This window comes from Ruditapes philippinarum, unplaced genomic scaffold, assembly GCF_026571515.1.
Source record: "Ruditapes philippinarum isolate M1 unplaced genomic scaffold, ASM2657151v2 ctg74_1_1_1_1, whole genome shotgun sequence".
Taxonomy (NCBI): domain Eukaryota; kingdom Metazoa; phylum Mollusca; class Bivalvia; order Venerida; family Veneridae; genus Ruditapes; species Ruditapes philippinarum.
The window spans coordinates 264,468-530,265 of record NW_026865153.1 but is presented as its reverse complement, the minus strand read 5'-3'; the positions used below and the strand labels follow the sequence as shown (position 1 = coordinate 530,265).

Here is a 265,798-nt window from a genome sequence, read left to right as displayed (position 1 = left end):
AAAAAAAAAATACAGGTTTGTCTTTTTCTTCAGTGAAAAACTGTATGAGTATCACGATAAAAAATTTTGGTGTCTGTCAGCCAACAGGGTTGTGTCTGGCCAAACTGTACAAATGTTTTATTTTATGCCATAACATGCAAAGTTACTTGTGTACAATTATTAAGGGTTTTATGTACAAATACGTTAAAATCATTAAATATACAATTATTTTAAAATAAATTGACCCAAACTATGCTAGAAATTCATGCACAAACTTGTCCATTTTTCAATTTGGACAAAACCGTTCATCTTTTTTTTTTAATAATTTCACAATACATGTATAAACCAAATGGATAGCAAACAGTCCATATCATGATCGGATGACACAGGTGTGCAATCTGATCTTGGTCTGCACTGGTCCTATAAGATTTAAAGTGTTGTTTTTTTTTCTATTTTGTATTTTGGTTGTTGGTTGGATTAATTTTAAGAAATACTGATGACAATGAAAAGACCATAAGTATGCCATGTTAAAGCAACTTGTCTACAGATTTCAATTATCTTTATGAAATACCATGTGAGATCTTGGTCTTTACGGGTAGCATGCGTAGAACCAGTTGTCAAGTCATGTTAGCATGCTAATTGTTATTGAACAATTGAATTTTTATTATCAGATAATAAAAGCAGATACATATTCAACACGCATATGGCTTTTGTCATATTGACATACAAAATACATGTATAAAAACTATTATTTCAAATTAAAGCCAAATACATCCGCGTAAAAATTCCAGCAACATATTTATCTCAGAAAGATCTGAAATGTATTCCATCGAGAGAGACAACAAGTATTGGTATGATTTATCACTGCTCTGAACATATTACAAGATTATAAACTCATTAACGAAAACACTAGGGATTATCCATGCCTGACACAAAGTCTTCTTTGTTACATTATGTCATCAATGGATTATAATTTCTTAACAATGAAGACAAAAAACGAACCTGAACAGACGAAATTTATATTTCATTTAGGATTAAAATATGAATTTTAAGGATTCAATAGCACTGTCAATTTTTTATTACAAAATCATTGTATTCCAATGGAAAAAATTTATATACATATTGCGCAGGTGATTTGCCGCAAAATCACAGCTGTGGTACATGTATCATTCTTTGATGATGTTTACTTCTATATCAATGTAATCTTGGTCAGCGCTCGTGGCATAGGTAAAATTTGTTGCCACTGGCAGGCTAAAAGCTGGACTATATTTGTAATTGATTGACTATAGATCTATAACACCCGTTACAGTGTTTTTTTAAGGGGAGCGCTGACCTAAAGTTCTGCCTCTCAACACAGGGATCATGGGTTCGAGCCCTCTTTGGGTCACGACAATGTTTCTTCATATGACACCAGTACTGGTTGTTTCCAGGAAGCAGACTCGAACGTAATTAATATAAGTAGCAAGAACTTGTTTCGCAATGTTTAAACAGTTTTTTTTTGTTTTTTTGTTTTTGTTTTTTTTTGTTTTTTTTGTTGTTTTTTTTATTTGTTGTTTTTTTTTAATTAAAATGACACAAGAATTTGCTTTGCATATTATGTTACATACTAGCAATTATGAAATTGATGTAAAATATGCATCTGCTCTTATCCAGCAACACCAAGCGCAGAGATTACAGATGTTTTCGGCTAATTTTGTCCAACAATTTGTTTAACTAATCACCCAGTGCAGTGGTCTCTTATTTCTAAGTCACTCAATTCAAGCGTCATTATTTATAATGAGAAGTGACAGAATTTCATTTGATACAAATGTTCTTTATTATATGTCAGTCTGTTGGGAGGTTTTGGAGATGGTTCTTAGAGGATTTGGAATTGTGTTAGCTGTTGAATAACACACCGTATAACCGTCGCTAGTGATGACGGAATGTTGCAGTGATGATAGAATTCTTAAATTTAATTATTACAACAGGTAGGTTGTAAACTTGGTTGTTATATTTACTTTACCCAAATGAGGACGGTTTCATTGCTATAGACTTACTGCCCATCGACTGGGGATACCATCACGTAATTTTGGACTCGTTTCCTCTTTTCCATAAAATGTTTAATGGTTTCTGCGGCTTTAGAAAAATCCGCGAACATGAAAATTTTATAAACACACTATAGGGCATACGACAACTTCCAGCTTTACTGGAGGAAGACCTCAAGTGCCCTTTTGTTAATTGGCGCTAACGTGCACTCGCGTAGAACCACCGGCGTTCCCTCAGCTGGCTGAAAAGCTTCCTCACACGAAAGAATACAATGTCGGAACTCGAACCCACGGCAGTGATTGACAAGTGGTTTCAGTTCAACGACCGTTTGGGCGGTAAAATACATACATACTCATATTCTGAAATACCTGTACTAAAGAAGTTAGTTACAAAATATGACACAAATGTGCTGCCTGAAGATTTTTGTCAGAACACCAGTTTTATTGAAGCTGTAGATAGTAAAATCTCTCTTTTTGAGTCCAATTTTTCTCATCAAAGTATTGTTGATGATTTTTATAACTCATTTAGTGTTAATATTAAAGATGAAATGAGTAAGAAGCTTCCTAAAAGTGTTAGCAATGTCATATTTGGAGGTAAGTAAGAAGAGGTTTCGAGTCTTGAAACCTTGATGGAATGAGAAATTACAAGAGCTATGGGGTAATATTGTGTGAAGCTGAGAAGATGTGGGTTTAAATCTAGAGGTGTAAATAAGTCTAATTTAAAAAAAGTTTATTGTTAATAGACGTAAATTGTTTGACAAGAAAAGTGCAAATGTATAAGCGTCAGTATTGGCACAAATTGCAAACTGATATTTATTTTGTTTGATGCTGAACACAATAAACCTGATTTTTGGAAAAATATTGGAAGATTAGGTGTAAGAGATAATAGACAAGGTTCTGTTCCGTATGAAGTTTTGGATGATGATGGGAACTGTGTTTCTAATCCTGCTTTAGTATTAAATAAGTGGAAAACTGATTTTTATAACTTACTTAATACTGAAGTGGATGCTGAATATGCATGTAATTTAGATGATGAAAGCAATGTATGTATATACTGATAGTATTGCAGGTCAGGAAATATTTTCAATATCTGATGTTAAAAAAGCTATTCTCAATGTTAAAAATAATAGAGCAATGGGATATGATGAAATACCAAGTATTGTTTATAAAAATGAAATTTTAGCACAGTATTTGCATGTACCAAAAGCGTGGGGCAAAAGTATTATAAACCCTATCCCGAAAGGATCTACAACTAACACAAAAGACCCTCTCTCATACCGTGGTATTTCTATTACACCTGTTGTATACAAAATTTATTGTTCTTTGATAAATGAGAAACTTACATCGTATGTTGAAACAAACAATATTTTATCTGAAGGTCAAAATGGCTTCCGTAAAGGTCGAAGTACTATTGATCATTTGTCGACCCTGACTAGTATTGTTGATACTCGTAGGAAAGCGAAGTTGTCAACATATTGCTCATTTATAGATTTAAGGAAGGCATATGACTGTATAAATAGGCAAATTTTATGGTGTAAATTAGATAGTATTTTAGAATGTAAATTGTTAAATGCTATTAAAAGTCTTTACAATAATGTTATGTGCTCAGTTAGAGTTAACAGTTTTTTAACTGATTGGTTTCATGTTAACACAGGATTGAAACAAGGATGTACCTTGTCACCAATGCTGTTTAATCTTTACATTAATGACCTTGCTACAAGAATAGACTCGTTAAATAAGGGTATTGATATTGATGGTATTAATTGTTCAATTTTGTTGTTTGCTGATGACATAGTTTTGATAACCGATAAACCTGAAAATTTACAGTGTCTTTTGAATGTTTTTAATACTTGGTGTGCTGAAAATAACATGTGTATTAATATTGACAAATCAAAGATTGTTCAATTTAGAAACCCGTCTGTAAGAAAAAGTGATTTTGTATTTCGATGTGGAGATTCAGAAATTGAGTATGCCTCCCAGTACAAGTACTTGGGTCTTGTTTTAACTGAACATCTAGATTATTCGGTTGCAGCGAAATGCGTTGCTAAATCTGCCGGAAGGGCCTTGGGTTTGCTTATAGCGAGGGCACGCTCAGTTGGTGGATTTCCATATCAAGCATTTACCAAACTTTATGATTCAACTATTGTACCAATTATTACATATGGCTCTGGTATATGGGCAACTGAAGACTTTAAATGTATTAATGCAATTCAGCATAGAGCAGCAAGATATTTTTTGAGCGTTGGTAAATATACTTCAAATGCTGCTGTAAATGGTGATATTGGGTGGCAACCAATGATTTGTAAGGTTAAAAAAACAGTTGTACATTAATGGTCTAGATTAGTTAATATGTCAAGTGAAAGACTAAACAGAAAAGTGTTTGTTTGGTCAAATGATGCAAGTAATAGAAACTGTAAAAATTGGAATTTTAAAGTTGTTAACATGTTTTTGAAGTATGATTTAAATGAACATGTACATATTAGCAGGTTTGCGTCTAAGCATGAAATATGTGGAAAACTTGTTCCAAAATTAAATGAAGAATATGTCATGGCATGGCATGCCGATGTTAATCGTGTTAATGCACAGAGAGGAAATGGTAGAAATAAACTTAGGTTCTACCGATTATTCAAAACCTCTTTTCATGTTGAACCATACTGTAAGTTAGTGTTAAATAGATCACATAGAGGTGCACTTGCAAAATTTCGTAGTGGAACAGCCCCAATCAATGTTGAGATTGGAAGATATAATAATGTCTTGTTAGAGAATAGAAAATGTTCTTTTTGTCACAATATTGGAATTAATGTAATTGAGGATGAGATGCATGTGATACTACACTGTCCTTTGTATATTGATTTAAGACAACATCTTTATTTTAAGGCTTGTCAACATTTTGCTAATTTTGATAGTGTAGATGATGTTGAAAAGATAAGGATACTTCTGAATGAGGAGGCCATTGTTAATTGCTGTGCCAAAACCTGCTTTCAAATGTTAGAAAAGCGTCGTGATAGTTTGTATACTGGATAATATTAAACTGTACTATATTTTTATTGTATATAAACATTGTTTTAGTATATAAACATTGTTTTAGTATATGAACATTGTTTTAGTATATGAGCATTGTTTTAGTATATGAACATTGTTTTATCTTGCTCTAGAAAACCTTATTAATAATTCATATGTCTGATTAGATCAGTCCTGTGCTTTTACAGTTTAGACCATTTTGTAATGTTGAGCTTTATAAACTATTCCTTTTAAAGATATTCTGGGTTTTAATTTATAAAAAAACGAAAACGACAGATTATCATTAAGAAGAGTTTTCTAGGTCATAGCATTTAGAATATGTGTATATATATGGTAAAGAAATTAATATAGTTTAGAACCGAAAAATAAGGAGGGTTTGTTTTTGGTTATACAAATCAATGCCAAGTCATAATTTTGACACAACCACTGTTGTTATAGAACATGAATATTTGGGTCTTCATACAGTTTAGCACATTACAATTTTCTGAACTATTTTGTTTATGATTAAATTTTTCAGCCTTTTTCTATGGGATAGACAGAGTAGTTTGAATTTTAACTTTACTCAAATATGAATACTTGCCAAGATCTTTGACTTGACAAAGTTATGATTAAGAACAAACTCAGATGACATTTCATTTCATTTCTTTTTCTGTATATGTACATTAAGTGAGTAGTCATTAAAATATGTGATAGAGTTTTTAAGAATGTGAAAATGTATAGTTTTTTTAATAGTCTCTAGCAAATCAAACATTTGATTGGTTTCATATATGTATGCCATTTTTTTTATCCTGTATTTTATATTGATTGATATGTACATATATGTTATTGAGACTTAAATAAATAAATACATACATACTCAAAAAATATTCAAATTATATCCAAGCAAGTTGCAGCTGAGTGTGAGGCATATAAAAAACACGCACATACGCTCGCAAAAACAAACTATATAAATGATAACATAAAATTCGAGGTGTGATTTTCGGTTCTGTTTGTTTTCGTTGTTTTTTTGTTTTTTTTTTGTTGTTTTTTTTTTTGTTATTGTTGTTTTGATTTTTTTTTTGATTTTTTTTTTTTCAAAAAAGAAAGCCCCTGCATTTTCCTCTAATTAGAATTTCTAAATTTGAAAATATCTGAAGTACAGTCCAATTTGCATGAACGCCCTCAATACCGTTTATCTGTTAATTTTATTTGGGAAAAAGATAGACGCTGATAAGAATAAATAAACGGGATTTAGCAATTTTTATTTTGCACGAAGTTAGTCCTTATTTGCGTAATTTGTCCAAATTCCTTATTATAAGTTAGTTCTTTTAACTAGGTCTTCCTAAAAAAACTTCTTATTACTAAATGCTGGTGTTAGGAAACTACCCGCCTATATGACTGTAATACTGTTTGGGAAAGGCGTGAAATGAAACAAACAAACAAACAAAACTCAATGCTATAATAGATGAAATTACCTACTTACAATGAACTTGTGAGTCTAATTAACCGTATTAAGACTAATAACCCAATAAATATGAGTTTCTCTGACCTTTGGAAGTTACAAATTTCTAAAAATGAGTTCGTTTGTTTAAAGAATATTTTAATTTGTTGATTTATAATTAGAAGTTATAATAGCCTGATAATGACTCTGTAACCCTAATTTGAAATTTGTTATTATCTTTAAGGAGTTAAAAAGGCAGTGTTAGGATAAAATTATAGACTTTTTACAATTTTTAATTCCTAATCAGGAGATTAAAGCTTTATTTAGGACTTTGTATGTTCTAAATGGAACTTCTGAAAAGCCTATTTGGAGAAATAAAGTCCACGAAGTACTTTGTATAAAAACCTATTTAGCATTTACAAAGCTCAAATTAGGATCCTATTTCTCCTAATGGGTTTTTTTTTCAAACTCCTAATTAGGTCTAGCAAAGAACTTATTCTTAATCAGGATTTGTCCAGTCTCTTATTTAACAAAGTCCTAATTAAGATTTTATTTCTCCACTCCTAATAAGGGCACATAAAGTCCTTATAAAATTTGAATTTTCTATGATTAAGATTTTTTAAAAAATCATTTTTATGAATAGGTTATAAAATCTCCTTTTAATTTACAAAGACACCAAACAGTTCTGAAAACGTTGTCTTTTGGTTTTAAATTTTCGACCGTGCGACCACATACACGCATCGAGGACATGTTGGGAGGAAAGTGACCTTGCGACCACATACACGCATTACAACGTTTTCAAACGAGAAAGGGACAAAATTTGTCCGCCCTTTAAGATTTTTTTCTTTTTCATACGAATAAAGTAATAAACAAAATATTATGTTGATTTTCTTTCAGAATGTTAGCTACTCCCAGAGCCTTTCTGTTAAAATCGGCAGCTTCATTTTCACGTCAATATATATATAACGTGTTCATATTTTGCATGCAAGACCCTTAGTGATGATTTTAATGTGCACCAAAGCTAGAGTCCCTTCTTTTATTTTAAACTCAAGATATTTGAAACAAAAAAATCAACAATTTTCACGATCATATTTTACCCGCTTAACATATTCTATGTCCAAAATTACCGTTTAGTATCTCCAGTCAAAGGGCAGTAAGTCTACAGCATTGAAATTGACCTTATTTGCGAAATATAAATAAAGCGATCAATTTTATATCCTACCTGTAGTAATCAGAAAATTTTAGATTTCTGACATCATTGCAGCAATCTGTCTGTCATCACTGGCGCCGGTTATATGGTGTGAATATAACATCGATGTAACATCATCATGTTTGTTGAAATCCAGTACCAAAAGCAGTAGTAATAAATATCGGTAGACTATTGACGTGGCATGACAATATTGTGGATAAACTTATCAAGCGTTCAACCATTAACCATATGTTGCTCTGCTTCATGGCTTGGAAAACTCTCAAAAAGCCGAATTTATCCGATAAATCAATCCGCTAATAAAACTTTACTAATGGATATTCTGTAAATACTTACAAAACAGGGTGGTAGATTTCCTGGTCCGTCATTTGTCTTATAGATCTTTTTTAAATATGATATTGTATTAATGAATGTTATTGACATTGATTGTTAATTTGCATTATATCTATCCCCCATCAAACGTATTCTCCAGCATGGTTTATTAGAGTGATTTGACATAATATTATTATATATCAACTGGGATAGATTGTATCAAATGGGTATGCATGGATTGTTTACATACGAGTATATATAACGAAGAGAAATTATTATTTAAAAAAAAAACGAGAAAACAGTCCATTTAAATTTACGGTCGGTCATGTTGGCGGACATTCTAAGAGATCGACACGGCTTACTTTGTGTCGCCAATTTCATTCTACATGATTTAAAACAATTTTTCTGCTATGTTTTATTGCATTTCTGCTAATAAACTAATATTTGTAACTTGTTGTTTTTGTTGTTGTTGTTTCGTTCAATTATTTTTTTAATAAAGCTACATATTTGTGAAATTTCAATATGTTGTGGCCACACTATCAAAAACGCACTAAACGCTTTTCATCGCAACATAATGCGTCATAGAGCATCCGGTTTGTAATTCCATGATCGCTAGTTCGATCCTCGGACGAGGCGAAATTTGTCCATAACAACTGATCCGAACTGGACATTTGTCTCGGACTGCTAATTCAGAAATCATGTGGGCTTAGAAACCGGTCACTTGCAGAGAAATATGTAATTACAGGTTATCCAGGAAAGTTGCTCACTTTCAGAGAAATATGTAATAGTAGGTTATTCAGGAAAACCGGTCAGGTGGACCGACCGCCGAAATATGACCAAAAATTTGTACAAAAAATAAAATAAAAACAGCGTTTCATTGCAACAAATGTACCTCCCTTTGAAAGAAATGTGTTTCCAATCAATATATATTTGTAAGACAGATAAACCAACAAGTGTCAAAACAATCTTTCTCGCTTCATTTTCATTAAGTTTTATCAAAGTCGCAAGTTTACAAATAAAACCCTCGCTAATTCCACAATTATCTATAGTACATACTCTGCAGACAAAAAATAACCTGTGGTTGCTGCTGGGAGATGTTAAACTTATTGTGAAGTCTTACTTTGGAAAAATTGTTGTCAAGAGGTTGGTCGCTTTTCAGAGGTTACACTGTATTTTACCGAAGCTGCATACGACCAGTTCTGTAAAATCTTTCTTTTTTTTTGGCATGCATGGGAGGCAACCACAAAATGCATTATATTTTCGTCACACAAGAGTTATCTTTCTTTATAGAGCGCTGTAACTATGCTTTTTGCACTTGGTCAGTTAGTTGATTCAAAATAAAACAAAAGTACCTTTCATTTTTTATGCCATTTATTTCATCCAGTGTAAAAAATTGTATGAAATAAAATGAGATTCTAAAATAAAGTTTTTCACACAAATACATTAATGCCATGTGTAGATCTCTCTTCAAGCACACTAATGCAAAGTTTACATACTAACAAAAACTAATGACTATTAGTGATAAACACAACCATAAAAGAGTGCTTTCCTTAAGTAAAAAAAAAACAAATAAAACGCTGTAAATGTCTTTGGAGTGCGTGTTTCATAATTTCCATTTAATATCTAGTTAATGAAATGTTAAGTTTGGTTTAAACCTATTTTATTCAAGATATGTATACATGTAGATAATTTACACATTACAGTACATAGGAATTGGACTGAGAGCTGCATAGCTCACGTTAGTTCTCTCCTTAATTTAAGTTTATTTCAAAGCAACATGCCTCTAAATTCATAGTAATTTTAATGAACATTTTTGAAATGTATTAAACTGTAAAAAAAATGACAAGTGAACAAAGAAAGTAATTTGCACATTGCAAACGACACTTAAACTCTACAAAAATTGCCAAAAAACAAGTCAGAATATGCAAAAATATCCCAAACAGGCATTACTAACACAGTAGAAATATGGTGATTAATACTGCAAAACAGTCATTCATTGCATATTATGACATGTAAATTATTTCTTAAATTGTGAATGTTTTTACATTTCCTAAAATTTAGAAACTTTTTTTCCCTCAGATTGTTTTTCTTGAAATATTATGGCTTTTTCCTGGAGGCATGCGGGTTTTAAATTTTTCCCAGGGAAATGATATGAAAACTTAAAAATGGTCAAAAGTAAAATTAATTTAAAATTAAAAGCCCGAATTTAAACCTTTAAAGCATTTAAAAAAATTAAGAGACATGACTGTCATCTTCAATTTTATAAACTTTATGTATTTTCTGAATTGTCTGGAGTATATTTAATCTAATCAACATTTGTAAGCATGAATGCTGAAAAAGGTCAGTCAAGTATAAAATGGAAAATAGAGTTTCTCAAAAATGGCTTTTTAAATACATGTAGGGGCTTTTTAGCCTAAGCCTGCTAGAAGCAACAAATTTCATCAATGACAACAGTACAGACCAGAATCAGCTAGCCTTAGTGGTCCTTAGTATAGCTTTCACTGTATACAAACACATTCTTGCATTTTATACACATTCAGACATTCAGAGTACCTATACTAATACTTATCACTAACATCCCTATTATATCCATCTTTCTATTTTTTTTCATTAAAGGGTATAAAGCTATATCTAATGAATTTTTTTAATAAATTCTAAAAATGGTAAAATTATGTTGTTTCTTTAATGTTATGATTGATTTTCAAAAGAGTTGTAACATAGCAGGTTGTTTTTTTTAACACTAAAGAAACTTTGTTTAAACAGAATATAAAGTTCCAAAATATAATATTATTTTGCTGTTTATAGTAGATTTATAACAGTTTACCAATGATTTTGTACATGCACCATCCACTCAAAAGGAAATATACCAACATATTTCTTTCATACAGACATTTTGGAATTATTCTTTTTTAAAATTTAAAGAATTATTTTTAAACTGCACACAGATAGACATAGTTTCAAACACATAAAAAAGCAACAAAAAGGCACAAAATACATGGCAAACTAAATTCAAAAAAAAAAAAAAAAAATACACAGCAAAGTAAAATTAAATTTGTATGCATCTTGCAAAAATGTTATTATAACAAAAATATCATTTATAAAATATACATTAACTATTCAAGACTTTTGCTTTCAAAGAAAAATAACTACTTCAAAATGTGGACCGTTCTGCTACCTTCCTTGTTTTTGGTTTTCAAGTTATAACATTATTATTACATCCCCTTAAACTGGTGAACTAATACAAGCCATATCATTTCAAGCAAAGGACAACACTTGGGTTAACTTCTATAACTTTAGTTTTAATAAATTAAAAGTTAAATAATAACTTGAAAATAACAAAATTTTTGAAAACCAGTCCATAGACTTTTGCTCTATGTAATGTGTTGTGTAAAGAAAGGGTTAAGACAAACAGTCACTACTTTTAAAGTTCAAAATTCTATAAATTCACAAATAAATAAACATAAATGTTTCTTCTATCTCAACTAATCAGAATGATAAGTATAACAATATCAAATTAGTTTACAATATAAAAGTGACACAGACTAGAAAAAAAAGGCGATGAACATTTGACGATCTAATAGATGACAAGACATAAACATATATACAAAACTGGTGAGCATTTCACCAATATTCCGTAAGATTAGCGTATCTTTTTACATAAATATGGACTTACACAAAGTGTAAATTAACGTTAGTTGTGTTACACTAAACAGAACGTGCAATTTACAGCAGCAATAAGTGAGCGTAACTTTACGTTTAAACCTACGCAAATGTGTAGCTAAAAAAGTTTAGTGAAATGCAAATAAATACCAAAGTTCTGCTTATGCAAAAAGTTACGTTCAAACTCGAGTTAGGATAACGTAAGTATGTTAGTGAAACACACCCCTGATCAATATTATATCATCTAAAGCCTAACCCTCATTTATTCAAATTGTGCAACTTTAAATACATTTATATTCCTAGCCTGCAAAGCACTCTCAACTTCCCCACATTATATTTTTGAAACACCAGTAGGGGAGATCCAACTCATTCCACTAAATCATGAGTCAACTGCAAAACTGTTGAAAGTCCTTCATTATTTCATATCAGTTACTACAGTTTTGCAGTTAACCCTGAAAATACTCAGTATTACTCAAAACAATTATGTATTTATTATGCAACATGGTAATAAGAATTGTTTCAAAGCATATCTCAATATTTAAAGAGTTTTTATTCATATTTTTGCAAAACTTTGAAGCCAATTACACTTAAAGCTAGAAAATAACCAAACAAAATAATTTAAAAATGTGGATAAGGAACATATAAATAAATACAGTGTAAGAAAATAAATAAATACCAAAATGTATATAAAATAAAATGTAAACAGTTTACAGTACTGAAAATGTAGTACCAAGTTTTTTATCAAGTTTTACATAAAACAAAAACGACTTAAATACTACATGTATATACATGTATATTTAATGAAATTCACACCTGTTGTACGTATATGTAAGAAAAGTAGAAAACAAAAAATTCAGTTCAATCATAATAAACATATTCTAGTATTAACACATCTAAACATTACTTGAGCTTAACTCAAACAGGCTTGAAAAAGATGCCTCTAGCTTTGTTTCTTATTTTTTAGCTTATACAGAATTTATCTGATTGTATGAGAACTATAAGCTAATAAACACATTTTCGGGAAAACCCAGTACAAAGCAAATAGGAGTGTAAAAATTTTTGCTTATGAAAACAATGGCTTGCCTAGGATGGGGTCTGACCCAATGAGACCTGTGAAATACATAGATTACTAGTCAAACCACTTGGCCGTGCTGCCAGTTTCTTAGTTGTTTTTTTAATTATTATATCAACAATGAATTTTTCATTTACAAAAAAAAACAATAAAAAAACAATAAAAAAAACACCAAACTGATAAAAATTCAAGTCATATTCCATGACATAATCTCCACATATTGTCACCTTAGTGCAATAACTAGTTAACTCCTATTTAATTTAGATGGACTTAACCAATTATTGTACTAAGGTGACAAATTATGGTAATATCATATTGCTTTTGATTCAAATATTGCTGTTCTGATATACCGGTAGTTCAATATCACTAATTTCTTAAACATAATAATTTGGAACCAGTCACAAGTTCCAGCCATTCATTGGTTCAACAGATTTGAAATTGACCAATAGCATAACTGTACAAACAACTTTTTTCTCAGCAGTATAAAAGCAGTAACTTAATCACAAGAAATATATTGCGGATTTTTTTTTTTTTTTTGGCATTATTTTCCTAATAATTTTACAAATAAAATGAAATGCTGTGATATCTGAGTATTAATTTTAGAAAAAATGGTGATGTACTCTAAATTCTACAGATAATTATCAAGACACGACAATCATTGTGTTAAAATAAACTGTAAATCAATCTGCATCATTTCTCATACATTATCCCATTAACTTCATATACACGCCTTTTAACAGCCTTTTTTCACCCCCCCCCCCCTTTTTTTTTGTCTCAAATGATGAAAAAATGCCTTATTTAGGCCCCAAAACACTTGTTTTTTGTTTGAGAAATGTTGTTAAAAAAAGTGACCTCTTTTTCGGCGCGGGTCCCCCAACCAAAGATACATCAGGGGGTTGCCAGAAGGGGATGTGCCCCTTCTGTTTGGGGGGTTTGAAGGGGGCGGAGTCCCCCTCATCGCCAAGAAAATTTTTGGACTTGTAAGAGGCTGTAAAATGATCCCAGATTGATCATAAGGTAACGTGTAACCAACGCTGAAAAGCATTTGACTCTATCTCAATCCATTGAGAATTTGCAGCACTTTGAAATCAATTTTGATGGAAAAAATCAACGCAAAATAGTGATTTTTGGCAATTTTGAGATGTCCCCTCGTTGCCATGGTAACAGAAAATTTAAGCCTGAGCATGTTGTTGCAAGGGCAATGGTCCAGTCAACATTTGTGCCAAGTTTGATTAGTGTTGAAGCAGTTTTTATAGTATTATAGCAATTTGAACTTGTAACGGGAGACTTTTCAATGAAAACAGCCATTTTTCACAAAATGCTCATGAAGTAATGGGTTATACATGTAGTTTTAGAAAATCAGCCTATTATTCCTATATTTTGGGACAACTACAAAGTTGACACCTATAGTTTAGGACAACTACAAAGTTGACATATAAATTGTTAATATTTAAGCATTTCTTTAACTTTTAAGACATTTTTAATAGTTAATACTCTGTTCTCAAACAAGTGTGTTTGTTGGATTTTTAATCACATCAACACTGTAAAGATCATAGTTACAGCAAGTTTTGAGCTTTACTGATGGAGGAAGACCTCAGGTGCTCCTTCATGCATTACTTTATGCTCAAGCTACCTGAGTAGAACCACTGGCCTTCAGTAAGCTAGCTGGATAGTTTTTTTTTCAAATATGGAGCCTTAGAATTTTTCTTATTATATATTTAAAAAATATTTTTGGCATGCAAGTGGTATTTTTTTCATTTTTAAGTGTTAAACTGAAGACAAAATATATTAAGTTATTCCATCAGAAACAATTGTTTCATTGAGAACAAAATTAATAGCTTTCCTTTTAACTGAAAAATAGTAGTAATTCAAAGACAATCAGAAACATTTTAAAATGGTAACTTAATAATAATTTTAATCAGATGTAACATAGTAAACAGAAACTTTGAACATGGATTTCATGATCATATGAAGCTCATAGCCAAAATAAAGCATGAAAACAAAATGACTCGAGACTTATATTATCAAAATAAAAAATCTACAATTTCTAATTGCATGATTTTATATAAACATTATAATTGAGTCGCGCCATGACAAAAAACAACATAATGGGTTTGCGACCTGCATGGATCCAGACCAGCCTGCGCATCCGCGCAGTCTGATCAGGATCCATGCTGTTCGCTTACCAGCCCTATTACAAGTAGAGAAACTGATAGCGAACAGCATGGATCCTGATCAGACTGGATCCATACTGGTCGCAAACCCACTATGTTGGTTTTGTCTTGATGCGGCTCATATTCTTCTACATGCTGTATTTTGTTATTGTGTTTTCTTCACTTCCGGTGAGGTTTCTTCGGTAGTTTTTTGCTCCTGACCGTTACTTTCACTCTGTTTTTGTAGCTTTTCCTCGAGAAGTTTCTTTTCTCGCCGATTCTCCTGGTACTGTATTAAAAGTCGGCACGTAAGTAGTAACATAAATACAATTGGTAGACTCATTCTTTGTAGACCGTCTTTAATTTGACTATGTGCTAAAACATCATTTGCGTTGACTAGTATCATTAATATATTGGCCGCAACTTTCAAAGGTCCTGAAATGGAAGTCAAGAAATTATATAATAATAGAAGGGGTGTTGTTTTCATTCTTAAGATAGGTGCAGACATGCCTAAGCACACCTGTTTCCAATCACTATAAAATTGCTGAGTTTTTTGGCGTTTTATACTTTCAATATTTTTAAATTTCACAATTGGTATAATAGTATTGCGACCTACTTTTCCTCAATTTACCATGTTATGCAAAAAGAAAATTTTCCCAAATGGACAGAACAAAATGGTGGGAAAAAACACAGAATAATGTTAACAATAGGTTCTGGAATAGAAGAAAATTGTTAATGTCCACAATAGTGCTTTAAAATTTGATATATTTCATGCAATGATATTGATACTAATATTGGATTATTTATGAATATTTTATAATAACGTTAGCACTTATTCTTAATATAAAAATTGGGATATGAATTGGTTTCAATAGACCAATTCATTAATAATTTAAGAGTTAAACAATTCAATAATACAATCAACAGACAATTGTGAGATAAAAATATTGACTTTATTAAGATATTATAGGCCTTAGGGGTTAAAGGTATTAATAATGTCATTAAAATTAATCAATTACATACAGAGTATTTAGTTTTAAATATGTGATTCCTACTATAAATTATTATTTAGAGAAATATGTAGTTCTTTAATAGTTGTCTTTAAATCTATAAAATTAATATTATTCAGTAAAATATGGTGTTCTTCAATAATGGTCTTTAAATCTATAAAATATGAAAAACATACTGACCTTACTGAAATAATTTTTAACAAGAGCACCGCTGGGCGGAGCATGATTATATGCCCGAAAGTGTTTTCTATTTTTTAGTAAGGATGAAGCATTTGTAATAGTGACCTTGACATTTGACCTTGTGACCCCAAAATCAATAGGGGTGTTCAACCCAATATGGACAATCATCCAATGAAGTTTGAACACTGTGGGCCAAATGGAAGTTAAGTTATGTTCTGGAAACTATTTTCAGTTTAAAGGTAATAGTGACCTTGACCTTTGACCTTGTGACCCAAAAATCAATAGGGATCTTCTACTCAATGTCCTATGAAGTTTGAATATTGTGGGCCAAATGGAACTTAAGTTATGCTCCAGAAACCAAATTGCTAACGGAGGGAGGGACGGACGTGCCACTTAAATGGACTAAGGGGCCATTTCTTTTGTTTTATAGAGGGCCATGGCCCCTTATTCTATTGTTAAAGAATGAACTCTATTGTTTTCTTTTGTTCTGTTTACAGTTAGATGGCCCCCGACTTCTCTTAAATAGCCCAGACAGACGGACAGACGCCAGGGGGTATAACATAATATGCCCGAAATTCTTTTAGGCATATAAAAAGATCAATACACAGGAAAATACCTCAAAAATAATACACTAAACAAGTATTTTACTGAAATCATAAATGAAATGGTATGCAAACAGAATGTAAATGAATCATCTTTAATCATACTGGATAAAAAGATAAAATGTCAATATTTGACATCAGATTCATGTATCAAAATTACATTTACATGCCTTTATTTTAGCCCTTAACCTACAGTATTTGTGCCATGGGTTTGCCCAACAGTCCCTCCTTTAAGGAATTTCAATATGGAAATACAAAAATTGAACTAACAACAGATAAGCAGACTGGCAAGTCAGTGCTTTTTGTTTTTTGGGCTTATTTAGGGCTGAATTTTGGAACGACCCCCACACCCCCAGTCTATATAAAATATTTATTTTCTCCTATTTCTGAATAAAAAATCACCTCCGAAATTAAAAAAAATTTAGAGCTATTTTTTCGCGATTGGGTCAGCATTGTTGTTTGAGTAGATCATAGTATTGTATATAATTAACATAAAATGAAATGTTTTATCCATTTCCACCTAAATAGGGGGCATTTTTATCGAAAAATGATAATTTTTTACATTTGTTGATCTTTTTCCTTCCTTCTCTTTGTAAAATATTCCCCCTGCCTCTGAAAAAATAGGGGGGGAATTCTCAAAAATATGAGTGAATCCCCCTCCTAGAATAGACACTGCCTCTCCATGGGCCATGAAACCATTCCAGTAAAAGTTTTAAAAAAGCACTGTTCCAGCAGGGTAAGGATTAGAAGTTATTTCACTTGTTAAATTTCAATGAGTAAACTTTCTGAGCATTTCTGAATAAATTATATAATAAATAATGTTAAACTGTTTGTACCTGGTATAAGAACTAGAATGGCTCCACATGTAATTTCTATAGAAGCAATTATTTTTCTGTAGATATGAGCATTTGGCTTCCATCCAGTCAATGACACCAATGGAAAAACTTTGGCCATCCTGATGTACTGTTTCCTCTGAAATATTTTATTTATTCATTTTTAATTATACAGTTATTCAAAATCATAATAATTCAAATTTACATTTTGTGTGATTTAACTGATTCTTGATAAAAAATAAACAAAACAAAATGAGGATTAAAAAAATCACTTCATATTACTCATAAAAAAGATAATGACTGGATCAAATTGGTTCTCAGATCCAGAAGGGAAGGGGTGTGTATAGTTATGTTACATCAAAAGATTGAACTACTATTTTAAATCATATTCTAGGCAGGTTAATACATTGAATTCCAGTCATCATATAATGATTTCCCATGTTAGATGTCCCATGTATTTTAACTAAATTTTAATACACATTTTATCTTCAAACATGTTCGCCATGCAAAGTACTGTCAAAAAGAAATAAAAAGTTTTCGTTGGCTAATTCTTTATGCGTAATGTAATATTGGCAACATGTATACAGACAAGAGCGATCAGTGATCACGTGTCGCCTCATGATGGCCAATTTCATGTTGGGACAAGTTTTGTGACAAACGGACAGACAGACAGACAGTGCACAACTAGACTTGGTACTGATCATTCCTGTAAAGTTTGGTTAAAATTGCACTGGATCAGTAGTTTATGAGGAGTAGTCCGGACAAGCTTTTGTGTATCTGGCAACACACAGAAAAAAACACCTTTTCATCAAAGGGCCATAACTCAGCCAAAAATCATTCAACCGGAAAACCCGTGCAATATGCGCAAGGACTTGAGCTACAGATCAATCCTTTAAAGTTTCATTGAAATTGCATTAATGGTATAAGAGAAGTAGTCCGGACAAACTTTAAAAATAAAAATTATTAAAGGGCCATAACTCTGACAAAAATCATTGAACCAGAAAATGCTGACAATATGCACAACTAGACTTGGTACTGATCATTCCCGTAAAGTTTGGATGAAATTGCACCAGTAGTTTATGAGGAGTAGTCCGGACAAGTTTTGTGACGGATATACAGACAGACGTTCTCACAGGACAGTAATTATGTGGCTACTCTATTGTTCTCTCTATTGTTCTTTTTAGCCACACAAAAGAAAATAGCCACATAAAAGCATTACGGAATGAATGACATCAAAGAGAAAGAACAGTAACCTATTGTCCCTCTAGCCACATAATTACTCTCCTGTGAGTGTGGACAGATAGACGGATAGACGGACAACGAAGAAGTGATCCCTATATGTCGCCACTACTCCGTAGAGGCGACACAAAATTGAAATAGAGTTTATATTGCATATTTTAAAGGCATAAATTGTCAACAAAAAGCATAATTCAGATGGAATTAAATGTTTTAACTTGCTAAGAATACAAATGTACTTTTTTTATGAATGGCAAGCAGCTAAATGTATGTTTACTCTTAATTGAGTTTGATTTTGCTGGCACATTACCATTGTAATTTTAAGGTAATTTCTTAAAGTTTGATATTTCTTCATTAATTGTAAAGGAAGATAAATGGCTCAATAGTTTTAATGAGTACTGAAATATATATCTTTGAGTATTCAGTATTGTAACATATAATATGAAAATATGTCTTATTTAAAAAATGCCAGAGCAAAACGTTGACAGTGTTGGAAAATAAGCTAAATGAGTTGTAGTAAATGTATGCTGGATAGTAAATTTGTTCTTGATGATTAAGGGGAGATTATTTTACAATAGTTTGAGTTACCATTATTGCCAAGATAAATGTGCCTAATGCAAGTGGTCTGTAACACTGACAGATATGCACTGTAGTATTTGATTATTGATAACCACAAATGTCAAAACTTCACTGTATTTTAACATAAATTAATACTAAATTAATCAACATGTCATTGTCAATAAATCTTTCTCTCCTAACAATTGTCAACTGGTAAAAATAGACCTCTTAGAAATTTTAACTTAAAAAAAGGGAAAACACCAATGAAATATTTGTGCCTGGAGTCTCTATAAAAATAAAACAAATGAAATTTCTCAGGCTGCTACTGTAAATGTTCAGAAGTAGAACAATTACTAATGTAAACAAATAACCCCACCCACCTCATAAACACTTGTGATTAGAAAAATAACGTGCATAATCAACAAACCATTTCTTTGTACAGCTCTTTATTTATTGCAGGTGAAAGCTTTGAAAACCCAACAAATAAAAAAGAAAACCCTAAGGTAAAATGCAGTTTTTTAAATGACGAACGATCCCATTTTCCAAATTTAAAAATTGGGTTTTTAAAAATTAAATGGGGTTTTGGAAAAACCCGGGAAAGAAAAGACTTTCTTTTTTAAAAAAGCCTTTCCGTCACGTTTTTTTGAAACGAGGTGAAAAGGAAACAATTTCCCTAATGAGGTTTCTAAAGTACAAAATTGATAAAACGTATTTTAATTAAAATCCCAAATTTTTAAATCCCCTCTATCCCCTTTAAAGTTTCATTTCATTTGGGCAAAACTGCTTTCATTTCACAAAATTAATGAAATGGGCCAAATCTGGATTTTCAGCTGGATTTTTGAGGCTCAAAAAAAAACTGGATTTTTTATCGACTCGAAATTTCAATGCGTGTTTGGCACATTTGGTTCAAAGAATCTATATCAACCCTCAAAATCATTAAAATGATTATAACTTTTTTATGATTTTTTTTGTTGATCAATATTAATTTATTTCACCAAAAAAAAAATTAAATAAATAAATAAGTGTAGTCATACAGGCTATTTCTAAAAAACAGTCACACTTTCACATTTCATTATTTTCAGTTTGAAGAATTATATGTCTTTTCAGTCATTCAATAATTAAACAAAAGCTATTTGAAAACGTGCAACAACTATTCATGAACATAAGACTATGACAGTTAAATAACGTAACATAAGTAGAAGACTCAAAATAAATGCAAGAATCGTTCCGTTAATAAAAATCCACATTTTTGCCTCGATGATTGTGTAATTCCTAAACAAAACAAAAAATTACCCACTCACTAAAAATAGGTTAATTAGACACTTCAAACAGGTTTTTAATGATCCACTTTAAATGATTCTGCTCACCTTTTATCTTTCAGTGCGGCCACTAATCAAAAGAAAATCAAAAGGTTGAGCCGAATTCATACATGTAAATTTACAGGGTAGTTTTGATGACGTGGCGTAGCGTGTAATACTACTGCCAAATTCAAAAAGAGGTCAATTAACTGACACACGACACGTGATAAGTTAAACATGTGAGAAATAACTTTGGGTATTGGAACTGTTTATTACTTCACCTTGCTGTCAATTAGCGACTCAACATTTAATCCGCTATAATTTAGGATATGGACAGATAACAATCAATGCCCGGAGGCACGGTTTACATTTTAGATACAGGTGCTGTGTTTGATTTTTTTTATGTTGATTTTTTTTTTTAATATCGGGAATTCAAGCTGTAATATCGGGAATCGGGATCAGTGTTGAAATATCGGGATTTTTTTAAATCCCGCCGGGATGTCACATGACATATTTGTCTTTGCCTAGCGAAAGGTCTTCAGTGAATCTGTTTTTATAAGGTGACACAACAGGTAATGTCGCAACAGATGAAATAAAAAGTTGTTTAAAAGTTGCATAATTATTAAGTTTCAGGAGCTACAACTAGTCTTTGTCCACTTTTTCTTCCATTGACAATTTTTCAGGCCTAATTTGAAAATTTCGAACAGTACATGTATATTCCACATAAACTTTCCACAATAGTTTTTTGTCTAAATTTATTGTTTTGATAAGGGTCAATTTGACAAGGGGGCGGGGGTTCTTTTACCAGATTATGTCCTGTTTAGGCAGCTTGGATATCTGTGTTAAGTACAGCCAGACATTGCTACTTCAATAGAAGCCAACTAATTCAAGGTCTGTAAACCTTCCAGTGGTAGTTATGTGGTCCAACAAATTAACACATGATAACATTTCTGATTGTCAAATAGAGAATGAAATGTTTAGTTTAAATAACCAAAAATGTTTTCATTCCGTTCCAACAAAAAAAATACTTTGGGAGAGGGACTAAAACAGTAATACTCATAGTATTACATACAATACAAATGCCCTTTAACAAGGCAACTGATGTACTTGATACAGTACCTGTCAAATAAAATTGACTTCCATTGTAGAAAGCACAAATTTTGTTCAACCAGACATGAAAAGCAAGTACCAGATAAAGTTTTCAAAAAAAACCCAAACAACAATGAGTGACAAGGCAGTCTGAAGGACAGCTAAATCCCCTTCTGCAGTGAACATGAATGTGTACTTGACCTTTTACCAGCCACGACCTTGATGTGATGCCATGCATATCATAAGCACATAGTCTCATGATGGTGATTATTTGTGCCATGTTATTTAAAATCTTCCATAAATTAAAAAAAAAATATGAAGAACATATAACCTTGACCTTGGGGGTAGCAGTCTGTTTGTTGAGCTCTGCAGATTGTATCATGGCGGTGATCATTTGTGCCAAGTAATTTTAAAACCTTTGAATTGTCAATAACTTATAGAGTGGACATGAAAAATAGATGTTTTTACATTGGACCTTTGAGTGTGACCCTGACCTTCAGGGTTGTGACTTGATTATTGTGCTCTGCTAATGGTGTCATTATGGTGATCATTTCTGCCAAGTTATCATAAACATTGCAGCAGTTTAAATGTTATAAACAGACACGAAATGTAGACTTTCTAACATTTGACCTGTAAGTGTGACCTTGACCTTGGGTGTAGCAATTCAATTATTGCGCTTTGCACATCGTCTCATAATGGTGATCACTTGTGCTAAGTTATTTAAAAAAACTTTTCAGCAATTTAAGTTATGGAGCGGACACGAAATGTATACCTTTTAACACTTGACCTTTCAATGTGACCTTGACCTTGAGGATAGCAACCCAATTATTGTGCTCTGCACATTGTCTCATAATGGTGATCACTTGTGCCAAGCTATTTAAAAATCAAAGGGCTGCAAGCTCTGTGATATTATCTGATCTTTGCAATCTAAATCCTACTGTATATCTGTATGTATTTTCCTGTATAAGTTTATTTTTATTTATAATTATCTGCGATCAGAAAATACAAAAAAAAAGAGGTTAAAAGTTATGGAGGGGACACAAAATGTAGACTTCTATACATTCGACCTTTAAGTGTGACCTTGACCTGGGGCAAGCAACCCAATTATTGTGCTCTGCACATGTTCTTATAATGGTGATCAATTGTAGCAAGTTATCTAAAAACTTCAGCGTATAAAAAGGTATGGAGCGGACACGAAATGTAGACTTTTTTATTATGAAATGAAGACTTTTTAACATTTGACCTTTAAGTGTGTCCTTGACCTGCGGGTAGCAACCCAATTATTGCGCTCTGCACATCGTCTCATTATGGTGATCATTTGTGCCAAGTTATTTCAAAACAAGAAATGTTGAACGACACATATGCCCCCCTTTCTAGCCCTTGACTCACATTATTGGTAATTTTGTTACAGAAACTTGCCATAAATGGGTACATTGAAGTATTCAATTATGGAAAAAAGAAAAATAATGAAGACTTTGCGATAAATAGTTTTCAAGATAATGAGACATTTAAGGCCCCTGTGACCTTGACCTTTGACCTAGTGACCACAAAATCAATAGGGGTCACTTACTAGTTATGACCAATCAATATTAGAAATATGAAGACTTTATGATGAATAATTTATATGATAATAAGCGGAAACTATTCTGACATTTAAGGCACCTGTCTTACAGTGACCCCAAAAGCAATACTGATCATCTGTTGCTTATGACCAATCAATATGTCAAATATGAAGACTTTGTGATGAATTGTAACCAGGATAATGAGCGGAAACCATTCTGACATTTAAGGCCCCTGTGACCTTGACCTTTGACCTAGTGACCCTAAAATCAATAGGGGTCATCTACTAGATATGACCAATCAAGATGTGAAATATGAAGATTTTGCAATTAATTGTAACCAAGATAATAAGCAGAAACCATTCCGACATTTGAGGCCCATGTGACCTTTGACCTAATGACCCCAAAATCAATAGGGGTCATCTACTACTTATGACCAATCACTATGTGAAATATGACGACTTTGTGATCAATTCTTTTCAAGATAATCAGCAGAAACAATTTTGACATTTAAGGCCCCTGTGACCCCAAAATCAATAAGGGTCATCAACTAGTTATGACCAATCAATATGTGAAATATGAAAACTTTGTGATTAATAGTTTTCAAGATAATCAGCGGAAACCATGTGGTCTACCGACGGACAGACAGACCGGCATTAGCAAAACAATATACTTCCACTTCTTTGAAGGGGGGCATAAAAATTGTAGCAGTTTAAATGTTATGGAGTGGACACGAAATGTAGACTTTTTATTATGAAATGAAGACATTTTAACATTTGACCTTTAAGTGTGACCTTGACCTTGGGGGTAGCAACCCAATTATTGTGCTCTGCACATTGTCTCATTATGGTGATCACTTGTGCAAAGTTATTTCAAAAACTTTTCAGCGGTTTAAAAGTTATGGAGCGGACAGGAAAGTGTTACGGACGGACAGACAGACGGAGGCCATTCCTAAAATCCCCTTTCCGCTATGGGAAAGGGGATTAATAACAGATGATATCATTTTTACACCCCATATGAAAAAAGGGGCACAATTCTAGAAACACTAATTAAATAAGTATATCCCTTGTCCTACAAGTGTCTTTTCCTCATTAGCAAGTATTCCAAGATTAAATGCAATATTTTTAATAGTTTTAAAAGTTTTTCAATTCAATAATCAATTTTTAAAAGGGACATAACTCATTAATATGTTATGTAAGGATATTGCCCCTTGACTAACAACTTTGCCTTGTCATAATAATCAAGTACATGTGCACCAAGATCAATATTGTTGTCTTTGATACTTTTGACATCATTCCACTTGATAAGCAATTATTGACATAAATTTTAAGCTACAAAGGGGGATAACCTTAAAACATAGCGCCTTATTTTACAACATTACCATGACAAAGCAAGTATACTAAGTTTCATGTTGATACCTTTAAAACTGTTTGAATAAGAGTTTTTTGCAAAAAGCCAAGAAGACCGAGCCATAATAAAAACTTTCTTCTTCAAACAGACAAGCTTTAAATTAGTTTAACAGACGGACAAACAAACAAATGTTTATAAAACAGATTTCTTTTTTATTTAATTTAACATGATTTAACAAGAAATGCAGTAGTAATCTTAACAAACAGGAAATCAAATGTTGAGTCTTGTAAATATTTTATTCTTTATTCTACAAGACTAACACATGTACAGTAAACAATTGTTATGAAAATACTGAAATGCATGAGTCAATACTAGTATACAAAAAAAATGGAAGTCTTGTGGAGAACTTATGCATACTTTAATTAGTAGACTCTATCCACTTTTCTTGCAACATTTTTACATCCTTTGAGAATCCTGAGAAAATTGTCAATTAAAAGATAAACAAAATCTCTAGCTTAAAAAAAAACTCAATAAAAATGACTTAAAGAACACATTAAAACATGGCATATACTACAATCATGTATTTTGTAATACAACTATAAAAAATGAATCATACATTAAAATGAATAGTAAATGTAATCAATTACTATCAGTTAACTGATTAAAATAAAATTTCAACAGATTTTAACATCTAATACAACAATAACTTATATACAATCAAATCCTTAACAGAAAATGTCAAAGTCCGCCTCAAAAATGATATGCTACCAAAGTGGCCATTACACTGATGAATACATTTAATTTACTAGCTTTACTTTTAAAATGTAACCTATGTAATTTTAATGATGATAGTTTCAACATTAACCAATTCAATGCTAAATAAATGTACCTTAAATGTACTTGTCCATCTTTCCCTTTTAACAAAATCTTTTTCATCATTTTAAGGCAAAAATGTGCCATCTGCTCATAGTCTGCATTGTCTCATTTTCATTTTGTATATATTTTGAAATTTTCCCTAATAATGACAAAATGGTTTTGTCCAAATTGAAAGATGAACAAGTCCATTTAAGATATTTAGATTGGTATTGGTCAAATTACAAATTATGCAATAAACACTTTAGTGCCTTGTTGCATTGCCAGTCTGCATGATGCTATAAATCAGCCTTACTTATCTCTTTAATTCAAACTGAAAACAAGATTGCATTTGAGAAAAATGCTATGCCACCGCATTAATAAAACACTAAATAGTAGTGTGGGAACAGATTTTTTTTGTTTCTATACAATTTTGAAAATTGTCATAAAGCATAGATCCCTGACCTATCTTATTCTTATTATCAGATTAGTGGTTAAATATATTGTTAACTCAATAATAGATCAGAGTAGGGAATATATCAATGCACTTGAGTCTAGTGAATTTGGTGGTGAAGGTCATATTTCACACAGCCTAAATTTCATGACTTCATCAAAAGGACAACACAGTAAGACACTTTGTCAAAATCTAGGTCAGCTGAAATCAAAGTTCACTTTACATCTTCATCTGTGCACATGGTTCAAATTTCATAGCTGTACATCAAAGGACAAGAAAGTAGGTCACATCAACAAAATCTAGGTCACCTGATATCAAAGTTCAATTTTACAACTAAAACTGTGCACATGGTCAAAATTTCATTGCTTTCAAAGGACAAGAAAGTAGGTCACTGTCCCCTTGGGCAAGGCAAAAGTTTGGACCCAAGGGTTTAATTCAAAACAATCTTGATACAGGTCCACCAAAAAACATTTCAAGTCAAATATCTAAGCTGTAGCTTTCTCATATTCAGAAAACATTTGTTTTATTTTCTGTTTTTACTATGTGTACATAATGAGAATCACTGCCCCCGGGCAGGGCCAATTTTGACACCAGGGGAAAAATTTGAACAACTTTAGTAGAGGACCTATAGATGATATTATATAGCAAACATCAAAGCTCTATGCCTTGTAACTTCAGAAAAAAAATATTTTTTATTTTTTTACTATATGTACATAATGAAAATCAATGACCCCCTGGGCGGAACCAATTTTGACCACAGGGCTATAATTTGAATAATCTTGGTAAAGGTTCACTTCGCAAAGTCTCATGCCATATATTTAACCTCTAGCCTTTGTCAATTCAGAGAAGAAGCTATTTTAATTCAGAGAAGAAGATTTTTCAAGTTTTTACTTTATATATATAAGGAAAAATATCGCCTCTGGGGCAAGGCAATTTTAACACTAGGGGCATAATTAAAACAACTTTAGTAGAGTTCCCATAGATGATATTAGATACCAAATATCAAAGCTGTAAGCCTTGTACCGTCAGACAAGAGGATTTTTTAATTTTTTACTATATGTACATAGTAAAAATCAATGACCCCTGGGGGTTGGGCCAATTTTGACCCCAGGGCTATAATTTGTACAATCTTGCTAGAGGTTCACTACATAATGTTTCATGCAAAATATCTTTACTCTAGTCTTTGTAAATTTAAAGAAGATGATTTTTTAAGTTTTTACTATATACATATAAGGAAAACCTATGGCCCCCGGGGCGGAGCTAATTTTGACACTAGAGGCAAAATTTGAACAACTTTGGTAGAGTTCCTATAGATGATACCATTTAACAAATATTAAAGCTCTAAGCCTTGTACCTTCAGACAATAAGATTTTTTACTATATATATATATATTGAAAATCAATGACCCCTGGGGCGGGGGCAATTTTGACCCCAGGGCTATAATTTGAACAATCTTGCTAGAAGTTCACTTCACAATGTTTCATGCAAAATATCTAACCTCTAGCATTTGTCAATTGCTTGAAGATTTTTTTTTAAAGTTTTTACTATAAGTTTTTACTATATACATATAAGGAAAACCAATGACCCCCCGGGCGGGGCCGATTTTGACCCCAGGGCTATAATTTGAACAATCTGGGTAGAGGTCTACCAGACAATGCCTTATGCAAAATATCTAAGCTCTAGGCCTTTTGGGTCTTTACAAGAAGGTATTTTAAGTTTTTACTATATGTACATATAGTAAAAAATCAATGACCCCCGGGGCGGGGCCGATTTTGACCCCAGGCTATAATTTGAACAATCTTGGTAAGGGTCTACCAGACAATGCCTTATGCAAAATATCTAAGCTCTAGGCCTTTTGGGTCTTTACAAGAAGGTATTTTAAGTTTTTACAATATGTACATATAGTGAAAATTAATGACCCCCGGGGCAGGCTGATTTTGACCCTAGGGCTATAATTTGAACAATCTTGGTAGAGGTCTACCAGACAATGCCTTATGCAAAATATCTAAGCTCTAGGCCTTTTGAGTCTTTACAAGAAGGTATTTTAGGTTTTTACTATATGTACATATAGTGAAAATCAATGACCTCTGGGGTCGGGCCAATTTTGACCCCAGGGCTATAATTTGAACAATCTTGGTAGAGGTCTACCAGACAATGCCTTATGCAAAATATCTAAGCTTTAGGCCTTTTCAGTCTTTACAAGCAGGTATTTTAAGTTTTTACTATATGTACATATAGTGAAAATCAATGACCCCCGGGGCGGGGCCGATTTTGACCCCAGGGCTATAATTTGAACAATCTTGGTAGAGGTCTACCAGACAATGCTTTATGCAAAATATCTAAGCTCTAGGCCTTTTGGGTCTTTACAAGAAGATTTTTTAAATTTATTCTTTTAATTCCTTTTGGTTGCCATGGCAACCAGATTTCTGCATGGAATGAAATTCTTTGAACAAGTTTGGAACCCCTTCACCCAAGGATCAATCCTGCCAAGTTTGGTTGAAATTGGACTTGTGGTTTTTCACAAGAAGATTTTTTAAGTTCACTATATAATCTATATAACACACACACACACATACAAACAAACAAACAAACACACACACACACATACACACAGGTGAATCGCTATATGCCACCGCATCGCAGATGCTGCGGTGGCATTAAAAGACGGAAGGAAGGACAGGGTGGCAACTATTATGCTCTCCTGTCAGGGAGGATAAAAAGCACATCCATGCAGCATGACCAGATATGGTACTGTCACCTGATTTTAAAATAACAATTTAAATTCAAAGTAAGGCAAGAAAATTACATTAGCAGAGTAAATGAAATCTGCTCGTAACAGTGATAACTATTTCAACATCCATTACTCTGCACTTTTATTGAGCCTATAATAAACTTCCCAAATAGCTACAAAGTAGGTCACATCTTCATATCGGTAGGCTGATAAGAAAGCAACCGGACGATTGCACTTCATACTTTCACCCAGCTCGTACAAAAAACCGTACTTAGTAACGTCATGACGCTGGAACATGTTCTTTCTAGAGGGTATTGGATGCCATACGGCACTTATTTTCGGCATGTCATTCGTCGTGTAGAATTGAAGATATTTAAGCTCCAGTTTCTCATTGAAATATTTTGCTAGTGTATCGATGAAATCTTCCATCGTAACATCTACCCAAATCTTTGATAAACATGATTTAGATGTTTCATGTACCTACAAAATACAATTGACATTGTTAATACAATTTATATGGGATATGTAAGTTCAATACTTAATTTATAGTAAAAGTTAAATAAAAATACAGCCAGAGACTTGCATAATATTAATTTTTCAACAAGTTCAATAAATTCAGTAATAAACCTACACGAATATCATATTCTGTTTATCACATACCCAAAACAGAAACTTTTTACAGTGAAAAAGAATCATTTTTCATTAATGTGCCTAAAGTGTTAGCATATCTTTACACCATATTTGTACAACCAATGTCATCACTTTGAAATTCATTTTTTTTTTTTTTTGCTAGTGGTGTTGTTTTTTTTTTTGCGGGACTGAAAGCCTTGTGATAGTAATTTCTGCTAGATTTTGTAAGTTAGAAAAGAATATGAGTTAACATATTATTCTATTTATAGATAATTAATAAGGAACTGCAATTAGAAAAATATCTCAAGTTAAAGCTACATGCCTCCAAATCCATGCTAATATTCATGAAAAATTTTAAAAAGTATATAAATGTAAAATATTGTTAAGTAAACAAAGAAAGTAATTTACAAATTGCTTTCAGGCTGCGCTTACAATCTATGTTTATTACCAAAAGAGGTCAAATTTGCAAAAAAATAGCCCCTACTGCATTAGTCATGCAGTAGAAATATGGTGATAAATACGGCAAAATCAGTCTTAAATCACACATAACATGTAAATTATTAATTGAATCTTGAATCTTTTTTTACTTTTTTTTTTATTTTAGTACATTTTTCTCAAGTTTGATTTTTTATAAACATTGCAAGTTCTAAATAGAGAATAATACACGTTTTTTAAAGGGATACTCGGGCAAATAAATGACAAAATTTATTAAAATGATCTTATGTACTCAAATCGCGCTAAAATGGCATTTCTTAAAGTCCAGGCATGAATTTCTGTATAAATTCTATATATTTTGGGTTTGAAGCATAAATTAATCTATATTTGTTGAACGAAATTTAAACGCTAACAGAATCACTGAATAGTTTTAAAACAAGTCTTTTGACTTGAACAAACCCTTAAAGTTAAAGTAACAGATGTTGTGGATATTGTATGATTAAAACAAGTCTAAGTTATTCATTTGACATGTTCTTTAACGTTTCCACAGTTCACTGTGACAACTATTGTGAACTCTTAGCGCTCTAACCTGACCCACGCAGGTCAAGTTAGGAAACCATCATTTTAATCTTTACATGGAGAAATATTTGGTTCCTTTGACTGTCAAGTGTATTCATTTTGAGGACATTTACAGAATATTGAAAAATTCAAAACTAAGAATTGAAAATTTTGCCTGCGTCTCCCTTAAACATATTAATTTTTTGTTCAAAAAAAAAAAAATCCAAAATACTTTAAGAAAGAAAAATATATGAGTTTAACCTTTTACCCCATGAGCATATTGCGAAAAATGGCCATTTTCACTGAAAAGCCTCCTGTAACAAGTTCAAACTGCTATGAAAGTATGAAAAATGCTTCAATACTAATGAAACTTGGCACAAATGTTGACTACACCATAGCCTCTGTAACAGCTTGCTCAATGGTAAATTTCCTGTTACCATGGCTACGGGGGACGTCTCAAAATTGCCAAAAATCACTATTCTGCATTGTTTTTTTCCATCAAAACTGATTTCAAAGTGCTGCAACTTCTCAATGAATTGAGATAGAGTAAAAGGCTTTTCAGTGTCGGTTTCTAGCTACCCTAAGATCGACCTGAGGCCATTTTTAGCCTGTCACATGTCCAAAATTTTCTTGGAGATGAGGGGGACTCCGCCCCCCTTCAAACCCCCCAAACAGAAGGGGGCACATCCCCCTTCTGGCAACCCCCTGATGTAATATTTGGATGGGGGACGGCGCCGAAAAAGTGGTCACATTTTTTTTAACAACATTTCTCAAACGAAAAACTGTGTTTGGGGCCTAAATAGGGCATTTTTTCGCTGTTTGAGGCCTCAAAAAAGGGGGGGGGGCAAAAAGCCGTCGAAACACGCTTATATAAGGGAAAAGGTTAAAATGTTGGAAATTATTTAAGAAAGGAATAAACCTGGTTATAAACTGCTGAAACTATCGTCAAGTCTTTTTCCATCAAAACAGACTGCGTCTGCAGCTGAAAACCTGAATTTTCATAAATTCTCATAAATTGCTGATGTTTAGTCAAGTTATCCACTACGTACACTTTCTGTTGAGATTGATTCCCTTCCTGAAATACAAACAGATGGTATAACACGTCCTCACAGAAATACGATTCCAGAAATATCACTTCCCAGTTCTCTTTCATCGTCTTCAAACAATTATTGAAGTCCACCATTTCAACGTCAATAAATATAGACCACTCTCTATCCGTTCTTGTATTTTTACGCCAAATTACATTAAACATCGGCTTTTTGTCAACTGTAAATGCATTAATCCATGAAATTCGATATCCCCTTTCCTTCATTTCCAAAACGTCTTGAAGTAAGCGTTTATGCGGTAAAAGAATCGTTACACACTCTAGCTCGTCTTGGGACTTGACAAAATAGTCCTCGTAACTACACTTGAAGTCTATGCCATTCCACAGTGGGAGTCCTTGCACAGACGATAGTGCGTATTTTATCAGCCCATCTAAATCCATATCCTTGGCCCATGAATTTAGAAGAAATGCCCACGTAAGACCATTCTGATTATGATGTACTGTGGTTGAAGTTCCTTCCATGGCCCCTGTGTGTCCGAAACTGGACCCTATATCTTCTATGTCTAAACCAAGTCCATACCATTCATCCCCATGGGTGAACCTGTTAAAACAGTTACACTTTGATAAATATAATACATTATAATCATACTAAAAGAAAACAGGTCAAGGAAAACAGGTCCCGGGTTGTATATCAAATATCCTGAGGCTATGATGTTACGAAAAAAATTTACCATTGACCATTAATGTCGAAAAATTAAACTAATTTACTTAGTTGGTAAACAGGAAGTGGACGACCAACAGACCTGATATCGAATCCCAATATATGGGACCACATGTTAATGCTGTATGACAAATAACAAGAGGCTGTGATAAGTAGTTGCTGTGAAAAGTATTACAAAAATTTCCTACCATTGGCTATTAAAAAATCTAACTAAGTGGTTAAACAGGAAGTGGATGAGCGACAGATTTGAAATCGAATCCCGAGGTATGGGACCACATGTTAATGCTGTATGCAAAATATCAATAGGCTGTGATAAGTAGTTACAAAAAAATTTTCCAGGGATTCTACGATGGATGCTAATAATAATAAAAATTCTACTATGTTATTTATAATGTAGGCTTTATATAATACTTTAATTTAAATATAGATATAAGTATAAGAATGCAATATACCCGGTACTAATGAACAATTCCCAATAATATAACATGTTTGAATAGTTTATTCAGAATTGCAATAGCAAATTCTTTCATGTGAGAATCCTGAGGAAATAAACTAGCTTATGAATGGTCAAGTTGTGTCTGAAATAATGCTTGGATTTGGCACTGGAAGTTTTCCTCCATCATTAAAGCTGAAAAGTTGCCATATGACCTTCAAGCTCTGATACTTCTTAAAACCCAACAAAACTATCAACTCATTCCATTTTATATGAAGCAAATGACATGACCTACAAACAAACTCAAAGCCAGTCTTATAATACATTATATTCATAGGTAAAACTACAAGAGTTTTTGTCACAAAATGTCTCCCAAACTATGTATGGTCACTCCTGTAAAGTTTGGTTGAAATCCCACCAGTAGTTTCACCTGTGAAGGCCAGACAAGATTTTTCTAATTCTAGCTCTGGCAGCCATTTTGTGCAGTGAAGCGGAATGTGTTGGTGATGTGCACAACTAGGGTTCGTACTGATCACTCCTGTAGTTTGGTTGAAATCCCACCAGTAGTTTGACCTGTGAAGAACAGACAAGTTTTTTCTATTTTTAGCTCTGGCGGTCATTTTGTGCAGTGAAGCGGAACGTGTTGGTAAAGTGCACAAATATTTTGGGAGACATAATTACTGTCAAGGGTTTAAAAAATGTGCTGCATCCCCTGGGCTTGAACCCAGGACCCTTGGAAAAATGTACCGCTACCCTGCCAACTGAGCTATCAGGCAACTTACACAGTCTCTCCACTAAAACATGTAATAAGAAAATAGTCATAGACTATGATATAAGCAAATAAAGAAGTTACTTACTTTGGCCGTGCTAACATTTTTAAAACTGTTTGTCTATTCAGGACAGATGGTGTATCACTAGGTAGTGTTATATCATTTGTTTTACTCAAATTGTCCAGTATAGTAACAAGGTCCTGAGCGCAAGCAACCCAACCGCCGTAAGAGCCAGTGTTCTCCATTGGGAAGGATCCATATTGAGGACACACAACTTCATCCTTGCCAAACACTGATGTCTCTACTCTAGGATCTTTATTGTTGTAATACTTTACCTGTAAATATTGAAAATATATCGTCATCATAGCGCAATAACTGGTTCACTCGCATTAAATTTAGAGGGAAGTAACCCGTTCTTGCTCTAAGGGGGCGATATATTCCTTCCTCACTTATACGAGGGCTGTTCAAAAAGTTCGTGGACTGCGGCTCTACTGTTCACATCTTTTAATTTGCGTATATGATTTTACAAGAGACATATATGAAAATATGTCCTTAATAAACAGTGAAAAAATCAATACAATATGTTTACAAATAAAAATTCTGTGACAGTTACAAATCACAAGGGGTGCACAATCCGGCGCACGCTGATGATGAAACAAAATGACGTTCGTGACGTCGCAATATAAATGAAACATTTTACCAGAGTCATTGTTTCTGAAAGTACTCTTTTTAGTGTTCAATATCTGCGGATTATATACCAAAACCATTTTTCTGTTTGCGATGATGACCCGAGATATAAAGTGGTCATCAATTCGCTCCATTCTCCGTATAAAGGTCCGAGTGCCGCATACTTTCCGCTCTTTATCGGGATTTTTGAGTAATTTAGACACTAAACGGACAGTGTTATTAAGTTAATTCAATTGTTGATTGATAGTATCAATTTGAAACCGCCCTCGTCCGATCTTTAAACAATATGATTATCGATGATAAAGAAAATATTTTATCAACTGACAATTATTCTATGCGGTAAATCTACTGAACACCGGCTAGCATTAATTATCAAACGGACCAGGGTAAATACAGGAAATACAAATAATAACTACAAGTATTTATTGTAAATACGCATATATCCTGATGAATGAAATAAAATATTATTTTAATTAAATTAAATTGTTTTGTCAGAATTGAATGCATAGACCCGATGCAGAAATTAAACATGTCGGACATTCGCAAAACTGTCATAACTTCTGTAGATCTTTTGCAATTGACGTTACAAACGTCCCAACAATTTGCCGCTAAAATTATTCGTCGCCCTTTCCGTCTGTGAGCATGTATTTGCCGTATTTGAATCGTTTGCGCGACCTGAAACCAACAGACTTGCTCGACAACTCATTGTTTTTCGTTAATTTAATCACCTTATAAAAATATAAAGGAGTATACCACATTTATTGGTAAAAATTTCCGAAAGAGCGAATTTCTAGTTTTTAAACGGGGTTTATACTTCTCAACTTACCCGTCTGTCTACTGCTGCTCAAAACTTGTTTGTTCAGCTATTCAACGTCCAAACGACGCCAAAAGTCAGATTTATGTCATTTAAATATTAATAGATGATTACTTGTATTTAACTTCATAAAACAATCATTTAATTTGTTTCAACATTTGTTCATATTTAAACATTATATGAAAATTTCGGCGTGCACCGATGTTGCGTTGCCATGGTTATTAAAGTGCACATAACTCGTAAAGGAAATAAAAGTTAACAATAAAAGTAAATCTTACTTTTGAAAATAAAGACACTCTTTCGAAAATCATATCCACTAAGGGTGTTTTTATGAACCAAGTAAAAAATGACAGCAAAAATCCACGAACTTTTTGAACATACCTCGTAAGTAGTACAGGTAACGGGTTACAGCAAGTATAAAATTTAAACCTTCCTTATATTAAAGCAACATTATGCTCATTTTTTCATTGTCAAGTTGAGCCTAATTGACTATGTATTTCAAAAGATTTACCTTTATAATGGTGATTGACCAACAGTTAGTATTGGAAAAAATGTTTAGATTAAAATACATGTATAAATCTCCCTAAAATTTAAAAAGACTGCCCCACTCTTTTTTGAAATTAAAGGTTACAGGTAAATAACGAAGACTCAAACCATTATCCCTTGGCAAAAGAGACATTGGAACAAGATGGCTGACTGTACAATTGGATATACCGTAGTCACTAAGATGGTTCAAACATATTTATTGCAGCTTTATTGTAAAACAATTTTTTGCCACTCTAAATAATCACTTTCAAGTCTGCTTCTTGGAGTGGAACTAACAAGTACTAGGTCAAAGGTCGTAAAGAAGCTCAAAAACAGATCTCAGGTATTTGATTGGTCTGCCACCAGCTCATAATGTTTATTAACTTATTAAAGTCCTGAACGTCGAAGCCGAGCTTAGACAAAAAGGTTTTAACCTTTAGGCCTGGTTTCATTTAAGAAAACATGGTAGTGACCAAGTTAGCCTGTAGCCCCAATCCTCTCGTCAAGAAGCCAACACTTCAATCTCTATGTCAGTGCTTGTTACTTACTTCCATATGATGAACTTTATCCTGTGTTGTGCTCCCAATATGGATATCTTCAACACCAATATCTCGTAGGACAGATCTTACGTAATCTTCATATCGTATACCAGTAATCTCTTCAATAACCATTCCCAAAACAAGGTATCCAAAATTAGAGTATTCATGACGGGTCCCTGAAATACACCAATACTTATATGTGTGCACAATAAAGATTACAAACCCTAATGAGCTTCAATGCCACCATTTTGGTGTTTTATAAAATAATGATGTCACAATGGCAAAGAAAACCTCTTGTGTGACAATAATGTACAATTGTACTTATAAAACTTGTCCGAAGACAGCATGATCAACTTTCCTCAGTGCTGGATTGTAAAACCAAAGCAACTTTAAAAAGGGGGCAGAATTCTACAGAATTGCTTTGCCCTTGATAGTCTGTTAACAATTATTTTAAGTCTGAAGTGAATACTAGGGATGTCACTGTTAGGCAAAATGCTAACCATTTAAACGGCCACATAATAACTGTGCCGACCATACTAATAAAATCCTTAAATTTTCAACATTAGCTTTGTTTCTTTATGATAAGGATAATTTATTATGCCATTTTTCATATTTTGTTGTACTTAAAATGATTACAATATAAATCCGAATATGGAGTAACTAGTTTCCGCAGGGGTCGTACCATACTCAATCAGATCGGAAAAAATACATTGTTAAGTAAAACATAAGAACAAACAATTGTCATATCTTGTTAAAAAAACAAACAAAAAACCTAAGGTAATATTTAGAAGCAATTTAAAACTATTTGGCCTCTTTGTCAAATACTAACCTTGGTTACCCGTTAAAACGGATAAACATGACACCCCTAGTGAAAACCTTTTTTGAGAAAAAGGCAAATAAATTAACCAATGTTAATGACGACACCAGCAACAATGGAGAGGATCAGGAACATAACACTTTTTTTTTTTAAAAAAAAAAGGAGTTAAAAACTTTTACTGGTACAATAACCTTTGTAAGAAAGCAGGGTTATTATAAAAGTAAATATTTACAGACTCATTAGAGTTTGCAATCCTTAAAAAGAGATGTCAAAGGGGTATGATTTATATGTACTAACAGTAGACCTTGAATTTAATCAGCACGCCTCCAGATTCAAGTTTATTTTCATGAAAATTTTGAAAAATGTATTAAAAAGTAAAATATGTTAAAGTGAACAAAGAAAATATTTTTTACATTGAAAACAGCATAAACTACCAATGTCAATTATCAAAAAGAGGCAAAAAAAAAACTTGCAAAAATAGCCCTTACTGCGTTAGTAAAGCAGTAGAAATACAGGGGGAAAATACTGCAAAATCAGTCATAAATCTCTCATTACATAGAAATTATTACTTTTATCTTGAATCTAAAATGTAATTCTTATGAAATAGAATTAACATCATAACGCACAATTTAACCTGTATTTTTACCTGGTGTGAATGACAAACCAAATGTGAGTACATATGAGATGAGAGCTTCATTGTCCCATGCGTCTATTTCAGACTTGTGTGGTTCTTTCTGGAACCAAAACACATGATCGCCTTCTTTTTCCCTATCCCACCCAGCAGAATGTTGCAGAAGATCTCTTATTGTAATATTTCTTAACCGTTGCATTGTAGATGAATGAATCTCTGTTCTTGGCTTGATTCTATGTAAAATGCCTGGAATTTATTAAATGCTGCATGTTCATTGGTGCGTTAATTTGTAACATGGATTTTCATTGGACAATTATTTGCAAAATCAATTTTCATCAGATAATCATTGGTAATATCAATTTTCATTGGAAATTTCTTTGTAAAATCAACAGGAGGGCATCTAAATGTCATCTTATCGTTAGAAAAAGCTTACGTTATTTCCTTCTCAAGTTTGTGATCAGACACTTAGGTAAATACATACCAGCCCTATCCCAGTATGCTCCCAATTTTCATGTGGGTGCGTAACAACAAATATTCAGGGCTCAATATAAATGATAGAGAATATATGACACATATGAGCCGTGTCATGACAAAACCAATATAATGGATTTGCGACCAGCATGGATCCAGACCAGCCTGCACATCCCCGCAGTCTGATCAGGATCCATGCTGTTCACTATCGGTTTCTATACTGGTTATAGAGTTTGTAAGCGAACAGCATGGATCCTGATCAGACTGCGTGGATGTGCAGGCTGGTCTGGATCCATGCTGGTCGCAAACCCATTATGTTGGTTTTGTCATGACACAGCTCAATTATTAACTGCTTTATATTGAGAGTAATAAGCTTACTGCTTTAGTTATTTTTGACAATGCTGTGAATTATCATCTTAGAACAAGATCAAAGAAACTTAAGCTTTCAAAAACTAGTTGGTGACCAAGCTTCTTAACAATAAAATTCTATTAGCTCAAAATTCACATGTTATTATTTTAGCTATTATAAGTGACAATTTGAGATATAGAAAAAAGAATTCTGTCAATTTCAAGCCATATAAATGACCAATAATTACACAATAAAATGATGAGGGGGATGAAGTTTGATGAGTTTATTTACAGATTCTGATGAATGACTTTTATTACCATACCTGTCTCACCAAACACTTTCTTGCCAAGATTTATCAGGCCTTCTTCACACAGCCGAAGCACTGCAATTGCTGTAAAAACTTTACTTATACTGGCAATACGGAAGTGAGATGATGATGATATTGGCTCCCCGCACTCATTTATACCATACCCTGATATAGATAAAATTACTAAGAAATTCATAAAATTTGCAGTCAAAAGCTATACATAGCTTATGTTTTGTGAAATGGTCATATTTCCAATTGAAAATAGTATATTATTTTCCAAATCCACGGTAAAAAATTCCCAATTGAAAGTTACAAAATAAAAATATTGAATAACAATTCTAAAATCTTTGCAAATAAGGGCTTCTTCACTGTATTAGTGCTTAAATCTTTGAAGATACCATAATAGACAGTAATTGTTTGCATCCATTTAATCACTGCAAAATTTCAGTCATGCATTTTTCAATTTTTAACAAAACACCGCTGAAATTTCCAATTCCATGGGTATGAGTCGTGTTCCCAAAATCCTGGAAAAAATCCCTGAAAGCATTTCTTCTTTCATTGTATGTTACTGGCTTGTTTTGTTTTTAATTTGTATCTTGTTCATTGTCAATCCAAGGTATAATGTATGCACAAATCTACCCAGATTACAATTTAATCCTAAATAGCAACAACTGTATATACCCCCGCAACCAGTGCAGACCAACTCTGCAACTCTAACCCTTAGTTCCTCACCCTAGATACAAATGTAATTATCTGCACAGTTCACTAAATCACTCTTTAGTCAATACATATTTTAAACGTTTTCCTATACATTTTATTTATTTATTTAATTATTTTAAATTGGAAAATGAAAACAAAGGCATGAATGCTTGCAACCTTCTTGATAGTTTTGGCCATTACTAAATTAGCAAAAGCTATCATACATATTAATTTATCTGTATATTAACATTTACTTACATGTACATCTAATAAAATTTAATGGGCAAACACATCAAAATAAGTTTTAAAATATGATATACATGTATTTCAATGATACAATAAATGCTAAATTTGTAAATCTCTGAACCAGAATAGATTTGTGCTTTTAGAAAGCAGAAAGTAAATAAAATAATAAACAACCTTGTTTGTAGATAGGTTTTCCATGGTAACTGATATACAGTGAGGCTCCAGGTACACCTTGCTCTTTCAGAAAATCACACAAAATGTCATCAAACTTTTTCATATAATCTGGTGAAGGCTCATAAGGCTGTATTCTACCTGTAAAAAATTATGAAATGACTTTCAGTGATTTTCCTACTTATATCACAGACTCTGAAAAAGGGCCTCATCCCAATTGAAATTTTCTTTAAAATCTTTTTTTTCTTTCAAAAATCTGTACTTAAACCAGCTTTTTTACTTCCCAAATCAGCAATTTTAGTGATAATTTTTCCCAAAAATCAATCAAGAGGCTAAGGCCTCTACCCAATTTAGTGAGAAAAATCACTGACTTTAGAGCATTAATTAATAATATAACATAAAAGGTTACAAACCCGAATAATCATTGTTATGGCGAGAGGAATAATACAAAAGTAACTTGGTTGAAAAAATTTCCACTAAAGCTAGGGATGCAGGTGTAGAATCCATGCAGTGCTTCTTGTAAGTTTTAGGAGAATCTAACTAGACCCTTACAGGCCTATTATGCCTCAGAAATGCTATCATTTTTATATCTCAAAAACTGTTTATTTTTGTTATCTTGTCACAAAAATATACTTTTTGTTTCCAGAAATATACTTATTTGTTATATACATGAACTATCTTTTGCATCTTTAGCTCTGTTTGGCAATTTGTATAATTAAAGTGAATTAGTATTTTGTAAGGAAGTCAAAATATAATTTTATTAATATTTACTTTTTGCAACCATTATGACATAAACTAGAACTCCGCGAGTCGGATGTGTCGCCTTGTGAACAATATAGTTTAGGAGAAATGGCCAGAACAAAAGGGCAATAACTCAAAAAATAAGAAGTGCAGAGCAGCAGTTTCTGTGCACTGCACTTCTTATCAATAAGATCTATCATCCTATGAAGTTTCAAGTCCATAGCTTTTATACTTTAGGATAAATGGCCTGGACAAAAATAAAGTATGAAAATTAACAAAGGCCAATAACTCAAAAAATAAGAAAAGCAGAGTACCAGTTCTTGTACACTGCACTTCTTCTTAATGAGATCTATCATCCTATGAAGTTTCAAGTCTATAACTTTTATACTTTAGGAGAAATGGCCCGGACAAAAATAAAGTATGAAAATTAACAAAGGGCAATAACTAAAAAAATAAGAAATGCAGAGTACTGGTTCTTGTGCACTGCACTTCGGGTCGATATAAGAAGCATGCAAACCAAGTATGAAGTCAATCCAACTTATAATGACTGACCTATGCTCCGGACAAGCTTAAAGGGGCGCCAACAATGACGCCAACAAAAGTAACCCCTAAATGTCGCCTTTTGCCAAGGCGACACAAAAAGCATGTTCAATGCTACCTTTTTTCAGTTGTAAAGCATCTAATGTCATGCTCTTAATCCATTATTTATACATTATTAAAAACATGTTTGACATTTTTAAAGAATTAAAATTATATGGATTTCTGAGGCACAATAAATTTGGGAAATTTAGTACACAGAAACAGTCCAAATTATGAAAGATTTATTCTTCTGTGTGTACCTAATAAAATAGTGACATTTTTTTTTTCAAAACTGTTTTGTTAACAATAAGTATGAACAGTATGAAATTAGAAATTTAAATCTAACACTTCCTATATTTCTCATGAATGTTTTGCCACAATTAGTTGGAAGAATATGATATGATAAACAAGATCAACAAAGAAAGGCGGCATTCAATGATCTCAACCCCCACATGACTCAGCAACAAGAACCAGTGGCAAAGAGCGCAAGAGGAATTCAAACAAAAACAGGACAGGGCGCAAGGCAGAGCACAGACAGGCTAATCACTAAAATGAAAAAAGAAATAATAGTAACCGTCAAGGCAAGTCTTGTTTCAAATTATACCTGACAAGATGCTGTATGAATGATCCCCATTGCTGTCTGTGGGAAATGTAAGCACATAACTCATACTGTAATATATAGATTCATCTGTTGACCCAATTATTGTTAGATGTCACATTATGATAAGTTGGTTTGTCACATATTCAGCTCATACCAAGAAATTTTCAGTCAGAAATATCTGTAATGTAAACACATTATGTCACAGGGTGAGAAAAATGTGCATCCTGTCTGAAACTTGAACTTGGGACCCTCAGAATACTGTTCTGCAGCTCGGACGACAGAGCTATCTAGCCACTTACACAGCTTCTCTCCTAAATAGTGAACAGTTCTGAACCATGACATACTCCCCTGCTTTATGAAAAATGAAAATTACTCAGGGTTACAAAGCAATGCTAATTAAACTCCGAGCTATATGCAGTCAAGGTCCCCCGTTGGGTGCCAAATATCACAGGGTGAGAAAAATGTGCAGCCTGACCACGACTTGAATGTGGGACACATGGAAAACAGTTCTGCTGCTCTACCAACTGAGCTATCCAGCTGCTTACACATCTCCCCTATTTAATAGTGAACAGTCAGTAATGAACTGTGACAATAAATTGAATAATATTAAACAAATGCTATCAGTAGGACAAGTACTGACAGAGAGAGAATTAAAAAAGAAAACTGCATTTAAAAAGTATAGTCTTGGATCTTGACCATAGAATTTCCTATGTTCACATTACCACTGAAGTGGGACGAATCCGGTATGTGCGAATATTTGGTAGCAAGACACCTTACCCCCCAGACACTTCACCCCTCAAATTTTGAAGACACTTCACCCCTTAAGACACTTCACCCCCCCAAAATCAGTAAGACACTTCACCCCTCATCCAATTTTTTTCTATAAAGTAAATAAAACAAGTTGGTCAACAACAAAATGCTTATATCTGAGGGGTGAAGTGTCTGCAAAAAAGGGCCAAGGGTGAAGTGTCTGGAGGGTGAAGTGTCTGTAAGCCGAATATTTAGTGGGGCGAAATTTTGTCTTTTAATCCTACCAGCATCTAATTTAAGTTTAAGCCGAAATATGAATGTTTGATACATTGTGACTGGTAAGTGAGCTTTCATTTATTAGTCTGTTACCAACACATAAGGCAACTAAAGCTTTTTATTTTCAATCTTGTTAAAATCATTTTTGAATTCACATTTTCTACTTTCATTTTGAATTCATTTTTTTTATAAGTTTTGTCAAGAAACGATTCACATTTCTGACAAAGAAGTGCACAAAATTATAGAGATTAAAAAACAAATATTACGTCTGACAAGGTACATAAGCTGTATTTAGATAACTTTTATCCATCAAGTTGCTTTTCTAAATCTAAACAAAAATAATATCTGCGCATGCGTGTTTGCTTTCAATTTTGGAAGTACGCTACTAAATGTTTAATAATTCCTCAGTGAAATGTTGCAAAAAGTAAAGGGGGACTACTGCGTAGGAGTTTGTTAACATACTATCAATAAGTACTGTATCTTTATTACACATTACTGTATATTAATTAATGGACTATAATATACACGTTCTAATAGTAGCTAGTAAGTTTTGTACTATTACACTATGTACTAATATGAAGCGGCCTGCCATTTTATTTGAGTTCACAATTTAAAAGACCCCGAGTTCACACAACTCAAATAGATCTACATGTACATAAAAAATGGAATTTAATTAGTATTCTGTTATATAAGTCTCTGCATAAAATAAACTCTATTTCACAGTATATATATGAATTCAGAGTATTAATAGACATAAAAAAAATTTTAATATATTTATTTTTATTTTATTATAATTTTTTTTATAATATTGATGTGAGATACAAGTACATCCTGCAATAACGGAAAGCATAGCAACATGTATCAACCTTTTTTAATGTAGCTTAAGTGGTAAATTTAGTGGCAGTTCTATAAGCAGCATTTAATGTCTTGGAAAAGTTTTCTCAAACCAATTATGGTTAGTAAAAATATAAGTGAACATGATAAAAGAACTTGATTGGGGCCTCATGACCAAGCACATAGTACATGTAGCCCAACAAACAGTGCAATTTAGTGCTTTTTATCATATAGACGACAGTCCCCTCTAAAGAGCAACATCTATGTCATATCAGATTGTAAAATTGGTCGGTCTTGCGGTCAAAATATTGAGACCATTAATACACGTAGGTTAATTAATATAACTGACTTTGAATTGCACCTAAAGATAACTATTTTAGTTTCTATTTCTGCTACATATTCGATTTTTGATTCTTTCAGATCTACTTCACTACACCTTTAAGTTATGAATACTCACAGATTGGAGGTTTACATTTTGTATATTTTCGTAACAAAGCACTATTTTCCATAGCCTATTGTAATGTTCATTAAGTCCTGTTTCTTTGCAAATAGGACAGCACGTTGGCTTGGAGAGCCCCCTTTCAGGCACTTACAACACACGGCCGCCAGAGGCCTCAGTGGCATAGGCATTGTGATGTTTGGCGTTTTAAACATTCTGTTCATAAACTCTTCAAATTTGCGCAAAAAGCAGCATTTTCTACAGCCTACTGTGATGAACATATTTGTCTTCATTTGCATAATGTAGATATACCAACAAATATATTTATAACCTACCTATAGTAATCTGTAACTTCTAAGTTTGTCATCACTAAAGCAATCTGTCATCACTGGTGCCAGTTACACGGTGTGAATAAGGTCCATTTTATCGCTATAGATTGACCTGATATATCATGTAATTTTGGAATTGTTTTCCCATTTCATAAACTATTTTGAAAGGGTTTAATCAAAAGCTTTGGAAAAAATCTGTGAAACTGGTTGCTTTCTTTGCTCAAAGTATTTCAAGTTTGAAATACATGAAGAGGTTAGGTTATACACATAAACAATCATCACTTGAGGACACACATGCAAATATCAACCCTGTTTGTTTTTCTTGAGAATGTACTTGTTCGGTCAAAGAGCATAATTTTTGTTGCTTTTTTTCATTCAAATAGCTCCCTATTCTTTAAACAGTTTATTTAAAAAGAAGAACAACACCAATTACCCAAGAAGAAACTTTAATAGACATGTTAACAATGCACGATACAAAGTGTAATAGTTTCACAACCATGATATACTGTTTCTCTGGAATTCCCTAGTAAATAAAGCAGACAATAAAAGCATCACGGAATTTGCTACTAAAATATACACAACAGAGTCAACAATAAAACAATATTTCCTGGAGTAACAAAAAACACAACAACACCAGAGCAAATCTAACAAAGCAAAATATTCTGTAAATTGGGTATAGTATAAATGTAGCTTTACCCAAAGACTTAACCTGCTGTATTCTGAATTTCTTAAATGGCCTTGTGCAAGCAGCGTTTACATGTACACTTGTATTTTCAATTTTACCTTCTAATCATGAAAATTTGAAGTTGGTCAGCCAACAGTATAGAACTGGGTCAGACTGCACAAATGTGTAAGCTGGACTGGCTCTATACAGGTGGCAATGGCTAATTACTTTTGGTTACAGCAGGGTAAGGGCTAACTTACTGTTTGATTTATAAACATTGTAGCTGTCTTTTTCTCAGTTTCTAAAATGAAAATAACAAAAACTACAAACAAGTTTATGAGTGAATTTTTCCTTTTTTCTTAATTTCCTTTGGCTAGGAATGATGTAGTGATAACCATCCAGATTTATATGAAAATAATTATGTACCAAGAAATATGTATCAAGAAAATATGTACCAAATATGTGTACCAAAATGCTAAAACTGTACACTCATTCCCAGCAGCTTTACTTTTATCATTTTGAACTACAATTAACAAAGAATACAGTGTAAATTGGTAAAAAAATCAGTATTTTTGATTTGACTAAACACGGTACAAAGTAACTAAATCAAGCAGCAAAATCAAAGCATTTATTTTATGAACAAATAAAGCATGGGACACTAGGCAATGGTTTGTAACATGACATTATAAATCATACAGATCAGTATTAGGGAATCATATTAAATTATCTTCAGAAATCTTGTGCAGGCTAAATCTCCAGGAAAATTTGGAAATATCCTTGACAGTAAAAACTAGGAAAAAGTTTTAGGCAAAACAAAATATTTGCAATTATTATTTAAATGGAATAAAATCATGGAAAACTTATCTTATCATACCTATTTTCTAAGAAACATTTTGTACACTATTTTAATATTTGGCACAAACATTTTTTTAAAAATAAAAACTTCTATTCAGAGAAAGAATGGCCTTCTGCTTGGAGAGACGATTCTGTAGAGAGAAAACAGTGCCAATTTCTATGCCAAAGTAACTTTTCTATGATGAAAAACTAGGAGGTTTGGTGTACCACTTTGAAATACTAGAAGCCAAAACAAGAGGGCCATGATGGCCCTGAGGTCGCTCACCTGTATACAGCCCCCCCACCCCCGGGCCAATTTTTACCCAAGGGCTTTTATTTGTTTATTTGAACAGACTTGGTAGACACCCATAAGAAGATGTTTCATGCTAAACATCTAAGTTCTAGCTCATTCGGTTTTTTAAAAGAAGATTTTTAAAGTTTTACTATACACATATAGTTAAAAACAATGGCACCCCTGGGGCAGGGCCAGTTTTGACCCCCGGGCTTTTATTTGAACAAACTTTGTAGATATTTACTTAAAGATGTTTCATGCTTAATATCTAAACTTTAGCTATTTGGGTTTTTTTCAAAGAAGATTTTTAAGTTTTTGCTTTACACATATAAGGAAAATCAATGACCCCCCCCCCCAAGGAGGGCAGGGCCAGTTTTGACCCCAGGGCTTTTATTTGAACATACTTGGTAGACACCCATTAGAACATGTTTCATGCTAAATATCTTAGCTCTAGCTTATTGAGTTCTTTAAAAGAAGATTTTTTAAGTTTTTACTATATGCATATAGGGAAAATCTATGACCCCCTGGGGCGGGGCCAATTTTGACCCCAGGGCTTTTATTTGAACAAACTTGGTAGACACTAATTAGAAGATGTTTCATGCTAAATATCTAAGCTCTAGCTCTTTGGGTTCTTTAAAAGAAGATTTTTTAAGTTTTTACTATATGCATATAGGGAAAATCTATGACCCCCTGGGGCGGGGTCAATTTTGACCCCAGGGCTTTTATTTGAACAAACTTGGTAGACATTCACTAGAAGATGTTTCATGCCAAATATCTAAGCTCTAGCTCTTATGGTTCTTTAAAAGAAGATTTTTTAAGTTTTTACTATATGCATATAGGGAAAATCAATGACCCCCCGGGGCGGGGCCAATTTTGACCCCAAGGGCTTTAATTTGAACAAACTTGGTAGACACTCACTAGAAGATGTTTCATGCTTAATATCTTAGCTCTAGCTCTTTGGGTTCTTTAAAAGAAGATTTTTTAAGTTTTTACTATATGCATATAGGGAAAATCAATGACCCCCTGGGGCGGGGCCAATTTTGACCCCAGGGCTTTTATTTGAACAAACTTGGTAGACATTCACTAGAAGATGTTTCATGCTTAATATCTAAGCTCTAGCTCTTACGGTTCTTTAAAAGAAGATTTTTTAAGTTTTTACTATATGCATATAGGGAAATCAATGACCCCCCGGGGCGGGGCCAATTTTGACCCCAGGGCTTTTATTTGAACAAACTTTGTAGACACTCACTAGAAGATGTTTCATGCCAAATATCTTAGCTCTAGCTCTTTGGGTTCTTTAAAAGAAGATTTTTTAAGTTTTTTACTATATGCATATAGGGAAAATCAATGACCCCCTGGGGCGGGGCCAATTTTGACCCCAGGGCTTTTATTTGAACAAACTTGGTAGACACTCACTAGAAGATGTTTCATGCCAAATATCTAAGCTCTAGCTCTTAGGGTTGTTTAAAAGAAGATATTTAAAGATTTTTCTTTCGGTTGCCATGGCAACCACAGTTCTGCATGGAATTAAATTCTTTGAACAATTTTTAAAGGTGACCACCAAAGGAACATTCCTGTGAAGTTTGGATGAAATTGGCTCAGTGGTTTATGAGGAGATGTCATTTAAAGCAAAAGTTTACAGACGGACGGACGACGGACGCCGGACGGACGCCGGACGAAAAGCGATCACAAAAGCTCACCCTGTCACTTTGTGACAGGTGAGCTAAAAATAAACGCAAGTAAAAATCAAGCATTTTTATAAACAAGAACTGTCGGAGGACAGTAACGCTCGACTATTCGAAAATTTGTCACAAGGGTGTTTCATTGAGTATAATAATGCTTACCTATATGAATACATAAAATTGTCCGAAAAGGTACAAACTCTTCAAGTTTCAATACATTCCCTTCAGTAGTTATGGAGATACAAGCTTACATGCAAAAACTTAACCAAGAATTCATGAGTCGAAAAAGGGGCATAATTATGCAAAAAAGCAAATCAGAGTAATGGGACTTGTACCAATTATCTTAGATAATCACAGAGAACAAGTGTGTGAAGTTTCAATCCATTCCCTCTAGTAGTAATGGAGATACCAGCTTACACGCAAAAACTTAACCAAGAATTTCTAAGTCGAAAAAGGGGCATAATTATGTTAAAAAGCAAATCAGAGTTATGGGACTTGTGCCAATCATCTTAGATAATCACAGAGAACAAGTGTGTGAAGTTTCAATCCATTCCCTTCAGTAGTTATGGAGATACCAGCTTACACGCAAAAACTTAACCAAGAATTTCTAAGTCGAAAAAGGGGCACAATTATGTGAAAAAGCAAATCAGAGTTATGGGACTTGTGCCAATAATCTTATATAATCACAGAGAACAAGTGTGTGAAGTTTCAATCAATTCCCTTCAGTAGTTATGGAGATACCAGCTTACATACAAAAACTTAACCAAGAATTTTTAAGTCGAAAAAGGGGCATAATTATGAAAAAAAAGCAAACCAGAGTTATGGGACTTGTGCCAATCATCTTAGATAATCACAGAGAACAAGTGTGTGAAGTTTCAATCCATTCCCTTCAGTAGTTAAGGAGATACCAGCTTACATACAAAAACTTGACCAAGAATTTCTAAGTCGAAAAAGGGGCATAATTATGAAAAAAAGCAAACCAGAGTTATGGGACTTGTGCCAATAATCTTAGATAATCAAAGAGAACAAGTGTGTGAAGTTTCAATCCATTCCCTTCAGTAGTTATGGAGATACCAGCTTACATACAAAAACTTAACCAAGAATTTCTAAGTCGAAAAAGGGGCATAATTATGAAAAAAAGCAAATCAGAGTTATGGGACTTGTGCCAATCATCTTAGATAATCACAGAGAACAAGTGTGTGAAGTTTCAATCCATTCCCTTCAGTAGTTAAGGAGATACCAGCTTACATACAAAAACTTAACCAAGAATTTCTAAGTCGAAAAAGGGGCATAATTATGAAAAAAAGCAAATCAGAGTTATGGGACTTGTGCCAATCATCTTAGATAATCACAGAGAACAAGTGTGTGAAGTTTCAATCCATTCCCTTCAGTAGTTATAGAGATACCAGCTTACATACAAAAACTTAACCACAGGGACGCCGACGCCGACAAATGGGTGACTGCATTAGCTCGATTATTCTGCGAATAGTCGAGCTAAAAACAATAAGAAAAAGCTTCCCATTTTGTTTAGAAGAAAATTATCATTACAATTCCTGACATTGAATCATGTATTATTTAAGTATAGGAATGAATATCAAGTAAAGCTACATGTACTTTTATGTAACATTATGCAAACATATTAAGCTGTGTAATGTGGTTGAATAAAAATTTTTTTATTAAAAAATGAATGATTTAATATATAGTAAGTCTGCTACATGGAATGTGCCTTAAACTTCAGAATCAAAATTTCAAATCATCTTAGAACAATGGACAACCAAGAATACATTTTATATAGGATATGTCTACAAAAAATGATATTAATAATTAAATCAAATAATGCCATATGTTTTCTTGTTTGACAAAAAAATAGTCTTCAAAAAAATGTCAACAATAAAATAATTATTATAATAATTAAATATTATAATTAAGGACTTTAAAATATTAAGGAAGTGGTAAAACTTTGAGGCAATTTAGATAACTAGAAAAAACGATCAAGTACATAATAAAGAAACTAGAATGAGGATATAGGTCAACACTGCAACAAAGTTCATTAACAAACAGTTGCAGTTTTCCTACATTATCTTTGCAAGATTTCTATTCAAAGGAGCAGAAAGTCTACAAGTACATGTACATCAATTCTATCATTTAAAATGAACAGAAATACTACAGTAAAGTGTACATTCAATGTACATTGTAAGCAAATATTGGAATGTCTACATAATCTATAATACTTGAAAAATAAACTAGTTTCAGTTACAGACGAAACTGTGTGATAGACCACCTCTGTATAGAGATCCAGATTAGTACAGGTACACTGTAACACAAGTCAATGATATCATTACCCATATTCACAATTCTCGAGTAAAATTACCTGTTGAAAGTGACCACCTTTCAACAAAGAATATATTTTAGATGACAACTGTATAGTTCTGTTAGATAATGCGTATGCCATTAGATAATGCCTTTTCTGTTTGATAATGCTTTGTTGTTGCGACTATGTGCTGATAGTTTTCACTGCACCCACCACCCCTCCCCCCCCCGCCGACCCCCTACAAAAGTACTGACCCCTCCCCCCTTATGGAGAGTATTGAAACTTACAGCTTCTTAATTCAAAACTTATTGGAAAAAAAATCTTTATACATACTTACAAAAAAAGTAATTATGTATATATTAAAAATGATCTCATGAAAAAAAAAGCATAATCTTTGGATTTTTTCACACATACACACAAGTCATGTTCACAATTGTACATTATGCACTGAATTTATAAACCCTATGCCCGAAAGTTCATTTACAACATTCATTTACAACCAGATGTTCTAAAGACGTAATATATAAGATATTATACATACTAATATATATACAAATAATATAAAATAAATCATATCACAATATCCTTGAATAATATAATATAATATACTATAATATATACTACCGAAGCAAATTTAGAGTCAAACTAAGGACTGAATAACATTAGCAACAAAATAAAAAAAATAATACAAGCTGACGTGTAAAATAAATATACAACATGAAGCTAATATAGCATGCAAAATTATCTATTTAAATCATAAATGTCATAATTCTAAAAAATCATTCAAACTGCAATATGGAATTCTCAATGTGTGTTATTTCTCCCAAATTTATGGATTGTAAATGCTTAGTTTTAATACTAGCATATTATGCTGTTTATGTAGTGAGCAAAAATATACCCCCATTTAAAAATCATTTTAAATTATTATTGTACTATTGCATTGTTAAGGGGACTCGACTGATTTTTTTTTTTTAACATGATGTTACTGGAAATAATTTTTCGGAGATTAATGTTCCTTTTGATGTAGGTCTAGACCAATAACTTGTGTGCAAAATATCAGATCATTTGCCCACTCCGTTGATCAAGAAAAAAATTATTCTCATGGACCCAAAATTGAAAAGCATTGCAATGCATTTCACTCAAAACTGGCAAAACAATAGCTCAAAATATAGGATTTTCAATATATTTCGGGGCATATTTTTTTATCATCTTTTGCATATCTTTCTGTCTTAAGTGTCACAACTTATCTATGTAAGAAATTTAAATTTTGTATTTCAAGGCTTTTGGACCTCAGTGGAGTTCCTTTAAGCTGCAACAAAAAAATATTTATTTTGTAGTAAATTAATATTGTAGATATTTATTTTGGATAACAAAAAAATCATCTTTTATTTAAAGGGACTACACTGAGTTTTATATTATATGACGGGACCAGAAATATTTCTAGAGAATTTTTTTACCATTTGATACAGGTCTTTACCAATAATTGGTGTGTAAAATTTCAGATCATTTCCTTACTCTGTTTTTCCAGATTCAAAAATTTGTGCAAAAAAAAAAGCCTAAAAACAAAAATTAAAGCATTTTAAAGCTTTTAACTAAAATCAAAATTTAAAGCAATCAAATGGTGACTTTTTCAACAAGCTTATAAGCTTACATAGAAATTAATTAAATGTTGATTTTTTTTGGTCAATTATGTTCTGTACAAATGAAACAGAATTATACAAAATTATCTACCTTTGGTCATTTCTATTGAAATTTTTGTAGAAATATGTTACATATACAGTAAAAAAGTTTGTAGAAATAATGTCTGGAATAAAAATAAAAGCAAAAATAATGATAATTCAGATCCAGTTTTCCCTAAAATAAACATACTTTATACATTAGTATTACAATAAGACTGCCGGCATGGCAAAACGACCCTTTCCCTCATTTGAAAATGTCCTCAAAAGACGTTTATCTTGTGGACATTAAAAATCAAAATCTGTATTACCTTACTGGTCTTGATGATAATTATCAATAACTATGGATAAGCAGATGTCAATAGTTTTTTATCATCATTTCAAGAGCTTTTACATATTTGAATATCTTAAGAAATTAAATATGCCAATTAAAATGAATTAAAATAGGAATCAATGAATAGGGTTATTTTCTCGTGCCGCCAGTCAATTTTATGAACACATAGCACAAAAAAAAATGCAAAGCACAGCTTTCTTATCACCTGGTTGCTATATACTATCAGCATAAATCAAATACTTTGAGCACAATAGTAAATATAAGCCTATTTTTATCAATATATAACATACATAATAATTATTATTATTTTTGTGTAATGATATATTCCTATTAAAAGGTAATCTATGCCATACAGCCATTCTTAAAGGCACAATATGTCTCAAAAATCCACATTTCTAAAAATGATAGCATTTCTGAGGCATAATTGGCCTTTCAGCTAAGTTCTATACATAAATACCAACCATTTTCAACTTGATTCGGGCTCAAAACAAAAATTACCAAATCAATACAACTAAACACCATTTATCCATACTTAGTCTTGTGTTCTATATAATACTTTCTTTTCTTTACAACCAATTAAAAATTCTTCAATTACTTTTCTGCTTAAAGATTGTTTATCAATAAGAAAAAAACAACAAAACCTTAAGGCATTTCGATTTCTAAGTTCTAAAGAATTCCTTAAAAATGACTGTTCAGTACAATATTTATTTTCTTACACATAACAATCAAGTCACAATCGTTTTAATCTATTTTTAGAAATTTAGTCTGACTACAAAAGTAACTAAAACGCTAAAACAATTTTATTGTGTAATATTTACTATTAACTAAGTCCCCTATTGTGACGTCCCTAAAATATAGTGCATCAATAGCGTTATAAAAAAATTTCATATGGCGAGCCGGAATCAATAAATTGGCTTTTTCCAGAGAATAATCTTGGTCAACAAAAACTCGAAAAACAACACAAAACATGCACCATGAATACATATGGCATAGTTAACTGAACACATCTATAAATAACTGTGTAATCATTAAATATATTTGCGTCAATAAATAATCAAATATCAAAATAACAAGAATACAATGTGTAACACAAACCTTATAAAATCAACAAAAACAACGGCTATCTATCACTGTAAAACATGAATTAATTTTAATACTTTTACATATCACCACATGAGTTTTTTTTTATCTGTTACTGAAATGTGACTAACATCAAAGTTTGAAGAAGAAAAAAAACTTGAAAAAAAGTACATAAACCATTTTTGCTGAATCAGCAAAACATAATAATATTACATAAATGAACAATTTCTTTGGTTGTGAAACATTTCAGTCAGCTCATTATACAAAGTCTTTAATAAATTTTTTTAAGCTACATTCTTGGCTGTATGCTACACAAGGCAGAATTCGAGATTTAACCATTACCATGCTTAATATCTCAAAAATACATGTCCAATTTACCAATCTGTACAAAACCGTTCATTAATTTTTTGGGAAATATCAGAACAAGCACTGACTTATAGCGAATGGTGCCGACCATGATCAGACAGCACAGAACTGTACATGTACTGGATGACCTTCATCTGCACTGGCCGTATGCGTAGAACCAGTTGCTGCCAGCAGGCTATTGATTAAATACTTATTTTTGAGCTGAAGACAATGTAGTGCCTAGTCAATCAGTACAGTAATTATTGTACAGACTGCCAAGGCTTCATACTGATGGCTTAGGCTTCATACCGCCATTTGCACTTCAAGTGTTAAACAACTTCTATGTAATACTAATAGTACAACATCTTTTGATAATAATAATATATAATTATATACCATTGGTCTTCCTATTCCCTTGGATGGGCATAATGTCACTTTAACATAATTATATATAGAATATCTACCCCAATGATACAAAAGAATATTTGCATTTTCCTCTTTAAAACAACATATAACTTAACAATGATTCGTAAAAGGCATTCAAAACTATTCGCAAATTTAGGCCGTAAATGAAAAACAAGGCGAGGTTATACTTGATGACCCAGAGACCAATGAAAAGTGAGTGCTAGATATATTTATATTTGTATGTAAATGAGGAAATGGACGAGATTTTTAGAAGTTTGAAAAAACTTCAAGTTTACAGTCAAACTTTCAATAATATAAATTATTTAGATATTTTTAATCATTTCTGACTTTTCTTTTACATCATTAATTTCTTTCTTAGAAATGAAATAATATTGAGAAAAAAATGGATAAATTGTATCATAACAGACATGTTCTAATAAATCTTATAGTCTTGTCAGATTTAACACATTCCCAAACAAAAGATCCATTTTATTATTTCTATAGCGGTACATACTTTCAGAATGTGCTGGCAATTCAAGTAATTTCATCCTATTTTAAGTTGTACACATAGTACATCTTACGCATGTGTCCAAACAGTATCCACCAGTTTTAACTGAACTAAGAGTAAAGACCCTTGTGCAAAGACTTAAGACTGACACTATTTATTCATTTTGAAACACAGTCAAAAATGCAGGATTTCTATTGGTCAATTTTTACAAATTACCATCTTAATTCAACCAATCAATGAAATGTATTACTGAATATGGCTGATGTCTATATTTATTCTTTGGTAATATTCTATTCTCTGTTTCAAAACATAAAAACTTGCCTATTTTTCTTTTTAAATCATTGCCTTCAGATTATGCCAAATAGGTGAACGAAAAATGAAAATGGTAATTAATATCACCACATTTCTCCCACTACACAAGAGCTTCAACTACTTGGCTTGGCACATACACAAATATACATCAATATATTAATAAAGCAGAGCAATTGGTGCTTTATGGCGAGAACTGTGACTCATATAATGTAACTGGTTATTAAAATGAACTCTAGAAAGCAGTGAGTCTAAAAGCACATTTTTAATTGGTCAATTTCAAATTTGAATCGACCAATCATATGCCCCAGTTTGAAAATGGTCTTCAGATTCAAATTTCATTACCTGTAACCATAATGGCAATTTAAAGTATGTAATCTTAGTGATTTTTTTTTTCCTTTTTTTTTTTACAGTCATGTTTCGAAACAAGTTCTGTTTCTTTTTTTGCAAGGCCTCTATTGTAACAACACTGCACCAAGCTGTGATGAACATTTAGCATTATATCAAGATAGCTTGTCACATTGTTTTGTAGGATACTGCGAGCTCAAGCATGTATGTAGAAATACAAATTTGTGTAATAACTGGCTCAATTGATAAGGCTTCACAATGAGGCATTGTGATATAAGTCCACATCATTATATAATGGGTGTCAGGATGTTTTAAGCATTGTAAATCCATAAAATTTATACATGGATACCAGATATTGAGGCATTGTATGTCCACACTATTTTAAACATGGGTGCCAGATGTACTCAGTTGACCCACAGCTTGTATCAGAGCTCTGTTTTCTATCTGCAGTTTTTCCATGTCCTCATTACAGTCCACTAAATCCTGAAAGTAACCAATCAGATCATTTAATAAAGCAACCAATCAGATCATTTAGTTTATCTGTTTCAATGACAGGAACAGTGATCTAAAATAGATTTATCAAATTCATTAGTGTGATATAAAAATTTGTTTTGGGAACCTGTCTGAAAATACAACTCGTCCAATTTCAAATCCTGAACCAAAATCAACCAATCACATGATATAGCCAGAGACAGTTACTTCAAGATAAAAATTTGAATAATTAGAGCATGGAAAAAGGAGAAAATTAAGAATAGAATTAAGAATAATACGAAAGCTATCAAAAGTCATAATAACATTTATCAAAAAGTTCCTCAGTATGGTATATTTTAGTGCAAGTGAATTCAAAAATGTGTATAGGAAAACATCAATTTCATTTTTTTGTTGGATTTTAAGTCAAACCAACATTGTAATGGTCATATGACGACTAACTTAACTGGTGGAGGAAGACCTCAAGTCAGTTAGGTGCCACTCTGTGCATTATTTCAGACACAAGCGGGCACCAGAGAAATTATTTAGAAAGAATTTGGTTTCAAAACCAATCAGTGCCAACATCAAGTACAATAAATTCAAGGCTGACATTCAATGAGTACACAGTTATTCGATTTTCCTTCAAAAAACATTGAGGTCAAATCTTAACCTTTTCCCCCATGAGCATATTGCGAAAAATGGCCATTTTCACTGAAAAGCCTCCTGTAACAAGTTCAAACTGCTATGAAAGTATGAAAAATGCTTCAATACTAATGAAACTTGGCACAAATGTTGACCACACCATAGCCTCTGTAACAGCATGCTCAATGGTAAATTTCCTGTTACCATGGCAACAGGGGGACGTCTCAAAATTGCCAAAAATCACTATTTTGCATTGTTTTTTCCCATCAAAACTGATTTCAAAGTGCTGCAACTTCTCAATGAATTGAGATAGAGTAAAAGGCTTTTCAGTGTCGGTTACTAGCTACCCTAGGTTCGACCTCAGGCCATTTTTAGCCTGTCACATGTCCAAAAATTTATTTGGATGGGGGACGGCGCCGAAAAAGTGTTCACTTTTTTGAACAACATTTCTCAAACGAAAAACAGTGTTTGGGGCCTAAATAGGGCATTTTTTCACTGTCTGAGGCCTCAAAAAGGGGGGGGACAAAAAGCCGTCGAAACACGCTTATATAAGGGTAAAGGTTAAGTACAATTATGTTTATAAATAAAGACAACAACGAATGTGAACAAAAACCATGATTTACAAAGAATAAATATCCTCCATTCATCATCAAATACACAAACTATACTATAAGGTCATGCCCTTGTTTATACACTTTTGACCTTATCAATAAATTTTTGACCTTTGAGGCTATAGTAACACATATTTATATGTTTCAAGTATCGTCATAATCACCCGAATGTTATCAAACAATCCGAAATTCAATGCCTTCTATTTCACAGATGGCCCAAACACAGGTTTTCATTTGAAAATTATATATGACTTTTATATGAAATAGACTGTGCCAATTTGTTTTCTATCTTTGTCTAAACTGCGGAAATGATACACTGAAACAAAATTTCTTGTTGGCAAATAATAAAATTACGTAATCACGTTATATGAGAGAATATGTATGCCAGCATGCATGAGGTCCTGGGTTTGTTTTATTCTTTTATTGAACTACTATTTAAAGCCTTAAACTGCTGGATTTCTTAAATGAACTTGTCCAGATGCCATTTTATGAACTATCCATTATCAATTTTGGAGAGATCATAATGAAAAGTTGGTCAGCCAATAGAATATGTTGTTCTTGCTGTGGGCAGGGGTACAGGAACTGTTTATCACAACCATATTCAAATCCAGGTCATTTAAGTATATAATTATGTAAGTACTGATATAAAAACTAGAAATGTGTCCATAGGACATGGGTGCCCCCACACTCCACTGTTCTGTCAATCTTAAAACTCTAGGTCAAATATTTTTTGGACTACATGTGCCACAAGTTGAAAACTAAAAATCTTTTAAGTTTTACTAAGTAAAAGGCAAAACTGAAAAAAATCCACATGCAAAGTCCCAGGTGCATAGCTTCACAGTGATGTTGATCATTATTCCTGTAAAGTTGGTTGACTCTAACTCAAGCACTCAAGGAACAAATAACACTACATAATGAAACGGTTTTTACTAAGTCAAGGGCAATAACTCTAAAAATACTAAATAAATTCACACGAATGCGTAACTACACATGCTGTAGTTCCTGTAAAGTTTCATGACTCTATGTCAAATCCTTTTTGAGATACATGCGGCACAAGTTGAAAATTGCAAAATTTTACTAAGTCAAGGGCAATAACTCTAAAAATACTAAATAAATTCACAGGAAAATACCCAGGTGCACAGCTACACATGCTGATCAACATTCCTGTAAATTTCTATGACTCTAGGTCAATTGCTTTTTCAGTTACGTGCGACACAAGTTGAAAATTACAAATTTTTAGTAAGTCAAGGGCAATAACTCTAAAAATACTGAATAAATCCACACAGAAATATCCAGGTGCAAAACTGCACATGCTGATCAACATTCCTATTAAGTTTCTTGACCTTAGGTCAAATACTTTTTGAGTTACGTGCAACACAAAAGAGAACGGACGGACGGAGGGATGGATCGATGGATGGACAAACAGACAAGGGTAAATCTAAATGCCCCTCCGCCCCCTGCTAAAGTGGGAGCACAAAAAGCTGATACAGTGAAAGGAAGGAAACAATGTACCCAGTCCCTCTTGAACAAAATAAAGATTTACTGATGATTACATTTGACACATGTACCTTTTTCTTCATGCAGTCCAAGATGGAAATTAATGAAGCTTGAAAAATGAAAAGAATATTGGCATAGCCTAGTGAAGAAACTCACATAAAATAGTGTCAGGAAAGTTTAGTTTGTTTGTTTTGTTGCATTTTCAACCATATTGACACTTAGTCAAGAGAGAATTTCCAGCTTTACTGGTAGAGGTAGACCTCAGGTGCACATTGACATAGTATTTCAGGCCTGAGCGGGCACCAAAGTAGAACCACCAATTTTTATATGCTAATAGACAGTTTGATTCCTCATATGAAAGAATCCAAAATCCTATCAGGATTTGAAGAAGAAATAAAAGATAGATGCAACAAACAAAATGGTTTCATTATCAAAACATAAAGCTGCATGCCTCCAGATGAGCTAATATATTTTGAGAAAATTAAACTTGTACTTAGATTTTAAGATTAAAAGGCAAGTAATAATTAACATGTTATGTGTGATTAAGGACTGATTTTGCAGTATTATTACCATATTTCTACTGCAAGAAATTATTTTTGCTTATTTTTACCTCTTTTTGGTAATTAACATGGATTGTAAATTATTTTCTTTGTTCACCTTTTAAATTCATTTCTAAAATTTTCATGAAAATTAGCATGAATCTGGAGGCATGCTGCTCTTAATTGGTTTCATTATTAGAGTTTAAGTCAATCACTTCAGTCCAATGCCCAACATCCAGATACAAAAATTAATGTAGATCTTAATACTCAACAGTTACTGTAAGTACGAAATCACCACAAAGTAGTGTTACTTATGCAGATTTGAACACAAATTCTGAAAACTTGATACTATCTCTACAGAACTAAACAAAAAGACTTAATATTATAATTTATAGTGGAGCACTTAAAAGTTTAAGTGTATTAAACAGAACATATACACACCAAAATGTTCCAATCTGAACTATTTTAAATATAAAATTATTGCAGGAGTCAATTACAATAAAAGACACGGCTATGCTTCAGACCATATCAAGTGATATATTATAAAACTGACCATAAAATTCTTGATATAATAATATATTTTAGTGTTACTTTTCCTAACTTCAGTTTCAATACATACCCTATTTAACATGGCAACTTGGCGTTCAAGATCAGCAATTTTTTTGTCCTTCTCCTCTAAAACTTTCTGTAATCTCTGATTTTCATCCCGTTCTCTCTCCAAGTCCTAGAATTAAGTTACATTTTAAATTGAAATACTATCCCAGTAACCACAAAGTCAAACAATGTATTATTTCATGTGAGTTTTCTCATATGTATTCTAATATATATGACACCAGTACTGGTTCAGGTTGGTTTCAGGATGTGGACTCGAAAGTGATTATTATAAGTTGCAAGAACTTGTTTAGCAATAAACCTTAAATCTATATAAATCCATTACAATTGCCACCATCTAAAAGACTATACAATACTACTCTTTTCCTACTTTGCAAAGAAATGATACTAAAATTCAAATTTAAAGCTCATAAGTTAGTTTTAAAATCATATTTCAGTAACACTGTAAACATCTTATAGTGACTTTCCAGCTTTTTATTGTTGGAGGAAGACCTCAGATGCCCTTTTGTGAATTACCTGATAATAAGCTAATCAAATCCATAGCGATGCTGGGCACATCATTTAAGTTACAAGTTTAATGCCATAAAGGAAAGGAAAAGTTCTATTCTTGAGTTGCTTTTTGTTTGCTTTTACGGCACACCAACACAATTTGGGTCATAAGGTTCCAAAATAGGAAGGATGACTTTGGCTGACCACAGGTGCTGCCAAATTAAAGCAACACACGGGGTCAAAACTACCTCACCTGCTGGAGCTAAGAGATGCATAGACTCCAGTAATTCAAACCGATTTAGTCGCCTCTTATGATCATGCAGGGTAAAATAGAGGCTGCAATTCTGATGCCTCAACCAGATAGGAAACTCCTCTGCCACAAGGGGCTTCTTCAGCTGCAACTGAATACCAAAGCCTAGCAATATTTATAAGGATTCAAGGATTTAAAAAAAAATACTTCTTGAAAATAACAAATAAAACTACACATAATACTAATGTATCTAAATGGACCAAGTTTTAAACTAAATCTAAAATTTACCTTTTCTAGTTTTCTCCTGCTTGCTTCATCATCTCTACTTTCTTTGTTTATCTTTGACGAAGCAAACTGTTGCCCAACAGGGCCACGTACACCTCCAAACTCACGATCTCGAAATCGTGACTTGTACCCTCCTGAAGGCTCTTCCTGCTTATCCTGGGCCTGGTACCGAGCTAAAACACTAGAAACTGGCCTTACTGGTTCCCGCGTTTGGTTTACATTTTGATTTACAGATCTTGGTGATTTCGGGGACCGTGGTGATTTTGGGGATCGCGGCGATCGAGGCTCGTGACTAGAATATGACACTGGTTGTCTATCGTAATCAAAACGGCCTTGAGAATGAACATTATTATGGAATGTATGTGAGGCATGATCTCTTTGAGACACATTTGGTTTGAAAGACTGCACTGATTCTGAGCTCAATTTTGATTGGCTAGTCCATGAGGATTTTCTTGTTTCATTGCCTCTATTCCTTGTCCCTGATTGGTCGGTTAGAACAAAGTTGGATTCGGATTGGCTAACAGCACTATCATAGTCCTGGTTGTCCTCCAAGTCTGCTTCAAGGTCAGATGGACTAAAAATACAAATCATAAAAAGGATTGCTTTAAAAGGAAAAACATATTTGATGTACATTGTAATTAAATTTCGAAAATAATTTGTTCGTCCAGTGTTCTTATATCATGGACTAAACCTTTATGGTGAAACATGCAGCTGGTCAAATCAGTTAGTGTCACTACAGTAGTAATCAGATTTAAATCTCTGATGTTAAAATCTCAGATGGCCTCAAATTAATCTCATCTTGTGTCACATTTTTTTCTCTCTTAAAACTTAATGACTTCAATACATGTAATTATCATAGAAGAAGAAATGCAATCCTTCATGATCAATTTGATTTTTTTTTTCTAAAATGCATACTGTTACTCCTGAACTTTATTTTCACTTTTTTTTTAAGGTGGCACCAACATAGTTTAGGTCATAATATTATGACAACTTTTCTAGCTTAACTGGTTAAAGAAAACCACAGGTGTATTTTCATTCATTATTTCAGGCTTGAATGGACACACAAAAATATAACCATCAATGTTCATTAAGCTAGCTGGATAGCTTCCTCAATAAAAGAATCTAAAGTCCCTGTCAGAATTCAAACCCACAATTCTGAGGGGTAAGTGATTTATTTTTACTGACTGCAGCTACACATAGATATTTTATCAATGACTGTAAACTTTATAAGGACACTAAAAATTTACTCATGAATGGCAAAGAATTTCAATAAGACATTTGAACTGGATCGTAGAACTAGAAAACTGCAAAGAATAAACTAACAAGCTATAGATTTATTTCTATAAAACCCAAATAGGGCAACACATATACATACCTCTTGTTCCTCCTAGACACAAATCCCCTTGGTCCCTGTAAAAAAATATCAAGATATTTAAACATCTTTCTAAATCAAATTAAAATTATTTTTACTACATCAAATGTTACAAAAAGTTACATTACTTGAAATGACATATCACCACAAAGTCCTATAAATATGATGCGGCTTTGAGATATTTTTGCTTCTGGGCAAAGCAACATCGGGCTTGACCGACATAAACTATAACAAGTCCGTAACATCTGAATTATTGGACTAATCATCCAACACCAAAGTTTATTTTCTTTGCATCCTAGTATTTAAAATGTTGACAGTTGTACAACAAAAATATTTCTTTTTTTAATGCTCTCCCTATTAAGCTAAGGGGGTAGACAAAAATCAACTAAAAATTTGTAAAAAAATATTTTTGTTTTGTTTTTAAAAAATGCCAAGCATCAATGATTTCTGAGACAATGTCCCAGTTCATGACATAAATCAAGATAAATCTTTATTAGCAAGAGCATGAACTGTACTTATTAGCAATGATTAGCAAGAGCATGAACTGTACTTATTAGCAATGATTAGAAATGTAAGATTTTAAAAGTATAATTATAAATATATTAATTTTCAGATAAGTTCTATACTACATGCAGATGCTACTGAGTCAAATGATCAGTGCAAATAAAACAATTACATGCAAATTATAGGATGCTAAAAGGGTTTACATTCAACTTTGTTATCAGACTGTATTATAACAATATGAAATTTTGACACTTTAAAACAACTGTAATCTTTCCAGTTTTGCCTATTGTTTTCCGGGAACACACATCAAAAAATTGTGTCTCAATTCATGTACATTTATAAAATGAATAAAATGATGCATAAATTTGATAAATTCTATAAATAAATCCTGTTTTTGTTGAATAAAATTCACAATGAAAGGTTTGTGTTGTTCAAACTGTTACATTTTGACAGCGATTCCAATCATTAGTGACAACCTACTATTACAGATTCACATTATAGTGACCACTTGCATGGGTCTCCAAATTAAGACCCACCTCAATACTAAGACCACTTCTACAGGGGCCCAAAAGTGGTCTTTATAGCAAGACTTTACTTTACCATTGTAGAGGCTTACAAATAAAGGGTTGACCGCAAAACTGTTTTAACTCCTTTTTTATTTCATGTATGGATTTTACAGTCAACCCCCAAAATGGTAAAAGTCTCTAAAGTTCTAGAAATATTTCTCCATGAACACCTCCGATAAAATGTTCTGAGCTTAAGATCAGTATCCCCCTTTCCCCTCAGATACTGTTCTAGAAACATTTCAGCGTGAAGATCTTACCATAAGTTTTGCTGTAGTTTTTGTATCATGACTAGAACTACTACCAGTGGATATATTCATGGTCTGAAACTGTTGTATTCTACGCATTACCTACATCATACGAAAATAAAAACTTTACAACATCTATATATAACAACTAAAAATATAATATTACCATCCTTATTCTATTAAACCACCCCTAACTTAATTCTCCACCTCAAAAAGCCCCCATCTTCCACCTCAAAAATCCTCCCATCAACACATCAAAAATCCCATGACTCATACCTTAAAAATCCTCCCAATAACACTTAAAAAATCCCCCAACTTCCATGTCAAAAATACTCCCATCAACACTTTAAAAATCCCTCAATTCTCATCTCAAAAATCATCCTAACTACACCTAAAAAATCCCCCAACTTCCGAATAAAAAATCCTCCCAATTAACACCTGAAATAAAACCAAATCCCAACTCATAAATCCTCCCATCAACACCTAAAAAAATCCCTCAAACTCCAAACTCAGCAATCCCCAAACTCCCACCTAAAAAAATCTTCTCCTACACACCTTAAATATCCCCTTACCCAAACAAATTTTTTTTTTCACAGCTTATTCTAATCAAAATTTTTGATTATGAAAAACTAAAAATGAGCATCAGATTGATTTTACACTTTTTTCACATTGCATGACTGTTATGCACTTTCTGATGAGCCCTTAAAGCCCCATGGAAAAAAGTTATCGTCTGACCCACTCTACATTTGCAAACAAAAGGCAAATATACAGAGTAATTCTGACAAGTGAGTATAGTAATTATGGAATTTCATGTGAAAACCTGTAGTCCCCTAAGCCTGCTGGCTGCAACAGACTCTACCTATGCAAACCAGTTCAGACCAACATCAGCAAGCACATCTGTGCTGTTTAATCATGGTCTGCACTGTTCACCATTCAGACAGTACTTACTTTGAAATTTCCCCAAAAATCAATGAATTGTTTGGTCCAGATTGAAAGATGGACAAGTCCATTAAGATATTAAGGTTAGTTAAAGTTAAATTCAATCATAAATGTGTTTCTTCATGCATTTGTAAACCACATAAAATGATTTATTCTAAATTTTATGATGTCTTTTTATTACACAAATGTACCTGAAACTTATGAAAAATTTGTATGACTCACCAAATGCAAATATTTTAATTTCATGCACAATTAGATGATAAATAGAGTTATGCATGCATTCACATTAAAGTGTTGACACACCTGATAATATTTATAATGATGTAAATTCTTGATGATTTAAATGTATTGCAAGTCTGAAAAATCTACTTTTTCATTTTGATTTGAAAATACAGTTTAACCTGCATAAAGTATCCTATATAAATCAGTATGTCATATAGCCCTTATTTTATGTAATGGGCTTGTCTTTCTTTAAAGTTGGAAGGGTCCATTTGTAATCACAGGGAAATTATTATAAAAATGCTAAAACTACAAAATCTGGTAAGACTAAAAGTGCAGATTGACTTGAATGATACTGGTTGGTCTCTTATCCTTGCTACTAACACTAAATAGGTTTAACACTAAACTTATCATACTAAATATCTTAAATGGACTTGTCCACTGTCCAATCTGAACAATTTTAGATTTACATGTATTTCTTTAATTTTTAGTGAAATTTTCAAAATAAGTACTGATCTACCCCAATAAAAGTTCTAGTGTAAGACTAATACATGTCAACACCTGGCCAGGTTTAACATATTCTATTTATGTCTACTAGTTTTGGTTAATTATCGACCTTCATCAGAACCAAAATAAGTACTTATCAAATTGCGAACACTGCAGACCATGATTAGATGGCATAGAATCATGTGAACAGATTCAGTTTGCCACCACCAGACTAAGAGTTAATATGATATAAAATTAGTACTGAATTTACCATTTTTCTTCTATTAAACCTTGATCAATATTAAATGTAATTCTTAACCTCTCATTAGAGACCACCTGTCAATAAAGAATGGCTTGTTTTCATACAGATTTACAATACACTGTATTCCTAAATGATTGTCATTACAACAATCATTTAATATTTATAAAAGTAAAGTTTTTCTCTTCATGAAGTGCTGCTTGTGTATTAATAATAAAGAGAAATTAAAACCAATTCCCCTTAAATGGCATTGTCATAGAATAAGAATGGCAATATAAAAAGAAAGCGACTAAAAAGAACTAAAAACAAATAAAAAACAAAAGTATAAAAAAAATTCAAGTCTACAAGGAAAAGGAAATAAAAGCTAATGACTGTGCAAATAATAAATAAAATTGAGTTGTGTGAAAAACAACAACAAATATTATATTGTAACTGATTCATCTATGCAATTTTCTTCCCTTTGAAGATTTCTTCCTTTTGAAGTTTTGAGCGACATAAAACGTTTTCCTCATGGAATTTGATAGCTTTTTTTTTTCTAGTGATGCCTCGACAAAAATTTAATTCTGGTAATTAGTAAGGTCAACAATGCCTATAAAAAGCTATTGCTTTGAAACACTTTAACAGATTTTAACCCCCTCCACATGATGTGGTATAGTATACATGTAGCTAAGAATAATACATGTGTCTAAAACTTCAAAGATAGTGTCTTCATTTCAAATTTACTCATGTCTTTATGTTTTGTTGTTCTTTTTTTTTGTTTTTCATAAAATTTTAAACAATGTTGTTTTTTTTCTTATTTATTTAGACAAATGTCTCATAGTAATTTCAGTATACTGGTTTTAAGAGGACAAAAATGTGCATCATATTTAAGCCAAAGGATATAACATTATCTCACAAAAGTAAGCTAGGTCTCTATATCTACAACTATATAAATAAAACAATCATAACTATACACCGTGTACCTCTGAAGGTGTTTGTGGATTGTCAGCATCTATCACCTCATTATACGATGTATTCCGTTTTGCCTCACTCAGCTTCTCCTCTTCATGATCATCATCATCTAATGAGTCTCCTGTACTCTGGAATAAAAACAAAAAAAAACAGTCACAAATAGCTCAGGGCTTCCATTAAGTTTCAAAATTTGAAAGTCAGAGACTGCAAAATCTCTGACATTAGAAGTCACATTATATAGGTAAAGAAGGAAAAGCATTAAATTTTTGAAGTCACAAGCCAAAATGAAAGAGTAAATGACTCCCAAACTTCCACTGAATTTCACAGAAGCCTTGAATAAGCTCACACTTATCAAAATACATTCATGAGGGGAAAAGAATGTGCTTTAGTTGTTTTTGTTATTTTTAGACATGACAGATCTGAGGTATTTTATTGTACTGTTATGTCATTTCAATATGAATGATAACTATCTTACAGTAAAGTAAAACAGTCAGGCACACTAAGTAACAGGCTTAAAAAAAATATATGAAATACAGTAATAATTCCTCAATATTTTAAAAGCAGAAAAACTTTTAGCTTAAGTTGTAGAGGAAAATGACAATGTTCAATAAGTCTGATAACCTAATCATATGCTTATTTCCATTCAACAGTTACAATAATCTTAATCAATAAATGAATAATAATAATAATACAAATATCCAACAAAAAATATTGACCAGTCAATTAGAACCTCAGACCCTGGAACTGACTTGTTTCAATTTTGCGAGACTCAGTACTCTCTGATATTAAAATCCACATTGATCTGCCTTTTTTGGGGGGTAGTTGGGTTTTACGTTGCAACAACACAAAGAGGTCATTTGGAAACTTTCCAACTTTACTAGTAGTGAAGGAAGACCTCAGCTGCCTTTCCATGCATTATTTCAAGAATGAACTGGCACATGAGTAGAACCAGTGATGTTCCGTAAAGCTTCCTCACATGAAAAAATTCCAAGTCCTTGGCAGGATTCAAACCTACAGCAGTGAGGAGCAAGTCAGTTTAAAGTCAACAGCCTTAACCCCCATGCCACAGATGCCCCAATTGAGCTTGCCATACAGGAACACAGATAGACAGATAGATGGTAACTGAACAACTTGGCTCATTATTCTTGTTATACCCTAACTGGCCTCTGAAGCATAGAGGTGGAGGGAAAATAGATGGGACAACTAGTACATTATTAGCAAATAATCACATAAATAGAACACATAATTACATAAGTATAGTTTACCTCTGTAGATGCAAGGTGAACTACCCCAGTACTTCTACGCTTTTCTCTCAATTTTCTTTTATCTTTCGGTAGTTTCCCTTTTTGGAGATGGTTTGGCCTTGACCTTTTGTCCTTTGCTCTTTGAATAGCTGACCTCGTAGGAGACTCGTGAATTCCTTCTCCAGCTAGAACACTACTTTGTGCTAAAAATTAAAATGATAAACTGGATAGCTAAAAAAACTAATTTATAGAAACAAAATATAAATTACAATGATTGTATCCAAAACTGAGCAATATCTTAAAATAACAACTCAACATTTGTGGTAAGAATGAATGAAAAACGTTTGGCTTTCAAATAAAATATGCTTCTTAAGTACTTTGTTGTACAGCTTGCCAGAAGCCACTATAAATCATGTATTGCAATGTTTCTTAAAACTACAAAAAAAAATAGTACGAGTGATCATATAGAACTTTATTCTAGCCTTAAACTCATTGTTAACGAATCAGGGTCATCTCTGCCCTAAAACCTACTCGGCCCCTGAGTCAGCTTGGCCCTATTCCAACTCGGCACAGGTCAACTCGACCCATAATTATATATTACTGGTAATAATTACTTTTATTACTTTTTATATCTTTTCATCATAACTTTAATTGTTTTAAATTCTCACAGTAACAGACCTCTACTCAAGGTTATTGAAAAGTTTTATAGATGAAAGTACCAATTTTTATGTGAATTTGAAGAGATGGGAAGAATTTACGATTTCTATGCAAGTTTTGCCTACTTCAGATGTTTTTTGTACAATGTATCGTTCAAAAAGCATTGGTTGGTAAAGAACAAACAGTTTAAATACAATTACATTTATTGTCATAAAAATTGAATATAAAGATCAATTTTTAACATTTATTGTCTTGATATCCCTCCTTAACAAAGATAATTTCAAATAATACGTACATGTACACTGCCAACTTTTTCAATTTCTGTTTGTTAGTGATCATACATCTGAATACTTTTTAGTTATTTACTCCTTAATTTTTTTATAAACTAAACATTATAAACAATCTATATCCTAATAGGTTTTTAATACAGGGCCGAGTTGACCAGGTCTAGTATATCGCCAGATAAGTGCATTATGCACAAATTGATATATATATATAATACACAAATTGGTGTATTTAATCATACACCGATCTGTGTTTAAATATTTTGATAAATGAGTTTCTGTAAATTATTTGTTGTTTATTTATGATCATGTTTTGGCGCCACACCTGCACATAACATTGGTAATAGTCTGTTTTATTGGCAAAGAATAAACAAAACTTCTGATCTGTACGAACTTTAGGAGATTTTAATGTTTTTATCCACTGAAAAATTGTAACTTTCAGACATAAATTCATTTCCATATTTCATATGTAGTTATTATTCTGATCAGGTTTACTTAGATTAAAAAATTGTCCCTTGCCTGGAAAGTAAAAAAATAACCAGTTCTAATTTTGGGATGCACCAATTAGTGTATCATGGCATGCAGATTTTCAAAAAAGTGCAAGAATTGCCAGTGTTTACATTAATATCTTTAGTTTCAGTGTATTTCTATGAATATTGTCTATAGTAAGTGCAGGTGCCAAAATTCACACTGCTATATTTACAAAATAATGGGTCTTCAAAGGTTTGCATGATAATCTGGTACATGATCAATTGGTGCATCATAAAATACACCAATTAGTGCATCATACACTAGTCAAAATATATTGACATGCCAAAGCTTGATTCTGAGATATTTTCGTTCTGGGGCATAATCTCGCTTTTCTAAGGGGAGATTTTGCCCCGAAAAAAAAATAGCACAATTTTCTTTCCTTTGCCCCATACAATTTTTTGGGCTAATATACCAAAACCGGGGCCCTCATCAACTAATCTGGCGTTAAAAGCAGATGTTTTCCCCGTGCCAATTTGGGTTGGGGGTGAGTTACACTTTACCAAATGTTTTAAACCCGTTTTTAAAACTTTTGATATCAAACTAATAATTTTTGCCCCAACCCGGGGTTCCTGAAGTTTCCCCCATCACCAAATTTATATCACAAAATTTTCCCCCCAAGTTTCAGAGTTCTGTCACCGACAGATAAAGGGGCCCCCCGTGGGTCTTAACGTCCCCTTTTTCGAGTTCTTCTCCCCGTTCAGGGTTTATAATCTCAAAAATATGGGGACTTTCTTTACCTAAATGAGCTTTTAAGCCATTTTTAAATTTTTTATAAAAAAATTTTTCCTTATTTTTTTTCCTAGATCACGATTTTTATTTACATTTTATGCAGCATTGGTTGTGAAAAGGTATAGAATATGATTTTAAATAAAAATACGTTCTCTTTTCACATAATCATTCATAACATTTATGTGTATTCCTTAAATTTGGCCTCGGAAAAAAATCAAACGGGGTCGTGAAAACCGGTGATTGTTGATATTACTGATTCAGCCTCACTTTGAAACTGCATTACGTCATTATATTCATTCAGAAACCGGATTTGAGGCCCGTCACTAGAAGTGGATTTGTGTTTGAAATCAAAATTCAACACTGTGAAGATCTTAACACAGTCTTATTATGTAATTATATGCAAATGTTATATAACATTTTTAAAACATATAATTATTATATCACATATTCTATTACAAAACTGGACTGAATTTACTACTTTTATCGCGGAAGTTCTACTCCGTTACAAACGGAGTACTGTCTGCAGTAAACGTTTTTGTCGGCGGAGTCCTATTTCTATCTATCTTTCTTTTCTATCAACCCAATAGGTGCTAGTATCAAAAACGTGCTGAATATACTTTTTATTATTCTTGCATATCAGACAGGATTATCTACCGTTTACACCGGTGCTAGAAAACTCTGTCTTAATTACACCCCCCATGTAAGACAAGTCGCGTGTTTTAAATGACGTCATTGACGCGAGCCTTTTATGAATGAATCGCGTTCTTAGGATGACCAGGGTCTTTCAAATAGAAAGACCCTGGGATGACGTCATTTTTCCGTTATGAATGAAGTTGTAAGTTCATACGCTACTATAAGAAAAAAATGCGTAATGAGAGTATCAGTTTTCATAATTTCTTTGCCGAAAATAATTGACATGTAATATGCAAGAAAAAGAATCAAACACCGGCTGTTGGTACAGACCGGAATATCTAGCTCTCGGGTAACTGTTTAGCGGAAACTCGGCAGAGCCTCGTTACCGCCGTAAACAGTTACCCTTGAGCTAGATATTTCGGTCTGTACCGGCAGCCGGTGTAAGATTCTTATATTATTAAATACTTTATTTAGCAAAAAAATGTTTTTTAATTTCTTACACAGATTTATATGGTGGCTGTTTAATTTATTAAACTTCGCCCCGCGCCCTCGCTAATTAGCGTGTTTTCGTTGCGCGGCCCCGCCATTTTATTTTTTTTCGCTTGGCGGGGTCGCGGGGCGAAAACACGAATGGCACAAATCAGCCACCATAGATTTATGATGCGCTACACTAAATGTTCATTTGACATTACTTTTTAGTTTTAAGACAAATTTCCTAATTGTCTGTGAAATTTGATGGATATTTTTGTCCGAGATTAACATCAGTTTGAACGAGTGCTTCTTTAAATGTACGGGACTTACCCGTTATTTAGATAACTACATGTAATTAGAATTTGTTCAAACAAAATACGTCTTTTATTGAAAAGACGGTGATAAAACTTATGTCCATCTTATTACAAATTCACTGATTAACAATATTTGTAACAGTTCATCAATAAAACTCTGTGCTATGGTGACCGATTGCGGCCATTTCAAACCCACGAGAAATGTTATCGTTTAATCATAAACTATCGCGGGCAGCTTACAAAACTCGCGAGATTTTCTGCCGAAATCGTACAAAATGTTGCAGGGAGAATATAAGCTTCGATATTTTACAGTTGTTGAAAACAGCAAAGAATATTTTGACTCCAGTTGCCGGTAATGTCCATGGTTGACTTGACATATCCCTCGTTTGTCTTTATTTAAAAAGTGGCGGAACAGAATGAATCCGCGACATTTTTTGCAATTGTTGTAGAAATTCTTCAAAAAGTCGTAAAATATTGCGGCGAGTAATAGCAATTTTCAGCCGCGACTTTCTAAAAGAGACATTTCGTAGCATAAAAGTCGAGGTTTAATGCTCAAACTCGACTTTTGATAGGGTATGCATCAAAACCAAATATTGCGGATTATACCGGCTGCAATCGGCTATCTAAAGTAGGCATATGTTTGTGTGGCTTTGTCTTCTATGTAGACAGAAAATGTCGCGGTTTCCTTCTTTACAACAGAAGTGCGACAATAAAACTACATTGTTTCTATATGCCGCGACATTTTTGACAATTTCGACAGAAAATCTCGCGGATTTAAAAGGAGCCCGCGAAATATTATAAACTGTAAAATCAACGAGGAATGATAAATGTACGCTACCGGCCACCATACTGTACTAAAATCAATGTACAGAAAAGAAAAGAACGGACAATTTACAGTGTATTTCACTTAAGCATTACAAGCTCATCGTCGTTTAACATGAAAAGAAAAAGAACATATATATTTTGGCATGACATGGAAGAAAATACATATAACAAGAAGCGCCGCAATGCGATGAAAACCAGGTTTTCAACGACCAAGTTTTGATGTGACAGCAATCAATAGGTCAAAGTGCACTGAAGTTATTGAGTAGAAGCTGAAAATTCTATTGTAAGCAAATTACCTTGAACTTGCTCCCAGATATCTAAGTGGCAATCCAAAGCTGCCACTCAGCAAGTTTGGTGTCAAAAGGTCAAAGCAAACTCAACTTATAACATGAAAACTAAATACATTAACCTTGATCACAGACACCTAGGTCCAAGCTGCCTCTTGATATAAGCTACCTATTCATCAAGTTTGGTGTCAATAGGCCAAAGCAAACTCAAGTTATTAAGCAGAAACTGAATTTCTATTTTTAGTAACAGTGACCTTGACCTTGATCATAGACACCTGGACAGCAATCCCAAGCTGCCTCTTGATATAAGCTATCCATACACCAACTTTGGTGTCAATAGGCCAAAGCAAACGCAAGTTATTGAGCAGAAATTGAATTTCTATTTTAGTAACAGTAACCTTGACATTGATAACAGACACCTGGGTAGCAATCCCAAGCTGCCTCTTGATATTAGCTATCCATACACTAAGTTAGGTGTCAAAAGGACAAAGCAAACTCAAGTTATTGAGCAGAAACTGAATTTCTATTTTTATTAACAGTGACCTTGACCTTGATCACAGACACCTGGATAGCAATCCCAAGCTGCCTCTTGATATAAGCTATCCATACCAGGAGCGTAGCTAGGGCTTGAAAAATTATACGCAAAGCGAGGCACGAAGTGCCGAGAGGGGGAGCGTGCGGGAGGGGGTCTCCCCCGGAAAATTTTGAAAAATTAGATGTTAAATCGTGGGCTCTGGCATGTCTTGAAGCACCTTTTGCACGTAAAGCATGAAACATTTTCAAGTTATTTTTCCCCATAAATTAATAAACACGTAGCTGCTCGTTTCACTTTTTAACTTATTTCATTATATAACTTCGAACAGATTTGTGAAGAAAAAAGGCAGTGTACGCCTTGTAGCTTTCTTATTTTACACGTGCATATAAACATACACAAAAAAATCCATGTGCAGATCATGAAATTAATACTTCCGATATCCAGGAATCGTGCTCCCAGGGAGTTTCTAGCGGTTCTCGAGGGGAAAGAAGCAGGGGGAGACAAAGAGGAGGTGGTGGACGGAGAAGAAGAAGGGGGAGAAAGGGACGCAACATTGGCGTCTGATTTGCTGATCACAGGAGGGTCACATGCCAGGTCTTGTGAATTCTGTTTTGTTTCTACCTGGCCAGATTCATTATCGACTTGAATAGGGTCCTGTTTTAGGACCATAAACAGGGTCGCTTTTCCTGGAATTTGGCGGATGTTTCTTTTCATTTTGACAACTAACAACACACCAAAAATTAAATTTTGCCCCGAGTTGATGATTTTTAAAATCTTGATCTAAAACTTAAATGGTTTAAAGTCGTTTTGATCTAAAACTTAAAAGGTTTAAAGTCGTTTTAGAATAGAGCTATTTCAAAGGAAACGATTTGGAAAGGATTGGTCTAAATCTTTAAGAAAAGTCTTAATAATCTTTATTTTCTGAGAATTTAACCAACGATAAGTTATTATTATGAGCCTAGTTTGTAGATAAATTAATGCTGAGCTTTTCATTTATCTTTTTGCAATAAGTTTGTAAATGCTTCGAGTTAACAACAAACTTAAATTCCTATTGAACATATATTACGATAATTAATAGAAACGTCATTTGATAGAGTGGGAGTGGCACACTTGTAAACAGAAATGGAGATCTAGATCTATAGCCATAAAATCATAAAAACTTAGATTTTCTCAACTTTACTTTTTTACCTTCGGAATTTTTTTATACACAATACGCGTGCGTAATGGGCGCTACGCCCTTGCATACAGCAAGTTTGGTGTCAATAAGCCAAAGCAAACTCAAGTTATTGAGCGGAAACTGAATTACTATTTTTAGTAACAGTGACCTTGACCTTGATCACAGACACCTGGGTAGCAATCCCAAGCTGCCTCTTAATATAAGCTATTCATACACCAAGTTTGGTGTCAATAGGCCAAAGCAAACTCATGTTATTGAGCGGAAACTGAATTTCTATTTTTAGTAACAGTGACCTTGACCTTGATCACAGACACCTGGGTAGCAATCCCAAGCTGCCTCTTGATATAAGCTACCTACACCAAGTTTGGTGTCAATACGCCAAAGCAAACTAAAATTATTGAGCGGAAACCAAAAGTTGACGCCCGCCCGCCTGCCCGCCCGCCCGCCGACTTCGGCATTACAATAACCCGGTTTTCGTTGAAAACCTGGTTAATAAAGAATAATTATTCCCTTAACACATATATCGTGAGAATGTAATAAAGAAAAAATATATTTATATATACACAAAAGTTACATGGAAAAAATAACAAAAGAGGAATGAATACCGATTAAGAACGACATTTATATAATAAAAAAATAGTGAATCCCTTAATTTGAAAGCTTTGAAACAATACAGAGCCAATTTTTTTTTAAATCTTCTTATTACTGTGTAATTTGCATTAATGATATATACTTAATATTTTTGTGTGGGTATAATAAAACCTGGGTATATAAAATCTTCTTAAATCGACATAAGCTGTACATTTTAAAACAAAATGAAATTCGTCCTCTAGATCGTTTAAATTACAAAGTGTACATTTTCGTTCATCACGCATAATGTATGTACAATATGTATATGATTCACAAGTCTAAAATTGGAGATTCATCGAGAGTGACAATTGCAAAAAAAATAACCATAAAAGGAATAAACATTCAAAAATTGTGTACAGCTGTCGGCATGTCATACCAGGGATAAAGAATTTTTTATTTTGTTTCCCAGGATCAGGTACGTATATTAACATACGTTAATATACGTACCTGCCAGGATATACAAATCTTTCATGTTATATTACAAATACTTATGTGTATAAACGTTTAATTATACAATCTACTATAATGTTTTAATCATTTAATGGATTCATTTCTTTATTTTTGTAATTTATTCCGAAATTTTCATTTAAAAGGATATGTACGTTATGATACATATTACAAAATGTAGAAGCATAGCTTTCGAAGTGAGTAAAAATAATTATATATTACATCAATTGTCGTCTCTTTTATAATAATAATACACCTGTTACTTTAAATGATATACCATATTAAATACAAAGAACAGAAAAACCATCACCTCCTGTTGCTGCATTTTTGCTGCTGGAATATAAGAATAATACAGACTTCTAATACTTCTATAATACATCAGAGTAAGTTTTACCTTGGAAAGGCCTAACTGATTATGTTTATAACAGTTGTATTAATTGCCTACCGGTATTTTTAGTGCCAATGCCAGCGATTTGTATTATTATGTGATATTCACGGGCAGGTAACATATATTGCCGAGATGTCAATATGTTTTTCTAACGGCGAATATGATATGACAGTGAATATGATTTTATAATTTGTTCTGTTGGCTACTGTCTGGACCAATGAGATTGCAGATATATTTAGATCATATAATAATATATAATTATTGATTTGTGAGCCATTGAATATGATGTGATATTCACCGGTAAATGCCATATGTGAATAATACATCATATTTGAAATGGATTATTAGTCAATAATTGTTTTATCATATGGTCAAAAAGATTTTTTTTTTAAAAAAAAGACACACACAAAGTAATGCCTAATATTAATTTTTTGTATCAATTTTCTTATCACTAAGGTGTAACCTTTACCTATTCTTCTACAATAAATAGATTTTTGAATCAAAGAAAAAAACTGCAACAATTCTGTATTGTCATTGAATACGAGTCTGATTCTATTTTAGTTAGGGGACTTTTTAACTTTTTTTATCTCATTGAACTTATTACATTCTTTCTAGCCAAAGCTAACTGTACTGTTTTGCAAGTACATGGAATTTTTTTTTTGTTACACAAAACTTATATTAGATCTAAATCCAATTAAATTACTTTTACTGTACAATTCCACATATTAAATAAGTGCCTTCATTCAATCATAAACTTGTGTAAAACTGTTTAACTTGATCACAGATTATAGTAAACTTAATCACAGACTAGCATGTAAACTACTTGACTTAGCTTGTTCAAAATCTCAGACAACCTCGATCCTTGGCTGTTGTGGACACCGGTTTTAAGATATTATTTGCATTACAGACGAAAAACGCTGGACGGGCCTCAATTTTGTACGGAATTGTGGGACTAAGAGCACGTTCGGAGTGACGAAAATAAAGATTAACTGATATTTATATCGAAAGCGCCAGTAAGTATCGGATTAAAATATTTTGAATAAAGTTGTTCGAGTCGAATATTAGGAAATATATTACGGTTTATTAGACTTAGAATATTAAAATTGAACGCCCGCCATTTTGAACATTCAGTCCGGGCACTGTTCCGAGACAAATAACATTTGCATAGAGCAATTTTGGAGTTTTACTAATGTATTTCTACCTTTTAGCAAGTATTAGGAACATTTTATGTTTAATATTTATGTACCGTTCCGTTTGAACATTTGTAAGCTGATAATAATCAACTATTTTTAAGAAAATAGAAAGTAGGTCAAGATTAAAATACTAGCCAATCAAAATGGTCGTTGTTTCCTTCTGCATTGGTGCTGTCAAAACCCACGTGTATTTGTTTAGATTTTGCATAGTGAAAAAAACATTACTTTTAAAACTCGATTTACATAAAAAATGTTAATGACAGAGGACTTGAAAATATGCTAATCAAATAAGATTGCTCAATCAAACCGAGCCTGCAACATTTTCAATTTTGCTGTGTTGGGCATTCTTGAGCTAAATTTCCTCTACAAGGTTAATTTTGGCACAAAATCACTATAGATTCTGTCTAGTGCAACTTACACAAACACTTTAAAAGTACCCTCAATTTATAAATTCATGTACAAATACACCTGTATATCCATTCATCAATGAAACTTGTAAATCTCCTTCCATTTAAATGTGTGATAAACATGATTCTGTTAATAATACACCCATAAACAATTTCAATATGATCTACGTAAATAACCGAGGTATATCGAGTGAAAAAATACGAGTTGCTTCCCTTATCTTCGAGTAAAATCGATATCGCTTATGCTAAAACAATACAAAATAAGCTGTTTTTAAACCGCTAGTTTGTTGTGATTAAATGTCCGATTTTAAAATGTATTACACCAATAGAAAGCTTAGGATCTTAGCTTCGTCACAGTATAAAATTCAACACATCTTTGGACTTTAAAGTATTTTAATTAACTGTTAAACCTACCATATGTCAGACAGTTTTACACACGATTTATACAGTGAGATACGCAATCCGTTATCTTTACTCGAAATTCTACTGATATGAATAGCCTGTCGTCTGCTAGTTCTGAAAGTGTTTATCGGTGTATTGATGAAAATAGATTAAAGGTAATGCATCATATAAACGGTATTATTTTTACCCAGACCAATTAAGTTGAAATATGGCTGAGATGTCTCAAAGGCTGAGTTAACAAACAAACATCAGCAAAAACTCCTGCCTTGCCTGGGATTCACACTCGAAATCATGAGCTTGCAAACCACTGAGCCAAAGAATCAATTGCTAGACATACAATTGTAGTTGCCATGTAGTTGTTGCATGTACAGTAGTAAGGGTACAATGTAGCGAAAGAGACTAAAGCGCACAGGTTTTATAGTACTGCCAGACCTGTTTACTGTCACACAATGTCAAAATAAAGATATAAAGCCAGAATTATCATAAGGGTAGATGTGCACTGAAACATAAGTCATCATTTATGATGATCAGAAATTATTTCAGTTATGAACTGCAAACCATTTAAATGTATTCTTTATGTATGTTTTAAAATATGTTTTATATATCAGCGTTTTTTTAAAAAAAATTTCCTTTTATAACTTATACTGGTCAGAAAATGCCACTGTTCCCAATTGAAAATAGGCAGGAAATTTCCCAATTCATGACTGGTAATTAAATTCCCAAAATAATACTGAAAATTCTTGTTGTTTGACTAGCAGTGGCTGTGTATTGATTATTTTTTAATTAATAACAATAGATTAAATTCATGCTTTACATTAGATGGTGAGTTAAGTTTATGGACACTGGTGAAGTGATGGAAGGATTACCTGAACTTACAGGATCAGAACACGTGCCTGAAGGACATGAATCAGAAGAGAATGGCAACTTAAGATTGGCTGAACCTCCACCCTTTGTTTTACACCAGCAGCCTATAGAAGGTCTGTATTTTATCTTCTCATACAGTACTTATTCATTGAGCAAGAAACTTTACACTTGTTGCTTATAAATATATTACTCAATTTACTGGTTGGTTCCAGGAACAGATTTGAAGTGTGTCTATGGGCTTATACCTTCCTACACAATCCAACTAAAATGACTTCCACTTTATTTTTAAAAAAAACAAAACAATTTTGTAAATTAAAATAAATTCTGTATAAATTAATTCATGTCAATATTTTGAAACAAAATTATTTAATTTTGAATATATATATCTAGCCATAAAGAATATATGTTATATTTTATGCTGTTAACCAGTGAAATACTGAGTTTTAACCATGAAATAAAATCCATATCATTCACACTGTAACAGATACAGCGTAGCAAACTATCATTAATTTATTCTGTATGATTCAATAAATTTGTAATGTTACATAATAAGTTACATTAAGTAATGGCTACATCTTTTTTTTTTGGGGGGGGGGGGCATTTTTTGCTATTTAAATATTATTACTTTACTAAAAACATTGGTAGTTATAAGTTACACTGCAATGGGAACTCTAAACTTGAATTACTTTAGGTTACGCAAAAGGATAAAAAAAGTTAATTAAAATTGAAAGACATGATTTGTGTATAAATGCATCTAGTACCAGTACTTACTTATTTACAGCTCTGTCGCAAATCTGAAAATGTTGATGATGGTTGATGTAGTATTTTTGTCTATATATTAGTATCTTCTAACATTTGTATAATTAACATGGGAGGGTACAACATTATAGATTAGGTTAAGAAATGATAAAAACAATATTTGATTTATTTGTAGAAGATGAGAGCACAGAAGAGTCAAGCGATACTGCCGGAACATATCATATCATAGATCAACAATTAATGCCGACCGGCCAGGTACAGCTAACGCTATCTGATGGTGTTAATATCTTACAAACAACCATTGCTGCTGACCAGCTACAAGGTAAGATATTTGTTGCTTGGTTATCATATCACCAGTGACCTTTCCTGACCTTGTTTTGTATCTTAATATTTTACCTGATGAACTATAAAGACTAAAATTTTGTCCGAGCAATTACTTGGGGATGCTTTGGTCCCTGCAGTCCTAAGATTTGGCATGGAAGTTGTTCTTGGCCAGAAGATGGCCCCTAGGTTAAATGTCAAGGTCACTGTGGCCTTGTCCAATGAAAGCTTGTCTGGCCAGTAACTAGACAATGTTTTGGCCTACAGTCCTATGGTTAAATGTGGAGATTGATCATGGCTAGTAGATGGACCCTCATGATTTTGAGGTCAGTAGGTCAAAGGTCATGGTCATCGTTACCTTGACCACACAAGGTTTGTCCAACCAATAATTTCTAGAGAATACTTTGGTCCACAGTCCTTAGATTTGGTGTGAAGGTTGGTAATGACTAGAAAATGACCCCTATTGAATCTAAGGTCATTTACTCATAAGGTCAAGGTCACATTTTCACATTAAATACATGTCTTATCAAGAACAAAAGTTTTAGCAGTCAAAGGTTTGTGAAACTTATAAGTTATGATACTTTTATCAATATTATATATATTTTGTACTACATGCAATTTAACACTTGAATTTTAAGAAGTATGTTCATGTGCCACTGCTTTTTATTATATTGTTATTTTTTGTGTGCGTTAGGTTTTGAAACTGGAGAGCAGAGTATTTTGCTACAAGCTGCTGACATAGATGCCAAAGGGGAGATAAGTTATGTGGCTGCCGATGTCACTAAACAAGAACTCACATCTTCAGCTGACCAGGAAACCACACTATCTGCAAATAATGATGAGTCATTGGTCCAAACAAGCACTCAGTCAGACAACCAATCAGAAAGGGTTTTACAAGTGATCAACCAATCAGTGACGGATGCTAATGAGACAGACCAATCAGCTCTTCCCTCTGGTATGTTTTCTTAAAATAAGGATATTTTCTAGATTTGAAAAATATTATTTGTATTTTTACTTGGAAAACACATGGTTCGCCTAGGTCTTGAAAACCCTTAAATTTGATATTTGTTTTAGTAAAAACCCTTGAAACTGACATTTGCCTCAAAATCTCTTTAAAAAAAAACAACTTAAAAATCAACTGAATGATAATGAAAAAAAACCTTGAATTTGAAATTTCAACATCGATTGTAAAAAATGTTATGAAGTTGTGAAATGTATATTTTGTTTATATTAGTTACTCATGTATGTCCCAATTTTTCTTTGATTTTTAGGCCTTTCAAAACCCTTAAATGTTGCTTCAGAAAATTTGTATGAACCATTTAATTTGTAAAACTTCCTCTAAAACATTTTATAACTCTTTATTTAGGAGATACAAATGATAGTTATGCTTAAAATGTTACTCATGTCAGTAAAATTTACTTGTAGGCACAACCGGTCAGTTTTTTATTCTTACTGATGAAGATAAAACCAAGCAAGGAGGTCAGGTGATACAAAATGGGGCTCAACCTATGACACCAAATGTTAAACAATTTGTGGAAAGTTTGGTGCAACATGAACAGGTATTGGTAAATTATGATATATCATACATCATGCTTTAGCTGATAACAATTTCCTCAACTTGATCACTTTAGGTATCCAATTTTTATATGGAATGAATTAAATTTGGTGGTGGTGTTGGCTAGTTTTCACTTCGGATCACGGCAGTAAGCCACATTGAAAGAACCAGAGCACAGTCCAGCTACAGCATAATTGTCAAGCAATTTACCAGTTCTAGTTGCCTTCACTTTTGGAAGGAACTGAACTTCTGTACATGCCAAAGCAGAGGTACAGTGCAAAAGACCATAGACCATGGAAAGGATTTCATGATCAATCACAACGAAAGTGACCTGCATTGTCCATGAATTGAACCCCAATGCACAATTCACAGTCCGACGCTTTACCTATTGGGCTAACTGGATGGCTCAGAAGTAAATTTTATTTAGCATTGGGGCTATCCTACTCACCCTGGTGTTGGCCAACAGTGTTACACATAAAATATCATATATATTGAACTATAAAAGGAGTTGGCTTTAAACTTTTTACACATGTGTTTTGGCTCATAATCATTTATCATAGGCAAATAAATCGTACACAGATTTTTACAGAATTATTGTGCCCCCACTTTAGTGGCGGGCATTTAGATTTACCCTTGTCCGTCAGTCTGTCCTTCCGAGCAAACATTTTGGGTTTAGGGGCTATATAACAGTAAAGAAACCAAAAGAGAACAATAGGTTCATTCCGTGATCAAAGGGTTTAGGGGCTAGTAGTCCTTAAGAAAACAAAGAAAATAACGAAGAAAATAGCCCCTAAACCCAAAATGTTGGAACGTCCGTCCTTCTGTCCGTCCGTCCGTTCTCTTTTGTGTGGCACGAAACTCAAAAAGTATTTGACCTAGAGTCATGAAACTTTACAGGAATGTTGATCAGCATGTGTAGTTGTGCACCTGGATATTTTGTCTGGATATTTGTAGTATTTTTAGAGTTATTGCCCTTGACTTAGTAAAATTTTGCAATTTTCAACTTGTGTCGCATATAACTAAAAAAGTATTTGACCTAGAGTCATGAAACTTTACAGGAATGTTGATCAAGATGTGCACCTGGGTATTTTCGTCTGGATATTTGTAGTATTTTTTGAGTTATTGCCCTTGACTTTGTAAAATTTTGCTATTTTCAACTTATGTTGCATGTAACTCAAAAAGTATTTGACCTAGAGTCATGAAACTTTACAGGAATGTTGATCAGCATGTGTAGTTGTGCACCTGGGTATTTTCGTCTGGATATTTTTAGAGTTATTTCCCTTGACTTTGTAAAATTTTGCAATTTTCAACTTGTGTCGCATGTAACTCAAAAAGTACTTGACCTAGAGTCATGAAACTTTACAGGAATGTTGATCAGGATATGTAGTTGTGCACCTTGGTATTTTCGATTGGATTTATTTTGTATTTTTAGAGTTATTGCCCTTGACTAAGAAAATTTTTGCATTTTCAACTTGTGTTGCATGTAACTCAAAAAGGATTTGACATAGAGTCATTAAACCTTACGGGAAGGTTGCTCAGCATATTGAGTTTTGCACCTGCGGTTTCGCTTGTGGATTTATTCAGTATTTGTAGAGTTATTTCCCTTGACTTAGTAAAAACAGTTTCATTATGTTGTTATTTGTTCCTTGAGTGCTTGAGTTAGAGTAAACCAACTTTACAGGAATAATGATCAGCATCACTAAATTACAGGAATAATGATTCACATCACTGTGAAGCTATGCACCTGGGACTTTGCATGTGGATTTTTTTCAGTTTTGTTAGAGTTATTGCCCTTGACTTACAGTAGTATAAATTTGCAATTTTCAACTTGTTCATGCATAGCTCAAAAAGTATTTCACTTGTAGGCCTGAAAGTTTACAAGAATGTTGGTCAGCATGTGTACTTATGCACCTTGGGTTTGCTTGTGGATTTATTAAGTATTTGTAAAGTTCTTGCCCTTTACTTAGTAAAAGATTTTTAGTTTTCAAAAAATGTTTGACCTAGAGTCATAAGATTGACAGAACAGTGGTGCGGTGGGGGCACCCGTGTCCTATGGACACATTTCTAGTTCCCCTTTATAACCATAAGAATTAACAAAACATGATTAAAATGTTGCATGCAATATCTATCTTTAAAATAGACTGTAATCTTGTAAGTCAGGGACAGATATATTCCTTTAACTTTGTGATATAAAAAAAACTTTATCATAAGTATAGTTTGGTGGATAATAACTGATTATTGATAAATGATAATAATAAATGATTTTTATTAGGCAATAGATATTCACTTGAATTTTTTATTATACAGTTTTGTGCAGTTCTAGTTTATATGTGATCATCAAAGCTTTATACTCCCTAATGGTTTATTACACAGCATCTGAAATAGATTTGTAACTTTGTATTTGCTATGGTACGATATTGTGCAGTCCTAGTACAGATGCACTGTTGTTTGGTCATAAAGGCTGAACTCCTTAGTGATTTATTACAAAGCATTTGAATTAGATCAATACTATATGGTATGGAAACTTAAAGAAAATTAAAATCTATTTTCATTCAATTTTTAGATAAATACTATGACCTCATCAGCAGGAACAGAGTTAAGCAACCAGGAACCAGCTGTCAGTCAGATACCTGGTCAGTCACTGGTTCCCGTCGGTAAAACGTCAATAAACCTACGAAAGAAGTTAAAAAGCCTGATTTAACTAAACCTATTGAGGTTACTGACCATATGGAAGTTGTAGTAAATGGGAAGAAGTGTTTGCTCAAAGTAAATCCAGATACAGGCCAGTTGTGTGCCTACCCACTTGTTTCATCCGGTAAATACTGGTTTTATATACAAAATTTATTTTTAGATTGATTATGTAAGTAACTATAAGCTTATTATAAGTAACTATAAGCTTGTAGACAAGCTCTTGAATCCATTCCTTCAAACAACCAGTACAGTGCCAGAGTGTAAAGTTTCTTGCTCAAGGAAACAACGGCTTGCCGAAGACGAGGTTTAAACACACAGGGCTTGGGATCCTTAGATAACTAGTCTGATGTGATAACCACTCAGCCATTCTGCCATTGAATGGTACCTACCTAGCTGTAGTTTAATGTATATTCAGATTAATACCTATTTATATCTATGGTACATGAGGGCAGAAAAAAGAGAAAGAAATTGTGTAGATATTTGTAGAAATTTAAGATTCATCATCCTGATGAAATTTAAGATTAGAACAGAAATCAGAAGAAAATACTGTAAATCTCATAAAACCAAACTGGTGGTGATTAGTTGTTTTCTTCCCATATATTACTTTACTTTTCAATGTATAATACAACAAATATTCATTTCTTTGTATTTTGGGTTCCAAATTATCATAGAATGCACCCCAAGTATAAAATCTGCATATCAAAGGTGTGTGTGGATTTGGTAATAACGGATTAATTCATATGTATTGTAATAGAAATAAAATGATTTGCCCCACTGACGATTTGCCCCATAGCGACTAACTACACTTTAGTGACGATTGTTACTAAAGCAGGGTAATTTGTTCCAGGGTAAGTGATCGTTATAATACCAATATCAGGCCAGTTTCTGCATTAAAATTATAATTTGTGTTTAGAGATTGGGGTTGAGAAGTAGTGTCATATGTGCATAATAAATCAAAATAAATGACTTAGTCTTTACTTCAGGTAAGAGAAGAGGAAGACCAAAGAAATCCGAGGTAAAAGGTCAGATGTCAGACGAGGCTAAAAGACTTATAAAAGAGCAATCAGACTTGATGGGAGAAAGTGTTCAAAAACTTGTACCAGATCAGACCAGTAGTGCAGCACAGGGGCTTCTAGAACTGTCCAACACAGGTAATTTATTTTAACAGATCATTTCATCACAATGTGATTTTTAGCTCACCTGTTACAAAATGACAAGGTGAGCTTTTGTGATCGCAATTTGTCGGGTGTCTTTCCGTCCATAAACTTTTACTTTAAACGACATCTCCTCATAAAACGCTAACCCAATGTAATACAAACTTCACAGGAATGTTCCTTTGGTTGTTAACTTTGAAGATTGTTCAAAAAATTTCAATTCCATGTGTAACTCTGATTGCGATGGCAACCAAAAGAAAATAAAAACTTTAAAAAATCCTTTTTATTAAAAACACCACAGAGCTAAAGCTTAGATATTTGGCATGAAACATCTTCTAGTAAGTTTCTACCAAGTTTGTTCCAGTCAAAATTGGCCCCGTCCCAGTTTGTCATTGATTTTCCTTATATGTATATAGTAAAAACAAACAAAAATCTTCTTTAAAAAACCCAAAGAGCTAGAACTTAGATATAAATCATGAAACATTTTGTAGTGAGTTTCTACCAAGTTTGTTCAAATAAGGGCCCTGGAGTAGATAAATAATAAATATATAGGTAAATGTCAAGCTCTGTGTTTCTACAACTTTAACTCTGTATAGAATACTTATAGAATTAATTGTATCTCCCATATGAGTAATCACCTTTATATGAGTTATGTATCTTATGTGTTATCTCCTTTTTTTTTTAATTGGATATCTTTCAGGACCAGATGGTGTTAGAAGAAGTGCTAGAAGTAGAGGAAAACCTAAAACATTGCAAGGTAATATAGTGTGGCGGCAAGGTTAAACACGTTAGACTAGTAATCCAAGGATTGCTGACTGTCTTGGGTCAAACCCTGACAGGGTCAATAACTTTTATACTCATTGCTTAGTACAGGTTGGTTCCAGGGTTATATTCTAACAATTATATGAAAATTGACTAAATCATGAACCAGCTTAAGAATAAAAGGTATTAAGTCTTCAATAATCAACTTGTTGAGATGTGTTGGTTTTAGCAATATTTTTTCCAAAATTGAAAGTGAGACAACTTTCAGGATTATTCCGAATATAAGGATTAGCAGTTTTGTAAATTAAAATTGTAATTTTTATTGCTGGGTGCCCTAAATTCATACCTCTCTATAGACAACACCATCTTTGTTTATGTCACTAACTTTTGTCATATGTTCGTTAAGAAAGAAAATGATCAGATATTTTTAAACATCAAAGTCAGTTGTATGTTTCTGTCATATTTCTTAAACATAGAAAACTTGAATTATTTAAAGATAGAGTATATCAAACTAGCACTGTGAAAATGCTTAGGTTAATGAATCATGGCTATATGATATGATACAGATATAAAACTGTATTTTTGCTTACACAGAGTATGAAGTATTAGAGCTGTCAAGTGATGATGATGCAGCTGATGATGGTGATGATGAAGTTCTACCCAGCGGTGCAGTCAGGAAGAGAAAAACACAAGTGAACAAAGATTACATACCACCTGTAGCTATACAAACTCCCGGAGGTAATATTTTAACACTAAGTGATTGTAATTATTATAATTTACCTGTGTTACCAGTATAGACTATAGAGAGAAGGGCCAACCAATTTTGTTAAAACTTGTGGTCTGACCCTTTACCTTTTTATGAACAACTACAGCATCCATGTAAATCTATTCAATAATTTTTTAGTCTTATGCTTGCATGTGATATTGCATCTGTTTTGTATAGAAAGAAAAAAGCAATAAAATATGATTAAACTATAAAACCAGTATTGAACCAGCCTAGGTCAGTTTACACAGAATGTTGAATTCTTATCAAAACTGCTGAAACTGAAAAGAAAAATAAGCCTTTGCCAGGTCAGTTTAGTCTTTCGTGCAGTCTGAGCAGGATTTTATTCATTATATTAATATCATAATCATTTAAATTAAAAATATGCAGTTTCAGTTTCAAAGTCTGACAAAGTCCATGTTGGTTATATAACATGGCATTCGTACTTAATTATACCCCCACAAACAAAGTTTGGGGGGAGCTATATAGGAGTCAGCTTGTCGGTCGGTTGGTCGGTCCGTCCCCGTCCGTCGGTCGGCCCCCGGGGGCCAAGGTCAAGGTCACCGTTACTAAAAATAGAAAAATGGTTTCCGGACAATAAATAAAGTTAGGAATGAGATATTTTAATCAAACTTGGTTTATAGGAAGCTTATATGAAGACCTGGTTGGTATTGCATCTGGACCCCCTGGGGCCAAGGTCAAGGTTACCATTACTAAAAATAGAAAAATGGTTTCCGGACAATAACTAAAGTGAGGATTCAAACTTGGTGTATAGCAAGCTTATATGAAGACCCCGGTTGGTATTGCACCTGGATCCCCTGGGGCCAAGGTCAAGGTCACCATTACTAAAAGTAGAAAAATGGTTTCCGGACAATTACTAGAGTTAGGAATGAGATATTATAATCAAACTTGGTGTATAGCAAGCTTATATCAAGTTCTGGTTGGGATTGCAATAAATTGAAATAATTCTTTGTACACAGTGCTGATGATACTTTATTTACTGTAGGTTGAGTTCACATTTTTCTTCAGACCAGTTATTTTTCAAAAGTCAAAGTTGCTGGTGGGGGTATTAATCACCTTCAGTGATAGGTCTAGTTTTAGTTGATATGTGTAACATAATACAAAAATATGTATTACATAATACAAAAGAACTTCTGTAAGTTGAAGTTAGACTTGTGATGCTGAGTGATTAAGGTCATTGATTTCAAACCACTTGCCCCTCACTGCTGGCAGTTTTTTAATGTGAGGAAGTTATCAATCTGGCTTTCAGAATGTTAGAGGCTCTACTCCGGTACAGGCTTGTGCCTGAAATAAAGCATTCGGCCCAATTCGAGTCTTCTTCCAGCAGTAAAGTTGGAAAGTCATCATATGACCTTCACAAAGTTAGCCCGGTTTAAAACCCAACAAAGGGCACATTGGCAAGATTTCAAAAACTACGTGCAAAGCAAAATTTGCAAAGTCCAACTTCTTACTTAATATATACTTTTGTATTAAAAATAAAAAGCAATCAGAAATCTTTAAGAATAATCTTTTAGACAGTATCGACTTATCTGTTTTGTTATCCAGTTCCAAGGCGGGGCAGAGGTAGACCACGGAGATATCCCCGCCCAGATGATACACCAGTAACCAATCAGATTCCAGCTGTGATAATTCCATCAGGAGATGGACAGACAATCATGATGGCACCACTTCAGGTTAATAACATTTTGTTGTTTTCATAGAATATTTTTATTGTGTGTGATTCTGGCATTGTTGAAGTTCCTGATTTAAAAAAAAAATATTTAGTCAAAGTAAACTTTACAAATTTGAATGCAAGTCTAGTTCTGTGTTGAACCATTTTTTTGCCCTTTATATATGCAGATCTGGTAAATTGAACATTCCAAATTGGCAGAAATTTCTATTGTTTTCCAGAATTTACAAATTGTCACCTTAGTGCAGTAACAGGTTAACATCTTATATAATTAAATAGGAGTTAACTGCACTAGGGTGGTGAAGTTGACTTTAATCAGGATTCAGTTTTCCCAATTTACCCCATTTTATGACACAAACATTTCCTAATTGGGCAGATCCAGAATGTTTCCCTGAAGAGTAGAAAACATTGCTGTTGTTAAAAAAAACAACTTAATAGTATGCTTCATTTTTATTGTGTCGCCTTGAAAAGGCGACATATAGGGATTACTTTTGTCGGCGGCGGCGTCGGCGTCCCCTAAAGCTTGTCCAGAGCATAACTCAGTCACTTTAAGTTGAATTGACTTCAAACTTGGTATGCATGCTTCTTTCAATAACACGAAGTGCAGTGCACAGGAATAGGTACTCTGCATTTCTTATTTTTTGAGTTATTGCCCTTTGTTAATTTTCATACTTTATTTTTGTCCGGGCCATTTCTCCGAAAGTATATAAGCTATGGACTTGAAACTTCATAGGATGATAGATCTCATTAAGAAGAAGTGCAGTGCACAAAAATCGGTACTCTGCATTTCCTAATTTTTGAGTTATTTCCCTTTGTTAATTTTCATACTTTATTTTTGTCCGGGCCATTTCTCCTAATGTATAACAGCTATGGACTTGAAAATTCATAGGATGATAGATCTCATTAAGAAGAAGTGCATTGCATAGGAACTGCTGCTCTTCACTTATTATTTTTTGAGCTATTGCCCTTTGTTAGTTTTCGTATTTCATTTAACCAGGTCATTTCTCCTCAAGTATGAAAGCTATAGACATGAAACTTCTTAGGATGATAGATCTCATTAAGAAAAAGTGCAGTGTACAAGAACCGGTACTCTGCATTTTTTATTTTTGAGTTATTACCCTTTATATATTTTCATATTTTATTTTTGTCCAGGCCATTTCTCATAAATTATAAAAGATATGGACTTGAAACTTCATAGAATGATAGATCTTATTGATAAGAAGTGCAATGCATAGAAACTGCTGCTCTGCACTTATTATTTTTTGAGCTATTGCCCTTTGTTAGTTTTTGTATTTCATTTTTGTCCTGGCCATTTCTCCTAAACTATATTGTTCACAAGGCGACACATCCGACTCGCGGAGTTCTAGTTGGAAAATGGAATGATGTTGTGATGATATTTGAACAAACTGATTTTTTATTGGTTTAAATTTAGATACATGTATATACTAGTGTTCAAACTTCAGTATCATATCAGTCACAGTGTCATCATTTTTTTAGAGATTTCTGATTGGTCAATAATTTTATTGTGGAATCAAGTCCCTGAAAGTTTGGAGTCTCTTTTCAAGCTTGTAAAATTGAGGCTTATGTTATTTTTTATTTATTTTTTCTCAGGGAATGTCCAGTTTAGAAGCTTTTCAGGAACAGGTAAAGAACATGCCAATATTTCAACAATCAGGAGTTGATGATGATGGACTCCAGTATCTGAACATCTCCAGTCTGATAGATTCCTCTGATGGAAACACGGTGAGTTTTGACAATGATGCATGTTGAGGGCATCTGTGGCTGAGTGGTTAAAGTTGTTGACTTCAGTCCACTTGCCCCTCATTGCAGTGGGTTCATTGTTGTCTTCATGCAAAAACTTTAGCCAATTATTCAAACGTTTTAAGAGATTTCAAAATGAAACTTGGAATACTTGCTTATCATGACAAGATTTAGTTGTTAGACAAAGGGCATAATTCTGAAAGCAATATTTTGAAGTTAATACCCTTTTTTGAACACTGCATGCTCTTGTTGAACCATGATATTGAATTTCTGAATCCTTGAATGGACTGATCCAAATTAAAAACTGGGCAAATTACATTTTGCAAATCCTAAAAACATGAAATTATAATTTAACATGAAGTTCTCTTGTTTTATCACTCGAATTTGGTCAGCCAACAATATTGACCCTGATCAGAATACACAGGTATGCAGACTGGCCGGCCTCTATACATAATCAGTCCAAAAAAAAATAAATGATTTCCTTAGCTTTCGAAATTATATTTTCTTCAGAAAAATATTGACATTTATAAAATGAGCCGCGCAATGACAAAACCAACATAGTGTGTTTGCGACCAGCATGGATCCCGACCAGCCTGCTTATTCGCGCAGTCTGATCAGGATCCATGCTGTTCGCTTACGAACCCTATTACAAGTAGAGAAACTGATAACATGGATCCTGATCAGATCAGACCTGCAGATGCACAGGCTAGTCTTGATCCATGCTGGTCGCAGACACACTATGTTGGTCTTGTCATGGCACTGGTCAAATACTATATTATACAGGTGAGTGTACAGCTTGGTGGAGCAGTAAACCTGGGCGATACAGAGGATATTTCTAGTCAGTCAGTTCTTAACAGTGATTCTATAGATGATAATACTGAAGATTCTGGTGAGTTGTTATAACATGCCCTGCGTTAGTAGATTAAAGTGGCCTTCACCTTTTAGTTTCTGTTGGAAAAACAATACTTTGTTGTTTCAAACTTCATGTTTCAGTAATTTTATCTTGGAAAAGTGCATCAAATCACTGGGAAGCCGTCTTCAAAACAGGGTCCGAGAGCTATTTATAATACGTAAATTTACATTGTTTTTCTAAAATTAGAAGATGGGAAACAAATCATCCACTTTACTAGAGACCAGACTGGTAGATAAGATGTATCAAGGGGTTTCCTTATTGTTTAAGTATTTTACCATCCGCAAATTTCTTCTTTACCTAATTTTTTTTCTTTGACAATTATATGAAACGATTTATTTAAAAATAGCATATTTTAAATTTAGACAAGCTGAAAGTCGCTTTAAGTAGATTGTTATATTTATTTTGTGCAATATCAAATTTTTTTAAATATTTATACTTGAGTCTTAAAATGAAAGCAAATATAAGACAGCCTCTGCCTAATCCAATATGTGTTTGACAGCTGTGTACCGGTCCAATAGAATTCAATATTGTACTCAACAATGTATAATAACTTCATATTTTCACATACCCATGCTGCTTTACCAACTTCATGGCCATACATATTATAGTTTAATATGACAACATTTATGTAATACAAACAAACATGTGGTTTAAACACAAGCTAAATATTAGTATTACAGTGTAAGCATTTCAGTGTAGATAAAATACTTTTTTTTACTTTAAACAGTTCTTACTTTGGGTGTTTGTTAAGAAGAATATTATTGTTTTGTGGCTTCATTTCTAAATTTATTGAAACTCATTAACTATAATTGTATTTTGCTTGCCAGCAGCCACAATTAATTCAGTATTGAACCTATGGTCACTCAATAGCAAGACATGTTAACTACTCAGCCCAACACCCACCACCCCCACCCCGCCCCACTTTGCTCTTTACGGTCGTTTAAGTACTTAAGCGTATTTCTATGATTTGATCTTCGTTTCAACAGTGTTTTTTCTAAAATCTGACAAAATTTTAAAAACTAAGAAAATTTGAAAAATCTGACAAAATTTGGAAACATTTCTTCCTTTTTGCTTTATTTAGTTGATTAAAACAGTTGTTCTTTTTACTTTATTTAGTTGATGTAAAGCCGGTTGTGTTGACAGGAGGAGATGAAACCGATGTAAAAGATGTTAAAGTTGATGTACAGAAAGAATTGATAGATAAATTAGATGTTGGTAACAATGGTAAGTGATAACATTATATCAGGTGAAACCCTTAGCCTACAGGTGGCAACTGTGTCTATCCATGTGACCATTGCTGACCAAGATAAGCTGGCACAACTGTACATTGCCCATGCACTCTAACCAGGTTCTATTCTATTGGCAGCTTAAATTATTTACTTCAAATCCTGATACTAACATTTGGCAGTGGTTCGCAATTCTTTTTCATAAAAGCGGGCTTTTGATATAATCGTTCAAAACAGGACACAAGTCTATTACATATATAAAGTTATAAGAAGGCAAAATGATGGGGCCAAATGGTTAGGGTTGTTTGGCTTCAAACCACTTGCCCCTCATCACTGTGGGTTGGTCACCCTTCAAGTTGAATTCCACTATTGTCTTGGATTCCATCATGTTAAGAAGCTAGAGAGTTAGCTTACAAAAGGTCAGTGGTTCAGCTTACTGTCCATGCCTGAAATAATTCACAAACAGGCAGTGTTAGTTGACATCCAACAGAAAAGCTTGAGAATCGTCTTAATACCCTTACAGTGTTGATGTGATATAAAACCCAACAAAACAAAAAGGTTACATGAATGATTAGTAAACTAGATAAAATATATAAATGTTTATATATACAGGTATTAAAGACAAGGTGTCTGAACCAAACGAAGGCCATCCAACCATTATACAGATACCAGAGAACCTCCTACCAATGTTTACTCAGAAAAAAGACCCTGTCAAAATTGGTAAGTATTAACAGAGTATTGTTCCTTTGTATCTCAATACAGCCAACCATACAGTAGACTATTAAAAGGTGATTTTAGCCCGTTTGTTTCAAAGAAAAAATCAGGCTATTATAATCGCTGCAGTGTCTTTGTAGTCATTGTTGTAATTGTGCAAAAAGTTTAATGTAGCCCATTGTTTGCTAGAGATGGAATTGAAAAATATGGGAGGAGTTTGATTCAAGCATCACACAGATAGAGACCATGGAAAGGAAGTGCAGTGTTCAAGAACCATAACTCTAGTCTACTTTGCTTTTGAAGTATATCTCTTTATTATGCGTTCTTAAAACAGCCTTTAATGTATTACTTAATACAGCCTTTATTAATTGACTTGTCTTTCATATCTATAAGCAACATACCTTTGGTGGTCCTCTAACTTGAGTGAATTAAGGGGTCACTTGCAGCAATGTCACTGGTGCTTAAAGTAGGTTTTTTTTTAAAATTATCTCATCCATGCTTTATTGAATTATGTCTCCCATATTTGATATTTTAGGTAGATACCTTTGGCAGTCCTCTAACTTTGGGGGGAGTTAGAGGTGACTGTGTTCAAGGTCACTAGTGCTAAAAATAGATTTATACACTTTTGTTCATGCAGTCTTTATTTACTGATAGATGATTGGCAAATGTGTAGGCTCTGGTGCATCAATCACCTTTAGTTATATGTCTTGTTGAAAAATGAGATCATGCAACCCTTTTTCAGCTTTCAATTCATTGAACAAATGGAAAAGTTGTTGTTGTTGTTGTTGTTTTTTGTAACTGTAAAGTGCTTTTTTATGAATGCCTAAAAAAAGCTTTTAGAAATGAAGTCTTTTAAAATGTTTAGACATATATATGAAAACACATGTAAAATTATCTGGAAAAAGCTGATGCCTCAGAAGCATGAAAAATGGCAAAATTACATGAAAATTGTAGACTTGGTTTGATTGAGTCTTCTAGTGTATATACTCAATGCCCAGAGCTTAAATATTTTGCATGTTGTATTTCCAAGTGAACCTTACAAAAAAAATTATATAAATCAAGCCCATGGGGTCCTAAAAAATGACATGCCCCAGTATGACTCCATTACCTACTTCCATATTGATGAATTGTGGCCTTTATTGCCCCACAGGTATTTTTATTTTTTTCATTTTTTTTCTCATTTATATGAAGCATAATTTATGAAAAACATGTATCATGTATTTGCAGAAAATTTTTAAACAGTTTCTTTATCAAAAACCAGGGTGTGATTTCTAAGTTCTCAGTTGTACTATTTCAAAAGGCACTACAGTATTTTTATTTGCATATACAGAAAACATTTTCACATGTGTTCAACAAGTTAGATAAACTGTATGATTTACTTCCCTTAGACTATGATGAAAAACAACTTTTGTCTAGGAAAATGAACCATTCTGTGATCTCCTACAGCTGTCAGCATCAGTCACTATGTGTCATTTTATTTCTGTACCCATATCTCCACCTAAGTTCTGTACCTGCTAATTAAAACAGTTCTTTAAGCCTGTATCTCCACCTATGTATGGGATTTATCAATATTTATACCATAAGATAATTTGGATGTTGGAAATTGGCTTTCTTCATGTGAGGAAGCTCTCCAGTTGGCTTCATGAAAGTCAGTGGTTGTATTCAGGTGTCTACCCAAGCCAGAAAAAAATATGAAAGGGCACCTGAGGTCTTTTACCACCATGAAAGCTGGATAGTATGACTTATAACCTGAACAGTGTCAGTATGATTGAACCCTAAACTCCACCAGTTGAAACCAGTGTTGACAGTTTTACACTAGTCTAACCTATATGAAACCTGTGTTGACAGTATTTCACAGTCATGTTTCACCTGTATCCAACCAGTGTTGACAGTATAGCATCTTTATCACATACAGTTTATCAAACCAGTGTTGACAGTATTATTTGAGTGAGCTTATTTTTATGAACTTTTTCTCTCTTTGAAGTGGATGTTGATGATTGAAATCGAAAAAAAAAATCCTTCAATTATAAACAGTTTATTTGATAATATGTTTTTAAAAATGTTTTCTGAAGCCCTTGTCTGACAATTGATATTTAAATATCTGCAAAATTCACTACATGGTTTTCATCAATATACATAAATGAAATTTATCATGTATCAGCCTTCAAACAATGTTTTGCTACAGAACTGTTAACTACACCAAGATCAACTTCAACCTTTTGACATTCTGAACTTTTGTATGGCACACTTGTATCACTTAGTAAGCAGAAACGAAAACATTGAGGTTTTTAAAAACCAGATTTTCCCTTTGAAATTGAAAGAAACGTTCATTTATAACGCAAAAAAAGTGGCTATTAAAAGATTAATCTCAGCTTGAAGCTCGTTGAGATTGACCTAGTTTTTAACGTTAAAGACAAATAAATTACATACTCGGAAGATTATCTACCATTTATTCCTCGCCATTTTACGAGATAAACAACTGACGTTACTTTCATTTTAAGTGCTCGAAAATTAGAGAAAATATATTAAAATATAACTTGTTACATAGAGAACAAGTAGGGTAAGGCTGCGATATATGCCTGTTTAATGTCGCCTGCATGATTCGTTTAATATAACAAGTTACGACAAAGACGGAAAAACCTGTTGGTGGGTCCCGCCAACTTGCCCAGGGCGTGGCTATATTATCTTTATACGATGATACTGATTTATAGCTATAGTAGAAAATAGCGGAATAATTTTTAGAGAATACTGGTCAAAGTTGAATGATAAGTAAGTATTTATGGTTAAGGCAAGTCTGAAGGGGTCAAGTGTGAATGGTCAATGTGAAGTGTGAATGGTCAAGGTGAAGTGTGAAAGGTCAAGATCAAGTGGGAAAAGTCAAAGTCAAGTATGAATGGTTAAGATCAAGTGTGAATGGTCAAGGTCAAGGATGAAAGGTTAAGTGTGAATGGTCAAGATCAAGACGTATGCTTTACCAGGATTTCAAAGGTGTAACTTTTTAATTAGGGTTGTTTAAAAACACAAGTCAGGTACCCATTCATTGGCTTATTTAACCCTTAGGCTACTGGTTGCTTCAAAACCAACGTAGGCAAACAGTGCAGACTATGAGCAACCAACATGTACATAATGACAGATCTTCGTCTGCACTTTTCGCTATTCAGTCAGTACATTTTTTGAAAATTTTCTCTAAGGCTGATGAATAGTTTTGATGGACAAGTGCATTTAAGATATTTAGTGTGGAAAGGGTTAAGAAACAGCATTATTTTGGTCTAATGATTTATTAAAGGTGATTTTGAAACTCATGTCTCAAAAACCATCATTGGGTATGATGACATATAAAATGAATATATGGTTGAAATTTGTCAAATATTCCATTAAGAATCCAACAAAAATGAAAAAAAAAGAACACTCAGCAACAAAAGCAGAAAACAAGGTTAACTGGACGGCCTATCCTTGAATGAATCCAGTCATGAAATCCATTCAAAACTGGGCACTTAAGAAAACAAAGCCTAATTGTTTATTAGTAATACTACATTCATCAATTATGAAATTTGTATACATCAAACAATAAGTAGCTAAATATGACATTACTACTCACTGTTTCGATTTTTGGTTGTTTAAAGTCTGTCCTTGAAATTTTATATACATGCTGATGCAGGTTGTTCTCAAGTGTTTTGGAAACTTTTCCTTAAAAAATGAATAACAACGACAAAAAAAAGTATGAATGAATAGATATGACTGTCAAAGTCCTTGTAATTTTTTTTTTTTTTTTTTAACAAGGCTGTGGATATTGGTACATTGTCACTCCATCCTTGTTTGTTTATTACTGGTTTGTACAATCCAGGAAAAGCCAGTTAGACAGATCACCCGACATGATTTGACCAAAAATGGTTGAAAAAATCTGCTTAAAATCCAAACAAACAGAACAAATGTTTGGGTTTTCCTATTAAAATTAATGTTCCTAAAGTAATCTGTCAGTCTATTTGTCTCTTTGATTGAAAATTGACCTTGACCTTTAAGGTCATATTTACAAAATTTTGAAAAATTTTGCTTGACCACTTTTGATTCTTCTGTAAATCTTTTCATTTTAGGATTAGATTTTGTATAGGATGGAATAATTTTTTTGAATGAAACTTGAAAGTCTGAGATCTTCCTTTTTAGCTCACCTGTCACAAAGTGACAGAGTGAGCTTTTGTGATCGCTTTTCGTCCGGCGTCCGTCCGTCGTCCGTCCGTCCGTAAACTTTTACTTTAAATGACATCTCCTCATAAACCACTAAGCCAATTTCATCCAAACTTCACAGGAATGTTCCTTTGGTGGTCACCTTTAAAAATTGTTCAAAGAATTTAATTCCATGCAGAACTCTGGTTGCCATGGCAACCGAAAGAAAAAACTTTAAATATCTTCTTTAAAAAACCATAAGAGCTAGAGCTTAGATATTTGGCATGAAACATCTTCTAGTGAGTGTCTACCAAGTTTGTTCAAATAAAAGCCCTGGGGTCAAAATTGGCCCCGCCCATGGGGGTCATTGATTTTCCCTATATGCATATAGTAAAAACTTAAAAAATCTTCTTTTAAAGAACCCAAAGAGCTAGAGCTAAGATATTTAGCATGAAACATGTTCTAATGGGTGTCTACCAAGTTTGTTCAAATAAAAGCCCTGGGTCAAAATTGGCCCCGCCCCGGGGGGTCATTGATTTTCCCTATATGCATATAGTAAAAACTTAAAAATCTTCTTTTAAAGAACTCAAAGAGCTATGGCTAAGATATTGAGCATCAAACATGTTCTAATAGGTGTCTACCAAGTTTGTTCAAATAAAAGCCCTGGGGTCAAAATTGGCCCCGCCCCAGGGGGTCATTGATTTTCCCTATATGCATATAGTAAAAACTTAAAAAATCTTTTTTTAAAGAACCAAAAGAGTTAGAGCTAAGATATTTAGCATGAAACATGTTCTAATGGGTGTCTACCAAGTTTGTTCAAATAAAAGCCCTGGGGTCAAAATTGGCCCCGCCCCGGGGGTCATTGATTTTCCCTATATGCATATAGTAAAAAGTTAAAAAATCTTCTTTTAAAGAACTCAAAGAGCTATGGCTAAGATATTGAGCATCAAACATGTTCTAATAGGTGTCTACCAAGTTTGTTCAAATGAAAGCCCTGGGGTCAAAATTGGCCCCGCCCCAGGGGGTCATTGATTTTTCCTATATGCATATAGTAAAAACTTAAAAAATCTTCTTTTAAAGAACCAAAAGAGTTAGAGCTAAGATATTTAGCATGAAACATGTTCTAATGGGTGTCTACCAAGTTTGTTCAAATAAAAGCCCTGGGGTCAAAGTTGACCCTGCCCCGGGGGGGGTCATTGATTTTCCCTATATGCATATAGTAAAAACTTAAAAAATCTTCTTTTAAAGAACTCAAAGAGCTATGGCTAAGATATTGAGCATCAAACATGTTCTAATAGGTGTCTACCAAGTTTGTTCAAATAAAAGCCCTGGGGTCAAAATTGGCACCGCCCCGGGGGTCATTGATTTTCCTTATATGTGAATAGCAAAAACTTAAAAAATCTTCTTTGAAAAAACCCAAATAGCTAGAGTTAAGTTATTAAGCATGAAACATCTTTTAGTGAGTGTCTACAAAGTTTGTTCAAATAAAAGACCTGGGGTCAAAATTTGCCCCGCCTGGGGGGGTCATTGATTTTCTTTATATGTGTTTAGCAAAAACTTAAAATCTTCTTTGAAAAAACCCAAATAGCTAGAGTTTAGATATTAAGCATGAAACATCTTCTAGTAAGTGTTTACAAAGTTTGTTCAAATAAAAGCCCTGGGGTCAAAACTGGCCCGGCCCCAGGGGTGTCATTGTTTTTAACTATATGTGTATAGTAAAAACTTTAAAAAAAATCTTCTTTTAAAAAGCCCAATGAGCTAGAGCTTAGATGTTTAGCATGAAACATCTTCTTATGGGTGTCTACCAAGTTTGTGCAAATAAAAGCCCTTGGGTTAAATTGGCCCTGCAACGTTGGGGGGGGGGTGTGGGTTGGGGGGCCTATATACAGGTGAGCGACCTCAGGGCCATCATGGCCCTCTTGTTTAACTGTATTACATTAATATTTTGTACTTTGGATTTTGAAAGTCGCAGTCTGGCCTCACCCTAGTGTCATCTACTGTTTTTTGTTTGGTGCCATGCTGTGTTCCATACTAGTGGTCCTGCATTACTGGCTTTGTACGGGGTTGCATTAAGTGAATCTCACATTTCTTTGTGGATCTATGTTCTCATATTTTTTGACAATAAACCAATAATGAATTTGGCATGCACTAAAGCGTGTGATGACGGGATATTGTAAGGGATTTCTTTGTGTGACAATTTTGAAGTTTATTAAAAGGAAGATACTTACTTACATCATATCTGAAAAATGGGACAGTTGAACTCGGATAAAGTAATTGAATTAAACGACTTGGCATGTACTTTATATGCATTTTGTTGTAGAATATTTAAAGGAAGTCTTTTTTTTATAAAAAAAATTATTTAATAAAAAAATTGAAAAAACCCAAAACAACATTGTGTTGTAAGAAATGATGGGACAATTGATTGAAAATTTTGACTAATCATACGTTTTTCATTCAGGATGATCACTAAAAGGAAGATTGTCTGCAAATGTTTCTATATACTTGAAGACGAAAAACGCCATATCTGTCAAGTTGAGGACGTTTGCGGCAGTTTTAATTTTGCCTATGTGTCTTTATGAAAACTCCCGAAAACGTCCTTAAATAATGGCCAGGATGTAAAAATAAATGGAACAGACCCTTATCTAACCCTTACCTAACCCTTACCATACTTAAACTGATATACATTGTATAATAAAGGAAATAAAAACTAACAAACACCTTAAAAAAAACTGTTAAAAAGCCAAACAGAATTATGGGATGGATAAATTGGGAATTTACTTTGAACAGCCTTTAAATAAATTGTCTTGTAGTTTTAAAATGATACAGTGGCAAATTTCAAACTTTTACCTATGGATGTGTTTGCTTTTTACCTCTGCCTGAGCTTGTTGTTATCTAGAAAAATAACTAAATAACACCATTGCTATAAATTTTGTTACAAGTGAATGAGGGGAACAGTAAACTAGAAATAAATTTTTAATGGCCTTAGAGTATTATTTGTTGAATAAGTGGTTGCACAGTTTTTGAATATATTGCAGAATAATGCAGCAGCAACTGCTAATGATGATTAATATTGTATTAATTACTAATGCCGTTATTTTATTTCCTTGCCTCGTTCATTCTGGTAATTAATATATATTATTCCGAACATTATCGTTAGTCTTCAGACGACAAAAAAAAATATTTTAGGACGGCTAGGAAGAATGAATAAAATTTATTGTGATTCAGAATTTTAAATGTCTCCGAATTCAGACGTTTATTTTAAGAGCTGGATTATGGGTAATAGACATGAAGGTGTCTGAAAATGCCTTTTATTAAATAAGAAGTGCATGTATAAAGTTTAATCCCCTTTAAAATACTATTTTATTCTATAATGAACAGTATTCATTAATATTTAATGATTAAAATATTTGATTTAATTAGGTCGATAGACACTGTTTTAACTTTAGATTGAAATTACGGTAAGCATCTGGTCAAAAAAAGGAGGCAGACTTTAATTGAAAGTGGTCACTTTTCACAGGTTTCACTGTACTTGCTTAAAATGTTATTTATTATATAATATACATACATGACTTTATTGTGCAAAATGCTTGCATAATGATTGGTATAATTTTATTCAGGCTTTATCACTGTCAGTGCAATTTAGAAAAAGCAGCTACATGTATATACGAGTATATGTAGATTATTACGTACAAAGATTTTGACAGGTTATATGACCATTTATAATGTACTACATCATATTTCATTGGATAATCATGACTTTTATATAATCCATATACACAACAGTACTGCAGTCGATTCATTAATAAATTTCTTTTTTTTTTCCATAAGCAGTATTGTATATTTGTTATAAAGATAACTGACATGTTATATGGCCATATATATAAATGGTTATTTGTAATATAACCCTCACATAATGGCTCAGGTTATATTTACAAACAACTGTTTATATAGGGCCATAATTATAACATGTCAAAAAGCTTTATAACTAATAATATAAATGGTTGTTTGCATATATAACCCAAGACATTAGAAAAGGGTTATATTGCAAACAATCATAAATACACGACCATATAAGCTTTAAAGAATCTTAATAACCATTTTTTTGATAAGTAAACTTCCTTAATTTGAGAAAAAAATGGTATTACAAGTACTTCAGAAATTGACAACAACAGTGTATATAGTTTATATAAACATTATGATTATCCTTACAAAAATTTTTTTGCAGTTTAATAAATAATTATATTCATGTAGAAGCTTCAATATCAATTAAGATGCACTTATTTATTTTCTTCGTATATCACAACGAGGTTAATATCTACATTTTTTTTAAAGTTACGTAACTGGAGACTTTAGAAATAGCATAAAAAATGTAACAAACATGTGTTAGCTATATAGACAAAAGCATCAAGAGTGGGCCATGTCAGTGAAATTTTTGATGATAATCAAAATGTCATTTTACCATTTTGTTAGCATTTCGAGCTCTAAAAATACCCATCGAAAATATAGCATTTCCGTCCTACTGGTATTTGTCTGAAGATTAGTAGTGCACAGAGTGTGGCAGTCTAGTTTTTGGTTCAGATTATTTGCAAAACGTTTTAGGTTAAATGAACTAACAATAGTCTGGGCAAGTTATTTTTTGCCGATTTACGATTTAAATAGATATACAAGACAGAAAAGTAGTTAATATATTTATATAATTATGACTGTATACAATGTTTATATGAAATTCAATGTATAATTATATGAAATAATGTAAATGAAATATGATTTATGTATAAAATATGAAATTAAAATATAATTTTCATATATGAATATGAAATTAAATTGATATCTGAAATGAAATACAATTTTTAAATATGGACATACCCTGTATAATATAATAATAATAAAATACAATGGATATAAAAAATGAAAGAAAAAAGTACAATATACATGTATATGAAAATCATGTACACTAATAGTCTATGTATTACATGCAGTATATTGTATAATATGAATTGCAGTGTTATATATGGCAAACAACACAGTATTTATTTATGTAAACTGTCCTATATTTTATTTCTGCTTTTTCCATTTTTTTTTATTTATTATTTTTTTGTAAACTAATATTATAATGATTAAACATATTTATTTAAGCTTGGCTGCGAAACAAGTTCTTGCAACTTTATTTATTAATCACTTTCGAGTCCGCTACCTTGAACCAACCACTGGTGTCATATGAAGAAACATGGTCATGACCTGATTAGGGCTTAAATCCATGATCCCTGGATTGAGAGACAGACACCTGCAACCACTAGGCCACCGCTCTCATTGATATACTTTGATAATACTGGAAATCTACTGAACAAAATTGTATGCTTACATTATCATTATCCGAGCAAGATATTGCAGTCCATTATCTTTTTCTTTTCAACATGGCAAACATTCCCATTTTTTCACTTTTTTGCACTGAATTTTTTAAAAGCAGAATGCATTGTATATCATTGTATCTTTCATAAAATCAAGAACTGGTTGATTTTTTTTCTTCAGAAACTGTAATTACAAAGGTATTTGCAACAAAAATTTAGAATTTAGTAAAAAAAATGAAATTCCCTGTCACTAAATCTGTGAGAAAACAATTAAAAGTTGTGAGAATAAAATATTTGAGCCGTGTCACGACAAAACCAACATAATGGGTTGGCAACCAGCATGGATCCAGACCAGCCTGCGCATCCGCGCAGTCTGATCAGGATCCATGCTGTTCGCTATCAGTTTCTCCACTCGTAATAGGGTTTGTAAGCGAACAGCATGGATCCTGATCAGACTTTGGGATGCGCAGGCTGGTCTGGATCCATGCTGGTCGCAAACCCATTACGTTGGTTTTGTCGTGACACGGCTCATTTATAAAACAATTTATGTAAGAGTTTCCGTAAGTTTTTTGTTTCGCAATGTATTTATATAATACAATGTATATAAATATATATTTAACGTGGGAATATTTCTTCGTTTTCAGACATCTATTTATAAATTCTTTTCTGAAATTATTATTATTGGCATGAAAAATTTGCTGGAAAAAATAACGGCATATTTCCATAATAACCAATTACATAACTCTCAAATTGTCAGTCACTTACGGTAGCCGACTTCAAAGAAAAAGGAAAAGTGTGGGCCTGTTATCTAATCAAGTCAGGATTTGCGAATGCTGGTAGCTTGAGAAGCCTGGGAAATTGCCGGAATACAGTTCCATTCATAAAAATCTTCATTCACCATCTATAGTCTGTTTCACCAGCCGATGACACATAATATCTTGGTATAATCTATTTCAAAAATGTTAATCAACTTTTTCGACCTAAAGAAAAAAGAACTAAAACTGTTGAAAATGATTGTAACTGCCATATGGTTTTGATAGAAATCATTGCGGAAAAGCTGGTTTAATAAATTAAAAAGTTTGTTATTTTTAATTTCTGTACTGAAATAAACTTTAAGAAGTTCTTTGTCTTACGCAATAAAGGTTAAGAGAGACGTAAGTGTATCCCATGGAAAAAAAATGGTTATGTACTGTACTTAGCCAATTATGTTTACATAAATATGGTTGAAATTTTAATTTTTTCATTATTTTTAATCTGAGAGCAAGTGGTAGTTAAATTATTTGAAAAATTCAATGACTTTTAGATATGTGTTAACAGTAGATAAGGCAATAAAATGTGTGATCTATTTAAACAAGTGGTGCCATGAGGATGTGGCATAGTGATTTAAGTGTGTTTTCAATTCAGGCATAATGGGTTCGAGTCCTACTTATAGTACATGTACTAATTATCATAATTTTATCATAATTATTTATAACGCCTGTGCTAGTGTGTATCATATTTCTTGGAAGTTAAATCAAATGAGCCATGTCACGACAAAACCAACATAATGGGTTTGCGACCAGCATGGATCCAGACCAGCCTGCGTATCCGCACAGTCTGATCAGGATCCATGCTGTTCTCTTACAAACCCTATTACAAGTAGAGAAACTGATAGCGAACAGCATGGATCCTGATCAGACTGCGCGGATGCGCAGGCTGGTCTGGATCCATGCTGGTCGCAAACCCATTATGTTGGATTTGTCATGACGCGGCTCAAATAATGATCTAATGAACTTGAAAGATTCTGTTTCAAATGTATATTTAGATAAATTAAGGGGCACCTTAGGTCTCCTCCACCAATAAAGCTGGAAAATCGCCGTTTGACCTTTACTGTGATGGTGCCATGTTAAACCCAACCAAAAAAAAAAAAATTGTTTGAATGCATTAAACTGTATTGTTGAGATTGAAAAAAAAAACAGATTATATAAACATTGTTTTTAAAGTTTCATAATTATACATGTATAACTTTTGCTTTGATTATTTGATATAGTATACAAAGTCATGCTATAAAGAAAACTGGCAAAATTCATAAATTGCCTTTTGAATGTAAGCTGCTGCAATAAATAGGGACTTTTTTTGGTACTTTTAAATGCTTTTAGCCTTTGCCACCAGTATAGAGCCAGAATTTAAAAATGGATGGAATCATTACATGTAAAATTTAGCAGGTTATAGGGTCAAAGGCTTATAAAAATACTTTTGTTTCAGGGTACATCATGTTCACAGTTGTTACAGTTTCTTTTATAACCAGAACAAATTTAAAACAGTATAAACGGCTTATAAGTAAAGTGCTTTCTCTTGAAAATTATTACTTCTGCTTTGTGTCAAAATAGTCAAGACTGTTTAGTTATTATTATACTGTTTGAAATGTTTTACTTCTTTAATGCTTTGTTTTGACATTGACTGAAATGTTTTATATTTCTCAAGAATGAAAAAAAAAACAACATTGTGATCGCTGGAAAATAAATGTTTTTACCTCTGTTTCTAATGTATGTTTTTTGTACAAAACTTCTTTGTTTATTTTTTTATATAAAGCTCATGTCATAGGTTGAGAGTTCCTTGAACTGACCAAAAGTTGTTTTAATACTCCCTGTATTACAGATTGTTTATGTGGTGGCGAAATGAAAACAAACATGTTTTTATTCCAGCTTACAGTCTGTTTTATGTTAGCGTTTCTATTTTTCTATCCTTAATTCACAAATTGTCAACTTTTGTCTTTTTAGAAAAAAGGGCATTTAGATCGAGTCCTTTAAAATGATAAAATGACTCAATTTCAAAATATGTAATATATTTCTTTTGTTGGATCTCTCTTCTTCATCACTCCTGCATTGTTGTTAAATTATTCCTGTTTGGCGGAGATCGATGGAAAGAATTTGCCTACACATGCCTTTTTTAACGTAATTAATGCTCATTATTTAAGTATGTCAATTACATCATTTACAGGTATCTGTTTGAAAACGAGATCATGTTAATGAGTGGGGTGTTGGTTTCTTAAACGTCTGCCGATAATGCTTGCATATGCGGCAAAAGTGGTGTTGCAAATCGGTCGGAAATTTTTATGCGTTTAACCTGTGATATTCCTGGCACCAGGAATATATAAATTTTGAACTTGAGCCAGGAATTAAGCATTTATAAAACAAAACAGTGGTGGTAATCCAGTGCATGGGAACCATACAGACTTCCATTCAGTAACGGTTTTCCGTGACATTTAAAACGAGGGCTGGGGAATGTTGCATTAGAGGCAGGTGGTCGGAAGCTTGGTAATCCAAACAGCCAACTGCTCGGATTAGAACTGATTCATTCAGAAAATTAAACAACGTAAATGCTGCTGTACAGTTATCAATAAACGCACTGGCATATAAAGTGTTACAGAGAAAAAAAACATCTTAAACAGCAGATTTCCTATCAAAAGCGTGCGTAATAAAAAATGCAGTAAGTTCTGTGGCTAACCTTAAGAAATTTATATATAATTCAAAATGTTATGTCATATTATGCAGGAGAAATTTCATTGATAAATTAGTAGCAATAAAATATTTTGTGTGGTTAAGAATATGCTACATGTAGCTTAGCACTGTAACAGTGTGTTTAAATCGTTGATATGGAAGAGTCAGACAGGTGCAGAAGTTAATGTAGACCTAAATTCATAATTAAACTTATGTAACATATTCAAAATGTAAAATGTAAAAAAAAATATATTTTTCTCTTGTCATTCATTTTTTGGACCAGCAATGCTTTTATTTAGCATAGTTTCATTATAAAATCTTGCTTTTTTGTCATAATGACACCACTCATTGATATTCACATTGTTTAACACCTTTTCTTCATGGTACAGTTTCTCAGAAAAACTCAAATGTCGGCAACTGTTGATTCAGAATATGCTTATAATAAAATTTTCAAATAATTATGTCTTAAGTATAATATCTATCAGGTATGGAAACTCGAGAATGGATTTTTACTTAATTAAAATGTAGTCCCTTTTTGCTTGTCTGTTCGAGCTTTTATGATTGCTGCATCCTCGTTGTTGTTGTTGTTGTGCAAAAACTTTAATGTTACTATTGTAGCCAATTATTCCAATATTTTAAAGTTTATCAACAGTAAACTTTGAGTCCTTGATTATATTGCTTGACAAAGGTGCAGTTGTTAGACAAGACAAGGGGCTTAATTATAAAAGCTTTATTTATGGAGTTATGCCTCTTAGAACTAGAAGTTAGAATTTTTGTCAAAAGTGGTTATTTTAACAAAACTTGCTTTGAACTTTATTTCTTATTTTCAATTTTACTTTTTATTTTAAAGTTTTACATAACATTTTAAGCCTATTAATTATAGCAATAGGCACGATATGGCCAGTTATGTGTTGACGTGCCGTAAAAATCCAAACAAACAAACAAACAAAACTTCTTATTTTAGGTGGTGTGGCTATTTTGTTTTTTACGGTACATACTGGACCAAACCAGACCGCCCTCTGAGAGGAAGGAATTAAAAGCTTGTTCATAAAATACATGTTTATGTATTGATAGCTTATTTCCTTCAATATTCCCATCCTTCTATAAGCCCCTCAATGCATAACGGACAAATTACTGTCCAATTTGATACAGGATCTCATTGTACATCTGTGTTCAGTATGATTGGCAGATTTCATTGAGAAATCTTGATAAAAATGCCATTGAACGTTTTTTTACCCTCTCTGTTTTTATACTTAGTGCTTTTGATACTTGTTTATCTTATGCTAATTTTCATTCTCATAGAAAAATTGGTCAAAGGTCAGAAAGCCTAGAGTTTCAAGACCAGTCAGGACATGGGAGAAACATCATTGGTCTGGTCGGTTTTCACTCAAGCTGTTGATTGGTTGATTATTTTTCAGTTACTTTGTTGAGACTCGACCATGATATACTGTGCTTTTCAGAAACTGTAAAGTTACCTCATAATTTAGGTGGTGGTGGTATTGGTAGTTTTCACTCTGGATCAGGGCAGGAAGCCACATTGAATCTTCCAGAGCACAGTTCAGCCACCGCTTCATTCCTGGGCATGCTGTCAAATAGTTTACCAGTACTAGTTCCCTTCACTTTTGCAAGGAACTGATAACTTCTGTACATTCCAGAGCAGAGGTACAGTGCAAATCTCTATAGAACTGATGTCATAATCAATCACAACAAAAGTGCACTGTCCAGAAATCAAACCTGGGTCACCCAATGGTCTATTCACAGTCCAATACTCTACCTATTGAGCTAACCGGATGGCTCCCTCATAAATCTCAAACATGTAATCCTGCCAATGAAAATATCTTTGCATTGGAAACTAAGTTGACTTAGTAACTGTTGCAATAGTAAAGAAATACAATACAGTTCAAACCCATTTATACATCAACCTGTTCCTTGCTCCACACATTATAACAAGCAAGGAAAGGGAACCATTCAGATCCTGAAATGAAAGCTTGCAAAAGAACAGATTTCAGTACTTTTCTTATTTGCAAAGTCAAAAGCGATTAAGGTTTTTCTCTAAGACAAGTAAAAAAGATCTTTTTCAAGCTGATACCAATGTAGCTAGATTGTTATACAATGTATATTTAGACTCAGGTCTGTAATTTTTATTTACTTTTTTTTTGTTTTAATTGACCAATGAAATATCATCTTTCTTTGTATAATCCCCCTCCTACCTCCACCCCACTAAATATTGTTTTGCCTTTTTACAATGCAACATAAGCTATTGCCAATTGTTTAGAGATAGTCACTGGAAATCACTATATGTATTTATTTAAACTAAGTAATTTGTGTCTGAAATCTTTTCTGAATTCCTTCTCATTAAAAAGTTGTGGGAGGTTAATAATTAAAGCCTCGATTCCCAGGTTCAGGGCATGGCACACTTCAACAAGACAGTTAAAAACGTTTAATAGAATCCCTTAATCCCCGTCATGTGATTTATATGAACTAAAATATTCCATATGAACTAATAACTCTTGGGAGCGAGGCGTTTTCCCTCTCTGCAGACTGTGAGAAAAAACACTTTGTAGATTAAGGGACTCATCATTAAAGGTCCTCGTTGTTTGTGTAATAACTCAGTATGTGATAATGGCATGCGCGCTGGAGAGAGGCTCGCAGCACGTCGTAGCTGGATTTCAGCGTATTTTAATATTCCAGAAAATTGAAGTCGCTGTGAGCGACATTGTGAAATACATTCAAACAGCTGGATTCATATGAAAATGTCTCGTGCTCCTATTTCAATTTTACGGTTTTTTTTCATCAGTTGCTTCCATTTTGTTTGCAAAAGAGTAAAAAAATAACTTGACGTTAATCTGCTTGGTCAGTTTGTTAAATTGAAATGTCAAAACTAATAAACGGCAAATCCTAAGAGTCATCATATCTTTTTAAGTAACATTTTAACATAAAATATTTATTTTAATCTTGTAAGATATTATACGTATATAATATTTCTTTGTTTGAAATCTTAGTAATAGACCTACTGTGAGTTTTCGAAGCCGATTCGGTCTTTGCATACTTGAAGTTAATCATGGTCGGTCCAGTGCTATTTTAGTGACATTTATACTCATCTGATACCTATAAATACCAGAAAACATGTTGTTATACAACGGAAAAAGAGTTTTTAAAACATGGCATCGCAGTTACTGTCAGTCTATATTACTATTCCTTAACACCATGCTGTGAGAAAAAAAATCTTTTTTCTGCGGAAGGTCATGACCTAATGTGACCGTGAAATGTTCTGTTAAACATATTATATCTGCTCGGAAAATCAACAGGTTCTTAGTCAATTATTTCCAGCGTGAAAGCCGTTAGTGAAATAGTTGTCACTTCAGAAACCACATGGGGCGATGTAAGTTCTTGCCTAAGATATTTTCAAGGAGAATATGCCATTGACAATGGTATGTACTGGGCTTTTGATGTGTACTTTAATATTATGATATTATCACAGCCTATTAAAGATTACAATGAAAGATAATTTTATGCATTTTTATTACTGTGGGAATCTTATTCAACAGTTATTTTTGGATATAGGAGGTAACGCCATGCCTTCATTGAAAGAGTTCTCTATATACTGAATAAGTCCAGTTATCTCTAGACTTGAAGTTTTCTCTGCTAGGCTTACAGCAACGTTTCTGCCAGACAATGCAGACTTTGCAGCAGTTTCCCATCCTGATTTTGCTAGATTTGTACATTTTAAATATTTCAGCCTGTAAAGCGCTTCTTTAATATTTCAGACAGCAACTTATAGTAGCCTCAATAAAGACCTTTGTCCACGATGGAGACTTTTGTTCAAGGATTATTTTTAGCTTGGCGATCGTGGGGTCAGGTCGGGGTGGGGGATGTTGGTTATCCTGCATATCTTTGTGTTGATGTTGATGTCCTTCGTAGAAGAAAAAAACCTGGCTTTATTTTGGTGTGCATGATTTCATTAAAAACTGACAGAATGCGTTTTGTTGAATCTTAAATTTATGCACAATCATGTCTTTATGCTCATAATTCCAAGTCACAATCTTATATCCATAAGTCTTGTTTAAAATTTTGATTGAATTATTGCCCTTTGTGAACTTACCATACATAATTCCTGGACCTTTAGCCAGCAAGAACCAAAAGTTATAAGCCTTTGCCACCAGTATACCAGCTGTCACATTGATGCTGTCCGACCAGGCTCTATACTGTTGATTGCTCCAATTTTATATCTTGTGTATACAAAATAACTTTGGATGGACTGTTTGGGCAAATTTAGTATATAAATTCTACAGGTTAAGGGTTAATGTACAAGAGTCTTCTGTAGAACTAACTGATGGTTTTTAACATGAAATTTCATGCATTTTTTGAAGAATTATAATTATAGATAATTTCCCTAGATTCATAAATTGAGCTTTGATTATGACAAGAGTTATAGCCCCTTGTTAACAGAGAAACTTTTTGGATAAGGTTTTGTGTTCAAGATCTTCACATGACTCAAGGTATAAATACTTTTGAAACATTATACTTGTCTTTTGAATCATACTTTTAGGCAACTATTCAAGACCCATAACTCTAGCATGCATATTGACTAAGTTATAGCCCTTTATGGTCTTTAAAACATCCTGGATGCAAGATCTATCTATATATATAACCATGATGTTAATTCACTTAAAATTTTACACATGTATTCAGGATTAATATTGTACATCATTACCAAAGGCTCATATCTCTTGTTTTGAAATGAATCCTGTAATAAATTGTTGTTGTTCTTACATCATATTACAGTAAAATAAAATAGTCAACTGCAAATTCTTAAAATTCCCTTTGATATACCAATGTTTCAGCTGAATAGCCATCTTCAGGGTACATAAATAAATAATAGACAGGAAATTTTATGAACGTCACATGAAGTCAGTTAAACTACGACGTCAAAAGGTAACAAAGAGTTTGGCGTAATAAAACTCCAACATGTACAATTAATGCAGTAACAAATGAATAAGAACAAAATTAATCACAAAGCCCTGAAGTGCAGATTGCATATCCTGTGTACATAATGTTTATTTTTTTTATAAATGAAGAGAATCACTTTGGATTAAGGACATTTTTAGAAGGCTTTAGTCAATTGCAAGCTCATTTGGGTGATAAGATTTTAGATGACGTAATGAAAGTAATTCTTTGATTCACTTAATCTTTTGTCCTTAAGTGGATAATTTCATTGGCTACATCATGTGATGATACACAATAAATTTCTTAACAGGAGGAAAAGAAATACAAATTTCATTTCAAGTTGGGCATTGTCTTTAACATCCGACAATATTTGACTATAAATCGTATACATTGTATATCCTTGCCTTTCGTGACCACTTAAAGACACGCACATTATAGGCAATTGAAAAATTCTCTTCAGCATATTACAAAAAGGACATGCTTTTTCCTTAAACACTTCTGAGACCAGTGTAACATTAAGTGTAATATAATAATACATCCTGGCTGATTATCGTTATACGCCATCTTGCATACAGGAAAATAAAAACCGCTTACTCAGCAATTTTCTATTACTTCCCGTTTTTCTGACTAGTGCGTTGTTGCGCAATTATTTTTTCCTGCTTTTTCTCTCTACACGTAGTTCATTTGATGTCACACATTTGTGGAATTTTTTATTTTAGTTTTTCATTCTTTGGCAGATCGGTTTTTCGCTAAAATCAACAGATCCTGTAAACGTTTTTAAGTAGTTTACCTTACAGTAGCTGGCGTTTTTTAACTCTGCTTTGTTTATATAGTATGGCATATCGTTTGTAAAAATCAAGAACTACTTCCTGTCTTACACAGTGGTTATTTATGAATGAAAATGCGAGGGCCTTTGAAGCTTTCACTTCCCTATAATTTCTTCTCTTTTTTTTTTTTTTTTTTTTGCAAAAAAATCAAGTGAAGTGAAATGTGTGTTTAACAAATTGCATATCAATCTTGTCATGGCAAAGCTCATTTTATGCTAATTGCTCCTTTCTCTTGCAATTTTCTTTAAAAATGAGTACTAGTCTTTTCAACTAAGAATCTGAACTCTGAAATAATAATAATTTATTTAGTAGTGAATTTCACTTTCTTAATAATTAGATAAATTAAGGTCATTCCAGTGACTAACAGGTCATAAAACCATTAGTGATAGATTTTGTAACAGCCTTTGCAGCAGTGTATTATATTTTGATGTGTATACATTAATATTTCTCATGCATATGTAACCTTTGACTATCACTTATTAATACTATAAAATTGGTAAAAACTGTGTATAAAGACCACTCAGGGGAAGAAGGCCTTTGTTGACCGCCTGTTTGCACATAATTTTTTTTATGTGCAGTCTGACCAGGCCCTATACTGTTGGCTTACTTAAAATGTTGATCCTGATTTACCAAAAAAAAAAATTATAAAAAACAACCAAACTGGTTTCTGTGACTAAGGGGTAAAGTTTGTCAGACTGCAATTATTGCTAGCTGTTACAATGTCATTGACATGTGAATGCCACCATGCATTATTAAACAAGGCCAGCTTGGACCTCCATATATAGTATGAAATTTAAAAAAAACAGTTTAAAAAAGTAAAGATTTGATTTTTCAAACAATGAAAAAAAGGGGAGGGTTTTTTTTTGCACACAGAGAAAATAAGCATGGTGAAATATTCTAGTAGCTGTTCCACTCACACTTCTGCCATCCAGGTTTCTTTTCTTTTAATTAAATTGTTGACAATGGGCACCGGCACCGTTACATTTTACTGGTAATTTTTTCTCCGTTAATTGGCGGGATATGGTAGCTGGCAAGTTGAAGTTTAAAGCTAATACATTATATTGTATAATGAAGACAAATCATATTGTTGAGTGACTCAGAGATGGCGTGATGTCAAGCATATGTTGTGTCGTTAAACTGGAAACCAACCGGAACCTCTAACACCGGAAACTTAGATTGCAGATAAATTTGATATGCCTTCTTCAAATTCCAGCCGCTTTCTCTTGTATATAATTTTGAAGCTTTTTTGTCCCTGGTGGAATTAGAGGCACGCTTTTCTGAAATTCCCCCGTTGAAAAGAGATGCTGACAGTTTGTAATATATGAATACACTTTAGCCCTCCCAAAAAAAATTGTTGGAAGCCAGGAATGATGAAATTCCTTTTTGGTTTTATATATTTAAGAAATTTTGATGTAATTTAAGTTGAGATGCTCATCCTGTTTTATTTTTTAATTTACTTATTTTTCCAGGGATATACATTATTAAGATTCATTGCTCATGTTATAAAGCTAAGTTGAAACATTCCTTATATAATGATGTTATTTTGGTATTATTCTTATTTCTTCAACAAAGGCTTATTATCTTTGTCAGTAATACAAAAGTGATTTACTTCAGGGGCGTCTGTGGCCGAGTCGTGATTGACTTCAAACCACTTGCCCCTCACCGCTGTATGTTTGAATCCTGACAGGGACTCCAGATTCTTTGGACATCAAGTATAATGGTCATTTTGTCCCTCACCTCTGATTCAGAATTCATGTGGGATAAGTAGATGGTCACTTGCATAGAAATTGGTAATTACTGGTTAGTTATACAGGAGAGCCAGTAAAGTGGACTGACTATAAGATATGACCAATAATGGATGGCTTTGAAGTATGGATTCAAGGTCAAGGTCATTAAGGCTACGGATAGCTTTTTCTACTTTTTCTTTTATTAAAGCAATACTGTTTAGCATAAAAGCATATATCTATGCCATAGACATTCTTCTTTGCTCTTAAAATTGCCTACTTTTGTTGTATTTTCAGGACTCAAGTCATCAGACGCAATTTTAGAGAAGATGAAATGTCAATTGTGTGATTTTCAAGGGTATTATGAACAACAGTTTCAGGACCATATTCTGACACATAAAGAGGCGCTTAAATGCAAATGTTGCAAATACGCCTGTTTTCAAAAGGATGCAATGATTGAACATTTTAGGGTGAGAAGATTCTCTTTAAAGACTGAGAACATAAGAATTGCTCTAAGATTGTGTCATTTAAAGTGATCAAAAGTACTCCAACTGATGTTAATTTTTACTATATGAAATATATCAAATAGACTTATATGATCTATCAATCTAGACATATCCATTCATTATTTTCAGGGTTTTCATTATTAACAGATTGGCGATCCACATCATCAGTTAAATCTGTTGTATTTTCAGACTGTATATTCAAATAATACCCATGACCCTTGGCAAAATCGGTTGTTTTCTTTGGCGCATCTGTTGCCTCAGATAAAAATGAAAACCCTGATGTTTAGGGAAAATTTCTAAATATGTGTATAGACTGAATAAGTGAACAGTGCAGACCATAATCATGCGGCATAGATGTGCCAACTGATCTTGGTCTGCACTGGTCGCATGGGTAAATTCTGTAGCCGCAAGCAGGCTAACGGTTAAACTGTAAATACATTATTTTTTCATATACTGCAAAATCAATATTATTCCTGATGCACTAATTTTCATGATTTTCGTGGATAGGTCAATCATCAAATTTAAGATACAACAAACATTTTATCTGCTGTAAGATTTTTTTTGCATTACATTATTTGCATTTTATCTTTTGGAAAAAATAAACAGTCCATGAATTTAAGTACCCACGAATGTTCTTTGTGACAAAACTACGAAATTTAATGTCCAGGAATTAAGGGAATTCACAGTATATCATTAAATTTTTCACCAAAAAGAATGTATATGTATGATTAAACCATTTGGAATGCTTTGGAAATTACTGAGAAGTTCCTTTTATTTTAAAAACTCCTTTATCTCAGAAAAAAAAAATTACAAAAGTAAACATCCTGTTTTAGATGGCTTTAAAGTTTGTATATAAAAACTTAAGGAACAGAAGTCTTTGTAAGAAAAACCAGTTTTGTTTGGATTTTGTTAGATTTTGTTGTTGTTGATAACTTAGAAACGTTTACTTTTATCAGAAAAATCACCCACGATGCATCTGCAGTTTCTGTGATCACATGGCCGAGCATGCCTACATCATCAAACGTCATACGATGCGACACACCCAGGTCGGCTGTAAATGTGACGTCTGCGGTAAAGTATATAAGGTAAGTTTTGTATGCTTTTGTATTAAAAGAAGCCGTCCGGTTAGCTCCATAGGAAGAGCTTTGGACTGTGAATCGGGCGCCCTGAAGACGCATGTCACTTTCATTTGGATTGATCATGAAATTTTTTGTACGTTCATTCACACTGTACCTCTGCTCTGGCATGTACAGAAGTAATCAGTTCCTTGCAAAAGTGTAGGCAACTAGAACTGATGAACTATGTGGCAGCTTATCGTGATCGGTAGTGAAAACTTCCAACACCTACACCACTTTGTATTGAGAGGTTTAGTGGTGATAGCTTTGCTAAAAGTAAAGTTATTGGATGAACTTTTTTTCATAAATATAGTGGTGTTTTGTCAGAAATTATCTACCAGTCCCTCTGGAAGGACTTGTTCCCTGCGGTCTGGAGACCGCAGGGTATTGGTACGCGTTTAACTTTTGAGGCATGGAGGAGCACGTGACCTGTTTTCGGTACATGGAGGAGCATGTGATCTGTAAACCGTATATGATTGGTTAATTGACCTTTTCGAAAACCCAGCTAAATACCGTTTGCCGGTACGTTACGGATTTACCTGTAGGGAATTAGTCCGAATTACACCTAATTGAGAACAAAAATCTATTACGTGATATTTCTAATTTTCTATAATTATTTTTTACCGTTTAAGGTGGAAAAACTTGAATGATGTCTTTGAAAATTATCAATGTTTCTTCAATATCTAAATCTCAAATTTTACAAACAATAAATTCTTTATTTACTAAATCTACCAAAATTAAAAAAAAATTCCCGTAGTGGCGTTGCCATATAAAAATAGCAGAATTTTGTAAAATTGTGTTTTTTAATTTTTTTATTTTATTTTTTGACGTTAATTTTATTCATAAAAATAGGGCCTATTTTAATGCAGTTTTCCTTACTCCAAAAAGGAAATAATTGTTTTTATGTTTGTATGACCTTCTCCGGTCTCAACAGGAACACAATTTACAAGTTTTCCAAAGGACCTTCTTTGATATATTTGTACGGTATTAAACATGTTCCTTGTTACAAAGTCTTCCTTTCTATTCTGTTCCCCCGTATCCCCACACCTAAACATGTTTTGGAAGAATTTAGTTAAGTTTGAAAAAAATAACTTTTTTTCATAAATAAAGTGTTTTTTTTTATTCACCCAGGTCCTTGGAACTTGTATATTTTCTGGATTGCATTAAATAAAAGTAATACAGCATTTTTGTACCAAGTCCTCACTACTGTTGAAAAAAAAACTTGTTTGTGACTAAGTTTATAGGTTAAAGTCAGGATAGGAAATTCTTCAATTAAATAGTAAAGTGTTGTTACTAATAATGAATTTATATCCTCAATGTTTGATATAACAATAAGATTTTTCATTCAGGTTCTAGTGGCCCACATTTATAATCATTTACTGTATAGACTTTGGAATTTTGAACATTTTTTTATCCTTAATGTTACATGGAAAAGGTCAAGTGCACTGAAATATTCATTATGGGAGAAATATATTGGATACTATAGCATCCAATATGGGAATAAATTGGATAGTAACATTATTCTTTTAAAAAGCCAGCGAATGAATGTAAATATTTAGTATGGAATGAAGAACTCAATTTCACATGAAATTTTTGTATATCAAGCTTTTCTGATCGCATGACTTCTGTCATCATGTGTTGTACATTGTGTTCTTTAAACAACATCTCCTCCTATATACATGGTGGATTTTGATCAAACTTCATAGGAATTGTCTTTTGGAGGTCCTCTTTAAAAGCTATGAATAGTTCCAGTCTAAAGCCCAAGAAAGTTCAAGGAGCTAAAAATAGATTTTAGAAATCACTCCTCAGAAACTACAATTTCCAGAGCATAGATATTGAGCATGTTGCATCACCTTTTGGTCCTCTACAAAAGTTCAAATAGGCCCTACCTAAATATTCTTCTTGTGTGCACAACAGTGCCCAGAGCTTAGATATTTTGGCATGTAGCATTTCCTAGTTGACCTCTATTAAGCCAATGTGACCCAATTGGGCTATTTACTTTTGCTTGAAGAATTATGTTCATTTTTAATAATGGATCTGAGTTGAGCAATCTTCATCATGATGGCTCTCTTGTATATTTTCAGGACCAGTATGTGCTGAAGATGCATGTTAAAATGGTTCACATGCCAGCTGAGGTTCTGTTTGAATGTAATGTATGCAGTAAAAAGTTTACGAGAAAAGCTCATCTGAAACGCCATCTTAGAATACACGACCCTGAAAAACCGTTCAAATGTCCCCATTGTCAATACAGGTAAGATAATTATGACATTGAATAGTTTAGGCAAGATGCTACAAGTCTAGGTAAATCGATATGAGTAAAACCTAAATTTTCCAATGGTTGATATCTTTAACACTTAACATGCTAAAACTAAAAGTGATTTAACCTTTGCTACCAGTGTAGTACAGGGCCAGCCTGCATATCCATGCTGTATGACCATGTTTTATACTGTAGCTCAATTTGGGTATTTTTTACATTGAATTCCAGTAAACTTTGAATGCACTGTTCAAAATTTACAGCAGCGCAAATCCAATACTGCAAAATCATTATTATTCATAGGGCACTAATTTCTGTGGTTTTCGTAGAAAGTTCAATCCACAAATTTATGATCCAACCAAATGTCATTATGTCTGTTGTAAATTTATTTTGCATCACATTATTAACATTTTATCTTTTGGAATTTAAGAATCTATGGAAATGTTCTTTGTGACAAAACCACAGAATTTCATGCCAAGAAATTAAGTGAATTACAGTATAACATTAATTTTCAGGCAAAGGATAACATGAAATATTTATTCTATTGTTAAGAAAAATATACTGTTTTTGGTGTTAAAAATTTTCTTGCAGGGCGTCTGTGGCCATGTGATTAAGGCCGTTGACTTTAAACCACTTGCCTCTTACAGCTGTAGGTTAGAGTTGCACAAGTGTCAATTTATTATGAAATTTATTCATTATTTTATCAATAAAATTCATTGGGACTTGTATTTCATCCTTTCATATCTGCAAGCAAAGCAAAAAAAAATGTGTTTAATTGAACTACTGTTTTAGTTTAACCTTTTCCTTCAAAGAAGCGCCTCTGGATGCCTTTATCTATTACCACATCCAAGCACCTCTGGACGCTTCTAAGTATGATTGCAAAATTATTAAACATACATTTTGTATTTCATTTCTTAGAATATATATTTATTTTACAATTTGAATATGTATAAGGCATTTCAAATTTTATTAGAAATCACAATTATAATGGAAGACTTTTGCTTTATATTGCTCACTCTTGATCTTAGTCCTCATGTTTTGATCTTTTAGAGGTTGTGAGAAGTCGGACATTGTTAAGCACCTTCTTGTACACGAGGAGCCAAAACATCAGTGCAACATTTGTCAGAAATCATTTAGGCATATCAAAAATAAGGAACTCCATATGAAAAGGTAATAGTGAAATTCTAGTTTTAAAATCAACTTCAGTATAACTTTTGCAGAGCAATACGGTTTTGGGAGATAACGATTTTGGTTGTTTATGAGAGTGTATTGCTCTACAGAGGTTAAATTTATTGTGCAGAGGGCCACTTTGTAGAGATTTCACTGTAGGGACCATTTTTAAGTTTGATCCCTGCGTGGCTGACTGATTCCGGGCGTGGCTGACTGGTTAAGGTGATGATTTTGAATCATAGTCTATATATGTCCTTTCACAGGTTTGGTTAATGGATTTTATTCTTGTGAGGAAGCAGCTATCTAGCTTTCAAGTGTCAGTGATTCTACCCATAGATTGCTTGTATTTGAAATAATGAAATGCAGGACATTGAAGTCTTTCTCAATCAATGAGAGTATTGGGAAAACCAATTCAATTTTAAAACAAGAAATCCTAAGCCTTCTAGACTGCTAACAGCAACTGTCTTTGTGACCAGTGCCATCTGATCATGGTCTGCACTGTTCACTATTCAGTCAGATCATGTTTTGTAATTTTCTCTAAAGAACAATTAATTGTTCTATCGAGATTGGACAAGTCCATTCAAGATATTTATCATGGTAAGGGTTAAATAAATTCAGCATAATTAAGAGTAAAAATCATATTAATTCTACTTGACTTACTCAGTAAAACAATTTCAGTGTTTTGATTATTTGAAACTTGATTTTGTTTCTATGATGAATGGCATCTTTCGTCATATTTACAGGCATAATGGACAGCGCGATTACAAGTGCGGGGTGTGTGATTTCTACGGGTACACATTTACAGATATACGTAAACATATCGAACGTAAACACACGGACTGTAAATCTCTAATCTGTGATAAATGTGGCATGGTGTTCAGATCTGACCTTCAGTATAAGGTACGTTTTATATTGTTCTAATTATATTTTCTCATTTTATTAAAGGCTTGTGATGTCTCAGAAATGACTTTGTATATTTTTAGCTCACCTGTCACAAAGTGACAGGGTGAGCTTTTGTGATCGCTTTTCGTCTGGCGTCCGTCCGGCGTCCGTCCGTCGTCCGTCCGTAAACTTTTACTTTAAATGACATCTCCTCATAAACCACTAAGCCAATTTCATCCAAACTTCACAGGAATGTTCCTTTGGTGATCACCTTTAAAAATTGTTCAAAGAATTTAATTCCATGCAGAACTCTGGTTGCCATGGCAACCGAAAGAAAAAACTTTAAATATCTTCTTTTAAAAAACCATAAGAGCTAGAGCTTAGATATTTGGCATGAAACATCTTCTAGTGAGTGTCTACCAAGTTTGTTCAAATAAAAGCCCTGGGGTCAAAATTGGCCCCGCCCCGGGGGGTCATTGATTTTCCCTATATGCATATAGTAAAAACTTAAAAAATCTTCTTTTAAAGAACTCAAAGAGCTAGAGCTAAGATATTGAGCATCAAACATGTTCTAATAGGTGTCTACCAAGTTTGTTCAAATAAAAGCCCTGGGGTCAAAATTGGCCCCGCCCCAGGGGGTCATTGATTTTCCCTATATGCATATAGTAAAAACTTAAAAAATCTTCTTTTATAGAACCAAAAGAGTTAGAGCTAAGATATTTAGCATGAAACATGTTCTAATAAGTGTCTACCAAGTTTGTTCAAATAAAAGCCCTGGGGTCAAAATTGGCCCCGCCCTGTGGGGTCATTGATTTTCCCTATATGCATATAGTAAAAACTTAAAAAATCTTCTTTTAAAGAACTCAAAGAGCTATGGCTAAGATATTTAGCATCAAACATGTTCTAATAGGTGTCTACCAAGTTTGTTCAAATAAAAGCCCTGGGGTCAAAATTGGCACCGCCCCGGGGGTCATTGATTTTCCTTATATGTGTATAGCAAAAACTTAAAAAATCTTCTTTGAAAAAACCCAAATAGCTAGAGTTAAGATATTAAGCATGAAACATCTTTTAGTGAGTGTCTACAAAGTTTGTTCAAATAAAAGACCTGGGGTCAAAATTGGCCCCGCCCCAGGGGTCATTGATTTTCTTTATATGTGTATAGTAAAAACTTAAAAAATCTTCTTTTAAAGAACTCAAAGAGCTATGGCTAAGATATTTAGCATCAAACATGTTCTAATAGGTGTCTACCAAGTTTGTTCAAATAAAAGCCCTGGGGTCAAAATTGGCACCGCCCCGGGGGTCATTGATTTTCCTTATATGTGTATAGCAAAAACTTAAAAAATCTTCTTTGAAAAAACCCAAATAGCTAGAGTTAAGATATTAAGCATGAAACATCTTTTAGTGAGTGTCTACAAAGTTTGTTCAAATAAAAGACCTGGGGTCAAAATTGGCCCCGCCCCGGGGGTCATTGATTTTCTTTATATGTGTATAGCAAAAACTTAAAATCTTCTTTTTGAAAAAACACAAATAGCTAGAGTTTAGATATTAAGCATGAAACATCTTCTAGTAAGTGTCTACAAAGTTTGTTCAAATAAAAGCCCTGGGGTCAAAACTGGCCCGGCCCCAGGGGTGTCATTGTCTTTAACTATATGTATATAGTAAAAACTTAAAAAAAAATCTTCTTTTAAAAAGCCCAATGAGCTAGAGCTTAGATGTTTAGCATAAAACATCTTCTTATGGGTGTCTACCAAGTTCGTGCAAATAAAAGCCCTTGGGTTAAATTGGCCCTGCAACGTTGGGGGGTGGGGGGGGTTGGGGGGGCCTATATACAGGTGAGCGACCTCAGGGCCATCATGGCCCTCTTGTTTATAATGTTGTAATAATGGATTAAAAGCATGTTAGATGCATATCAGCTGGAAAGAGTTGCACTGGAAATTGTCCTAAATGAAGCAGAACGTAAACAAAGTAATATTTTGACTTCGGTGCAATATACTAAATCACTTTAACTATACTTATTGCTAAAATGCTACAGAAGAAAAACTTGTTTCGGGTATGTGGCAAATGAGTATTAATTATTTTTGAAAACTGTAAAAGGATATCAAACATAAGGAGCTGTTGAAAAATAGGAATTGTGAAATTTTGGGGGAGTTCATGGGCCTTTAAGATTAACATGTTTTCTTTGTAGTTATGCACATTTGAAATACAGTCACTTTTGTGTCACAGTGATACATTACTATGGTCATGATACATTAGAGTATGGTCTATTTGTGTCACATTAATACATAAATAAAGCATTAATAAAATATTGCCCCTGCAATGTCACAGTGCTATTGATTCATACTTTTGCAAGGAAGGAAATAATTGTCAGTATTGAAGTTAAAATGTAAGAGTTGTACCATTTTTTTATAATAAACCTGTACATTCTTTTGCCACTCATTGTAATACCAAACATTTAGCTGTTCAGCATTGAAGAAGTCAAGGTCATGTTGTGGTTTACCTCTTGTGGTAAAAGAGTGTGAGTCTGCACCAAGCAGTGGTATATCAAAGAATAGGTTGCAAAATGATATTGTTTTTCTTGATATACACCACAACAGTTCAAGTATAAATTATATAATTGATGTAAGGTTATAAATAGATTTTAAGCTCCATTTCTGGGGTTTACCCAAGTCCATAGATCAGGTTTATAACTTAATTTTGGTAGGGTCATTCAGTAAGCCCGAGTTCTTTCATTCTTATATGCCTTTCAAGTTATGTAAAAAGAGAATCTTCAAGGTCAGTTGGCCTTTGGTTTGAGAAGGTCTTTGACTGCAGGTTGTACACAAATTGAATATGTCTGCAACACCTGATTTTGAAGATTCTGTTCTGTTTAAAATGTGAATATTACATGCAGAGGAATTACCTGCAGGTGTGGATATAAGGTTTGACCATGTTGGGTGAAACAGTTGGGTTAGTACTTGTACAGAATAACAAATGATTGGTTAGGTAGTTAGCTACTACCTACTGGTAAATAAATGACATTGTGTCATTTGATGAAATTTTTTTTATATAATTACAAAATCTATTCCAAATAGAAATATACTTTTGCATAAACTAAAGTAAGCTTACATTGCAAAACTTATACAAGCTGGAATTTAATTTGCATAAAGTAAATTTAATTGTGTTTTTCGAGGACCTATTCCTGCTAAAACTTACAGATTAAATGAATTGAATTGTGCATTACAGGAACTCTTTCAAGTGCTTGAATTTATATGAACTAAAGTAGATCTTGCATTACAGGACCCATTCTTGCTGAAATTTATACATAAACTGTATTGAATCTTAAATGACAGGAACCATTTAAGCTAACTTTGAAATTGAACTAAGATTTAATCTTGCTTTACAGAAAACTGAGTCATCTCAAATCAAATTGCATGAACTGAAATCTAATCTTGTCACTATGCCATGTCATATTTGTATGAACTAAACTTAAATCTTGTTTTACAGAAACAATGTCATCTCAAATTGAATATGCATGAACTAAAATTGAATCTTGCCATACAGAAATTATGCCAGCTCATAATTGACTTGCATGAACTAAATTGAACTATTATATTACAGGAACACAAGTCACAAGCCTGTGATGTATTTATGATAGAACAAGCATTAGCTATAGCAACAAGTGATGGTGGCACAGCTCAAGCAACGATACAGATTCCCAGTAACTATACACTAGATGGTAACCAGCAATTACATGTTGGCGGTCAGAGCGTTTCCATTGATAAAGATGGTCAGATTACAGTACATTCCGTGGGGCTACCAGGTTAGATTTTTAATACCCCACCCACATCTACTTTTATATAAAAAAAAAATATACATTGTATATATTGTTGATGACATAAGCTTCCAATGAATTCATTTTCTTTGATATAAGCATCTTGAGTCTTTCCCAGTAGTTTAAGCTCTTGTTGTTGTTGTCACTAGAAAAAGTATGACAAAAAATGTCAAGTTTTTTCTAGTTGTCTCCCTTTAATTATAATGTGTCTCATTTTCAGGAGTTTGTACTGTGTGAATTATCTCCCTTAGACTATAAATGTATTTAAAATTAGAAGTGATAAAAAAAGTGGACCAAAGATGTAAAATGATCAAAGACATACTTCCTTCTTTTGCAGTAATAGTACCGCCCCCTGTAACATACATTCTGCAGACTAACTTAAGATAAAATTGAGAAAGAGAGGGAAAGAAAATGTATATGGAGAAGTGCGCAATATTGCCCGCTGAGATAAATTGTTGATAAAAGTCAACTTGCTGTTCCCTTCTCCCCCCCCCCATTTCGTTATAATTATAAGCACATGTTTATGATAAATGTAACAGTGACATAATAACTTATTGACTTACATAACACAGAGCCCTCTCTAACTCTCTCTGTAGCCTTTATGCTAGTACCGTACTTCTTCAAACAAGCATCCACCTATATACTTGAACGTTAACAAGTTGCCGAGAAGTTATTTGATTAGGTTTTTGCTTTATTATGTTTTTTGGTTTTAGTTATAGGTTTTTAGAGAAATACGATTGGTTTTAGAATTGGAACAATTATGTGATGTAACTTTGTTTCTGCTAATTTACGTCATGGGTACAAGTTTTCAGGCATTTGTCTGAAGTTCGGATTTTTGTACTGCTGAAAGCACTCTTTTTCTACATAAAACCCATTAAAAATGCTAAATTCAGGGTTTTCCAGTTTCAATTCAGAGACTTCATTGCTTATCAAGAATTGGTGCATAAGAACAAATATGGTCGCTTAACACATGTTTTCTTTATGGTCCAAATACGTATTGATGCAGTGTACTTGTGCAGTTTTGCTGGACTCTATTCTGTTGGTAGCTCGATATTGCCATTTTAATATTGAAATCCATTATACTTTAAATTTACTGTTTGAAATTCAAAGGAGAGCAATTCCATTACACCAATTAAGAAGGTTCATGGTTTTAAAAAATTTAAACAGGTGGTACATTTATGATTTTTACGGTATTTGAAAAAAGTGGGAGGAGCTTAAAAGGGACGATGCACTTGTCTTTGTACAGAATAGATGCTGGTACTGAACATAAGAGTGGGAGTCTTTGATTTAGAGAGAAAAAAAAATTGTTCTTTGTGTATATATATATAAAACATGTGGTTTTCATATATGTGATTTTTTGAATAGTTTGGCTTATATATAGGACACTGTGAGACAAGGTGCTTTCTTAACAAGCCTGCGTTTCCTGTGTTGAAACGTGCTGACTAAGCATTTTCCTGTTGCCAGCTCTTGCGTAGATTTATGTCCAGCCAAATCATTATTAGGTCTCAGTCTGGGCTCAACTTTTTTAAAAATATTTGAATTGTACTTGAAAGAATCACCAACAAATTAAAAAAAAAAAAAATTAGTACAGTTTATTTTACCCAAGTTTTTTTCATTATTTTTTTTCCCAAGTTTAAGGACAGTAGATATTGAGTAAAAGACCAATAGTTTAGTGAGTTTAGTGCAATTTAGAAGTTCAAAGCCTTTAATGTAGGAGCTTTTATAGCATCTTTTAATTGGAAACACTCTGCTAGGGACATCTACTTCAATTCAGCGCTTTTTTTTATTCATATAGGAGATACTGTTGAGCTCTAAGCACCTACATTAAACATAAGTGTATTTTGTGTTCGTTTGACAATTCTAGTATTTTGCTCTAGACAATACTGTACTGGTCACATGGTTGAAATCAGTTGCCAACAGCAGACATGTGGCATCCAAAACTTTAAACCACTTGCTCCTTACCGTTGTTTGATTCCTCCCAGGGACTTTGGATTCTATGACAGCATTTTGTAGGTCTTAAAAATAGGGCTCAAATATAAATTAATTGACGGATGAATAATTTTATGAAGTATGAAATAAACTTTTAAAAATGAACATTATGTAAACTGTATTATTGCGCAACAGTGCCGTTTAATCTAGTTTCTGTTTTCATGGGCTTGTAAATATATATTGTCAGTCTTGTATTTATTACCTGTGAAATAGAAAATGTGACTTGAACTGTAAGATAGGTACATAAATAAAACATTGTCATTCGATAGTCCTGACAAAAAACACAGATATATATATAAGTATAAATAGAAAGCTGAGAAAAGAACGTTTCATAAATAATCTTAACTTTGATTTGAATACAACCATACATTATATACCATAATCTTCGCTTCAATGTCATGGGAAAAGCAAATAATTTTAAATCACATCAATTTTTTACCATTCATTTTATGTATACTAGGCCAAATAAGTGTTTAAACATTTCCTTGGTTACGAATTTACTATTGAATTTTGCTTTTCAACCTGTAACCTCCCTTATTTTGTGTAATGAACATAAATTTGGAACTGTATGTTCGATTTTTTTGAGGTTTGAATTTCTATAAGCTTAAATTGTGCAGGCAACGGTACAGAGTCTTGTCATTTTGCACTGAGACGTACGTTTGCCGCACCAAGGTGTACGTTTGCCGCACCAAGGCGTACGTTTGCCAAACGTGTCAAGGTCATACTCCATTATTGCTATACTTGGTACCAGCATTGTTAAGGCTATGTCAATTTGAATGAGATTGATAATAATGTTTCAATGTTGTTGACCATTTATCTATCCGGACACGGTGAATTTAAAGTAGCTTGTATAATGTTTGCTTGCAGTGAATATATAGAATTTATCTCACTGAAATGAGAAATACATGTATCTTTTAAAAAATATAGGAAAAAAAGGGAGTGAAATATGAAAAAAAAAATCCTTGTGAGAAATATATAGCGTAAATCATATATTTCATTTAATGTCTTTGGAGGAATTTTTTTATTTAACCCTAACCACACTAAATATTCTAAATGGACTTGTCCATCTTTCAATCTGGACATAACCATTCATCATTTATAGGGAAAATTTACAAATATGTACTGACTGAATAACAAACAGTGCGGACCATGATCAGAGGGTAGAATTTGTTGCCACCAGCAGGTTTAGGGTTAAAGACCAAAGTATGTCAACCTTTTTACATTCATTTAGTAAATAGAGGATATATTGAATGAGTGAAAGTTCAATACTGAATTTATTAATAGAGATAAATAAATTGAGTATTGGACTTACATGAATATAATATTCTATTTATCACATATCCAAAATAAAGAGTGTAACGCTAATATTAAGCGGGTCTTTACAATTATGTTTTTTTTATACTTTTATGTTTGTGTAACGCAAATGACATCACGTCAAAATATATGCACGGTTGTACAATATCATTTTTACAGAGTTGCAAAATCGGCACGGGTATGTGACAAAGCATCAGGGTAGATGTAATGAATAGTTTAATCCTTTTGGCCTTTAAAAATGATAAATATTCAAAAAATTTAATGGATTAAAAGAATGTTTCAACATAAAAAATTTGACCATGACATACTTTCCTTTATCAGTCATAATTTTGTTGAAGGCTGTGACTAAATATAAAGTGATATTTTGCAAATTTTTACTTGAAATCTAATACCATGGAATGCTATTATTCAACAAAAAAATTTTTTTAAAAAATAAAAAAAATAAAACCTGTCGCTTTTCCTAGAAAAAGGGAACTAAGTTAATAATTATAGTTTAAGGTGCGGTGAAGGTTTAACTTGATTGTGGGTGATGTTCTTTCAGGCATGTTTATTTTTCAGTATTGCAAAATGCAATTTTCCTTGTCAGCAAAAAATTAGTTGAGGCCAAGAGTATTTAAATTCTTACCATATCACATGAGACAAATTAATATAATTAAAATCCCCTCCTTATTTATGATTTTTGTTCCTGCGAAATACTTCATTACGTTTTTTTTGTTGAACACTTCGTGAATGTAACACTTTGTCAATATTCATCAGGAAGGAACAATTATTTGTCATGTACTGCAATTATCATGCCAAGGTCACCTACTGAAGGGTCAAGGTTTTGCAGAGAACATTTAATTAATAATAATAATAATTTATATATATATGAAGTAAACTCTGCTTATTGCATTATTCAGGGAACCATCAAATTTATGTCGTAATATCCAGATATTGTAATGTCCAAGAGGCAACCAATTTGAAAACAAGTCGGGGACCACAACAACATTATCATCATCGGCGGTATATAGTCAGCATGTACCGGTACATAAGAAGGTCATAATTTAGGTCAATTTTTATGCATGTGTGATTATATTGAAATAAGGTTATTGCAGACATTGACAACTGTAAGTGATGACATCATGTGTGTGATGTCATTTTTTTATCATAAGCACCTTAATAATAAATCTTATTCTAAACATTCATGTCACATTCAATGCCTCAGTAGATGCAAAATAGCACTTTAATTTTGTGTTGTCACGTTTATACTGTTTTGATAATGTATACAATCTGTAATGCCCTGATTTATGATTGTTATGTCACACTCAGTACTTTCATGTCACAGTCAACATGTTGTGACATTGTATTATTGTGATGTCACATTTAATATTACAGTGTCACATTTAACTTAATGACATTGTATAATTGTGATGTCACATTTAGTGCTTCAGTACCACATTCAGCATGTGAAGACATATATTTTTCATGATGTTTCATTTAGTCCATATTAAATGTTATTCGCTAACGTTGACATCATAATGTTTTACAAGGGTCAACTAAAAACAACCTCAAAGAGTTCAGTTAATTGTGTTTTCTAAAAAAATTTAACTTGAAGAACAAATTATATATTTGAACAAGTAGTCTAGAATTGTTAGAAGCTGTGGTCAGGTCATTATCATAAATTTGACCTTGATTGGATAGCCTACACTCGCCTGTGACCACCGTTGTCAAGTGGCGGTTTTCCTGCCACAAAAATCTCAATTAAACCTACTTAATTGCACGCTTTAGGTGTATGAACACTAAACTATCTTAAATTATTGTTACAATGGAAGACTTTTGTTTAGCCGAATTTTCATATGCGCAGTTAAGTTTAGAAAGACATGTTTATTTGTCAGTATTTTTAACGACGATTTTAACACATTTTTAGCTATAACCAGACGGTCGGACGGTGGGTCGGTCCACTTAACTGGCTTTCCTGGATAACTAACTAGTATTACAAAGTTTTCCGCAAGTGTGACAGACTACTATTCGTACATTATTTCTAAATAAGCAGCGAGAGACAAATGACCATTACACTAAATGTCTGATATCAATTGTCAAGGAGCAATTTCGCCTAGCATATACTAGAAATAATTGGAAACTGAAGGAGTTTTTCTTATGATATGGGATTCTGAATCATTTAGTGAAACTACTGTAGCTAGACTCAGGAAGTTCTGTGGTTCTACTCCAGTACCTGCTTGTTCCTGAAATAATACAAGTAGGCCAGGTACCTCACCATACCTGAGGTCTTCTTCCATGAGAAGAGCTGAAAAGTTGCCAATAAAGCAAAAGGGTTGGGGCCAAAGTTCTTACAACATAAGTGATCAGCCCTCCCCTGATTTATATGAAATATCACAGAGAACTGTTTCACTTGTAAATGTGGCCAAAATCAACATTTTGCTTTGTAGTGAATAATTAGATAACTTAGTTTTGTGAAATTTTGGAAAATGAAAATAATTTTTTTAGGTTTACTTGAAAAAAATGCATTATATACAACAAGGTGTTAACATGCTCAAGTTGCATGACGTTTGTAAATATTTTTTCCATGTACATTATAATTATGCAGAAAGTCATTCCTATATGAATATTATGAAATGTTTTAACCACAAGATATTTACTCTATCTGCTTTTCATTTTTTTATGATAAAGTAAATTATATAATAAATGTGTCCCATTGGGTATATAATAATATTTATCTATTTTTCACTGTTCCCTGTTTAATTTGTAAAATAGGTACGCCGTATTTTGAATTTGGAACTGGCCTTTGTTATTTATATAGGGTTACAGTGTTAAAAAGCTTAAAAAAAACTCGTGCAAAGATCAGCTTGGACATTAAATAAACAGAAAAGATATGCAAAATAGTATAATAAAAAAATATACTCAAAAATAAAAAAAAAGTTATATTTTTTGTGATATTCTTAGCCAAACTTTAGCGAAAAGCATTGCAATGCTTTTCAATTTTAAGCCATTTTTTCCCATCACAATAATCATTTTGGGAAAAACAAAGTGAGCGCATGATCTGAAATTTTGCAAGCACGTTATCGGTCTAGACCTTCATCGAATGAAACATTTATCTCGAAAAATTATTTCCTGTCCCTTCTTGCCCAAAAACCACAATGGAGTCCCTTTAAACTGAATAGCCATCTAGAATGAGAATATACTCTCAAACAATGTGCATAAGAAGTGCAAGCTCTGAGGCGGAGCTCTATATTTTTGGCATGTCTGTTCACTTAGCTCAATAGGGAGAGCATTGAATTTGTATCCAAATGCCGCTGGTTCAATCCTCCGAGACAAGGCGAAATTTCTTTGTGACAGTTGATCTCGGGCATTGAGTCTTTATGTCATTTGTCTCCTCGTTGATTATGTAATCTGGTGGGATTCTTAGTGGATCGCCTGTGAAGAAATTGATGATTATTGCCGGTTTGTTGTCAAGGAAAGCCAGTTTGATGGACTTACCGTAACCGAAAATTAAAGTAGAAAGCTTTTGAGAAATGAAAATGAAAGCATATTTAAGGCCTATAATCATGTAATGGGCCTTTTAAGTTTGAGTTTCAAATTTGTTTTTATTGAATTAAAATTTTTGGAAAAAAACTTTTTAACTAATATTAGTGGAGGGGCATTTATTACATGTGAAATGGTATCCTGTTTAGTTGTTTAGATCTAGTGGTTGTTATCAAATAATGCATGTTTATTGTTTTGACTGATGACGAGTACTATTGCATGTTGTAAACGCGTGAATTAAGCTGACGTCCGCAAATCATGCTCTGTCAGATCCTGCTGAAACTTTTAAAAGTACTTGAAACATTTTCCATGAAAACTTCACGTTCAAAATACTGTTCAACTTTATAAATATACACTAAAATAAAAAGGCTAAACATTTCAAGTAAAATTTACAAACAAAAAACAAAGACAAAACAGTCATGCAAACATATAAACAAGCAAACAAAACTATTTTCCATCTGGTGTTTTATTATTAGTCTATGTTGAGTATAAATAGAAAATGATAAATTACTGAAAAGGCATTTTATCATTGCTTTTGTCAATGTTAATTAATTTTTTTTTTTTTTGAATTCAAGACAGAAAAATAAAGATATACCTTGGAGCTAAGAATATAAATAGGTCAGTAACTTTCTGTAGAGTTATAGCCCTTTAAGTTTTGTTCGAGAGAACATGTTGCTCTACAGATTTAGCTCCCTTTTGTAATGTTTACTTTATATAGAGAGCTTATTGTTACAAAGAATTATGGGGTCAAAAGTTGGCCCCGCCCGGGGGGTCATTGATTTTCCCTATATGCATATAGTAAAAACTTAAAAAATCTTCTTTTAAAGAACCATAAGAGCTAGAGCTTAGATATTTGGCATGAAACATCTTCTAGTGAATGTCTACCAAGTTTGTTCAAATAAAAGCCCTGGGGTCAAAATTGACCCACCCCAGGGGGTCATAGATTTTCCCTATATGCATATAGTAAAAACTTAAAAAATTTCTTTTAAAGAACCCAAGAGCTAGAGCTAAGATATTTAGCATGAAACATCTTCTAATGAGTGTCTACCAAGTTTTTTCAAATAAAAGCCCTGGGGTCAAAATTGGCCCTGCCTCAGGGGGTCATTGATTTTCCCTATATGCATATAGTAAAAACTTAAAAAATCTTCTTTTAAAGAACTCAAAGAGCTAGAGCTAAGATATTTAGCATGAAACATGTTCTAATGGGTGTCTACCAAATATGTTCAAATAAAAGCCCTGGGGTCAAAATTGGCCCCGCCCCAGGGGGTCATTGATTTTCCTTATATGCATATAGTAAAAGCTTAAAAAATCTTCTTTTAAAGAACCCAAATAGCTAGAGCTAAGATATTAAGCATGAAACATCTTCTAGTGAGTGTCTACCACGTTTGTTCAAATTAAAGCCCTCAGGTCAAAATTGGCCCCGCCCCGGGGGGTCATTGATTTTCCCAATATGCATATAGTAAAAACTTAATAAATCTTCTTTTAAAGAACCATAAGAGCTAGAGCTTAGATATTTGGCATGAAACATCTTCTAGTGAATGTCTACCAAGTTTGTTCAAATAAAAGCCCTGGGGTCAAAATTGACCCGCCCCAGGGTGTCATAGATTTTCCCTATATGCATATAGTAAAAACTTAAAAATTTTCTTTTAAAGAACCCAAAGAGCTAGAGCTAAGATATTTAGCATGAAACGTCTTCTAATGAGTGTCTACCAAGTTTGTTCAAATAAAAGCCCTGGGGTCAAAATTGGCCCTGCCTCAGGGGGTCATTGATTTTCCCTATATGCATATAGTAAAAACTTGAAAAATCTTCTTTTAAAGAACTCAAAGAGCTAGAGCTAAGATATTTAGCATGAAACATGTTCTAATGGGTGTCTACCAAGTATGTTCAAATAAAAGCCCTGGGGTCAAAACTGGCCCCTCCTGGGGGTCATTGATTTTCCTTATACATGTATGTGTATAGCAAAAACTTAAAAATCTTCTTTGAAAAAACCCAAATAGCTAGAGTTTAGATATTAAACATGAAACATCTTTTAGTAAATATCTACAAAGTTTGTTGAAATAAAAGCCTGGGGGTCAAAACTGGCCCTGTCCCAGGGGTGTCATTGTTTTTAACTAAATGTGTATAGTAAAAACTTTAAAAATCTTCTTTTAAAAAACCCAATGAGCTATAACTTAGATGTTTAGCATGAAACATCTTCTTATGGGTGTCTACCAAGTCTGTTCAAATAAACAAATAAAAGCCCTTGGGTAAAAATTGGGTGGGGGGGGGGGGCTTATATACAGGTGAGCGACCTCAGGGCCATCATGGCCCTCTTGTGTTTAATTACTGTAATATTTCTGAGAGAAATTTTTTTCATCTTATATTAGTAAAGGGGCTTTTATTATATGTAAAATGGTATCCTGTTTAGTTTTAGTGGTTGTTATCTAATAATGCATGTTTATTGTTTTGACTGATGACGAGTACTATTGCATGATGTAAACATGTGATGAATTAAGCTGACGTCCGCCAGATCCTGCTGAAACTTTTAAAAGTACTTGAAACATTTTCCATGAAAACTTCACATTCAAAATACTGTTCAACTTTATAATCATGCACTAAAACAAACCCTAAACATTTCAAATAAGATTTATAAACAAAAACAAAACAGTCATGCAAACAAATAAACAAGCAAACAAAACTATTTTCTATCTAATGTTTTATTATTTGTCTATGTTGAGTATAAATAGAAAATGATAAATTACTGAAAAGGCATTTTATCATTGCTTTTGTCAATGTTAATTAATTTTTTTTTTTTTTTGAATTCAAGACAGAAAAATAAAGATATACCTTAGAGCTAAGAATATAAATAGGTCAGTAACTTTCTGTAGAGTTATAGCCCTTTAAGTTTGTTCGAGAGAACATGTTGCTCTACAGATTTAGCTCCCTTTTGTAATGTTTACTTTATATAGAGAGCTTATTGTTACAAAGAATTATGACCCTTCTTATTGTTAATTAAGCTTGCATTTAACAGCATATAATTTTAACATTCTTCTGTTAATTTTTATATAATCAGCATTTATTAAAAAATGCCTGTTTATTCTGTGAATTGTGGGTAATTTTTTATATTTGAAAGCTTCCTTTTGGAACATAATATGATTCTGTAGAGTTATGTCCCTTTTTATATAAGAGTAAGTACATATTTATCAGCTAAGCCCGATGAATTTACTAACCATGTTTTCAATTTTGAAAAAATCTGGTTAATATTAGTCATAAACTTGCTGGATTATCCTTTGCGGCCCAGTATTGAGCCAGGCCACTGTGTGCGCTTCTGTACAGTCTGACCAGGCTCAATACGGATGGCAGCATATAAGTTTTCTATATTTTGATATTGAAATCCCTTAGAAATGGACTGTTCCAAATTTAAAAACTGAGCAAATCCATTTCACACATCCAGCAGGGTAAGGGGTTAGTCATTACAGGCATGTCATGGTATTACCTTTCTTATAATATGAGATGTGAAAGAAAAGGAGAGAGAAAAAAAATGAAGGTATTATTAAAATATGCAATGAATGTATTTTGTATGTATCAGCAAATTATATGGTGTAACTACAATATCTTTTTAAGTCATGGGTAGTGAACAGTTACCATTTAATTTACTGATTTATCTACAGTCATGAGATTAAGGGAAAGAGAATTTATTGCATAAGGACATTGTTAGTCATCCACCCTTTTCAGCAGGTTACTGTCTTTATAACCTTACTTTAAAATTTCTATTTAAAATTTTTGAAAAAAAATGAGAAAAAATGTCATGCTCTTTTGATGAAGGTGCAGTTTATATGATAATTTATAAAACTTTCTTTCTGACAACTATCCCATTCTAGTATATAATTTTGTATAACTTTGATTTTTGTTTGGCGCATCAACGTTTTGCGCACCAACACAATTTCAGTAATATGGCGCCAAAATAAAAAAGATCATTTTGGCTAACCTAAAGGTGTTTCAAACATTTAGCAACACCTCACCTGCTGGAGCTAAGAAATGCATAGTCTCCAGTAATTTGAACCAATTTAGTTGCTTCTTTGCCTCTTACGATCATGCTAAGATAAATGGTGGCTGTAATTCTGATGCTTCAACCATTAAAGGCAACCCCTCAGCTACAAGGGTCATGTCTTACCTTGAAATTGGAAATTGCCGAATAATAATGCAAGGTATTGTTATTAAATAAAGCTAAAATTTAACTCTTGCAACAGATTCTACCCATGCGATCATTATGCAGACCAAGATTACAGCCAGTACATCTATGATGTCTGATCATGGTCTGCAATGTTTGCTGAGCATGCAGGCTCAGTTCAAACTTCAGAACAGACTTATTGTCGCGTTGAAAGATTCAGTTGCCACAGCAGACTAAAGGTTAAAATGGTCAGAATAAAGACAAGTCATAAAGATGTCTCTCATACTGAAGTTATTGCTAATCATAGACCTAAGGACCACACTTGTTTCACATTTCTCAATGTATATTAATTTTGTTTACATATATCATACATATCTTGAGTGAAGTGTAGACCACTGTAGGTAATATGTGATAAGGACTTATGATATTCTAATTCTTTTGAAGTAGCTGAATTAGTGAGAAAGTAATATACCTTGCACATATCAACCACCAGTATATATCTAACAGTCAGTCTGCAAGTTCCTTGCCATATAGTGGTGGCATGGCTGAGTGGTTAACGCGTCCGACTAGTAATCTATGGATCGCTAGCCGTGCGAGTTCAAAACCCCGTCAGCCGAGGTGCAAGCCATTGTTTCCTTGAGCAAGAAACAACACTTATTGTTTAGTACTGGTTGGTTCCAGGAACGGATTCGAAAGTGTGTCTATAAGCTTATAGCTTCCTACACAATCAAACTTAAATAAATTCTACAAGTAAATCAAGAGAAGGAAAGAACACACGTCAAATAAATTCTGTATAAACCAAGTTCCTTGCCATCATGTTGTTTTAACAGACCCTGCAAGGTTTCGGCACCATATAACCTATACTATACTGGTGCACAAACAAAAAAACAACAGTAACAGTTCCCTTAAATAAGATTGATATTGAAGATTTACATCAAGGACTGTACAAAATTCAGAGCAGGATATTAGTGTATATATATATTTATTTATATATGATACAAATTTTACCATCTAAGGGTAATCAGTCCAATGAGATGATAGATAAAGCAACATCTTAGATATCTCAGCAGGATAAAGCTGCGGGTGATAAACCATCCAGTGTGGGAGGTGTGAGAGATACTTTTATACATATATTGATACATATTTGACACTTGACATGAAAAGATCACAGGCTTATATGGATATAATTGATATAATTTCACTTATTAACGATCCATTTAGATATTTTATCTGCAATTTTGTTCATTAAAGCATTTAATTTTCCGTCGTATTTCATTATATATATGTATTTTATATTTATATATATGGATATGTGTGTTAAGATATTTTTGGTTGAATTTTAGTTCAGAATGATAAAAATTGATGTAGTCTATTAAATTAATATAAATATTATTGCTAAGTAGTTGTGTGTCTTTCTTAATGTCTTCAGTTACCTTTTTGCATTTTCCTTGTCCAGAGCATAACTTGAAGACTAATGGTTGGAATTCAATACAACTTCATACAATGGTCAAGCACACTGAGAGGAAGTGCAGTGCACAAGAACCATAACTCCATCCTCACTAATTACAGAGTTATTGCCCTTTGTTACTTTTCCTTGTTTTGTGCATATCTTAAAAACTCATGTTTAGAATTCAAATGGTAAAGGGCAATGAGAGGAAGTGCAGTGCTCAAGAAGCATAACTCTTTTTGGACTTATTACAGAGTAATTCAATAAAACTTCATCAATGGTCAACCTCATTGAAAGGAAATGCAACATACAAGAACCACAACTATCTTTAATTGCCCACAACCATAACTCTATTTCAATTCTTTTACAAGCTATTCTGTTACTAGTAACTTCATCATTTCGGAAGCAGTCTTGCGGGGGTATTAATCACATTTAGTGATAGTTCTAGTTGATATAGTCCTTTCAAGATCGAGCACATCCATGTCTTCTGATCATGGGATGCTCTGTTTGCTAGTCAGTCCATACTTATTTTGAAATTTCCCCAAAAATGACGAATGGTTTTGTCAAGATTAAAAGATGGAAAAGTTCATTAAACATATTTAGTGTGGTAAATATAAATGGCATGATACTTAGTGAAATTTTAAGATTTCACTATCCCGGAAATCAGAAGAATTATAACTTACCTTTGACTTCAAATCAAGCACTTTAGGATCATTGCACTTCCTTTGGTGTAATTTGTGAAAACATCAACAGTTTTTCTTGCTTTTATATCTAGTGTGCGATTTCATGAAATCGCTTTGAGTTAATTTGTTTAAATGTGAAGGAGTGTGCTTGGGAAAAAATGTAAAGAATATAAAATTACAAGTTTGAAATGATTGTAAATTATTTTACAGTTAGTGTCAGCGAAGTTTCATAGAGAAAATCGGCAAGGCACTTCCTGCGCGTTTGTTTGAAGTTGTATTTTTTACTGTTAGAAGAATAAGGATCCTATCTGCTGTGGTATATGGAGGGGATATAGAACGTTTTCGCGGTTACCTACAAATGTATAATATATATCTGTGAAAAATATCTCAGAACATTTGTCCGTTTTTCTTTATACAGAAATTTTGTAATATAGGATTATAATTCATACCAGACTTGTTAATATATTTTTTCGAGATTTTGATAATGTTTAACTTTCATCTTTTATTAACATTTTGATAATAAAATAGCTATATTTTCTCTCATAGAATGTTGAAGTTTTCCTGTGAAATGGTTTTAAAGTGTCATTCCATCAAAAACATCTTAATTTAATTTCAAAACATCTTCAAAAAGGCCATTAATTTGTATGTTCTTACAATAAAGATTTTCATGTGTGTTCTTGTTTCTTTTTAATCTTTTTTTATTTTAAATAATTTTTGAAATAGGAACCACCTATACTTCATTTTAATCCTAACAATCATTAATCTTTATTAATGGTGTTTTTTTGTTGTTTTAAAACATTTTTTTTTTAATTCTTACTTGGTAATCCGTACATCATAATGTTTAATTAATCGTGGGTTTTGTTGTTTACTTTCAAAAATTGAGATTCCTGTACTACAGTTGAGCATTTGATATTTTATTTTGGGCTCTTCATAAAAATTTTAATTTTCCCTTGTGGCTGAGGTGTTGCCTTTACAGGTTTGAGGCAACAGAATTGCAGCCACCATTCATCCCTGCCTGATCCTAAGAGGCAACTAAATATGTTTAAATTATTGGAGTTTATGCATCTCTTAGCTCCAGCAGGTGAGGTGGTTTTGACCCCATGATGTTGCTTAAAGTTTGTAACTCCCGATGTTAGCCAAAATCATCTTTCCTGTTTCAGCACCATATGACCTAAAACCAAACAAAACAACAAATTCAAAGCAACAATAATATTTATTTATGTGAAGGAACTTGATTGATATTACATGTATATTGTGTGACATCGTAATAATTATGTTCTCTGACTTAAACCAAACAAGTGATTTTTTCCAATAATTAGCTTAATTAATCCTAAATGGATTTGCCATGTTTTAAATTTGGAACAGTCCAAATTGAGAGGGTTTTCAGTTAGTACATAGAGCCGAGTCATACTGCAAAGATGTGAAGACTGGTCTAGCTCTATGGTGGCATTCAAAAACTAATTACAAGTTCAGTTCCAGCAGGTTAACAGTTAATTATATTGTCGTTAAATGGGCGTGAAGAATTTCTACTATAGACAACTTAGAATCTATTAACATTTCAGTCAAAGTATAGACAACTTAGAATCTATTAACACTCCTTGAGAGATATTTCAGTCTAACTTTCACAGAATGATTGTCATGGATAACTTTGTCACATTTACAGTTTGAGCCAAAATATCTGATACTGTTTTGATGTTGAATAAATATGCAATAACCAAGTGCTGTTTACCATTGTAAAAAAAATTGTCATGAATTTCATACATTGATGATGTCATAGATGACATCATCAAATAAGAGTTGTTTGGATTTTGAATTTGAATTATGGCCAGTCTATAATTATCATATACATATGGTTCTCCTTGTTGATCTTTGTTTACATATTTATATTCATATTTCAAGGGAAAACAATTAATTTTGTGAAAGTTTCTTCTCACTAATGATCGGTTTTATGATCTTCCAGTTGTGGTATGATTGAACACTCTGGTCTTTGTAGGCTTTAGAGGCATCAAGCACTGTACACTCAGAGATATGGCCATGAACCCGAGCTTTGTTCAAGCAAATAAGCATTCCAAATGGCCTATATATAAAATTATTTTATCCTATTTTATAATATTTCTTTTATACTTACAAGGAACAGTTGAGGTGTCTTCCTTTCAAACCAAGGAATGAGGGTTTGAGCCTAACTTGTGTTACAACCATGTTTTGTCATATGACATGAGTACTGGTTTTAGGTTCCAAGAAGCAGAATAGAAGTTGCAAGAACTTGTTTTACTATCCAGCTAAAATAAATCTTTGACTTACAGTTGCTCCTATTTTTTGCTAAAGGTTACCATAAACGTTTTTATTACCACTCTGTGTGACTAATGGCAAAATCTGAAATCTTAATGTCAAAATACCTAACTTAATAGTTGATGTATAGTACAGCAAGATAAATAAAAATTTACATATCTCTACATATTTCATTTTCTTATAACATTTTTTTTCTTTTCATGGTATAAAGTAGTTTGAAAAATAAAAAAGAAAGTATGTGTTTTCTATTATCAAAGGACATTTTAGATTGTGGATCAACCTAACAACTGTTTTATTTATGTCTGCATGTGAATAGTTTTTCCTAGGGTAGATAATTTCTGGCAATTATGAAGCATCCTCATTATAATGTAAAATTCTCACAATTTGTGAAGAAAGTTTGATGTACAGAACTTTCCCTGTAAGCTTATAAGGGAAAGAAATAAATTGTTCACAAAATTAACGTGAATAACAAGAGTAGTTTACAAACTTCAGTTGTCAATTTTTACTTGAGGTCAAATATATCATATATATCAACAAATATATCAGATACACTTAATCCTCAGCTACTGATTCACTAGATATACAATGTACATGTGAAGAAGTTGACTGCTAGTTGTGGAGAATGTTATACACAATAAATCAAACAGATTCTGCAATTGCTTATAGTTTTTTGTTGTTTACATAGCGTTTCAATGAGATCATCCTTTTTTTCCAGAATTTTCAAGTATCAGTATAGGAAAAGATAAATTTAATGTAAAAATTATTATACATTTGTATATAACAATTCATTATTTCTCATGGTGTCAAAACCTTGAACAGGATACTGACTTACCACATGACTGCAGTAAATAGCGAGGCACAACAGCACATCGTGTTAATAGACTTACCGGACTCTATGCTACAGGCTGCTTAATTTAAACATTTTGAAATCTTTAAAATTAGCATAAACAGTTCCATAAAAAGAATGTGACAATAGGCAATTACACTCATTTCGTTGGGTAAGAGCTGTATAAACGGTTTAATTCAGTCAGAGGCATTTAGCCATTTTGCTTCCTTAAGCAAGACACTTTTAAACACTCATTGCTTAGTACTGGCTAGTTCCTGGAGTGGATTCGAGAGTGTGCCTTAAAGCTTGTTGCTTCCTACAAATAAATTTAGAAAAATGTTCTGAAAGTAAAAACAGGACAAAAAAACTAACATTGAATTAAAGAAATGGATTTTGCCAAGCTTTGATTTGGAACAGTCCAGAGGGATTTTGGGATAAGGGATTTTTAATCTTAGAATACAAAAAATGAGCTATTAACAGTGTATGGATGTGCAAGCCGGCTTAGCTAGCAAGCTCTGTCCTGGTGGCTACATATAGCAGTATTTTGGCTTTTGGCTAAGCAAATCTTCAAAATCTTCAAATTAAACTCATCATCATTGGTCATTTACATCAGTGACAGGTGAATAAATATGCAATAGATTGATAATCCCTTTTAACATGGACACATTTTGATACATCTATTTATCTTCTTTAGCCAGTGTCTAAGTGAGGATTTTAACTTTCTAAATAGGAGTAATTTAAAACCTATTTAAATCTTTTAAATGTAACTGCTGTGAGCACTGACCTGATTTTAACCATTCCCATTTTTCTTTTTCCTTTTTTTTAAAGGAAAGAAATGACTGTATGATTATGCAGGAAAGAACTTACATGCTCTTTGACCTATTGAACTTTTTTGTAGTTAATTTCGTGCTAGTTTACAAAACTTTTTGAGCACATAAACTGAGACCTTCTCATCATTCTTTAATTATGATAATGTAACAAAAAGATAAAATAGTTAAAGCTGGTTTTTCATGAATTCATTTACCATATGAATAGTCATAGTTACTATATTTTAGTTGTTTTCTTAGGTTGATTTGTCATAGTAGGCTAAAAAGGTCTGAAATTATGGTATGGTACCTCTTTCACTTTCTGAAAGTGGTGAAAGCGGTCTCCACGGCCAAGTGGTCAAAGTCTTCCACAGAAAACCACTGGTCCATCAATTCTGTTGGTATGAATTCTGCCAGGGGCTTTGGATTATCATTTATATGAGGAAGCTCTCCGGCTGGCTTACAGAAGTTTGGTGGTTCTATTGTTGTGCCTCCTTGTGCCAGGAAACAATGCACATTAAGGGGCACCAGGGATCTTCCTTGGCCAGTAAAGCAAGAAATTTGTAAAGCAAGAAAGTTGACATTATGACCTTTACCCTTTTTGCGGAACTATCATAGCATCAACAACAACAAAAAATCTAATGATTTTTTTTCTTAGTCTTTTAAGTACATGAGCAAGAATCTTTAAAACTTTAAAAACATTCAGTAAAAATCAGTAATCTTGTACATTGTGGTAATAAATCATAAAACTGTATAATAAATTATAGTTTTGTCACATTTTGATTTTGAATGAGCTTTGAAAAAAAAACTAATATGTTCTCCGTACTTTTTATAACCCCATCTTTATTTATTTGCAAGTTCCAAATGAACCTAGTTATCTAGCATGATCTACAGATAACATGTTGAAATCTGCATATTATGAAAATATTTTCTTCGATGCTTATCAGCTAAACGCTTTTGTAACCAACAGTTTAAGTGCATTTTGATTTTTTATATAAGTGTAAATCATTGGTCTAATAATGAAAGTGCATAAAAAAAGAAAAATTAACATTTTAATTACTCTTTTTAGTTTTTTTATGCAGTTTTTTTTTTTACATAACTTTTAGTGGTTTTTAGAATTGTTATCAAATTTCAATGTTTTTGAAAAGAAAGGTTTGTCAAGGCAAGGAGTAAAAAGATACTTTTCTGTGAGTCACATTGACTCATTTATGAGCATGTTGTATTATAGTGATTTCTGATTGTTAGTATTGAAGGAAAGCTTCTAAAAATCTGCCAGAAGTCAACCAGTCGTCAACCGGTCAGCTGAACAATTGTACTGACTAGCCAACTTTCATTCTTGTGTCAATGGCTAAACACTTTCAGTTGCAGCAGGTGCAGGGCAAACATTCAGGGTTACTTTAAGGCTTTAGCCAACTATCAGCAACAGATTCTACCAGTACAACCAATCCATGTTGTCTGAAATTGGTCTGCACTGTTCTCTATTTAGTACATATTTTGAAATTTTCCCCAAATTATTTTATAGATAATATTTTGAAATTTTCCCTAAAATTGATTAATGGTTTGGTCCAGAATGAAAGATGGACAAGTCCATATAGATATTGAGGATGGTAAAAAGATAGAATGGTTCATTGTCCTGCTTTAGCAATGGTCTTCTTCTCTCCAATAGTCACTAGTATTGGTCAGTTTTGCTTCAATGTTTGCAATGTAGCATGTTTGTGACTTTGTTATTGCTCTTGCTTATACTATATTAAATACTGAGTCCATGAGAATTGAATGAATAAAATTTATGACCACCAAACTTGGTCTGTTACTTACTAGCACCATGACATTGTCCTCTACTAAAGTTAATTGTTTTGTTTGTTTGTTTGTTTGTTTTGGGTTTAACGTCACATCGACACAGTGTAGGTCATTTCGCCACGTTCCAGCTTTACTGACAGGTGGAGGAAGACCTCAGGTGCACTATCGTGCATTATTTCAGGCACAAATGGGCACCTGAGTAGAACCACCAACGTTCCATAAGCTAGCTGCATAGCTTCCTCACATGAAAGCATCCAAAGTCCCTGTAGGGATTCGAACCCACAGCGGTGAGGGGCAAGTGATTTGAAGTCAATGACTTTAACCACTCGGCCACGGACGCCCCTTTAAAGTTAATAAAATAAATTTTATCCACTCAATTTTTTTTTGGCAAAAAAAAAAATCTTAATGTTATTTCATGAGGCAGAATAGTCCAATTTTTAAAGATTTTTGTTTTCATTTCTTTTAATGTTTTCACACACATACAACATATTTTATTGCATGTTGCAATGGTGATAGTTATGTTGTAAAGATTATGTTAACCTTAGAGTGGCCTTAATAGTCCAGACATGATTATACAGTCATTATACAACATGATCTGATAACATGGGGTCAGACAGAATGCATATTTTCACCTGGCATCTCTAGGGGCTTTTGAACTTTTAACTGCAACTTTCAGACTATAAAATTTTCCAACCCTTTTGTTAAGCGAGTTCTGGACTGAGGTCAAAAATCTTGAGAAATAAAATTTGAAATTTTTGAATAAATCTATTATAGTGAAGCACTTTGAAATGGAAAAGTCTGTAAAGGACAATAATAAAGAAAGCAATAATACTCAGAATTTAATTAAATTTCTTTGCTTGGTTCTTATCCTGATTTGAGTAAAAAGCATTGCAAAGTTTTTCATTTTTAGGTCATTTTGCACACACAAATGATTATTCTGGAAAAAAATTGAAGAGGAAATGATCTCTGGAACATTAAATTTTGCACACAAGTTTTTGGTTAAGTTTGGAACTGTATTCTTGATTTTTCTTTTAAATCTAATTGCAGAGTTTTATGTTTAAAATTCCATTTATCATGCTCCTGGAAATTCTTTTTTGTGCAGATTTAAAAGAAACTTTCCTGGAACAAACATTAAAGTTTTCAGTGGAAAATATTGATTTCCAAATAACTGATCAGAGATCAAATAGACTTAAATACAAGTAAAGGTTGTGTTTGATTGCCTGTCATTTTAGATAATAGAGAGAATTTAAAAGACGTTGTAAATGACAATGTTAGTTGTTATCAATTGAAAAGATTTGACAATGATTCTTATAATAATAGTTATATTCCGTTGGTAAAAATTATTAAGTCTTTTACATACTTGAATGATATTTTTCTCTTTGAAGAAAAAAAAGATAAATTGCCGAGTTGGCAGTTTTCAATCAAAGCATTTTTCCGTCATATTATACATGCCAATATGAGCTTTTTGACTGATTGAATGCTAGATTGTCACTTTTGTAGAAAATTGAATGATAATAATCAAAATTCTACATCTCGTTATCGGATTAAATTATCGTGATTGATAACAAGAAAATTAGTATTTACTTGGCTTATGAAACTGTTGGAATTTTTTCATTATTTTTTTTTTTCTTCATGTTACCATGCAATTTTTCAAGTAGGTCGTAACCTCAGCTTTAAAAAGTTCACGACCTTTGCCAAAAAAACCTCAGCTGTTACCCACAGAAACCACCTCTCACGTAATAATCATAGGAGCACATCTGGATTATATAAACGGAAGAGTATAATTAGACCTTAGTGGGTTTTCTCGGGACACCGGCAGCCCCCCATGTAATCAACAGGCGAGGACTCTCATTTCAGGGGTAATTTAGATTCAGTGATTATTAAGAGATTTGGAGAAAAGTAGTTTTCATGAAATTGTTATGACAACCCATCTTGATACAGTATTAAGATTGTTTGAATGGAAAAAAAAATGTTAAGAAACAGCAGATTTCCAGACTCTTGAAAAAGAAAAATTACAAGGCACCATGGTCCTTTCAAAAATATTCATTAATTTAAACAATAACTTACAAGACTGTATTTTAAGCATATAGCAATATTTCTTTTTCTTATCAAAGTTCATAAAAATCCAATCTGGCTTTGTTTTTAATGGTCAGTGTCAAATGAAATAATAAATTACATGAAAAATTGACAGAGGACAGAGATTCATATAAAAAAAACCCATGTCAGTTTTACATCATTGTCAAGATCATTCGCATTATCATTTTTATTTTTTTTTTTATTTTTTCTATTTTTAGAGCTTGAGCAATTTCATTACTAGCCAAAGTTGTTTTTTTGTTGTTGTTTTTTAAGGCTTGGTTTTAAGTTGCACCAACACAGCATCGGCCATATGGAGGAAGGCATTAGGTGACCCTCCGTACATAATTTCAGGCTCAAGCAGGTACCAGAGTATAACTTAATAACCACCAACATAGTCCTTTTTTAGTCCCTGGCAGGATTCGAACCCACAATGGTGAGGGACAAGTGGTTTGAAGTCAAAGACCTTAACCATTTGTTAAGGGATGCCCCTCTAGCTTTCAAAAAAAGAAGAGCTTGTGCAGTAGTAATGTAATCAGTGAGCATCTGTTTGTATCATAATTCTTATGGTTTAAAAAATTGTCCTGTTAACTGATTTATAAACATATATAATTAAATAAGTAAGAAAATAGTCTTATCATGACTTCCATATTAAACAGGAAAAAGACATGAAATTGGCTAAATTAACATGAAAAGGGGGATTCAAGAAACTTTATAGCAAAAGGAAATCTTGATGATTAAGTTTTTGGATAAATTGTTGGCATTAATTATACAAAAGTGTTTATCTGTCATTTACAGAGTATCAAGTTGATTTACAAGATGGCTTCTCCCTCTTCACCTGTCATATGATCTGTTTCTATTATTACTTCCAATTAGCATCTCCACTTTACTGCTGTAATTAAAAGCATTAGAGTTTTAATTAGATAAGATTGAAAGCAGTGCAAGATGTGTTATCTTGGAATTGTACCCTGAAATTTGACAGTTTTATGCAAATCCTGCTGTGTCTGCTCATGTTATAAGAATTATGTAGGTCCAGTTGGAATCCTAAATATCAGACTGGTTTTTAGCTCGACTATACGAAGTATATGGAGAGCTGTCCTACTCGCCCTGGCGTCCGCGTCCGCGTCCAGATTTTAGATTAAAGTTTTGGTGCAGTAAAATATTTTTCACTATAACTTTGTCATTTCTTAAGGTATCAACTTCAAACTTCAAATATATGTTCCTTATCATCAACCACATCTTATGTGACAAGGTTCATAACTCTAGCACCAATATTTTCAGATTTATCTCCCCTTGAACTTAGAATTTTCCTTAAAAAATACTATTTTTTACTGATACTTCTTTATTTCTTAAGGGATCAACCTCATACTTCAAATATATGTACCTTATCATCATCCCCATCTTATGTGACAAGGTTCATAACTCTAGCACCAATATTTTCAGATTTATCTCCCCTTGAACTTTGAATTTTCCTCAAAAAATACTATTTCTTACTGTTTCTTCTTTATTTCTTAAGGGATCAACCTCATACTTCAGATATATGTACTTTATCATCATCCCCATCTTATGTGACAAGGTTCATAACTCTAGCACCAATATTTTCAGATTTATCTCCCCTTGAACTTAGAATTTTCCTCAAAAAATACTATTTTATCTGTTTCTTCTTTATTTCTTAAGGGATCAACCTCATACTTCAAATATATTTACGTTATCATCATCCCCATCTAATGTGACAAGGTTCATAACTCTAGCACCAATATTTTAAGATTTATGTCCCTTTGAACTTAGAATTTTCCATACAAAATATTATTTTTTACTGTAACTTATTTATTTCTAAAGGGATCAATTTCATACTTCAAATATATTTACGTTATCATCATCCACATCTTATGTGACAAGGTTCATAACTCTAGCACCAATATTGCAAGAATTATCTCCCCATAAACTTAGATTTATTTACTAGAAAAATGTTATTTTTTATTTTAACTTTTTTTATTTTTAAAGGTATCTACCTCAAACTTCAAATACTTATTCCTTATCATCAATTACATTTTATGTGACAATGTTCATAACTCTTGAAGCAATATTTACAGATTTATCTCTCTTTGAACTTAGGATTTTCTTTAAGAAATATAATAACTTTTTTATTTTTTAATCTATCTACTTCAAACTTCAAATATATATTTCTTATTATTACACAAATGTTGTGTGGCAAGGTCCATAACTCTAGCATGACTATTTCTAGAATTATTCCCCTTGATCTTGGAATTTATGTTAACAAATGTTATTTTTTTACTATAACTTAATACATTATTATACATAATTGATTTTTCTTTCATAGTTTTGTCCTCCTTACTGCGTCCAGTATTTTATTAGTCGAGCTTCGCTGTCTCCTGTGACAGCTCTTGTTGTTATAGCTAATGCAGGAATTAGAAATGAAATAAGAAAAAATATAAAATTGTATGTCCAGTCTGAAATTTTGACTGGTTATTCTTTTGAATGGTAAAGTTATTGAAAATAATTTTATGAAGAAAAAATGTAAGAACAGTCTAAAACATAAACTGGTTCTCTTTTTAAATGATACAAGAATTAACAATGAAAATTTTAAAGTTACTGCATGATGCCCAGTCTGCAAGAGTTGTTGATTTTGATTGAAATAATGAAGAAATTGAGATAGAAGTAGATTAAGTCTGCAATTCTTTACCAATTTCTCAAAAATTTGATATGAAAATACTTTAATTAAATTTAAAATTAATTAATGGTGCAATATAAGTTTTTTGAAAAATGAAAAAATTATATTGATTCAATTATTTTCATACCTGTACCATGCATCATTTACAATATTGCAAAACATTGGATGTCAGCTTTCACAAATGATTTCAATGAAAATTTTAAGTGTCCTGAGACTGACCAACTCAGACCTTTAGTTTACTTTACAAATCTTTGAATCATTGCTGACAAAGTTAATGCAATGCGCACATGTAGTAGTATCTGATTAGTGGTACTGAACGTTAGATATAATAAGCCCAGCCAATCTGCTTATTACATTTTTAATTCAATTAAAACTTTGAAAATGCTGAAATCAAAGGAAATGAAGTGATTTGACTATCATTGTTTGTAAAGTCAAGTTAATTTTAACAGACAAGAGTTTATCATTAATGCTATGATGTCTGTGATAACCCCAATCACAACCCTTTCACCAAGATTTTCCCCTCCCATCTTTGTCAATCTAGATCAAATTTACAATTGATAAGTGAAAAATAATTTCTTCCCATGCAGTCACATCTCACTGACCAGTTGCCGTTAGTTATTTCCTGTGCTGTTTTACGAGAATCATGGGTAACAGATTTGCACTCGAAGACACCCTAAGAAATGCCACACCTTTGACCACAGGTCAGTGGAAACAGAAGACAATTGGTCAAATTTTAGACTTATCCCTTATCTTCTCATGGGGAAGATTTACTGTTAAATTGATTTTGCATATTTCGGATTTCAAAATATGTTTGTTCTGGGGTGATGGATTTATTCCGCTCTCTGTCCTCATCTGGCCCCTAATGGTTACCAGGGCATTGATCGAGATTTTTAGGGGTCATCATCACTGGTGTGAAACATGTAAACAGCCAGAAAATTAAGGGAATGGGATTTTTTGACATGTTGTCTTAATTAATTTATGGAAATCAGGAAGTCAGGGGTGTGGAAAATTGTGGTTTTGAAAATAGGTTGAAGGTCTTTTTAATGATAATTTGCAAATTGGAATTTTCACAGCAAGATATTCATCCAAAGAGTGGCCACATTTTTTATGTTAATTTTTTTTCTTATAATTATTCCTGTTTTTTAGTGTTGTCTTTTTTTCATATTGTAGAAAATTTTCGAATAGCATTTACATGATTTTCCTACCTTGATATCTTTTTAAATTACTTCTTTGAATAATTATAAAACAAGAAAAGAACTATCATTTGTAAAAGCTTTCATGTGTGCACATAATTTCATATATCGGGTATGATTAAAATAATTATTATATAAATCACATTAGATTCATTGCAGGAAAAGTAAAACAATTATCATTAGTATATCACAGATAAATTTCAAAATGTCATAGGAAAGGTTAAGACAAATGTGCATAAATATATATCTTTTATAAGCATTTATTAAACTGGCTTGTTAAAAGATAAAGTATCTGTTATATTCTAATTAACCATTTGATTTTGGTGTATGAGAGCGAGAGAGAGTCTTCAGAGGCAAATAGATAATGTTGGGTGGGTTAATAAAACTAGCAGAACTAATTAGTATTTTCCAGTGGAAGACTAGACAAGTGGTAGTATACAGATTTTTGGGATATGATATGTTTACAAATTAAGATCACATCTTTAATGAATTCTGACAAAAACTCATCATAATATGGCTAGAATGATACATGAAAATGAGTTTTATGACCACTTCACCTTACAGTGTTCAGTCCAGTGGCCAGAGAGGAAAAGCATTTTTCTGATAAGCACAGTTTATGACAAAGAATAATCTAACCTTTCCCACCTAGATTTATAATCAAAGGAAAACAAGAACAGGTGATTTCTTCATTGGATAGTTGGGTTATTTATTAATTTCAGGAAACAAGGAAATTGCCAATGCAAATATCACTTGAGTTTGACAGGAATAAAACAAATTAGCAATATTAGAGATGAAGAAAAAATGCATTGAGCAAAAAGAATTTTAAATAAACTTGCATGATTTGACATCCCTCCTACATTTTGGTATTTAAATATCCTTACAAGCTTAAAAGTTACATAAATCACTCTGACATCAAGTATGTGACATTTTTTGCCAGACAATGTTGGCATGGTCTAAACTCTGTGCTGGCGCTTACAATTTTTGAAGTTGAAATGTTTTTCATTTTGATGTTTTTACAGACTCTATCAGCTGATATGATTCAATTCCAGTATTCCAGAAATATACTATCTTAAATGTTGATTAAAACATAGTTAATACAGCTTTATGCTGAAAAATTCATCAAGATCACTATCATTATGACAATCATTATAGTCTTGCATTTCATTTCACTCCAATCCATACTGTCTTATATGATATTTGTTTAATTATTAATTAGAACAAAATGATTAAATAACATTTCAGTGTCATTAATTCCTTCATTGAATTAAATTTAACATGCTTTAAAGGGCATAAATGACTGTGAAACTTTTTAACAGCAATTTTTTGGCTACATCTGTCAGTTCAAACTTCTCATGGTTATGACAATGTATTTTTTTAATTTATTTTTTCATGTAAGTACATTTTTATAATAACAATTTATTGATAATTGTGAATAGTAGTGATGTTCATTGGATTGCAACTGAAAGAAACCCAAAGAGTTTGTATTTGACTACAAAAGAAAACATGCAAACTTTCATCTTTACAAATGTATTAGTCCATTGGCTGAACTGTTATGGGATTTTCAATCTAAATTCAATATAATGGCTAATGATAAAAACCGTATGTAAATTATCTTTCACATATCTGAATTACACAAGACAAATGGGTAAGTTCACCATACAAACTTTTGGTAATGCACCTTTATTGAAATAATGCAAGTGCCAAAAGAATCCTAACACTCACTCAGTGCAACAAAATACACCATTTCTGAAACAGACCTTTTGTTTGAAGACTATTCTGTACATTATAAATCCTGGCAGTAAAAGAGCAAAAACACTTATCCAAATCATTAAAAGCATATTACCAAAAGGGTCAAGAAATATTTATTCATTAACAAGAGCAAAAAATTATAATGATTTGACACTAAAATAGCAAAATTTAACACGAAAAAGAGCACAAAAAGTGCAAAATTACATGAACATGCTTTGTCACTAAAAGTCTTAAAAAGCAAAAATACTTATTTTTGATAGAGAAAAAATATTTGTTTAGCAACAAAAGAACAAAAATATTAATTTTTATGTTGCAAAAATAAAAGTATTTTCACTGTAGTGCATTAATGGGTTAACTCCTTATATAACTAAATCTGAGTTAATCCATTTCTGCACTAAGGTGACAATATGTTAAGGTGCTTATCCTGTGTTGTATTATCGGGTGTGGATGTCTGTTGTAAAGTATAATTTTGGAAATTAAAAATTGAGCAGCCAGTGATAAAGTGCTTGATCAATCAGGAAAGATGTGCAGGCTGGGTATGGGTCCTAAACTGATGCCAGATGGTAAAGGTCTGTCTTAAAGCCAACTGAGAATGTGTAAGTTTTATTATGAAAAATCATTATAATCATCTTGATCACTTGGAAAAATATTGATAAAATTTTTCTGGAGATATGGATGTTTTTCAATACTGTCATTACAGCCCTGTTTGTGATGAGCATCACAATCAGCAGTGAGAACTGACAAGCTATGACATTATTTACTACGCACATGTGTTCAATTGATAAATAGGTATCTTTTTTTTTCAATTATTTAAATCATTTACAATCTAATTACAGTACTGCATGAAGCACGAATTTATAAGTGCATATTCATTGCAATTTTATTATTGCGGTTTTCGGTTTAAAAAAAATAGATAATTTGCATGTCTGGATTTTAAAAGTGTACTGCTGTAACAGCCTAAGAATTTAAGATTTGGCGACCTTTAAAAGTCCTTGCTAACTATGACACCTGTTTCATTAGTTTAAAATGTCGTCTTTATAATAACATCCTTTAAATGCAATAACCTTATTATTTTCAATCAGGTAAGAATTTTAAACATGCATTTTGATGGTATCAATTGGAATTTCCGATCGATCTATTTCGATGTTAACGACAGTAATAAGGATTGTGTTTATTAATTTTTTGTCAAACCTGATCAACTTAAGGTCATGATTGACTTAAGGTCAGCTGTGTCACACTTCCACTGATCTATGCTTGTCAGCTAATAAATTCCAATCCAAATGTGTTTCCGCTGTCAAGATTATAATTTTGTCATTCATAACTTTAGAAAATTTTCAGGAATTTTCATGTACCCTATAACCTATTTGTTATGTTCATATTGTTGAGCCAGTGTACTTTATTATATTGCTCTCAGTTGTATCTTCAGGGTTCAAGGTCATATTAAATTTGAAGGTCAAAAGACAACATTATTATATTCTCCACATGTTGGTCATGCGCAATCCAAAATGACATATTCTTTTATGACTTAGATGATATTTTCTTTACAGATTTCAATGATAATTATTATTATTAATATTCAACCTTCGGTTAAACTTTGTCGTAGTGTATAAAGTTAAAAAAGTTCTATTCTGTTACATGAGGCAGCAAAGGTTGTATTAATATTATGAAGCAGTAGGTATAAATTAAATAAAGTAATTGTCTCTATACCGTTCATAATTGACAAAAGATTTTAATGTAAATCATTTCAACATTTCTTAGGCACCTCTGCGGCACAGCATCATTTTTTGGTGTCATTATAAATAATCTGCTGTCCAGTCATCAAATTTTAATCAGTTAGTTGGTTTCATGAATAATACCAATTCTCTAAAAAGCGTTCCATAATAGACGACGCCGCTCACCGGCGTCGCCAATAATGATATATTCACTTATAAGCCCTATCTTAGGATTCTTGGCTGCATTTTATAAAAAATCCAAAATCTCTAAAATCTGACTGATATAATTTTACATTACAAATTTATAACTCCTTTTCTCAGGAGAATTAATTTTATTAAAATTTAAGATAAACAAATGTTTATTAAAGCAGTGTTCAAGTTAGTCCTATATTTGGTCCTACTTCTTACTAGGACTTATGGCAAAGGATTTTCTATGAAATGTAAACATTTTTATTTATGAAAAAATTGTTAAATTATGAAACAAATCAGCCGTCCTGCTCTGACTGATCAGTTATGATGAAAATATTTAACCATATGTATGGCAAAAACCATTAATCAAGATAATTACTGTCCACTTAATATTGATGAACATACTTATAAACTATAATAAATACATTGATTCAAAATGTTAATCATTTAGTCGTTTAACGAAGTTGTTCCGTACATAATTACAAGTCACGATATCTAGGTAATAAAATAAGTGTATCTGCAAACAGCGTTTGAGTGCAGATACGTTCGGATATGCGGTATATGTAACTGACATAATTCAAATCATCAAACGATCATGTAAAGATGTACAATTGTAACTCCATTCTAGTGTAAGGTTACAATGTTAAATAACATTCCTTGATGAGATGCTTGTATAAAAAAGCCGTCAGGAACAGAAAGGAGTAAAGGTATTTGACAATTGAATGAATTAAAAAAACACACAAGGAAAAGGTATTTTATCGGATAAATCTGTTGTATTCATCGTGAAATTAAAGCTTATACTAACATTTTTTTTCTATTCACTGATTGTTTCATCGAGAGTTAATTTAAGATAATGCCGGACAGGTAAGTTACGGTCCCAATGTAAATTAGCTAGTAAGTCTGTTACACGTATTGCATGATGTGTCATTAATACGGCCCGGTACGTTACATTCCATATTGTATCTGTATCCGACCACCTCGGCTCGTACCCTAAATCTTAAACAAGGTGAAAATGGATTAGAAATATAATCACATGTGATTGACAGCTGTCTGACATATTATTGACATTTAAGATGACATTGATCTTATTTGCAAAACGAGGCAGTTAATTTATGGGGTTTTTCTTGTTATTATTTTGCGTCCCTTGAAAATAGTTTTGTAGTGACACTGAATTTTAAAGCATGTCTTTAAAAAGTTTCTTCATTTAGTTCTTTTGAAATAATTAACTAGGAAACATTGTCATTCTATTTCTTGTAATATGTAGAGCATTGTCATTCTATTTCTTGTAATATGTAGAGCATTGTCATTCTATTTCTTATAATATGTAGAGCATTGTCATTCTATTTCTTATAATATGTAGAGCATTGTCATTCTATTTCTTATAATATGTAGAGCATTGTCATTCTATTTCTTTTAATATGTAGAGCATTGTCATTCTATTTCTTATAATATGTAGAGCATTGTCATTCTATTTCTTATAATATGTAGAGCATTGTCATTCTATTTCTTATAATATGTAGAGCATTGTCATTCTATTTCTTATAATATGTAGAGCATTAATTTTGTTGTATAATCTTTTAAAGTACAAAAAACAATTTATTTGTCTAGTACATTTTATTTTCAATGAAAGAATGTGAATAGTCTTCCACTGTATAGATATGTCCTGTTCATTAACTTCTTGTCTACGGGTGGCCTGGTGGCAACAGATTATCTAACTCATTCAAACAGTGCAGGCTAATATCATCCAGCACATCTTTGCTGCCTGATCATTGTCCTGCAATATTTGCTATTCAGTCACTACTTATTTTGAAAATTCCCCTCAAAATGATAAATGGTTTTGTCCAGATTGAAGAATGGACAAGTTTATTTAAGATATTTAGAAAGATTAAGGTTAAGAAACAAAACTTGATGATACATTTATGTGGAAATTGTTGCCCAAAAACTATGGAAACGGAATATAGTGAAATAAATATTCAGATCTGCTGACATTTTGATGTGACCTTACCAAAACTTGAGCTAGTCTGGGTTAAAGACAGTGAAAGCAAATATAAGTATATAGATATATGAAACCTTATTAATTCACAAAAAAATAACTGAAACTTGACTTATGAGGTGTATCAATGATTATTAAAATTCATTAGATTTTTTGCAAAAGGGTCATGCAGTTTGTTTCAGAGTTGTATAACTTTACTATAACATTCACAAGATTGTTTGCTATTAAGATGAAAATACAGACTGTATTTTTTGGTACCTCAGAAAAAAAAATATAGAAAAAGAAATCTGAACATTGCTGTATTTCTTTAAGTCTTGACCTTGTTGCTTTTGTCAATACATGGTTTATGCTTTTGTCAATGCAAATCTATGCTTTTGTCTATGCAAGGTCCATGCTTTTGTAAATGCATGGTCTATGTTTTTGTTAATGCAATTTGGTCTATGCTTTTGTTATTGCAAGATCTGTGCTTTTGCCAATGCAAGATCTATGTTTTTGAACAAAAAGCATAATGCTTCACAAGAAACATAAAGCTTGCACTGACAGAAGCATAAAGAGCCCTTGCAAGGTCTAAGCTTTTTGAAAGCAAGAGCTCTTTATGATTTTGTCAGTGCAAGCTTTATGTTTCTTGTGAAGCATTATGCTTTTTGTTCTTCTGTCAAAGCAAGGTTTATGATAGTGCAATGAAAGCAAGACTTTCCATGTTTTTTTTAAAACAAGGTCTATTCTTTTGTCAAGGCAATGCTTTATAGATCTATTGTTATTGCAAGGTCAAAGCAAGCCTCTTTATGCTCATGTTAAAGCAATGCATCTTACACTTCTGCCAAAGCAAGGTCTTTTGTACAAGTAAATAAACTTGTTATGCCAAACCATAGATTATGTTAAATCATGGCTGCTTCTGCAGTTGTTGAGACTCTAAGGCTTTCTGTGCTGTGTTCAAAGCAAGGCACTTCACCTTGAGCTTTTTACACTGGGGAAAAAGGAAAAATGACACATACACACACAAAAAAAACTTGCAACATTTTTTGTACTATTAAAAAGAGGTGTACAGAGTCTTAATAAAGGCGATTCAGGTGTTTAAATCCTAAAGCTGCTGGCTCTTTTACTCTTGATGTGTTTACGTTGGGTTTGAAAAGAAGGATTAGGATTAAAAAGTCAATTGTCAGCTTAGAGATATGCTAGTGGAGCAGAAGCGCAATGTTATTAACATAGTGACATGGGCTGTTTGACATTTTATAAGATGAATTTCACAGATTATTAAAATCTAGTTTTGCTGTACATTTGTGGTAAAATTTTAAAACCAGATTGCACCCATTATGTGGGTCAATATTGAAACTAATTCTGACGTTTTTGATTAAATAAAAAAATATTTCCTTTTGTTGATTGTAGCTTAAAGTTTGTATTAAAGGGCTTAGTGACCCAGCCTAGCTTGCCGTCTTAGTTATTAAAGTATAATAAATATTTAATGACTTTTTTTGGAATTCATACAAATATACGAATGTCATGACATTTTTGACATTTTGACTTGACTACCGTTGTGAAAGCGCAAAAGCTTTAATTAGAGGTAATAACATTTTCTATTGATCTGCAAGTTTATAAAGCCATGTTTCTAAACAGTAAATAAAACCATATGTGCAGTTAATGGGTGAAAAATCTAAATATAGAACATCAAACATCCGATCTACAAAAAAAAAAACCTTGGCAGTCAATAATTACATCAACTGTCACACTTTTGTGTGCAAGTTGGTATCTCCGAAATTGGTTGAAACTTCAAACACTTACTTAATGAGAGCATAATAGGAGGTCACTGTCCAAGCCAATAACTCAATCATAGATTTTGACAGAATTATAGCGCTTTTCCAACATCAGAATTTCTACATAATTAAGACTTTCTTCATAATCCAGGCTAATCACTGAGAATAGCTGAGCACACTGTCTTAGTCACAGTTCTTGATTTGGACTAGGAGCAGAGCACAAAGACTTGTCCTAATTGTGTCTTATTTTGCAAAAATCCGAAAGGTGTTTCAATTTCGAGACAAAATTGTTTTACAGTGAATTGGTCTATCACAATGAGCACATTTTAATTCAGATCATGTATCTCACACTTGCCAAAAACATCCATATATAATTCTTTCTTGATTTGTTTTTATGTGTAACACTTAATACTATCAACATAATTATTTATCAATATATTACAGACCAATTCACTTTAAATGTTGAGCCTCTACCACTGTAGAGTCTCTGTGTCAGACTCTAAGGATGGCACCTTAAACATGTGCATGCTGGCCTGGCTCTTTACTGGTCAGCATCTACGTGTATAAGTCATTTTCACCGAGAGGATTCAAAATGTATATATTTATATATCAATCATTATGGTGATTTGCACAAGTAAACACTAGCTTCCTTATAATAACAAGTTTGTTTATAATGATGATCAATCAGACATCTTTGGATATTTGCAGACACTGTATTTTATTGTTTTTCCATCTGCACAAACACTTCTGGATGATAGCTTTTGAATTGGATAGAAAAGTCAAAATGGATTGTAAAATGTTGCTGTATTCTGTAACTTAACCCTTACCAAAGGAATAACTTTACTGGAGCCAAAAGTGATTTCCCTTTGCCAGTGTAGAGCCAGGCCAACCTGCACATCATTTTGTAAAAGAAATTTCTGTACCTGTGTGTACAAGTCTATGACAACTAATGTTTCCATTTCGGGACTTAAGTTTATTGGTTGAAATTCTACTGAAGTTGTGGGTCTGATTAATTGAAATGTAAAAGCCCTTTGCATTATGCTTTAAATTGTTCTATATGTTTGATTAAACAATAAAAATAATAGTCTACATTGAATGGTATAGACAAATTAATATTGGATATGTTACTATGCAATTTACCGATTGTCCATGTTTTAACCAAAGATTTTTTAGCTAGATCGGTTCTTTTGGTCAACAAGTGCTTAAACTTTTAGGCACATTTATTGCCACTTTTCAATTAAATTGATCATTACACTCATAAGGAAGCTGTTGACAGCATAATAAAAGTAATTTCCATTTCCCTGTCGACAGTCAAATGTGAAATTGACAACCATTCTGATCATAATTTACTCGATTTTTATGCAGAGATTAATTCTGAAAGATTGACCCCTCCATCTTCCTTAAGAAGGGGATCTTGGTCAGATGATAATGGTCCTTGTTGTTAGATGGGTTTTGTTGGCTGAAATTTTGCAAAAAGCTGACCAGTTTCCCAGGCTAATCGAGGGGGATTGGAATTTTATCCAGTTGATAGTCCGCCTTTTACAATGTTTTATGAAAATAATGGGTTTTATTCAGGCCTAATAAAGATTTTTATGTGAATGAAAGGGAGGAATAATTTTCTTAATGCTGTGAAATTATTTCAATCAGTGTCTATGGTAACATTGAAATATCAGAATAGCAAATGTCCACCTGTTTGAATTTTTTAATTATTTAATTTTTTCTAAAATGAATAACGTTTTCGTTTTCGCTAGTGTTTGTAAAAAAACAACACAACATTAAAAGCCTTTTTTCTTATTAAGACATTAATTATGCTAATTATATGAGGGCAAGATTGCTATGAAAACTTCACCTTGCCTTTTATCATGATGTTAGAAAAGATGAAGAGAAAAAAAACAGTTAATTTGAAAGTGTTTTGACATTTGAAGTTTAAGGTCTTGGATATAGTCTCTGTCAAAACCATTAACATTCTTTTACCATTAAAAAAATGAAATTAGAAAAAACAACAAAGAGCAAGACTTTAATATTTTAGTACATCACTTATGTGTTTTGATAATAAATAAAATACATTTTGCCCCATGAGGAATCCGCACTTACAGCTTTAGGGTCATTCTAGATGAAGATTCAAATAAAAGAATTTCATTTTGTCTGCTTCAAAATCTGGGTCATACAAAAGTTTTAATTCATTAGATCTGTGTCATGCAGCAGCTTGAATTGTCTGTCTCCAGAGGCCACCTATATCATCAACTAACAAGCCACCTACCCCATTGTCAAGCAGACTTCTGGAATGTTTAAATTACAGACTTGACGCATTTGTTGATGCATATTCTTAATTTACAAACATTTTATTAGCATTATTCTTTGATGCAAGCCATTGTAAACCGTCAATTTATTGTGATAAGGTTCCAATTATGTAATAAGTAGGCTAGATTAGGTTTATTTGTTGGGTGTATTAAATGTTGTTGCCTGCAGGGTGGTGTCTTGCCTCCCAAGCTCTGGTATGCGTACCTCAGACACTAAATATGACACTTGACCCTAAATGGAGACTTTTTAAACAGTCTGTCAAGCAATTTGTTCTAAATTCAATTACTGAAGTATCTTTCACCTATCTTGTCGAATTGTCACCGGATTTTGAATTTAAATTCCTCCATAAATGACTGTCTGTTAATCTGGAGTAGCAATTTGCACGCCATTCATCATTTTCAATGAAATGCTTGATTCAGAGGTCGTGAATCAGAGTCGGCCCTCGTCCTTCTCCATTCATGGCTATCATTACTTTCTTTTTGTGAAAAAATTGTGTTACTTCTTTCTTTATTTCATGTTACTAATATGTTTTCATGGGCCATAGACACTGAAGTTTCATCTTTTTCAATATTTATTTATCTTGACCAAATATCGTAAGGTCAGTAGAAATTGAATTCACATGGAATGTCTCAACAGTCGCAGTCCAATTTTATGTATGATTTTTTTTTTCATATTAAAACATTTGCATAGGAAATGATTTTATCAATTGTGCAGAATATCAATTTATTTATTTCTTTCCCTTGTCAAAAAAGTGTAGGGATGGGTTCTCTTTTTGTCATGATTGAACAAAGAGTATATATTAAATTATTGCTGTGTTTGCAAAGGAAGTCAGGTGAAATGGTCAACGAGTGTCGTCAAATTCCTTCTGTATTTTTCAGTGTATTCTTCTGCAGGGCTTTTGATTATTTATTAATACTTGAATTAAGGGGGGAAAGATGTTTAATTTTAGTCTGGTTTTAAGTAGCTTTGCAGTAAATTTGATAGCGTGATTAACTTAGTACAAAAATGATGTTTCGGGCATGAGATTTTAATTTGGAAAAAATATTCACAAACATTTTTCATATGTTTTTATTGAAAACATTATCGTAAAAAGAACATTTCAATGAGTATTTTGCCAAAGCATCTTTAAGTGATAGAAAATGGCCATTTTTAAGGGTTTTAAACATAAAATGTATAACATTCAGTATGTGAAGAATTTTTTTATAATATTTATAAAAAATAAAAAAAAATTTGTTTCGCAGAGATTGAGTTTGTCTTTTGTGTCTGCTGTTGGATAAAAAAGGTTTATCCCTTAAAATCAGTAAAATCTGTTACTAAAAATAGAATCGGTCATTTGAGAATTGATGAATTACATAATGAGCAAGAATTAAAATTTCCTTCGAAATTACTTTAGGGGCCAGTACAAGCTGATAATCAACTTCACCCGTTTTATGGACAGTTTCATCTGCGGTATCTAGTTCCAGTGTTTGTTTCGATTGACAAGGATCGCCAAGATAAGATCGGTTCATTTTGTATGATATCTCGTAACCCGATATAACGGACTTACAGTACGTCTTCATCCACTGTAAACAAAATCTATTCATAAGGGTTACTAGGTGATAGTTATTTAAAACCTTTAAACCAATTTTTACCTAATTTGCTGATCTACAACGTTTTTTTCATTTTTGTCAAGACCACACAAAATAATCGCTCACCATAAATCCTGTCTATTTTGTAAAATCATATCGCGACAGATGGTAAATATATTAGATAAAAGCTGATATCGTACAGTTTTTGTCGTTCGATTGTAATTTTCAATTTTCTTAATGAATAATATCAACGTTGGCTTTATAGTACATGTACATCTCAACCTTTCGACAATATTTTTTTTTATTCCCGTTGACTTGTGAAAGAAAATTGTGAATTTGTTGATATGTATATATCTGTACCAAACGAAGATGGTACGAGTTTTAAATTAAAAAAATTGCATTAAATCAAATATATTTATGATAAGGTTAGTCTGATTAACATTTGACAAAGCCGTATCTGTTATCTCAGTAAATTATGTTAAATTTTAAAGAAAGTAATATTCTGTAATCTTGCAATTTTCATTTCAGTTTCATTGTTTTCAGTATTTACAGGCAATCTCTTTAACTATAGGAAAGATTATTTTTGAGCCACTTCTGACGTTACTAAATGAAGAAGTGAAAAAGCATCAGCTACTTTTTACTCGTTACATATCATCACCTTAGTGCAGTAACAGGTTATCTCCTATTAAAGTTAAATAAGAGTTAATCCCTTAATGCGCTAGGGTGACAACATATCGAATTAAAGCACATTGTGAAGCCTTGTCTAACTCTTCTGTTGGCTGCTGAATTATAAATATTTTTCATATCGGACCCAGTGATTAAAATTGAAATTAAAAAACAAGATGAGACTATGAAACAAATTTAGTATTGCAACAGTTTTTAAATTAATATTAAAAAGATATAATAGTCTCATTTGCCAATCTTAATTGATGCTCTAATCCCATTGGACAGCTCTTGATTGGTTCAAACCTTTGACATTTTCTGCTGATTGGCTCAAATCTTTCAGATATTGTTTTACTTTAATGGCTCTAACTTGTAATACTGTAACACTGTTGAATTTCAAAAGCATGAGTACATTAGTTTTCAGGTATTTGCCTGAAGTTAAGGTTTTTTTCTCCTAAAAGCACTCTTTTTTTCTATAAAAAAACTTAACAAAATAACACTTAAGAGTTTTCAGGTTTTCTGATATTTTAAATTTGCACCCATTTGAAATGTTATATTGGATGTTGTACTGCATGTTGTCATCTATAGTCAGTTGTCATTGGTAATTACTGGTTAGTTATCCAGGAAAACCAGTTTGCCAGACTGACCTCCAAGATTTCACCCAATTTTACCTCAAACTACATTATAATGATATTGTGAAAAAAATCAGTTTAAAAATACTAAAGAACTTTTTTGAAGTTCATTGTAAAAATGAAATAGATAAAAAAGAAGATAAATACCCAATGTTTTATCCAAGATTCCCAAAATTCCTCGGAATGGTTTTTCCCTTTGTTTTAATTCTTGAAATTTCGCTGATGCAAGCAATTTTTTTTATATATACATGTTTATTACGCAGTAACATGCATTTTGTATAAACAAAAGCTTAATGATGATAGAGAATATCTGCGTGTGTGCATTGCAAGTGCAGTCTTTGTCGTCAATTGAAGATTTTTTTTCCTCGCCAAATTACAAACCAGTTTTCATTCATGGTTTTCTGCAGTTTTGTTTAAAGTAAAAACCACAAGAATGTGGGAGAGAACAGGCTCTCAGATGGGTCTGATGTAATGAACCCCTGATAGCTGTAAAATGTGGTTAGATTTCAGTAACTATAATTATGTATGTATTACATAAGGGATGTAATGGGGCCCCTAATTTTGTGGTTTTTGGGGTCATGCCTTATTTACAGAAGGCTGCCATTATAACTGTTTATTCAACTATATTTAGAAATTTCAGTGGTTTGAAGGTAACTCAATTTAAATTTAATTGACAGAGATTCAAAGTTTGTCAAATTATGCTGATTTTTTTCGTTTTTCTTTCATTAAATTTGCAATGTATTAGCTTTCTAGGATAGACTGTGTGGAAGGGAAATAAATTGTTATTTTTACCTAGTTAAATATCTTAAATGGACTTGTCCATTTTACAACCTGGACAAAGCCATTCTTTAATTATAGGGAAAATTCCAAAAAAAAGCACTTACAGAATAAAAATGAGTACCCACTGAACGTTACTAACCGTGCAGACCATGTTTACATGGCTAATATATGCCATCTAATCTTTGTGTGCACTGGTTGCAGAGTTATGTTTGAAAAATCTTAAAGTTTAATTTCATTAAATGTGTAACAGTTTTATTCCGTCTGCTGTTCAGAAATGTATGAAAGGAGTGTCTTTATCTTGTATGTTATCTTGTATTAGCTCACTACAGCAGCTGCAGTCTGTTGCATCTGTATGTCACATCCTGTTGATCCATCTCCCACATATTGTGCATTTTTCTTACATCATGCACATACTTTCTTAAAGGCCCATTATTCCCCAGAAATGAAGTTATTCTTATTTCTCAAAAACTTTTTTATTAATCATGTCCTGTTACAGGTTCAGAAAAGTTACTCATTGGCCAATAACCTGAACCATCTTTGTCTTCTATTGCTTTTTGGCAATAGTACATTTATAGTGATTTGGTATTTTGTATGGAAGTCAAAATACTTCTTTAATTGTTTACACTTTGCTATTTAAATGAAAAGCATTCAGTACTGCTATAATAAGATCATAAGCATCTAAAATACTCATTATTTAAATTTTATAAAACTCATATTTTTCCTTTATAAGGGAGAAAAAAAAATTTTGTTCTGAGGCATAATGGGCCTTTAACTTATAACTCAATTTAACATTTGTATTTTTGCCAATTAAAGAAACATTAATCCAGGAATACTAAAATATCTTGGTATATGATTTTAATTGGCTAAATTTTTTTCTCTTAACAAGTTTTGTCATTCTACTACATCTTTAGTTTAGACAAAATTTATATTTTAAAGTTTGATTGTGTAGGAAGCTATAAGCTTATAGACACTCCCTGTACCATGCATTTCTCAGCAATGAGGGTAAAGTTTCTTGCTAAAGAAGTTAATGACTTTTGGTTTCAGCAGGTTAATGGTTTAAATCCTCTCTTTGTATTATATAACCCTTTGAATATAAGATAAAATAGAATGACATTACATTAAAGTATTTTAAGTATAAGCCTGGCCAGCCTTCATTCATCCTTGCAGTTTGACCAGTGTCTATATATACAGGTTAAAAAAGGGTCTAATTACAAAAACAACATATTTGACACATAGTAAAACCTTGAACGAATTGAATTTAGTTTGTACCAGTTTCAGTTGTACCTTCATCTTCTTCATGCAATCTTTCAGTATTGTCTGCTGCTAAATGTCAAATTTCCTCACATTAATACGGGGAAGTCAAGGCTAAGCCCGTGAAGCGGGCTAGAGCTTTAGCTTGCCCGGTTATAGACTGCATGTGTATATTTCAAAAGGAAAATAAATAAAAAAGACAATTAAAAAATATATAGACTTTTATACCTATCAGTGAAATTTTCATCAGGTTGCCGCCATTTTGAACGTAACTCAATGACAATTGGTGAGGTACTCCAGCAACAAAACAATAGCAACTTAAGAATAATCGTTGAGGTGTTCCAGTTGAAAACGGAAGTGGTGCAATTATATTTCAGAATGGAATATGTAAAATAAATAATGAACGAAATAATTTTTTTCTGACTTCTCCCGTTCATAGGCTTTTGCCTTCTTTCATATTAATGAACCATTTCAAATTAAAAAAGAGGACCAGTCCATTTCACCAATTTAGCATAGTGTTAAAGATAGAGATTATGTTTAGTTCAAATTGTGATAAGTAAAATGAGAGGATTGACTTTTTAGGTACAGAAAAACCACAAAACCAAAATGAGAAAATTGTTAATATATAGTGAATTGAGTTCACTGGTTAAATGGTTTGTTTAAAAATTTGATACTATATCTAGAATTATCATGTTTTTATTGTTCCTAATCTCAGCAATAGTACACATGTGTATTTTATCTTAAAGACTGTTGGAATGTCTCCAAAACATTTGATTCCAATGACTTGGATGGATCAACTACATGTAGTTCATTATTGTCGGCCATTTTGGTTTTTATGCCTTTGCAGTGAATAAAATAAGATGTACATATTGGATAATATTCCAAGGGTATATTTGTTTGACAGTGCCTATATTTAGGCAAACCAAACTGAAAAGAGGGAATCTAAATCAGATATTCGATCTAAAGTTATGCATTTGAATATATTCGAACTTTCTTGAATCATTGCAGCCTTACTATAGATAAATTAAATATACCATAATATGTGTGTCAAGACTCAAACTGTTACATGTTTGTCATTTTCAAAAGCCAAAGAAAATTTACTGACATGCAAGCCGCTATATTATCTTGACTTCATTACGAAAATAAAAAAAGGGATGAAAAATAATTTGTAAAAATGTGAAAAGAGAATACAGGTTAAGAACATGCAAATTATTATCGGTAATTGATGAAAAATTTAATGTAAAAACATTCTGTAACATAAAACCTCTGATAACTTTCCTGGCTCATTAATACAAGATGGTGGAAATTGATCGACACTAAGCCTAAGGGCCAAGAAATCTCATGCAAGGGGCTTTTGGGGTCTGGACAGGAAAGCTTTCTATTTTTAGAGCTTCTTATACCTCTGAAATAAAAGTCTTTGATAATTATAATCTCCCGCTTTTGAAAATTCAGATGTCTTGTTTGTGATATGCAATTGTAATACATGATCTTTATAGTTTTGGGTCTTTGACATAAATTGAAAGTGAAAATTAGTACAACTATTTCAACTATTATATTTTTTGTGTTGTCATTTCTTTAATTATAGGTTTCATTATATAGAACTTATAAATAGCTATTATTGAAAAAAAAAATAGAATCAATGGTAACCCTATCTGTAAGACAGGAAGCCTAACCTATAATCTCTAATTGTTGATTTTTAAATTTGTCTTTGATAAAACCTGTTTTTAATTGATTTTGAAAGTAAGGTGAGACAACAAGGCCATTGATCACTCTACTGGTGGTCGTCTTCTATAGGGACTTCCTGTGTAATAATTACATCAATAATGGCATGAAACCCTTTGCTTAGAGACTATAAAAGAGAATAGAGGCTAAGGTCATGACCTCTTAGTACAGATAGGGTAATTGTTGGAAGGACTATATTGATGAGATGTTTGGTACTGTGACACAGGAAGTTGCATGTTAATTAAGGAAAGGACTTCCTCCTTTCAGGGCATTAGTAGACAGAAAATTATTATGCCTGGTGTTTTAAGTATCATTTTTTATCTGAATCAATCAACAGATGGAAGTTTTTTTGTTCCATTTAACAATATATTTATTCTTCCATTTAACAATATAATTATGATATATTTCTAGCAATTTCTATTGAAAGCATCACTTTGTTAAAGGAGCACCACTGAGGTCAAAAGCTTAAAAACATAAAATATGAAATTCTTATATATCACTATATGTCACGTAAGGCACTAAAAATGAAAAATCTCCAAAGGGTAATAAAGAAATATACTTTTTGGGGCAATTTTTTGCAATTCTTAGCCCAATTTGAGTGAAAGCTTTGCATTATGCTTTACATATTTTTGGGCATTTTGCATAACAAAAATGATTATTCTGGAAAGAGGGGACAAGGGAATGAAATTTGAAAATGTTCACATAATGGTCCAGACCTACATCAAAAGATACATAAATCTAGGAAATATTCCATTCCCTTTATGTCAAAAACCTCAGTGGGATCCCTTTAAGGTCTCAATTTATATTTATTATAGCAATAGATGAGTAGCAAGCCCAAATTTCTTTTACATTTTATCAAAAATGCACATTTTCAAACTGAATGGTATGTATGAGTCAATGGTCTCTTTTTCCATCAGAAATGTTATCTTTTAAAAAGATGTCAAATGTTTAAACAATAAAGTCATTGAAAGTTGGTAATTATAAGGTTACCCTAGTTTATAAGAAAAGAATCTTAGTATCAGCATTTCTTAAGCTGTTCCTCTTGAATGAAAAAGAAATCTGACTTTATTGAGCAAGGTCCCAATAAATACTTGTTGAAAAATATTCCATTCAGATCTGAACGGTTTTGTTTTCCATCGGTGTTGAGTTTCAAGAGGAAAGGAGAAAGGTTTTTTTTTTCGACAAAGCTTCGTCATTCGTTCCCATTGCCTATCAGCCTTGTCATCTTGTAGCTTAAAGTGAGCTAGATGGCCCTTTCAATCAACAAACAAAACAAGTTGGCCTCTGTGATCTAAGCCTGGCTGGTTGGAGATGATTTGTACTATGGGGTCAACATTTTTTGTATGAATTGATACTCGTTTTATTTTCATTGTTTGGCTAATCTCCTCATTGGGTGTCAGTGTGTGAGTTATGGCCCAGCGGGCGTTAGTTACGGACCACCCTTGTTATGATTCTCCGAGGGGCTGAATCGGGACCCTTTTATTTCACCGCTGAAGCCATCTTAAGAAAATTTCTTTTTATATTGACAAAATTATAATCTTTGAAAAGCAATCACTCCTGTTTTGAGAAAAAAAAATTGAAATAATGTTTGTGTCATAAAACAGTCTATAGCAGACATGATGACCCTTCGTAACCCTTTTGGTTATTAAAGAAAAAACACTGTCTTGATTAGAATCAAATTTGATGATGTTGATAATGATGTCATATTCGAAAGTTATAATTTCTTTGTTAAAAAAACCTGGGGTTGTAAATCATTTGGTTAATTTGTAATAGTCTTTGATGAAACCACATTTCAATACATCGCCTTGTATTAACTGACAGACAGCTGCAGGATGCAGATCTGCCAATTTTTTAATTCAAGTCCTTTCAAATTGTGAAAACTAGGACAATTGCTCCTAATAATGCATAAAGATGCATTTTTTATCGCAGTTTCATAATTAGATTTTGAAGTGTCTCTGGTCCTCTTTCAAAATAGGCCAAAATTATATCCTCTTTTTTGTTACCGATTTACTTAAGAGACATTTTGATAATGTAAATTTGCCATTTATACAAGTAACTTTATTTTCATAACTTCACAACTACCCCAATTGCTTACACACCCACTACTGTTTTATGTGATATCTTTATTTATCAACTGTCCTTGAGTGGGACATTATTTTTAATCATTTTTTTGTTCACAAGAAGAGTATGAAGGAATTTTTACAGTTGCATGTCGATGGAAAATAAAGTTGAAATTTGAGATTTAACTGCCCTACATAAATATGGGGACAAAGGATTCCCATCAAGGTTAATGATGCACTTCCTGTGCATAGTGTATTCATAATCAGCTTCTCATGTGACCTCTGACCTTACCATCATGTCACTCTATATACAATCTGATCCCCTTGGACTTTATGGTATGCCCAAGAAAAAAAAAGGCTAAATACAGTACTTTATATTTATAGACAATTTACAGGAAAGTATGGCACAGATATTTAATTAATGAAAAAATACAAACCAAAAATTACTAAAAATACAAAAATAAGAGATTGGTATGTTAAGCAAAAGGTGTAGTCATGGACAAGATTTTTTACAATGGAGTTATAACTTTCTTTTTATTTTTTAAAGAACATTTGCCTTATGATTAACATGTCTTTCTCTCAACCCAGTGGTCTTGGACTCGAGAACACGGCCTTGTTATGTCATGTGACACCAGTACTTAATGTCATATTTGATGTAGATCTAGACTAATAACTTCTGTGCAAAAATTCGGATCAATTGCTCAGTCTGTTTTTCCAGAAATATATTCTAAACAAAATTTCAAACTGGGCTACAAATAGCACAAAATATGATTTTCAATCTATTTTTGAGTACATATATTATTTAAGAAATAATATAGCCCAAACTGTGATTTTAACGCTCAATAAAATCACTGTTAAGAGTTCAGATGCGAGGAACAATCTAACAGTGATTTTATCAAGCGCTAAAATCACCGATTTGGATATATTATTTTGATTCTAACATGACATTAACAAATAAATGCTACCATACCTTATATTAAGCAAAATTACTCTTGATTTGTTTCCGTACTCCGTACTCATTTCAGCGCTTCGCATTTTTAGTGGCTACGTCACATGTTTATAATGATCACGTCACATGTCTAAAATATAGAACGCCAACATTGATTTTATTGCATAATAACACACACTTTCGGTTCTTCTATGTTCAATAGGGAAAAATGCGGGTTGTGTTAGAATTTTGTATAACTTTCTATTTTAAATGCTCCAGTTGATCTATGAAAGAAATTCAAATTGTATGTTTTCAGGCTTTTGGACCCCAGTGGAGTAAAAAAGAGTTCCTTTATTTAAATACCACAAGTACTACTTTTGGTCCTCTCCAACGAGATTTTTATTACTATGTAATTTTATGGAAAAAAATCGTTCATAAATCAAAAAGCGAGTTATGACTGAAGAAAAAATAAACAAAGAACAAAAAATAGATAAGGAGATTGAGTGAGTGATTGATCATGCGAAAGAATTGAAACAAATTCTGGACGCACTTCGATGCATAAGGAGCATTAACTTAAGATAAAAGTTATGTGATGGAAAGATAATGTGTTAAATTATAAAATTTCAATTCAAAACTACGACAAATACACACCTTAAATGAACATATTATCTGAAATCTATGCTTTTAGATATTCAATTTTGATTATTTATGTTACCATTACAAGCAGATGTATTTTACGCTTTGTCAGCAATTATTATTTTATTTTTCACTTAATTTAAATCTATTGAAAAATTCGAAATAAGAAAATATTTTTTGGTATAACCTATATTTTACTTATGATAGTATTTTATTATACTTTTACTTTTCAATATCTAAATAATATAATAAAATATCAAAATGGTAAAGCCATAAGGAATAGTCTTAATTGTTAGGACATTAAAGCTGAGGGAAGAGACTTGCAGCTTTTCTGCCTGTCTTAGAATTGATATGATCATAAACAACAATATTCAGTAATTCTTTAATGCTCATTGATAGTGAAGTCACAGCACTGTCCAAAGGATCATACCTGTGTCAGGCTGCACAAATGTTTGCACTTTCTACCCCCTATGGGGGATGGGGGAAGGGGACATGTAGATTTGCCCTTACCTGACAGATTGACAAAATAGTGGAATGTGGGGACATCCATGTCTTTTGGACATATCAGTGTCTTTTGGACACATCTGTGTCTTTCGAATATATTTCTAGTTAAAGAATTTTTGTTTTATAGTTAATAAAAGATACACAATGATTGTGTAACCTCTGAGAAGGATGAATGAGATCAGATTCTTCCATCCAAGTACCCACTAGAAGCCTAACACTGTTCTAAAGATGTTTTAAATGGTTTCATTTTTTTTCTTAAGGTATATCAGCTGCATACAGAAATATTGACATTTTTCTTTGCTCTTCAAATTTCGATGTTGTTATTAAGGGCTGATATGATAACAATAGTTATTGTTGTTTTTTATGAGCAATTAAATAAATTCAGATGTTACTTGATATCTGTGCCATTCTTCTAGACAGGTGAGATATGGGTGTTGATTGAAAATTGGGACATTTTGCAGATTACCCTTTCAGTCTTTCTTTGCTTGCTGCAGATGCAAATTGCACCTTTTTCATTCATTATAATCAATGTTCTTCCAATATCATGTTTGAAAGAAACCCTTATTAGCATATAAAGTTCTCTTTCTTTTCTATATGTGAAGTAGCTTTTGAAAACAGGGGCAAAGAAAATGTTTTAGTTTGATAGCATGATCAGTTTTCAAAGGTAATGAGAACATGGTAGAATTTCGGGGCCGTGTTTCTCAGTGTATCAGATGAAAACGGGATGGACAGTAGTAAAAAATGGGGCCACTGGGTACGAGAATAGTTAATACTGACCAATGTGAAGCCTCACACTGTGTGATGACAGGAAGTCAAATAGCTAAATACACAGAAAATCATTCTAGCAATGTTAATGAAATTAGAAACGCATAATTTCAACGGAATGTGTAATTTGTATTTCAAATATGGGCCAATGTTGACAGTATGTATAATTACAAGATCAATGCATAAAAACGACAAAATGATATCTTGTTAACAAGCGTTCTATTGATGCAAATTTTCCTTTGTTATTTCATGAAACTTAAAGCAAAGGTCATTACAATGAATATTCCATACGGGAAGTCATTAAAAATTTGGAGACTTGTTTTCACCGTGCCAGTGGATGACCCCTTGTCCCTTTTGTCCAAGGCTATTGCCTTACTGTGAATTAACAGTTATTTAAATTCGGACATCAATTTTAACTGTTGAATATTTCAGTGATTTGATTAATTATGTTAAAAATTGTAGCGAAAAAAAAATTGTCATTTGATATTCAACACTGTTTGTATCACAAAAGTATAAGAATTAATTATTTCATCTTTGAAATTTAAGACAAAATTTTCCATTTTGAGAATCATTAATATAATTGCATTCTGTAGAGGTAATTAAGTTGTCTTGATTATGAATGTCTTCTTTTCGAATGGAGACCTGGGCCCTTTGAACCCGTATTTCACATTGTGAGGACCACCATCTTTCGGTCATTGCCCATTGAGAGAAAGTTTTTAAAAAAAATATTATACTTTATATGAAATTATTACATTGATTTTTTTAATGGACAATGGTAAGACTTAAAACCTAGGATATTAAAACATGATTTTTTTAATTGATATAGATTCTTTGTGGTGTCACATTTAAGCTGTTTCCCATCATGGTCCTTGCACAAAAGCCTTTGCATATAATGGCAGACATAACACCGCACTCTACTTGTTTCCAAACACTGCTTGCTATTGATTTGTTTTTTCTGAAAAATGGACTAGAAAAAAACAACCTGTAATTAATTCTTTATCTTCATTTCTCTATACCATTATTTTAAACTTGTGCAAGCATGTATATTTCATACTAAGTAAAAATTGTTTCTCTTAATCTGAATGATCGTATAATAGACATACAGATTTTAAAAAATTAATTTCAAGAACTTTAATTTTTTTTTGTGATTGTCAGTTGAGACAATAATATTTGACTTCATGATTTAAATAAATTGTAAACAAGGTAAAAATAATTTGAAGTATTCAATGAATCAAACTTCATTATTTTCTATCATATTTTAGCTTAGAGTGTGGGATTAAAAAGGGTTATTAAATGTGCAATTTGTCAAAAAAGTCAGAAAAGTTTTAACCTAAAATGCTAACTGTCGCTAATCTTTTCCTGTTGACAGGTAGTTGTTTTCGTATTTGACAATATTTTCATGTCTGATTTACTTGATAAGCCATTTCTAAAAAGGCAACATGCACACCTTAAAAAGTTGACAGGGATTAACATGGGATATCTGATTTTTACGGTATTGAATAGAACCAAGCTTGTTGCAAAGAAAGGGCTCTCATGTTTAATTTACCGTTATTTTTCATGTGTTGCTTTAAAGCAATTAACATTTTCGGAGATGATATTTCTGATTGTAATCCGTTTAAATGTGAAAATGTTTAAAAGGTGTATTGCATGGAGGTTCGTTAAAAGTATTCTCGAGTTTCCGACAAGTCTTTTATGTGTCATCTTTAATGCTTTTGTCATGGTATTTCGAAATTGTCATTCCTTTATGATGGCAGATAATTCATCTGATTTATCAATGTCTGTTTATATTCACCGAATTTCTTCCTTACACACAGAAATCTCATCGTTTTGCATGTTTACCTTAATATAATGCAGAATTGTGTGTAAAATCACAGGTCGAATGTGAGCGAGTGCTCAACCGATAGATGACTGACGGTGCATCTCAGTTTGATCGCTCATTTTAATTCCTTTAACACAGCGAAGTTTTGTACTTGCTCGCATTTATTGACCATTGTTAATGATATAGCTTCTTTTCCGTAGTTTTTTTTTCTATTTTGGCAAGAAAAAAAAAGATACTTTAGTGCTGAATATTTTGAAGTAATTAACATTACAATGAAAAAGCCCTTATAAAAATAAGCCAAGGTTTTTTGCATTTAAGAGGGTTTAAGGGAGTCAATAAGTGGATTATTGGATATATTTTTCCCAAAATAAAGGGGCCTGTTTTTCAAGGCTAAATGCCTGCAGACAGGAGGGTCATTAAAGGAGCATATTTGTGCATTAATTAAATGGAAAAAATGAGCAATTTATTTTAGATTAGACAAATGGGCATTAAATGGTCAAGGATTTTAAGTTAAGGGGGTCAGGTTTTAATACATTAAAAGTGTAAAGATTAAAATGGTTGTTTTGATTAATATGAAGTATATGCATAATATTAAATTGAATATAATCACCTGTCAAAAATTTGTCAGAAAAAAAAACACAACTTTTTTCAAGATACGTTTTAACCTTTGAATACTGAAGTGGCATCGAAATGATTGCCAAATTGTTGTCATTGGCCAAGCAGCAAAACTGTACATTATGACCACCACCCTTTTACTTTTGGTTACTTTATTGGAGCATTTTGATATACCGAAATCATTCAGATTTCAAATTCAAAGCAGGCCAAGTCTATTTACATAGTTACAGGACAACCTCTGCAGAAAAAAACACCCTTTGAGAGACAATGATTGTGGTTTTTTCTGAGAGGTGTTACGTAGTCTTACTGTAATACTTTCCTGGCAAAAAAATATAACATAGGCCAATATTGTAGTAAATTGGTTATTTCCGGAACATTATTTTTTTCAAAATCTTGGGCATTGGATTATTTAAAATCACTCATCCTTTATCGCTATGTACTAAATTCCCGTTATAAACTGTAAAAAATTATTGAATGCCGAAGATTGTGAAAATTAACGTTCCGGAAATGACTGATTTATTACGATATTGGCCGTTGTTAGAATTTTTTTTGGCGGGAAAGCATTACAGTTAAGACTACCTTAAATGCATTGTGACTTCGTACAGTGGCAACAAGTGTTAGTTTTGTTGTAAAGAAGTAAGTGCTCTAGAGGTGACCACTTTGTAGAGGTTGCACAGTATATGGTATGTTAAAGGAATAATAGGGGGCCAGCAGTTATATATTCTCCAATTTTATTTAAAACCTATACATGTATTTAAAGTTCAAAGTAACACCATTTTGGGGATGCTGAAACTTTGTGGGAAGATTTTTAAGTACTTAATATCCTTCTTCTTGTGCTTTTCTTACACTTTTTGACTTTTTCTTAAAGTTGAATGGTCTTTGTGATTAGTATAGGTCATAAAACTTTAAAGGGTTCTGATTTTCCTTGCTATTGAGTAACCCAAGTGTAAACCCCATACACTCCCATAAAATCTGGTAGTTGGTGTATTTCATTCAGGTTTTCTTCCCCTGTGAAAGGTTTTCTTCTAGGATATCCATTACTTCTAGAGATAGTAAAAAGATAATTTGATGGAAAGTGTCATAATAGGACGTTTTTGTTTTCTATAAGATCATCACTCTGCTGAATGAGAGGAGTTTTTTGTACTTAGACTACTGCCTTTCGAATTTAATTTACCGTGAAATCTTATTTTTACAGTGAGTAACTTTTATTCTTGACTTTTAGTGAACTTTAAAAACCACTGTATCATTGGTTATAAGGTTATTCCAGTTAGAAAAGAATAGTCTTTATTATACCACATCAAAAGGTAGAGGGATATAACTTTGGCATTGAATGTCGAAAGGTTAGAGTTGATGACTTCTAATCCAGTTACCTCTCTGGCGTGGGTTTGATCCCTGGGAGATGCTTTGGTAGTTTAGCACGGAGGAAGGTAGTCTAGTACTGGTGTAACTCTCTAGGAACGATGGTTAGGAAACTACTCGCCTATATGACTGAAATACTGTTGGGAAAAGGCGTAAAATGAAACAAAAAACAACGAATGTCCAGACTTTCATGTTACTATCTGTCCGTCCGTCCATGCACTTTCTGTCCATCACACTTCAACTGCAGATTAACTATAAAATTATTTCTGTGTATAAACAAAAAACTTCATGGTGGTTACATCTCATTGAGAAGAAATGCATTTCATGCCCAAGAGTCATAACTCTCTTTTGGTGTTATTTCTCTTTGAACTTTTTCATACTTAATCTTTGTCTGGGGCATAACTGAGGAAAAAAATGGAGGTTTTATCAGTTTGAAATAAAAAATATAACTCTCAAAGGTATGATACTTCAGTTATTGCCCTTTGTTATTTTTCATTGCTCTTTGTTATTTTTCATACTAAATTTTCTGTCAATGGCATTATTTTAACTAAAGCAGCTTTAGGTGGTGGCAACTTTATCAAGGGATCACAAGGTCTTAAGCCGTACTTGGGTTTGAAAGCCATGTTCAATCATTTGGCACCAGTTTTAGTTTGTCCAGGAAGTGGACTTGAACATTATTCCAATAATCTACAAGTTTTTCATCATAAGGAAATAATTATATTTTAACAAAATATCTACATTTTGTTCTTATATAATATCAAGCTAAAAGAGTAATACACATCAAAATATAAATGAAACTTAAAACAAATTTATCCATTTGTAATAGTACTTGTGGTACCTGTATATCCAAGAAATCCATCCGAAAGGCAAAATTTATGTGATTTTATAAAATTAATAAAGTTCTGGCAGACACAGGATTAATCCTCTCTTGTACTTACAGAGCAATTTTAGAGTTATAAAATCATTATGAGCACAGACATGTATGTGATATTGTAAAATAATTTTTGATTATCTCCCTTACACTATAAAGTATATGCATCTCACTTAACTTTAATCGTAACGCTTCTTTTTATTCAAGGTCATTGATTTCATTCAGCTGAGATACAAGGGATATTTTAAATTTTTGACCTAATTTAAAAGTGTACTTATAATGAAAAAAAAAAAGTAAAGGTTAAAACCTTGAAATACTTGCTCAAGCTCGGGTATTTAACTTCAGCTAAACAATTTGTTTGGCGCTCACGCTGCTGGAGCTGAAAGTGTCCAGTCTTTGCCATAAGAATAAGCCAGCTTGCACATCCATGCAGTCTGACCAGGCTCTATACTATTGGTAGCTGAATTTTATAGAATTCTGATATTGAAATCCCTTATATTTTGAAATGGTCTGTTCTAAGTTAAAGCCTGGGCGAATCCATTACACAAATTTAGCAGGTTAAGGGTTAGTGCCTTAGTGGTGGTTTGAGTTTCTTTTTTTGTGCCAAGACCGGCCAGTTTGCATATATACATATATATTTATGCATTCTGCCTTGATTTGACATATAAAATCCCTAAAATGAAGAATGGACAGGTCCAGATCCAAAGTTTGGGCAAGTCTATTGTGCAACTTTAGCTGGGTTTAGCCCGAGCGTTGATACGACAGTATGCAGACGACGATAGGTTTCAATGTATTTGTTGTCACATCATCCGCATTAAGTAACCCTGTTAGTGTTACCTGTAGATAGGGGAGATCAACTTGAATGAAATTCCTCATTCATAAATACCTGGGTGTCCATGAGAAAAAATGCAGCAATTTCCTGTCCTAGGCCAATTGAAAAAATGTCAAAAAATATTTAATTTTTTGTCCATGACAAATTTATTTGAAAAAAAACAAACTATTTATTTTAAATTGAATATAGTGAAACAAACCTGTCAGCACGTTTTCTTTTATAGTCTGCTACCTGGATTAACCTATGTAATATATACGTGTTGCAGTAAAAAAAATGTTTGAGAACCATGTTCAGGACGTTAAATCAAACATAATGTAAGTTTTCCTAGTTAGGTAAAAGGAAAACAAGGGAGCAGTGGCCTTAAGTGGTAAAGGTATCTACCTCTCAACCCAGGGATCATTGGTTTGAGACCTTCTTGGTCACAAACATGTTTCTGAAGATGACACCAGCACTGGTTAGTCCCAGGGCACAGACACTACTTTCACAATCAAACTAAAACTAAAAGCAACGAAATTATGAGTGCATGAAGAAACTTTGTCAACTTTTGCAGAGGGCAGTGGGGCATGGGGAGGGGGATTTATTATAATTATGAAAAAGTTGAAATGTATGACACTACTTCAGTATTAAGCATGTGTGACCACTGGTTAATAATGAAGATCACTTGCCCATCACCCTCTGGGTTCGAATCCCCTTACTGAACGTCGGTGGTTCTTCTCAGGTGCCTGTTCGTGCCTGAAATAATGCATGGCAGGGCACCTAGGGTCTTCCTCAACCAGTAAAGCTGGAAAGTGGGCCATATGACCGTACACTGTTTTGATGTGATGTTAAACCCAACCAAAAAAAAAAAAAAAAAATAGATAACATTACAATAATCTTATCATCGGCTACCAAGTAAGCTAATCTAGTGACATCCTGGATTATGCTTTTCGTTTCAAGGTGGACAATTTTCGAAAATGATAAGGGTTATATGTTAAAGGTTAAAAAGCTAAAATTAACCATTTTGGATACAGGATTGCTAAACATTACGTTTAATGTTACCATCGTAAAAGTAGGTTGGAGGATGTATATTAGTTACTATATTCCGAAGTGAATTTTAGTTTCGTTACCAAGAAATTGTCGAGTGTCCCCGAGTGTCCTTGTAGTGTTTCAAATGTAATCTTCATTTACATCTCATTATAAAAATGATATTTATTATCTTGTAATTGAGATTGTAAAATGATAAAAAGGGGTAGCTTTTCTTTGTTTTTTTGTGATTTTATCTGATACAATAACTTTTAGTTTGCGTGATTTTTTTTCTTAGAAGAGCCAAATTTCGTAACAAGTAGCCTACTCTACAATGATCCCCAGTCTGTCTGTCTTTAGTCCAGTTTCCTGTTTTTGAGACAATTTGTACAAATACTTGTCAAGCAGCAAAGCTTTTTTTATATCTAGAAACAAAAATAAAAATTTGAATAGTTATTATGCATACAAAAAATGATAAAGTGTGTTTAATCTTTGCAATACCCAAAATTATCAATCGGACAATTTACTCATTTGGTGGATCATTGACGTATGTTGGTTTAACATTGAGGTATGCCAGTTGAATCCAAATTTGGTAATTGACTTTTCCAAAAATAGACACTGGGTAAGGTTTAATAAGTTAATCCAGATGCAAATAAAAATGAGCCGCGTAACGACAAAACCAACGTAATGCGTTTGCCACCAGCATGGATCCAGACTAGCCTGCGCATCCACGCAGTCTGATCAGGATCCATGCTGTTCGCTTACCAACTCTATTACAAGTAGAGAAACTGATAGCGAACAGCATGGATCCTGATCAGACTGCGTGGATGCACAGGCTGGTCTGGATCCATGCTGGTCGCAAACCCATTACGTTGGTTTTGTTGTGATGCGGCTTAAATAACTTTAAGAATAATATTAAAATGCTGTACGTTCATTATAACAAGTACCAATTTAAAATCTCTCCTATTGTATTTGTAGGGGACAATTTTTCATTACTTTGCATTTAAGATTTTCTGATGCCAATTCTCTCATTTGCACCAGATTCCTCAAATTCAATTTTTTTATAAAATTTTACAGCAATTCTAACTGCTACATAATGACAAAACATTCACAAAAGCTGATTATTTTTTAGCAGTTTTAAATTTGACAAACCATTGTGAAAAAAAATGATGAAAACTCAAATGTAAAACAAGTCATTTCTATGTAAATTTCTTCAAAATTTCCAGAAAAGCAGAAAACCAGTCTGATATTTATTGAAAAGTGTCCAAGTTGGATGAGAAGCAGACGGCCACCATCCCACACATGAGTTGCCATTCTGTGTGGTTGCAGGTTGCCTGATAATTGCATCAGGTTTAATAATGATTGGATGATAGATAGGTGCTGATACAGACTGGTTTGGTTCACTTACTTCATTAATGGTGGAATGTTCATTCATAAGGTACTGAACCAGTCTACACTCTTAAAACAGAAGATTTGATAGGAAGTTAATGTATACTTAAAGACATTGTGGTTATGCTGTTTGGCACAAACAACAATAAGACCTGTTTTCATTTGAACAAAGTATTACAAGTTATGTATACTTTAGCACTTTGTTTACAGACTTAGGAACTTACTTTTATTCCTTTATCTTTCCTTAAGAGTGAAATCCTATTTTGCTTTTCCTATTAATTTTTACAAAATTGTATTTTGCTGTTCCAATTTTTCTTTGGCTTGTTTTGCTCATCCAGTTTTCTTTTGAAATATTTTAAGACCTTTTCAAAGATCATTTGCCACTCATTCCTTAATGATAATGTTTATGGATATGTTTTGCTTGCTCTTTCATTTTTCCAGAATCATGCTTTGCTCTTTCATATTCCATTGCCATGTTGTCCATAAGCAATGTTCCTTAAGTGTGTTTTGCTTTTGCTCTTTTAAGCCATTTTCATGTTTTGCTCTTTCATATTCCATTGCCATGTTAGTCATAAGCAATGTTCCTTAAATGTGTTTTGCTTGCCATTTTCATGTTTTGCTCTTTCATGCCATTTTCATGTTTTGCTCTTTCATGCCATTTTCATGTTTTGCTCTTTCATATTCCATTCCATTGCCATGTTGGCCATAAGCAATGTTCCGTAAGTGTGTTTTGCTTTTGCTCTTTCATGCCATTTTCATGTTTTGCTCTTTCACGCCATTTTCATGTTTTGCTCTTTCATGCCATTTTCATGTTTTGCTCTTTCATGCCATTTTCATGTTTTGCTCTTTCATATTCCATTCCATTGCCATGTTGGCCATAAGCAATGTTCCGTAAGTGTGTTTTGCTTTTGCTCTTTCATGCCATTTTCATGTTTTGCTCTTTCATATTCCATTGCCATGTTGGTCATAAGCAATGTTCTAAGCAATTGTGTTTTGTTTTATCATTTATTGCTATTTCATATTCCATTACCATGATTTGCTCAGTCAATGTTGCTTTGTCATGTTTTGTTCCTTTATTAACTTTGTCATGTTTTGTTTATCTAGTCAGTTATGTTCCTTTGTTGTGTGTCATGTTTTAATCTTTCATGTTCATGTTTTGCTCTTTCATGTTCCTTTGTCATGTTTTGCTTCTAGGTGTTCTCTTACCTGTTACATTTTTGTCATGTTTTCACAGAGGAAAATTATCAAATACTTATGACATTTTCAGACACATATTTGCCACTCTCGATTTTACACCAGGGCTTTGTCTGTTGACCATCTTTGTGACTGTCATGTTGGTCCAGGTTTCTGTCAAGTAAAATAAAGACCCTTAACCATTCTTAGTATAATTATCTAAGCTACTAGATTGATAATAAAACTCATAACATAAAACTGTGTTTATTACAGACATCTTTAAAACATGGAAATGTGTTTTACCTCATTCTTACATGAAGTTTTTATGGCAGGCTCAGTGTTCACTGGTCTCTCAGATAAATTAAATACTTGCTTCCTGGGCTTTATCATTTTTATTGTTCTTTTTAAATTGAATTATAGATAGTTCTCACAGGAAGGTAAGGCCCTCCATCTTCAAATTTCTGAACTGTTGCTTACTTAAACTTAGAAAATGTATGATCTGTTGTATTGTTTTGATTATTCAGTCAAATTTAGAAAGAGAGTTGAATTGAATGATGATAGTTAATTATTTTTTATTATGTTAAATTTTTTGTGTTGCTTACATAATTATTTTTATTATGTAGAATATTTATGTCATTCAGATAAAAAAAATTATGTAGAATATTAAAGAAATTTATGTAGAATATTTGTGTCATTTAGATAATTATTTTCTCATATAAAATGTAAATGTAAGAAACTGAATTTTTAAAAAGTTTACTTGGATATGACCAGAAAAGATGGTCTCTTAAGGAAGGTTAATTGTCTCATTAAATTGCAAGATAAAAATGCCAAAATTGGTAAGGTGGTATTCTTATACAGATGGTTTAGTTTTTAAATTTATTAAATGACAAAGAACAATATTTAATATTAAATTATAATTAAAGAACATTACATGTATTTAGTATCAAATTATAATAAAGAATACATTTTATTACAAAATTTAAATTAATATTTTATAATAGTTCTAAAAAACAATATCTAGATAATTGAACATTATTCACTACATGCTAAGTGTCCTTTCAGGTATAAGTGGCATTATCTATTAAACTGAAAACCGATTTTTTTCAATTTGACTTTATCTCCATTTATCAAATTTTAACCTGAAAACTAAACTTTTCTGTGATATTCTCCTCAAAGTTAAAGAATGTAAATCCATGAAACAGAGCACTGTATTATTATGTATTGCAAAAATCTTCCCATCATATTTTTTTTTCTGTCCCCTATTTGACAAGACAGACATATTTATCAATCAGAGACTGATGTTTAATGACCAAATGAGCCGTGTCATGACAAAACCAACATAATGGGTTTGTGACCAGCATGGATCCAGACCAGCCTGCGCATCTGCGCAGTCTGATCAGGATCCATGCTGTTCGCTTATCAACTCTATTACAAGTGGAGAAACTGACAGCGAACAGCATGGATCCTGATCAGACTGCGCGGATGCGCAGGCTGGTCTGGATCCATGCTGGTCGCAAACCCATTATGTTGGTTTTGTCATGACACGGCTCAAATTATGATCGAATCTCCATGTTAATTATCATCCAATATGACTGACTCCCACAGTCTTTAATCAGTGATATATGCTTGAACTTACTCACCTATCTTATATCTAGTAAAGTACAAGCCTAGGCACTCGCACTGTGCATGACCACCACCGCTAATATAGATACCATAATTTGTTGTCCACTAATTATCAGAAATTGTGACATTAATTGGTCAACAACAGATTAACGACCTTTCTGAATCAAATAATTGTATATATATATACATGTATATATCATGTGATTATGTGAAGAAGAAAAAAAGGTTTTATGCAATGCTTTTGATATGAAAAAAAGGGATTATTTAATCTGGTAATTAAGATAACAATTAAAATTATTGATGCTATAAGTAATAATCATTATTGTCATAAAAATCAGCATCTTCTTCATCACCATTATTATTGTTATCATTATCTTTAACATTATGTCACTATTATCATCAGTGAGATTCTATCTTCACCATTTAATATTATTGTCAAAGAATTTATTTAGATAATAATGTTAAAAGATGTAGTTGTTATTTATTTATTGTTGATGATAATGAAGATCATTACAGATATTCATAATGACAATGATGATCAGGTGATGATTATGATGATGGTGGTAGTAGTTTTGGTGGTGATGATAATGATGATGATGATAATGAAGATGGTGGTGTTAGTGAGGATGATGATTAGTGGTGGTGTTGGTGATGATGATGATGATGACAATGATGATGATAATAATGATAATGATGATAATAATGATGATAATGATGATGATGATAATGATGATGATGACAATGATGATGATGATAATAATGATGATGATGAAGATAATGATGATAATAATGATGATGATAATGATGATGATGACAATGATAATGATGATGATAATAATGATGATTATAATAATGATGGTGATGATTATAACAATTACTGTTTTCTTTCTTGTTTCTGTTTAAAAACTGTCAACAATTGACTTTTTTTCATTCATCACAAATTCCTTTTACTTTTCAAAATCATGCAACAATATATTTTTTGTACTTAAAATTATCTATCAACTGACCACATTCATATAATTGTTTGTATGAAGGACATTAGCCTATCCATTTAATTTTTCCATTTAAAACATAAATTATCACTGACTCTGAGGTTACACATAAAACTTCATTTAAAAATGTCAATCATTTTGATGTATGAATTTTGTGGTCAGTCAAATTTTTATGAAATTTTTATGTATTTTTAAGAGAGGAAAGAAAAACCAAATTAATGCAATGTCCATACAGTAATGTGTTCTTTATTTGTATGTATATTAAATGCCATATTTGAAGTCATTTATAGTTAACATTGGTAAATGTTAATGTAGGGTGAAATTTAATACAAAATTCCTGGAGCTAATGATGAATAGTGGAGAATGTAAACTGTCAAATTATAGCCAATAAATTGTAAATTAATTAATTAAACTATGTAGGTCCTCCTCATAAAAATAAAAAAACACAAAAGAATGTAAGTCCTCCAATTTGCCCCTGCTTTCATCAATCTATCAAAATGGCTCAAGTATCAACAAATTTATTTTAAATTTCTGGTCTGGTTCCCTGTCTCAAAATTTGTGTTAACTCAGCCTCTTGCTCTCAAACAAAAGGAACCATACTCTCAGACAAATTCTCTTGATATAAAATCTATTATGGAGCACCAAAGTAGCTATTATGCATAGTATCATAAGAGAGCAATTGACAGCAGTAGCTTTCCATATTATATCATATTTCTTGAAGATTCTTTTACCATACTGAGTATTTGAATTCCTTATGGAAGCATTCAACCATTTTTTTCAACTTGAATGTTGGCAGGGGGAAGGAAGAGACTGCTGTGAATAGCCAATGTTCTTCTGAGTATTGCCCACATGTAAAGAGCCAGTCAGGTCAACCTTCTTGTACATGCAGTCCGACTTTGACACAGTCTTGATATCTTTATATTTTAATACCTTAACCCTAGTACCACACTAAAAATCTATCAGTTTGGACATGATGTATTCTTGATGTGAGTACTTCAGGGTTTTTTATGGTCTGGTATGTATTTATATTGGTAGAGGATGCTGTTGTGTATCCCTGTTGTATTGCCAGTCCAATCCTTGGGTGCATGAGCCAAGAGTTTTTCTTGACATTTAATCTTGGACATTAAGTCTAAAATTGTCATTTGTCTCTCACCTCTGATAAAAAAAAATCATGTGGAATTACCGGTAGTTGAAGGTCACTTGTAGAGAAATTGGTAAGTTCTCACAGGTTAGTTATCCAGGAAAGCAGGTTGGGTTGACTGATTGCCAAGATTTGACCATAACTTGTGTTGAAATTAGCATTAAAACAAACGTACAAACAAACACTGTCCCTCTTGTTATAATTTATACATTCAACTTTAATCACATATCCTCTTTTGACATAGTAAACATATAGAAGTTACTTTGGCTTTATTTTCTTGTATAGTAAATATTTCAATCTTTGTTGTGATTTAGTTTAGGCTATTGAAGTTCAAGTGTTGATGGATTCGGCCAGTTCATTGTTTATATGATGGTGACTCAAGTTGCATAAAATTAGACACTCAGAGTTCCGTTCGCAGCGAACTCGTCTTTAACAAACCCCGTGTTGTTTCCAACAGCTATAAGGGTCTCTCGATACGATTTTTTTTATAGAAAAGTAAACATCTTTTTTGACATTAAAATATTTGCAGTTTCTGATGATTTTTATCTAAATTTTTTTTTTTTGTTAAAAGTTCAACAGTTTTGCAGTACAATTATAAACAACATCTTTCAAGTGTCTAATTGTGTACAACGACAACTGTTCAATTTATAAAGAAATATCTAAATCTTTCAAATTCAAATATGTTGAAGGTCCTTGAGCACAGTCTAGATGGCTGAGTTATTTAAATACCAACAGATTATCTTTAGTGAAATAACCGAAATTTTCATAAAACCGAAAGTTTAAAAAGACAGGATGTGGCATATTGACTTTAACGACAAAAAAACTCTTTAAGTGTTCGAAGGTGATCTTATATGGGCGGTAAGGTCTACTGTACATTTGCTGAATGTGCACATTCCTTTATATGAACCGAACGCGAGGATGAGATTAGCTAAATCTCTCTCGGTCATGTACGTATTCCTTTTTAGATGATAATCTAGATGTATTTCGTGTATAAACTATTAAATACCAGTTTGTATATTCATTGTAATCAAAGAATTCTAGTTATTATATCATTCAAAAAACAAAATTTAATGTATCATTTTCCGAAATTAAAAAAGGCGAAAATTTTTATGTAATTTGATCCTTCTAAAGTAAATATTAAGAATTGCATGATATTTTTGTTTAAATAACATTTTTCTGAATCTTGGTGTAAAGAAATTTTATACGTAACTGAGTTATTGCAATTACCTTCTTAAAAATATACATTTAGATCAGATGAGATTTGCATAAGGTTGATCTAGCCTGTCCGCAGAGTCTTTCAAAGTTTCCCTGCATAATCAGTGTCTTTTAACTAAACATATCCTGCTAATTTGCCTGCTAGAACAAAACATTAATCATACCTGAAGAAATGAGACAGTGCTGATTATAGAATTATTTGTCATAAAAGTGACATACTGTAAACAACAGAAGAAGTTTGACTTCCATTTGTTTACAAAATTCTAATAAGGAATTGCTAAAAAGCAAAAGATGGTTCAGGTTATTGGCCAATTGGTAACTTTTTTTGAAACTATAATAGGATACCAAAAATAAAAAGATTTTAGGAATATAAATTATGGGCCTTTAAGATAGTTAGCAAGGTAATTCTTCAGAAACTTGTACGGAATGTTACAATAAGTAAAATGAAACCATTGAAGTTTTGAAAAATTACAGAGATTTTGTGAGCCGAAATTTGACTGGCTTCAATGCATGCGTGGGAGGGCAGAGTAGTTTGACTGATATAGCTTCTGAAAATTTTGGTAATATTGCGGTTAACATGTTTATTGAATAGTGTGCGCTTCATGAATTTCCGCCTTGCTTTTGCGACAGCTGTTTAGTGTTCAAAATGATACAATGTATAAAGTTTGCAATATATCTTAATGACATATGATATAACATACAGAACACAACTTTTACAACAGGTGATTTCATATTCCGCGGACCTCCTCCTTAATATTCTGCATGCGTTTTGGTAATTAATGTAAATTTATTGAAATTTCTCATTGTTTTCGACAGTAACTTGAGACAGATGAAAGGGAAAATTTTGACATTTTAAGACGCTATATTGCATTCTTTATGTCCATATACTCATCAAAGGCTTGTGATGGAATTTGGTGTAATCAATTTCTTTTTTTTCTTCCGAGTTTTTTTTTTTTTTTTTTTTTTTAAATTTTTTTTAATATTCATTGTTTGACCTTCTAACTTTGTTTAAAAAAAATTGTTTTAGTGACATTATTGGTATTAACTGTAAGTTGTAATTCAAGTTCTACAATTCTTAAAAAATGCGGCGAGGCATTGCAGTTTTGTTGAAATTTCAATAGTAAAAGTAAAGGTTCATACCTAAGTGCTAAAGGAACTAAGCATGTAATTTTTAGAAAGAGTTTAACAATTTTAAGTTTTTGTTTCAAGTACAAAATGATGACTAAGAATTAAAAGATGAAATTAAACGAGGCAAATGCTTTTTTATAGGGTACGATTTTGGAAAATTATGAGGTGTTTTCTTCAGCATGTCAAGAATAGCAGTTGAACTAAGTTCATAAGCATATTTTACAGCAAAGAAAATTAAAGTGCTTAAATGTCCTGAATTTTTTGCTCTCTGACATCTTTTGGGAAATTAATCGTCGTAAAAATGTGCGAAATTTTTTTAGTAACCTTTCAGCACGTTTTTTTCTTTGTATTATTTTTTTTTTTAACCATCGCCATTATACTAAAGCAGCGGTCTTAATATATTGTTTTGTTTTTTTTTTCCCAAATATTCTTACTCATCCCTTGTTTGCGATTATATGACTTTAACGATAAAAATAATCATAAAATATCATAAATGTCCGGAGCGCACATTAAAATTATTTATTACGAGACCTGAACGCAACCTTTACAAATTATTCCTTTGTCACCAATGCTGACCTTTTTTTAGTCATTTCAGCTATTAAACTTGTAAAATTAATTTACTAGTATTATGTTAATGATCATCTTCCTTTTGAAAAAAATAAAAGGGAAAAGAAAAAAAATTATATTGAAAAGAATTTAGCTGCGTTGATTTACGAGGCATGGTAAAACGTTATTTTGCTGTTTCACTCAAAAGTGCTGATGCGTCAATGTATGTCAACATGACAGTTACTGTTTTCCCCGTTTATTTTTAAACTATCTATATGAATGAAGCAGCATGAGATATTTATTATGAATGAAATGTTTTCGTTAGATCACTATCATTTTAACTGCTGGATTTTAAACATCTTTTGTGGGGTTTCAATGTAGTGTACCTGATATAGTGTGTATTAAAATCACTCCCCTGCATACGCTACACTGATTATGACTGCAACACAAACTTGTTGTGAATAAAATTTTAATATGTCCCCATATTCACATGTATTCAAAAAATCAGGGAATTATGTTTCCGGGAATTATGTCATTATGTAATCTTAGCTTTTTCTGTTAAAAAAAGATAAAATTGCAATTAATTGTACAAAACTAAATGTCCCTGGAAATCATATTTAACCTTGACCTTGCTAAATATCTTAAATGGATTTGTCCATCTTTTTAATCTGGACAAAACCATTCATACTTTTAGGGAAAATTTTAAAAATATGAACTAACTGAATAGTAAACAGTGCATAGTTCATGGATGTTCCGGCTGAACTTGGTCGGCGCTGGTCGCACGGGTAGAGTCTGTTGCTTCCAGCAGGTTAAAGGGACTCCACTGAGGTTTTTTGACATGATGGGACTGAAAATATTTGTTTCCAGATAAATGTACCATTTGATGTAGGTGTAGACCACGAATCATTGATCATTCGCGCACTTCGTTTTTCCATAATAATTATTCAAATTGTAAAAAAAATGACCCAAAATGAAAAGCGTTTAAACGCTTTTCACTCAAATTAGGCTAAGAAAAGCATAAAACTACGATTTTCGATTTATTTTAAAATATATTTCTTAACTATCTTTGCATATATTTCTGTTTAAAGCGCCCCAGTTTATTTATGTAAGAAATTCCAATGTTATGTTTAGGCTTTAAAACCTCAGTGTAGTCCCTTTAAGGGTTTAAATAAGATTTTGATTATTCTGAAAGTTGACATTTGATGTTACACACACACAATTGTAATGATATATAATATCAAGCATTTTTATAATCTGTTTTCATTGTCACTGTATCTCTTGGATTACCTCCCTTTAGTAAATCTCAAAGGCAGTCTTTAAAATTGCATAAATCATATATTGAATAAAATCATAAGATATTAATAAAGAGAGTAAGTTTAATTTTATCGAGAATTTTTTTTTTTATTATTTTCTTTTTGCCTCCCTGAATGAAGATAAATAATATTATAAGTATGTTTAGAAGAATGAGAAAAAGAATGTATTTTCCATTCTCGATGAAACTGCAGTAATGAAAAGACCAGTTTCATGTTACAGGGGGTAACATTTCGTACACATTTTAATTCATAATATTGAGCTATGCTATAAGAGAAATTTTAAAATTTGCTAGACAGTTAAATAGCAATTGCTCTATTGAATATGGTGAAATATATTTTCAAATGAATAAGCAATTAAATTAGTGATATGGAGAGTTTGTATGATATAAATCACACATTATTGTGAAGGGAGAAACGAAGAAAACAAGAAGTATGGGTGTCTATTTCTATACCTGAAATGTTAAGAATATGTCATATGGTAAACTTTGTTTTATAACCAAAAAATTATAACCCTAAAAAAGATCTTCCTTTAACTTAGAGTCTTGTGCCTCAATTAAAGTGGTGTGACTAAAGAAACAGTGCAGACCAAAATCAGCTAGTCAGTTCTTATTAACCAGATTTTCCGTAGGAAAAAAACTGGTTATTTGATTGAGGTATATAAAAATGGTGAGCAGGCGGAGGAGTGGGCGGGTGTAAACAATTTCTTCTGTGTGCAACTCCTACATTTTGCAAGGGATTTTGTCTAAACTTTCATAGGAGCTTTGTCATCAAGTGCCCTGGTGCATATTGTCAGGGTTTTGTGATTTTAAAATTTTTGACCAAATTATGACCCCTTATATGGAATATATAGTGATAAATTTCTTCTGTGCGCAACTCCTACATTTCTCAAGGGATTTTAACCAAACTTTCACAGAAGCTTTGTCATCAAGTGCCCTGGCGCATATTTTCGCAGCTTAATGATTTTAAATGAAAAATGCTCACAATATGCACCATGGCTCTTGATGACAATGCTTCTGTGAAACATTAAAAGTTGAAAACCTAGATTTGTCTCATTTCGTAGTTTCTTGTTTTATCATTTTCCTCTCAAACTGATTATTGGTTATGTCCTGATTTTAAAAAGGACACATTGATATTGCAGTAAGGGTTGAGAAGTGTTGTTAAAAAAGTGACCACTTTTTCGGTGCGGCCCCCCATCCAAATGATATATCAGGGGGTTTAAAGGGGGCGGCAGTTCCCCTCATCGCCAAGAAAATTTTGGACATGTTAGAGGCTAAAAATGACCCCAGATTGATCACAAGGTAATGTGTAACCAACGCTGAAAAGCATTTGACTCTATCTCAATCCATTGAGAAGTTGCAGCACTTTGAAATCAATTTTGATGGAAAAAATCAACGCAAAATAGTGATTTTTGGCAATTTTGAGATGTCCCCTCGTTGCCATGGTAACAGGAAATTTAAGCCTGAGCATGTTGTTACAAAGGCAATGGTCCAGTCAACATTTGTGCCAAGTTTGATTAGTATTGAAGCAGTTTTTATAGTTTTATAGCAATTTGAACTTGTAACGGAAGAGTTTTCAATGAAAACAGCCATTTTTCACAAAATGCTCATGAAGTAATGGGTTAGTTAAGTGGTAAGATATAACTTAAATTCAGTAACATTACTGCAAACCAATGATAATCGCTGTTATTAAGAAATATGAGAATTCAATACTTGTATTAATTTTATAGCTAAAAAAAAAATGAAGAAAAAAAAAAGAAGAAAAAAGTAACCAGACTGCGGCTTATGTTTGAAATATGAAATTTCCAGCCAATCAGATTTTAAGATTATTGTATTCATTTATATACTGTCACAAACACAATTTTGCTTATAGTTTCCCAGGCAATGCATCTGTATTTAAGTTTACAAAATCATCCTTTATCTATTTTTGTGAAATTTCAATGAAATGAGTCACATCTTTATTTAAATGCCCTACTTTTCGCTTCAATTTCTCTTTTTTACTGTCATTTTAGTAAACTTAAAGGCATGTTTTTCAAAAAGATAGATGTCTTCAAAGGAAAGGTATAAAAACGTGTATAATTTGCATTATTAAATTTTTATGTTATTAGGTTTTTGTTTACAAATGGGTGAAAAGCATGTTGGCAAGTCAACGTGAGGTTAAAGGGTGACTTTTTTTGAAGGAATTAAAGAAAAAAAGGCACTGTAATTAAGACATTCTTAAATAGCGAACATAGACAAATTTCAAGTGCATTGCTTATTCACCAGGAAGAAAAAGATGTAGTTTAATTTAATTGCAATTAGCAGGAAAATTTAAAGTTTGAAACTTTATATATTTTGTGTGGGAGTTATTTTACCATATAAAAATTTTGTGTAAGAATCTCATCTTTTTGCAAATTTTGCTTATTTTGCTTTTAACTCGGCCTGCAGACGTTCAACTGAATAAACCCATGCAACCAGTGCAGACTAAGATTAGAGCCAGATCATCCGTGCCATCTGATCATGGTCTGCAATGTCGCTAGTCAGTCTAAAATTATCATAATGAAACTTGAATTGTAAATGTTATCTCAATTTTACTCAAAGCAGGTGATGTGCGTTATGAAAGGGATGGGCTATAAATATGAAGGCTATAAATAGAATTTTTGCAGTATTTTGAAATATTTCCTAAAAATGATGAAAAGATATGTCTGTTTGAAAAATGAACAAGACCATTAAAGGTACTAGTATTTCATGGGAGCATTGCAATCAAAGTTTCTTGCATTTGCTTTTTGCCAGAAATTAGCCATTATTTGAGCCGGGTCACCACAAAACCAACATAATGGGTTTGCGACCAGCATGGATCCAGACCATCCTGCGCATCCGCGTAGTCTTATCAGGATCCATGCTGTCAGCTTACCAACTCTATTACAAGTAGAGAAATGCACAGGCTGGTCTGGATCCATGCTGGTCGCAAACGCACTATGTTGGTTTTGTCGTGACGCGGCTCATTTGTCTTTTCAGTAAATGTCATTACATTGCTAACTTTGCAATCTGATTAAAATCAGCTCCCAAATAACGCTACGCTTTAGTATTCATCTTCTTGTGGTCTTTCAAACATCCAATGATTGGCGAGCTTTCATTATTTTCAAAGTGATGCAGATTCTAATTTAAAGGAAAGCTTTCTCCAGCAATCCGAATTATAAAGAAGGCGAAACAGTGTACGATGGTCATCAGTTCTACATGGAAGAAATAAGCAGATGTGAACTTGAGTCAGATTGCAAACATTGTTACCATGTTTTTGGTTCTTTCTTACTGCTTTCAATGAGTTTTTGTAAACTGTCTCTTTTTTGTCCTTTCCAAGCAATATGTTAATGTAGGTTGGCCATTATAAACAAGTATGAGCATTTCCAAAAAAAAATTGCCGTTTAGTTGGGTATTTGCCTCACTTTTTTCTAGCCATCCACACACAGCCTGCACAAAGCTGTACGCCGCCAGCTGTAAGCCAATCAGAATGGAGAATTTGATACCATATGATAACAAAATGGATGACAAAAGATCTAAAAAGGGGCACCTATGGGGCATGCCATCCACCATGTTTTTTGACAGGTTACCTAATATAATATTATATAATTGAAATACTATCTTCATGTAAGAAGCTCGAAGCCTATATGTAGGCTCCTATGGGGTAAACAATATACAGTATATTTCTCATTAAAAAGAAACATTAGCTCTATTGTTCAGGAAGGAGTCAATTTCCCCCCCAAAAAAAATTTTTTTGAATAAGCAGGTGAATGGGCGATTCCAGGAATTTTTACAATTATTTTGATACTTGAATGACAATATAAGCTGTTATGGGCATTGTATTGAAATTGAAACTTTGTATGTAATGGGGTAAATTAATATCATTAAAGTTTAATTATAGAATAGATAGAAATGAAAAAGATTTTTGTGGTTTTGTAACTGGATAACTTGTGACCAAGGTTTCATGGGAATTTGAAGTAAACAGTTTTATTTCTAATTTATCTCACATACCATATCCAGGAAGAGTTTCGTTTGACTATTTTTTTTTATACCATTTTTACTAATCTTAATTTCCACTCCTTGCGCAACATCCTGTGGCCCATGTGACACTTTTTGCCATTTTCATATTAATTTACATATTTTAGGTGATAGAATTTTTGTATCCAACTGTACTTTTGCGCGCATGATTTTGATACAGTGATTTGACGATGGCGGGACTTTAAAGCATGATGCCTTCAGGTTCATGTTTATTTTCAAACAAAATTTTATAAATGTTTTAACATGAAAGATATTGTCAAGTGAACAAAGAAAGAATTTGATGCACTGTAAACGGCACTTAATTAAGATCTATGAAATTACTAAAAATAGGTCAGAATGTGCAAAAGTAGACCTTATATATCTTAGACAATTTGTAAAAGTGAAATGCAAATTAAAAAGAAAGGACATGATAGAGTTTCTGCATTGCAAGGTCATGGTCAAAGTTTTGCAGTATAAGGTCAAGGTCAAGTTTTAGACAAACTAAGAGAATGATAAGTTTTTGAAATTTGAGTTTGAGTTTTAGCTACAGAAATTCATTATTAAAGAATAATAAGAGTTTTTATTCTCATAGATTGGAAAATGCATTTATGTTTTATCAAAGATTTTAGTTGACTGTTTTCTAATAGAATGAAATGCTAATTTATGCCCCCACTACTCAAGCATTGATCGCCCATCTAGCTGTCAAGCTGTCCGTCCGTATTCAGACAAAGCAGTGGAATGTCATTGGGTATTGCACTGATCTTCTGGTTGTAGTGCGGCTTTTTGTTTCAATCTCGGTCAAATATGAAAAATGACCTTGACCCTGATCCAAGTATTTAATATTCATAGAATCCTTGTTTAATGACCTTGATAATGGTTAAAGTATTTAATATTATACATTATACAGAAATGTGAAATGTTTTGTCCACTTTTTAGACCATTGTGTTTTTGGTTTGCACAACTTTGGGCTTCATAAATCTGATTTTTTTAAATAAATGAAAGGTAAATGATGACACAGCGAATGGAGTAACAAATTGTATCATGTTATATAGTTGATAACTTTATTGAAATCGGTGGGAATATGAATTACATTTGATGCATGGAATGTTTTAAAATGATATCAAATTTCATATCTAAAACGGGAATATATTCTATATAGGATTATGTTTTTGGTAAAATTGATTAATTATGCAAATTAATTTTCACCAGTTCTTAATTTGTGTATTTGACACTACCCCACACTGGCCCTTCTATTATCGATAGAGATCTTTTTCCAGAGGCTGGTCTTGCCTTGCTCAATATACTAGTGGCAAACACATGAACATATTAATAATTACGACATGGGTTTCTGAGAATCGAACTTGCATGTAGGTCAACGGGAGATCGATATTGTTGCTTGTAGAGTAACGTTCTTTTTGGTAAAGGAGTTTGTACTTAGTCTCATTCAAGATTAAACACCTTACTTTGCTTTAAAAGTTTTGTCTTCATAAGAAGATGATAAAAATGTTTAAATATATATAAACATTACATATGTTATGTATTTTTATGATTGGTTGGTTTAATATATAAAATAAAGAGCATGATCTATTAAAATTACTAAACTTAAATCATTAAACTGCAAGAAAATATTGCTTAATATGATACTTATAGTATGTTTAGAAATTGTGTTCCTGTTCTTGTTGTTTCAAAATAGTCAAGGGAAATAATTAATAAGCATTTTATGAAGAGTAAATGCCCTTTTTTGAGCATGGTGCTTTATAAAGTACTTTAAAGGTTTAAGTCTTTCAAAAAATATAACATTTATAAATTATGTATGTGCTGAAGACACACATTTGGTTTACAGGTCTATATTTCTAGAGGTTTTTTTTTTTGTCGTTTTTGCATTATTTTGATGTGACGTCATATAATTGTTACAAAAACACAGTGAAAAGATATGACGCTTAATGTTAGTGCGTCAATGAAAAATGATTCTTTAATTCTCATTTAAGCTATGTGATAAATAGAATATTATATTCATGTAGGTTCATTACTGACTCTATTGAACTCATTGAATGAAAAAATATTTTGTGAGCCTGTCTGCATGATAATATTTTATTCAACGAGTACAATAGATTCAGTAATGAACCTACACTACTCATTCAATATCCTCTATTTAGTTATTAAATATATTTTCATTACTTGGATGAAAAGAAATTCTGATTTTTTTAAGATTTAAGTTTCAAATATGAGTAACTGACTGAGCATGTATTGGTAATAAGTTGGTCATTGGTACGATCATAAGGGGTCAAAAATCATCGACGTTCACCCCGGAGTACGCTTGACACTATTGTACAGTGCATCTTTGAAAGCTTACACCGAGATAATGGTACATATAAAAGAAATCACCAGCGAGGCACGTTCCCGTATGGTCTCACATTATCCGCCATTGTTTGTGGTCATTTAAAAACATTTTATGAATATCTTTTGTACAAAATGTTCAATAATTTGATAAATATTTTTCTATTTACTTTTATTTATGTACGTTAATAGTTGCCTTTCAGACGGGCTGACTGAATGTTGGAATTTTATCGGGTTACTGTAGGTCAGGGGAAATTCTGGGGTCACTTGTCAAAATGTTTGGAGAAAAATTAGTTTTATATGGTAAAGGTGTAAAAGTGTGCAATAAACGTAGATGACCCATCACTCGAAACAGTATAAAAACTGCACTGAAAAAGAAGATATTAACTTATATAGAAGATAATTATATGTGTGTAGGATAGACCACCATTGAGTCATTCAATGTATTAATTTCTAGTGTGGGAAAAAGATTATATTTTTCTCTGTATTTATGACATTCAGGGGTCATCATCTCCTATTAACCAGATAGATATTATGTCCTTTTTTTTAAATTTTTATTTTTTCAAAATATAATTTTTCTTCTTTTTTTTCAAAATTTTTATTTTTGGTCAAATTTCACTTTCTCTTGCCATAATTCACTTTCTTTTGGCATATTCAGTATCTTTTGACCAATTAACATTCTTTTGCTGCAAATTATGTAAAACTTAACTAATAGAATAAATATGAATAGATATAATGAAGATGATATGATAATCTTTTTTTGACAACAATTACATGCAGTATTAATTTTTGCCGAGACATCCTTAATATTTTATAAATTGTTCAGTACTTTGGAGAGTAAAGACAAAGTGAAAAAGCAATTCCTAATTCCAAAGCATCTAAGTCTTCCAAAGGCAAACTGAAAACATGTCTCTATTTTTTCTCTCAAAATTTTTCTTTAATTTTGCAAAAAGTTAGTCATTAATTAAAGAGCCAAGGTTGCTAGTACACACATCAGTGTGATTCAGCTGCTTTGTCAGCAGGTTTTAAGAACAATAGATCCAGAATCAAGCATTTAATCAACATTGATTAAAACGGTCTTTAAACACTTTTTTGATCCATATAAATATAACACAATTGCATCACTGGGCTGAAAACACTTATTTAGCTGATTAAAGGAATAGTTAAACGTTTGTTTTATGTTGCTGGACGGTTCCCATGAACCCTATAAAAGGTATGACAAATTTATCAGGGAGCTGGAAGTCAAATCTTTTGAACTTTGTGACATTAGGGGATCTTCTAGGTGCATTCTGAATCCATTTAATTGTTTGATCGGGTGTTTAATTGGCCCTTTAATTGATTTCAGATAATGAAGATTGATAAACAAAGGGGTTTAAAGGTATCAAAACTTGATTTGATTGGATATCAATTATGTATATGTGTTTTTGAATGTTTTAAAAGATAAGATTTTTAATTAGGAGATGGTTGGTGTGTCATTGGAATTGTAATATGTTAAATGGGCTTCCCTTTAAGTAGACAGGTGTCATATTTTTAATGAATAAAGATATGAAATGCTGATTCGGCACCCTTATCAACTAGATAACGGTTCCCTATTGACATTGATGTAAGGATCTGGTTCCCTTTTTGGGCATTGAATTATTAGGGTCCTCGGCTTTAAGCTGAGAATATCGTTTTAGCTTTGTCAAAAATGTGACACAAGTGTACCCAGGTACTTTAAAGGGCTTATGATTGATAAAATATAACGGATAATGTTTCTTTTGACACGTATTGGACAGTGTTTATCAGGCTTTATGATGCAGAAAACAAGATTAGCTTTAAGATGTGTTCAATAGGTAATAAGCTAAACCTTTTGCCCCTTTTATGACTTCAAACACATCGAAATAATGATAATTTTACATGATCACGGTAATTGTCTCAAAGCATTATTTTTATTTAAAAGAAAAATAAAGAAAAGAAGAATGCTTAAAGCAAAGGGACGGATGACATTAAGACTGTAAAAATTTTGTTTGAAGATTTGGGATTAAGTCGGTTTTAAACAGTGATTTAAACGCATGCCTCGAATAGCTTAGCAAGGACAGTTTGGAGGTGAAAAAAATCAGTTAATTATGAGAAGTTATGCATATTCACTTTCAATTTGTAGAATTTTTGTGGTAATGACAGGAAACTGTGCCGACGTTAGGTATCGGCGTAGACTATTTTTTATTGAAATTCATTTCGTTGAACTCTGGGGGAAAAGTTTCTTCGTTCGTTATATTTATGCCTGTGATGATACTGTCCTTGTACTGATTTAAATACACTGATGAAGTTAAATTGATACATACGCATACCTTTTCTGTTTTCTAATTTAAAGAGTTTTATTTTCCATTATTTAACTTAAATTGATTGTGTATATATGCATCAGAAATCTCACAGTGTGGCTTAATAGGAGTTTTGTTAAAAACTTATATTTTCAGTAATAGCCTTGTCATTGGCCAGTTTTTTTGCTATGCTTGCAGAACAACCAATCAGATGGGGAGTACTATAGCTTTAATCCAGCTTTGTGGCATTTGATTGGTTATATTGTTTAGAAAAATTACCAATGAAATGATTGCTTTTTTAACTTGTCACTGGCATTTGTGCACAATGTAAAGTTGTTGAATACAAATATCTATGTATGAACTTACAAAGAACTTGTTTTTTGATGGCTAATAAATGATAACTAATTACTAATTACATGTCACTATGTAATTCTATCCAGTCCCATTGTCTTAATGTGGTTTCCATTGAATAAGTTCACTGGTTCAAATTCTTTTCTTTTCTTCATGAATGAAACTCCTATTTTCCCAGGCTCATTATGGGGATGTAAATTTAAGATAATGAATGACTCAGTTACTTTGATCTATATGACTAATGTGTCAACTCTGGTCAGTTTCGGACATTGGTTTTATGACAATTTTTTGAAAGTGCAGTGTTATGAACTTTTTATAAGCGGCAGCTGTTTTTGTTTTGAAGATACCTGGCTGGTGAGCCTGTCTCATTATTGTGATGAATTTGTTTATTAAAAAAGCACAGTGGTTTTACCCTGACCTTGCTAAATATCTGAAATGGACTCATCCATCCTTCAATCTGGACAAAACCATTCATTATATTAAGGGAAAATTTCCAAATAAATATATGTCCTGACTGAATAGCACAGTTTGGATGGTTAAACATCTTGGTCTGCACTTTCAAGCATGGGTAGAATATGCTACCGGAAGCAGACTTGGGGTTTTTCATTGATAACCTAAGATATTAGTTTTTCTTTGAAAAAGAAAATAATCTTTGAAGGGGGATAAAGATGTTTTTCTGCTTTTGCTTGATTCACAAGAATTCTCTCCAAAAAATAAATCCTGATTTCATAGTTTATGGTTCTTCTGTTGCTATGGGTATGAGGAACCCAAGTCTGGAAATGTGTCTGAAAGATATGCAAATATTGTGCATAGGTTACAAGGTCATACGCATGATTTAAACATTTTCTCCCCCTTTTTTTCTTCATAGATAAACTATCATTGCCCAACATATTTACGGATGGCAACAGGCAGATATAGGAAATAAACAAAAAATTAAAATCAGTTTAAGGATGAGATAAAACTATTGCGTAACATGTTCAAGGGAATGGCCCAGAGCAGGAAATACTGCATTAGAACACCTTACTTTACTGATAAAGCCATGGAGATAAAAATGAAATTTTTGCTTATTCAGCAGGAAAAAAAAAATCTCTGCAGTCCTATGACTTTTGTTATCTCGGTCTTTTGTTTCGGTTAACAAAGCTATTAGTTAGATAGTGAAACTATTTTGTAAGAATAGACCTTAATCTCAGTGATGAGTGTCCCTTAAAGAAAAGATGTTTAAAAGGCAGAAAGGTGAATTTCTGTGTTGAACAATGGATGTTATTGCTGCGAGACTTGTTTTCTAATGTTATTAACTTTCTCTTTTGTTGTACCGTCTTTAATGTTATTGTCATCAGTAGAATAATGTACGTTTATCTTTACCTTGCACAACTGTTGTTTTCAGAGGTTTTAATCTATGGCGGGTATCTTAAACTAAGATAGCAATCAGCAATTCCTTAAGGGAACAAAAGCGTTTCATATTTTTCAGGTAATCGATCACCTAAAGATTCGTTTTCCCTACTTTGTTGCCTTTCAGATGGATTCATTTACTTTCTATTGTTTCAATGTTATCTGTTTTGTGTTTGACTAATTTTTGGTTTAAAAAGATGAACAATGCTGTAACAATCAGTGGCTAGTGATCTTTAAAAATATGGTAAACAATATGTAAAAGAGCGCCAATTAAGACGCGCCCTTTTTACTTAAGAACTATCTCTGGTTGAAGGGTTCCGATCATTGTGCACTGTTTTACATCATTGGTGTTTGACGGGCCTGTGAATCCATGTTCATTTTCTGTTATCGGAATATAAAAGAACGAAATGATGGGTAGTCGTGCTGAAAAATACTAATGTTACACGCTTACCGATTTCATTGTTTACGCAAGTTTCTGACGATGTTGTGGCATTCTTTGATTTCGGGATTGGATGGTTTTGTCAATGAAAGTTCAAATGTTCACTTTCAGCCATTTATTTGTTGGTTTTCTTTATTAAGCATGCATCCTGCCTTTAGTGTTTCATGTGAAGGTTATCGGCTAACTTAAAAATCAGGCATGATAAAAATGCTGTACTTAAGACAATACTCATTTGCCGCCATATTTCAATTTGTATTGTACTTAACGATTTGCATTGTCTTATTGAATATTTGAACTTGTTTGCTTGGGTTCATCGGCATGTGACAACAATTGTGTTTACTGAAATAGGAAGCATCATTGTATTTGAAAACATGCACAAAAAAAATTTTCAAATAGCAAAATACTCTGCATATTTGAGTGTCACATTGTTACGTACGTAATAAGACGGTTTGTGGTTACTGGGTGTATATATTATAATGTTTCAAGTTCATCTGTGTTTATGTTATTGTCATTGCAAGAAGGATTGTCAAGCTGAATAATGATTATCAATGCCTTTCTATTACATGCTTGTTAATTTTGCATGTTATATTAATCTACAGTTTGATTATTTATAAACAGCACAGATTTAACTGGACATTGGGTCTGACTATGCAATGCTCTATAGGGAGTAATCGGTTTTCTTATGAAAATTAGAAATTTGAGCCTCTGACAATTTGATCTTTATGAATATTTTCATAATGCTATCATTTAGTTTCATCATGAGCAATTGAGAAAATGTTTTGCAGTTGAGCATATTTGATCAATTGAGCATTATGGTGAGAAGTTTGGCATATGGTGAGCAGTTGAGGTTTATTATTTTTAGTAAGCAATTGAGTGTTATAGTGAGCATTTGAGCATTATAGTGAGCAATTTAACATATATGGTAAGCAATTGAGCAAATGACATTGTCATGCTTAGTTTATAAGATGCTTTTGTCTTGCTTTCAATATTTTAACTGTTCATTGTTCATTTGCGGAATTTAGGTATCAGAATGCTGAAATTAAATGGTAGCAGTATACAGGTTTCACAGGTCAGTAATGATGTGCAGACTTTGTAATGATTATAACTATTTACTCAGTACCAGCAAATCATAATGGCTGTTACTCTTCAAAAGGTATAACATGTTAAGCAGCTAGTCACAAATGAAGTTGGTCCTATGCATATTGCTTGGGCACCAATAGAATTACTAGTAAATTATAACTTTATAAACACTTGAGGTTTAAAAGGTCACCATATATAGATTTAACATATAATTTAGTTCTTAACTTAATGCAAGAGAAAATTATGTCATTAGAATGTACGCAGTCTGTAAAATGATGGTAGTGCACTTTCATGAACATAAATAATGACGACAATTTTAAAAGACGAAAGGTGTTAAAATTGATGAATGAGTTGTCTCATTGTAGCACAATGTATTGGTGACAGTTAACCGATTTTAATCACACTAAAATTGCGGAGAAAATAACTTGTTGCCAATACGCCTCTATTTCAGGGCAACATTCTGTGCCGGTCATATGAGAGTTATTAACAAGGTTTATTTTTGGTTCAGGTTTAAAATCATGCAAATATTTGTGACGTCATAATGTAAATGTCCTTTGTTTGTTTTAAGGTCGTAAGACCGGGTCTCTTTATGCGTCTTGTTTTTGAGCGCTTAATCTCCTACAGTTTATTTTCAAAGAAAGCCATTGTCACAGAATATGTTCCTGGTAACATGAAATGAGTGATTCCTCCACAAAAATGCAAGTAAATAATTATTTCGTTTAGCGAATAGTGCATAATAGCAATAGTTCAATTAACCAGCAGGTCCCTGGCTTCTTACAGTGTGCAAAATGTATTGTAAATCTCTTACATAGGCCAGGCCTTAATATGCATATCTTAAATAGATTTGTCCATCTTTCAATATAGAAATAACTAAAAGGGAAATTTACAGTGCAGACTGTCATTCAATGGCTGTTCTTGTTCTGCACTGGCCGCATGGGAAGAAACAGTTGCTGTCAGCAGGCCCATTGCAATTACCCAGTATTAAATATAGTGCTGATTTACGGAGTAATAATACTGATTAAATGACATCACAGGATCTATTTATAAAACAGATTATTTTAAAGGGAGATAATTCACACAATAGTTATGAAGTATAGACATATGAGATAGATTAAATATTATTATGTCAGGAAGGAACTGTACCATTTCGGCATGTATCATTATGTTATGCACTAGTAATTTGTAATCCCTCACACACCGAACCTATAGAAAAAATTGGGAAAAAGAGCTATGTAAGTCCCTGTGCTGCTGGGTCAGTGTGGTGGTTCTGTTTTGATATCAAGGTGCCAAAATGGCTGACAATATTCCTATTTGCAGAAGGGCAATTACTAGGTTACCTCTGCATTCTAGGATGGACCATTTAAAAAATGAGGCAAAGATATGCTTTCCAGTGCAGAAGTGGGGTTTTTCTGATAATTTGAAAATGTTTCATTCGTATCACTTACAGTACAATTTTACCTTTTGTTAAGTATTTAGGATAGTATTCACTGCTGATGAACAGATTAGTGCAGTTCACAACCAATCATACGCCTTCAGAATTTGTCTTTTTTCGAGCTCCGCATGTCTCAGGACAGATCATTGATACAGTCAGCGATGATGAAATGTTGAAAACTTCAGAATGATGAATAAGTGATGAAGTAGGGACAAAAATCATAAGGCAACGAAGTTAGACCGGTGTTGGATTTATATAAAACAGTGAGTGTTGATAATGATAGAGCAGAATTAATGTATAAAAATGAAGTTGATGATGTTAATTACACTGAAGGAGAAGAGGAAGAAGAGGAAACAACAATGGATGAAGATGATATACACGATGACGATGAGGATGACATTAGGGATGATGAAGAACATATGGAAGGAATAGTTAGTGATTCAGACGATAAAACAAACATGGAAAATGATCAAATCATGGGAATGGTCAATATTATGAGATGATTGACAAAAAAAAAAGTTTTCCATAAGACATAGGAAAAATGTTTGGTTTGAACTATTCAATGTTCACTATAAGGGAAGAAAAGACAAAGAAGGGATGGAGACAGTGCAAGCAACACAAGAAGAGTTTCTAGAGGTGTTTCTGGTTGAGTGAAAGGTTGGTCCCCTTGTAGTTTTTGCAAAACCTGTCCAGGTGATTGTAAGAATTGCAAGAATATCAAGGATATAGTGTAAAACCATGGTGGGGTCAGGAATGGAAGATGTGCTTCAAAAATTGGAATAGGAAAAGAGGGAGAGATGGTTTGGGACTAAGTTTTCTGTATGCTGTGATGGTATGTGGTGCACATGATAATTCCTTACCATGTTAAATATCTTAAATGGACTTGTCCATCTTTCAATCTGGACATAACCAGATTTCATCATTTTAAGAGAAATTTTCAAATTTATGCATTGGCTGATGTGGCAGCTGATCTTGGAGGATACAATGTACTGGGTAGTATGATAAGGCAGGATGTCTAGTTGACTTGTAAATTATGAATTAAGATTTAACAGTTGACCACTCTTTTGTAATTTCCTCATTTAATTGCACAGATTTTTGAAATTGACATTATCAAAGTTTATTTTATGGAGGGCTTTGTGCATCATGGCTGTAACTCATATTACAAGAAAAAGCAGATACAACTTTCTCGCACCAAGCCGGCAATATGCCACAATGTTACAGAAGTTCTCAGGTGATACCATTCTGAACAAAAAGATTAAAAGGCAAAAGTGGACACTGTAACAAAACTTCATTATGGTCAGTCTCCCAAAGCAACAAATGTCATCTAGCTGGAAAAAAGATATCGCAAATGTATCAAATGATACTTAGATAATTTATGAATGATTGATGATTTTTTTTTTATAAATTTATGTATGACATGTAATCAACATGTATTTAAATAATAAAATAACTGAGTCCATGAAATATGGCCGAATACATCAGAAGACCAGATATAGATTAAACTTGTGACAGGTAACCAATTATGACCTGAAATCAGGGATCAGTTAAGGTGTAATTTTCAAAATACTAAAAATATTTTATATGGAGATATATGTTAAGTGAAAGGTATTGTAACACATTTTCAGATTGTTAAAATTCATAAATAACTGACCTAATTAAGGGTGAGGAAGCATGTTTTTAAAAAGATGATAATTTATTGCCCAAAGATTTGGGGATTAATGAAAAGGTGACAGGGCCGGCATGTTGTATTTACTGATAGTAGAGATAAAAAGAACGTCACCAAATATGATTGGTTAAGATATTATTAAATATGATAGCATCTTAAGTGGTCAGTTATTTGATGATGGGTCGCGTAAAATAAGCTTTCCGACAGTAATTGCCTAAACTTGAGCAAAAACTGAATAATTTTTATGGTCGGACATAAATTCTCGTCTAAAGTGCGGAAAGTGATGATATTTTATAAGTATATAAAGGTCTCGTGAGGTGAAATAGTTTACATTGTAAGTATGTAAGGAGGCAGAAAAACACAACTGATAGTCTTATTATAGTCCAACTAATTGTACTGTGCGACGAGATTTTGTGCTTTTTTTATGTCTGGGCAATATCTCGCCTCTAAAAGCGAGATTCTGCCCCAGAACAAAAATATCTCAGAATCAAGCTTTGGCACGTCAATATATTTTGACTAAGTTTTATTATAATGTTATCTTTTTCATTAAGAAACTGTAGAGAAGAGAAACAGTAACAGTGCAGTACAAGAGAAAAAAAATTGAAAAGGTGACAATAAGAATTGTTAATTGGTCAGTTATCTTTAAACATCAAAGTTTAAATCTGGTAGTCTGTCAGTCTGATAAGCTTTTTAACTGTTGTTGTTTATCGAGTTTAAATACAGTAGATACCAAAATTTTTATTGTCCTTTAAAAACTCAAAAAGAAATAGCACTGTGAATTATTTTTTGCTGTATTTCCCTAATTCAAAGTGCAAAATGCAAAACAGGGATTTTTTACTAATCTGTCTGAACACGAGTTACACGATGTATAAATTAATAGTATTTCCTGATTTTCAATTACCTGAATTGATCCAATCATGTGGCATAATGCCGTTATTTATAGTACCCTATTTTTTAATAGAGAAAAACAATATAATAAAGTTTGAGAAGAATATTATTATAATAACACCAATATCAAAAAAGTTTGTTATATCAGCTAACATCAAGATAATAGAACTGTTTTTAACTAAAATAAAAAAGCTGGAGGCAAGGAGTGGGGGGGTGTGGAATTACCCTTAAAATAGTGGTCAGGGGAAGTAATTTGTAAAGTATTCTATATTGTCACAATTGGCCTGAATTCTGGATGTTGATATACAAATAATACAAAAATTTCTTCTCCTCTTGAATTTAATCACAAATATTACAATCTAGAAATAAAATCTTTTACTTAAGTAACTTAAATAAAAGGAAGTGACACTTTTATTAAAGAGGTCAAGCCCACACAATGATTTCTCTTGAAAAATGAAAGTACACATGTACATGATTTGATTTTTTACTACAGATGCTTATACAAATATAATTATTTCATTATCATGATTATTACATCAGTATTTGAAAACAGTGGAGCTATCCTGCTGGCCCTGTCATCAGCATTGGTGCTAAATCTGTTAAGGTTTTGAATTCCACTTTCTAAATTTCTCCTCCCCCTCTGAAAGTGTCCTCACATTTAAGTTTGGAATCATATTTGTATGTCATTTTCAAAGACCCATAACTCCAACATTACTAAATTATACACCCTTGTATTCATGGACAGTCCCTATGCAAGCAAGTTCTTTGACTTTAAATTTGGTTATGTTTTTGTATAGAAATATTTCTGTGAAACATTTCATAATCAACTTGACTTGATGGCAAGAGAACATAACTCTTCCATGGATTTTCACAAAATCATTTTCTTTAAGTCTTTGTACAGAATCAAGGGGCATTATTTCCCTATTTTCCAACTTTTTTTCTCCATTATCTTTATGAGAGGCGGTATGGCCAAGTGGTTAACAGTCAGGCTAGTAATGTTAGGATTGCTGGTTACGTTGGTTCAAACCCTGTCAGGGACAAGTGCTTGTTTATCAGTGAGCAAGAAACTTTACACTCATTAGCTTAGTGCTGGTTGGTTCCAGAAATTGATTCAAGTGTTTCTATAAGCTTATATTTTCCAACACAATAGAACTAAAATAAATCAGTATTAACTTAAGAGTTACAGCCCTTTTTCAATGATGAATGCATAAGCTGTGTCATTTTCAGATAACTGACCTTTTATGTTGAACTTGCCATTGGTCTTATAACACCAGTACTATTTATAGGAAGCTGTCACATGACTTTTATGTGGGTAATATATTCTAATCCAATGAACAATCCTTTGAAAAATTGTTTGTTTATCAGTATTAATGCAGAACGTGACTATTTTGAAATTCTGAAACAAAACAGTTTTTGTTCTTTATGAATGTCAGAAAAAATTTATCATTGTAACATGGTTAAAAAATTTTGTGTGACATAACCACAAACAAATCTTTACAAGAATCTGCTTGGTTTTAAGGAATTTTGATATTTATCTGTTTTGTTTTAAAGATTAAAACCGCACTTAACTGTGCACTCCTAAATATGCAAAAGCTAGTTAAAAACTATAAATTGTCAATTCAATTTAGATTGAATGATTTACAATTTTTTAAATAAATCGATCATCAAATTATTTTTGTTACATTTGAAGTGTTAAAAGTTACATTTGACAAGGTTAACAAATGTTTTAAATGGATTTCTTTTTTGATGACATTGCAAAATATTAAGTTTTATTTTTTTCTTGGAAAATGTTTCAGATACATTTTTATATGTCCATAGATTAAAGGCATGTTATTTTGTCATCCCAATTCATCACATGAGTTTACTTGTGATTTATTTTTTGTTGAAAATATCAATTTGTCAGCAACTGTCTTATTTTTACATTTATGTATGATATAGGGTTGATCTTTTGTTGAAAACCAACCTTGGTAATTCAGTGTTAATTTATTCAAAGTTTTCTAAATAAAATTAGCAAACCTTCTTAATGTAGTTACTTATTTGATACTGATGAAAATTTTGATATTCTTGTGTTGTCTACCTGCATTTGTTCTCATTAAGATGAATATACTGCAATTATGCAAGAGTTACATCCCTTGCATTCCATTAATTAAACTACCTATGCAAGAATTGCAGCCCCTGTATTCCATAAATTAAACTATATATGCAAGAGTTACAGCCCCTGTATTTAATGAATTAAACTACCTTACAAAAGAGTTACAGCCCCTGTGTTCAATGAATTAAACTACCTATGCAAGAGTTACAGCACCTGTACTTGATAAACTATCAATGCAAGAGTTACAGCCCTTATTCAATGAATAAAATTACCTATGCAAGAGTTAGAGTCCCTGTATTCCATCATTTAAACTACCTCTGCAAGAATTACAGCCCCTGTATTTCATAAATTAAACTGCCTTTGCAAGAATTACAGCCCCTGTATTCCATAGATTAATTAAATAAATTATATATGCAAGAGTTACAGCCCCTGTATTCCATAAATGAACTTACTTATGTTAGAGTTACAGCCCATGTATTTCATAAATTAAACTACGTATGCAAGAGTTACAGCCCCTGTATTTCATAAATTAAACTACCTATGCAATAGTTACAATACCTGTGTTCTAATAATTAAACTCCCTATACAAGAGTTAAAGCCCCTGTATTCCATTAATTAAACTACCTATGCAAGAGTTACAGCCCCTGTATTCCATAAATTAAATAACCTTTGCAAGAGTAACAGAAAATGAAATCGGTTTATGAAAGAATTGGAAAAATGAAGCTGGCCTTTAAGAGGGTGGGGAAAATGAAATTGACCTAAGAGTGGGGGAAATGGAATTGGCCTATGATAGAGAGGAGAAAGGGATATAAGGAGTGGGGAAGTGGAAACGAAACTGGCTTATTAGAGAGTGGGGGAATTGAAATTTACCTATAAGAGAGCGGGGAAAGTGAAATGAAATGGGCTTATTAGAGAGTGGGGGGGAATTGAAATTGACCTATGAGAAAGTGGGGAATGTGAAAATTAAATTAACCTATGATGGGGTTGCAGAAACTATAATCACCTCTATCTCTGACTTACAGATTTAATAATAAAGTGACAAATATCTTTTTAATGTGTTTCTATTTATTACTCGTATATTATTATTTGAAATTACTTCTTTTTAATTGATCGTCCATCAATATTCTCAGGTGATAAAACATTTTCCTTGTTACAACATTTTCCTTATTACAACATTTTTCTTTATGATGTTTAAATATCATACATATATAATCTAGATTAAACAGCGTGCAGAGGTGACATACCTTGATGACAAAAAAACATATATTTGTACAACACATACCAAAAGATAGGACAACCTTGTATTCATACCCTGGCCTGATAACATCACGGACTATGATTTGTCGGGCAAAACTATCATCGCTACTTCCGTTGGTTTAGATTACTTTTGCTTTGATTTCGAGTTGTAATAGGTATATAATAACTAAATACCTGCCTTTAATGCGAATTTTGAAAGCTTCTAGATAAATTAAAGAATTTTAATAGACTTTGATGAGAAATTTTTGCTCGTCACTTTACGCTGATATTGCTCTTACTGAAGTACTGTATACATAAAGGTATGTCTTTGTGGCTGTGTGATATATGTAAGTGGTAGGTAAAAATAAGGTAATGAAGGCTGTAAATTAAATAAAATGGAATTATTTTTATGGAAAGACTGAATATGACTCATCCACGTAACCATGAATAGTTTAAAGATATTCAATTAAATTCTCGTTTTTCAAAGTTATATCATCAGATATCGTAGGTGATTTGTTCACAGTATAAAATTTAATGTAAGCATTTTGTACTTCTTTTATCCTCATTTGAATTCTATGGTGGCATATTTCTGCCACCAGATAACCATATAACTAACTAGTTACTTATGAGGTTAACTAGTTACGTAACTAGTTAATTAAATGGTTAACTAGTTACATAACTACGTTACGATCTTTTATTTATTGAAAAAAATAACTAGTTACATAACAAACTAGTTAATTAACATGACTATCTCTCAACCAATGAATATTTGAGTTCGAGCTCCACTGTGGTCATTAAAATTGGTCTTGTTGACGTGATATATCATCAATAAGTCCAGAAGGCTGACTTACGAGTCATTCAATATGATAAGATTTATGGCAAAATACCAGTAATATAAAAAGATTTTTTTGTTTGTTTGTTTTGTTTTTTGTTTGTTGTTTTTTTTTTACCATCACAAAAGGTTAAGCTTTTGCTTTTATCAATATCACATGGTTATCTTCAATTTCATATATAAAATTCCTTATTTCCCCAAAAAGGTTCGAATTCTATTACCCTTTTTGTTGCTGTGAAAATAAGACTTAAATACTCATTATTTTTTATCTACACTTTGATTGAAATGGAGTAAAAGACAAATTTTACACTTTATTTTTTATCTCAACCAGGCAAACTCTTTGAACATTATTTTGACTGATTCGTATCATAATTTTATCAAAACACACATTATGGTCCAAGCAAAGAAAATAGATTTTTTAACTGTCGTGTCAAAGCACTGTTTATCATAAGGAAAACATTTAAGGCAAAATACATCAGAAAGAATTGTGTGGATTTTAGACACTCGTTTTTGGTGACTGATACCCTTAAAGGAACAGATTTAAGACCTTGATATAAGTGACACTATTTAACGCCTATGTACAGAAACAGTCCAAATGTTTTTACACACAGTGAATTCTTGGTTTAGCGAACTTGATTACAAAAAAATGAAATATAATTTCTAAATTCATCGTATTATAAACTGTTTGGAAGATATTTTTGTTTTGTTTTAAGTTCATGCTCAATATTTGTGTCTAAAATAATGCAAAATGTGCATCTGAGACCTTCCTCCACCAGTGAAGCTTGAAAAGTCGCCATATGACCTTTTACTGTGTTGGTGCGACGTAAAACCCAACCAAAAAAAATGAAAATAGAAGATCTTGTAGACTTTTCTAAGTTGTCTTGCTTCTGTATCTTCAGTTAAAAGAATAAATGCTTATTAATTTTTGCTTGTAAATTTGTCATTATTTTGCTAATTGGAATTGATTACCTGTTAGGCGTAATTAAGCATTTACAGAAAAAAAGACATTAATACTTGCTTCTGCAAACATTAAATATATAAAATCCCTCTGCTTTTATTGCTATCAAATATTATCATTTTCATCCAATCAATTAAAGTTTCTCAATTAATTTTTCCGGACGCCATTCTAGAATTTTGGTGTCACAACTTTTGAGCGCACTCTGTATTTGCCACTGCGTTATTGTACAGTTAAGCATATGATGGATTGATGTCTAAGTATTTTACAATAGTTTGCGATAGATGTGTATCAGTCAGTTAACAACCCATATCTCCCCCGTTTTTACACCTTTATCTTTGTTATCTACCTCTTGGATTTTATGAGTTTTAAGTATGTTTTAGTTTACTTCTGCCTTCCTTCTTAGTTCAAATTAGTGATCCTTAGGGTCACTGAATCGCACTGCTTTACCCTGACTTAGTTTTGTGCATTTAGATAAAAATTGATACTTTGTTAAGTCACCTTTTTGAGAACAAATTTATCCAAAAAAAAGTTTGTTTTCATGTAATTGTTAATTGTTTATTTAGATACATTCACAAGTAAATAATTTGAATAGAATTCTGTTCTCAGAAAATTTGAATAGTTCTCAGAATGCATCGGGATACATCTCTTGTTGTGGGTGGGCACATTCTTAGTTGTCCATAATACCTTGTATCTGATTGGTTGGTTCCAATATTCATCCTGTCAGTTCATTGGTCAACGGTTGATAACATTTGATCTTGACTTAGAGCTGCGGTATTTTATTGGTCTTTCCTATGAATTTAACACAGACGTGACTTTTGTCAGGGACCGAGGACAGCGTCTTGTTTACAACATTTTTAGGACCATTTGCGTGTCTAGACTAAAAACAATTATGCGAAATGACCATCTTTTCTTTACTCTGCATAAATTTTTAATGGACGTTTCCAGCTTCCATTTTTGGTACCAGTCTATTATTAAATTTTAGGATATCAACTGGGACATACGATAAGATCTTATGTCCCAGATATCAAGATGAAAAGTTAAAATTAGCTGGCTATAAGATTTCGTGCTTTGTCTGGTTCTATACCTGTAGCAAACGGTTCCGGCAACGTAAGGCAACGTCATTAACGTGACGTGGCTTTTGTGCTTTTGACGAGGGTATAACTTTGTTCTGCTCTCAAAACACGAAAAGTTCGTTCAAGCACGAAAAAGTACGGGCTTATTGACTGCTTCTTACGCATTTTATCAGGTGTCACCATCTGATTTAAATCATGAGCATGTTTTAAAATTTAAAGCGAAAAAAAAGGTAAAAACTTGAATGAAAGAAATAAATGCTGATAAAAAAGTTGCCATATAATAAATTATAATGAAAACACTCAATGGTTTTATAGAAGAAAAAACGCTGAAAAGATTTAAAAGGTTTCGGTTAAGATGATTTTTGTGTATATGATCTGTGTAAGGGGATTTAAAGCGAACAGACTGAAAGCCGTCGTGCTGATTACCATATTTTTATCGGGGTGCAAAAGTATGTCAGTGTTACACCGAAAGAATGCAAATAAATGTGACAAGTTTAAGAACTTTAGTACAATCTTAAGTACCTTGATCTTAAGCATTTCCTTTTCATTCGGCCGTCTTCTGACTTTATCCTTTATATTACGTGGAAACGGATAAAAATGAAATTTATGCCAATTGCAAAGCGTGTCAGACAGCCCCTATTAAGGGATCTGGGAGAAGAGATTTGTGGTGTATAATAAGCACTAGGGCATTTGATTTAACTGCTGCTAACTACTTTTCAGCCAGAGAAAAAAAACGTATTTTAAAATTATTCAAACCAATTTAGATTTAAAGAAATTCCCCTGGTAACGATATAGCATTATCCAGAATTCGATAGAACGAGCACAATTTTATACGTAAGCCCGGTCAAATTCCATACTAAAGCCCCCCCCCCCCCCCCCTCACCCGATAGACCTCTTGCGTAATAAATAGTGACTACTTCGACTTTTGGACCAGCAGTGCCCGGCTGATGAAACTTTAAACGGTAGACGGTAAATTCCCCTCCCTAAGCTGTATGCAGATAGCTTGAATGTCTCATTTGCCGCTGCTATTACCGCACGGGGTTGGGGACTGGTGCATAATTAGTACTCCACATGAAACTTTTTATTTATTTTATTTTAATTTTTTATTATGTGATCAATAACATGTGACTAGTACACAGAAGTAAAATGTTTTAGACAGTAGATTTTTCATGCAAATTACGCAAGGTGAGAAATGTAATTAGATGTTCAGGAACGCATTTCTGTTTTCTACTCCGACAATGCCTTTATCTCGTTAGATCATTCTGAAATATTACAAATTTTAATTGAACGAAAAAAATATATAAAAGAAAACGGAAACAGCTGTTGCGAGATCATTTTAGCGATACTTTTAATGTAAAGAATCTTTTCGTCTCTCTATTTTAGGGTTTCCTTTATAATTGTTATACAACAATTCTGCCTCAATATGAATATTTTGAACTTAAAAATTCCAACTATGCCCCTAGTTTTTTTATGTACTTTAAGAAAGTTATGAAATCTTTCGTGCTTGGCTCCAAGAAAGTAAATTTAATTGCACGTATAAGTTTATGCAATTTTTATGTTCAAAGATACATATATACCCCCAACAGATGACAAATTTCGGGGCAGATTATAAGTAAAAAGTATATCAAAAATATTGTTATATTACATGACCGTAAAAAACCAATAAACGAGGCTTTATTTACGTTTGGATACCGTATATTCTATCTTTATAATGTCATAAAATCGACGTAAAATTTATATAATGGAGGTAGAAATAACCTTTTCATTGAAAAATGACATCAAATTAGCGGGCAAGAATTGCTATCCTGATCTTAATCAAACTTTATAAGATCACTGTGGGGTCCTCGTTTTTCAGTATTGTACGTTACCTTTAAACATGTTTGTTACACAGTTTATATGGCTCGTGTTTCCCCGTCTCGAAAAGACTATTTTGTGAATTATTTTATTTTTATTTATTTATAATTATTTTTTTTTGTAAAACTAGATAAAAAGTATTCACCACCTTTGGCAAAAATCGGAAAAGGACTGGCTTCTAGAGTTAGATATAGAAATTGGAAGGGCTGTAACTATACGTAACGTTACGTCATGTTACGTTATCGGGTTCTGCTTCAAGTTTTTAACACCCATTAGAGAGTATGTGGCAATGAAATAAAGTAAGTTTCCCTTGCGAAAGTAAATAATTATTAAAGGAGCTGCACTGAGGCAAAACAAAATCTAAAAAGATAAAGTTTGAAATTCCTTCAAAGACCAAGCGAAGCATCTTCGCGAAGCATCTTCTTAGAAATATCTGCAAATGCTTATGAAGAAATATACTCAAAATTAAATTGAATATTGATTTGTTGTGTTATTTCTTGCCCAATGTGGGCAAAAAGCGTTGCAACGCTTTTTTGGTGTCATTTTGTACAATAGAAATTATCGTTCTGGAAAAAAGGTGTTCTGAAAATTTGCGCACAAGTTACCTTTCAGAGTACACAAATCTCAGAAAAAATATTCCAGTCCCGTCATGTCAAAAAACCTCAGGGCAGTCCCTTTAAAACAAACGTCAAGCTTATTAATGTGATCAAGGCTCAAACTTATTCATGATTTTTATTCACCCGATTTTTTTATTCACCATCAATACAAACTGTGACTATTTCTTTCATTGCAAAACATTATAAATGATTCACTAAGTTTATTATATTTAATATTTGGAGTTAATGGATCGAAATTCCTTTCAATAACTCACGTAACCTCGATTATTTAAATGGGGTATGGATAGTCACGCGGGGTTAGTAATGTCTAAGAAATAGGTCAAATTAATAAAAAAAAAGGTCAAACTTCCTCGCCGCCCCCACTGTTTTTATAAAAGCAAGTGTCACATTGAAAGTACATGTAGTAATTCTGCGGTTTAAAGTAAAGGAGAAAAATGCTAGTTATTTTTATTATTTTTAACTATATCATTTATATTACTTGTATAACTTTCATAAATGATACTTTATTGAATGGGCACCTTAAGTGGTTTGATTTTTTATTACATGCTTTTCGGTGGTTTATAGAAATATATCAGTGGTTTAAAACTGGTAATTTCACTGTTTGAAACAGTGAAATTACCACTTTGATAATTTCACTGTTTTGAATTTAAGCCCCTTACGTTGTTTCAGTGAAATACCAGCGTGCACAGTACTGGGTACCAACTTAATGACGTGACGTCGTAAATGACGTCACATTGTATTATTATTTGGCGCGCTTTTCATTCAGTATTATGTTTAATGTCTTTTTAAAACGTTTCTTTGCAAGTAATAAAAAGAAAATTTGTTTAGTTTAGTGTAAGATCGAATTATATTATTATTGTTTTTTTGTTATTTGCATTTTGATTGTATTTATCATTATTATTATTATTATTATTATTATTATTATTATTATTATTATTATTATTATTATTATCATTATAATTATTACTTTGTTATTTATAATAATTATTGTTGTTGTTGTTGTTGTTGTTGTTATTATTGTTGTTGTTATTAATTATTATCATTATTATTGTTGTTGTTGTTGTTGCTGTTGTTATTTATTATGGTTATCATCATTATTATTATTATTATTATTATTATTATTGCGTGAAATCAACCCCATTGAATGTAGCACGTATATATTTTAGCGGTGGTGAACACATTGTTATACGATTATGGTACATCGCCTAAATCAAACACATTATAGTGTAGATCAATCGACCCCTTATCTAGTCACTATTTTTATTTTTATATCAATCGCTGTCATAATGGGTCGCCTTTTTTGGCAAGTCTAAAAGAAGTATTGGCACAAGAGTCATTGACCTTTATGATAATATAAAACTATTCATCGTTATTTTATTGATACTTATTATCTTCAATGCATCGGTTATCAAACAAGGGTCGAGGGGCTGCTTTGATGTAAAGAGTCCCCTTTTCCGGAAACTACTTCAGTACGTGTATACAATTGCCGTACAGTAATTTAAAGGGACGGGCATACAGATAGGACTTTAAATGGTCCGTGTTAATTTATGTGTTATGTTTATTTCATCGATGGAACATACATATTAGCAATAATTGTTGGAGGTATGTTGAAATGTTGCCTTAAATGATGAAAAAAACTGATTTTTTTTTGCGGCTGTTGCACTTGCAGTCCAAAAGATTTAACAATTTTGGAGAATAATCATTACACTCGATTTAAAACATCCACTCGTGTCCTTTTTAGAAGAAAGTAAAGCTATCAGTTGATTTTCTACTCACTTCCTACATGTTGGAAGTACGTATGTCTTGATATAGCAATAAAAATTGCAACAACATAATTACCTCCCTTGTACCATAGCTAAAATTGGGCCGATAATTTTAACGCAAGATAAACGTTTTCATCATAGATCGATGGTTAAAATAATGTATAGGTATCTGAAGAAATAGAATACAGTACATATTACTTCCACCAAGATAATTTTCATTTGAGGGTGGGCTATGTTTTATAGATTTTTTTCTTCTTTTTCGTTGCTTAACAAATTATTGGGTTCATTATAATTCCATTAACAAGAATTTACAATATTGTCTTTGAAACAGAGGTCACTCCGTCCGGAACTATTTATTGGTTTTTATATAAAAACAGATAAATGCAAAGTAATTATAGCCACACATTAGCCGGTCACATCAACCCTTGACCGTATAGGAAATGCATTATATAGCCATAGGCTGGAATTTTTATTAGGTAAAAAAATAATGTCTACGACTTGTTTTACACCATTAAATCGTGCAATAAATCTGATTTAACATACTATATGTCTATGTTGTACATATAAAACATCTTATGACCTTAACTCACCCGGCAAACACAATCGATAACTTGTTGATCGCCCTACAATCCGGCCGCCACTTCACTGCCCGTGGGAGTATAGCGGGCATTTCGCGGAGTTGACCTTAAATCGACGTGCCAAGAGGTCATTTTAGGTTATTGTTTTTGATTACTTATATGATTATTTAGATTTTACTATACAGTAATGGACATTCAGACTGGACATGGGTCAATCAAGGAAATGATTTATGACAATTATTGCCGACAGAGAACATGTTGCTGTGTTGCACATGGCCTGTGTACGATGTGAGAACAAACTAGAACGTGGACTCCTACGAGTATACATATAAAATCATTTCTTTCCGGCATTCCCGGGCTGAAATCTAATCTTTTTATGTTACTTTTTCTTCACTTATCGATATATCCATCAAACATTTCAACACTCTCTATAAATACTGTAATTCATATGCCATGAATGATAGGCAGCTCAGATGACCATTTCGAGCAGAACTGTGTATCTGAAATGACAAGTTATGGATACCACTTTGCTAGCTTTATGCTCCTACTTATAAGAAATTGTCTTTATACTGTTTCAAACTCAATTCCTATATAACGGCACAACCAGCGCAATTTCGCATTTTGTATTCTTCTTTTACAAAAGTTAAGAATGAATACCAGTCTTCTGTTATAAGCTTCAGATTGGATGACAGTGAGCCCAAAATTCAAAATGAACCAATCGAACGGTTCCAATTTCAGACTGGTTTACCGATACATTTCCCAAAGATTGACAATGAATTGTAAATATGCAGGAAACATATGTATACATTTCATCCCATAATCTCTTGTATCCCATCAAAAATGTAAACAAAAACAAGACAGATTGTTTCGGTTACAGAAGAAGAGTTTTATTTGTGTATTTTATCACCTACATGGACGAGGTCAGAACTTTTAGGATGGTCAATTCTCACGCTCACTGAGCACTTGTACCAAAAAAATAAATCGGACAGTCAATGGCCGAAAGTCACCCTGGTAATTGGTTAATTAATCGAAAGGCTAGGATGCACACTACCTGATAATGTTCACCCATCTTTGATGTTTTACTTCTGATATTTTATAATCATATCAAATGAGCCGCGTCATGACAAAACCAACATAATGGATTTGCGCGCAGTCTGATCAGGATCCATGCTGTTCGCTTACCAAGTCTATAAACTGATAGCGAACAGCATGGATCCTGATCAGACTGCGCGGATGCGCAGGCTTGCCTGGATCCATGCTGGTCGCAAACCCATTATGTTGGTTTTGTCATGACACGGCTCAAATATGTTTTCATGTCTTCCGGATATTAAATTCAAATTGAGTTTCCCTCGAGCATGTTTTTATTGTCTTAAGTTATCAAAGATTCATGAATATACTGTATTCTCGTTTTATCTCCCGAGGAATGATGTGAAACGCCACGACAAAATGTACAAAAATTTATGTCTGACGTATCAAAATTTTAATTTCTTTTAGAAAATATCATGGCATGGAATGATATGTATACAAAATTGCATACAAGTCCCTTATAACTAGTACATGTATCATAAGTCAATTTTATGCTTATAGGATGTAACTCTCATGTGTTATGTATCATAATTTTCTTAGTTCGTTTTTTTTTGCAATGATTACAAAAAATTAAATAACAAAGTCTCTGTTGTTTAGCTTAAGTGCTGACCACAACGCATTGTGGCACCATGTAGCAACTCCTCAACTTCAAGCTTGTTGAGGAAGTGTTTCTGTGCATTGCTTCAGTATTTCGAACACCTGACCGGTTATTCGTGATCCTTTTCCGAAGTTTGACAGAAAGGCCCTAGAAGGTGATTATTTACCGCCATGCAATTTCCTTGGAGTAGTAGCCAAAGATATGAATTTGAGTCAAAAGTTGGTCACTGTTCGGTAACCAATCAAAACCTAAATGTACAGTAACCTTGGACAATATGGAAAGGAGATGGCCCCGAAAAGGGCTGTTGGTGCCAAGCAAAGGGCCTGACTACCAAGCTGTTACTTCGTGCTAGGGGGCTCACGCACCCTAGCATCAGTCCTCGTTTCTGCCTAATTTGAAGGGCCACTCCCCTCGGCTTTAATCAGGGCAATGGCAGCAGCACTGGCAGTTGGTCCGCAGGATACAAGTTTCGGGTCCGAAGTTCTTTAATTCTTGTACTGATGCTCTGTGCCTTCTTCACACGACGTTCACATTCCAATGGGAAGAGGGAAGAACATATTTCCGATTATGTATAGCTGGAAAAAACAGCGAGGAAAATGATGCAATAAGGTAAAAACAATGGAGTTAATGAAATGTGTACATCCTTTATAAATAAATGGAAAATGTGAGAAAATACATTAGATTAATAATTTATACAAATTTGTTATTAGCTTTAAGTTATTCACTAACATTTAAAATCCCTATTGATTTGCTCATTTGAAAAATAGTTGAGGGGGTCCATTTACAATGAGTTTTCCAGCCAAAAAATGTAATCATTGTATTCCTAATTATAATCAAGGATTGTTAATGCAGTTCATTCCTATCAACTGAAAGAAAATTATGTTTTGGTTACTTTTCTAGATAAAAAAGAAGTTTAAAACAGTCAGCAATTTATAACAGACATTTTTCTTAGAGTTAAAAGGATATAAAAAAAAGTTACTTTGTAATCATTTGCCTCTGCATGTCCCACATATATTATCTATGTAATAAATTAATTGATTGTATCGTCACATTTAGAAACACCTGACCTCGCTTTATTGTTTTTTACGTTGGCATTGTTTTGCTAACCTTTATAGTTTACAATTCAGAGTGCAAATCACACCTTTAACTTCTCCCTAATATAATGCATTATTGAAATTTGTTAGACTGGTTAGACGACAGATTAACTAAATTTTATTTAGTTAGTACACATTAACCAAAGTTAGACTTAGCAGAAATTTGAAAAATACTACAATGTGATTGGACAAAAAATAATGTTGATCATTAATTCTTGTTGTTCATAAACCCGTCTCTCATCCACATGAGAATAACGACTCAAAATGTTGAACTTAAAAAATAATCTACTACAACAACAACAACAACGACAACGTTTCAGAAACAATATACATGCTTGCGATAATGGAAACATATGACAGTCATGTAATAATTTGTCATAAACACGTATTTAGCCCGTCAACATAATAAATAATCAAAGTAGAGGGAAACCATGCACGAAGGAATTGCAAAAAATAAAAAAAGTACAAAGATAACTCCTCTAATAAGGATGTCATTATGGACGTTTATGTTATTGTTTAATTAAGGGCTATCACCCAGATTGTATCCATCTGTGAATTTATGACTTTCATTGATTTTTTTTGTTGCGAAAGCTTTCCTAATGTTTTGAATAATTAAAAAAATCATATACATGTAATTATCATATAGTTAGTTTTTTTGCTTTTGACAGCGCAGAGACACCATTATAATTGTCTTTATTATCATCACTATTATCATCTCTATTACACACTGGCGTCGTTATCACCATTATCAATTTCTTATAAAATAATAATAATAATAATAATAATAATAATAATAATAATAATAATAATAATGATAATGATAATAATGATCATCATCATCAGCAGCAGCAGCATCATCATCATCATCATAATGATGATGATAATGATGATAATGATACTAATAAAAATAATGATAATGATAATTATTATTATTATTATTATTATTATTATTATTATTATCGTAATAATAATTTACGATTATATTAATAATGATGATGATGGTGATGATGATGACAACAACAATAACAACAAGAACAACAATAATAGTGATAATAATGATGATTATATATGATTATTAATGATTATCATCATCAACAACAATAATTATTATATAGTGCAGTCTGATTTCTGAGATATTCTTAAAAGGTCAAAGCTTTTATCTTACCAGTGACGGTAACGGTGCTGATACAGTTAACCACTTGTTATGGAACTTCGTTTCCACGTGGCCTTGGGCATTCAACTTAACAACCGATGCACTGGGGCTTGGAATTTAGTTATTTTGAATTACCCAAAACAAGTATGCCTAAGTCAAGACACTATCTGTGTTTGTTTATTCACCGGGCACAGTTAATTATACGGGACCCTTCGTATCCTCTTTTGTTGCTAAAATGTGTCACGACGGGGTCTGATTTGTAAATTGTAACTTTAAACATACGGTCGGCAATGTAAAGATAGTTCTTCTTTGTCATTCAGACATTTTGAGAAAACATTCACATTGGGCTTAAACAAACACTAACAAACAAGAGCCCCTTTTCCTACACAATGCTATCCTTCTTGTATAATACATGGTTTAATTTTTTTTGACAAAATGAAGTTAATTTTGGGAAAAATATAGTTTAAAGGGAATCCGGTCGGGTCATTGAGCGGCTAATGATCATACAAACTAAACTATGAATTATGTAAAATATTTTCAGATGCAAACATAAAGCCTTTAGAAAATTACAATGATAAAATTGTGGAATGGTATGAAATTAGTTTTCAACTGTGTACTTAAAGCATTGATTAAGGTTTATAGAGCTTGAAACGGGGCATTTGTAAATGGGACCTCTGAATAGAAAATACCCGCATATTTTACCAAAAAAAAAAAAAAAAAAAAAAAAAAAATCTTTTTTTCTTTTTATTCTGACATGATGAATTGTTTCCAGTTCATCAGACCGTGAAAATTACAAGAAAACACATTTCGTTTATTGAGCTGTGTTTAGGTTCCATATTAAGTCATACAACATTAGCTGCAAAGTAGCTATACTCGTAGTCAACTTATTAATTTTTAAAGCTGCATGCCTCAAAATGAGTGAAATTATTTCAAGAAAAACAAACTTGAGAAAAGGTGCAAAGATTCAAGTAATAAGTAACATGTTATGCGCGATTAATAGCTGATTTTGCAGAAAATAAAAGGGCTATTTTTGTTTATTTTGACCCCTTTTTGGAAAATACATGGATTGTAAGTGCCATTCGAAATAAATTACTTTTTATTTACTATATAAGACATTTTCAAATTGTTCATGAAACTTGGCATACTGCTTTAACTTCCTGAATTTTAACAGTCCATTCAAAGTTTTAAGGATTTCAATGTTAAAGTAACAAACAGTATAGAGCCTGGTCAGACTGCACGGGCGTGCCGGCTCACTTCGGTCCATCGTCGGAACCCACGGTACATATTCCGTATATACTACATTAATACCGATAAACGGTAAATAGCCTAGGTTACCGGTTCCAATAGGCTATGGTTTAATATTATCATAATGCATGTATCAAGAATGTATTTTAAATAATAAACCAAACAATGATTTGATATATTTTTATTAGATATGAGAGCCCGTTTAACAATATAAATACAAAAACATATTAGATGGTACATAGAGTCGTATTTAAAAATGTCAAAGAATATTGATGAAAATAGGTCTGGAAAATGATACGTTTCTGACACTTAGAGAAAAACTTTGAAGCATGCTGATAATGCAGTTATAATGCATGTCAGTTTCGGCCATTAAGTTTTCAGCACAGTTCTGGCGCCAAACATTTTTTTCAGGAAGTGGTCAAAGAACCTTTGAAAAAAAATGTGAAAATATTAAATAGCCTGGCAAAAGTACATCATGGCTTTTTATAAGAAATATCGAGCTTTATAAAGAAATAATTTCTAAGCCTACTGAAATGCAAATTAAAAAGTGACAAAACACGTGCAATAATAAAAACAGGAAGAAAAAAGCGGTGTACAAAAAACGCGCGTAACCAAACGCCAATACAAGTTGGTGTTGTTTTTCTTAAATATCAAATTCAAAGCGTTAAGTCATGTGATAATCTCACATGCATTGTCATATGATTTAAAGGTTTATGCACTTTTCCAAGAAAGTGTTAAAAGCTCGCCAGGGTATAACTTAACTTGTTTATTTTCTCCTTTTTGATGCCCCGTCTTATCAAATGTAACCGATGAACACTTTGCAATCTCCTTAATATAATAGAATTATCAATTAAGCCTAAGTCTTTATTTTGCCTGTCCAAAAAATCCATATCAAATCACTGTTGTACTCCATCTAGCCTCGTTTTAGTTTTCAGAGTGCAATATAGGTTTGATATTGCTGTGAACTAGTCCAATAAAAATTCAGTACTTGTACTTTAAAATTCATGATATGCAAACCGAGGTAAGATCCTAAATGCATGCATAACTATGAGAAGTTGCATTTATATTGAATTTTCAGAGGAGTTGCACGATTTTTTTTTGCCGGACATGTGAAGTACAACAGACATCTTCAATGCATCCGTTTGAAGAGAAATGGTGAAATAAAACGGAAAGGACCGAAAAGTTATGACTGATAAAACTTTCTGCTAAAAGCAAGTCTAGCAAAATATTAAAAATAAAACAGTAAATTCCCACTTCACGTGAAATTTCGGTCAGAGAGATTTGCACATTAAGATGGACCGTTAGGTGAAACTTGATACGGCCGCCACGTTCAAACATATGTTTTGAATACTCGATAGTATATTAAAAACCATTTATCATCTGGGCATTCAAAGAGATTTAATATATCAAAGAACTGCAAGCACATCCTGACAGTTGCAAACAGATGCATGCTGGTACAAATGTATTTTACAAAGAACATTTAAAAAGAAAGATAAAAACAGGAAAAAGGACAAGAAAAAAAAAGCATATAAAATGAATATTTTAGTTAAAGTTCATGAACTGTCGTACAAAACTATTAGCTATTATTTAAAAAAAGATAAATTTTGAACACTTACTAAATATGTTTTTAGTATTATAATATATGGACTGGCGCAATAACTAATGGTGATAAATTTAAATTGGTTGACTTCTTTGCTTTGCTTTAATTATATATATATTTTATTTGACTTTCTGAATATTTAAATGATTTGAAATATCTATATATCAAATACAGTGTCTTGCAGCGCCTGTCATACTGATATGAGCCGAGTCACGACAAAACCAACATAATGGGTTTGCGACCAGCATGGATCCAGACCAGCCTGCGCATCCGCGCAGTCTGATCAGGATCCATGCTGTTCGCTTACAAACCCTATAACAAGTAGAGAAACTGATAGCGAACAGCATGGATCCTGATCAGACTGCGCGGATGCGCAGGCTGGTCGGGATCCATGCTGGTCGCAAACGCACTATGTTGGTTTTGTCATACTGATTTCTTGATTTAAGTCGAGTAAAACATGGAGTTTTCTAAAATCGCTCAATCATTTCATGATTAGAAGTCATTATGACCTTAAAAAGTGTGTCGGTGCTCTTTTGAGGTCTTTATTTTTTCGCTAATGATCACTGAACATGTGTCATGTTGTTAAACAACCCTTTTAACTAACATTAAATTTCAATACTCGTGAAATTATTACTTTTAACAATGATTAAAAGGGACGAGGTTCAACTTTTAAAAAGCAGCTGTGAAAGACTTATTGCACCGGAACATTTTTGATATAATGCATGAAGCACATCCATTAAATATTACAAAATGTAAGTTATGGTTCGAAGACTATTTTATCATATACAACTGTTTTATATATGGTAATAAATTGTTATAAATTACTTATAAGAGATTGTGTACGGCACGTGAACACGCGACAGGCACGCGTTAAAGGCGCCATCTGATAAATAAAGACACCTACAAAATATACTTTAATTACCTATACCCTAAATAAGGCTAATATATCTATACGCAACAGACGGCAAGCTGTATGTAAATTTAACAACACATTTTCTTTTCATTACTTAAATAAACTCAATCCACCACCTGTCGCAGGACGGGTTCATCTTTCCCGTATAAGTTTTTACTTATCTGGTACAGTGGGGAGATACGTTAGTTAATACTTACACCAATTCATCAAAAAACTTGTTTCTTTCAAGAGACCATGGCGATGATAATTGTTTTTGTGTTCGGGTCACATTTTAGTCCCCGTCTGCAACAGATGTCGTTGAAAAGATATTAAGTATGGGTAAGAGTTCGTATTAAGACGACCGTAGGGAGTCTTATCGGACTCTTACCCATATAACTGCAAATCGGCTCTTACAACTCGATATCAGATAAAAATATAGAAAGTGTCACCTCTTTAATTAAGCATAACATTATTTTTTCCCAGCAGTCACGTACAAACAAGGATGGGGTCCAATTACTTAATCTGGCATGTAAAACAATGAGTTTTCAACAATACCTAGTATTTTTGATGCAATTCATTCCTGTCATATGAAACAAAATAATGTTTTGCTTACTTTTTCTAGAAAATATAAAACAGTCGGCAATTAATAATTGACATTTTTCATAGAGTTTAAAGGATATCAAAAAGTTACTGTGTTCACATTTGTCTCTGCGAGCTGAGCTCCACGTGCATTATCTATGTAATAAATTTGAATGTATCCTCACATTGCTACAGTGTTATCAGCCTTTTTAGAAACACCTGACCTGGCTAATTAGAATATGCCAATCACAATTTTCAATATCAGCACTGGTTTCTTCATGAAATAGCGGCTACACTAATTACTGCCGAGTAAGAGCCGATTTGCAGTTATGTCGTAAAAAATGTTTAGACCGCAAGAAAAAAAAAGATCATATTAAATCTAAAGGTAGGTAAAAATTTAACAAAGACGTATAAATCAAAGAGCTCATGGCTTGAATTTTTGGGAGTTTTGACCTCTTTATACTGCTCTTTTTTTTGAGACCTTTGACGTGACATTTATATCTTGAGTATCCGTTATGCATCAGACGACAAATAAAAAAATGAAGTTAATATAAAGTTTAAAAACCCGTCCCGGCTCCTAAAAACACTTCTTAAGTAAAGAAAAGTTAACAATGATTAATTGAAGAAAAGCAAAATTTCAGTAAATGGCGACTAGGGCCTGTAAACTTCCGATTGTATGAAGCAAAGGTTGCGGGTTCGAGCAACACTTCACTTCCTCGCTTAATACCATTCGTGAAAGTGAGTGAAATTTAAAAAAGGCTCCTTGAACTGTGGTGACATTCTTATTGTGATATAATGTAATAAATGATACAAGATTGAGGTATTGTATATTAATATGATGCAAAGATATGTGTGTATGTAGACAAAACGCGATATTTGAGTTTTGTACGTGATAATTTATAGTAAAATAATTAAAATGGAATTGATTCTCCACAAAAAAATTCTTCCCTGAAAAAAATACATAAATAAATGACAATCTAAAAGTAGATCAATCTCTAGCCAGCCCTGAAATCAAACTTTACTATAAAAAAGAATTCATTCAGTAAATGATTCATCAAAAGATAGAAATATTTGCTTACTAGTCAGTATCGCGGATACGCCGATGTCGTAATATTACATGCAAAACATTGTCGTAAAACCATTAAAAAGATGCGAGGGCTATTTTTATCGCGGTAGACACTTTTATCTCTCAACTCCATCACAAAATACATACTTGAATGGTCTATCTTGGGTGGTAAGAAGGGGGTAATATTCAGTTTTGCTATCAGAAATATGGTTAGTCTACGCCCGAGTGCCGCGACCTCCGCTAATTGGGTGTTGACATCAATTACTTATGCACTATATACAGACTCACAATAAAGTTTCGGTTACATAATTAGAGATAGTATTTTGGCTATAGATTTAATCTGCACGCAGATTTCTTTAAGACGTCAACACTATCCGTAATATCAGTCAGTGTTTGTCACCGGGATTTAACACGGCACGCACGGGTGTTGAAAAGATCGTCAACGATATTTCGGACGATTTACATGCTGGTCTTATAAATGTGATACCTCTATTAAGGAACTATACTTTTACATTGGATTTTTTCACTGCATATACATGTATGTTTTTATCAAAGTGTTCAAATTTTCTTCCGGAAATAATAATGTTTTTGTTGTGGTCCACGCATCTTTCTTATCATTAGAATTTTATATAAATATATAAACATTCGAGGAAAAAACGAACTAAAATATGAACACTAATATTCATCGGTCTATTAAATTTACATTTACTATATATATATTTAAATTACTCCCAAAAGTTTTAAAAATGACAGATTTATGTAAACAAATCAAAATCAACCAAAGTTCCATTTTTTTTTTAAAAAAGACGTTTAATAACAGTATGCAAAGCTGGAGATCATTTCCACTTTCATTCTCTTTGAAAGTTAGAAAGTAAATAATACGACAATTGCATGCATTAAGTGTATGATGAGCACCTCTTCAAAGGCGCAGTCATTGAAATTTAACACGTTTATCTGTTTCCTTCTTACCACTTTAAGATAGCACATTAATTATGTTGATTATTAAAACTGTCAAAAGGTATGTTATGTTAAAAGTGGGCGGACGAATTATAAATCCAGATGTTGAAACGATCTAAGGAGCAAAAATTTCACACCGCATTCTTCGGCGATTAAATTCCATCAGTGGTGCTCCGTAGCTACTGAGTAATTATGTGCTTTATTTACTGTTCTACAGTACAAGATTTGTCTGAGTATTTTGTGAAGATTAAAACCACTGTCACTGATTGCGAGCTGTCATTGTCTAAAATATATGCAAATAGTGTTAAATCTTTGAAGAGGGGAGAGAAATTACATCGTTAACGCAATTTTTATCGTTAAATCATAACGCACTAAGTTAATCGGACTGTTTCGGATTTATACGCTATACAGTAGTGTAAGGGATATAGCTTGTGTTAAGATATATACAATATTGTCGACCCTCACTGACAACTCGTCTCTGTGGCGCAATCGGTTAGCGCGTTCGGCTGTTAACCGAAAGGTTGGTGGTTCAAGCCCACCCAGGGACGTTTTTTTTTCATTTTCTTTTTTTTTTGGTTTTATTTAAATATTACACATACAGTGATAGGTATATTATTTTTAGCTACGGGAACATGAACACGTAAAATTATAAGTGAACACCTTCAGTGTCCAAAATATACATCACTCGGTCTTAAATCAATGATAACGAACTAAAGTAAGAAAGGAGTTCAAAATCGCCTGATATGTAGGTCAGTCTGTTTTAAGGCTCCATTATTATTATTTTTTTTCAATTTACAATAAATTCGAAGCGACGACCTGTAAAAATTTGAAGTATTTTTATAATTTGATCAAGGCCGACCACTTGTTCCAGTTGATGTAATAGTCTCGGTAACATCTGACGACCATTAAGGATGTTTATATTTGTTTATTCTTAATACAAACCGAAGATTTAAGCCATGATGCTCGGCTAATGGGTCGTATTAGGGGTCTTTCATATAGCTAAGAGTTTGTTGTTTTAGGGCTTTACTTTCGCCCCTAGTATTTGGTTTTTGATAGTGAAACTGACCAAAAGTAGGCAAACAAACGGCAAAATTATACTTCTTGACGCCCGAGTTCTTTTATTTTCTAAAAAGTGTTAGCTCAAGGTTTTTGCTGAGTAATCAAAAATATGTGAAGGTCAACCCGACATTTTAGACAGGTGTGCAGTCTGTTTTTCTTTTTATTCTTTTAAATCTTTAAATCTGCCAGGATTTTGATGCAATTTATAAATTATACAATATTCCATATTCCTTAATATGGATGATTGAATAATGTTGCGTTTGGGCATTGAAATGGGAGGACATTTGCCAGGATCTTCATTGAATAACCCATCAAAGCTTTGGTATATGTAAGTAGCACCACTGTTCAGGGCTTATGATATGAGATCCGACAAAACATATTGAAGTAAAAAAATTGAAGTTTTTCTTTTCTAATTTCACGAGTTTTGGAATTTTCGAATTTTGAACTACATGTAATTTTTTACAGAATTGAAAGTGCGCATTTACTACGTTACTTTCGAGTAATATTTATATTATGTTTGTATATTTTAACTTTTAAAAACTGAAGATCGAACAGTGCAGTCTATGGTGGGTATGTTAATTTTGATCTACACTGGTCGTATGAGTAAAAACAGCCAACTGACTATGTAACTTCGAAAACTGAAACATGTCCCAGATTCTGTACACTAGGATTCTACATGAAAGTCTTTAAATGTGCCTAGTTTAATGAATTATGACATAATGACGTTATATAACAAAAGTTGTATACCGTTTTCTTTAACCAAATACATATAAAAGGGCACGTGGCGTACTTATTGGCACATTTTTGTATATACATGCACTGCAAAATTTCGAGGGTACAATAAAACTAGGAAATAGTCTGTTTAATCCGGAAAGAGCTGATAAAATTCCGAAAAAGTCAAACTTATGAACTATAAAGTTGGAATACTAGAAAATACCCTCTTCTCCTGAGTACAGTGTGAAAATGAAACATTCAAACATTTTATCACCTACTATTCGATGCTATAAGATTGTTCAGACCGTCTATTGACCGGTGTGAAGAGCCGTGTTATGCTGACCATTACTTTGACCTCAATATGGCCGAGATTTAATAGGGATCTAGTGAGGACACCGGACATTGTTACGTCAAAGTTTGATTGAACAGGGTGAAAGCTGGGTGAATTTCTATCCTGTAATATCTGAGTAAATACATCAAAATGTCACTAGTATCTAAATGGATGCTGTATAATAAATTCCTCAGTCCATTGTTAAAGAAAATTTCGAATGAAATAGCCCCTCTTCTCCTTTGAGTGGTGTTTATTCACGGACGATGTTAAAATGATAAAATAATCCCTCGGTGAAAGTTGCTAAGACCTTCATCTTAGGGGTGATTTGCAGCGCAACAAAATACCAGAATACGCAGATATTTTTTGTCATATAATAAAACTGTTCTCGTAACCCAGCTTCTTTCAACTCTTATTTTTTCCCTCAAATTAATTTCTGTAATTATGAATGTTCATGATAAAGGCTAACAATCAATGGTTTAGTATGACTGTCAATTTTCTATATCTACATACATGTACATGAATATGTATTGGAAATAAATAATTGACATAATCAAAAATAAAGTTTAAACAGACCCACTATCTGTGCTGGGATCTATAGCATCGAATTCAGCATGGGTACAAGACTTATAGTTTTCAAGCTTGTGCCTGAAGTACAGGATTTTTCCTACTCATGAAAGCTCTCCTTTTCTGTATCAAAACCAATTAAAATATTAATTCAGTGTTATCATGTTTTCTGGTATTTTTTAACTTGCACCCACGGAATTAGCATTACATGAATAATTACGACGTGAGTTTTGTCACATAAGACGAATCAAAAATCGTATCTCGCAGGCCCCTATTACACCAGAACCTTTCCACTTTACCGAACATTGACGGAAAAGACTGGAAACAAACGATGCTATAATACATTACTTATTTGACCCGCATCCCAGTCATAATCGAAATGTTTTCATATTGAAAATTCTCTAAAAATCTCGAAACACCAAATTCATGTAGTTTGAATCAGCAAATAAGTCAAATCTTTTTATTATTTAACAAGCTTAACTTGAAAGTTAATCCTAAATCTTCAATGATTTCCGCTGGAAGTGTAAAAACTTGAGAAAATTGGAACCTTACGAGCAATGTTTTTTTTTTGCACGATCCAGACCAGAGAACACACCCTTGCGATCCGTGCTACTGTCTTATCATAAATATTTACCCATGATTGATAATGAGATGTTCCAAGAAAAGGAAGATTGGCAAGTCCATGTTCGAAATACAGAATAATAATTGCTAAGAATCATGTATTGTATGGTATTGGTATGGTATGGTATGGTATGGTATGGTATGTACGTAACACGTGATGGGACTTATAAATTAATACTCTTCTAGTTACACAGCCAAAGGTCCGTTAAAAATGGGTCACATAAATATTACATAAATGTAATTTGAAAAAGTGCATATCAGCATTTCCTTCCTTTGATCACGTGACGTATTCTCGTTTGTCAAATTAAGACATAGATGATAAACTTTAGCATGGATTTAGAATAATTACTGTTCATTATGCAATATTCAGTCTGGTAGAATCAAGTTTGGGATACTTAGTACACGTTTCGCACATTTAAATGTTAATACGGAAAAATCAAGGAGTGGGTACGAAATGCCAAGAACTATTCCATTCATGATCCATCCCACAACAATAAATAACACAATTTGTTATAAATTACACTGTTTGCCTCCAGTAAGTATGAGAAATATGTAGATTTCGTGCGAAAAGATCCAGTTTCCCTCTGCATTACGTATATCAATGAACCTTGTATAAGGAGTTAATATGTAAAATTAGCCGCAAAGTGCGTGTGGCCCTGAAAACTAAGAAACTGTAATAGCGTGCTACTGCTACTTTTAATGCGTATTTAGTCACTTTCTTTATAGCAATAATAGACAAATATTCAAATTAAGTAGATTTTTCTTCCTTTCCCTGCATGCTAGTATGGAAATAATATAACCGTGGAAAATTACCCAATCGGAATTTAGCCCCTCAAATCCTCTCAAACAATACACGAAAGAACCTTAAGAACGGGCCCTCTAAGAACATCAAAGGTGATATTTCTGCTGTTTATTCCAGCCAATTTGTTTTTCTACATTCATCAAATGACCTTCTTTTGACTGTATGAACCCTTAATCCGATATTCTAATTACAAGTATTTTCGTGCATTTTCTTGCACATATTCCGTTAAGCCGTCACATCAAAGGGGCCGAAGTGATATGAATATAACAATGCATGGCGGTTTCTTTATTGTATCAAATTCCGGGGTGGTCCGAAGTCTGACACCGATATTTTGTAATGGGAACAGTTTTCTCTAATTTACAGGAGAATCACGTGCTAAAATTAAAACTGAAACCGTTAGTCCGCCATGTTTGTGTCAAACATCGCACCTACCATGATGATCAAAGCGCCTGCTTGACCCTGATCACTATGTCTATCTAAAAACATTAGTCGGGCGGATTTACATTTTCGATGAAAGCGTATCCAGTTACGGGACGGGATACACGAGTACACTAACTGTTTGGACGGTATCATTTACTAAGATATTATCAAATGTATGATATATGACCACCTTACCGAAAATCCTTCAAGTATAAAATTTGACCTAAATGTCTCTGTTATGAATTTTCGTATTATTATTTGCATATGTCGCACGCAGCATTGATTATTGCAGCCTCCTTCACAGTGAGGCACAGATTCGCCTCCCTGAAAGTTGAGGGAGCTCATTCCTGGTACAGATAGAGAGATCCGATTCAATGTTAATGGCAGGAAAAAGACAAACATCAAATGTGACACATTCTAAGAACTATGGTGTACACTGATGAACTCTCAGAACCATGTAGTACACTGATGAACTCTCAGAACGATGGTATACACTGAAAAACTCTAAGAACCATGTAGTACACTGATGAACTCTCAGAACCATGGTGTACACTGAAAAACTCTAAGAACCATGGTATACACTGAGAAACTCTCAGAACCATGGTGTACACTGAAAAGCTCTAAGAACCATGGTCACTGACGAACCACGGTGTTCATTTAAATTCTTAGACCCTTAGTGTGCACTATTGGAATATATAAACTAGGTCTACTCTGATGCATTCTAAAACCGTTGTGTATACTTATAAATATATGAACCATGGCGTACACTGGTTAATATAAGAACCAAGGCGTACACTGATGATATAAGAACCATGACGTTCATTGATGCAGTACAGTTTATCTCTAATACTTTTGAAGTTTTTCTCTGGATATGAAAACACAGACTATGGTATCTTTTAAGTGTGACCCTCAAGTAGACAATGTTCACCTTGAATGAGCAAGTGTGACCTTGACCCTGGAGGTAGGGGTCTGGTTGTTGCGCATGACACATCGTCTTATTATAACAAGCATTTATGCCAAGTTATTTCAATTCCTTTGATAAATGACAAAGTTATGGACCGATCACGAAAGTGTAACGGATGGACGGACGGACAGACAGACGGACGGAACCTATTTCTATATCCCCCTTTTTTCTTCGAAAAGGCGGGGATCAATTATTATAAGAACCATGGCGTACACTGATGAGATTTACGAATCGTGTACGAAGGTATCCAACAAGTTCCGTTGTTCACGTGTAACGTTTTAACCGGAAAACAACGAATAAGCCTTGAACTCATGATATCTGTGACAGAATTAACGTCTGAAATAGCTATGGAACACATATGTACGTGCTTAATAGATAACGAAACATAAAAAAAACATTTCCTTTGTCAATTTATTTTCGGGTTATGGACACTTCAAGGAGAAAAACATTTCGTTTTGTTATCTAGCAAAACCCTTGTAATTATATTGAGTTAAAGTGAATTGGTCTACAATGGGCACATTTTCATAAGTATTTCAAATGTTGATAAAAACAACAAAAATGTATCATTTGTATATTTTTTTTTTATAAAATATGGTTGAAAAAAAAAGTTGTTATTTTTAGTATTAATTTTTAATATTGTGTTCTAGAAGATTTTATTATCTGCTACATAAATATACCATATATTGGACCATGTGCCTTACACTTAGTATGAACATCCATATAAAAACATGTTAACATGTATCTCTGATGCTAAATATTATCTAAATACTATCAAAGTAATTACTGTATAACTGACCTTTATTATAGAACAATTCACTTTAAAGCTGCACGTCATCAGATTTATGCTAATTTGATGAAAAATTTGAATATGTATCAAAAAGTAAAATATTGTGAAGTGAACAAAGAAAATAATTTTCATATTGCAAACAGCACTTACAGCCCATGTAAAATACCAAAAGGAGGTCAAAATATGGATAAATAGCCCTTACTATGTTAGTAACGCAGAAAGAATATGGTGTAAAATATTGCACAATCATTCATTAATCGCACGTAACATGGAAATTACTACTTTTATCTAAAATCTTTTTACTTTCCTTAAAATCTTAGTACTTTTTTTCAAGTTTGATTCATTTGAAATATTGTGGTTCATCTGGAGATATGCAGCTTTAACGTAAGGTGATGTAGCTAAATACTAGTATTAATTACAAGTGGGTGCTTAACCGGACCGAATTACAAATGTATCGCGTATTTTTATATTTAGCCAAAAAACATAGTTTCAGTTTCTGTTCAAAGAAAACATAAAAAGTATGTTAATATTAAACACGGCTGTTGAGAAAACCACAAGGCAATCAGAAAGAGTGATATGAGCCGTGTCACGACAAAACCAACATAATGGGTTTGCGACCAGCATGGATCCAGACCAGCCTGCGCATCCGCGCAGTCTGATCAGGATCCATGCTGTTCGCTTACCAATCCTATTACAAGTAGAGAAACTGATAGCGAACAGCATGGATCCTGATCAGACTGCGCGTATGCGCAGGCTGATCTGGATCCATGCTGGTCGCAAATGCATCACGTTGGTTTTGTCGTGACGCTGCTCATATGGTGAAATGACCTTGGGTATCACAAGGAGAGATATCCTGTTTTAAAAAATGGCGTAGGCGTTATCTAGAGGCACTTCTTTTTACTCTTTTTTTTGAGTAAAGATGAAATTTGTTAAATAATTATAATAATTAAGTAAAAATAAATAAATATAATTATAAACTTAGAATTTAGTTGCAGTTTGAGAATTTGGTTACGTGCTGTGATAATTGATTAACTTTTTGTTGGTCGTTTGTTATAAACTATTACGACGTAGCAAAAAAAGGACCATGTATTTAATTTCTGATAATTTCCATAAACTAAGTGCAATAGATCTTTGATTTTCCAATATGTACTTTAAAAGATGAAATGATAATAAGCGATTTAAGGACATGATTTGTAACATGTCCAGGGTCCGTACTCTCAGTGCCTGAAAGGGCGGGTGGACCCTTATTAAGCTTAGAAGACACACATACACAGACCCCCTATACCCACATATCTAGATCGCGATTTTTCGTAAATTGCTTGAAATTTGCGGACTTTACTTAGTGCAAAAATAAAACTAGAAATTCGGATGTAATCTTCTTCAAGGCTTGTGTTCAGAACTTAGATGTAAAAGTCCGCTTACATGAATTTTTATTCAGACATTTGGATAAGAAACGGGACATGTCAGTTGTTATAGTAACACCTATACGTTTTCGGAGAACAAATATTTCAACGATTTACATAACGGGACTGGAATGCGCAATTCTGTTAATGATAACAATATTAATCTCCCCTTTAATTGTTACTGCTTATCACCGCCTGCATAGCAACCAAGAAAAAATTACTGCGCACGTGGGAGAGCAGACGACACCCACACCGCAGACGACTTTTTTTCTAAAATGCACAAAATGGTATTTTTATTTTAATGTTTGCGATAAGCACACGATTCATGAATGGCAATGTTTTATAAACATTTTAAGACATGTGCAAATATCTCATTCAATGATCTTTAATCAAAATTCAGTAATTTATGTGAAATTTATGTGAATTTTGAGCGGAAATAATACAAAAAATCAAACAAGTATGATTTTGAAAATTATGAACTTGTTTCCCCATAGATGTATGGCTTATGCAATACATGTAGTTATCTAATATTAAAGCCCCTTGTGACTGAGGGTTTGCCTTTAAGGTTTGAGGCATCATAATTGCAGCCACCGTTTAATCCTGCGTGATCGTAAGAGGCGACTAAACGGGTTCGAATTATTGGAGTCTATGCAACTCTTAGCACCAGCAGGTGGGATGGTTTTGAGCCCTGGTGTTGCTTTCAGTTTGTAACACCCGTGGTTAGCCAAAATCATCGCCAATTGATCTAAACTGTGTTGGTGCGCCGTAAAACCAAACAAAAACAAAACAAAATCTAATATTAGAATGTTAATAAATGTTTTCTTTATCTAAAAGCAGTATTTCGTTGGTAGCGATAACATAAAATAACATTGTAGCCAAGTCTATAAAGATTTTGATATCCATACTTGTTTAGAAACCCCTTTATTATTACAGAAATTTCTTATTTGTTTTCTCCTTTTCCTTTTTTTTTTGAAATAGGCCCACTCTTTTCGTACTAATAAGCTAAACTTCAATTCAGTCATAATTTTCTCATACCTTACCTTTTAAACTGGCATCTACTTTAACCTTTCTATCAGTTTATGGGCACATAATTAATGAATATTTCACGCATTCCCGATTTTTACAGGACCAAAAAACCTTATCCTATCATCCAGAAGATAAACCAAATAATTATAACTTATCATCTACATTCTAATAGCCAAAATTGTTCACACGACCTCTAAAGTGAAAACGAAAACCTAAATAAGCAATAAATAGATGTCCATTTTTGCCTATTTCCATGTAAGTTATTTGGTGTATGCCTGTTATAAGATCCTTCACGAACTAGCATCAATTGTTAAAGGACTGTAAAGGGCCACACATGTGAATTGTTTGTTAAAAAGCTTGATTTACAACCCAAATCACATGATACGAGATCGGACGTTGGTATTCAAAGATCAGATGACCCAAAAAAATAGAAGTAGATATAGACAAGTATGGAATGCGACAAGGAAATCTGGAGCCGAGATTGTGATCTCCATTTTAAGTCGATGAAATAAGACAAGACTTTGTCATGCAAATTTTGATAGAACTATGATGGTCTACGGGTCTTTATTACTATCAAAACCGTTTTTTGCTTGTCGTTATCAATGATGATATGTTGGAAAACAAAAGTGAAAAAAATGATGTCAAGAATCTACAAATAAACATATTCATACTATTTCTTAAGAACAATCTATAAAATGGGTATTTCTCCCAGAATAACTGGCATGTCTAACAAACAGCCGACATTTCTTACGACATTTCTTCGACATTTCTTAAACAACAATTGACATTTTTTAATAAACAATTGTCAATACTTACAGAACGATGAACTTTCTTAATTAAAATTTGCATTTCTTAAAGAACAATGGACATTTCTTAGAGAACAGTTTGCATTATTTAGAACAATCGGCATATCTTGAGAACAATTGATATTTTACAGAACAATTAAACAGAACAAGTAGCAAGTTTTACAGAACAATTGACATTTCTACAGAAAAAAATACATTCCTTAAAGAACATAGAACAACTGACTTTTCTTAAAGAGCAATACAGGCAGTTTTAAGTAATTATGTTATGGCTGTCAGCATTTCGTTTAAACTAAGCAACCGACATTTCTTGAAGAGCAAAATTTTGCAACAACAAAAACCATGCTTTTCTCGTAAGACCAGATTGTTTGGATGCAATCAATGCAAGGGTGTCAAAATGTGGTCAAAGTATTTGGATTCATTTGACATAAAAAAACGCAAATGAAATCAAGTTAATTATTTTGTATTTTCATTTTTTTAGGATCAAAGCTCCACTCCATTGGAGTGCACATTGTAGAATGTCCTTGACCTATGGTGACAGAACAGCGCAGAACAGACTCGTTAATATCCATGGTTTCAAAAGCTATAAAGAATTGCTTTTCGGCAAATACAAATTCCATGTGATCGGGAAAGACATTTCACTTGTCAAACATAACATGTTCACATATTAAGAGAGGATGCACATTATGGAATCTTTTCGCGATATATGAATTTACTTCTGCGGCAGACGACAAAATGAACAGCGCCATCTCTCGGCACAGCGTTTCATTTCCATGACGAATTTGAGCGCGTAATAATGACAATCATATGGAAATTAAAATCACAACCGTTGTATAAAAAAGCATGCAAGGTATTTTAATGACCACATTAGATGAAAAAGGTCTCCTCTAGTAAATAAACATGATTTATAATTATAGATGTCCTGTCCTTGAGGTTGAAAAGTGTAGATACTTAAAAAAGGAGATATCCATGCTAACACATATCTGCTTAACATTTTCCCATCCAGTGAAGTATATATCCTAAATTATTACGATAGTTTACCACCATTGTTGACAAGCCATGTGTTTCTCTTCACTATTTATGACGAATCACGTAAACGTATAACCTTTGGAAAAAAATGGTTTTCTTTATAATGATAAATAAATATATGGATATTAATCATTATGAAATGAAAAAATAAATTTATAGATCTACATGGGGCGTTCGATATTTTGATATCTTTTTGATGAGATCAAAAGCAGCTATCATTTATATATCATTTTATATCAATTTCTATTAGATTTACTTATATTACTATTTTATGTTATAATTACATGATTCTGGGGCATTTTAGTAAGAAAGAAACTTGCATCACATGAAAGCTACTACGACTGCGCATGCGCATGCAAAACTCAGCCGAGTACGAGAAAATTTTAGCCCCAAGAAGGGTCTTTTTAAATTATTGAAACAAATATGTTTTCATGTTGAATAATTATTCTCGTGTTGTCAATTTTCATAATCATAATTGAATTGTATACATGAATTTTACAAGTAAAAGATATCAGAGTCCATTCTCTATGAACTTACATTAACGAATGTTTAGTAATTATTTTTATTCTTATGTTTTTGTATATGTTCTTATTATATACTTGTATGCATTTAAATGTAAAATCTTATTGTTAAATCATTGTGCTATTCGCATTCGATTAATCAGAAAACTTCTGTTATGCTATGATATTTTGATGTAATACGGGGAAGTCAAAGCCCGGGCCCGCGAAGCGGGTCCGGGCTTTGGCTTGCCCGGCTATAGACTACACGTGAATATTTAAAAGAAAATCAAATAAAAAACAATTAAAAAATATATAGAATTCTATACCTATCAATGAAATTTTCAGTGTCAGTTCTAGTCAGGCGCCGCCATTTACAATGTATGTCAATGATAAAAGGCGGGGTATTCCGATAAGGGAACAAATCTCAACTTTTCGGATTAGTAATAATCGTCGAGTGTTCCGAGTGAAAACGGAAGCGATGTATGTAATATCGAATGACACCTTTAAAACGGAAAGAATGAAAGGATTTTTTTAACGACTTCCCCGTTCATAGGCTTTGCCTAATTTCATATTAATTATTATATACGTTATCATATATCTTGTAATATATTATTCCTGCCTGTTATTAACCTTAACATATATACCATGCTCTGAAAGGTTTCTAAGACATATACACCTATATCCGTTGACATTGCATAATGTAAATAATAGAAATAATGACTTAAAAGAAACGCAGAGAGTACAGTATATATATTTGGTTACATGACGCATTTCTAGACCTAATAAACATATGAGCATATGATAAAATGGACAATTCTGTCTTCTTGCAAGGAAATTAATGTCTGTTCAATGACATAATATGATATTATGACATTATCATGATTATTATCTCCCAGGTCTGTTCAATGTTTTTATATTAAAAAAAATGGCAAAAAATAAATTTCAAAACATTTCTTTTATTGAATTTTTGTACAAAAGACTAATTTTAAACTCATTTCGGCTCATGAGTCATTTTTTAAATATTTTTGATACATTTGATGATTAAAAATGAGCCGCTCGTTTCGGCACTGCGCATCCTTAAACTGTGAAAGAAACCATTGGCTTTTAACCGACACCTATGTTGCGGTCAGCGAGTTTCTATAGAACCGTTTAAGATAAAATAATAAAATACTTCTCCATGTTAATTAACGGCGACAACGTGAGAATTACTTTTAAATGATAATCACTCAAATCTATTTAAGCAAACTGTTGAAAAAGAACACAAATATCAATCATAACGCAAAAGAATCTCTGTTTCGTGCAAAGGTACAATAATTTCAAAAAACGTCTATCTGTAAAGATTGTATGCACTTTTTACTCTTTTCTTTTCAACTGAAGTATTTCGTGTTGACCCTTTTATTTGTATCCATCACCTCAAAACGAGATGATTACTGTACAAAAGTTTATCGCCAATTTTGACATATCTTTTAAAAGTTTTAAATACATGTTTAAGAAAATATTACTGGTGACATTTAAATTGTTATCAGGACACTTCCCACGCTATATTGTCCGGTTTTTGTAATAAGACTCACGTGAAAACTATTTTAAAATGAAAATGAAGATGCGACCATAAACCTTTCCATGGACTATCGCTTAAACCTCTTTTTTCTAATGTTAAAAAAGTGACCATTTCTTAATTCACAAGCTAATTAAAAAGCAGAATTTTCAGTACGTTGTAATAATGACCTTTTAATGACATCTTATTATTCTGGAATGAGAGCTAGACACTGATTCGATAGATATGTTAAAACTGTATTTAATCTGGTCTATAGATTAGTGTATTAAATCTATTCTGACGCCGAGACAAATTACAGCTACATATAGAAACATTGAAACAAAATTCATCAAAATAGTTTTTATTGGAATAAGGCCCACACATTTCCTCTTGTTTGCGTGAAACAAAACAATAATTCATAAAAAAGCATAATCCTGCGATACTGGATACCGACTTATGAAATGCACGTGTGACGTCATACTAAGCATACAAGCTTTAACGAAAAATAATTCACTCAAAGTCAAAATTTCTTTTCTCAACACTCAGCCATCTTCGTTCTATGACAGAAAAGGCCCAAAGGTTGACTGACGGGACGTGAAGACCAGTTCAAAGCACAAATACTTTTTCCGCCTACTCTCCATCTACCCACCCTACCCCTAACAATACCATTTAAAGGAATGACGTCATAACATTTAAAAAAACTTTAAAAAAATGAAATAAGTCATTATTTAACTTTAAACAGCAGGCAAATGTTGACCTAGATATGTCCTTGCGGTATTTATATGGTCATTTTTGTGGTCAGTATAAATTTGTACATACAGTGTATGTATACTTATAAAGAAGGCAATGGGCGTGAATTTTTCGATACAATTTGTATATTTTATGACATCTGACTCACGGACTGCCGGAAAGCTTCACTGGTCACTGTTGGATTAAGCTACAGGGACACATAGTCCTAGGTATAACCTGACCTTCATTAATTCGAGACCACATGGATTCTTAGACTTTAATTCAATAGAATTTGTTTGACCTCCTGTCGTTACTGAACTTTTTGAACTTTTATTTTCAAATTCTAGGCCTCTGAGAGGCATCAGAATACAACATATTAAACATGAACAAATGACGTAATACAAAATTTGCTATATAACATGAACAAATGACATGATACAAATTTGCTATGACTAGATAAACAGAAAATTATCATATCAGACTAAATTTGAGCAATATCAGACAAAATTTGAGCAATATCAGACACTGAGCCATTTCTAACACATAGGTGATAAAAATACATGTTAGCCTTAAGAAACATAATATTATACTACACAATACTATTTACTATCAAAATGTATACATATATTACACAACCTCGTTTATCATTTGAAAACATGCATTACTTTCCTGCAATAAACAGCAAGTTTAACAAGCTCGTTTTTGTCTGTACTATTCATTAGCAATGAATATTTCAAAGTATTAGGATTACTAGTATATCTTACTGAAATATATTTACGACGCTCCTGCTTAAAAAAGTCACACACAAACAGGTAATGAAATTCATCCCCTAAAGAGTTTGTATTACATAAATGACATGTTCTTTCATCTCTCGGGATACCAAAGAATCTCCCCTTTTCTATAGGTAATCTATGGTTCGTACATCTGAACTTTAAAATAGCATTAGACAAATGGTAAGGCAAAGTATCTAGATAATTTTCAAAAACAAAGGAATCTTTGTACATTCTGTAATTAAGGCTTTTACTGGACTCAGCCACAAAACTATGCCATTGTTTGTAAATATTGATCTCTCAATCTAGTTTTAACAATGTTCTTGAACAATTGCTGTGAAGAAGGTATATTATACATCCAGTAATTTGACATGCCCAGAGAGTCCAATAAATTGTGTACATAATTGATCCAAGGTAGTTTTACATTGTTATCATCACTACACAACTTATAAGAAACATTATACAATATATGACATATTTTCTCAGGTTTAGCATTTAAAATTCTATTCCAGTAACATAAAATATGAGCCTTAACATGAATAGACAAAGGTAGCACCCCTAGTTCACCATATAGCATACAATTAGGAGTGCTTTGTTTTAACCGAAGAATAAGTTTATAGAATTTTAACTGAAATTGATCTATCAAGTCTAAATTTTCAATTCCCCACACTTCACTTCCATATAACAAAATGGGTGCTACCATTGTATCAAACAAATGTATTTGCATACTAATAGGCAGGTTCAGCCTTCTAGACTTTACTATTACAGAGAACATTGCTTTTCTAGCTTGTTGTAACAAGTATTCTTTTGTTTTAGTAAATTTACCATTATACGAAAACTTTACGCCAAGATATGAAAAAGAGTCGACTACTTCTAACATATTACCTTCAAAAATGAAATTAGGAGCATTACGAATACCACGTACATTTTTACAAAATACAACAATTTTAGTTTTTGTAGGATTAATTTGGAGACTCCACATATTACAGTAACTACTCATTGCATCAAGTGCCTTTTGCAATTCATCTGCAGTTTCAGCAAAAATTACAGTGTCATCAGCATAAAGTAGTATGTACAATTTAAAATAAACCTCAACATCGAAGTTACTCAGAGTGTCATTTACTACTGAAGATAATGAAACTAGACCATTATAATGAAAGTACATTCATTCGTAACACCTTGGTCCTTATATCCCGCTGTCATAAAGCTTAAAAAATGCATGAAATATCAGAAGTGTTCCGATTTTTTTCTGTGACAGATAAGATCATATGTTGAGAGGGAATCTTGGTGCCAATTTATTGAAGTTGCTTCTCTTTTGAACGTTTATGAATAATTCTTATTAATTTGGTTAATCACTGTGGCTATATGCTTTGTCAATTCTATAAATAAAATGTTTTTGAGTTTAGTCAAAGACTTGTAGATCTCGTTACTTTGCAGACGACATATTTGTCATTTGGGAAACAAAACTTTTCTTATTGATTTTCGTAATAAAGAGGTCAAGGTCGTAGCCTTGGCACATTGGGCTGAATCCGTTATTCCAGGGTGGGAGTTTTAGCGCGAAAATTTGGCAACAACAAAGTAAAGAAAGAAATTTTGATGACTATGACATTATTTCACTTTTATTTACCAAATATCACATACTTTAGTGACGGTAGAGATATGTTAGCTGATTTTGTGGTTAATGTTTGGTACGGTATGACCACGGACCTGGTTGGTGGTCCGAAATAATGGACATTCCACCATCAGCACTTCGTATACATACATTATAACATACACAAAGGATTGGTCAGTATATATTTATATATTTAGCCCATGTATGGTCAATAAATATGTCGTAAAAGTTTTGGTCACATTTTTGTCCGGTATAAAATTATTGTCATTCCCTGAAGAACTTATGAACTTCTGTGTATCTTTTAGTCAACGGCATTTGGTGTGCAATATTCTGCAAATAAGTCTGTCATTGTTGAAGACAGGATTCGGAAAGTCAGTAGAATGTTATCGCAGAATTGAAATAAAAATGAAACAAAACAAAAAAAGTCGTTTGGTTCAGCATATTTTCAGCAGACGACAAGGGGAGATGAATAAATATACATGTAAAACGCACCAAGCCGCTTATATCAAATAAACTATTAGATTTTATTTTCTTGGCCACAGCCTATATCAATACACAAAGAAAATAAAATTTGCTGACAAGACGATCGTCTGCTGGCTATTTTTCACGTGCTAAAATGTAACCGAAATGCTGTCAAAGAGTACCGGAAAAAGATCCGCAACGAGCCCTGTTTAACCGCAGTTATACGTGATATACTGGGAACAAACTGTTGATTCCCGTACATTATTTCAACCGGTGATTTGCTCAATTTGTGTTCTGTTTATTATCATTGGTCCCCTAACTTGAGAATAATTGTCACTTTGTTTGTAATCCTGGCGATTTTGTGGTTTTGCGGTTTCACAAACCAAAATTGAAAAACAGAATGAAACCTGTTACTATAAAAGTGACCGCATCAATGAAAATGTGGAAATATTTCACGCAAGAAAACGTGAATGAAAAAGCAATGCCTTAAACGTGTTATAATAATAGAAACATCTACATATATTAATATTATTTTAAACCACTTAAAAGAAGCCACATATTCGGATCATCTTGGTTAGGATCGTCGTACCATGTAGATGTACATGTATTGTACGCAGCAAGTGGCAAATAATTTTGTTATTAATTTGTTCTACTTTTCTTTTCTATTTATTATCACAATTTTTATTGAGTTTGATCTATAATACATGAAGATCTGTATATATATGAATCTCTATAGTTTGGCAACCAGTTAAAGTCGATTATTTGAATGCTAATGTTCACTTTTATCAATTAAAACCGTTACGAATGGTTAATTCGTACCATCCATTTAATTTCATACAGCATCAAAACACTTGCGTGGTTTCTATAATTCTGTCACTTTCTTAGAGTTTTTTACGTTGTATTAAGGAAATGCCATTGCTTTCAAATTATTCAAATTATGAGCACATATTTTCTTTTGAAAGGAGTTAAAACACATTATAAAGAAAGAAACGGAATAATAATGATAATTCTTTTTGTTACATTATTATATTATAAATATTGCATAATCTCTGTTATTATTAAACAACTTAAACTACACAGATAATATTAAGACTACACAGATAATATTAATTAATCTTAATTTATTATCTTATGTTATGACAATAAGGTGCAACTGGGGAATTAGCTCAAGTGGTAGAGCGCTCGCTTAGCATGTGAGAGGTACCGGGATCGATACCCGGATTCTCCATAATTTTTTATTCACATTTTTGCCGATTGTTTTTCTTATAGTTACTGGATTGAACATAATTGTCATTTTAAAATTATACCAAAGAAGTAGAGAAAGAGAAAAAACGTAAAGATACACATGTTTTATTCTTTAACATCGTCGTCATCATCATTATCATCATCATCATCGTCATCATCATCAGCTAGCTACATAACAGGTAACAAAAAAATAACAACAAAAATGATTTCTTAAATATTTCTGCGGTCAAGCAACCCCAGCTGTTGACCAGTGACGCAACTCTTCAAATGACCCATTGACCTGTAACATGTAAAAAGTCAAATTCTTTAACAATAACTGATCATGGGTGATCAAATACCTTCACAGCCTCCTTCTGAATCCCATATAATTGGGGACAAATGACAGACCTAGGGGACGAGGGGTCAATATACTTCCTGTACTTCATATTATATTACATAGGGATCACGAGCGTGCCCTTTGAAACCAGGAAATTATATTATATATTGTCCTGTATAACTAGTACTTTATCTGTCACTAGAACACGTGTTCGATCCAGTGTTCAGAAATTACAAAATTACAGATTTTCATCAGCGCAACAGTCACCAAATTCTGGTTAAATTAGACGGAGTACTTTCTAACTAATATATGGTCTCTAATTTACGCCATCATCTCATTTATAAATTATGAAATTAGGGTACTCAAATTTTAGAGCAGACGAACTTTTAAATTGTTATTATCAATTTTCAAATAAGTTTTAAAACGATAGCTGCTGAAAGTTTTTAAACATCACATTGAAAATTCCCGGTAAAAAAGATAACAACATAAGTATTTGAGCTCGAAAATTCCTAATTTGAACCGGAAACAACAGTTATCTCCCTTGCACTTTCAAATGTCACCTTGACCTTCCTGCCTGGCAAAACTACTTTATAGGTTAACTAATTTTATTACAAAAGTTTGTATGAGAATTGTCTTTATTCTATTTTTTTTTATTTTTTTTTTATTTATTTTTTTTTAAATATATATGTGATAATTTTTTATTGTTTTGAAAATCTTTAAACATTTTCCAATATCCACTGTTGGTCAATCACCAAAAATGAGCATAATGTCACTCTAACGTTTTCATTAATTCTGCTGAAATGTTGGTTAAAAAGATGTCATTAAAAAAGGTCTGTCACTAAAATAATCAGGACCGGACCGTAGCCCCTAATTTTAACAGTAGAAACAACAGTTATCTCCCTTGCACTATCAGATGTCACCTTGACCTTTCTTGTCTGGCCAATTAATTCGTCGGTAATATATGTTCGTTAGAGTATTATCTTTGTTTTTTCTGTTAGAAAACAATTGTGTTAATTCTAATTGTGTAGATAATCTTTATTCGTTTTATTAAAACGACAGTAGCACTAGTAACAAAAACTTAAATAAAAAGCCTGAAAAATATTTAATTAAATATATTAACAATAACTGTTTATATTGTGCTTTAGATTGTAATGTATAGGTAGTTTATCCACTTTTTACATGGTACGGAAATCCTTATCTCGTAATCATTGATGTTTTAACCGCAATAACGCTTATTTTGTTGGAACTGGTCTTTTTAAACATTGTTTTGGAGTTTTAGAATAAAAAAGACCAAATTGTGGAAACGGCCGTATATATAGTATAATGAAATCGGCAACATATTTTCTTCGACTTTTTTTAAATTGTTCTTAAACTTGTTTTCAGAAACATTTGGTTAACAAAGATATACTGTAGCAAATGAACTTAAACATTTATTAACAGGGATAACTTTCATTTAATTTGAAAATTAAGCCAAATTCTATGACTTTTCGGAATAATTAATTCAAACTCTTAGACCATGAAGAGGTTAATTTTGATACATTTGACAATCGTGGCGGGAGATGTCCAGTCTTCAAAGGCAGAACGCAGAAGAAGTCAAATATTCGCATTAAGATGAAAATTCACACAAACGTCTGAAAATTATCTTCAATTAATCTCGATCACCGGACGCTCTTTGATTGTAGTGTAAGAAAGGTATCGAACATGCTTTGTCACACGAGCTTAAGATTCCACGAGAGCCGATCAACCAGCGTGGTACCTTTGACCACTGGTCAGCATAAGTTACACGTCGTGACTCTTTTTGACCATTGGCGTCAATTAGGGCATTCTTGTGATTTATAACATTTTAATGCCAATTGGTTGAGAAATATATTTATCAAATTAACAGGTAAACATATGTTTGGAAAAAGAAAGCTGCACTATACTTTGTAAGCACATTATTGTCAAATGAACTGTAACGCGTTATTTTTAAAATAGCCATGGTTTAAAACAAGGAGTGTTTGAAATAAATATGTACATGTATTGCTAAAAAAAAGAACAAAAAAGCACTGGTGATAATTTATTATAAGTATTCTATTTAATTATACTTGGTATTGCAAAAAAAGATCATCTGCATAAAGGAAATGATTTAACTATTCTGTACATAAGTGAAAACATACTTTTTTATATTATCAGATATACAGACAGCCCTGGGCTTCAGGGTCGCACCCCAACACCCCCTGTCCCCAGGCTAGACCAAATGGTACGTTTTTTGGCTGGGCTGGTATCTTTTCGTGTCAGTTTCATGCAATAATAAGCCTTAGTGAATTCCCAATATCAAATCAATATTAAATCATGAACTAAAACAGGTGTTTCTGTTAGATATTTCGGATAATCCCTTGTTTTGGACACTTTGGCAATAGATAGTCTATATACCTGTCTTTATCGCGGTAAGTATAAATGTTGAACAAATATGTGACTACTGTCATCGATGTATATGATAAATTGTATAAGCTTATCTAGATATATCGCCGATTAACCAATTAAGATGATAATACCCGGTGCGATTATCGCAATATTACGTCATTATGACAACACGTGAGGCAATCGTACCTGAGATGTATACATGAGATTTTGATAAGTATCGAATTTTTGTATATCTCACAAGAAAATTTATAAAAGTAATTAATATAACAAGAGTAAAAAAATGCCATATGCCATCATGACAGCAAAGGGATGTGTTTTTTTGTGTGTATGCAGAATATGGAAGAAAACCGAAGTGTCTTTAGACTTTAAAGGGAAACTGCTGGGTATTTTTTTTATAATATCAAATGATTATATTCTTTTGCATATTTTTCCCCGTTTTGAATGCTCCAGTTGATTTGTTAAATAATCTTAAATAATTATATTTTATACTTTTGGACCTCAATGGAGCTCGTTCAATCTAAATGCCCAAGTTCACATTTCTACACGTCTATGCCAAGATTCAAAACACATGTTTTATATTATATTATTCTATTGGAAAAGAACACATCACTGTTTCACCTTCTTCACGACAGGACAGAACAGAACAGAACAGAACAAATGACTAATGCAACAATAATGAATTAACCTTAACTTTCAATTCTATACAAGTCTATATATAAATATTTTACATTATTCGATTAAAACAATATCGTAAATCATGCAAGTTTCAAAAAGGTGCAATAATGATAATTAAGAGTGACGAATGTTGTATAATATCACAATCAGTGGGGACGAACCCTGCATTTATCAAAAGAGATTCCAATGTATTACATGCGAACTGGTTTTTTTCCAACCTGCAATAATATATACATGTACAAGACCGGTATGATAAGCCACGCCAGACAAGCAGACAAGAAATGTACAAATTATTTTCCCATAATCTATTTTCAACCATTATATTTGCATAACCTGTGTAACGCATTATTTTTTATCCGAAAATCTGATCTCCGAGTATCTTTCTCTTTCTTCGCAATATTTGACAACTCTTGTTCTACTGATATGATAAGAAAATGTTATCTATCTGTGATCAAACCTAAATTGAATACAGATTGGGCAGAAAAACCAGCTATGTGTCAATTTAATACAATATCATTATCATTCAAACCGTGTATCTTTGCAAAATCAACAATTTGAGCCGATTTCGATGAAACTTTGACAGTTTCGCGTTAACGTCTTTATCGATTTTTTAACAAATAGGCGCTAAAGCGCACGGAATCACCCGCAGGTATAAGTATAAAAATATAAAAACAATTTTATTATGCCCCACGGGGTTCGCATTATGTAATATGTTATAAAATTATGACCACAATTTTCTTTTTGGTTCAGATATTTATGTATAAGACAGTGAAGTTACGTTCTTGTCCAACTCATCAAAGAAGAAAACTAATTTTTTATGACCCACAGATTGGAATGGCGAGATTGATTCGTCACTATCATTTATTTCTGCCTCTTCATCAAAATAAAGCATGCACGAACGCTTGATTGAAGTTTACAGTCGACATTATAGCATGTCTACTCCATGTCATATACATACATTAAACATATACTTACATAATCTGAAAGGAAAAGTATGTATAATATTAAACTTGGCTTGTAGCGGACACGTTTTTAACGCACGTTAAATTATTAACTTGACACGACGGACGAATAAGAGATCTATGTGAATATAGATAAAATACTTATGATGTTTAACACATTGAAAAGAAACCATGAAAAAGTTGCATGTCTTGTGCTGTCTTGTATTATGTGTTTTCAAATTTGCTGCCGGTCCGTCATTTCAGTGGTCTTTAAGTACAGGAGGCAACGGTTCTAGGCAATTTCAATTCAATGAGCATTCCAGTAGAATGTGTTTGTTTGTTTGTTTTTGTTTATGTTTTTGTCGCTATAACAACGGTCAAGGGAAACCTTAAATTAACAGAAGACTGTTCAAATCAGTACTAATTATATATAGAAGGAATGAGAATTTATGTGAGTTCGTGCGTGCACGTTTTTCCTGTCTATTTCATACATTAAGGAATTACTCTATAATACATTTTGAAGATTCTGTTGGAATTTTGCTTATAAAAGACTGAATTTTCTGTTCATCTACCTCCCCGTGACTTGACGTAATAAAGATAATTTAACTAATGGGCGTGATTGCACGAGTAAAATTGATTAGTTTCATTACACCATCTTTGGGTTCAATAAAGTAATCGCTAATTACACGACAGAAGCAATTGACCCAATCAGCTAAATGGAACCTTTGCACAGTCGGAACATATTCCTGGTAACAAATGAGGCACGCGAATCAATCACCTAAATGACCTCTGAGATTCTCTTGAACTTGCCGACAGGGAGACATAGCACGACAGGGTACCAGTTTGGAAACCGTCGGGTTCCATGTTACAAATCATACGAATGGAATAATATGCATTAACATGCATTTGTATGGGCAAACTTCAGATATCAAAACTTCTTTGTCGGTAAAACAATGCAAAGCTAGCATACGAATGCATAGGAGTCCTCGTGTATATACATGCACCTTTTTGGACAAATAGAAAGAAAACCTGTTTTCAATGGAATTGGTTAAAAGAGTAATACAGTGTCACCCAAATCAAACCTCTCAGGCCATAGTTATATAAAAATAATTTCAAATATCACCAAACATTGTTAACTTTCCTTTCATTTCTATGTGTAAACATTTATTTTATTGACTATTTGTTTACAGTGCACGCTTATTATTTATAAATATTGATTTAGCTAAGTAAATAATCGATTTAGAAAGTTGACATCCGGGTGACATAACAAGGACACCTGTGGATTGAACTTCAAAACGCTGCAATAACCACCGGCTCCCATATGGACGACACACATTAAATGGTTCCATTTTATGATACTCGGTACAGATAAATATTCTTATCATTTGAATAAATACATTTACGACTGTTAAATTTATCAAAGCAACCATTTGGACCCTCTTAAAGTCCCTGTTGGCCTGGTGGCAAATTTTCATCTAAAAGAACGTTTATTTTCACAGATGAGCGAAAAGTGTACAAAATTAGCAGTCAATTAGAAAATATGGGCATCATAAGGAAAAATAAGTGGACATTTATAAACAAACCACCCTGGGATGACTTCGCAGTGGGAATGTCAATAAATTAGCCCCGGCCGTTTCCGAGCGTCCAGGAAACCGGGAAGGTGTTTATATTTTTTTATTGACCCCAACTGAAGAAAAGAAACCCCAAGGGCAAATAATCGTGTGAAATTCGCGCTGATAACAATCATTATCAAACAAGGATCAGCTCATGGGAAACAACAAATATTTATCATAAGATAAATAATTATTTTACATTAATTTTACTCGTTTGATGTAAAATGGACATAAGTAATGTTTAGATTGTGATACGTTTAGGGCGAGCCTGTTCACGGCCTTAGCAAAGATCTAAGAGATGCTTACACACAGCGTTGTTTGTAAGCTGGTATTAGTTTATCATCAAACAAACAAAAACGCAAGAAATAGTTGATACAAAATGATGAAAATGAAAAGAAAGTGAAAATAAAAAATTACATACGATTCGAAATATATTTGAAAATATTCAAAACCATAACATTTATACTCGTATATAACAACTGGAGCGCCGGATACCAGTATGAATTAAATATTCAAAAATGAGCCTGATTGTAGTCTTTCCAGAAATGAAAGTATAGTTTCCTGAAGGTTAACAAACAAATTGCAAGAAAAATCTATCACAAAATTCTGTTTTGACATTCAAAGCAATTATCGATTTTGGACAATTAAGCCTTAGAAATATGTTTTTCTTCTGTCAAAGAAAAAAAGACAAATGTATTCTAAATATTGTTTAAAATGGATTTAAAGCATGTTAGCTGTTATAAAGAAACGCTAAATATGAAATAATTTTTCATAAATGTATATAGAGGATATTTGTTTAGTTCAGTGTAAGATCGGAATATATTACCGAGTGAGCACCAAAAGGTATATTTCACGAGTGGCGCAGCCACGAGTGAAATATGAACTTTTGGTGTTCACAAGGTGAAATATATTTCGATCTTACACTAAACTAAACAAATTTTCTTTTTATTATATGCAAAGAAACGTTTTAAAAAGACATTAAACCTAATACTGAATGAAAAGCGCGCCAAATAATAATACAACGTGACGTCATTTATGACGTCACGTCATTAAGTTGGTACCCAGTTCTGTGCACGCTGGTATTTCACTGAAACAACGTAAGGGGCTTAAATTCAAAACAGTGAAATTATCAAAATGGTAATTTCACTGTTTCAAACAGTGAAATTACCAGTTTTAAATCACTGATATATTTCTATAAACCACCGAAAAGCATGTAATAAAAAAATGTAAACAATGTGACATTTTGACTTTCACACAAATTTCTAAATCAGTGTACATAACTACATGTAAAACTCTGACCAAAATAGCAAAAAATAGATGTAAATGATAGTTCGGCATTATGGCCAATGAGTAACTTTTTGGAAACTGTAACAAGGCCCCATAATTAAATAGCTCTTGAAAAAATAAAACAAATATCTTCCTGTGTCTGTAAAAGCCTTAATTTAAGACATACATGTCAAAAAGAATGATTTTACAGGATATACAGGATTTATAACATGTCAAACCTCCAGAGGATTATATAAGGCGCTTTAAATTTTCATTCTTTTAAATTTCAAATATTCCAAAATTGTCGCTTGTTTTTTTAAACTACAGCCAAGAGTTGTCATTGAATTTTATTGTGGAAAATTGTTATTGAAACATGTGACCATTTCTTTTAGAAATGAGTAACTGTAACACATTACATGTGTTTTGAATGTCATAACTTTAGATGTGTTATTGAATAAAACTAATAAAATGTGTGTGCAATAACTTAAGTAAAGTGCCACTGAAATTGTATTAACAAGAACCGCATGTTTCTATTTCTTCTATAGATCATTTCCAAGTTCTACAAGTCATAAATAATGTTTGTTTTATTTGGATATTATCAGATTTTACGGCCATGTAATACTGATAAATATAGAAACCAGCGCGATACACATCTAATTTATCATAATTGAATCAAAATTATCCACAATTCTAAATTTCAACTAATGACATATCATCTCCGAGTACCGATAAGCGATCAATCAATTAAAGGCCCATCTAGAAATAATTAATGTCACTCTCACGCAGGCAGGTGACTGCGCATGCCCACAGGAGTGCTTTGGAATAATTCGGTCCATGTGTCTCATAGATATGTTTACTTCCTACTGTTTTCATATGAATTATGGGCTAATAATCATGTTCTGGTCTTTTTCAATGACGACATTTGATTGCCACACGACAGAAACCCCTTTCTTCGTTTGGAGCAGGGGATCAGCAACTTGACGTGCAATAGATTAAAATTTCATCACAGGCCGAATATATGAGTTAATTATGTGTGCTGTAAAAACTATATGAAAATGCCACGAGCGGATTAAATAAATGCCCCATCTTTTATTCAATTATTCATATTTACTAAAACACAGTAAAAACAATTAAAGGGATTATTTGTTCACAATGTGTTAATGAAACAGAAGCGGTTTACCATTTGTTTTAATAAATAAGGGCAAGGAGCCAAAGACTCACAAAAGATAAAGCAATGTTAAAACCAAGGAATGGCTATTTATTTTAGATTTGATACCTCACGAACTATTTTAGGCAAACATTTTTCTAATCGTTGCCTATATCCTTCTAGGTGATTTGACACGTCTGCGTAAACAATTAAATATGTCTTTATTTAGTAACATTATCGTCTGTTTCAAATAGAAATAGAAATGCAAAGTCAAAACTGTAAAAGTTTGTCTGTAATTAGAACAAATCTGGATTGACTGAGCGTCAAGGATGTCAAATTCGGTTCACTTGCCACGAGACAGGGTCAAGATAAAGTGGACATTACGAAATTCATTAACGAGGCTAATAAAGTGCAAGATGCTGAAAATAAAATTCAAACTGTCTTGAATTAATTGAAATAGACCAATCAGAAATGTTTGGTTGTACAAGTTTGAAAGATCTGAAATAGATTTATATCTGATTATGTTCTGATAAGAGAAATTGCTCGAGGACAGTGATTTAAATATGACCCCTTGTCTTATGTCTAAAATAACATGACTTGAAATCTTAAAATTTATGACCCTAGCTGACACCAGAACAAAAGTGTTTACAAATGCAGTCATTTTTTATTTGTTATTTCAAACGAATATTTTGACTTTTAGCTTCATTAAAGCCAAACTATGCTGTAATACTTTCACAACAGAAAAGTTAATTTATCGTGCAACAATATGCATGTAAGCATCTCCCCATATTGTTCCCGGGCCATTGTATAAAATAGTGCCACAGGCCGCGTAATGATAAATAATGGCCGCCGTGACGTAATCGAAACAATTGAAAACGGATGGTGACCATGTTTTATATCATCCCGTGTTGTGTTTGCTTATATTAAACTGTTGTAAATCTTTCAGTTTTTAAGAAAATTGCCGTAAGGTTGAAGATGATAAATAATTACCATTTGCTTCCTATTGTTTAGGTCTTGAGATATGTAATTGTGGCGTCATATGATTGATTCTGTTTTTGAAAAGTTGAAACTGACAAGATAAATGCACTTGTAAAGTTGTCATAGAGTTAATGCACTCGTTGCCAGTGCAGTAATTACAAATGTTATGTTTACGAGTCTTTCTTTTGTTGGTGATTTACACCAGAGCAATTTAGACAATGCCCTGGAAATAAATTGTTGTTCATATGTCACCGTTTGTATGGCAGTTTCATACTGCAGCCACCAGCGTAAATTATTTACATAAGACAGAACAATTCATTGATAATTGAAGAAAAGAATCAATTATTTACGTTTTCACTTGTCAAAAGCGTCATTGATTTGAGCTTGATTGTTCAAATAAATATTTTGTAGATACCAATTCCTGTGCTTTGATTAAAAAGACCACTAATAACCACGAATTCTTGGCACACATGCATAACTGAAAAATGATGTCTTTTTTAATTAATCTCAAATCCAAAGCCAAAGCCAAAATCAAATTTAAATATCATAAAAATTATTAAGTTTGAAAATATCTTATTGTATAATTGTCCATGATATATATTAATCATTATATCGTAAGCGACGGTGTAATGTATATACATGTACTAAAGTATTTGGCCAAAAGTTATACCAACAAGTTGCAAAATTTGTTCTTTCTTGTGTTATACACGTGTTTTAGTTTTTCATCTACATATTAGTATATTTGTACTTTCTGCATTGACTTCTATTGAATTTAAGTCTATTTTGAAATAAATATATCTTTAAATTATTGCTATACGTATTTGCTATGTATTGTATAGGTACACTGGGATTCTGAGTCTTCAATGCGTTTTTATGAGAACCCACTGAGTTCGATATGACGATGTCAAACGCATCGACCCTTATACAATTTATGAATTCTTAACAGAGGTTTTATGCGTGAACGGACGCTGTCTTCAACAAAAGTTGATTTCATTAGAGATTATAAAATTGCAATTTTAATCGCGTTTACGTGCCGATGCACCCTGTGTTAACCGGTGCTTGTACAGATATCTTAATAATTTCTCGGGTTGAATCTGACATTAGAGTGATTTAGGATCAACTTTGGACCCTGAACGGTTCACTTACGGGACAATTGCATAAGCCCCTTCTAAAGTTGCTGAAAGACTACGGCAATGACGGGTTTTATTCAAAGAGATTACCGTTACGGAATTTCGCCATGAAAGCAGGCATTCCACAGGGCGATATGCTTTCCCCTGTGTTATTTTAATTAAGTATAATTTGATGACTTCATAAAACATCGGCATAAAAACTTTAACACCGTTTCCCATATGAAAAGATTTAAATCGTGACGGCTAGCCGAGGCTTGACCCTGCACCTATGTCACATGACCAGGGTTTTGAAAAATGACACCAAAAATGCGCTTTTTATAGCACAACATTCTGCACACTACAATTGAATAGACGTTTATAGCTATACAGTGCTTTTCACATTTCAATTAAAACAACGACTGTTTCATTTTCTTCAAGTTTTCAAATTTGCCTACATCTATCTACATGCATGAATTTCTTTTCTTTATTTCAAAATTTTGATTTTCGGAAAATAATCTTTAATGATTACATCCAGACATAGTCATTATTTGTATTTTAAAAAATTGCACTTATTATTGTTCTACATTGTCTTATGATAATATAGACAAACATTCATTGCATTAGTGTTACTTTTATCCTTTTTTAGATTTTAAACAAGATTATAAGAACAGAATAGAATAGAACTGAATAACAATGCATAATCAAACAAAGTTATAAGTAAGTAATAGTTTACAATATTCATGACGTTTATTTATAACGCATGTTAAGTAGAAATGATGCCATCCATGGTCGCATAACCGTTATAGGTGATGTCAAAGTTAAAATGTGACATAATACATTAATCTGGCATGTAACTAACTTTGTGCTCGAGAATAAGGTGCAATTATTTAAGTCTCTAAAGGTCAATGCTGCTATTCTTAAGAATGACAGGATGTACTTGTTGCAATATTTTCTGAGAAAACAAGACACGAAAATGTGCAAACAATTACTGCCGGAAGACATTACATTTCTAAACTAACAGTGATGGCATATGATCGCTGGGGGACCCCCAGTGGCGTTAATTATTGCGCAGGTTCCCGGACTGACCACTTGTTCGTTCTAGACCATTAGCTGACCCTCCCACAGCTTCATGGTGCTGATAGGCGGACATCGTACATAACAGTGATTAACAGTATTTAAAGAGAGGCCATGGAGATGTGGTGTAAACAATCGAAAGTCAAATCTTTTACTTTTACTATAAAGCAGCATGTTTCCAGATCTATGTCAGTTTTCATATAAAATTTCAAAATTTGTTAAAAAGTTTAAAAAATATTATGAAGTGTACAACCAAAAAGAGGTCAATGTGTGCAAAATAGCCCTTACTGCGTTAGTCACGTAACAGAAATATGGTGATTTATACTGCAAAATCAGTCATTCATCGCTTATAACATGTAAAGCATTACTTGAATTTTGATTTTTTTTTTACTTATCTTAAATCATTTGTATAAGTTTCTCCAGCTGATTTTTTTGAAATATTTTGGCCCATTTGGAGGCATGCAGCTATAAATTTTGTGTTCACGAATTGATTATTTAATTGTCAGATAGTGTTAAAGAATAAATTTAATATTTATTTTTTTCTTTAAACTTATATAGAACTAAGTTAGCGTTAAGTTTAAACATTTACATAGCATATTTATGTGCCAATTGTTGGTTTTGATGTTTTTGTCGCGCTTCTTGTGGTCCAACATGGAGCCATTTTTTGTATACTGAAGTGATTTCTGTACGGAGTTATCTACATGTTTATTTTTTACAAGTCATAATCATAATTAACTTTTTGTTCAGTTGAACGTTCAATTCGAAACCTGTGAATTAAATTATTGTGGTTATGTTCAGTCCTTGATACGGTGTCAAACTCACCAGGGCCTCCCAATCTTTATGCAGAAACACACTTGCTACGATTTTATTTTAAATCCCATGTTATTTCAATTACGTGTTACTACCAAAATCACATTTGCATGATTTATCTGCCCGGTTCCGGTCACCGACATCGGGGGGCAACTGAGTTTAGACTGCCCTGGTCAGGTCACGATCGTCAACGGGAATTTATCATCGTCTTTTGTTGTACAATTTTATTTTCATATACAAATTTCTTTAGTAATCATTGAAGTAAATTGAAAATGAATTATCATAAAGTTTAAAAGGTATTTGTACGAAATGTCATGACCGCTTCACGACAAAACACAGCTTACTCCGAGAGGTCTTCTTTTTTCTTTTTTTTCACGGAGCGGAAATTTTTCACGAGACCCTTGGGGTCGATTGTGCTGATGATAAGAAAATAGAGATTATTGGGATTTTATGGCATATTTCAGAGTCAATGACTGGGTGTAGAGGGGGCAGACGGATTCTGGACTCGATCTGTTGGTCAAAACGGAGATAAAACGGATTGTGGCCGAAATTTTATACTGCAATTTTATTGTTAATAACTGTAAATAATCGCACAGCACGTGATTTAGTCTCATCTTACACAAAAATAGCGGGAAACTAAAAAATGCAGAGGCTGCACCGAGTTCCCTTTGTGCAACGATAAAATTCTTATGAAAAGATCGTCAAAAGCCATTGCTATATAGTTGAGGTTACTAAATTATGGCCACAATAGAGTTATCTGTCCATATTTAGAGAAGAAAATATTCTTGGTATCTCGTCTTTTCTCATACTTATCGTACATGGTTATTTTACTTACATGACTGGCACTCACCACTCACTTACTTTCAATTTACATAAAAACAATCAAATATTCTACGAATTTGCCAGATTTAAGACCTATGTTGACCACTTAATAGATTTAAAAAAAAATTTGCTTAAGATATTTAAAGTTGGTTATTTTATTATATTTTTTTCCATTTAATCGACATTTATTACTTGAAATGAACCTCCGGCTCTAGTACAAAACCGCACACATATTATTGTGTGACTCATTAATTAGCAAATTATAACTACGAAAAAAAGTTATAAAAGATTTATATGTAACATATGAGCATAATTATATGAGTTTCTTACTTTCTGATATACCATGGCGTAGGATTCGGTTTTCAAAGATGTTTAAGATTGTGTTAACAACGGGACTGAAAAAAATGTATATTGTAATAATAATAATAAAAATAATGATAATAATGAAAATTAATAATAATAGTAATAATAATGGAAATAATAATCATAGAATAGATTTAACTCTAGTAGTATTAATGATGATGATGATAATGATGATGATCTTTAAACTGCACGTTTGGTAAGGTTAGACCCTGGTTTTAATATTTTACAAATTACCTCTAGGAACCGGACACTCCTTATAACGGACATTTATATACAGAATCGTGTCAATGTATAGAAATGGTTAGGTGGTTAAAAACTTAAATTCAATGATGTGAACGGATAAACATGTTTCCCAGGTTTATCAATGATGGTAAAAAACTGTAATTATCAGGATTGTGTTACTTAAATACAAGTTGGAACACCCTGTGAACTACCTATTTCATGTTTTAAACACACATATCACCTTCACCATGGTGATTTAAGAACAAGCTTCTATCTAATTATAAAATGTAGGTAACCGAGGTTTGCGTCAATTAATGCTGCTATCAGTTATAAAAATGTGCCTAATCGTAATTATGAACCAGAAAATTACCCCACCCGCAAGTTTACAACGAAAAGTATACGGTTATGCCCTAGGTTAAGGTAGCGGCAATCATGTAACGGTGCTTCTGGTGTTGCCTATGGCACTCCTGCCCTCAATGGGATCCCAGCCCCCCTCCTCTGTCCCTAGTAGACAAACTGTATACTGTTTTTCTTTCCCCTGTCCTTTTGGCTTCGAACAGCTGAAATATTACCAATAAAATGTGATCGAGATAACAAAAATTCGAGAAAAGCGAAGTCGAGATATATTGATAGATGACTGTATTACTTATCGGTTTCGTTTTTTCGGATACGTCTTGTTTTGTCTTACTTGTTTTTTTTTTTGTACGTATATGTAGAAATATATCATGATTTTAAATAGGAAATAGAATGTGCTATATTCTACACGATTTTGAGGTATATGTATCTATGAAATACAAAATATTGTTTTTTTTTTTATTTATTTTTTTTGAAACAATGGAATGGAGATAAGGTAGTAAGACAATATTATTTTTGCTAATCTTTATATTTGTAAAAAAAAATTGTCTTTACAAATAGTGCATAGGTTTCAGTTTTGATATTTTAAAATTATTACATCACTATGTATCCAAAAAATGTACGTGTACAAGTATAGTCCGCCAGGAACAGAAGAAATTCGACGAATTTCGAATAGAAATCGTTGTTTTGACCGTTCTAACAATTTTATTCCATTCTTTATATTCTTTACCAAAGGCTTAGCTGAGCTAATTTAACTACGGGCGAACTTCAGCCTTAACAAGTGTGTGCATTTAGAAGCCGTATATTAACAGACAGGCTGTGAGAATGAAATGACGGTTGGTTCTCAGACATCTACGACAACAAAGTAATTTTTCTTACCGTCTTTCACTCATAAAATTGTTGCATAGGTTAGTCAGGTTAGTTTACACTAAATGGGACATGATAACTCGCAGATAAGTTCATTCTCATCGCTTACAATAATCCGTATATTTACCTACATAATAGTAATTAGGAAGTGATTAGCAGAGGAGTAGGTGGTCCGTCTCTTACGTAATTTATTTATCTAAGAGTTAAGCTGGTGAAATTGCATTTTCTTAGACGTGAATTACCTCCCTTTAGTTTTATGATACTTTGTGGGTTTTCGAAGGCTATGTTATATACGTTCATACATTCAAACAATGACAGGAAATTATTTAATGGTTAAATAGTCATAGTAGTAATCGGATTCCGAATTTCTTTTAGTTATTTTATATGTATGTTTATTTTGATTTTTACAATAAAAAAACTAAAGAAATGTGTGGCTGTGAAAGTTTTGGATAGGTTTTTTTTTTCAAAGACCACAAAGAAATAATGAATACGGGAGAAACACGTGCTATATACCTAGGTCTCATATATTATACCTTACAATCACAATTTCATCACGAAAAAAAAATGTCAACAAATTCTTCTTTGATAAAAAAAAAAGAAAAAAAAGAGAAAAAAAAAAACATGATGAGGAAATTAGATAAAGTAAAAGGTGAGGAAAAAAAACTTTATCAATTGTCAAAACCCTCGATGTAGGTATTCAATCAATGAATGAAGGCCGGTACGATCAAACAAACAAAGCGGAAAATGGACTGAAGTCGAGCAGTGTTACTTGTTCGTACAAATGCTTTACATACATAAAATAGTGATACTGGGGCATGGGGGAATGTTTTGTACATAGATAGAAATGATCTAAATGATCGACAAACATCATGCCGTGTCATCAATTTGCCTTAAATGAACTTTTTTGTTTCAGGTATGCCGTGTTTATTATTTAGTTTTGTCATTCTTATCATTTTAAAGGTCGATACATTTGTACAGGAACAATTTCTAGACATGATAAACAAGAAATGTAATTAACTTTTGTTGTGAAAAATGTAGATGTGTTATTTCTCTTTACAAATTACTTAGTTTAAAGACGTTATTATATTGATTTCTTTAGTCATTATGTTATGTAAGTTCTTCGTATTTAACCGCAAACAAGACCAGGTTGGTATTTACCCATTAAGCTCCCCCCCACCACTCACCGCCCCTGCATTGCCCCTGGCACATTTTAATTTTTGATGAACAATTAAGGAAGCAAAAACATATTTTTTAAAAAACTTTTATGTGAAAATATTTTTGATTTTTTGTTGTTGTCGGGAAAGGGGGAATCAGTTTTTCCTATCTTTTGATGTTTTTTTGAGGAGAAAAGACCTTGAGAATTTTTTCCCGCGACTGAAGAAATAAAACCCCTGGAAAAGATAATCTTATCAAATCATTTAAACCTTTGATTACGGCTACGGTTTATTTTTACAAATGTCCCGTTTGATGCCCCCATAACCCCGGGGAAAAGGGTGGTATTAAAAAAGAAAACAATCTTGTTCAGATTGGCCGCCTGTTCATTGTCAACAATTTCCCCCGGGAAACTGGACCTAAAAGGTAAATTTTATCGCTACCCAAAATTTTGATGGAGTCAAACTTTTATCAAAAAAAGAAGATATTATATAAGCTTTCCCCCCGAATCGCACTTTTTTGCCTTAAAGTTTTTAATTCAGTGCATATAAGATAAAATTCCCCAGCGTTTAGACGTGCACAATTCTTTTGTTAAAAATTATATACGCTTTGAAACTATTTAAACATACCTGTCATTTTAACTCTTATAAGGTGATATCTTTATAAATACGTCATACTATACGTGGAGTCTGGCCGGAAGAATTAGTTTCGTCTGAAAACCATGATTTTCAACTTTTAATTATGCATAATTATGCCCATGAGCTATATTAATAGTTAAGAGAATAAGAGAAAATATGTCAATATATATATGTATACGAAGGCTCACGGGTTCGAATCTCAGAAGTGTCGATGTTAACTTTGATTAAATAAAATATCTCGTGTAAATTCAATTCCGCCATTAATAAAAATCGCCTTTAAGTGAAGAAGTGACTGTCCCCTTTACCAAGGGTGGTGATTTATTTTATTTTTCCGATTTTTTTCTTCCTTCCCTTTTTTTCTTCTTCGAGTGGCTTTAACCAACCCGGTATCCATATGAGGTCATTTGGCAACTCAGGCGACCTTCTATAAACTAGGCTTCACACATAAAACGAGTCCCTTGCGAGGTCCAAACTGACAGAGGAGAGGGGTTGTGGGTCTGTGTGTGTGTGGGGGGGGGACTTTAAATGCCATCACCTAATTTCTCCATTCATACAAAATTTATGTACAAAATATCTTTATAAGAAACTGCCTACAGAACTATAACAAAGAATTTACCTTCTGTCATTTCATAGGATTTTTTTATCTTTTAAAATATGAACAACTGTATATATAAAAGTACGTCTACGGACTAAACGTACTTTAAAATAGGCTTTCAAATCATAAATAATGATATATGTTTTTATGATAATATATAACCTGTCCTTGGTATAGGGTTCTCCACGCTGACAGCCGCGGGTAGATCACAAAACACTATCTTCCAAATTGATCAAATACTTTCACCGCTAAAAGGTTCATCTAAATATGCGAAGGAATGTTGGGTGATATCTGAAATACTATTTTAATGAAAAATGTGTAATTACCTGGGCTTTCCGTAATTAAGTAATTTAATGCAGTGATGGTAATGTTTTTGTATAACAAGATTCAAGATCAACAACGGACGTTTATTTAACAAAATGCGTTTAAGCGATTGCCTAAATTTGATTTCAATCCATGATATATATATATAAAATATAAATGATTTGTATTGAACTTGAAACGTGTTATTGAACTGATAATTATAAGGTGTTTTTTTTCATGGAAAGAAAATATTTTATGTAAATCGAGGTCGATCTGCAAAATTATGTGACTTAGTCTACTGTATATAAGTAATAGAATAGTCGGACTTATTAAAGCAGAATTTAATTAGAATCTAAGATTAAATTTCTTATGAAAAGCTCTTCTTTTCCTAGAATTCAGCTCTTTTTAGTTTCCATTTCTATAGAGGAGAAAGCTAATTCTATAGAATAATTATGCTAGATCTATATAGATCTCTATTTTTATCTAAAAAAATCTTTATGCAAATTTATATAAGATCTTCAAGAATAGATCTTATAAGTCTATATGAGGCATGGCCTAGTTCTTTATGAAAATGTAGATCAAGATCTATATTCCTCTCCTTATTTGCAAAATGCACGAGAGATTGGGATGGTCGCATGCAAGCGTCCTCTCTGGAGCTCTAAAACATTATCTTGAAGACGTTCGGGATAGTAGATTTAGATCTTCTCTGAATAGCGGGACCGAATACTCATTTCAGAAGTTTTGAAATCAAAGAAATATGAAAAAAATCCGAAAGGTAAAACACTAAAATTGTAAAATTTTACCGCGTAATATTTCGGAAATTCCCGTTTCTATAAATAGTAAAAGATTTAACTATCTATTTTTATATCAAATATGTAAAACAAGTACAATACAAGCATTTGACTGTTTAAAATATATCAATAAGAAAAATTGAATATATCTGAAACAAAATTGAAGAAATTTAAATCCAGATAAAAAAAACGCGGTGCGATGAACGCTTATCACGTGAAGTATAGAAGTTGGTAATATTTTCTCGCTTGATATCATCAACGGGGAATTAGCTCAAGTGGTAGAGCGCTCGCTTAGCATGTGAGAGGTACCGGGATCGATACCCGGATTCTCCATATATTTTTTTCCCTTTCTTTTTCTTTTTTCTAATTTAAAAAGGTAATCCGAAATCTTAAAGCATATTATAACATAAGTTTTCTTTGCTATATTATACTTATCAAGGGAAACTATCTTACTTCTGTAATAATACATGCATATACACTTAAAGGCAATATCTTTCAGGCAAATTTAGGTTTTTGCTCTTTGCTTATAGAATACAAGAGGCAAACTCTTTCTTTATAAGAAAGTTTTTAAAGTCTTTTAAAGTCAACTGATTGTTTTTAACTTTTGAAATATAAGGTTATGTCTGATTTTTTGTTTCTAGTTTCAATGGTTGTTTCACTGTCGATTACATGTAAATGCAATATTTTTTATAAGAATTAACAAGTTGGTTTTGTTGGTGCGTCAGAAAATATAAGAAACTATACAATGTACTATTATTTTGGCCGGCGCATTCCCTTTCAAACCAAAAACGGTGATAATATATACTAAATGTATTATATTAGATTTATTTTAGAAGACTCACAAATGGAATTTTAAATTAGTGCTGTTTTGAAAAAATGGAGCTTTCTTTACTTTTTTATCAGCCACCGTATTGAAAAACAACAAAATCGATATGTTAAAAACGAACACAAAATAATTAGTTATTAACTATTTTATCGTTTTAGGTTGATTTTTTTTTCCGGATTTACTTATTATTTTTCCGTTCTTTGTAACACCAGTTTGGTTTCTTGTGCGTTGAACATAAACTAGCCACTTAACTGACCCTACCGGTGGTCAGTTAGGATGGATTATGTCTTGATGACATGTAACTGCCCAGTTCTACACTGTAATAACCTACCCATCTTTGACCACAAGATGACCACCACAGTGGTTTATGCTTTTGTCAACTCATTGTCTGACTAAACGTCCAATTCATGGCAATAAATCTTTTGAATATGACATGATAGTATGTGGGAAGTCCGGAAACGAGGTACACATATAAATTGTTTCTTAACTGTTTAGAACGAATGAACGGACAGACGAACGAACGTTTAATATTAAATTAAATTAATAAGCGAATCAATGAATGAGTGAGTGAGTGAGTGAGTGAGTGAGTTGAGTTGAGTTGAGTTGAGTTGAGTTGAGTTGAGTTGAGTTGAGTTGAGTTGAATGAATGAATGAATGAATGAATGAATGAATGAAAATGAATGAATGAATGAATGAATGAATGAATGAATGAATGAATGAATGAATGAATGAATGAATGAATGAATGAGTTTGTAACGAATTGATTATTTGTAATGCATTTAAACTTTTTTTAACAAAATCTATTTTTAGTATCCACAAGCAACATGTATTAGCAGTTTACTATAGAAAGAAAAAACTTCTTTAAAAAATAAGTCAGACCTGTTACCTGTATATTCTTTAACATTTTGACATTATTTCGTGCATGTTCGCAACAATAATTATAGAAAATAACCTCCCTCCCACGAGCTATATATTTGAAGGTCACGTGCAATACCATTATTTATGTTTCGTGAACAGATTTCCTTTTCTTTTTATTGCATTACCTCACATTTTTGTGGTCATAACTTTGCGAATTTGTCATTCACTAAATTGTTGCTATGTAAACAGTAATATCAAATCAGAAAAGTTTTACCTGTGAATTTATCGACAGGAAATGCTTTGATGTAACATGATAATCTAAAAATTTTGATAATAATTTTGATAGAAGAGTATCAATTATATACAATTATGATGTTTTATTATTTAATTTCAGGTTGAATGCTTAGTCTGTTGTGCATGAAACAAACTACGGTGTGGTGTCGATATTCAGACAAAGGAATGGGGGCAATGAGAATGTATTCGTACCTTTTAGTATGAAAGTAATATTTTACGAAAGCTGATCTTACGATATGTTTTTAATTTGAAAAACAAAAACAAAAACAACAACACAACAACACCACCACTCAGTATAGCATAAGTTTGTCTCGTGCTGTTTATTATTGTACACGTGCTGTTATCTAAATTTTCTACATAATTAAACAAGATTTTCCAAACAAACCATATTTGGTAAAACAAAATCTTAATTATCAAAGGTTGGAGGTTTTGTTTTTGTTGGTTTTTTTCTTTGATAATGTAACATTCCGAAATACCTTTTGTATTTATGTGAAATTCAATTTACCCCTTGACTTTAAAATATTGTTTAAGCATACCTTAAACTCAATAATGATAAAAGCTTTCTTGAACTATCCAGACCTGGTGTCATATAAGATACATAGTCGTGACCCCAATAGAGCTCGAACCCATGCTCCCTGGGCTGTGATTCATACGCCCTATTCACTATGCCACCGGTACTTATTTATACTTTGTCTAGTTGCACGATGTTATTCAGTCCTGTGTATACAGTAAGCGCCATAGGCAAGCTCGATTAGAAAAATTATAAAATAAAATATATTTCTAAATTTAAAAAAAAATCCAATCCATGTTTTCTTATATGCCCATACAAAACAAAAATATAATTATTAAAAAGTGAAAATGACATTCTATATCACTTTGAGATCAAACCGCATACCTAATCTGTAGCAGCATCTTAACTTTTAAATTGCTTTATAATTACATAACAATTTACAACGATTTTCACCCAGTTAACCTAGTTTAAAACTGGCAATTTTAATTTTTGTATTCATTTTAAGAACAAGATGTATTTCGAAGATATTGTCAAACGCCAAAACGGGAAAACGGTCCGGACAATTATAGCATTTATCCAAGACACAAGGAAATACCGGAAAGGAAACAAAAGATAAGTCCGGTTCAGATTTAAATCTAGATCTTTATTATAACTGCCTTATAAAGTATTTTCCTTGATATCGGATCGGTTTATTAAATCTTAGAATTTTTTATCTGCCTTTTTACTGCCACATTGACCAATGTGTAACAGTCAGCGGATGAATATCTACCAAAGACAAATTTACAGTAATTCTGAAATTATAATAAAAGGATCGCTGGACATATGCGACTTTTACGAAACTTGTAATTTCTATCGACGTGTCCTCTCAGCGGTCAATTTTCCTCCATCGGACATCTGTTTTATTGAGCAGTATCTATTGTAAAAGTTTTGACCACTGACCATCGGTCACTGGCTATCGGCCATCGGCCATTTGCTTCCGAAAAGTATCAGATTCGTACAACTGTAATTACGATGATCTGCTTTCAATTAATTATTCCCCATCCCTTTATTTATTCTATAAATATTTAAAGTTTATTTAAACCGTTCGAAGTCACGTGGCTGCTTTGTGGCAACAAGTAATCGCGCGTGCCGCTCTTGTTATTTTTACCGTTTTCAAAACATGACTAAAATTCCGTCACTTGATTTTGACATTTTCTTGAAGTAAACGAAATGAAAATCAACTTCTGGATGAGGGAAAATAAGAAATGTACAGTTAAATAGCGGAAAATAGTAAGTAATTGAATTAGTTTTAAAATTAAAGTGCCAGAAAAAGGTTGAATTAAGAATGTGCGCACGGCCTGCAGTAACACGTGTTTCGAAATCTAATGAGCGTGAATAAAAGCTGAAACCACGTCATAATTTATTTTAAGCACTTGTTCACATGTTGTTATTATGTAACATCAAAACTAATTTAAATTCGCCGGACAACCTTTAATGAAGATTTATTTGAATTTTACGCCACCTAGCGGGCATCTGCCTGGTCTAGGAACGGAATGGGTGCTGCTATTAAAACGCTCTGATAAGGTCTTTCATTTGAATCAACATGTGGCTATTAGTGTCAAAGTTCATTTTAACATAAGAAAACAGTCTAGAAAGCTGGATTGCTGATATGGTCAGCCTGTGGAAAGAATAGTGTTATTGTCTCCATCTTGGGAAGACTAATAGTTGTTTACCTTTGCAATTATTTCACGAACATTTGCTTACTTTAGAAAAAAGACATGACGCAATGTAAGTTTTGCGATTTGTTCTGCAGTCTTTATTCCCAATTAATTACACAAACTTCGTATACCTTTACAGTATTGGTAAACCCTTTTATAATCATAAAAATTTCGTTTACCGATATTGTTTAGCAACTTTGTCTTGGAGATAAGTGAAGTAGTCGTGGTCATCTGGTCAGCACCGTATATTCAAGAGTTCTACTGTACCAGAAACAGCTTTCAAATAAAGAAAAAAATAATACAAATTCAAATTCACTATACTGGCTGATTGCTTGGATTATTGTTGCTATTTGCGGGGCTATCTAACTAAATAAAAGTGACGAAATTGTAAAAAATAAATTTACCCAACATTGTGCGATGTTATTTTAAGAAACGAAATATAAGGTTCCGCCGTATTATTCAACAGGTGGGGCGCACCCCTTGGCCATTGTCTCACGTGACCCTCTTTGTCTTAGAATGGAAATTTACTATTTTGCTGTTGTTATTTTTTGACGTATCCATTTCCCACCTATGATCATAGGAACGTAAAATAATTTAAGAGAGCCAAAAGGGCTTTAACATTAATACAGACGAATCACTTGTATTCAAATTTAAAACACTGGGTTTCAAGGGGGGCGTTGTCAGATCCATTTCGTTACCACGGTAACTGTTATTGTGGTTTGGCAATACACAAAATACAATGACGAGTTCAAAGCATTGAATTTTAAACTAATCAATAAATTGCGATACACAAATTCACATCTCTTAAGCCATCTGCCCAAGTCGATGACTTTGTAATACATTTAATGAAGGGGGGCAGGTGATTTTATATGAAGAAGTATCCGAATTCCGAGGCATGTGTCAAAATTTGCCACCATATGTCAAATGAATCGGGGACAACGCTCGCGTGCTACTGTTTATTTACAGATTCGGTTCAATGGTCAACTCACTAGATAAATCAAAATTATATTTGCCCGAAAATACATGTCGATAAATTGAGTCAAACAATGGCTATGAAATATGATATATAATGTCTTTTGAAATATCTAGATACTAAAATATTTTCAGAAAATGTTGAAAATACAAAGAAAAATACGAATTCTAAAAACAAATAAGAAAGAAAAAGTAATAATTATAATAAAAGATTATAAGAAATATGGCATTTGTTAATTTAACAGTAAAATCTAGATTATATTATTTTTGAAAAGTTTCCTTTTCCCCCTATCAGGGTTATTTCAATTTCATTAATTTTCTTACAAACCATCGTGACTTCTAACTCAACTGGTGGCCAACATTTTGCTATTTTAAGATATGCGACTGAATGGTCTTTTATGGAGGAACCTTCATGTGCCACTATAGAACGAATGGATGTCATTTCTGAAAAAGGAATAATATGCATAACGATTTGGCTATAAAAATATGATTTGATTTTGAGTCTAGAAATTTATTAGGCTTTTAATGTTTGAAAAGGATTTGTTAGCAAATAACCATACCAATATTTGTCTTTGCGCTATGATACATCGCCTTAAGTTCCCACACATACATACAAGTAATGTTTCTGATGGACAATGATAATGATTACGATGATGATAATTATGATGATGATGATGATGATGATGACTAATAATTAAACTGAAAAAAAAAATTATCAATACTTTAATATTTTATAATGTCAGTCACATTTTGAAGCCACTAATGACAAACTGAGGCCACTGACCACCGATGAACATAACTCCTGGACGTTTTTTGGAAAAGAATCAGACACTGCGGCGTAACGTAACTTCCGTTTTGGGAATGAGGAACAGTTTAAACGGATATATCAGATAACCAATAGACACGCATTTTGTACAAATATTAATCTTTAATTTTTAAATACCTCAAATATTTATCAACATTTAAAAAATCGATTGAAGGACATAAATTCTTCTTTTCCTTTCAAATTGTAGCAAGGAAGTTGTTTTAACAGGGGTTCATACCCGTTAACTCGGCAAACGGCTCGACAACAGCCCTGACCGAATACAGTAGATTTAACAAATATAATTATGCAAAATTGCTAAATTTTTCCTTTGCTATACTCATATAAAGCCATATTATGTAATATACAGAAAAATACTCACAAATATAAACGTGGTTATGTAAATGTAAAAATCAAAACTTACTTTTAATTAAATCACCAAATGTTACAGCGACTTATTCATTTTTTTGGGGAAATTCTTTTTGTCTGGATGAATGACATAAGATGATAAAATCAGGTTTTTAGGTAAAATATACATAAAAAACTATTAACTATCCTTTTCATCAAGCAGACGATAGATATTTAAAACTTACAGAAGTGTGCCAGCAGACAGCAGATGTCGTTAAAAAAATTGCCATAAAGCGATAAAAAAAATGTCCCCATCGAATACTCGAAACGTATTTGCTAATCAACGGTGATGAATGTAGGTAAAAGAAACCATAATTTGCTTTACCAACAAAGCCCGTCTTGAATGGGTGACGAAAGTTTTTATGGAGTTGAAAAAGCTAAGTGTGGCTGACGGAACTAAAATTACACCTGCCTTATTTTTTTTTCTTTTCTAAATGAAAACCAGAATTAATTCATTTTCTCTCCCCCATCTCATCGCTAATACAACCAGCTGTATTCAAATAAGGCAGGATGCTCGGTCGTACGCCGAATTGGTTAACATTTTTAACTGCGACGGAATGAAAATAATGAAATAGCTAGGCTTGCAACAATTGAGCCGTATAATTATTCGCGTGCCTTTGCATCTGTCCCCGAGGACCTTTAGGGCTGAATAAAACAGAAGATATCCGAATGATCAGACAATAAGGTCTTACTAGTTTGCCCCCGATAATATTAATATCTGTAATCGCATGTATAATTGTCATTATTAAACTGTCAAAAATGTATATAGAGAAAAAAATGATTGCATTGAACCGAAATTTAATATAAATTTGATCAGCTGTCCTTACAACCGAGGTCATGTTCGCGTGCACTCAACTAGCAACCATGGCGATTTATCGTTACCCCTCCCACCGGCACTCATATACTTCTTTCATCTTCAACGCCTTATTGCGTTGTCGTGTGCCCTATTATAATTTAATTTGGTTTATTGCAGTTTTTATGAAATAAAATTTCCTTTGACCAGGCAATGTATCGCTATTCAGGGAGTCCTTTCATAGAATTAATCTAGAGATAAGGGGGTCACAATTGTCAAATTCGAAAAAAAGGGGTCATTACCATGGAACTATTTAAGACCGCAGCACCTGTCGCGGATGAATACACAAAATCGTAGAAAAATGGCTTCTGATTGGAACACGCTAATTAT

General features: G+C 32.6%; 4 protein-coding genes and 3 non-coding genes across 7 annotated transcripts; 4 read left to right on the top strand and 3 right to left on the bottom strand.

Moving 5' to 3' along the window:
- Positions 1-14,928: 14,928 nt before the first annotated feature.
- Positions 14,929-19,766, bottom strand: LOC132728031 (novel acetylcholine receptor chaperone-like; the record flags this gene model as incomplete). The annotated part of the gene is made up of 3 exons (XM_060713643.1): positions 14,929-15,283; positions 17,477-17,612; positions 19,695-19,766. Coding segments are annotated over 3 exons (477 nt in total), but the record flags the coding sequence as incomplete, so codon positions are not given.
- Positions 19,767-24,754: 4,988 nt separating this feature from the next.
- LOC132728023 (uncharacterized) lies at positions 24,755-42,782 on the bottom strand. The gene is made up of 9 exons (XM_060713631.1): positions 42,662-42,782; positions 41,373-41,547; positions 39,452-39,589; positions 38,348-38,497; positions 37,221-37,451; positions 35,767-35,933; positions 33,280-33,527; positions 31,143-31,869; positions 24,755-29,080 (listed from the first exon to the last, which is right to left on the bottom strand). The coding sequence occupies exons 2-9, from the start codon at positions 41,434-41,436 to the stop codon at positions 28,730-28,732; spliced, it is 2,076 nt and encodes a 691-aa protein (XP_060569614.1). The 5' UTR covers positions 41,437-41,547; positions 42,662-42,782; the 3' UTR covers positions 24,755-28,729.
- Positions 42,783-50,543: 7,761 nt separating this feature from the next.
- On the bottom strand, positions 50,544-72,943 carry LOC132728029 (PRKC apoptosis WT1 regulator protein-like). The gene is made up of 8 exons (XM_060713640.1): positions 72,661-72,943; positions 66,985-67,166; positions 65,731-65,847; positions 62,878-62,967; positions 61,554-61,588; positions 60,182-60,752; positions 59,162-59,266; positions 50,544-55,268 (listed from the first exon to the last, which is right to left on the bottom strand). Exons 1-8 carry the CDS (start codon positions 72,941-72,943, stop codon positions 55,167-55,169), a joined length of 1,485 nt encoding a protein of 494 aa, XP_060569623.1. The 3' UTR covers positions 50,544-55,166.
- A 10,005-nt stretch (positions 72,944-82,948) lies between these two features.
- Positions 82,949-179,573, top strand: LOC132728028 (zinc finger protein 35-like). Its single transcript, XM_060713639.1, has 16 exons — positions 82,949-83,187; positions 84,047-84,214; positions 84,918-84,974; positions 85,574-85,717; positions 87,309-87,436; positions 89,044-89,175; positions 89,977-90,082; positions 91,223-91,330; positions 91,945-92,052; positions 112,830-113,002; positions 113,995-114,123; positions 116,238-116,404; positions 117,458-117,577; positions 118,321-118,477; positions 122,057-122,258; positions 179,479-179,573. The coding sequence occupies exons 1-16, from the start codon at positions 83,100-83,102 to the stop codon at positions 179,571-179,573; spliced, it is 2,082 nt and encodes a 693-aa protein (XP_060569622.1). The 5' UTR covers positions 82,949-83,099.
- A 43,334-nt stretch (positions 179,574-222,907) lies between these two features.
- On the top strand, positions 222,908-222,981 carry Trnan-guu (transfer RNA asparagine (anticodon GUU)). Its single transcript has one exon. It is a non-coding gene; the product is annotated as a tRNA-Asn (tRNA).
- A 16,737-nt stretch (positions 222,982-239,718) lies between these two features.
- On the top strand, positions 239,719-239,791 carry Trnaa-agc (transfer RNA alanine (anticodon AGC)). The gene has a single exon. It is a non-coding gene; the product is annotated as a tRNA-Ala (tRNA).
- Positions 239,792-258,507: 18,716 nt separating this feature from the next.
- On the top strand, positions 258,508-258,580 carry Trnaa-agc (transfer RNA alanine (anticodon AGC)). The gene has a single exon. It is a non-coding gene; the product is annotated as a tRNA-Ala (tRNA).
- The last annotated feature ends 7,218 nt before the right edge of the window (positions 258,581-265,798 follow it).

Coding starts and splice junctions, on each gene's coding strand:
- LOC132728023 (XM_060713631.1), bottom strand. CDS start 41,436: ATGAGTTATGTGCTTACATTTCCCACAGACAGCAATGGGGATCATTCA. Junction 39,590..41,372: donor TTCATACAGCATCTTGTCAG/GTATAATTTGAA, acceptor AATTTTTTACAG/GTAGAATACAGCCTTATGAG. Junction 31,870..33,279: donor AAAATGTTAGCACGGCCAAA/GTAAGTAACTTC, acceptor CTGTTTTAACAG/GTTCACCCATGGGGATGAAT.
- LOC132728029 (XM_060713640.1), bottom strand. CDS start 72,943: ATGAAAAGAAACATCCGCCAAATTCCAGGAAAAGCGACCCTGTTTATG. Junction 60,753..61,553: donor GTGTCTAGGAGGAACAAGAG/GTATGTATATGT, acceptor TTGTATTTTTAG/TCCATCTGACCTTGAAGCAG. Junction 55,269..59,161: donor AAGTTGCCATGTTAAATAGG/GTATGTATTGAA, acceptor GGTTACTTTCAG/GATTTAGTGGACTGTAATGA.
- LOC132728028 (XM_060713639.1), top strand. CDS start 83,100: ATGGAAGTTGTAGTAAATGGGAAGAAGTGTTTGCTCAAAGTAAATCCA. Junction 87,437..89,043: donor TCATGATGGCACCACTTCAG/GTTAATAACATT, acceptor ATTTTTTCTCAG/GGAATGTCCAGTTTAGAAGC. Junction 89,176..89,976: donor ATTCCTCTGATGGAAACACG/GTGAGTTTTGAC, acceptor TATATTATACAG/GTGAGTGTACAGCTTGGTGG.